This window comes from Xiphophorus couchianus, chromosome 19, assembly GCF_001444195.1.
Source record: "Xiphophorus couchianus chromosome 19, X_couchianus-1.0, whole genome shotgun sequence".
Lineage (NCBI taxonomy): Eukaryota > Metazoa > Chordata > Actinopteri > Cyprinodontiformes > Poeciliidae > Xiphophorus > Xiphophorus couchianus.
Window position 1 is genome coordinate 12,514,228 of NC_040246.1, and position 214,955 is coordinate 12,729,182.

Sequence of the window (214,955 nt, forward strand, 5' to 3'; positions counted from 1 at the left end):
CAGGAATATACAGTATGCTTGTCAGATATGTTTGACACTTTTAATCTGAAAAGCTGTTTTTACTCCCGACTTATTTGTCTTTCAGTCTAAAAAATGTGGTTTTGGACAGTAATAGATCTTTTTTTTCTAAATGACTGTTTAATATGAGGTATCATTTGCATTACCCAAGTCTACCACTTTTCGATTTGTCAGTCCACTTTGACAATTTATCTCAAAGAAGGACATGATGCCTACAGGAGGGTAGAGTCATGGATTCAATGAGAAAACAAAAAGCCAAAGAAAAGAGAAGCCTGCTCAACCAATGAGTGAGACTCTTGAGTTTATGAACATTGCTATAGTTTAACAAGTTTATTCAGACAAGATCAAAATCAGTTCATTCATGGAATGCTGAAATGCCCCAATAGATCTATCTCTCAAAATAGACGATGAGTTTTATTAGCATTCCTTGAGAAGTCAACAGACTGTTTGGTGACTGAACAGAGATAGTGCTGGCCCACTTAGTTAACAGAGTCTGGAGAAAGAGTCAGCCTGCACTGACCCGTGACTGCCATGGCCGACTGCTTGGTAATCTCTCTGCTCCACCAAATTGCTGTTGAGTGTTTTTTTCTCAATACGCTAAATGCACTACATTTTTATGTTGTGGTTTCAGGAGACACAACTTTTCTGAAAATACCAGTTAAATTACGTATATTTAAGGTACCACTACAAAGAACAAGTGTGTTTTTTATGTAAAAGAGCTTTGAACAGAAGGCAACTCAGTCTTTCTTAAGCAGACTATGTTTAAAAGCAGCAAGCAGAATTAGAACAAAGATCCTCCAATCCACAAGGAGGCCATTACTCAGGATCTACATTTTCTATTGAGTGGAATATTACATCTTTCTAGGTGTGGACCTGTCAAAAGACAAGGGGTTAATGCGGTGCATTGCCGTTTTAAAGCACACCTTGCTCTTTTCAAATTTTACCATTGTGCATGGCAAGATCAAACGAGCCCTTTCAACATGTCGCTGTGTTTGGGTGGCTTTCATGTCTTACCTCATTACTGGAAAACTTTTCTTTTGACTGCAGCCGAGGTTTGAGAGGAGTCTGGACAGACAATGAGGCTGGACGACTTTCAGGGCTGTACAATGAGAAGGCAACAAAGATGTTGTCTCAAATCCCTCTTGAGGTGCTGGAGCCCCAACTCTGTACTGTGGCCTGCAGGCCTGTGTACTACAGTCAAACTCTTGAAGCAGAGGATTTTTAAGTCTTCTGATCAGACTCTGCTCACGTGGAGGAAAAGCTAAATCCTTGCAGGGAATCACTAGAAAAGGAGATGAACTCCCCACAAGATACCCCTTCCTATTTTAAACTCAATTCTGAAAGAAAAAATGGTGAAAGGAAGGCAAATCTGTGAAAAACAATTACATCAAATTCCAATTTAATCATAAAGGGGATATTTTACAGCTTTTGTAGGCTTCTGAACTAGATCAAGTATATTTAAAATATATTTTACCAACAGATTTGACAGATTTATCAAATCTGTGTTGGAAAAATTTAAAACATGTTTTTTCAATTCATTCAACTAGTGTAAAACCATAGGGTCTAAAGGCCAAAAAAGCAGTAAGATGAACCTTTCAGAAAATATTTAAGTGAGGATACCTCTAGCTCCAAAAAACTCAAAAACTGAACTTATCCAAAAAACTGAGCAGAAATCCCATCAACAATGTTGCAAATTAACAAGAAATGACACATTTGAAATATAACTCTAAAATATTCATAGATTTATTATTATTACAAAATGTTATATTTTTTTTTCTTACTTATCAAGACTGAAGATGAATGAAATCACATTCCAAACTTCTCAAGGCTGTGTTGGCTTAAGAGAAAACAACATAAAATAGGACTTGAAGAATGAAAGTTGAAAACACGTCCTCATAAAGACATCCGTCAATGTCTAAATGTGGCGGAAAGGTCGTTTGGGTTGATCAAATAGGCTAACAAAGCCTGACTTTTCAACGTCTTTGTATAGGCTAGATTTGGATGTAATGTTTTAGCTTAAAAAGTTACACTTCCAACGCACTTTTTTGGGCCTCTGAAAAACAAGGACTGGCCAACCTTATAAATCCATACTGTCCATGGGTGCCCAGGGTGTGGAAGAAATGAGGAGGAATAGAGAAAATCATATCCTGAATAATACACAACACATTTCTTAAAAATAAAATACTTTATTCATACATGACAATATATTCAGTTTTAAATTATACTTATTTCCAATCATTTTTGGGGGGGGAAATGAGCAAACAAAACTTTGGACCACATCCATGTGTATACACATTTTTTCTTACTATGAGAAATAGGCTGCAAAAGTCAGAGAACCCACAGAAAATTGAGGTTTCATTGATCAGTGGAGGGTTCAAGAAGAAACCACATTTCACTTTTTTTCTGGAAGACTGTTCATCTCAAACACAAGAAACAATGCTGACATTTTCGCTTTTTCCTTGATTTCTCATCTTTTCTAGCCAGACCTTTTTTCTGTGTTTGCTACTTGCATGGCGGTAGATTTATTTCTTCTCTCCCTGATGTTCAGTTTTTGTGAAGCATTTTATCACCTTTATTCTTTGATAGCTGATCTACAGGGTCAGGTACGAGCAGTTTTCAAACCCAAAATCCATCATTAGATAATAAAGATATAAAATGATTTTAAAAAAATTTTAAAATGCTGTTCCTGTGATTTAGCTTGAGAGCCAAATTGAAAATGAAATATGGGCACCTTATGTGAATTTTCCACTCTGATCATTTTTCCTTTGCTCTGAGGTACCAGCCTATGAGAGCAAAGCTTTTGTTCCCTTTATCATTCGCTGTTCATTTGTCTCCCAGCAGGAAAAGCCGTGTTAAGATAACGCCATCCTATCATCTGATTGTCTTATCAAACTTGAGAGACACAGCACCCCAAGTCACTGTGATGAAAAGGTTAAGCACTTCAGTCATCTTTGGTTATAGCTTGCTGCTAAAACACTCTTTTTTTTCAGTAGATTATTTAGATTTTTACATGTTTACTTTGTTATTTTTCTACTCATATATAATATTACTCAAGTTCTGGTTAATTTCTTATGGCCTCTTCTCAGCATTTCAAGTGCAAGAGTGTGCAACCTTTACGCAGCATTTGACATCGAGGTCAGTTGTATTGCCCCACTTGAACTAAAAGACATTTAGTTTGGTTTAGAAAGTGAAAACACGGACACCATTAATTTGTTTGCTCTCCCACTAGTCATGACCGCAGCAAATGCCATCACCTCAAAGAAGTGGTCGGCCGTCCTCACTTTTATTTGTTTGTTTCTTTGGAGAGTGTGAGAAGTTCTGGAGCCTGACTGCAGCGGACATTGCATTTGTGCAAGGAAGAGGGGCGGGGGGCGGCCACCATGCAGAAGGAGAAAGCTATAGGGAGCTAGCAAACAAGTTAGCTGGTGACAGAGCGGGGGGTTGAGGAGGTGGTGATGGTGCTGGGAGGGGTGGGGATTCATTTAGCCAGGCATAGCTGCTCTTGTTTGTGGTTGTCCCTGACAGCGTCGGCACCGCTGCTCCAAAGCACCTGTGTTTGCTCACTAGCTTTCCCCCAATCTGCTCAAAAAATGCTGTGAGCATGTCACATGGTGGCCAGATAGCCTGGGCACCATGGGAATACAAAAGCCGGGGCTTTTAGAACAGTTAATCATTAATAGAGGCATCTCTTTTGTTCCCATTCAGCTCCGTGCTGACAGAGGCTTTGATATTACATATAGCAGACAGGTCAGACGTAGATATAGCCAAGTGCATCGACAGGAAGGAGCTTTCAGCTCAAATGATGCAGGGAGATGAAAGTGAGGCTGCCTGGATGTGTCTCTTCATAGGAACATCCATGAATTTCTGTAGAGGATGGAAAGAACAGTGACATAGAGTGACATTACAGTGCATTACTATGTTTTAAATTAACAAACACTGATCCCCTTGATTGATCATTATCCTGAGACCCAACAGTCTCTTCACAGAGACTAGCCTTGTCACTCGGTTTTGAAACCTACGGTTTGTACACAAGGTTTTCAAAAAAATAATCATGACACAGCAATAACTAAAGGGAGATAATCTGGATCTATTTAAACATTGTGAGGTTATGGTGACATATTCCAGCTGACAGATGATAAAGCTCCTTTTGAAGTATCTTCATGTGACAACTACAGTGTAGATGCTTCATGTTCTGAAATTTGATTCACATTTTACGTCTGTCAAGAACAAGATTGCAAAACAGAGAGTTTTAAATGGACAATTAAAGATGCAGTATGTAACTTCTATTTGAAAAATATGTTTTTTATGTACTTGTTCAAACTGTTACTCTGTCGTGGCAGTAAAATTTACAGATAAATGCTCAAAAACATTCACCTGTCTCTGCCTTCTTCCAGTGTTCCCAATAGTATCAGCGTAAATTTGGTCAGAAACAACCAATCAGAGTAAGGAGGGGTGTCCCAGTGCTGCTAATTATGCTTGTCTACATGCTGCCCACATCCTCCCCCTTTTTCTCTGCTATACTACAGCTTCTTCTCGACAGCAGAGCCTGCCATGACAGGTTAACATGGCCACCAATGATTGTGGATAAACAGTAGTCCCGTTTTTTTGTGTTTTTTTGCCATTAGTAAATTGATCAGCATGTATATGAGCATGTTTGACAGCACTAAGACCCTCCTACTGGCTCTAATTGGTTGTTCCTGAAGAGATGCATTTCTGCAGATGACAATAGTAGCACTGAGAAGAGGTCTCATGTCATATTGCCACAACATAGTGACAGTAGTAACAAATATAAATGTCACAAAATATTTTTTTATAAGAGTTACATTCTGCCGCTTTGGTTAGTTTTTAACACATTTCGGCTGAAAAATTAGAAGCATTTGATGTCTTACCTGACTAGAACTATTAATTTAGCAATTTACTATAAATTCAGATCATTTAGTCCCACTGCAGCTACTGACTAGTTTAAAAGGGGCCAAAGCCAATTCAGACTTTTGCCATTTTTGAGCAACTTTAATTTTAAAGACATTTCAGTGGATTGAGCAATCGCTACAAACCTTTGATAATTATGTTTTAGACAATTATTTGTAATGAAGCTGATGACTATTTATCTATCAGTATTAATATTAATGGATACTTTCCAACTCTGTAAGTGGCAGTACTGAAACTAAAGTTTGTCAACCTGAAAGAAGATGCGTTTGGTCAGATAAAGAGCATCAGAGTGTTCGGTGAACTGGAATGGAAACTGTGTCGAATAGTTCATTGGGTGAAACTTTTTTATTGTCATTTAACCCAGTTGGACCTTAAATAAGACCATGTGCTGCATGAAAATCACACAGCAAAGTGTTTTCCAATCATCACACCACTTTCAACTGAGTGCAAAATATCTTGCTGTAAGAAAGGTCTCCAGAATTAAAGTTAGCTGTGACACTCCAGCAAGTGAATAGAGCCTAAATATGTACAAGACTGCTTAAATTGACATTGAAAATAATTGGAAAAAAAATCATCAACCAAAATGTATTCGAATCAAAAGGCTTGACTTATTTTGTTGGCTTAAATTAGCATTTGATAAAAACTCAATTAATTAGGATAATTAATTCCAACTGTTTGAATTAATTTGATTTCCTTTAATCCTATCACATTAAAAATCTATAGATTAACATTTTATTAAATGCTATTAAAAATATTTGTATTTCATTTTTACACAGCTTAATCCCCCAAGACGGAAGAAGTCTGTACTGGTAATGGTCTCTGACCTACTAGCAATTACCTTTAGCTTCCAGGATGGCAAATCAGTATTGACAATGTCATGTAGTTAGATATGTGCTGCTTTTAGCATTTTAACAGAAAATAACCCTTTCAATTTTATTTTTTTATTGTTTTGTTTTTTTTTGCATCATTAACAGAAGTAAAAATTAAAAACTGATTGGCATGATGGCAACTAAAAAGGGAAAGGCTTTGGGACAGTCCTTGCAATTAATTAACATCCCTTAATCTCAGTTTGCTCTTCATCTTGAACCGTCAATGAGAAATCTGGGACTCATTTCAAGTTGGTCGAAGTCGACTTTGGAGCAGCGGAGTAATACAAATGCATGAACTTGCTTTCACAAAGCAGGGACAGATTTATCTAGAAGGGGGAGATTAGATTTGCTCAGCCACATTCATATAAAAAGCTCTGAAAGGGTCGGAGACAAACTCTTATATACCATTTACCTCAGCATGCCGATGGTTCTTTATTGAAACTTTGTTTCGACCCCGCCCTACCCTCTCCTTCAGTGCTAATAATACTGTATGGAAAGCTGAAGAGGATAGTGGGACCACAAACATTTACGGCTGAAAATGCAGCACAAGTGCAGGCAAAGTGGCCACTCGATCTCGGATGCTCAGTGTGCCAGGAGTCAATCATTAACATGGCACTTTTAGTGATATCTGCTCTCTCTCTGGCACTGAGTGGAAGGCAAAAGATAAATGAAGGTTGTGTTTCAGGGAATGAAGTAAGGCTCCAGCTAACAAACTTTAGGTGCTTTAGCAAACATACCAGCCCACACATCGGCTCTTTTTGAGAGGATTCTAGTCAGTTCAACCTGGCCAACAATGGTGAATGCTTGTGCTTGCGTCACCAGGAGAAATTTGCTAAAATGTAATGATATGTTGGTTTCTGATATTTGTTATTCATTTGGGAATGGCACAAATGACAAATAACACCTTTCAGTCATCCAACATTTTCTTTTCTTTTCTGTTTCAACTTGATCCAAGCACTTAACCAGAAAATAAAAAAGGACGTCTTTGTCTTGTGAGAGTGTCATGCAGCTATAAATCTTCCCCTGCTTCCATGCAGCTCAACTTCTCCACAGTGTTTTTTATTTGCTAACCCTGGTCACCAGCGATAAGGGCCACTGATGTCCCTAAACTGTACTAACTTGCCTTGACATGCACATATGTACTGTGGAACCTGAAATAGGAGGGAAATAATGACAAATAAAACAAGTAGTAAATAAAATCCTCTGTTTCATTTTTAAGAAAATGATCTGGTTGAATTGAGTCAAATGACAGACTGAACAAGTGTGTGTCTCAAACAAAAGTTCCTGTTTCAAGTGGGAAGGAGAATTGCTGATGGATGGCTTGGCAAACATAGTTGACATACCTGGGCAATGCCACGGGCCGGTCACAGCCCAGGACTGAGGGGGACATTGTGTTTGAGTTTTTGTGAGCGTGAGTGCGTCAGCGAGGCTCCTCCAGAACTATCCCTCTTCCCTCCGAGGCTTCCTCTCCCTCCTCTCCTCCGCTCAGGCCGTGGGGATCACTTCAGTCAGCAGAGCCCTGTTTGACAGAGACACAGCCTCCATATAAATCCCATCCTCCTATTTATTTGATGTGCAGTTCTACTAGGAAGCCTTCGATCCGTCCTCGGGGAGCCCGCATCTCAAAACACTCAAATAGTCTGGGTGTGCAGATAAGCTCGGGGCCGGAATTATACTCCCAAATTCACAAATCCTCACAGAGCTTTTTTTCTCTTCCCGTTTTAAATCACATTTACAAAGAAATCTGCATCATATGAACTAACTATTCCACCAGAAAATGTTTTGATACTTTAACAGGTCTTAGTATTCATTTGTGCAATTAAAATACACAAGGAAAAATGTGGAGGAAAAATAGTTTTTAGCGCATCTTTCTGAAGTGGGGTTTGGACTGTGAGATGGGTCAGTGCAGCCCTGTTGAAGAGGGGTAAACCTTTGTGGAGAACACCCAGGAATGTTTAGTTAACTCGCTTGTCACATTCAAGTCTGTATGTCAAAGGTGTTTACTGGGTGTTGACATTAATAGGCTGCTTAAAAGGTAAATGATGGTACACTGGTGTCTAGATGAGGTATATGCTGAATACATTTTCTTTCTCTTTTTTTTGTTGCAAAAATTAAAAAATTGAAAAGTCTAAACAGAAATTGATATGCACATAAAATAAGAAACCAAAAGAAATCTTTATTTTAAGTTGCTACAAATTTATACACTTTCACTAAAACATATATCACTCTAAAAGCTTCAATACATATAAAAGGGATTTTAATTAAATTATATGCATGCAACTAAAACGTGCTCAGTTCTCATTTAACTTGCACACTTTTTTTAGAAGCACAAGTAAATTCTTTGAATTTTGGTTGACCCCCAAAATAAAGTACATATATATATAAAAAATAAACATCCAAACTGGGTCACAATAACCAGTGGTTATGGCAACCCTGGACTGGACCAAAGCAATGACCCTCACACTGGTTAAAATTTTAGAACAGTGCTCAAAATGTTTAAGTAATGGAACACTGTGAAGTACATGCATATTTAAATGTATTATTATAATGTGAAATTACAAGGCATTTTGTTCAATAATTTGATAAATTTTTATTGAATAGATCAAATGCATACATAATTGTTTTCATAAATTTTTAAACAAGCAATAATCTTTCAGCACATATTTTCCAAACTGTTTGAGTTAAACAGCAAAATCTTACATGTAGCAATTTTAAAACGGCAGTAAATTTTATTTTATGCCTCTTTTCTGCTCTTATTAATAATATTATGCAAACAAAGCATAATAACACAGGCATTTAGTTTTATGATGCAACAACATGTAAATCAGCTGATAATGTGCAGAACAATTTCCCTTTATGTGGCACCACAGCAATAAAATATAGTGAGTAAGTTGGTGAAGGGCAAACATGAGACATGTAATATAAATTTAAATGTTGGCAGATCTAAAATGACTCTCAGCATATATATATATATATAACCACCATAGTTTAAAACAGAAATTAAAAGCATTATGCTTCACATTCACAGTTTGTCTGAACTTAATTTTAACATTTAAAAAAATATGAACATGTCTCAATTTTAAGATTAATTTTCTTTTTATAATGTACTTGCAACCAAGAGGATCCTTGCAAATCGCCCGTCTGTCTGTCTTTCTGCTTCTCTGTGCTTCCTTCCATCTGACCACCCACTGAGAGGCTTGTGGTGAGAAGAAAGTGTTCCTCACCTCATCCTGGCACCTCTACACTGACCCTACAGGTGACAGCTAACCTGTTGAAGTACCTGGACATCCAATTAGTTTGGGTCACATCACCTCCACGTTTAGCAACTGAACCAAACACCAGGGAGAGAACCATGGGCACCCCTCAGACTGTTTCAGGTAAGTGGAGCTGTGTTGTAAGTTTCCTATGACTCACACAGCTCTTTTCTCCACCCATGAATGCTGGAAGATTGTAGGTCGCGGTTAACTTTAGAAACGGAGTCCTCTCAGCTCATAAATTACACGGCAAAGGACAACCTTAAGCGGTGTTGAAATGCCTCGAACAGAGCTTTATTTCAGCGCTGCTGGAGCGTGAAGCTGGGAGCACCACCCCACAAGGAGCCTAGCTCTCACAAGCACACATAAGACAGCTATTTATCTTGCCATACCTGAGGTCTGACATGCTGGCAAAGCACTGTTGGTGCACCAAAGGCGGATGCAAAAACAAGCACTTGCTGTTTCCTAATGATGCTGGGTTTTTAGGGTGCTTTCACACCGTGTCATACCTTTTTCTTTTCTTTTTTTGCAATAATGAAGTCTGGCCCCACATTTGAAATTTCACCCCCCAACCAACAAAAGGGTTTTCCTTCCTGGGACCTGCCTTGGCACAGCTTCTGGCACTTTGAAATCTGATCTGATAGATTAAGAGCTTAGCCATTAGAATAAACCATTGTGGAGTCATTATGAGTCGTATTTTCATGCTGGCGAAAAAAAGAACAGTTTTCATGCTGCGTCTGTGAGTAGAAAAGGCTTTTTGTAACCACAGATCATCACACTGTTTAAATACATTTTAACCCCAGTGAAAAAAAGGAAGATTACACAACATTTGAGCTTTATACAAATGTGACAGTAAAAACAGGCAGTGAACATCTTTTCTTTTTTTTTTTTTTTTTTTTCAAAGGGCTGCTTCACAACATCATATTGTGTCGAAATCATCCTGAGTCTGACCACCCAAGGGGTCCTGACACCACAACCTTTACAGAGGGGGATGGGTCTCTCCGTGTGTTTGTATTTTGTCAAGTGTCTGCTCACATGCATGAATACGCTCTTCCGTCTTATGTGTATTGATCCTCCTATGCATTTCACTGCTCCTCTTTTTTTGTTTGTTTGTTTGTTAGAGAGCCTTTCCTATTCTTATTTTTTTTTCTCCACAGCCCTGGCCTCGAAATCGGCCTGCTTCGACTTCCTGCCACATAGACGATACCACACGGACTGAGTGGTAATATACATTCGGCAGAGAACAGTTCAATGTAAATGCAAAACAACCAAATGGCTCCTATACCGGTCTTATTTTTCCCTCTGAAAGTTTCCTCTTTTAACTTGAAGTCTTTGTTTGGTTCTTTGTTTGACTATGATCATTTTATTTTCTCTTTTAAAAGAATGTGGTTTTCCTATTAAATCAAGATACAAAAAAGTGGAAGTAGATTCAGACTTTTGAAAACATTTAACATTTTATGAGAATTTCTTTGTTAAACATCTCCAGTATTTAAAATTTCTTATTGTAATTGTTATATATGAGTCATCGGTAATATACTTTGTGTGGATGAAAAACCTCAGAGTGCTCTTAATAATACCACACCAAAGCATTATTTTATGTCTCTGTAAGTCAATAACTGGTTCAAAAACATAAATCTCTAAAAGAAAATTCACAATGCTTTGTAATCCTTTAAAGCCTGAAACAATAAATACATTTCAGAAATTAAGACTTCTAAAAATTGATTTTTAGAAATAATTTTGTTTTAATAACAGCCATTTTCCCCCTCTTTAGTCTGTTGTTGTTTTTGCAGCATAATCAATACCATAGGCTTGTGTGGTAATTTAATTGTCATAGCCAAACAAATTGCATGCATTATAAAGATGATGGCTCCCCTTTACTTTATTGTATTAAAAAAAGTTGTCTTTGACATAGGTACTCGTGAGACCTCTGCCTTTTAAACACAGCTGTTTTATTTGCTTAGCAACATTGTTCCTTATAAAAGTATTAAATGCTGTTTAAAATTTTAAAGCAATAAAAACAGATTTTTAAATGCATAATTATTTTCAATCTTTGGACAGCGCAATGTTTTTTTTTATTATTCCTTGGATTTCTCCTTTTTGTCAGAATTAATATTTCAGGTTTTTTCATAGTTATTATAACCAACAAGAGAAAGAAATTGTAAGCACTTCAGACAGTATATTTACTTAATCCAAAAAATACCCCAAAACCCCAAAAATGTATTTGGGGAAAGAAGCCCTTTTGTAAAGGTCTCAGGATTTGCTTTAAAAAAATTATACATTCGGCTTTAGATTGAAGTTAAAATTCTGCATCTTTATCGCACTCTGTTATTGACTTGTGCTTCTCTCTCGAAGACGAAAAGAGAGGTCAGGCCTTATCCCCCCAACCCCGACCTAAACCCTGCCTTTTATAGCAAAGTGGGGAGCGATTCAACCTTAAACGAGCACACATGCGGGCAACAGAGATACACATGCGATAACCTGTTCAATTAGACAACACCCACCACTACAGGCAAAAAGTAGACAGATAAATGACCATACAGTATGGTGTACAATGGGAATTAAAAGTATAGGGCAGCTGGGCTCTTATCTGGCCAGGGAAGAAGAAACCAGGCAACAAAGGGAGGCCTACGACTAAGAGGCTTGATGCATGGGAAAGCCATGGGCCGGCCATTGTGGCTGCCCTTCTGCTGAGCAAATAGTCCAAACTGTTCATTCCCCATCTCCTATTCTCTCGTCGGTACATTGTTTGTGTCCTTGCATTTCATTCTGACTGGGGAAGATTGCTCTCAGGGCCAGTGAGCAAACAGTCCAGAAAAGAGCCAGCTATCTCCTGCCGTTCCCAGGAGAACTAGCATTTTTATTTCGGCTCCAAGCTGTCAAAGGATTGGAGAGTTTATGTCAGGATCCTGAATTAATTGCTTTAAGCCTCAGGGCCAACGCCGAAGATTTTTTTTTTTTTTTATTACCAAATGTTTTGTAAAATGTTTTCTACCAAATTATGCATTAGCCCTCCTCCTTCTCCTTTTTTTTCCTTTTTTTTTGTTTAGGAGTCGCCAAACATTTGGTATTGGATACATACCGGGATGGTTTGCTGCAATACAAATGATGCGTTTAGATGTTGTTGACAGCACAAAGGCGTGAATGGTGACTGGCTACAGCGCGGCTGTTAAGGATTTGGTAGAGCAAAGGCAAACAGCAAACTTTTTGTGTGGGTGTGTTTTCTTCTATTCCAGGATGGTAAGTGCACGAGCCAAGTCTGGCAATAAAGTGTGTCGGCTTACAGATGCCTCAATAAACCATAGACATTCAGACATTTGGTGGACTGAGCTTTAAAGGCTCTTAAATATTCCCTATATGGCCAAATGGACTTCACAACCGTCTGTCGCCCTTATATTCCTCCCATGCTAATGGTTAAATTATAACAAAACGCAATATATCATACTGGTCTGTCTAAGGATCAATATTTTCCATTCTGCATGTAAATAACTTTGTCAGTAACATCAGCACTGGAAATGTCCACTTTTACACTGATGATATGGTAATGTATATCTCAACATTCACATCCAAGCTGGCCCTCATTCAGCAGGAATTGGCTTTTGAAACTGTCCAATCAAATCTTAGTCACTTAACCTGCCACCCATTACCACCATTCACAGTTCATAGATGGAATGTGAAGTACAAATGTGTGGGAGTTACTTTGTGATTATTATGTAAGTCATGCCGCAGCTTCATCTCAAACAAAAACTGACATTTCTATTTCAGAATGAATTCCTGTTTTCCCATCGAACCTTTCAAGAGACTCAATAGTATTTATGCAGCAAAAATTTACAGGATTTGCATTCCAAAGTTTTGGTGCTAACTCGAAAGATCCATCGAGAGTTGAATGAGTGAGTCGGACCATCAGCATACTTTGGCCTGAAGATCAAATGGAAAAAGGTTGTAGTAGGTACAAAATATAGTAGGAAGCTTTTCTATTTAGGGCCTAAGGTTTAGGACTAAACCTCTAAAATTAACTTTCATCCAGTACAGGAATGTTCAGAGTGGAATGATGTGCACTCTTTTGTTTGTACCAGTTACAATTATTTTAAATTAATTTACATAATCTGTAGTAGATCTAACATTTCTTTGTTAAATCACCTGAAAGGCCAAACAAAATAATCACAAAAGGTTTGTCTCATTATCTGCTATCAGGGATTATACACCAGCATTCTACATTCAGACATTTCCCTTAAATAATTAGAGAAATTTCAGAATGGAGTAATGTTCATCAATCAAATGTTCTGCTTTATCTGTTTTAGCTGAATAAAACTAGAAAATCCATGAACCACTGAAGCCCCAGAAGAACTGTAAAAGTGGATGCCATTTGCATAGACATGACAACAGACAGTCTTATAGTGTTTTATAATCTCTTCCAGTTTGAAGTACATAAAGTAAGAAAAAGAACACAAAAAAATAGCAGATTCTTGGGGAACCCTAACAGACAGAGCTGCATTTTCTGATCTAACCCGATTCACCCTGTCATGTAATTCTGGACATGATCTTTGATTATGTTTTGAATTACTCTTCAGTTACATTAATCAAAAGCAATCTTTATATTTCTGTTGCTCAAGTATACAGATGGGTGTTTTAACATGGAAATGTTGCTAAATAACAGAAGTCATCTTATTAGGGTGATGACCGGAGTCTCTGGGTAATATGTGTTGAGTTGGAAATATCATTTAACCAACTCTTGATTTATGTCAGGGACACAACAAAAATAGGTCGTTTAGGTAGTCCATAAACCCCAAAAGAGCATTCCAGCTGGATATCATCAGCTTAGAGATGACAGACATTAATTATAGACTCTTATAGTCTGTCCTAATAGAAGTACAAAGAGTAAGAAAAGAGTAGAGCCCAGAAATGAGCCTTGAGAAACGCCACAACATAGTGTTGTCTTTCCAGTATTACCCGAATCACATTTCTGACATTGAGAGATCTGTCAAAAATGTACAAAAGAATCTATTAAAACACAACTGATGATCACAATCAAATGCCTCAGTATGAAACTCTGATCAGCAAGGATATAGCCCAAAACAATGGCTATATTTATGTCTCTAAAGAGTGATGGAGTTAAGAGTCCTAGTTATGTGCATTATCTCAAAGCCTATAAGTTCTAGGTACTATTTTAGATAGAATTTTGTACTTTGAAATAAATTTTAAAAGTGGGACACACGATTGGCTGCTACATGCTTAATGTCCTAATGACTGACAATATTAGGAGTATTGTCTCGCTTGAGCATTTTCAAAGAACGTCTTATTTACTTAAATTAAGATTGTGTATGCATGTGTTCTTTGATTGTTCTAATTTGCGGTCTTAATCATTAATGCTGCCTGTCTTGCTTAGGGGAGTCTTAAAAAAGAAACTCTTAATGTAAGTGACATATTTGTAAATAAAACAAAGTAAAAATGAAAACCAAAATTTGTTTCTGAAAAGTTTTTTTGGGCCTCCAGGCAACACATTATGCACTATGGCGTTTGGTGAATGTGATCAAGCAATTAAGCAAAACTTCCACCTGAAAAACAACTTCAAATCTAGTCACTAACAGTTCCCCAAATGAGAGGCCTTGGCCTCAGTGAGAGACCGTTGAGGCACTGTCACAACATGATTAATCTCTTTATTGTTGTCACTGATTAAAGTGACAATAAAAAGTGGAAACTTTTAAAGTACTTCCAGCTTATCAAAAATTAGGAACCAAATTAGTGTCAGGGAACAGCCTGTTACTGTAAAACTTGTTCATTGGGTTTTAATGTCCTGCACTATTTGTAGGAAACATCACAATGAATGTTATGTCACTCTAAGCTTTGGTGAATTTACAATTCTTGCTGATCAACAAATATAGCCAGACTTAGTATTAAGGCACTCAAGGGAGGAAGAGCTTAAAGACTAACTTTGGATTTAATTTCACAGCAGTTAATGCTTGGATATGTTTGTGCTTAATTGGCAGAATTATCCTTTTGATACAGTTAAAATTAAAACTTCTGGCATCTTGAACACTAAAATTTTATATTTTCTATTAATCGTAAATAAACAACTCATTCAAGCCAAATTTATCTTTTGCTGTTTTAGTGACTAAATAAATGTTTTTTACTATTGAACATGGAATGGCAGTCCAACAGTTATAGCCTTTGAAACCACACATCAGCAACTGAACTTTGAGCCAACATCTCTCTTTCAAAGGGGTTGTGTAATGTAGTTGGCCATTATATTTGCATCCAAAATTTATTTAGCAGTATGTTGCAGGGCTGCATTGTGTTATGCCATTTGTTTGAAAAAGCCCCTTTACAATCCTCCTGTCAGTTTCTAACACCTGACTTTGATAAATCAAAGTGGCAATACTAGTATCACACAGTCATGTGACACTAAAATGTAACTTAGTAAATTAGAATAAAATAAAAATATATATATCCAGTATTTATTGCTGGATTTCAACAAGAAAAGATTTATCATACATATATTTTAATCATTTAGCAAAGGAAAACTTATAATTCCCTTTCTCAGATAATTAGACTGATTGTGGTCCAAATTCACCTATAAAAACACATGTTGTCTTTCATTTGGAAATCAAAGCTCCCAAAGTGTGGAAGGAAAAGTGGAAAGGCATAAAATTCCTGATACTTAAGGTTCAGTGCAAAGTTTCTATAAACACCAATGAATTTGATGAGTAATGTCACCTATTGGTGTTGGTCCTCTGTGTTCTATAAAGTTGAAAGTCAGTTCAGCTGTCTACCAGAAATGCTCAATTCATTTTCCACTAGAACTTGGCACCGATCCACACGGCCAAAAGTACAAATAATTGCTTTAATGATGGGATCACTGATCCTGATTGGCCAGGAAACTTGCCCGACAAGACTCAAAGAGAAGCCATAATATAATGTCAATAAGAAGGTGAGACACCAAACCAAACAATCCAGAAGAACTAAAAACTACTATTAAGGCAATCTGTGCTTCCTTAACACCTCAGCAGAGCCACAGGCTGATTGCCTCCATGCCACACTGCTTTGATGCAGTAATTCATGCACATACTTCCCGTAGGCTGAGGTTACTGTCAACATTTTTCATTGGCCTTCTGTAGTATTTTAATTTTTCTGAGCAGAAAGTAGGGTTTTCAACAGCTCTAAATTATAACAAAATGCATCCCTCTGCATGATAAATCCAGGTTTTACATGTGAATGGCTTCACCTTTTAAATTTAGTTACTGAAATCATTTATTATCCTGCATGTGTAGTCATTGAGCTGTTCTGCAAAATGTTCACCTCCTCTTTGTGTAATGAAGCATGCACAATTTCCTTTTGCACATGAAAGCAACTGTGTAATCGTGTGTTTATGCCCACAGCTAATTTAACTGTGTGATGTGCAACATGTCCGCCTTCATGTTTTATCTTTCTATGTGCCACTTAAAGATAAGAGTGCCACAGCTCTGACCAATAAATCTGCCGGTTGACTCCTTAATCTGAAAGGATATTGGGTGACAAATGGCGAGATGTTGCTGTCAGCGTCAAGCAGGCGAGGGTTAAATAGTGTGTATCAGGGGACTACTCTGCTGTCAGGGAAAACATACAGGATTCATCCTTCACCATAATCTGCTCAGCAGCCTTATAGACACCTCCCAGCTTTCCTCAATCCTTCATCCGAGCATCCGTCTCCCCTTTATAAATAACACAGTCATTTATATGGAATTAAATTGGGGATTAATTTGATTCAAGTCAGGGTATGGGAATTCATTAGTGAGCTGACAGTGGCTACATACATGGAGTGAATTTAATTTGAATCCCCCAAGGGAGGGACTATACAAAGCTGTGTGAAATAGAGCTCTGAAAGACAATTAGGAATGTTGTTTTTTAAAATTCTGACACCAGCAAAGTGGAACTTTATTGCTGTTGATGGCTTTTCATCATGTTAGGAGCAGCACTTGACGTCTGGTGAAGGTGAATGAAATGGATAGATGATGTTTGGTGTGAACGGAGAGGCTCGGCCTTGTCTCGCGGTACGGATCAAGACCCTTGCATGAATGGGAGGATGTATAAACAGCTTTTTTTTTCACCCAGTTCTGGCTTTCACTCATGTATGATATTAAAATAGGCACATTATTTGAATGTCAGTGATTCTCATGAATGTCGAAATGGCACATCCGTTGCCGTAGTTTCTGACAAGCAGTGCAATGTAAGGCAAATGCATTAAATTCAACTCCCAAGCAGATTAACGAAGTTACCCCCCAGCAGCACACCACCCTTGCTGTTTTCTAAATTGGACAAGTCCCTTTGTAAGATATCCTATCAATGTGCACATGTCTGCATGAGTGAACATATGCAGGACAAAATATTCCGTAGTTTGTTATTCCAAGGACAGCACCGGGGGCACACAGGCTTGTTTGCCTTTGCAGAGAGAGGAGATTGGATTGGGGGTTTAAATGAATCGCTGGCGCACTACGTTTATAGGTTTCATTAACTTTTAATGAGTTGGATGTCCTTCGATGTGATTGGTTGGCAAAGCTTTGCTTTCACTTCCTGAAACAGGAGCTCAGGAGGGGGAATTGAGGGAATATTGCAGCAACTTGGCTTGCATGTTATGACCATGTGCTGCTAAATGTGCCACTTAGGGTGGAAATGGCTCATAAAAAGTCATATATACGTGGTACTATTCATCAGCTGCTTCTGAGAGTGGAATCTGAAACCTGGATGTATCGAGTCTCGAGGGGAATAAAGAAACCACGGCAGATCAATCACAGTCTAGCAGGCATCCTTTTACCTCTCCTGACTGACATATCGTTTTATGGTGGCTCTGGCAGCAAGGTTTGATCTCAAAGACAGGCGCGAGGCCCAAAGGGAAATGCCTGTGGAATTGTCAAACAGGGGCTAGAAGCACAAGTGAACACAAATGCTTCCAGCTGATGCCTGACTTTATATTAATCTCCATCCAATATAGTATTTTTCTGCCTGGATGATCACACTTTTATTATCTTGCATTGAGGATTTTGTTGAGGGTTTTTTTTCTGGATGCTTTATGCCTTGAGAAGCTCATCTAACCCTCCCTTCTGGGCCTCAACTCAGAGCTCGTTTGAAACAAAAGCTTTGACGGCATCTCAGTTTTACCTCCGTCTATGGAACTCTCCAATTCAGAAGTTGAAATCTGGTTAACAACGATTGATATCCACTGGTTTCTTTGAGACTGTTGCTTTTCAGTTTGCATGATGAGAATAAACACTGACCATCCATCCACTTCCAGAAGCATAAAAGCAGCAGGGCATAGAGAGGCACCCCGTCCAGGCCTGAATGGATTGCCTTTAGGTCACTGCATATCCCACCAGCTGTTGCCTCACAGTACTCAATGGGCATTGTTGATGGCTCTTTCTGTCTCCCTTCTCTGTTTTCTCTCTCAGGACTTGAAGGAGTCCTGCACTGGAATGTCACAGAGTCGTGTCAGAACTGAGTGCAGACACATCACAGATAGCATCCGCTTTCTCACCCTGTCCATCGGGCCTCCCTCTCTTTTTCTGCACTTTTTGTCACAAATCCACCATTTCAGGTCATGAAAATTTATCATCTCCATGTTTCGACATGCACTAAATCATTCCATTGTGGCAGTCAAGAAAACAAAGCATGACGCTTTAAAAATAGATATTTACAACTAATAAAATAATGTCAATAATAATTTGAAGGTGGGAGGGGGGGAAGCAAGCTTTCATTAAAAATGTTTTCACAAAAAAACATTAACAATGAAACAATGATGACTGAAAATAAAGGAAGATTTTTTTTTTTTAATTCGAAAGCCTTTCGGGAATAACGTCCAAGACGCAAGATATTGATGAGAAATAAACCCTGCAAATGTACATTTTGGCCATATAATTTAATGTTTTGTCAAACAAATATGATCCAGCTGTAATGAAATGACTCATCAACTCTCATAAGGTAAAAATGTTCCTGTCAGAAAGCTGTTCACCCCCAAAATGTATTGTTTTATGTGAAAAGACCAAAACAGACATGTCAACTTATTCACTTACAGTTTTTTTTTTATTTTTCGTTTTTACAAATATAATAAGTTGCCAGGAAAATATTATGTTATTAATACATCTAAAATTAATGATAAAATTATATTCTGAACCTATTCAATAAGCCAGAAGGCAGCAAAAGTTGCTGTTGGTTTAACAACAAAAACAATCAGTGAATTGGAAAGAAATTTTGTTTGCAATATATTACATTTTAATTTTTATATGTTATTTGGTAAAAAAAAAAAAATGTAATACAAGTGCATGGACATTTGGGTTTATGATTGATGTATTTTGGACTGCTATGTAATAGAACCTATATTTTTTGTTGTTGGTTTAAGTTTAGTGCCTTTACGATATCAACTTCAATCATGTAGTGTTATTATTATTATTATTATTATTATTATTATTATTATTATTATTATTATTATTATTATTTACATCTTAATAGTCGAGATTAGTCAACCTAAACTGTGAAGAACATCCATTTTGAAATGTATAAATAACCTGATAAAAAAATTTTTTTGAAAATGACTAACAGTAATTCTGAAAAACTGCTTATTGATTATTTTTAATCAAAAAAAAATATTTGAACCCCTAGTGTGGTAAATTCAATTTAGCAAATTTAGGCCTGTTGTAAAGCGTATTCTAGGAGACCTTACATTGAAAAAAAAAATAAATGAAATCAAAGTGATTTTTGAAAATGATGAAAGTGAAGAGCAAAAAAAGGAGGGAAAATCGCACACGGTGGATGGAGTGACGGGCACGGAGCGTCTCACCGGGACTGGCCGCCCTGCTGTGAAACCATGGGTGGCTTGGAGTTCTGACTTTGTGGTCCCTTTAATATACTGAGGGACGACAGTTTGCCCTGCTAAGATATAGGATTAGGAGTATGTCTGGTGAAAGAGGAGTTAAGTCGGGCTAGTGTGGACGGTCCCTCCCCTGCAAAAGGCTGAGACAGAATTACAGCTTGTTGGACCGGTGTCCCGCCGTCTCCGTGGAGACAGATCTACTTGGGTGTTCCAGTCCGCGGGCTTCAGCGCACATGCAGCCCACGAAGGTGCGGCAATGCTCTCTCTACGGGATATAGGCCTCATCACATCATGCGACCCCCGTACATAAGTAATATAATAGACCGGGAGAGAGCCACACGTAGATATCGAGCAGTGTTGATTTGACAAAGCCACAATTAATTACTCCAAATTAGCAGATCGTGTCAGTTGAATTATTGTAAAATATGTAAAAAATATATTATGATTCCAATGTTCCCCTCTTTGGGCCTGTATTGACTACGTCAGGAAGTCCCATTGAGCTGACGCCCATGGGTGGATGCTCATATTTGGCTTATAATATGAGTCATTCCTAGAGCACGGAGGCCCAAACTCGCCTTTAAGCTTTAGAATGTCTCACTTTAGAAGATTGATGCAATTAGAAGCAATTAAAAGACATGAGGAAAAGGGGGTAATTGCCAACCATTGTTGCGACACGGATAGTTTATCTTTAAACTCTTTAACTGTGATTATCAGAAATATGCGTTGATAATCCCTGCTCAATGCCCCAGTTTTTCAGACTTTATCAAATGTTGCAAATCTGGATGCAGCCAAATCCTTAAATGGATGTAAAAGGTGCGACTGGGTGTTTTGTTTCCCAGAATGAATGGGGGTCTGATCTGCAGGCCCCTAATCAAGAAATACGCAAATTTGAGCTCAAGAAATGCAAAGAAATCAGGCTAGCGGGTTAAACAAAAAGAAAAAAAAAAGAATCAACAGGCGCGGACATCCTCTTTTTTTCTGTTGCTATAACAACCCATGCGCTGGACTACGATGTTGCTGCAGGGGCGTCTTTCCCCGATTCAAAAACTTGAACAAGAAGTTAAGATAAGAAGAAAAACGCAAATGCAAATGGTTGCGGCCTCTTTGCATATTTCCCCTCCTCTAGAGCAGATCAAGGCTCCTTACCTTTAAGTCTGCGGAGATCCAAAAGATCATTCCCGGTCTCAAAGCGCGATATAAAGGGGTCTTGACCGGGGTTATCCCACCTTCAAAGGGCTGGGGGTAAAAGCCGCTTTCAGAGGCAAATGTTTAATATTGGATGAGGGATTGTAAAAGGGCTCTTCGTTCATTACAGCCTGTTAAAGTTTTTTTTTTTTTTTTCAAAAACACTCGTTTTAAATTCATTATTATTATTATTATTATTATTATTATTATTATTATTATTATTATTATTATTATTATTTAATACGAATTTCTTTTACGCAATTGAGTGGGTTATTTTTGCGGAATGTATAATTCCAACATATATTATTTTCATGCAAATGTTTATGGTTATTTTTGATTCTTAAAAATATGACACTGGCAAAATGCATTAGTTGCATCGAATAACAGCGACACAGTGTCGAGACAGAAGTCATATCCAAACCTATGCGAGCCTATGGGAACGTGATATAAATCAGCCGCACACTGCAAAAAATAGCCAACTGCGTGTCTTCAAGTCCACATTAAGTCTCATTCGTCGGCGAACATGTGTAGACACCCGCCAGTCAATCATACTGTCTGGTTTGAAACAACATGCAAAGCAATATTTGCTGATTCAATGCGCCTGAATAAAGAAAAGAAAATCTGCGAATTTAGATTTAGATTTAATAGGAAAAGATTAAATGTTATTTTGTAATATCGGGTTTTTTTACAGGCGTCTCTCCACCCGGCTCGCAGATCAGAGATAGAGACTCGCTTCCACCACACAACCTGCAGATCTCTTCAACTTTGCACCACATAAATCCAATAGATCTCCTTTCCCCCCCCCCTCCCATGAGCTCGGGATATCGTATAACCTCTGTCGCCCACATTGCATGCACACGAATCGCCACCAATTTGCTTTACAGTTTAAGTAAAAGAATCCAAGTGAAAACGCAATATTTTTTATGGAAAATAAAAGCTCTCGTACCTGTGCAAAATAGCCGGTGCTTGTTGGCAAGCCCCACTGAAGCCCATTGTAGGAGCTTGCCTTCTGCCTTCTGCAAAGGGCTCCAGACATCACAGCATTTATTTGAGCTCAAACTCTGTCACTGTTGACTTTAGCTACAAAGCAAAGATTTCACTGCCACGCTAGTTAAAAAAAATGATTATTTTACAGAGATATCGATCAGCACGCTATAAAAAAAATCAGCTTAGCATTATATGTCTAAAATGAATAGAACGAAATTTAATGTCTGTGTAAATTTACAGAGCCGCGGGCGTCCTATTTAAAGTTTACACTTGTGCAATTTGGTTTGTGCGTGTGCGTGTGTGTGCGTGCGTGCGTGTGTGTGTGTGTGTGTGTGTGTGTGTGTGTGTGTGTGTGTGTGTACTCTTCCTATATGCGGGCATAGCCTCCACTCCATTGTTTACTGGCTTTGTTTATTCGCAGATCACGCTGTTTAAAGTGCGATCTGCAAAGAGGGTCTGGAGAATAAACGCACACTTTTGGCCCCCTACGTGTTCAGAAGTTGGAAGGGGTGACGTTTGGTTATAAAGGGGGCAGAAACTGTCCCCGGCCTTGGATTTGAGTTTGTGACGGTGGGACGAGCTGAGGATGGGGGGGCGAGGGGGAGGTGGTGTTGGATTCATGTAGACGACAGTCAGCCTTCCTTACCTAATAAGAAGGGAGGGTCCCGCTACTTTAAAAATAGGGAGTAGACAATGGAGCCCCAGATTGTGGGAAGAGAAGTTAGAGCATCGCATTCAGGCAGTTCAGTTCCCCAAATCAGGCCTCCTCTGCAGCAGCCATTCTGCTGCACTGCGGGAGGTTGTTCTGTCTGACAATGACACTTAATCTTATTCACTGATCTAAACTTTGCAATGTGTGGAGGGGAGAATGGAAGACACGTTAGAGTGGGAGACTGACAGGCCTGTATGGTGTTTGACTGGCACACTGTATGTGGGGGAATTTGAATGCTTGATTAAATATCCTTACAGCAAATCAGTTTTACCCTGAATTTGCAAGCGTGTCTATGATGGGCTTGCTTTATGTTACTTTCTGCGTGGTGCCCGCAATTCGTAGAGCTTTTTTTTTTTTTTTTTTTTTTTTTGTTTAAATGCATATTATTTTAGGTAAAGAACTAATTCCTCTATGAATTTTAATGGCATTCCTTCCGGACAAAAATGCAGAGTTGTTGATAGGTTAATATCTCCATTTCTGTTTGGGATTAATGAGCCTATATTTGTTCTGTTTGCATTTCCTGGGAGACAAATTGTGAGCATTGTCTCGGTTTTATCCTCCAAAGCTATTAATCCCTCAACTGAAATTATGGGCCTTATTAGGAGAGCATCGCGGCGACAAAAAGTATTCCACAATTTAGAATAACTTTGAATAAATAAAAGTAAGACACCCATACGCTAAGATGTGTACATCTTAACGTAAGTACTGTCTTCTTCTGTTATTTATTTATCTATCTGTTTATTTATTTATTTACGTATTGTTTCATTTTTAAGAAGACTTTTGCATTAACTTTTAAAATAACCTTAGCAATAAAAATAAAATATGTATTACAAGTTTTCTTTGTTCAGCGATAAAAGATATGTTTTCTTTTTAAAATAGCATTAGGAATATTTGTTTTTAGCTTTTAAGCTAATTTTAAAGCAAAACAACATTTCAAATAGTTTTTAGCCATTATTGCTTAACATTTCTAATGCTGTCTATGTTATGTATGGAGATATGCTTCAGGTTTTTTGAACATAGACTTTTATTTGTTTATTTATTTGTTTGGAAAGAATGTTTCATAAACTAGCTATGAAAACCCAAAAAATATTCTCATTTTGGCTGTGATAAATGCCCTAATGGCAACATAATAATAATAATAATAATAATAATAATAATAATAATACATCATATTCGGAAAACAAAACCAATAACACTTTAATATAGATTCTGTTCTTGTCACTACAAGAATACACATATACAAGCCATAAATAGGAATTACACAAATGATTGAACAAATCCTGTGATGCATTTAAGTTCATTTAAGAATCCCGATGAGCGGGTATCAGCTATCTTACAGCAACTTGTTGTTTTATCTTTGGGGTCCAGTCCAGAAGCCGAACAGATCTCGTCACATTTTCATCTTTCTTTTTTTTTTTTTTGTCATCTTTCACATCTTCTCCTTCAAAATAAGCAATTAGGCTACTAACAAACTTGACAACTAAAACGGTGGCAAACATCAAAAATATCTGAAATACATATTGTACACAAAGTCTATATTTTTTCCGTTTTTGTTTTTTACAAATGTACAAATCTAAGGTGAGGAGAGTCCACGGCGTTTTACGAGGAGTTCATGATCGGCCTGGAATAGACACCCTGGTAGTAAGATGTGTCGGGTATAGACGCGGAATCCAGGCCGGCTTTCCCCGCCATGGAGCCCATCGAAAGCGCCCCGGCCATCGGGGAGCCGTATCCGGAGTAGTGCATCACCTGCTCATAAGTTTTCAAGTCCATTTTGTGATGATGATGATGATGCTGCTGCTCCGAGGACATGAGGTTGTTGATAGAGAACGGGTGGTTGAACGAGTAGTGGTGCTCCGGCTTTAGGTGGGCTTCGTGCGCCAGGACGGAGTGATGTTGCGACATGAGGTGCTGCCCCTGAGACACCGGCGAGGCGGCGGCGGCTGCGGCAGCGGCGACGTGCTCCGGGCTGAGGGCCTGGCTCGCCTTCATGTCCGACAGGGACCTTTTGTGGTCGCTGGAGGAGGAGTTGGAGTGCGGCGACTCGTTGCCGTTGCAGCTCTCCGAGCTGCTGTTGGAGGAGCCGGCGTCGCCCGCCTTTCGCCCGCCGTCCTTCAGCGACATCTTCTTTTCGCACTTGAAGCGCTTCTGCCTCCTCAGGTAGCAGCCGTTCTCGAACATGTTCCCGGAGTCCGGGTGGAGAGTCCAAAAGGAGCCCTTCCCGGGTTTATCAGGCGACCTGGGCACTTTGAGGAAACAGTCGTTAAATGACAGAGAGTGACGGATTGAGTTCTGCCAGCGCTGCTGGTTCTGTCGATAAAAGGGGAACAGGTCCATTATCCACTGGTAGATCTCAGCCAGCGTCAGCATCTTACTGGGAGACTGCTGGATGGCCATGGTGATGAGGGAGATGTAGGAATAAGGGGGTTTGGCGTGTGTGTAGCTCCTGCGGTAGGTCTTGGGGTCTCGGGATCTGTTGATGTTGGACTGTCCGTAAATGGGGCTCATGGCGTTCATGTTGGTGTAAGAGGTGAGAGCGTTCATAGAGGCGGGCTGCGCGGTCATTGGGCTCATGCTGGGGCTCAGCGCTGCGCTCATGGCCGTCATGCCCGCGCCCATGCCGTTCATCGCTCCGGTGCCCGGCGACATGCCCGTCATGGAGGGGCTCATGCCGGTGTTGACGTAGGACATGTTCATGGAGTTGGCCGTCATGTTGGCCGTGGTGCTCATGCCGGACATGCTCATGTAGGTATTCATGGAGTTCATTCCCAGGCCGGTGTTCATGTTGCCAACCGAGGTGTAACACTGTCAGTGTGGAGGGGGAGAGAGGCAGCCATGAGTTTGGCACAGTCAGGAGATAACATGATCAATAATTCCTACACACAAAAGTGTTGTTATTATTACTTAAATCTGTTATAAATCTGATATTGTTATTTAATTAAAAAAAAAGAATAATCAAGTATTAATCAATAAATAACATTTGTTTTAACTAGAGTAATTTAAAATAATTCAAATGTTTGTCAGCACAATATGACAAATAAAACAAATTATAGTAATGCTTTAAAAATGCGCAAAGGCTTTACAAAGCTTCAAACAGCTCTTCCCGTGCGTCTGCAACACATATACAGCATGTGAACCAATTGCCTTGACCTAAACCAAACACCACAGGTGTTTATTGAAAGTAAACGTGGCAAAAAAAATAAAATAAACAAAAAAATAATAATAATCAGTTTTAATATCGCATGAAAAGTTTCCTCCCTCCCCCCCATTACATGTCAAGCAAGTTTGTTAGGATAGGATAGCGCGCTGTGCGGAGATGGGGGAGGATTTGGAGGCGCCTCAAGTCAATATTTGATCACAAAGTTAATATTATCTCAGGGCTAATATTGAGTTGTATAAAATGGGATCGGCTTTAGACCGGGGGAAAATATATATATTTAAGGTACCCACCTCGGGCTCTCCGTAGTAGGTGCTCCAGTCGGTATGTTCGTGTCCTTCCATTTTAACTGCTCCAAGCATCATGGAGGACTTCGACAAAGCGTCTCCCAGCAGAGGAAAAAGCCAAAAGTCTCTCTGATAGCAAATGACAGGGGACCAGTTAGTGTGTTCGGGTCGCGGTCCGTCCCTCCGTCAAGGACTTGGTGCATGTGAGTCCTGCGGAGCCAGCCGTGATGCGCCCGTCAGAGGCTGGAGTCCAAATGACGCTCCGCGCTGCCTGTTAGCGCTGTGATATAAGCTCTGTGCGCCAGGCAAGCCTCCAATCCCTACTTCTACGCCTTGGGCCCTATTTGAATAATCTGCTCGCACCTAGGCGTGAGACTCCTCAAGCTTCCCCCTCCACCTCTTTCCACCCCTCTCCACCCCCAATTGTACACCTGCGCTCACTGAAAAGAACAGTTTCATATGAAAAGCTTCATTATAAACTAATCTTATTGTAGGGGTAAGAAAAAAAAGGGGGTGGGGGGGTGTATAAAAAGGAATGTTTGATGCTTTTCATTATACGCACATCCTCCAACGGATTTATTCCACTTCAGCTGTGCTTAGATCATAATCCATTTTTTATTGTGGTCCGTTTAAGGAATTTAAGGCGGCAACCTGCATGAGAACTGTTGATTATTTTATACCAGCAACGCAAAAAAGAAAGAAAGAAATAAACCAAGAGGACGCGTTATGCATGAGAGGGTGAAATCTATAAACAGGAAACCTAAAAATTAAATAATTTGGTGAAATTTAAAAAGGTAAAAAATAATAATAATAATAATAATATAAATTTTTGCGCAGCTGTTTCCTTAAAGGTACTTGTTCGAAACTAAATGTGTTGCTTTGAAGTTATATTGCTAATTTACTTATAGTTTGCATGAATGGCAATAAAATATTACATTTGTTTTTGTACGTTTTTTTTTAGAGAAACGGCTTTGGCCAAAGTGTTTTATGTTTGATTTAAAATTTAATGAATGTGTCAAATAATAATAATTAAAAAAAAATCTATTTATATATCCCAGAAATTTCTGTATTTCTCCCCAAATCACTGAATTACTCAATTTATTGTTATTATTTTTAAAATCGTTTTTAATGAAAAAGATACAGCTTTATAGCGCCCTCTGTCGGATGACACACTTCGTCTGGCTTCACTATTTCACATAAATTCACACAGCTTATCAATCTACTTTGTGCGAATTTTATTTCAGTTTTTGACATTAGATGAATGCAGAAAAATAATTTACATTTTTATATTTGACACAAAGTATACGCTATACTTTGTGTCCAACCTCAGACATTATTAAGCGGCGTTCTATTTCCTAAAAGGAAATCAATTGGATATATCACAACCGAGCAATTTCAGGCCGTTGGCTGCAGTTGAATAGTCTATTTTCTGTTTGTATTGGTCTTAGTGTGGGGGGTTTTAAATAATGGACGTTTGCTTAATGTGTTAATCTTCCATCAGAAAGACTCCGGAGGCCCGCAGTGCTAAAGGGCCCCTTAATTCTCGCAGCCCGTACTGTATTTGTATGAAACAAACATCCAGGTGAGACTGCGGAGCGGTGTCAGCCACGTGTCGGTGGTTGTACATCTATTTGACTGCATATTTACGCAAGAGCATAACTATCAGCATAGAGCCCCCATTAGTAAAAGCGAGTAAACCTGTAGTGTTGACGAGAGACCAACACAGTCTGCTTAACTTGGAAATGAGATCATGAGAAAAAAGCTCCCTGTGTTTGAGGATTTGGGATTGCACCGGCGGGGAACAGGAGATGGAGAAATCTGCCGCTTCTTGTTTTGTATTTGGCTGTTGTCAAACGTCAAGATCCGCTTTAAGCGTAAAGATTTTAGTATGATTTTTACACGATGATAATGCACATGTTCCATGCTTTTTTGTCTTCTGAGGCCATAAAATAGTTAGGCTTAACGTTATGCAGAATATGTGCACTGGTACATATTTTTGAATTTAAAAAATGTTCCTTGTTCGTGCCAATTTTTCGCTTGCGTAAATTCACCAAAATAGGTCGCAATCGTGTGTGAATGCACGAACGCACACAGCTGTTTGCATTTGTTACACAATCGAGGAATCTATTAAAGAGAGAAAGAAAGAAAAAAAAATTACAAAATGACATTATCTACCCATGGGTAAAAAAATACAATATTCTATTACCTGTTTATTTAACGGGTATTCATGTATGGAAAAGTATTTAATGGGAACGTTTTATATTTTCCTTGCGCAAAACTTGTATAGTAAAACTTTTCCATGACCTTTAACGACATAATGTGCCCGAATGAGACACGTTGCTAATAACAGGTTAATCATCAACCTGCCAATGTCCTCTCACATGGGGTGAAGGACACATTTTAGATTTAGCCAAAAACAAAAATCCTCACACAGGACCCTGCAGTTGCTCCATCTCCCTGTTTGGCATTTCTTATTTCCCTCTCTCTGTGATTGATGTTTGCTTTTATATTAGTCATTCCCCGAACTGTAACTGAACTGCTGAACTTTTCACATGAGATGCAAAAACGATGACCTGAATATTTTTAGGACTGGAAGAACTTCAACCTCTGTTTGTTTGACTTGACTGTATTTAGGCTGCTTTTCATTTGACTGGATCACAGCTCATTGTTTGGTTTTTCAATGCAAGCGTGTCCCGAGAAGCAAAAACATTATTGTTCTTTTATAAATTCGGTTTGTTTTAATCTGAAAGAAAAGTAGACAGCAATAGTAAAAGATCAAGCCTGTGCCACCACGAGCTACAGTAAAAAGAGGTGATTTTAAACGCACTCCATCATTAAGTTGTGATTAAGCAATGGAATTTAGGTTTGCATCAAAAAAGACAGTCCATAATATTTTAATCATTCATTTACTAGACTTGAGTACAGGGTTCAGTGAGTTGCAACATTTTATTTAAATGTATAAAGAAACAGATAGATGATTTTTATGTTCTTTATTGCTATGTTTTTTGAATGCCTGTCCTTGTCCTAAGCTCATATTTAAATGATTCTAAGTTTACATCTTTAGGGAGGAATCAGTAAGACAGTAAAGGTATATTAAAATGAGAAAGAATACACTTTATGAAAGGCACAAGTACATGCTGAAAGATAGCAAATTTGGTCATTTTTGCCACAGAGTTACATGAGCCACTAAATCAAACTCCACAGTAGCATCACAAAACTTCTGAAATTCAGTTTTGTCATTTGATTTTAATACACCACCCCAAGCGTATTAACTTGCATGACATGTATTACTTTTCATGAAAGCAATAGGGTCAAATTAATGATTTGAATCATATAATTTACAAGTTCTCTTTTATTTGTATTTCCTAAAAAAGGAAAAAAATACCAGATTAGGTTTCCAGACCAAAAAAAGCAGCTGAAAGTATCTAATGTTTCAGGTTAATGCTATAAAAAGAGTAGGTTAAAAAAGAATAACACACAAAGCGAATTACCAAAGGACTAATATATGAATTAAAGAAACAGAATTGTATTATTGGTGACTGTCTCTCAGTCACTGTTTTGCTTTTCACCAGATCAGCTCACATCTTCCACAATGTTCATTCAAAAGTGGTGGAAGTTTCTTGATTACCGATTGTTGTCTGTCGTTCAGTCTTTCTTAGCCAAATTCATTGTACAACTCAACTAAAACTCAGGAGCTACCTTCCATCTGACTTTAACACAAATTCAGTAGAAGTAAAAAGTGTTTTTTAAAATTCGGAATGTGAAATAATATTAAAAATTATAAAACACTAATAATATGGGGGGAAATGCACAAACATTTATATAGAAATACATACAGTATAGCTAGTTGGCATGTCTATTAACATTAAGACTAACTCTTTGGTCAAAATGTGACTGTTGTACCAAGGTAGTAATCCTGCTAACTTCTTGATGAAAGGGTAGAGCTATCTTAAGTAAACAAACATGTTCCTGGAGTGAACTCAAAAACATTAAGATTATTATACAGAGTAATTTCACCATATCACCTTCTTTCATATTTAATGAGGAGGTTGAGGTTTAGTGAAGTGTTTAGTGAAGAGATCCGGTTGCTAGTTCAAAATGGCAGGCCTTTGAAGTTCAGAGACTCCTTCTTGTCTCTTCTCTGACTCAAAAACTAGCCCAACATTTTTCACTCATTGTTTGGTTTCAACTTTGCAAATCAAACATTGTTCTAACAGCACAGACCCTACAGGTTAAAGAAATAACAGTTCTGTAAGCGTATGAGAATAAAACAGTGCATTAATTGAAGGTGGCCTTTTGTTGGAGTAAAAACCACCTAATGTATTTTTCTCATTATTATGTTAAGCCATGCAGACTTGCTTGAAGGTGTCAGTGCTCAGGCCTGATTGTTGTGTCAGATTTGTCACTTTCCTAACCAGTTAGCTTCTATAATGACCGGTGTTACATTTCACACATTCAGGTGTCATTACTTCTTTGATTACAACGAGGAAAGCTAGTAAGAGTAGAAAGTTTAATGAGTCAGTTAAATAAGCGAAAAGAGCAACACCTACAGCAACAAAAGCCCTCAATGAAGTTTTCTTGGGTTCGGGAAAAATTGGGAGGCGAAGACAAGGTGATTTCTGCTCTGTGAAAGGAAGGCGGATCTCTTTGAGTATTCCTTCGAACACCCAGAAGTAGTTGACAAGAATGTGTTAACTTCTCTTTTTTTCAACCGAAAATAAAAGATCCACTTAGAATGACCCTTTTTACGCCATTGTTTTCCTCCCGCGTACACAAGGTCACGCAAAGCATCATGGTGTGAGGGGTTAAGCGAGTAATTTGTCAAAATAAAATTAATAATGAGAGAACCTTCCTTTGGAAAGTGCTGGAAAAAAAGATGTTTACTGCCAACCAACCTGCCTGTGGTGACAGTAAACATTCCAGAGCTTGGCTGCAGTTTGGACTTGCCATTATCTGCCACAGCTGTGACAACGCCTGTTGGCTGCAGGTTTGCGGTTGGCCACACCGTGTTTACCTGGAAATGAATCTGAAAAGCGTCCGGACTGGGAAGGCACACAACCCAGTAGGTCAAAAAAAAACAAAAAAACGAGAGTACTCATTGCAGTGAGGGGCAGTGGGAGGGAGTCCAAAGTTATTGCGGTTGCCCCAGTGGGTCGGGATGCAAACACAGGCGTAAACGCACTAAGGATATCCTCAAATAAGCACCTTTTGATATTGAGAGGAATGCGGGGAGGAATGTCATTTGATATGTTTTATGTTGACTGTATCCAAGGCATTGCAGATTCAATACTTCTCCCTTGTCATGGTAAGGGATCAGTGTTGACTGCTGCTCTCCATCTATCAAACAAGGTGACAGTTTATCTGTTAGACCACAGGAGTAGACTGAAGAAGGTTGGATCATGAGAGATGCACAGATTAGATGACACCGAACTATGCAACTCTGTCACTGACATCTAAAGCAGATTTAAATAACTTCATAGAGTTTTGTAGCATATTTCTTCATGTTCTTTTTCTCACTGATACGCAGAAAATATTAGTTCCCTGCTTGGTGACTCTCCCCTACCAAATATATAACCAAATATTCAGAGAGTTTGATCAATAACTAGCTTAAAGACTTTCGTAATGCCTCAGCTTCATACAACTTATGAATGTACTTATGTATTGTTGTGTGACCCAATACTTTCACACAACAATGTGTTTACAGCCACAGTTTTGCTTTACATTTTGTCTGTATTTTGCTGTATCCATCCTCCCATCAACTCTGACCAACTTTCCCATCCATGGTGAAGAAAATCATCCTCAAAGCATGATCATCACTCCAATCTGCTGCAGGAATGGTGTGATAAGGGTGATGTGCAGGCATAGTTGTTCATGCTTGGCATTTTGAATGAAGATCAGAAAGCTCAACTTTTGTCATCTTTGCAATATTCCCCTTCACGGTTTGTAGCAAACTTTCAATGAGATGCTATATAACTTTCTTTCTACAATGGCTTTACTCCTGCCAGCCTTCTATCAAAGCCAGTTTGTGGTATATACAATTACACTGTAAAACATGAATATTTGAACTGACTTTTAAAAAGTGCTCTAATTTGTTACAGCTGATTTTATTAGTTTTGCTCAAGCTATACATCTGATTTGAATAATTCAGCAAAACAAATTAGAGTATTTTTTTAAGTTGGTTCAAAGAACATTTGTTTCGGTGTAATAGTTGTGTCAAAGCATTGTTTCATTTGAGCTGCAGATCTGTGTAGCTCTGTCAGAGCTATCACAGCCCAATTACTTGCGTCTCTGAATAATGTTCTCACCTGTGAGTTTAAGTGTGAGGGCATGCATAGGTTGCACTGGTGTCATACTTTATTTTTTTTTTTCTGATGGTGAAGTCAAAAGTGCACTGTTCAATTTTAAAGGTTGAGATATTGTTTTATAACACTAGGCATGGGGGTGGCCGTATCATTTTGTGGGGCTTTTTTGTCCCACAACATGATGTGGGTCAAAACAATCCCCACATGAGGCTTTTTTTTTTTTACCATTCTAACCATTTCAACCAAAATATTAAGCTAAATGGAACTAAAAATCCTCTGGTCTGACTTTTTACATTTGATTTAACTTTTTAATTTGTTGCTACAGGAGGACCTAGTACACTTCATAAATTAGATTCATCATAAGTAAAAGAATAATACGTAGAAATATTGAAGCAACATCAGCCAGGGAGTAAAAGCTTGGGCACAGATTGGTCTTTCAATAACCCTAAGCTAGCAGTCAAGGTGGTTACAAAGTGGCCGTGGCCATTACAAAGTCCTGATCTCAGAGTTATGGAGAAGTTGTGATAAGGTGTGTGCGAGTGAGGCACAGTTACACAAGTTCTGTCTGGAAGAATGAGACAGAACTCCAGCAAACTATTGTCAGAGGCTTATGAAAGGAAACCTAAAAGGTTTGACCCAAATCATACATTTGAAAAAAGCAGTTATCCCTGATACTGACTAAATGTATGTAAACCGTTCAAGTTAAGGAAAGTTACCAAAAATTTCTATAAAAGAAAAAAAAAAACACGTTTATGCCACGTTTTCTGGCATTTAGCAAATAGAAATAATCTTGATCATTCTACCTAGACTAAAACAAGAAACGTTTGCTCTAATTCAACTTCAGAAAGTGAGAAAAAATGGGTTTGTGTATTTTTATTCAGCATACATGTACATCTGGCTTCAACTGTAACTTTTCTAAATTTTAGAGACGTTCTTACCAGACACCACTCACCCAGAATCCATAACACTTATCAAAGATAAAACAGCCTGGCTGAGAAACTGGAATCAAGATGCACCAAATGAATGATGATGCATCAATGAGTAAAAATTGAACAAAGTGGCCAAGTTAAAAACAAAAACAAACTCCACCACAGTTACAGTCGAGTAGTAATTCTTTGTATTAGTAGTTCTGTATAATGGTTGAACTTATAATCTAAACCACCGCAAAACAGTAAAGTGGGTAGAAATATGACCACTTTAAAACTTTTGATTCTTTTCATGGATAGGAGGACCACAAAGTAAAAGATGAACATCAAAGCAAATCCATGAAATTTATTTTTTTAAGCACTTTCTGCTTGAATCTGTCTGAAACAAATCTACTTCAAACATCTATCTGATTTTAAAGCAGCTCTAAATAAGACACCCAATGTATACTATGTGACCCAAGTCACTTGCTCTGACGCCTTGTGATGTCTAAAACTTTCTCAGAACCACAGGGATGTGTATTGAAGCAAGAAGGTTTAATATCATCAAATCAGCACATTGTTATTCATTGGTGGACCAACTGCAGAGTCAATACACATTTAATCGCAGACTGAAGGCAATTAAAAACCGAAGGGGAGGGCAGTGGTGCTATGTTAATTAAAGAGCCAGGCTCCCATGGGAAGCTCTGTGGCTAAATATCACTACAATCAAGCCCACCCAATAATCCATGATGAGCTATTGCCATTCACACACGGCCACCACGCTGTCAGATTCTGTCTGAGCGGACAAGAGAGCAAACCGGGCCTCATGATTAAAAAGTTGTGAATCAGTAATAGTCTTTATAATGCTGAGTGTCTCTGGGGACAGGGACAAATGGTGGCATCCTCTCCATGACAGAATAATTATTCAGCAACCCTAATCTTATTTTGATTTAGTTAATGGGGTGCGAGAGATTGCAGCGAGTTCAATATGGTGGATTGGAATAACCACCTTGACAAAAAGCACACATCTCTTGTCATCTCAAAGTGCTCCACGTTGCCTTTTGTTTTCCCATCAGCCTCAGAGGCAGCGAGTGAGGCAGGGTCACATCTGCTGCTGTCTTATCTGCATTCGAGACTGAGGGGGAAATTCAAGTTTGGGATTACCTCTGACTCCTGAACCCAGCTGAAATGCTCCTGCACTTTCATTTCAGTTCACAGAATACCAAAAACATCTTACCTACCTTGACATCTGTTGCTTTTTTTTCGCACACATGAGAGAGAGACAAATGAAAATGTATTTCTGGTCTGCATTACGGCAGAGTGGATAACTTGAACTGTCATCCTTCTCCCTGCATGGCCTGAGAGCCCATCCATATGCAGATGGCTAATTTGTCGTGTTTACAGAGGAGCAGAGGGAGGTGGGGTGGGAGAGTCATGAGGAGGCGCTGCCTACGTGTCACCCCAGGAGCCCGGTGTTAAAGCCTGCCCTTCCAGAGCAACAGCATAAGTGTCCAATCTGTGTTTGCTTACCCGTGGACTCTGACGGCTGAGTCCTGGGCTGGGGCCCATAAATTGTGCCTCCTTTACAGGGCCCCGACAGCTAACAGGCCATTGGGAACTGGGGTCCAACGACACAGCCTCTCAGCAGATTAGCACCTCATCAGCCTCCTGCAGCTTTGAACAAATACTATCCCTGCCTCCTTCAAGATACAATAGGTCAGTGGCAAGAGAGTGCCCCCCACCTCTACAGGCAGTTAGAAAACTTCCTGACTTGGTCTTTTTCTGGGGCCACAGCTGCACTGTGGAGCCCTTCCCCAGCCTCAGAGCCCACCCCTGCTCCAATTGGCAAAATGTGTGTGTTTCAGGTGAGCAAATATTGCCACTTGCCTGAGAGTTCAATGACCGACCATTTTAGGAGGAGAGGGTGGAGAAGGAGGGTTGCGTATTGTGCCTGGGTGATTTGCAACAGGCATGCAGGGCGAATCACACAGCAACCGGTCGGTGGGATGGGTTAGGAGAAATTTCAAGGCACAGCTGGAGTCAAGAAGTCAAACACGCACCTATGTACCCCATCTGCATTTTACAGAGACCAGGAAACAATTCAAAGCTTTAGTTTCTATCTCTAAGTGAAACAGAAGATGCTCCGCCACACACTGAGCTCTCATTTTTTTGTCCACAGGAAAGTCTGGAAAGTTGAGCCATCTCATTTATAAATGTTTCTTATTATAATAATGTTGGACCAAAAACATAAACTTTGAAGGCAATGTAATTTTATTTGCGTGGAACATTTCTGCAACTACAGAGTGCTATACATGATTAAAAAGAAAAAAAGCTAAATACTACTACAATATAACAGACACAGAATTAGGGGGAAATAACAATGGCCTTTTTTATTTTCTCATTACCACTGTTTTATTTTGCTCTTCAAAGCTTCCTGAGTGTGAAGTCTTACTGCTGATGCATCTGGAGAGCAATGAACAGAGGAGTGAAGAGTATCGTACAAGAGGGTACAAGAAGTTGTTTTTTGTTGTTGTCGCATTACAATATTACAGCATCATTTTGAAGAGGAACGAAAAGTATATTTTTCCAGTGTTTTCTGTGACTGAAAAATGTTTTAACTATCTTGCAGAGCCACCTTTCACCACAATAACAAATCTTCTGGGGTATGTCATCACTCACTTTACACATCTAAAGTTTCTCATTTTTGGTCTTTCTTAAGACAACACCGAAGTCCTGTCACATTCTGTGGAGGGTATCCCAAAAATTAACAACTGGATGAATACACACCGACTTACATCATTCTTCTGAACTCTGGTTGTATGTTTCATGCAGAAGTTGAGCCTCTGCCCCAGTTTCGAGTCTTCTTCTGTATTCAACTCCATCCAACTTTCCAGTCTCTGTTGAAGATAAAAATATTACTTTCAACAGCATGTTTCCTCATGCGAATAGTGTGTTTAGTGTTTTCCTTTCTGACACATATTTACATGTAGACCAAAAAGTTTCATTTTGCTCTCATCTGACCAGAGTAACATCCTCCACATGTTTGTCTAGTCTTCAGAATAGCTTGTGGCAGACAAGCTTCTTGTAGCTTTCTATTACCACTGCCTGTCTTCTTGCAACTCCTCCACAAAGGCTGAGTTTGTGGAATGCTTTTCTCAACAGATTCAAGGGGCGTGAACACTTTGGCACTACATAATCAGCCCGTAGCAAAGGGAAGGAGAAATGCTCATTCATGACAAGGCCAACAAATGCACATTGTGTACATTGACAACATTACGTGATAGTATAGACTTTACACAAGAAAATGTTACATTGCTAATTAATTTCAAGATTTACATTGAAGTCAGTTAATTTAATGACTCTCAGTTTCCAGACCATGGCTAATGGACAGCCTTATGAAGTTAAAAGGTCACCTGTTAAATGGCACACCAACAAGTCTCTCAAACAGAACAGAAATGGACCAGCTTGGGTAAAGGCTACGGGGCCTGTGGCTGCAGCCGGCATCCCGTTGGGTCAGAAGATGATGTGTCAGTGTGGACTGAGGACTGCCTTGATCCCCCCTGGAAGTCAAACACAAGTGTGGGGATAGCCATGTCCTGGGGGGCCTCCTCTGGCATCACAGTGAAATGGAACTGGCCTGCAGAGCAAACAAGATCTCTCCCCATCTCATCCCTCCAGCCCAGGCCAACCTTGTCTGATTGATGGCTTTTTTTTTGTTGTTCTGTTTGTTTGCTTGTTTGGTCTGCAGCCAATGGATATCAAACATATAGGGAAGGAGGGAAAAGGTGGATATGGAGGAAGGCTGGGAGGATAAGGGGGCACAACACAGACCTCCCTAAGATTTCTGTGTGTCCTGACATGAAACCTGCCGAGAATCTACCAAGCAAAGCTGCTCAACAAATATACCCAGACCTCAAGATGAGGGGACAGAATAAAGGTCACTTCCTGATCCTTCTATTCTCATCTTTTAGTCTTTATATATGTGATGTTGGAAGATGTATTATTTGGTGAATTAAAAGAAGACATATTTTATGGGGCTGGTAACACTCTGATATTTAAATGTATGCATAGGAAACATTCTGAAATATTCAATTGGACCAAATTGTCTCCGTTTTTATACTGTTTCTACTACATATGCATTGAAAAAAAACAACATAGAGTGACACCTTCTGGTAGCAAACAGAACTGTGTCCTTCCCGAAACATACTATAAAACACCGGAACATGTGTTCTGTGCAAACATGACCCCTGAATACAAGATTCTTACTTGAAATTTGAAAAAAGGAAAAAAAAAATCAACATATGTTATAATACATACATCAAAAGAGACAAACGTTTCAAATGAAAATTTTGTAATCACAGTTATAAGAATTTGCTTGCCATCTGGGCTGGTGTGTGTAAACACTCTCATAGTAAAGCACCTCCTTATAAAGCTGCGGTCTGGAAAGAATGTTGATTATTGGGTGGGACGGGGTCATTTGGAAGTTAAGACGCTACCCCAAAATTAAATTGAATTCAAACAGGATAGGTACTGTTATAATTTACACCAAATTCCTTGTAAAAACTGCAATAGTAGTTCAAATTGATTATTATGCAGATTATTAACTATGTTTGTATTTTTCAACCACAAATAGTTTAAATTTGTAAACAGATAACTTTGTACAGTTACTTTATGTTGAAAGCTAAAAGCAATATCTGCAGTTATAATTTACACTTAAAGAAATTAAATGCAACTCTTCAAAGTGATAAAATTTGTCATGTTATGCTGAGAAGTTTATATGCTTTCTAGATGCAAATTGTTTGGTTTTGGCTTTGAAGTAGATTATATATAATGTTAAAGCACTACTTCTACTCAAAAGTATGATGAACCTCTACACCTCTGTTTAATCAGAAAAGAGATCCATCTCATCTACCTTTCCTAACATTCAACCTATTTTCACATGTTAGTCTCAAAATATGAAATAAAAATCTGCAAATATGCAACTCTGATGAAGAAGTGTCAAAAGGATTTAAGTATTGATTGCTTTTAAATCCCATGAAGAAATAATTGACTGGGCCCACACTTACTGGCACTTCTAACAGTCCCTGTTGAATTAATGATTCTTAAGTGTTTTTGTCATCATCCCTTACTCTTTTTGGTTGATCAGAGTAGCCACATAGAAGAATTGACGCCGCATGAACGCCTGGATTGTGCATTAATGTTGCTGTCATATTGTGAGTTATATCTCTGTTGAAACACATTTAAAAAGATGTGAAAACATTTCTGTCCCAGGTGTTGAGCTGTGCAACTGTGAGGTCTGTTATGCTATGAGGCTTTAGTAGCGTAAAGCTCGTCCTTTTTACATTTCATTTTTTATGGTTAGAGCATAAAAAAACCAGTGTTTCAGTTTCTGATAAATACTTACCATAGAAAAACTTTGTTCCATAATTAAATCAAGAAAAAGTTATTTTAACATTTAATTTTAGAATAAAGAAAAAATAAACTTTTATGAAAGAAGAAAAAATCTAGTTTTTTTTTTGTTTTTTTTTTTTACAATTCTACATTAATGGGAAATAAAAGGTTTCTGATCCGATTAAAAAACTATTAATTGCAGTTCTAGTTTAGTTCCGTTGTAGAATGATCAGAAATTGCATCCCTAAACAATGAGTTCATTCAAAATTAGTTGGCAAACAAGGCATTTTAAACAACACTTATTGGAATTTTCTTTAATAGCGAATGATTTCAAAGACTTCCTCAAACCCCCTTCTTCTCCTATCAGATCTCTTTTGCTGTCATTACTCCTCTGTGGCGAGCAGCTGGCTCTGCTGACTGCTTGCTCGCTGTGGCGCAACAATCGCATCCAGCCCCTGAAAATGGGCTCTACTGTCAGAAACCACAACATGAAGACTCTAACAACATAGTTCAAACTCCAGTTGGTTACTGAATATGCATGGTTTGATTTGCTTTAATTAAGAACAAAGTGATTTTATTGTTTGTTTTATTTCATCAGGTAAGTACTGAAATATACAAAACACAGACACCTGCCAATCCAGTGGCAACAAAAAAAAGAAAAAATGGAAAAATGACAGAGAAACTGGAACATTCTCCCAAACCACTCAAACAGAGCAAAAAGTACAAAACCAGGCTATAAATTCCTGAATTTAGCTCTGATTATACCCAGTTTTATTTCTATTCTGTGGAATTTTTAGAATTTTGCGAAACACATTGTAGAAATGCTCCAGAGAGGATAATAAATTAGGCCTCTGGAAACTTTATTCAGATATCTACAGATGCCTGCTGAGCAGCAAAAAGTCTTTTCCAGAATTTGCAAAAAAAAAAAAAAAAAAAAAGTTCAAAAAGGAGAGAAAGAGGATGCAGAAACATGGGAGCTTGTCTTAAACTCATCTTTGTGGTTTCCGGTTTGCACAAAGAAATTCACAATGTTGAATAAATAAAACAGTTTGGAACGACATTTGTAACCAATTTTCAGACCTTTTTTTCTGCAGGGGAAGGTTGATCACGCTTTCACACTATTAGCTGCCACTGTTAGACCTGAAAACACTGATAATACCTGCAGCTAAATCCATGTGAGCTGCAAAGACTTTCCGCTGATTGCTTCGACACTATGCACACACTGGAAATGTAAAAAAAAAACACGTTTGCTTTCTCTAGCAGCGAATAGTGTTTCTATTCAGTTGCTATTCTTCATAGTTGAATAGTGCAATAACCTACAATAATTAGTAAAATACATGACAGAACAAACATATGCAGGTCATGGTTCCAGTTCATGCCGAAGGACAAACAGCTCTGGAGAGAGCTCATTCTCAGACTGTTACTCCCTTGTGAAAGGTGCCTTTTACTCCTGATGTAAGGCTTTTGGTCATCTCCTCTCTTACATCAAGACCGCTGTCCATAATGAAGATTCGTTAGCCCTATTACATATCAGGTTGAATTTTGGGCTTGAGCTTGTCTTGTAGAAAGCAACCAAAATCAGGCAAATCCAGGGAATGTTTAACAAATTTTACAATAAGGAAGAGAGGACAGTCCTCTTTGCTGACAGTCGTTTAATGCGCTTCTGTGATACGCATCTTAGCCTCCTCATCGTGCTACAAAGTAATTTGGGTTTTTCCCAATCTAAAAGCTCCTGATGTGAAGCCATCCACTCGGTCAGCTTTGCTCTGTTTCCACAACAAACAGTTCTGGAGGGAAAACCTGCCACTCCAAAAACTTTTGTTTTTTTGCTTCCAAAAAGTCTTCTTTCCTTCATGTGGATACACAATGCAGTAAAGCTCATTCACCACTAGGGGTCCTCATCCATGTCATCCAGGTTGGGAGCCATGATGAAGTGCTTGGGGTACGGGAGGTTGTGCTCGTCTGCGTACTCCTCCCAGCGCGCGTCGTCACTCTCGTGGGTGATGTAGCGCTCACCTCGCCGCGTTTCGAAGTCCCTGAGGTCCAGCCATGTTTGGTAATCCTGGAAAACACGCTCAGATTTAAAGCTCTGTTGAGGTATTATAACCCATCAGTCTGGCAACTTTGTGACATGGTTGTTTAGATGAAAGAAAAAAAGGAAATTGTGTCACCTGTAACCAGGGATGGCTCAGACACTTGTCCACGCTGTACCTCTTCCTCATTTTGACTTGGAGAAGATTGTTGATCAGGTCTGTGGCTGTGGCAGAAACACAAATTGATCAGACTTAAACATATTGCAAAAGAATTCACACCTGAATATTTTCACAGTGGAACCACAAACAGAAGTGTATTTTATTAGGATTTTATGTTGAGTGGAAACAAAAGGATACTTGGGAATCAAATACCAGAATTTCTGGTATTAATTAAAAAAAACCTAAAAAACATCTGGTACATCTGCATTCAAGAAATATCTTATTAGGAAAAAGACTTGATTTGTTACAGGTGGAGATGGAGTGATGTCCAGGGCTCTTAAAATATTTGAATTAAAAAATCTCATAATTTTTATGACTCAATCTGATAAGATTTTCCAGCATTTTTTATGACTTAATGGGCACTTGAGTCAAAAACAATTGCCTATCCTGGTTTTATTATTGTTCATTTCAATTGTTCATTACTTTAATTTTCATAAAATATAGACTTTTACCTTTAAGATAATATAAAAATATGTTAAGAAAAACGGTTCCATAGTCAATTTTTAATTTTCCACACTTTTTAGTATGAATCGTTTACCTTCATTTTCACAATTATAAAATGCCTTGTGATAAATGTCATCAAAAAACGTTTAAGCTTGTGGTTGTAGTGCGATAGATGTGAAAAAAAAAAAAAAAAAAATCAAAGTGCTATAAATACTTTTTATAGTCACTGCACATACATTAGAATCATGTAATATTTGATGCTAAACAAACATTTTCACACATAGTTTACAAGGTTTTGTGACCTTTACAGGGACATGTAGAGATAAAAGTAAGAACCTGATGTTAGCATCATCTTGGGTTGTGAACTGTACGTGGGAGGAGTTACATCTTGGACAGTTGAGAAGAAATGAAAGTGATTCATCTCAACCGCAGACATTGAAAGTCGAGCTTTAAAAAGTTGAGCTGACCCAGACATGTAGGTGGGGAGGGATAGTTCATCTGAATTTCAGTTTGACACTAGAATACAGGTGCAACCAGGCTAGCAACTATTTACAGAGGTGAAGACCAGAATAAATTAAGCTTTGGTAAATTCCAACAGAAAGGGAGAGAGCGAAAGAACAAGACTGCTCTTTGTCTTCCTACCCTCAGCAGAGATGTCCTTCCAGGGTGTCGGGGGGTACATGAAGGCGGCGTTCTGGATCTGATCGTTAATGTCTTCGTCCTCGTTAAAAGGGAAGGTCCCGCTTAAGCTGACGTAGATGATGACTCCCACTGACCACATGTCTAAGGATCTGTTGTAGCCTTTGCTCCGCAGCACCTCTGGAGCCAGGTAAGCCGGGGTGCCAACAACTGACCGCCGGAACGACTTCTCACCAATGATGCGTGCAAAGCCGAAATCACACAGCTTTACCTAAAAAAACAACATGCACCATCAGCACACATATGCTGACACATTTTTATCTAATTTGTATGTATTTTAGAGTTTATGGTGACATGTACTCTAAATACTTTCCTAGGGTTTTTGGGAAAAATGAAACAGCTCATTTTATCACAGATCCTCTATTGTGCATAACAGGAGCACTTTTCCACATATTCAGCCTTTCTGAAGGTGTTTCAAGAGTTCTTGGTTTTCTTTTGAGGGCAGGGTTGCATTTTTTTTTTTGTTTACAACACAACCCATATAGCAGTACATAGTATTCTTCTATATGGACCTAACTTATTCATCATTCATCAACTTTAATGCTTCTTTTCTCAGAAAATAGCTATTTGGAAGTGTTCTTGTACTTGTTAAAAATCTATTATCTATAAACATTATTTTTGGTATTTTCACAGTTTCATCTAAAGCAATGGGAACAAATTGTGTCTTTGTGATGAACTCTTTCCAGCTTTGTGCCTGAGAATTTAATTTAAAAATTGATTATTTGATGCTTAAAAGATTTATAGATCATATTTAAAAGGCCACAAACCAAAACAAAAAAAACCATTCCTCTTCTGAAATTCAGTGAAAAGGGGAAAAAAAGACTTCTGTTTTTTTTAGAAGTAAAGCAAACATGCCACCATAAACCCAAAGAGAATAAAAAATGCAAAATATATTTATTGTTGTTACCTGTGGAAAAGGCTCTGCGGAGGCCAGCAGTACATTTTCAGGCTTCAAGTCACAGTGAACAATGTTTTTGAAGTGCAGATGCCTCAAGGCCACCAGGATCTGTTGAAAGCACAAGTTCAGTTAGCACACACACACATTCAACATAAACATAAGTTACTAACCATGTAAACTACAATTTTATAGTTTAAATAGTGATAAAACAGTTTATCAGCATAAACTGATAAACTGTTTATTGTTTTATTCCACAAAAACTGAATTTTTGTGGAATAAAATCTGAGTCATAGGCACACAGATGCCCTTAAATATTTCCACATTGCACAGCTCATCTATGTTCACCAGATCCTTGCATAAGCTCCCGCTGCATAAATTCCAGCCTGTGGATCTGTACCAAAACCACAATCCACTCGGTCCCCCAATCCCGACCCTGGCTTGAACAAAAGTCCTTCTGGCCACATCTGAGCCAGGCCCCGCTGCAGCTAATGGGGCCGTGGTTAATGGCCCTTGCTGCTGTTTGGGACCCAAAATCTAAGCAGACCCCGGGGCCCACAGCTCCTCTAATTAGACCACAAAGCCACTAGCACACTGCAGGCTGTAATCGGCAGCCAGGCAGGAGGCGGCGATGCCGTGTGGACCGGTGCCATATAAACATATCCCTCCCAATCAGGCCACCACAGCAAGAATAAACATCAGCAGAGGGTCATCACACCCAGACACAGGGGAAAAAGTTCAAGAAGGACATAAAGGAAATTGATATAAAAACATGCAAATGCGTGTTAGAAGAATTGAAACTTACATAATATAAAATATGACATTAAGTTTCCCTGAAACCTTTTGATTTTGTAACAATAAAAAACACAAACTGCATTTATATTTGATTTTCTGTGAGAGCAAACAAAGTTGAGCAGAATCATGAAAGAAAAATCTTACACAAAAATCTGAAAAGTGTGATATGCATTTGTATTCAGGCCCACTGAATCAATATTTTCTAGAATTATCTTCAGTTAGAGCTTCAAGTCATTTAGGGTAAGTATCCCAGTTTGCACATCTAAAGACTGAAATATTTGTCAGTTTGTTTTGGCAAAATAATTCAAGCTCAGTAAAATTGGACAGACAGTATAAATGGTCATCACAATATACATGCCATCATGTTTCATGGATGGGTGCTGTACACATGTGTCTATTTTCTTTCACTTCTCAAATATGTTTTACTTGTCTTGTCTGTAACATAAAATCCTAATAAAAAACATTAAGGTTTATATTTGCAACATACAAAAAAGATTAGGGTGTGTGCTTTAAATATTCACTTCATATTCATAGATTCAAATATTCATAGTCAACATTTAGCTGCTCCTTTAAGCAGTTTATTGCAAATTATTAGATAATAGATACATAAACAAAACAAAGAGGGTGAAACTATTAGTGAGACAGTGAGGAAAACAGGAAGATAAGAGAGATCCCCGTTTAAGCAGCACGAACCTGCGTGACGAGGAATTTGGTGATTCGTTCTGGTAGTTTGCTCTTCTCGCTGGAGAGGATCATCTCCAGCATGTCTCCGTGCAGCTTCTCCATGACAACAAACACTCGCTCTGGGGTCTCAAACATGCACTCCAGGTTAACAATACCTGGATGATGCAGATTCTAAGGAAAAAGAGAGAAAAAAAAATAAAGTTAAAAAACCTTGTGCCAAAGGTCCCTAACATGACCCTTAAGGCAAATCCCTGTACAAATGGTCCACATTAATGGTTTATGTTATTATTGATTCAATCATTTATTACCTGTAAAATGGCCACCTCATTCCTTAACTGGCTCTCCTGCTTGGTAGGAAATCTCATCTTGTCTATAACCTTGATGGCTACGTCTCTGCCACTCTTTCTGTGCTTCCCTGAAATAATAAGAGTAACCACACACAATGCATTTTATTGCCATGCTAATTTAAGCCACACCAAATCTTACATGGATTTTTTAAAGACAAAAACAACATACCTCCGTACACGATGCCAAACTGGCCTGATCCCAGCACCTCATCAGAGAATATTTGATATATCGAGGCAATATCCTGCACAGACATCACTTCCAGTTACTTAATGGCTGCATTTTACATGTGGAAAAGCCAGCTCTCAGTACTGAAACTGGAATCACCAACAATTACATCATCTATGGTTTGGCAACGTTGTTGCTATTCCCAAATGTTTCTGGTTATTGCCAAATATTTAACTTTCACTCAGTGCAGAAGTGGAACTGAATAAAAAAAAAACCCATGACCCAAAAGAATGAGAAAAAAAGGAAAACAAAGCTTCCTCATTTATGTAGAGAAGAAAAAAGCTTCCACTAAATATTTTAATAAAAGCAGCAGTTAGATACAATTTCTGCTTTAACCACAACAGCTACTTTAATAGCACACATATGCATGATTTTGCAAGCTGTGCTGGGAAATTGCGCAATTGCTTCTGGTAGAAAAGAAATTAAAGAAGCTGTATTTACCACATTCTCCTGGATCTGGCAGTTGGACACAGATATGCTGATGGACAGCTCTTCTGAAAGAGGAAAACGCATGTTTTTTTTTTCCAATCAGGGGTACTAAAAACAAAATTTTCTTCTTGCATTAAGCAACAAGAGAATCATTAAATATTTCAAGTTTGTGATGCATTCCTCACAAGTCAGTTTTCCCATTTTTCTTCTCCTGAGCATCCTTCTATCTTATCACAGCTGCATGCAGTGAGGCCCACATGATGAAGCATTTTATTACACAAGAAATTGGCAAAATAAATCAATCTGGAGAGATGTGCGTGACTAAATGCCTCAAGAATGCAATGCATTTCAAATTAAGAATTAGGACTGCCACATGGGCAAGACTAAACACAAATTAAGAATTTACCCAGTAGAAAACTAAGACAATTTATTTTCATTCGATTAAATAAACACGACTCAAAAAAACAAAACAACATGTTTTCACAAATTAATAAACTTGTTCTTAATAGAAGCTCTCAATTTATATTTCTGAAATTAATTCAGTTCTACTGAGGTGTACCTCCAGGTTCAGTAACAGGGTAACAAATTTGTACAAATTAGTCATGTGGTTCAGAATGTTGATGGAAGCATTTGATTGTCTCCTGGTTTAACACCATTTGGGTCATCTCACATTGGCATTAAGCAGTATAAAAAGATACCTGGCTTATTATTCAATGTGCCAATTAGTCAGGAGTCAAGGTGGGTAATGAATTGGTGTATAGTAACTCTGAAACGTTATATAGACGACATGATTGGTACCAGGAACCAGAAATAATCCACTATGAAAAACAATAAAGTGCAAAGATCCAAAATGACAGAGTCCAACAAATCAGAAAAAAAACATGCATCCTGGTGTCAGACAAAACAAAATCTCATACGTTTTTATGTTCTTTAGTCCAGTGGTCCCCAACCCCCGGGCCACGGACCAATTGGTACCGGGGCGCGCAAGAAATAATTAAATACTTCCTTTTTATGTATCGAGTCTGGGGGATCTTTTATTTTGAAAATCCTGTAATCAGATTCTGTCGGTTATATCTTGAGCACCAACATTGAGCCGAATGATTGTAGCAGAATGATTTAGAAACAGCAGCAACAGCATCGGTGTCGGTGCGCCCCCCCGGCGCAAATTTGCGAAGTCTTGACCGGTCCCCCGGTACTAAAAAGTTTGGGACCACTGCTTTAGTCTAAACAAATAAGGAAATTAAAGGTGCATCTTTTTGTAAATATTGTAATATTTTAATTGATAATATTTTTTAAGGTACCACATATCTTGAACAGATTTTAAAAAGTGCAATATAAAAGTTGATAGGAATAAAACATATTTTCATATAGTCTTGTTGGCTGTGGTCACCTTCATACCTTGTGTTGACAACAGTGACATTATACAAGAGAGCATTCTTGTAGCTCTTTACAGATGTTGGGTGCTATTTATTGTGTAGTGCTGAGATTCATGACAGCATGCAAACCTGACTAGAATTTTTCACTGGTTTATTATCAACAAATACCTAATTTCCTATTACTTTAACTACCTTTATATGTGTATAAAGTAGTTATACACATATAACTACCTTATAGTCATATGTGTATAACTACCTTTAACTACCTCTATGTGTGCACTGTATAAAGGTAGTTAAAGGTAGCTGAGAATGAGATCAATTTGTATAAATAAAGAAAAAGGGAAAAAAAATTAAAACGACAGCCTCTCTGGGGTACCAATAGTTTTAATTCAATTAAAAAACTCGATCATGTGACTCTACTGATCACCCCTATTATCTCCAAATAATGACTTCACAGTCCCACTTCCTCTTGAATACCAAATACACACAGCAGAGCATTCCCTCACCCTTAAATGTGGATATGAGTAGATTTTATTTTGGTAAACCTCAAAGTTTCAACACGCATTATGTGAGTAACACACATAATTTGACACGGACAGCCCCAACGATATGGCCCCAACAAAATCCTGCAAGCTGCTGAAACTGAAAACTCTAAAATGGGCAGCAATGCAAGGATCAGCATGCAAACAGAAGAGGTTGAATAGATTCTCCTTACTGTGATCTCTCCCCTGACCGGCTGCACTGGCCACACTCGGCTGGGGCGTAACGGGCATCAGGGCCTGTCTGATGGCCTTCTCCCAGCCCTGGGCCACCTCCACACCCACTCCAGAAGCAGCCAGTGCAGGGCTGTGATAGTGGCTGCTGTTGTTCTCCCCCACATAGTAGACCATGGTGGCTGTGATGATCTCAAAGCAGTGAGGGTTGCTGCCCTGCGCCAGATTACTGTAGTCTCTGAACGGTTCCACCTGGAGAATCTCAGACAGAGGGATCTCCTGCAGGAAAAGTTTGAAAGTAGGTGAAACATACTTTTATGTTCTTTATTTGTTTTTAAATATAAAGTCATCATCATCATCATCATCATCAATCACTTTATTTTGGTAAATTGTCCACATTAAACACAGAAAACAACAAAAGAAAAACAAAACAAAAAAAAGTTAATTCAAAAATAAAGGAACGTAATAAGCAAGAAACACATCTAAACAGATTCACGTGAATACAATCTATTAAAAAAATTTACTTAATTATGGGAAAATTAAAGCATTAATAGAGATAAAATACTTTGGAAAAAACAGCTAATTTTAATCCATCAGTCTTAAATAAATCCAAATAAATCACATGGCCATATTTTAAGATGAGTACAACAAAAACAATGCAAGCTGATAAAGCTGAAAAACAATAGAGATAGACAAACTCACACACTCCACAAGTCTTCACACAGTTTTGGTCCAAGCTCAAAACCTCTACTTTCCTCTTCTCTCTCTCTTACGAGCACAAACTGAAAGGACAGTTTCGGCGCAACTAAAAGTTCCCCCTTCCCCTTTAAACTCGCTGTCGAATCAAAGAGAACGAGGGAGGGCCAAACACAGAGAATTTCCAGCCAATGAAGGATCACAGCGACGCACGCTGTCCCCTCTGCATGGCTCACCACAGAGTATCAGATGAAGTGCTTGTGGTTAGCGGGGACCGGGTCACGTGAGCAGCCCCTGCGGCAGCTTGAGTACTCTGGTTGCCTGATTACAAGGCAGGGGCCGGCCAGAGGGGCCCCATTCAAGCATGAGCTGCCGGCGCTACCGCGAGCCACTGAGATGAAGGACGAGGCAACTACCGTTGTCCTTCACCACAACTGGGGTAGCAGTGTGAGTGGGGAGGGGAGCGCTGGGGTCCAGTGTTTCAGAGTGACAGCACTAAGACAGAGAAAAGTCCCCTCACCCCCATAAGAGTTTCTTCAGAGGAAGCCACAAGTACAGGGATCTCATCTTCAAACACGGAGCCGTTATGGCTTCCAAATGGTGAAAATGGCTGCCATGCCACCACACGACCACCACTAATCTGATCGGAGGCATAAAGGAAAGCAGAGAGAGGAGGATGTTGGCCACACACTGATGAGCAACAAGCAAGAGAAACTTAAAAAATAAAAATAAAACAAAGTCTTTTTTTCTGGTTACTGATCAGAATGACATTTTCCACTGAAAAAGCATGAATTTATCTTAGATTATATTTAACAGCATAATAAGGAAATATAAAAGATTACATACAAGACTGAAGGACACTAGAGATAAGGATTTAGAGAGTGCTAAACAGAATTAATAGATCTAACCATCATTCCAAGGAGGGTTACATTGTAAAGTTTAAGAGGGAAATGTAATTCTGTTTCGTAAAGCATGTAGTAACTCAAAATATTACATAAATTAATGAAGGTTGAAATGAGGATGTTAGCTATGTATAAGTTACATGAGCAATGTTTCATGGGGTGCAAGTGAGCACTACTTAACAAGCAAAGTGAAAAAACATCAACTGACACAAAACTACTGAGAAAATACACGTTTACAATTTGCACTTTGAATATGGTGTATCTACATTATATTTATACGTAATTTAATTATAAAATCACGTGGGAAAATTTAATTTTAGAACACTTTAATTATTAAAATTTCAGCCTAGACAATTACTATCATCATTAAACAGGATTCTAATTATTTTAAACTGAAATAAAGCATTTGCATGCCTTTTCGTGGTAGATTAAAAATAAAGCTATGGACCCATGCATGTTTTTAATGAAGAAGTGTTAATAGATGGATTTCAATTTGAAACAGATTCTAGACCTATGTCATTGCTTCCACAAAAAATGGCTTTCACATTTATGTTGTAGCTCTATTTCAAAGTGTATTAAATTAATCTCCATTCGCTCAAACGTTTTAGTTTTCTATTCTTACAGTATATTATGACTGTATAGAAACATTTTTAGCTTCAAATTGGTGAATTTATTTTATTACAAGTAGAAAAATAAGAAATCACATTAATGCAAGTATTCACAGCCTTTGGATGAAGCTCAAAATTGAGCCGTTTTCACTAATCATCCCTGAAGATGTTTCTGCAACGTCAATAGAGTCCATCTGTGGTAAGTTCAGTGGATTGGACATGATTTGGAAAGATTGAACTCTTTGGTGTGAATATCAAGTGTCATTTTTGGAGGAAAACCAGGCATGAGTCATCACCAGACCAATACTATCCCTACACTGAGGCATGGTGGTTGCAGCATCATGCTATGGGGATGTTTTGTAACAGCAAAAACTGGCAGATTAGACAGGACAGAGGGAAATATGAGTACAGCGATGTACGGAGGCATCCTGGATGAAAGCCTGCTCGCTCCAGAGACTCTTGACTTCAGTCTGGGGCGATGGGATATTTTTCAGCAGAATGACAACCCAAAGCACATGGCCAAAATCTCACAGGCATGGCCAAACCAGAGTCTATACTTGGGTCTGATTGAATTGAACATCTTTCGAGAGATCTGAAAATGGTTGCACAGATGTCTCCATCCCACCCAATAGAGCTGGACAAGAGCTGAAAAGAATAATGGGCCAAACGCCTAGAAGTGAGGTAAGCGTGTGGCATCATATTCAAAAATGATAATGTTTTGAATATTGCTAATTGCTAATTTAATGCAACTTGTAATAAGGCAATAACATAACAAAATGTGAAAAAAGTGAAGTGTTGTGAATACTTTTTTGATGCACTGTTTATCAGTCATTGGTGATGTACCTAGTAAACCACAATTTTGCTTGCAAATGACGCAAATATTTTTTGTTCTGAGAATAAACTACAATAGACTGATATATATATATATATATATATATATATAGTAAAATTCAAGAAATAGATATTTTTAAATTGCAAATATTATTTTGGGATTTTTGGTAATATATGTTTTTATAACAATGTTGATAGTTGACAGTTGTAGAAATAATTTTAGACAACTGAAAATTATATTGTTAATGCTTCAATACTTGAGTTCCTGTATAGAAGTTTATGTACATAAAATAGTCATGTTTATTTTATATAAAATTGTGGATAAAATATTGATAAATCTATAGTGAAATAAAAGGAGTAGAAAAATGAGTAGAATAAAACTAGACTGAACTGAACAATCTGCTGATGTAGAACAAAGATTTACGTTTGTAGGGAGAAAAAAAAAGAGATTTGCTGCAACCCTTCAATTTGCCTGCTGAGGATTTCAAATGTAGTTGGATGCCAAGTTGATAATAAAGAACCACATAAAGTCGGCAGTAAACACACCCTGAGGAGTCTGTCCCCGCTGAGGTTTCTTCTCTGGGGCTTTAGTGGCAGAAGATGAAGGGTGTGACAGAATAATGAGGAAAGAAGGGAGAGGGATTTTTTTCTTGTTTTTCCTTTTTCTTTTTCAAACAGTAAACTAAAAAAGTGAAAAACTGAGCTCTGTATAACAGCAATGTGTGGAACCACCTGCTTGACACACATTCAAACTGGAAACTGTGCATCCTACGCGGCATCCTACTGCAACATCCCCCTGACCACAACTCAAAGGGGCGTCTGTGTCTCAGAAGCACACATCTCTTAGCAAACACAAAGACACATGGGGAAGTCTTTACCGTCTAGGCTGCAGTTCCCTACCCTCAGTGTTTGGTGTGTAATTACTGCATTATTAAGCCCCTGTGGCCGAGTAATGACTAACTACTGCGCCTGCCACTGAGAGGGAAGTGTCACACAATCTCTGCACATCAAATTACAGTCACTCACTCAAAGTCAGCACTCTCTTTAAAGTCAGTTTGGAAATGCAAAATGGGGAAATCGCAAAGTCTGCAAGTCCAAATCCTCTAAAGTTTAAAATGTCCTAAAAACGCCCACCTGCTAAGTGAGAAACAACAGCTAACAAATGACAACTGTTGAATATGTGACCCTTAAACAGGCAAGGAACAGAAAGGGTTGTCAGGGGAAATTTCAGTGGGCTACACAGACCCTACAGTTTTTATACTGTTGCAACACGAACGCCTCTAAAGCTTAGTCACACCACTCCCACTGGCTATGATTTACATACCTCACTACTATGACTATGATAATATAATGTGTCATACTTAAATTGTGCTTTATTTCAAGTCAGAAGGTCTTTATACATGTAGTTCACTTCACTGAATCAAGCAGAAATATTTTCAGAGAAGTTAATAATTTTGCCGGATGTTTTAAGTGGAGGACAAGTTGTGTGTTTTTCCAGTAAGAGGACATGCTTTGGAGCTTACTTTATAAAACTTAGCTCCGGTGTCATTCTGGAAAAGACTCAAACTCTTGCTGTCCAGTCTCCAGTAATGTCTCTTCCGCTGTAAAAGAAGAGCAGAAAAACAAGGTGCTGAAGATACACTTTCTAAAAATATTACAAAAATATGTGATTATTATTTCAGAGGTAAATTACGCAGCTTTGGAAACTTTTATGCAGGTGATAACAGATGGAGTTGGCTACTGTTTCAATGATGTTACTCATACCAGGTTATCCCTGCTTGTATAATGAACCATCCAGCCCTCCTTCACCACAGTGGAGCTCCGTCTCTTGGTGTGCTTGATAGATTGGACCACCCGCATGAGTGGGATGTTGCTGCTGGTTGAAGGACTACACAAACAAAACCGTAATTCTTATAAACCTCAAGTTTATCTAAATACTTTCTTTAACTATACACATTTTAAAATGGTCATAAAAGCAATGTGTGTCACCAAAGCTTTCTCACACTTCAATTACTATACTGTTCAACATGTTACACAAACAAACTTAAGTATATATATTTTTTGTTCTGCAACGGACCTACACAAGGTAGCCCATAATTGTGAGAGGACAAGGATATGTGGCTTTCAAACATTTCCACAAAAAACAAGTTTGAAGAATTGTATTTGGCACCCCTTTACTGCGATAACCCAAAACGGGCATCATTCACAAGCCACTTAATTAATAAATAGTGTCTAATTTCATCAGTGTCTAATTTAATTTTAGAATAAATCCAGCTGTTCCATGAACATCTCAGAAGTTTGTTGCAGGTCACAAGTAAACAGTATCATTGAGAAGGAGGAACACAGCAGACAGATCAGGGTGAAGTTCTGAAGAAGTTTAAGGCCGGGTTTGGTTATAAAAACTAACCATTAATCAGAGAAACAGCCAAGATGCTCATTTGTTCACACGACAACTATTAGTCACAAAACTAGTGTTTATGAAGTGGAAACATATGATTATTATGGTCATATAAGAGAAAATATAATAACAAACAAAACACTATATGTGAGAGATAACAAACAACACTGCACACAACATTAAACCCAACACAAAACAGACAGTGGCTGCATCATGCTGTGGGAGTGCTTTTTTTTAGCAGGACAACAAACCATAAACATACAACAAAGTGGCTTAAAACAAAGGTATTGTTGTGTTAGAATGGCCAAGGTAAAGTCCCAACCTGAACACTGCTGAAGATCTGCTGCAAAACTTGAACACACATGTCCTCTGAATCTTTTCATTTAATCTGTCTGAGATTGAGCTATTCTGTCTCGAGATGTGCTGTTCAAGAAATACTCCAAAAGACTTAAAGATTTGATTCAAACTCAGATATTGACAGAAGGGAAGAGAACATAACTGAAGGCCATAGTTTCCAGATTTTTATTTGTAAAAAAACACATTATTTTTTCTACTGTGACATGAAATCCCCCCAAAAAACCCTGAGGCTTGTAAGGGGAAACGTCACAAAATGTGAAAAAGTTTAAAATGAATGAATACTTTGGTAAAGCATACAATCTGAAACAGCTAGACAAAGATAATATATAAAATTAACTTCTCTAGTTTCACTAGAAAAGAAAATAAAGAGAAAATAAAGCATAGCAAAACAACTAACCAGAGTGCAGCGATACAACAAAGTAAACACTGCCACCTACAGAGTTGTTTATGTCATCAACCTGAAGAAAACCATCTGTCAAAGTGGTTGTATTTTTATCCTACCTTATAGTCTTGATAGGCTCTTCATCCTTCTCTCTGTCAGTGAAGGGAGAGTCCATGTTGAACATCCCGTCTGGAGTGGATGGTTCATCTGGGTCGTCCAGACTTCGTCCACCGTCCATATCACTACTGTCCACCTCCATCATATCCATGGTGGTATCAGAATCGGGCCCAGGGCTGGCTGGCTCTAAATATTTAAATCCAGGGTTTTTTTTATATATATTGAATAATACAGAATAGAGTTGTGCAGCAGATCTTCTTCAATAACATGAGCAAAACATCCAGAAAAACAGATTTATTTTAACAACTCCACCACTCTTGTCACTCACAGCAGAATATGACTGAAGAAATAACCAAGTAGACATTTCTGTATCAATTACTTAACAGTGTATTATCTATCTCCCAATTAAACAAGTCAGAAGTGAAAAATTGAAAGCTTAAGGTAATGCTTACCACCATTGAAGTCCACTTCCCCTAAACAGTCTCTTGGTACCTTTGATGCACACCGCTTATGGCAGTTAAATCTGCAGTCTGGAGTACAATAATTATAATGAGGTGTTTACATTTTTTCTGATAATTGTAAGTTCAACATGTTCATACGCAATGTTACCTTTACACTGCATTCCCTGGCGAAAGAGACCCTTGAGTAGCCGTTTGCAGTACTGGCAGATGGTTGGCCGAGTGTAAGTGTGGATGGCGAAGGTGTGCGGCACCTTGACCCGCGTCTTCTCCATCTTATCCATCCAGATAGGCCTGCCGCTCCAGGACAGGATGCGCTTCCCCGCCTCCTGATGTGACCGCTGTTGCTGAGGTTGGATGAAAGGAGAAACAGTCAAACGCTTGGGAGGGGATGGGAGTTAAAACCACTGACAGAAAAGCGTGATGACTTCAACTTTTAGTATCTTGGAGATAATCACTATTAGAGCTTGGATGGCAAAACAGCACACTGATGAGAACTCACGTCTATGTTGACTGGATTGCAATAAGAAGTTTAAAAGCAACCAGAATTACATTCGTAGCCTAAATGGACAATTGTCATTCAGGCCTCAGTTATGTTTTCTGACAAGAAAACTGTCAAAACCTGTGAATAAGAGCAGCCTTTAGGGAATTCAGTCTTTATAAAATACTTTTTTGTGAGCAAACTTAACAGGAGAGAGTGAAAAAGATGCTAACCAACATGCTGATTTGTAAAATATCTCATGACTCATTCTTAAACTTCATTTTAGACAAAACAAAATAAGTGAATGAGTAGTAGTTTGTTTTGAAGCTATAAACTTAGTCCAGAATGTTTAGAACAGAGGTCTGCAAACTATATAATCCATTTCTGCTATTTTATCTCTTTCTTTAGGTTTTAAAACATTTCATTTGTTCTTACAGTATAATTATATTTAAAAAAACACTAACGGTTTATTTATCATTTTTTTTAGCCAAAGGTATTTGAAGCCACTGTGGCTCTGGAGCTGCAGGTTGCAGACCCCTAGCTTAGGAGGTAAACTTGTTAGAATGAATTCATATTCAGTTGACTGAACTGAATTTAAAGCTAGTTTTGACTAGTCAGGGAACTGACAAAACACTAATAAGTTTAGCGCAGTCTTTTTGACTTCTAAATAAGTCTCTAAAAAGTGAAAATAAAAGATCTCAAAGAGTATTTGAATGACTTTCCATGCCCACAAAAAGCTTATTAACTTTGCCGTGTTTTACCACATAAGAGCATAAGAGTTCCCATCTTATTTGCATAAATCAAACAGTCTGGAAACTCCTGGCAGAATAGGGAGGAACACACATTCCATTTCTTTACCAAAACATTAGTAGTTGCAAAATCCTGGACTTCAATAGACTTTTAATATTATTACATTTCCTTATGACCTTTGGCGTGGATGCACAGTAGGAAAGATTCCTCTGTGGCTTTAAGTGAAATTTGTTTCATAAGACCTCGCTGAGAAGCTTCACACTGAGTCAGTGCAGCTAAATTCAATTTTCTGCATCAGTGGGATTCTACAAAGTGGCCCTGAAAAGGGGCCAAATCTGAAGTTTGTAAACATTTACCACAAGTGAAAACTCATCTGGCTTTTCTGTTTCTGTCGCGCTATAAAAAAAACAAAAAAAACACCTCACTCTGGGTAACAAAGAAGTAACTACGCATAATTTAAAGCTAGAATGATTTCCTTCAATCAGAGCTCACCTCATCAGGAACCACCACTGGATTTTCAGCAGGTAATGCTCTCGGCACAGATAGAGATGGTCCTGGCAGTGAAACGTTGGACAACCGCCTTTTTCTCACGCCGGTACAGTTATTAGGGATCTTGAACGCACAACGCTTGTGATAGTTGAGCCCACATCCTGGAAAAAAAACAGAAAACAAAACCCAGTTTAAAACTTAATAAACCTACGTGATAAAAACCAAAAGTTTGAAAACTGATGACAAATAAACTAAAAAAAAAAACAAAAAACTGAAATAATAAGATAACATTGCAATTATAATTTAATGTGACCAAAATTAAACGATTTAATTAAAATCCGAATAAAAAAAATGACAAAACTGTTAACACTAACTGGGTTGAACTTGACTAAGTTGCCAAGAAAAAGAAAAAAAAAAAAAGATTTTTACAAAATCAACTCTTAAATTCCTCCAGATTTGCGTGTGCTTCCAACCTTCACATTTGAGCCCCTGGCGGACGAGACCCCACAGCATCTCCCCGCAGTAGTCGCAGAAGGTGGGGGCCTTGTAGGAGTGCACGTAGAGGGCATGAGGTCGGATCTGGAAGTCCTCAACTGTGGCTTGAGCTGGAAACAAGGAAAAGAATGTAAATGATGTGGTATCAAATAAAAAAAGTAGAACAAATGTAGATAACGGCAAAGAAAATGGCAGAAAATGGGTAATGAAGACAGATGAAAAGGAATCAAAAACAGGGCAAAGGAGATTAGTGGTTTGTAACAGCACACCATTGCTCATAACTAAATAAAATGCATTGATGTGACAGTGTAAGGAATACTAGTTTCAAAAGGGATGCTTTAGAAAAAATAATATACTTTAAGAAAAACAATCTTGGTATTATACTAGGGGGAAAAGATGTTATTATCTGCGCAGTTTAGACTAAGAAATAAGTATGGTTAGATTTCAAAGTGCAGAATAATTCTGGCTTTTTTATTATTTTCTCTCAACTGGAAGCTAAACCCATTCTGCAGAAACTCTATATAAAAATAATGGGAAATAAAAGTCTGTCTTTAATTCTCCCATCATGATGTACTGCACTTCAAAAAACTTCAGGTAATAAGGTTCCATTTTGTCTAATGGCTTATATTCTGCCAAAGAAATCTAACTTTTTGTATTTTTTTCCCCAGCCCAAGGTCAGCATATGCTATTTTCACTTCAAATTAAATATACCATCAGAGACCTAACAGATGCTTTCCACAGTAACAAGCAAAGGTTTTCACACCGTTCGTCTCACACATGCTCACATTTTGTCATCCTACGACCACTAACAAAACAGGAAATAAGTGCTAACTAAATCTGAAAAGTGTGGTGTGCACTTGTACCATCCCTATTTTACTCTGAAAATTCTAAATGAAATCGAGTGCACCACAATGTCTTTCAAAGTCTCCTAAATAGTAAATAGGGTTATTTAATAGCGTAAATACAGCTGTTTTGTGAAGACCTGTCCAGATAGTTGGGAAAGTGAAGCATTTTTCAGAGTAGAGATGAAATGATTAGTGGTTTTAGTTTTTGATCTACCCTGCAATGGTTGATGGTGTTCTGTGAGTTTGTATGTTTGTGTTTTTATGATGTAAAACACTTTGAACTGCTTTGTTGTTCAAATGTGCTATACAAACAAACTTCATCAATTGACTGATTGAAACTTATAGTTTGCAATCTTGTTTAAATGTAATTGCTATTAAAACATGCATAACATCAATGTTGAAAACTCAAAAGAACTTAAACCAAAAAAGTAGAATCAAAGAAATTGTTAAAGCTTAGCATTGCTCAGTCTGCCCTGAAGAAGGGATACAGAGTTAAATTCAGTTTCATTATTCCACCTAAAATTATATTCAAATAGCTTTCAGGTGAAGAAGAGTCCTGTGCTGCATTTGGCAAAAACATAAAAGAGAAACTGAACTAAAACTTCAGAAAGTTGGATCAAGTTGTGAAGGAAGAGCACAGCATGTCTATAGATTAAGCAGGAAGATGCTCTACAATTATTGCTGCTATACCATCATTGCTGCAGTAGAGGGCATCACATCTGCAGCATCAACAAATAATCCTTATCAGTCTATATGAGAGGATACAATCTAATCTAGCATAGTTTCAAATATGTTGCCCTTTTGTCTTTTCTTTTCCTGAATATTTCATTATTTTCAAAGTAAATACTTTGTTCATTGCTGGGAATGAGCCTTGATTAAATATGGGGGGGATAATCAAATATTTGAAGAGAAGTTCAAAACCCATTTTTCTGTTCTTGTTTGACACTTCTGTTTTCGCTCAGTGCTGTTCCCATACAATCATTTAAGCAGCTACAGCGTCCAACAAGAGGCAGGTAATCTTTACACTGAGGTTAAGTAGTGAAAGCTGGTGTGGTGACAAAAGCGACGTCGCACTACGACACTGCGTGGGACTACTTTATGGATGAAAAACTCCTTCTTCATATTAGTTTCTATGATGATATGTTGAACACATTAAAATACAAACTTTGTTTAGTTCTTTATATTTTAATGTCATAATTCTAAATCGCGTTATGAAATACATACAAAGCACAAAAGAAAACTCCAGCAGGTCACATGTCAACAGGAAAACTTAGCAGCATTCACAACAGGGCATTTCTTAGCAGTCACCCAGATGTCCAACACTTCCTGCTAATTAGCAACAAAAACATAAACAAGACTGTCGCTTTTAGGGTATTTCTCATAAGAAATGAATGCAGTATCTATTTGCTATGCGACATCCAGTAAAAAAAAAAAACTTTCCGTCTGATGAAAAGAAGTGTGTGGTGTTTATGAATAACAGGACTAAAAAAAAAGAAGAAAAAAACACAAATGAATATAATATACCACCTGTGATAATAACAGTTAATTGTGCTTTGTGTGTTTGGGTTGATGACATCACAAGAGGCACCAGAATGAAGTTAACCAGCTGGTATTGTGGGGACTTTTGTCAGATTTCAACACTGATATGGAATCAATATTTTATATGTTTAAGCCAGAGTACAACTCCACTGACCACAGTGGGACTCATTAAAATGTGTTACTTGCATTACATACTTCCAGGTCAAATTGCAGACATTTTAAGGTGTTAATAGCTAAAATACTTTTAAAGCTTTCATTTTTTTCACACCTTGCTCCAATACAACCACAAAACGGCATTTATTAGAGTTTTATGTGACAGTCTACAATCTCCAAGTAATGCATAATTGTGAAGGACGAGGGAAACAGTATACTTTTTTCAAAAGTATTTTACAAACAAAAACCAGAAAAGTGTGGCTTTCATTCATGTTCATCTCTGCCGAGTCAATAATATGTAAAGCCAGTATTTTGGGGTACATCTTTACCTGGTTTGCAAATAATCCTAGAGACTATTTTTGTCCTTTATTCTTTGCACAATAGCGCAAGCTTAATGAGACTGTATGGAAAGCATTCATGAAGATCAGTTTTCAACCATAAACTTTGTCAAACGACAAACCTTTACTGAGCCAGTTTAACAACTTTTAGTAGTAACTTTGTACTTGTTAATCTTTCATATAAATTAAACATGTGGAGCGCACAAGAAATAGTTGTTTCAAGAGATTTTCCCATTTGAGCTGTAGACCTTTGCAGCTCCTCCAGAGTTACCTTAGGTCAAATGGCTGCTGATTAATGTTCTTGTCCAGTCTATCAGTTTCACCTTACTTTTCCTTTTTTCACATAATGGATTGAACACAGGTAAGTGAGATGATCAAAGTTCAGCTAAAACCTTTTTTTATGCTAATACCTGCTTTCCGGATCTTCTCCCTGATCTGTCTGCTGTGTTCCTTGCTCTCCATGATGCTTTTTGTTCACGGATTTCTAACAAACCTCTGAGGCCTTCACAGAATAGCTGAGACTAAACTACACCCAGGTGGAAACGATTCACTACTAAGTTGACTTTGAAGGCAGTTGGTTGCACAGCATTTTATTAGGGTTATCAGAGTTGATTACAGGGCTGATTACAAAGGCGCACCACTTCAGATTTTTATTTGCAAAAACGTTCGAAAACTAAGTGTCTATTTCCTACCTACTTTACAAACATGCAGTACCAGTACTTCTTGTTGGTCTATAATATAAAATCACAATGAAATACATTGAAGACTGTGGCTGTAGAGTGACAAACTGTATAGAGGTTTAAGGTATAGCAAATCTCTCTGCACAAATTTCTTCTTTGTGTTTTAGCATGGACAACTTTAACTGAAAACCATGCTGTGTTCTCATACACAGGTTATGAAACACAGAACACAAATAAAACTCCATAAATAATCATAAAAAAACATCAACAAGAACAGATAGACAAAATACAATATATTTTGACTTTATATATGTATAAATATTTTTATTTTTTTTCCAGAACTTAACTTGCTATAAGTTAAGTGCTTGTCTAACACTAGAAAATCATACGGATCTTCTAGAGTGATTTTTTTTTTACGAATAGAAACCATTAAATCAGCTTAGGACAGCATTAATCACAGTTTTTTTTAGTAGACATACATTAAAAAACACAAAGACTCCAAACTAAATGAAAATATTAATGTAGAACCTATTTTCAATTTACTGCACAGATCACCACTCCTGTCAGAATAAGGAAAACATGGACTGTAATCTAGGACTATAGCACAGCAGTTAAACTCTGAAACCGAATTAAAATAAAAATAATTTAGAAATTAGTAATAATCCACAGATCTTTAATAATCTTATAGGAACAGTAGCCACTGCATTTTTATTTAGAATCACTGACTGATAAACAATCTACTGCAGTTGTGTTTGCTTCAGTCTGCATCACAGGCCATAAACGATGAGAAATATTTATTGGCTAAAATCTCTTAAAGCTTCTCCACAACAGAAACTGCCATGAATACACAGGCTAGTAAGCATGGCCAAAGATGACGGCGAATAAACAGTTTTCCTGTAACAATAATTTGGTTCTCCGCCAGAAGCACAGTTCTAGTAAATGAGTAATCTAGAGCAGCACTTACATGAGCTATTTTTTGGAATAACAGAATAACAATTCACAACAAAATAACAAAACAGATAGAAAAACTCACACAGACTAGTTATTCTGTTGTTGATAAACTATATCTAAAGTGCATTGGTTTGATTTAACAGAAAGGTTCAGCTGGTAGCTTTAAAAGTCGCTAAAAAACAGAACAAAGGGACAAACAGCCAGGCCAAAACCTCAAGGGCAAGAGGGCTCTGCACAGTGTCCGCTGTGTCCAGGGGCCGCCCTGCACATCAGAGCCTGTTTACACTCCAAGGGTCTACTACAATCACTTACTGCAGGAAAAACAAGCACTTTTCTCTTTGAGCTGCCAGCCAAGAAAAAGCAACCTCTGCCTCTCTCCTGCAGAGAGGAAGATATTCAGATCGTCCCTCTCCCACAGCCGCAGACTCCAACAACATACTAATAGAGGGAAAATGAACGGAAGATGACAGGAGACAAATTGTGGGGCAGAGAAGGTTCATATTTTTTCTATATTAAATGAACGGCCTGGGAAACCGGAGCTTTCTTTTGTTTCAGTGTCACGAACTGCATTAAATGTTTAAAAAAATATGATTTTGGTGAGTAGCAAAAGTCAGATCTTCCACAGGAGTTTTAATCAGACAGCTCAGGAATCACTGAGCTCAACTTTCAGAGTTTACACCTGCAGATGAGTTTAAGGAGGGTAGATTAGATGAGAGGGAATGAAACCAGGCAGTCAGCTACAGACTGAAACAAAAAGACAAACACAGACATAGAGAAAGAAAAAGAGGAAGTTCTCCAGTCTTAAGTCTACATTCCTTAGTCCTGATGCCTGAGGAATCCTGGGATTCTAAACCTATACAGTCATCCGTTGCCTAAATCCATGCAAACAAACCCCTCAGCCCAGGAGAGACAGTGGGATATGCAGCACAGGTGGTATCAGGTGCTTCCCAGTAGAGACAGATGGAGCTGCAGAACAGATTAAAGCAGAATGGATATTCTGAGGCATTTTTTTAAGTCTCAGCACTCGCAGAGGAAGTTGATTCATTCATTCCAGGAAATGAAAAAGAAAAAAGGTTCACACCTGTGAAGCTGCTACAAAGGTGAGCACAGGAAGACAGACAAACATGCATTGGCTACAGTGATTACAGGAAGCTTTTATAACTCATGTTAAGTTATTTTATTAAAGCAGCTAGTTTTAATAAGTATGGAAAGTGTTGAACTCAGTTCTTGATGTTGACCTTAAAATAAATTGTGTTTTCTGGAAAGGGTGTGAGCATTTATGGCAGAGAATTGAAGCTCCTTCAAGTCTATTCATTTCCAGTAACTGTTTGGATTTTAAAATAGTTGGATTAAACATCTCTGTGAATTTTATGTCGGCTTTCCTCCTGAATTGGAAGTCTGTAGAAGCATGACGTCAAGTTTGTTTGGAGAAGAATAGACTGAACTAAAACTTTGCCAGTTTTCAAGTATTATAAACTGTATATAAACTGGAGCCCAAACTGTCAGACTGAAGCTTTGAATGATGTCATCAACTCTGTCTCTTCACATTTGTAGGCTCGTCCTTCATCTGGGCTTTTCTCAACTTTACCTAATGCAGCTAAGATAATAGCTGTAAAAGTATTCACACCTTCTTGAATTTTCCACGTTTTGATTTCACACCCACAACTTCAGTGTATTTTATTGACCTTAGTGCTTAGCTGTGAAGGAAAATAACATAATTTTCCAAATTTGCAACAGTACATCAAATCACGTCTTTTGCACATCTGGAGACCTACAGTTCTAGTCATTATTTGTTACAAAATACCTGAAGCTGATTCAGACTAAGTAGATAGAAAAGTATGGTGGTTCATATTGTGCCACAAGTTTTTCACTATTTCTGCTATGATCCTTGGTCTTCATGATGCTTTTTATTCATTATTGTTCTCTAAGAAATCTCTGAGGCTTTCCTATAGCAGATGCATTAATACCAACATTATATTGCATGTAAGTGGGCTCTATTAGTTTGGTGGCTTCTGAAAGCCAGTTGTTTGCACTGCATTTTATGTTGGGGTACAACAATACACTACATATTTCAGATTTTTCAAGTGCAAAAAGAAAAGAAGTATGCTTTTTCTTTCACTTCATAATTATGTACTACCTAAGTAAAACAAGTTTGTGGTTGTAATGTGACAAAATGGGTTAAAAAAAACTTCAATGGCCATGAATACTTTACCAAGGAATAGTAACACATGTAACAACAACGAGGTGCTAATAAGAAGAAAAAATAACAAAATGTTCACGTCCTCATGAATAGTTTGCATGCATACATACCAGACAGCACCACCTCAATGAGGTCCCCTTCATGGATGTCTTCTACTGAGGTCAGCCTCTGCAGGATGTTTTCATCATTTAAGTCATGGCGGAACAGCAGGATCTTGTCATACATGCCGAAGAAGCCACACTCTGGGAACTGAAGACATAAGATCAGTAAATGATGCAAGAGAAACATATCCGTAACATTTACTTTTATGTGCAAGTAGCATTAAAACTTTTTAATGCTAGACTTTCTGCAAAGAATTTGCAGAAAGATCTGCCCGCAGATCTGTTTGGGCTTTCTGATTATTTCGCACAATCTCGTGCTGCAGTGAAACTCCTAAAATTATCCAATTGTGAAAAATAATCATATTATGCCATTTCCAGAGTCTTACATCATCATTTGTAGAGGTATAGGAGTATTCTGAACCCGATGACTCAGGAAATGCGCCCCTGCTCAGGCCTCCTTTCCTCATTTCAAAGGAATTTACACTACAAGGTATGAGGAAATGTAACTCAAAGGGATCCCATTTTCAGGCCAGAAATCAAGTAATAAATGCTGGATATTTGATTTTTTTATCTGCTGTTCTTTAACTTAATTTGCCAAAGAAAAATCATCAAGGAGACCATACTGCTATAACCTTCAACTGGCAGACATCTTTAACGCTAGTGTTCTGACCAAAGCTAACATGAAACCAAGTAATTGTGAAAAGGAGTTGCTAAAAGACATAAGATTAAGACCAAAACAGACCAAAGAAGAAATCCTGAGTGTTGCAGCGGAGAGTCAAAGCACAGGAAGTGCAACTCCTCTCAATGCAGAGTCACTTCCTGCCCTTACAGCACCTCATAACCATCTAGTGAGTAATTTTGGCATCCCTATTGTATATACAAATATACAGCACAATGCAAAAGTATCGATGTCAGTAAAATCTTTTCACATTTTGTAGTGTTATATCTAGAAACTTCAGTCTATTATATTTGAGTTTTAAGTGACACATAAGAAAAAAGTGCAAATGAAATTATGCTTTATATTTTTCCAAAAGCAAATTTGAAAAGTGTGGCATGAACATAAAGTTAACACTCATCTGTTGTATAATCGCCTTTTGCTGCAGCTATGGCAGCAAAAGCTCAAACATATTGGATGGAAAGCTCCTCTGAATTGGAATTCTCTTCGAAATTCTTAACTGAACTAAGGCCTTAACTTTGACTAGGCCAATATACCACAAGAATATGCTTTGATCTGAACTACTCCATTGTCCAACTCCGGTTTTGTGTTTAGGTTCAATGTCCTTTCTAGAAGGTTAACCTTTATTCTAGTCCATGGTCTTAGTAGCATTTAGCAAGTTTTCTTCCAGCATTGCGCTGTATGAAGCTCCATCCATCGTCACATCTACTCTCATCAGCTTTCCTGTCACTGCTGAAGAAAAGCACATCTAAGACATAAAGCTACCACAGTCGTGTCTCATTGTACAATTCTCACGATTGCCAGATTCCTCCACATGGTAGTTGTGTTCTCTGAATAGCTTGTGGGAAACAGTGCTTCTTATGACTGTCATTGAATAAAAGTCATAAAGATTCTTTCTCCCCACCATTTATAAAGTTCTGATTTGTGAATTGCATGACCAGTTGAGAGAGCCTCCCAGATTAACTCTATTTACTAATTAAATGAATTTTTAAAGCAGTACCTTGCATGTATTTTAAGTAAAAACATTTTTTTTGTATCAAAGTACTTTGAAAAGGAAGTTCTTCTCATCTCCTGTGAACAACACATTTTGCACACCTGACTGTACGGAAAATGTCGATCAACAATACTGAGATTTTTTAATCCAGTTTTCATGGTTTTGTAGCAAAGTGGGAACTGGAGAGGCTTAGGCCATGACATCAGCCTAGTGTTGATGCCAAGATGGCTCATATTGAGGGATAGGCCAGCTGTTTCCCCTTGAACCTGGGTCATGCACAATGGGCAGGACAGAACAATATCCACGTGGCCTGGGAGCAGCAGAGGTTGACAGTGTCTGGGCACAGGACACAAAAGACACCTGGGGTCTTTGGAAGTGCCAAGAAAGACCAATACCAAGGTCGTCTGATCGCTGGAGAAACACAGACTGCAGGTGACTTGTAAACAAAGACAAAACTCCAAAAAACAGTCATTTATGTTATTCACCTCTTTACACACTAATTGGCAGTGAATCCCCACATACAGTAATGTACTTAGGAAGTGTGTTAATATAGCTTTTTAAAAGGACTGTACGCAAATACTATTTAGTTTTAAATGCCTTTAATTCATCACTCTAAAAGGGATGGTAAAACAATAAAACCAAGGGATGGTATCAACAATGATTTATTAAATAAAAAGAAACAAAACTGAAAGGCGAAAACCCTTGACTTGCTTCTCCTTAGTTACCTAATCCAGATCAAACTCAAGTGGACTCCATTGCATTCCCAAGCCAGCCATAAGGTCCGTTTAGTCCTGGGTCCAACCAAGCACCACTCCATTTTAAAACAATTGAACTCATAATTAAATCACAGAGAGAGTTCTGCTGCCAGGCCTTGTTAACACTCTCCACTGAAATTATGTCATTGTCTGGCTGAATTTAAACAGTCCAAATGAGTTTTTCCTTAATTAAGTTAGTTTTTATGAATTTTTAATGACTTTCCAGTTCATTTAATCTAGTCTGATCAATCTTTTTAATGACTTATCCAACTTACCACCATGAAATTTGAAGCAGTATTGCTTGCAAGAAACAAGACTTCTGTCATCCTACAAACGTTTGGCCACTACTGTAAGATTACATAATTTCACTGAAATGTAGTAAAAGCAATGTAAATCATCATCGTGGCTAAAACTAAATGAATGACTTTCACAGCTACATAGATGCTGTTCGGTTCGAGACTGCGTGTTGCACGTGTCGGCTTAATGGAATGTTTCCAGCTCGCCCCCTCATTCTGACACATCTACTTCCTAAACCCTGTCACGCTTTCAGGTGATTAACACCATGTGGCATGAACCGCCACGGCCCCGTATGTGGAAGAAAAATGGGGAGCATCCTTCCTGAGCTGGCTGCAGTTTCGCTGTGGGGTTTTCCTCCTCCATCCGGACAAGCTGGCTCTCAGATGCACACTTAAAAATTAGAGTCTTTCCAGATTGACACCCCCTCCTATTGGCATATCGAGCAGTACTTTCCACTGTGCAGAGCTCTGAAGCAGGAGCATCTGCAGGCAAGCATTTAGTGCTATAAGGGCAGAGGACACAACTTTCCACACCCGATAACGCAAGAGGAAGCATGAGGTACAAGAACAATAGAATGGCAGGTTTAGGATGCTTTTTTAGCCATTTCACTTTAGCTAAAAGCAGTTTGTTGTTCAGAAATAGATGGGGTGAATGATTGTCTAAAGCAAACTTTGACTCAATTTTTCTTTCTGGTCTGTGAAAATGAAGTGCTTACCGCCGTTTTACAGCCTTTACGCAAGCTAAATCTCACAGAACAGCCTCTACACATATGATTGGATGGATCTCTGAAGGCTAGCAATGCTTTTTATCATCTTCAAACAAAGATTCATTCAGCCAAGCACCCACGACCACACACGCACACCAAAGACAGGGGGGCTGTGTGTGAGGTCCTCAAGTCAGGCTGGAAAGACGAGTGCAGAGTTGTATGGTTTTGTTAAACGAACTAATCCACCTTTGATGTGCTAAATCCTGTTGTGACTAACAGAAGCAAAGGGCAGCGACAAAAGAAGTGAGTAAAGGTGACAGGGAAACATGACTGACATGTTATTCAACTGTTTCAACCATGAAAGACAATAAAATTACATCTTACATCTGTACAATTATTAAATAATTGGTTCATATGTCATGCTTTGCAAAACTACTCACACCTCTTGAAATCTTTCACCTTTTTTAAGTTACAACCACAATCTTCAAATTTTGCATTTGCAGTAAGGTCGTGTTACTCTGCTACCCCTAAATTAAATCCACAACAACCAATTTCTTGAAGTCCCCTGAGTAATAAATATCATCTACCTGTATGTAATACAATAATTTTAGTGTAAATACTGTAGATCTGTGAAGGCCTCAGTGGTTTGCTTCAGAAGTTCAGAACATCAGTGAACTAACAGGTCATGGAAATCAAGGAACACAGCAATCAGGTCAGGGACAAGGCCGTGAAGATGTTTAGTGAATGTTTTATGTTCTAGAACATTGTTTTTAAGGAAACATTGTTTTAAGAAAATCATCCTTAAAAACTGCATGTTTATTTCACCTTGCAATCAGTTGAAAGATCCCACCAAGAAATGGGGTGTTCTTCCAACATTATACCTTGGAAGATAGTATTACTTGTATTTGCTGTCAACTGTAAGAGGTAACATGGGATTGCAGAAAGAGTGTGACCTAGTGCAAAGCATAGACAGATCAACAGCTGTTCAGTCCAAAGGTTTACATAGAACTGAGACTTCATATCATCCTTCGATGTACGACTGTTGTGTAAATGTTGATCAGCACAATCTGACATGCTGAGGATGGGGTACTGTATATTTAACACACATGCATTTGAATGCACACCAAAAGCTTCATGTCCCTGCACTTCACAATTATTTACAACTTTGCCTTCATCTACTAGAAAACCTCAATAAAATGCACTCAAGTTTGTGGTTATACTGCTAAATGTAAAAAGGTTTTGCAAGGCACAGTAAAAGGATTTCATAAGTCAAGTGGTGTAAAGAGTAGTGTGTGATCACAGTGAAGAGAGCATGCTGCTGGATCTTAGGCTGATCTACACCTTTACAACCTGGTAAAGGACCACGCAGATGTGATGACAAAAAAATTTTCAACTGGTAAACACACTGTAAAAGTAAAAAAGGGATGATAACAGTTTCATAAGTTATATCAGGAACCAGATTTTTTTTGTTTTGACAAATTTACAAAAATATAAAACTAAAAAGAGGAATTAAAGAATAAAGTCTCAGCTTTGAGATTGTGTGTGAGATTTTCTTTACTCCATCAATAGTTTGATTAGTTAACTAATCATTTAAGGTTATGTCTTTTAACTTTCCTCTACAACCTTATTTATCATTAGTGTTATTTGTCTGCCTATAATGGATTCATTCAGAAACACTCTTCAAAACAGGCGAAATTTATTCCTAAAATGGCAAAGGGAAGGAAGGCCCGTTACCTCTGGCATTCGACTGTCATGTGGTTTATTTTCACTGCATTAGGCCATTTTTCCTTCTTACACTGTAAATATCTAATCTGACACAGCCAGACACCCACGGTGTAAAGGTTAAAGTTACACAACATTTAGTTTAGAAAATGTTGCGAGCTGTCATTATTTAAAGCAATGCAGTCTTTCATTAAGGCTGCAGTAATGAAGTGTCACTTCATGTAAACCTAAACTTAAAAGACATCTTTACCACTTTGTAGCTAGCATTTCTTAAGATTTTATTGGAAACTGAAGCTATGACGTTAGGCAGATTTTGAGGGAACAACTGCTCCTCCGACTGGGTATAAGCATGTACATCTAGGTTACTGAAGAAATGCAATGACAAAACAAGGTATGCAAGTAAAATAACATTCAACCTCCGAAAAGCTGGAGTGTTTTTTTTAATCAAGGTGCCTGACTCTTGTGAAATATTCAACACCAGTCAGGAGGTGGAAGGCGCTTGTTTATTTTGCTTGCGGTAGCAAGATACAGGCTGTCACAGGACCTGTGTGTGATCAAATGTGGTTTTATTCAACAGATAAATAACACTATTGACTTATAAGTTTGCAATTATTTAATTGTGCAAGAAAGTGGATCACATACCCTGGAGAAACTACATCAAAAGACAGAAGTTACATGTTTTTAGTTTGTTGTACGTTATGCCGAGTTTCTGGTCTCAAAGGCAACTAAAAGCAGGATTTTTGCCCCAGACAATTAATAAATGCTTTAAGATGTTTCATATTTAGTATACAAGTCTTACAATAAAGGAATAAACCACAGTATAGGTTTCTTAGAAAGGAAACTTTTTCACATCAAAACGGTACATTGAGGTGTAATTTACCACCCACAAAAGAGGAAAATGTGCTTCGATACTTTGCCAAAGTACGCCACTGGAAAAACTAGTTGCATATCTTCACCAGTGTTGAGGGTAAATGATGCAAATTCCTGTGTATATCAAATGTAAATGTTAAAATGTGCACAGAAATTTTCAAGTAGCATTAAAAAAATAAATTCTTTGCAAAAATTATGTTACTAAATTAAATAATTTATCGCTTTAATAACTTTTTCGTCCTCTATTAACTGTTTCAACATAATAAGGTTAGAGTGACTATACAGTTCTTTCTTCAGGAACAAATATACACATTATCTACTTTTCAAATACAATTATAATTTTGATTATAGAACTGCATCATTGCAAAAATTGTATAACTGCATCATGCTAATGTTATATATTCCTCAAATTTTCATGAATGTTGCTAATTCATGATAATGAAAAAGAGTTAAATAGGAAAGAAGCTCAAATACATTCCTTACACTACATACAAAACTAAAATAGTAACATTTATGTGATAAAATACAGGTACAATACATCTTAATCTAATTTTTTTCATGCCAATTCATTAATAGTTTTTGTTTGCTTTGATAAGTGTGGCTAATGGAACGTTGACTGGCAGTAAAAAATGTGGCAAAAAAGTGCACAACCAACACACATAACTGCAGCCTTGAAAGGACTATGAAGCAAGTCCATTAAAGAATTTAGTTAGATTCAAAAGGGATGGTCTGGAGTTGGTGCTTCAAGAATCACCACAACCAGAACGCAAGGGCTCAAGCTGTCACATTCAACATATTAAACTCCTTAACCAAAAACAAAGTCAGAAGTGTTACCGGGGCTAATCAGAAAAAGGATCAGACATTGCTGTAAACTTCCTCTTCCCAAATAAAAGAAACGTTTGAATTTCATTTGGAGAAGCAAAGAATCCAAGCTGTCTGGTATCCAATGGGAAGTTTCCACAGGTAGTGATTACTTAGGAAACTTGTTAGTGATCTGAAACCAATAAGACAACATAACCAGACAACCATTAGGAACTTCCTACACTGTAAACTACTGAGGTCAACCATCCCCTAGCTACAGAAGCCATACATAGGTTTTAGTTCCCCAGTCAAGATTTCCAATCAGTACAAATCGGCTGTGCTACGGCCCCAGGGCAATTTCAGTGCTTTGGTAGACTAATGAACAGAGTCATTTACATGAAAATCTAGGTTAACACTAAAGTGGGGTAAAGAATGAGTTGTCCAGCATTAAAAAAAAAACAAAGGTTACAATACACAACAACGAGTGATCAAAGAAGAAGTAGATTAAGGTCATGGAGTGGCCAAATCAGTTTCCAGATCTCAGTCCAACAGAAAACCCGTACATTTTCAAGCAGAAAACAAGAGTCCAGAAGGATTTAGAGAGTTTCTGTAAAAAGGGAGTGGCTCAAAATCCCTCCTGAGATGTTTGTAAAACTTGATGTTTGGCTACAAATAATGTCTTACATCCTATTAAGTCAGCAGATTATAAGTGGTGCCTATTTCACTCAATGACACAAGGACATAATAAAAATGATTTTAAAGCCCTTATTTTATTTTATTTTTTTTTGTTGATGTTCTGCCTCGCTACCTTACAATAAAACTACAACAGTATTTAGATAATGTACTTTTGTTTTGAAAATTACCAGGAATTATTTAATTTACTGTATAAAGTGTTTTCACCTTTTGAACTTCAATACCGGTATTCTAAAATACCCAAATGCAACAGTTGCAACAAAAACACTGAATGCAGCCAAATCTTGACTAAAAGATAAAGACAGCATTTACTTAAACCTGAAGTTTCAACAGTCTAAATTAATCAGAGCACACCGGTCTCCCTAACAGTTCTTTATTTTCATCATTTGGCTTCTTCTTTTTTATTATTATTGCTTTGTAAAAATGCAGTCTATCCCATAATATGGTCTACTTTACAAAAAGTCACTATTTACAAGGAAAACAAACTTTTTTATCTTCATTGCAAAACAGAAACTAAAGTACACACTGTAAAAAAATTACAAAATTTAAAAATAAAATTTCAAAGAATAAAAGAAGTTAGCTCCACTGAGTCAAAGCTATGCCACTTCCCCTTCAACATTTTTTGTGTGAAAGCAGTTCCACAAAGCTCTGCAGCATGGCTATTATAGTATATATGAAAGTATTTTGAAGACAAACACATGTAATGTTCAGAATAGAAATGACATTTTTGGTAATTCCCTCTCCGGCAAACTCCATGATTCATGCTTTGTTTCCACTGTACATAACATAAAGCTGTTTGCTTCTGTGTTTTTACATTCAGGCCAAGAAAAACACCCTACAGCTGGAGGCACAAGAAATGGGGCAAGGGTGTGCGTGGCTGTCTCATACTTCATATTTCTACACCTCCAGAATCCTGCAAATCTATCCCGTCGTGCACCAAAACAAAGTCACTGTATATGTTCCTCATTACATAGCCGTCTTTCCTCTGCAAAAGGAAAAGTTTTAACTCAATGAGCCACATGTAGCAGAAAGGAAGCTCATGTGGTAACTTAGTGGTAATAGAAGCAGCTACTTTCTCACTCTTAGGGCTGACTAACGTGTTTTCTTCCATGTGGGGGAATATGTCTCGCTGTTCATTCATAGTTCTTACAGTACAAGTTCAAGGTTGTTACAGAATATAGCAGCGCAACACTTTTAATGACACTTGATGCTTATAAACTCTTGAAGTCCCAGCTAAGCATGAAATAATGCTGTGCTCCACACGTATGTTGTGCTACAGTGTGACACATGCAAAACAAGGTCAAAATCCTAACAGTAATTCAACTGCTGCTCTTTGCAGCAACAGCACGCTACAGGGAAAGAGTAAAATGCTGTAAGGTTATCAGTCTGCAAGTCCCAGAGATGTTTGATCACTATAGTTAGGCTTTGCACAGCTAAAAAATTCCTGAAGTTAAAAAAGTGCCAAGATATTATATGCAATAAACTCTACTAGTTTTCGTGCTGCTTTTCTAAGTCATCTTCTGTTTTGTTTTTTTTAAACTGGTGCAGACGTGGTGGAATCACTCCTCTAACCACAGCAATTAGCTGCAGAACCTTGGCCAGACCACAGTATAACAGGAGAGGAGACACCTGTCATCTTAGATGTCGTTCAATCAGCATGAGACAATAAGAAAGCTATACCCTCTACCTTATTTCCATCAATCACAAAAGCAGATGGTTTCCAGCCAAATCCAAGAGCAGTCTGAAGAAAATCCTACAGATATTCTGACATATTTTTATTATTTTGATCTGGAGAAACAATACTCCCCCTGAGCTGAATTTGCCTAAAGTACAAAAGCCACAGAAGTGCTAATGGAGGTGAGGTCATTGTTTAGTTACAAACCACTGTATCACTAATCCAACCAGGTGGCTTTTAGCCTAACACTGCAAAACATTTATATAAATAACAGAAACAGTCTCACATCTCTTCAGTGACCTATATATCTATAGGTGTATGGTTTCATGTGTCTGTGTATGCATGAGTGTGTGCATGGCTTTTTACAGGCATGAGCAGTGTCCAGGCAGAGAAGAGGAAGGCTGAATCACAGGATCTAAGGCCCTCACAGGAAGACAGCAGCATAATCTAAGCCAAGCTCGGCCGGGCCCCTGCACACAGCTGATGAGTTATGGCCGCAAATGATCCAACCCCTGAACCTCTGCCTTAAACATATATGGTGCCTTGCAAAGGTTTTCATACCAAATTACAGCTACAAACTTCGGCAGCTACGAGGCATCTTATTTGGAATCTATGAGACAGAACAACCCAATGTGGTGTATAGCCAAAGTAAAGTAGCAGGAAAACAAAACATGGTTCCCAAAAAATGCAAACATATCAGATTAGATCAAGAGTTCCTGGCTAGCAGTTTTCAACTCCTGCCACAGATCCTGAAGGGTGTTAGGTTTGGGTTTTGACACTAACATGTAGCAACAGTAGCTCTTGTCTGTCTCTTTAGAGCCATCATGAACCTCTTCCCAATTTCAAGTGTTTTCCAACAAGTTTTCTTTCAAGACTTTGCATTATTTAGCTCCATCCATCTTCCAAATCAGCTCTGATCTGCAGGAGAAAAGCATCCCTACATCATGATACTAACACCACTCTATCTTTCACTATAGAGACTAACTAAGTTTTCTTTCACAACGGCAAACGCCAATTACCAGAGCTCCTTCTTCTGAATTTTCTTGTGCCACTTGTGGTAAATTGTATCTTGGAGTTCTTGAAGTTTTCTTTCAAACAATCACAAACTAATCCCTGACCTGTCTGCTGTGATCATTGGTCTTCATGGTGCTGTGTTTTCACTGATATTCTATAACAAACCTCTTAAGTTTCACAGCTACAAAATAGTTAGATTTATGACATGATTAAATTTCACACAAATGAAAGCCATTTATCATAATACTGGCTTCTGAAGCCATTTGGTTACTTTGGGTGTTATTTAGGGTCATCATAAAAACGCATCCCACTGTCAACAGATTTTTTGTTTATTTTTCTACTGAAAACCATAATTATCCTCACAGTTAGGCACTATTTTGTGTTAGTCAATCAGATGCTTTAAAGTAATGCAGCAAAATATGAAAAAATATATGGATAGTATAACAAGGCAGCGTACTTACCTACTAACTCCATGTTCTCTATGTGATCCAGGAAAAAGCCACCAGCTCCACATGGAGAAAATGAACAGATGAACCTGGGGGCGATTTCTGCAAGATTGATGGCGTCTGCACTTTCTCTTGTTCTGATGGAGGTCAGTAGGTGTGTGGTAATAGCAGGATGTAGGAGCAGACGTCTGTTGCTCAACAAAAAAACATTGCAAGGTCTGTTTTGGAAAGCCATTAGAAACAAGCTCCTTGATTTCCAGGTTCTTTTGTGGACTTAATTTCACTTAACGCAGTTGGTGCCAACTCAAAAACAAGCAGAACAGCCACATTTCAACATTCAAGCTGTCACCTCCTTTTAAAACACAAGCTCCAACAGGCAATTTCTCTAAATGTTTATATGCAGGGACAAGAATAATGGCAGGTTCAGTGTGCAGAAAAGCCATTTCACACAGACTCGAACAGGCTGTGCTGCTCTGCCGACCACAGTCGATTGGAGAGCAGCAGTGAAGGGAATATGGAAACAGGGAGCGGCTCTGAGGGCAGCTAACCAGCCAATGTAGCTGAATAAAGAGACACAGTGACAGAGGGAGCCATGCTGAGTTGCTTTCTTTTTGTTTGAAATTCAAACAAAAGTTCTGTAGCTGTACAATTTCTAAGGTTCCATTTTAATACATTAGAAATAATGCTACTAGTTAAACATTTTGCATGCCCTTCACCCTCTTTAGCTCAAAGACCTTCTTGCTGCATCAACATATAATTTCACTTCCTCTGCCACCTTCCTATCAGTTTGACAGATCACTCTCTGCTCTGAGAGACAGGAAAAGCAAACAGTGCTGAGAAAACAACACAGAATAAGACATTCTGAAACATGCTAAATGCTACAGAGATCAATATTGCCTCGCTGAAATGACTGAGTGGCAACAATAGACGTCACGTGAACTTCACTGCTGGTCACCGGAAAAACATTTTGGCAGATCTCCTAAAAAATGTGTAATCTTCTGCTTCTAAGAGCTCCTCTAGTCAGCAAAGATTAACTTGACTACACAGAAAAGGGATGCATTAATATGAAGAGGGTAAGCTTTGTGCCAGCAACGTTAGTTTGACTGTTTCTAGTCAGCATTTGTCATGCTTGAAGCTCCCTAGACGGAAGCCAGTCAAAGTCAATTGTTAATAAGTAAATTAATAAGGGAAACGAGAAATCCTCTTTCATTGAACCATGGTAATGCACAGTTACAAATTCTTCAGGGCTGATCGGAAGCAATCCCAAATAACACGTGCTGGGCCTCACAGAAACAAAATGGCTGGGAGTCTCGCATATTAAATGGGTGTACCGTTACGCTGCACTCTACCACTTCAATACAATAATAATCAAAGCCATTTCAGATAGCATTAGCAGAGATTGGAGTGGTGCAAGATTATAAACTCACAACTGGCAAGTCAAGTGCGGTGGAGAATATTCAGGCAAACTACAAGCTACGTTTAGTGGTGCAACTTGCCTTCTTCTGATGGTTTTGGCAAGGAAAAAAAAATTCAAACCCCTCCGCAAAGAACCCCCTTTCTCCAGAGAGATCCAAACTTCTCCACTCTGTCATTCTCTGACTCTTGCGGCCAGGCCTTGTGTTCTGCCTTGCCACTTTACATTTAAAGGGGAGCAAGGAGGCAGCAATGTGCACTGCAGATGGTAGAAATTACTTAGCTCACTTAACTTCAGAGATACCCCCCCCCTCTTTTTTTCTTCTTTCTTCCCCCGTTTTCCACAAATTACTCCAAGACCAGGAAAATTGATAGATTCCTTGTGTAAAGCGGCTTTAGGTTGTGCATGTGCATCAATCCCCAGTGATATGAATTTAGTCAACGCCATGGTTTTGGAATACATACATCAGTAAGCTGAAAATAAACACTGAAAACCTATGTATAAAAGGAGCAATTACCATGTCTTTTAAAACCAATACCAGTTGTTTTGATTCACTGGTGACTGGTTTTGTTGTTGACAAAAAGTCAAATGAACTTTCTAGGAAAGTTTAGGCTTCATATAGCACATACGGTTCTACCCTGCTGCTGCCGGGACATCTTCTGGGGTGAAATACGATTACCAGTTCCAAGAGATGATGCACTTGTTGGCATCATCTCTTGACTACAAGGGAATCTGATGGTGATTTATTTCCTTTGTGTTTCAGTCAAGGTTAGTTAGAGTGAAGTGGGGCCTCTGAATGTTTCACCTGGTGCATTCTCTCATTCACAGAGGATAAAAAATGTGTATGCACTATTAAAATACGAGACCCGTTGAGATGTAAAGAAACTAGGCAATTTGAAACTAAGGTTTGGATTTTTGGTCAGAATTGTGAAAGATATGTTTGATGCAAAAACAACATCTCCAGTTAGGAGAAACTTAATCTTTCAACAGAGCTTTCTGACAAATTTGTCCCAGATCCTTTTTAATTGGAAAGAATGAGTGTATAGTATTAGGTAAAGATTTGCCATACTGATAGACTACCACCCAAAAAATCGAAATGCTGTAATAAAATTTGAGTTCTGCAAAGAAGTACTAGAATAACGCTGTGCATCGTAACCCTGTTTTTCTTTACCTTTCTTACTAAAGACATTCAGTTTGTGCTTTTTTTCCCCCCCATTCAGCTTTATATGTAAATGTTTACCAAAAAAAGTATGTATCTTAAACAGGGCTGGTAGGGGTACTTTGTTTCTGTCTTTATTTGTTAAAACTTACTTTTACTTTAGACACAAAAGGCAGCAACAAATAGTATCCAGCACTGATTTTTACAGTGTTTTTCAAGAGATACTTTTTTATATATATTTAAAAGCACTCTTAATTTTTATTTTATAACACTTTGCCATTCCCTTATGTTCTCCAACCCGTTTCTGATTCAAAAAGGCCTTTGTCTCGGTAATTACAGAGGCAGCTGCACAGACCTCAACCAGAGCCTGGGAGTTAACAGCAATGACAAAACCAGTAGGGAAACCTGTGGCTGAGGCAGCTGCCTTTCTGTTCTGCAGTTGTACTGTGCTGCAGTTGCAGTACAGCCCTTCCAGCTGTACTGCAACGGCAACAGCATCATGTAATGAACACACCAGGAACAATAGAGGAAACCCTTAGTTTTTTCTTTTCAAATGATTCAGAGGACCTGAACTGACATTTTGGAGTAAACTCTGCACTATCAGTAAAAAAAAAAAAAAGTCTTTTACAAAAACTTTGCGTTGCTGAATGCAAAACTGATCTAACAAGGCATCCAGCAAGTGTTTGACTGAAATGTTCCATGTCCTAATAGTCTGATCCCATAATCCCATAATCATCATCATCAGCATTGCATCATTCTCCAAATATGCCGGGGTGAAGATGGAATGCTCTGTATCAGGCTGGCGGTCCAGGGCGACCAGCTGGCTTGCAGGGAGTCATTCTCAGAGAGTCGTGAACTTTTGTCCCACAACTGCTCCCTTGCTGGCTGCACGAGAGGACTTGGGCGACACCAAACAGGAAGCGTTCGACAAGTGGAAGCTATGGATGTTTATCTCGTGCCATTCATCAAGACCCCCACCCCCAAAAACACCAGAAGGAGAAATCGGAGCACAGCGAGCTCCAGGCTTGGAGTCATGGCGCAGTCACAGCCGGGATGTGAACAAGCCATCTTGGATCAGATCTGTCTCCACCACCCAATGGTTGGCTGCCTTCGTCCTTTCTCACGGCCTTCAAGGAGCCTGGATTGCCTCCGGAGGGGTGACACTACAAGAAGTGATTTGAAAGCATTCAGGACTTGCGAGAGCCTGAACCTATTATACCCGATTGTTCTTTTCTAAGGTTAACCTTAACCCGCTAGAACTGGTTATTGTGTTCAAACCACTACTATCAAAAACAACTTTTTAGATCAGCTCAGAGAACAGAGAAAGGAAATCTATTCAGTGGAATCTGGCCAAGTCATGTGGCTGAGCCTTTCGCAGGGAGGGGAATGAGCGGCACAAAATCTATACAATGCACTGCTATTATAACAAGGCTGCATGACTCCCTGTCCAACAATGAGATGGATTCAAGACGAAAGAGTTAAGGGGAGACATGAAAAGTCAACCTTGCAAACATCTGGGACATTTGGCATACTGATGCCAAACCACTTCAATGCTATATATTGTATTCATGTGTGGTGTGGATTTTCAATATGGTGATTTCAGAATTTGCGTGACTTCTTATGAAGTTTGAACACATGACCTAAAACTTTAATGTGGAAAAAACAACAGAAGAAAACAAAACTTTAAAACAGCTATGTTTAAGGAAAGCAAAGCACCGAAGTCAGGAAGAAACCAACTATTTGTCCTTGAGCTATGGTCACAAGATTTAAGAAGATACCAAAAGAATGTGACTGCAGATTGCTACGATACCCATACCACAGCAGCAACTGCTTTCCACTTTGTAAAAGAAGTGAATGCAGCAAAATAACAAGTTCACTTTTCTTCCTAATCCTCTTTAGGAGCTTGAACTTGTTTGTAAGCCACAATACTTAACACCAAATGAGTTAAAACACACTGATGCTGTGGAACAACAGCAACATCTCCAAGCTAAAATGTAACTAATTCTAACTAAAACTCTGATCAAAACAGGTGTCAAACAGGTTTTGAGACTTCACTTTCTTCCAGGATGAAATTTTAAGATTGTTTTCTGCATTAAAAAAAACCCTATTTGCGACTTTCCACAAATAATAAAACAATACAACAAAGAACCAGCTGCCAGTTTTTAAAGCTTAGTACAGTCCGACTGCTTTAATGCTATCTGGTCTAACTTATATCAACTCTATTTTACTAGATATAAATCTATCATCCTAGGCTCAAAGTTCAGCTCATATGTTTTAAAACTGAAATAAATCATTCTTATTGTTGACCAAGTTTATTGAATATTATTTAGTTTTTGGTGAGATACAGTGTTCCATAAAAACCTGTTAAATCCAAGTAGATGACTTAATATTTTCTTTACTATGTAGCTGCTCTTGTTCACATACATTTCTCTTGCCAGAAAGTAAAAATATATCTGCATCATTAAGACCAAGTATCTAGTGCAACCAGTTTTAAAGTACTATAAACAGCACTGTAATAAAGTCGAGTTAAATTGAGCATCACTTCGGCCTTCAGTCAACAAGCCTCCGCTTACATAGATGAGAAGAAGCATCTGTTATTTTTGGTCAGATGCGTACATTGGTCAGAAAATGTTAGAAGGGGCAAAATGAAGACATCAGTAGACAGATGTGATACTAACGTCCTGACTTCATTGTGGTCACTCTTTTTCTGCATGAGGTACCGGAAGTTTGTTTTTGAGGTCTTTGAAGTTTACAGCACCAGTCCTATCCAAAACACAAATGAATACTGTTGGCAAAAATGAGTCATGTGCCCGTAAAACAAAAAATCTCATAAAGTACAAAGTTCTAATAAAAATATTAGAAAGCTAATTTGTGGGTGGTGTAAGGATATAATGATAAAATTTTTCCACTTCCATTACCATTAGATTGTAAGGTCAGATGTTAACGTCACGTTACATCAGGTTTCCTCCTTAAGTTTAATTCCAAATGTTTCTAAAGCAAACTTTTACAGTACTTTCAAAAGTATTCACACAATTTTAACTTTTTCACATTACGCCCCTTTAACTCCACAAATTTTATTTCTGTATTTCTAGGGTTGTTATCCTACTGAAAGGTGAAACTTCAAAAGCTTTTCATCTGATATTGCTCTGTATTTAGCCCCAGTCATCTTCCCATTAATAATAACAATAATAATAATAATCTAGTCTAGTTAATGGGAAGATGACTGGGGCTAAATACAGAGCAATACCAGACTAGACTAGATACTTCAGAGATGCTATAGGCCCCTAGTTGCTTCTTTGATTTACACTCTCCTTGTCTGTAGGTTTAGATGTATAGCCATGTGTCTTGGTTGGTTTGCAGTTGTCCCATACACTTTGCACTCTCAAACGATGAATTGAACAGGTCTCCAAGAGATGTATGATTATCAGGATATTGTTTCATAACTAAAACGTATACACAGCTTTTTTGCCATCTCTGCAGCAGTGGAACTTCTGCCTTTTAATGTGAACTTTTTACAAAACTAAGACAAGGGAACTGAAATCAACTCAGAAAGTTCCCAATGATGACACAGCAGAAAGCTTGACACTGGACTGCACAGATTCTAGTTGGACTGAGCATCCCTGTTTGTCGCATGACTGAATGGTGAGTCACTCGGTGAAACGGGCCAAGTCTTAGCGGAGGAAACAGCACCATGGGAGGGAAGCGCACTTGCATTCTTTTTTTTTTTTACCCCCGTGCAGATATTGCCAGATGAAGTCCAAAATCGTTTTCCTGTCTCCACTTCAATGACAGACACCTGAGGTTCTGCTGACTAGAGACGCCATGGGACATCCATCAGTGGACAATCAAACCAGGTTTAGAGATCCACAGCTTTACAAATTGGCACGAATACCTGGACCGTACAAAAACTTCCCAGTGTCATGCATATTTTAAAACAAGAAGCGAGGCAGGGATAAACTGAAAGCACACGAGGATACAGTCATATTTTCCGTTGATCTCAAAGCCATTTGGCTGGATGTCATGAAATAGTTGAAGCAGCACACTACAATTGGCAGACAAACTTTACAACAAAAGCAGTTGAGCAGGCTGGATGTGTTCTGCTGCAATAATGTAGAGAAGAACCAAGATAATCTCACCACATCTGAATGGATACCATCTTCTGTGATAAAAAAAGAGTGCACAAGAGAAAAGAAATATGGATTGCATCTTGGCAGATGTGCTGGTTGGGAGGACCGTGTACTGATTTTCTCAGTCTTTAAAGCCTCATATTTCCAACTCTTTTCCTCTTACTGTTTTCTTGCAACAGATCCAACATATTACAGAATCCATTGAAATGTCCGTGGTGATGAGATTTTCTGCTCTGCGGACCAGAACTGCTCATAACTAGCTAGTGAGAATCAGCCGACCTCGTAAAGAACAACAACATTACCCAGCTCCTCTGGAATGTCAACTCAGAAAACATTGGAGGCAAAGGACCCAAACTCAGTACAGATGGCTAATTCCACATCCTCCTGCTGCTTAAGCCAGCTCCTCATGTCATTCCTCTTCATTTTTAACAACCACTGTGTCAAACATCAGCCTTGCTATGTCCAGTCTAAATCTGCAGATTCCAGCTGCTGATGAAATGGCTCTTTTTAATCAGGCTCTTCTTTATTCCGTCAACGATAATTACAGACCAAACAGAGTAATCAACATTAATCAAAAGAGGCCAAAAAAAAAGGCGATAATGGATCCACTCTCGAGCTATTAAATTAATTCACTAGGCTTTCGCTCTCTATTAATCCCATGCAACAACGAAGTGCAGAAAATATTAATGCAAAACAAATATTTACAGCACTAGAAAGATATTTAGAACCTGCAGGTGAATACAAATCAAGCTGATGGTTTGGTAAAACTTAAATGTAGTGTTAGGTAAATACTATTTAGAATTTGTAACAAGTCAAAAAAACAAAAACTTAAAAAAAAGATAAACTATCTAATGACCAGAATGGCATGACTTCACACTTGATTGGCCCCATTAGGTCATCAGATAGTTGGAAAATAAAAATCCAATTTGTTTTCAACCTATAATGTTACACTGACAACAACATACTTTGGCATAAAAGTTGTTACCGTAAACAAAGTTAGCCATTTCCACTATATAAGAAATTATGACATGATTTGGTTTCAGAGATGACATCTGAAATGCATCTACTATTTCTACAATAAATGTAAATGAGCAGATATTATATTCCATAGCAAGCACAGAAAGCATACCACGACAGACAGAGGTGTAAGGGTTTTTACATCAACCATCACATAAATGTTAAAATTTACTTTTTAATTATAAGCAATAACAAATGAGATATCAGCTATGATGTAATACTAAGAATATACATCAAACTGTAAATTTAATAGCTGTAGATAATTTCAAAACAAGGGGAGAGAACACGCAAAAGCTAGTAGAAGCTTCTAGAAAGGAAGCCGTGTATTATGTAGAGGCATGTTGTCTGTTCATGCAGGCTACCACAACAGAGAACTAGACTTCAAGATAACAGGAAGCTGAGCGAATTACAGCAAAGTTGCTAAGTTTTATCCTTTTGAAGAGTCATGTTTCGCTCGACATGGAACATGCTAGACTTCGTTTGTTTCTAAAGTTGAAGAGCAGATTATGTCAATGATATCACAACCGATGATGATTTATTTATTGCCATTTGGAAAACCTGTCCCATTTGTTTCGTGATTAGCAATGCAAGCCACCTTACGCAAACACTAAAAGCACATGTTAACAAGTAGATGTTGTAGATACAGTAAGTGTTAGTGCTTTAATTTGCAGAAACAGTCAGATGTGTGAATAAATAGTTTATACCTATAACTTTCAGAGTGTTTTATATGGCTGACAGCCACAATGGTCACTGAGCTCGAGGCTACTCAGTGACCTCCATCTTTTTCAGCCTTAGTTCTGAGACCCTAAAACCTTGGAACTTTCTGAGTACAAACAGATGCCCTGTTATAGATGCAGAGATTGACACTTACAGTCAGTAAGGCGAGCAATGCTATTAGTGAATGCAAATTGCTGAAGAAACTAAAACATCACCTCTTGAGTAACTTTGGTTAGTTCAGAAATATTAGTCAAATATGTAAATTGGTGACATGTAGAGCTGTATAGTGCTGACTGCTTGTGATGTTGTTTCTGCTGCCAACATAAATAATTGACAATGGATTGCAAAAAGCTTCTTAGTGTCCATTAGAAATATAATATTTACATTTAGGACTTAACACGAAGTCAAAGCTTTTCCCTCTGAGATATCAAATGAGATGCCATTGTTATTTAATTTGTGAATTTTAATTATTTAAGATGTGGTGTACATTACATTTTAGGTGTGTATCATCAGGAGAGCGTGAATGTCGACATCACAGAGCAGCGAACTGTTTACAGAAATGATAATGGATGCCATTGACTATGGATCAATTTTAAACTTATTCAGAGCCAAAAGTATTGTCACAAGATCATGGCAACACGAGGGAAGCTTATAAAAAGATAGGACAGCAAACAGACTTCTGCAGAGAAGTCTGTTTGGATGTCCAGTTTGATCACAACTAGTGGGAGTGTGATGTGATGTGATCCACTGACACAGACTTCCTTCAAAATTATAATTTTCAGCCATCGTTTATGTCTGATCTGGCTTCTTTTGGTACAGAATCATGATGCACACCACACATCAATGACCTAAAAGTCAGATAAGATGTAAAGATATGAAAAAACCTTTTAGACCGCAGACGCTTTGCAAACAGATACTTATCCGCATACCACATATGGAAGTGGCACAGATGAGATTTCTTCGGGGGGTGAAAAGATTGAAATTGGGATGTTCGGGTTGCGATGAAAAAGTTAGGTATGTGCAAAGAAATGGATTTGAGTCACATTTGCCTGCTGTGTGAACGTAGCCTTAAAGTACTCTATGAGAAAGTGGTATTTACAGGTAAAAGCAATAAAAACTAAAACTGTGATCAGAAGTTGGCAACAAAATATTTGATTGTTTGAATCTGTACCTTAGGTAGATATAGATCTTTTCTGAGTTAATAGTTTTCCCAAATTACTTCTTCATGCTATTTCAGCTATTTCATAAAGCAAAACTTTAAATGCTTATTCTTCCAAAAGTGTTACACTTCATAAAAATGAACACACGCACAGACACAGAAACCAAAATACATGAATAAAACTTTTTGATAAATTTCAGCAAAACTGGAAAATAACAGGGGAAAAACATATTACTTGCACTCATCCGAGTAGTTATTTTTCCAGAAATCAAAAGAAATGGTAAATTATGTTTACCAACATGACCTACAGTTGTGTTGAAATCCACTCCAGCGGTGTGGTTATAACACATTACCACCGTCATGGAAAATAAAAGTGGATTCCAGATTGGACCGAAAAGTGCTGCATTGGTCTGTACATGTTTGTGCACTTGTTTCACGTCAAGTAACAAAACACCACAACATAAACAATTGGCACGTGGACGGCGTGTTGTGTAACTGGAGGAGCTTCGGCGCGACCATCCTGCACGTTTCTGCTGTGTTTGACTCATTATTTAAGCACATGGCGCAGATGTCTGCTTTGGAAAAACATAATCTGGACAGATGAATGTGGAGGGAGACAAAAGACCATGCTCCGAGGCATCATTATGTTGGCTGAAGTTTTTAGGAAAACCTTTAATTTCAAAAAGTGAATAATTCCATGGATGGTACTTCAAAAAAAAAAAAATAAAAAGACATTTTAGGACAATCTTACCTTCTGATCAACTATGGAGCACACCAGGTCCTTGACTGCAGACAGTGAGAGATCACAGGCCTCCAGGTTCACGGTCTCCCGGGTCAGTCCGATCTGCAGCAGGAAGGAGACCCCATGGAAAGAGCTACGGGAGTTGGTAGGACTTGGGGCGCTGTGGCTCCCGTTGGAGAGCCGCTGGTAGAGCTGTCCAGGCGATCCCGGCGAGGGTGGGTGGAGCGGATGGAGCGAGTGCAGGAAGGCCCGAGGAAAGGACGGGGGAGAGGAGGCAGACATTGGGTTTCTTCCAGTTGAGACTTGAGAAAACGCTGAACGGTGGGATTCAGTGAAGGCTGGCAGGGAGAAGCACAGCACGATCTCTGTGGATGGGCTTGTCACACGGGAAATGTGCGCTCCTCATCAGTAGTAATGAGTCAGTGGCATATATTTTTAATTTAGGTGTTACTGACTCACAGAAATGATGCTGAGAGGATGCTGCCCACCCACCTGAGCTCAGAAAATGCATGCATCGTTCAAGAGATGGGCCAGGTGAGGGAGGGAAGGTCTCTGAACAATCCACAGGCTGCTGCAACAAACTTCATATCCTGACGTTTTGCTCCTTCTTTTTTCTAAAGTCAGTAATCCACTCTGACCAGAGGAAGCCTGTTCTCACAAACACACACAAAGACACACACGTTATTAGAACAATAAAAAGCAAAGTAGGGCCATGAATGAGTCAGCTCTTGGTGTTTACATTTTGTTCCAAGCCTTGAGGCTAAATCTCATTACACTAGGGTTATTCCCAATCCTGGAACTACCCGCCTCTTATAACTTGGCATTCAGTTCAGCTGGTGGTTAAAATATTCTCCTAGAAAAATGGAACACACCTTGAAAAAATCTGATAATTCATTAATTCTTGCTGATTTCTATTACCTAATCATAAAATCAGCTATCCACCAGTGTTCAGTTTAGCGGCAGGCATTATTATTCGTATGCTTATCAAGGGAGAACAAAAATATAAGAGCAGATGTTCTTCTTCTTGTTTAATTTTTGTTTGTTAACTACTAACAAAAGTGTTCAGATCAAACTAATTTTGATATTATCCACAAATAAACCTGCTTAAATAATACCAAAAAAAATCAAAAACTGATTAACTCAGCTATTTTGGGGGACAAATTCAGTAGGCTAAAAGATCTTGAAAAGCAAATGCCAGCCATAAATCAAATTGACGCGACCTTAAACACACACACCTTATGTGGATTAATTATGATTTATGAGATAAATCATTATACTTTAAAAAACTAGTTCAAGTAGCAAAAGAAACAAACTACTCTGTGACTTTAGCACAATAAATTGCAATATTTTTTGCTCCCGATAACGATGCACAACATGAGAAGTATGAAACCTAGCGACCTGTTTTGCGAAGATCCCCAACCTTAAAAATATATATATATTTTTTACAATAATAGAACACAGACGCCACGTTTCATCCATCTGTAGCATGTCATATTTAACTGACAAACTCCTGCTTGTTTCAGGATCTTCCTGTTGTCTCTCTGTGGAGAGTGAATACGTGTGCAGGGAATGCTGTTTTTAAGAGTCCATTACAGTCAAAATAATGTGCTTATTTATTTTTTATATATTTTGCTTCCATGAAAACACTTGCAAAATGCAGATAAATGCAAAATGCAGATAAATGCATGCAAACTCGTTTGACCATGCAATCAGTGTGTCCCTTTCACTAAGACACACTTTCTCCTCTTCAGGGCCCGTCTGGTTGAGAATCACTGGTTTATCTAACGCCCCAGGGCTTTACCATTATGATGCTTGTAATTTTTAATATAACTACAGTATAATATTACTTTTTTATTTGGCTTGCTTTCAGTTTATGCACAGCATAAAACATGTTGCCTGTCATTGCTTTGTTAAATATCAATTGCTAACAATTTGTAGATACTTTCTAACAAATGAGCCACTGAAATTGTAAGAATATCAGAATTGTAACTTTTTTGGTTCCTACCTCATCCTTCAGAGCTCTAAACGAACATTAGAGCCCCAAGGAGAGGCAGGAGATAGTTCAACTTGACGTTTAGACCTCTTGCAACCGCACAAACATCTGGACCCAAAGCTTCAGAACATCTGCACCCCTCCCACTTTCTATCGGCTCGCTGGCAAAACCTAAACCGAGCGGACGCCAGCAAAACAAGTTATACAAGCCGCCAAATCTGCTCTCTCTGTCCCTCTTTGTTGCCCCGGATCCCCCTCTACGTTGAAAAATCTGTTTCAGCCCAAACCCGTCGAAGTAAATGACACTTTACCTCCACTTCCAGCGAAGGGCGCTTGTCTTTCCATTGTGAGACAACTGAAGATGAAACTTTTCAACTCCATCCACAGAGAGACAGCTAAGCCTGAAGTTTGGTCCCTTCTTTTTCTGTTTTTCGATTTTGGACGTCACACGCAAAAAAGGCGCAGCGTCGTCGTTTTGCAACTAACGAACAGTAGCTGAAACTCTTCATTCAGATTCGCCGAGACGAACCGTGCGGTCCATTTAGTTTATCTAATCCCTTATTCCAGATTGTAAATTCATGCGCATCTCATTATCCTTCCAGCTGTGACTACTCCCCCTGTTTGACGAGGATGAAAAAAAGAGGGAGAGTAGTTGTTCTCGCTGGGGATTGGAGTCTTTTTATTATCTCCGCATAAGTGAGTTTCCATGTGAGGAGAGGAAAACTTGAACTACAGTCCATGTAAAGCAATGGCGCCTCCGCTAGGGGGAGGGGGTAATCAAACCAGCGCGCAAGCGCGGTTCTTTTCCGTTATTTCATCTTAACTGTGCCAAGAACAAAAATCCTCCACATGACCCGGATTGGTTAGTAATACATTCATTTTTCAAAGGAAAGTAAGTTTAAAGTAACACTGGAACAAAATATGTCAAGTTGGTTTCAGTGAATGTCAGCTAACGGCAAAGAAAATGTATTTTAATGTGTCTTAACACTTGCACACGCTGCTGTTTGACAGAAGAAAATAGTTCTAATTGGTCAAAAGACTAAAGTTTGTGAGGCAGCCATATGGCAGGCCGTTATGGCATAAAATCTGACCACATCCCGGTTCCTTAACATTTTAAAACCGAACTACAACTGCTTCTCAAAAATTGTTTACTCAGAACAAGCCAACCTTTAAATTCTCTCTTCCCGTTTTAGGAATTAAAGTTTGAGCTACCTAAATTATCCCGAAACATCTAAGCAGCTGTTTTAACATTTAATAGCACTTGAGTAGGAAAGTTGAAGACAACCATAATTCAGTTTCTTCTAATCACCTTCCACACTCAATATTTCATATATGTCAAACATAATTTTTGCTTTAATCCTTCAAGACTACTGGGTATTAGTATTCATTCCTATGAATCTTTTCACATTTTGCCAAGTTGCAAACACAAGCTTGAATTATATAGTGTATTTTATGTATTTGGATTGAATGTGGAGGGTCAATTGAAAGTAGTAGATAATTAATGTGGAAGGAAAATTATACATGATTTAAAAATTTTCAAAAATGTGGCATGCATTCGTATTTAGCCTGCTTTAATACCACAGAATAAAATCTAACTCAACAAACTGCTTCATTTGTAAGACAATTTAAAGCCATGAATCATTTCCATTCCACTTCACAGTTATTTACCATTTCTGTTGGCCTATTAATTAAAATACAAATATTATACACTTGAAGTGAACACTTATAGAAGAAACATTTTCTTGTGTGGAGTTAATATGTGGATTTTTTAAATATTCCAGAAATTATTTGTTGTAAAAAAGTAAAGTTTTTGCTAAAAAATTGGATAATTGGTAAGATGACTGTGGGCATTTGGCATTTCAGTGACTGTTGTCTAAATATCCCTGACATTTTCTGTACTTAAGATTATTTCATAAGTATGCGGGACATTTTCTTTTTCACTAACTTCAATTAAATTTATGACTACAAACAACAATCCTTTTTAGGCAATATACTTATGGATATTTTTGACATCCTTCATCCCAGAGAGAATAACATTTCAGATAATTGAAAAGTTGACTTTAGATAGCATAAATTGTCTTCTAGATTGATGAATGTTCATTTTGATAAAAAATTCTAGAAGTCCATATATATATATATATGGCTGAGTTTAATCACATTATATGATAAATTTGCTTCCCACAGTTAAGAATTATGTTAAAAACTGGCTTTAAAATAAAAGGAAGAGAAACTTGATTTTGCAATTACAACGCCTGCGAGTAATCCAGCTGCCTACTCACAGTCTATTACAAAACAAAACAAAATATGGGAACTTGCCTATCATAGCACTCCATGTGAAAGATTGTGAAATAGAGTGATGACATTGGAGACATTTGTAAAACAGACAGCATATGAATAAAAACAGTCAACAGGAGGAAAACATAAAAGTTTATTACAAGCAAATAATATTAGATTGCATCAATACTGTGGAAATCTTGTGTCGATCTTCGTTGCCCAGGCAATAAGTCCTCCACAGATATCTTTAACCGTGATACTGTCCAGTTCTGATCCACTCATTTTCTCCAGTACCTGCACTGCTTTCTGGGAGTCATTACCAAGCTTACAGATGACATAAACTAGAAGAAACCACAGAGCAAAAATCAATGAGCTGGCAGCCTTTGCTGAGGCTCAATATGTTTTCAAGCTGCATTTCCTGAATGTTGGCATGCTGCAAGGAAGAAAGACTAAGAGTTTCTATAGACTGAATTTTGTAAAATGATATGAATAGTTCAGCACTAAAACTCACAAAGATCAGAAAGCTAAATTTATCTTCCTTAATAAGAATCGCCCCAAAATAACATTGTGAATATTAATTTCTCTGAAGCTGACCAACGACTCAGGTTGACTGTACTTGTTTTGGAAAGGTCACCTAGCAACTCCATTACAACCTGACCAACCTAAGCCTCCGTTCCTGCAGCATGAGACCACAGCAGGTCATGAATATGAGAAAGTGGCTCGACGAGCCTGTTTGTTTTTAACCACAGACGCAAATCATAAGCGGTGCTGTACCTGGCGGCTGGCAGTCACCTGCCATCTGCTGCTTCAGTTGGACGATTCTTTGCTGAAGTAACTGGATATCTTCACTCTTTCTCTGCTCTAAGCTGGAGAGGGGGATATCTGGTAGCAATTAAGGAGAAGAATTGTACAGAAACAGTAAGCAGGAAGATTTTTTTCAAATGGTGTGCTTCCACTACAAGACAAAAGGATACTGAGAGAGAAGGGCAAGTGGCATATATCCACTTCCACAAGAGGGCGAACGTCAAGCAAGATATGAAGTCCCGAATTATCCACTACCGATTTATATTCCTGGGATTATAGTCAAACATTTAGAAAGGCACATACAGGAGTGAGGCTGGCTTGTAGAGCCAAGTCATCTGCTGGTGTTGGTCCACTGTGTTTGATCAAGTCCAAAGTCAGTGCAGCCCTCTACCAGGAAATTTAAATCGCTTCATGCTTCCTTCTGCTGACAAGTTTTATGGGGAGGCTGAGTTCATTTTCCACCAAGACTAGGCATTTGTCCAAACTGACTAAAGTACAAATACCTGCTTTAATGGCCACGGTATCACTGTGCTGGATCTAAGCAAACCCATCTGACCTAAACCCAATAGAGAGTCTGAGGGGTATTATCAAGTGGAAGACAGAGCAACCTGGGCTTCCTTAACAGATCCACAAGCTGACTAGCTTTCATGTCTCACCACCAATTTATGCAAAAAGAGCCTCCACCAAGTACTGAATACATTCACTGTATAGTACACAGGCATACCTTTTCAGAGGGGCAGAATATCTGTATTAGAAAGGCTTTTTTTCAGTCTTATGTAATCTGGTTTTCACTTGTTAAAATTAATTACTAAATTAATACACTTTTAAATAATATTCTGATTACTGAGAAACATCTTAACACTAACAAATGCTTTAATAGAACAGAGTGGTGGCTCTTATATTTCAAAGTAAAATATGTAGATTTGTATCTTAAGTTAAAGAGGGAAACCAAAATGACTCAGTAAATGTTAAAAGTTGCCTGGATTTGCAATTTTGAAGTCAAATGAGCAGCTTAACAGCTTTGGTTTAAATCACAGGAAGCAAAACTGTTTCTAAATAGAGTCCCTTGCATAATTACAGTTGAACCCCAATCAATTATGATCCCCATCTCTGGGCTTAATGACTCAGCGGGTTTCAAAGCACCAAATCTGCTGAAATATAAACAGATGCAATCCGCTACCACTTCTCTCAGTGCCAAGGAGAAAACGTTGTTCTTTCTCGTAGAAAATCTACAGGCACATTTTCACTCATTTCCCATTTGAGGCTGGGTCAGAGCTGAGATGTAATCTGCTTATGAATGCACATAAAAACTGAGAAAATTGTGAGTAATCACAGAATAAATGGCACTAAATACAGGGAGTCACGCAATGACCTAACTGTTCCGAAATATGTGCAATACTTTACCTGCACCGTGATCCTCTGATCTTTGGACAGGAGGTTAAGTTTGCGACACTGAAAAGAGAACAAGATATCAACCACATTTAACTCTAGGGGTAATAATGTGAAGAACATGACAAATGTATCTACGGGGTTACTACAATTTTTTCATTTTAAAAATTACATTTTCCAGATTAAAATTTCTTAACCCCTGTATTCCGTTTTAGAATGTTCTGGGCATTTCAGCATAAAATGTTTTAAAAACTGAGTTTATTCTTCATATTTTTCCACAAATCAAGAAACAATATAATGCTGAACCTCTGAGGAGGTTTGATAAAAGGATACATTTTTATGCTTTTCGGCATCAGGACCAACTAGATCATCTCTTTTTCAAAATCTATAGATCATAATTTTTACAACTTTTCCTTTTGAATGAAATAAAAACTAAAAGAAGAAAGAAAGGTGCAAAAGGCAGTTAAGAAAAAAGCACATAGTTACTAAGAATGGCATTATGTTTGCAATGGCAATCGAGTATTACACTGTACCACAATGGCCACCCAAGAGGTAGCAATCGCAAAGTCTCCAACTTCAATATAAGCTATTCAGAGTAACGATGGTGGTTTGTCCAGATAAACATAATTTTCACTCGAGTTTTAAATAGCATTGTTACTTTGATGAGCTTTGGCTTTAGCATCCCTTTTTGTCCAAACAACAGTCAACATAGTAATTAAAAAGCCATGCAGTGAAGTCTCACTTTTCTCCACATATTCAGTTTTGGTTTGAGGGCTGAATTGCTCTGTAGTGATAACAAAACAATCCAACACCATCTGTCACACCATTTCAACTCTATAAGACCAACTACTAAGGAAGCCAACTACAGTTAGCTTTCTCCAAAATCATGTTGTTTGACCCTAAAAAGTCACCTTAAGCTATTATGTGTATCAATGATCAGCCAATACTTACATTTGAAACCGATCTTATCTGCTGATCTCATCTACCTCCACATGTGCGGTTAACAATAGTGACCCCTGTTGCCAACTCAGTGCTTTTGTCGTAACATTTAGCACTATACATAAATAAATATAGAAAATACAGTCAAACATTCGTTCCCAAGAAGCTAGTCATCAGGACTAAGCATGCCGGAAGAATGCTTGGAAAGAGTCGTTTTTAATCTACAGATATAAGTGAATGTTTTATACTTAAAGAGGACACAAAAAATAAAGACTGAAGCTAAAAGAAAACGTTTTATTAGAAGGTAAACTTTATGCTCACAAACAACACTTTGAGAAGTCTGGCGGTTTACTCCCTGCTTTAGTTATCTTTTGTAGCCAAGGCATAACCTGTGTTTTGTCCTCTTCCATCTGGTTTGAATTGGTTCTTCCATTAAATCCTAGATTTCAACAAATTTATAACCCTGGAAATAAAAGTATTTCCAACAGAGAGATTGTTCACACAGACCTTTCCCTCACAGAGGTTCTGTGTAGAAAACATGTCACATGCTTTTGAAGTCTCGTTAACAAGCAATAACATTCATTTGACAAATTCCAAAAAAAATTAATATTTTTGTCAATAAATATGCTTTTGTGCATTGGAACAGCTCAGTCAGGTACACCTCAGTATCATCCATATATATGAAAGTGTTATGAATTTGAAAGTGAACCTCAAAAGGCTCATTGTGCATATAAATCAATATTTTAAATGAGTAATTAAAAAAAACACACACACAATTGTGACTTATCTTTCATCTTTTGGAATTTTATGGCACCTATTTATGATAACATATGTCCTTCAGTCTTTTAGATAAAGGATTATGTAAAATAATTTTGAAACTTCAGTTAATCATCTTTATACCACACTTATGCAGATTTGGAAAATGACAATCATATTCCATACTTTTCATGATTGCATAGGAACGCTGTGATAAGCTCCTTTAATGACCAACCTTATCTGTGGCGGCAGACCCACAGAAAGCCTCATAGTCAATCAGCTGCGTCACACTGGGGCTTTCTCCACACACCGCGCAGTCAGCCTGCTTAGGCCGCAGCCTAATGGGCCTGAACCTAAAACCCTGAGCGTCAAACATCAGCAGCTGCTGACCGCAGGAAGCTGGCACACCCAGTCAAGGGAAAGGTTACTTTTTGAAAAAGATTCAGAGAATTGCCTAACACGTCTCCCACTGGTGTTGTAAGAGTATAGCAACATTCAGGCAGTATTGGTGGGAAAAAAGTGCAACACTTTCCTGAATGACGCATCATAGCCAGGTGTCAGCATGCAACTGACAATGCAACACAAAGGGCAGGATAGAGCAAGCCTATGCTCTCCTGCGAGTCGGGATAAATCCCTGCAGTTTAACAAGACAATGGCAAATAAATAGAAAGCAGAGCTCAGAAAATGTAGACATAATATTTCTGTTTTTGTTTGCTTATCAGACAAGCACAAGGCATTATTACAATAGAATCTTTCTGAGAATTTTATTGTTGGCATATCCCAATGACAAGGCAAAATACTTTGAAACAAAGAAACAAAAAGGCAAAGGAGAGTTCTGCAAGTGAAGTGGGACAAAGTAGTGGAAAGATAAAGGATACAAGCTTGCCCAGAGGCAATTTTGAGGACCTCTAAGGCTTGGAAGCAGCCCATTATACCTGGAACTGGAATAAATAAGAAAAAAAAGTTCAAATAAGAGTTATTTACATTCACAAACTTAATTGCTTCAGATAAAAGTAAGAAAGTGAGGGGGAAAAAAACTCACCTACTCCTAACACCCCTCCATCTGAACAGTTGGTTACCGTCTCTGGAGGTGGGGGAAGTGGATATAAACATCTGTAGCAGGGGCCTCCGCAGTAGTTATACACAGTCAACTGCTTACACACACACACAGAGACACACACAATTAATGCAATAGATCTCATTAAACTGGGTGTAGTGAGGGGGAACAAGAATATCCCCACAGCCTACCTGTCCCTCCATTCGCAAAGCACTCGCCGACACCAAAGGTTTGCCACTGAGCACGCAGGCGTCATTTACCAGATAACGTGTGGGAACGTTGTCTGAACAGTCAGCCACAATGCCATACATGAGGCATGAGGAGTCAAGTATTAACCAAAATCACTTAAGTTTTATTAGGATAACAAAATACTTTTTGTGCAACACAACTAATCATAAACTTGATTAAGACTTTACAGATGAGTTGGATTATATTTCTCATCCCAGGGTTACATACAGCCCTCAAGGCCACATATGCAATTAATTTTAAGGGTCTTCATGATTTAGTTCAACCTTTATTATACACTGTGTATCCAAAAAAGTTGGCAGCTGGATTTAACCAAGCAAACAGATAAGAGCCTCACATTGATTAATTACTGAATAGATTATGATGTCATAGTTATATAAGCTTGACTGATGCAGTGTGTAGTTTCTCATTTCTTAAACAACCTTGTCAGAAGACACATCCTGTAGTCGTTTATCTGTCAAATAAAAACATCTACAGAGATTGTGGAAGCTACACAAATTGATTTAAGAGCTGTCCAACGTATTATTAAAACTTTCAGTATAAAGGGCAACCATCAAATTTGAGCGAAAAATGTGGTTGGATAATTTTTTTTTTTTTTTGAAAGAATGTAATTGCTAATCACTTAAACCTTTGGTGAAACACAGTTATGTTCAAAGGGTGAACATAACAGCAGCTCCACAAGGGAATTTGAGGATTGGGACTGAACAGCAGCATAGCTTTACAAAAACCTCTGATTAGGGTGATTAATGGAAAAAAAATGTTGCAACATGCAAGATCTGCTGAGAGCAGATTTACACTGTTCCAAAGTGGTGGCTTCATCAGGGTAAGAAAAGTAGTACATCAAGTGATACACCAATCATCCCTAGTGGCTAGGCAGCTGAGTACCTAAATATATTGAATGCTCAGGTAATTCCATCTGTGAATTTTTCTTTCAATATTATAATGTCTAAATGTAGGCCTCTGGAGTCACACAAACTTCAACCTTGATGAAAATTTATGCAACTTCGTCAAAACCAGATTAACTCTACTAGTTCGGCCAAGAAGAGTGGTCAAGTGATTTGACATAATTATGGTAGAAGCTTGACATATGCTAAGAGATATGATAAAATATCTAACCAAATATTGGCAGAAATGTCTGAATATGCCTGGGTCTGTATGAACAATTTAGATCCATACATTGTCTATACTATTTGTCCTCACTCATCTCCAATAGACATTGAACAGATCGATACACAGAGATAAAATAGACAAACAGTACAAACAACAATAAGAGCTGAGACACACTCATATCCCAGCACAATTTAGAGCAACAGTCATGTTTTTGGACTGGAGGAGGAAGTCAGAGTTCCCAGAGAGGACCCATATATGCATGGCGAGAACATGCAAACTCCATGCAGTTATACCTCAAGCCAGGATTAGAACCCTTTAAATTCTTTTTGGAAAGCAAAAATGCAACCAACTTTTGCAGCCAGTGGTGCAGCCAAAGTTTGGACCCAATATGTAGAAAATACACAATAAATTTAAACTTGTACATTCCTGTTGTTGCTTGATATAACTAACTGAAGTATGCAGTATAATCATTCCAGTCTGGAAAAAAGAGCGACTCAGATACAACATGAAAAACCTAAAATTATAACAACATTCTTGACAGGAACTGCAAGTAAGATTTATACTGACAGTATCTTAGCTTTTGACAGGTTATAGATGTAGCCTGAGGATACTGTTGAATGAGTTGCAAGGCGTTCTCTGGTGAGAGCTGCAGATGGTAGGGAATACACTCCACGGTAGAGTTCAACCTGTAGAGACACATACAGACAAAGGATTGTAAGATTCTCATCTTTCTTACAGAAATTGGAAATATATTTTAAGCAAAATACATATCCTTCAGCTTACTTAAAGTTCAAGAACAAATCCATGCTGGGAGTTTAGCTTAAACCAATACTGAATCGACAGAACAGCAAAAAACAAACACATCAAAAACATGTTTGTGCTTCTTAATTTAATAAGTAAGATAGTGAATAAACTTTGAAACAAAAAATATACTCCAATATATTCCAATTTTACCTTTTGGTTATCTATCTAACTTCTATAATATGCAGAGCATAAATGTAGAAGTAGCTTTAATGAGTGCACAGGTTAATGTCGCCCTCATGTGGCTGAATTGATATGACTTCTGCGAAGCCCACAATAAGCCCACTGTTGGGCTAGAAAGGCCCACAAACAAGCTACTGAAATAACATGTTTACAAAATATTTGTGGAGTGAGGAGAAAAGCAGGGCTAGATATAACTTGTGGCGAGACTATAAAGCGCCAGCATACTTTGCACAGAAACCAGAGGGTGAAAAATGACACAAACAGACACAAATTACTACATTTTCTTAGCATTTACCAGCCATAACACATGAAGATTGATTTAACAAAGAAGAACTTGAAAAAACTTAAAGTCATTCAAGTCTTACCTTTTAACTGCCCTAGCAGCAGACAAAGCCTTAGCCTGGCCCTGATTCTCCTCTCCATGAAGAACCTGCCTGTGGAGGTTGCTGAGCTCCACCTCATCATAGTCCAGCAGACCAAGACGCCCTGGGAGGGACAGTTTGTCATTATCGTCTGTATTGTGTTACAAACTAACTTGCAGCACAATATCAACATTTTTTAAACTTATTGTTGACCCAAGATACAATACTTTCCCAACTTCTACTGTAGCTCCATCATAATCTGCATTGATCTACCCACCAACACCTGCTGCTGCAAGGTACTGGGCGAGTGGGCAGCCTAGTCCACCACAGCCCACAATCAGCACAGATGCTCCAGATAAGTTCAGCTGGCCTGAAAAGAATGCAGAATCTCTCAGCTCAAATAATCCTATCATAAACTTTATATGTCCGAACCTCCCTGTTGTCTGTATGGGTACCTTTTACACCAAGCTCGGGCAGGAGAAGCTGTCTGCTGTAACGCATGATGTCCTCATTGCTGAGTGCTGGTTTGGCTGTTAGGGGATTGAGCGGTGTCACTTTGTCCTGGAGCTCCAGCACTGAGGCGTTGCTCTGTTATCACACATGCAGGGTTTTATTATATGGTTCTCACTGTCATGTTCTACTATAGAAAGGACTTCATATCCATCCCAAGGCAATGTGTTGTACATCATAAATGTGTTTTACTAGAGTAATGGATGAAATCAGCTTCTGGTATGTTCATTTGTATTTTAAATAACTTTTACACAAGAATTGATCAATTAGCAGATTAACTATTGGCAAATGTAAAATTTTTATTCAGTCTACTTAAAATCAACATAGTCAATGAAGACATATTTATTGAAAGTCCATAACGATAACAAACACAAGCTATTTACATTAAAGGAAATTAAATAATAAGAAATATATTTTCACATCTGGAAAGAGGTTGGTGCCTATCTATAGCAGCCACTGGGTGAGAGGAAGGGTACACCATGCATAAGTCGCTAGTCAATCACAGGGCAACACAGACACACACAGGATAAACAACCATGCACACACACACATTCACACCAAAGGACAATTAATGGAGAGACAAATTAACTTAACAGTCATGTTTTCGGACTGTGGGAGGAAGCCAGAGTACCCGGAGAGAACCCACGCATGGACAGAACATGCAAAATCTATGCAGAAATACTCCAGCCCAACTTCCAAATATATAACTGTAATTGTGACTTTGCATTAAGAGCAACTTCCAAGCTAACTTTTATTGAGTTCCATGGGTTCAATCTTTAGATTAGATAATGACCTGCAAGGGCTCAAGTTACTACTTTATTGCAAGAAATGTTGGCATCTTTTGAAAGACACATTGATATAAATTAGGCATAATGGAGAGTAAATCAGCATCAACAGTAAAAAATAGCTGCATTGTTTAAGCTCATTGATCTTTTAATTGTCAGAATGTGGCCAAAGAAATGCACAAAATGCACTACTACTTAACACTTACACGGAGTATGCAAATTGGAATATGCTATGTTAAAACAACACATTAATGTCAATCGATTATAACAGCGTTTCACCAAGGTCACACAAAATCTTATATTTGTTCTAATACTTCAATACCTTTTCAAGCAGAGCCAGTTTATTCTTGAGATGAGCGATCTCTTTTTCTTTCTCCTCAAGCTGCGCCTTCAAGCTGCACACTTCCTGAGCCATTTCTTCAGAGAGGCGTAAAAAAAGCACGTTTGGATACAATCTGAAACCACGTCGAGTTGTTGCTAAATGAACGGACCGCCAACAGAGGTTGAGCACGATGAAAACTTCCGGGTTTGACCACGTGGAAATGAGACCACGTGGTGAGTGACGTAAATATTTTTGGCATTTTTTTTTTTTTTACCTTTTTATTTTTTTGTTTGTTTTTTCTTTCTATTCTTTTTTTCCCTAAAATGCTATTTTAATAGTGGTATGTAGATTTTTAAAAAGCTGTGTATGTAATAGTTTGTACAGAAATAAAAATAAGCAAAAATAAAATGAGAAAGAGATCTAAGATCCGCAGGCGTTACTAAAATATCTATTTTGGTATTTTATTTCATACTTTAAGTTTCAAAACCGTATTAAAGGCCCCTTGTGTTGGCGGTTGCACACAAATGTTTTTGTGTGTGCGTGTGGACCTTGGTGACGCGCCGTGAAGCTGGGAGCCACGGGCACTCCCCTCCCGCCTTTCACATGATCTGAAAGCTCCCTCTGAGATAGAGACAGGAATGTGGAAAGGAGCGACAACATCGATGGCTGAACGAAGCCAAAGGATTTCCACAATGCGTTCGTTTTATGCTGCATTAATCGGGCTGGCATTCATCCTTCACACTCATGGAGTCCCTTGGACAGAGGAAAAGGTAAATCAATTAAAGATGATTAATTCACGTATTCTGTCTTAGGTTACACGGTGTCTGTCTGAGGAATTATCTTAGTTTTTTTACACGATCAGAAATGAATTTCACAATCTAAATCTTGTTTTAATTAGGCTGATTCTCATATTATTTGGTTCCTTTCCACTTAAAAGCCTCTGTTCTCTATAGAAAAAACATTTTTACGACTGCTTATTATGTTTTGTTGTGGCCATGTTTAAAATCAATGCAGTTTATCTGCATTTTAGGTGCTATTATTACCAATCACATTTCCTAGAACTAGTGTCAGGATTTTATGAGAAAATGATAAATCTGGTGCTGCTTCGTCAGTCCTCATTCACCGTCCTTTTAAGGTCCACCTGGATACGGCTGGTGTTCATGTTCACAATCTGTGTTCATCTCTTCTCCCCTTTAACTAGTTGCTATGGCAGCACAGTCATCCTCTTTGATCCCCCAAGTGGTCTTTGAATATATAGACCTTAAATAGACCTTACTTTTTAACCCTCTTTGAGCTCACTGGTGTCCAGACTTATATTCAGCCACAGTGGCCACATAATTACATCTTATGTGCAACTGTGTTGCAATTACAGGATGGATGTATGAGTCAGCCAGATTCATCCAAATAAAGCTCCAAACTGGTTTTGCAGGTCATTGTTTGTGCAGAAGAAAATGTGCCCAAATGCCTCTTTCACTGAATGCACTGAATGCTAAGAAATGACTGAATGCTCATTTGACTTACACAGAGTATTTACTCTAAAATCTTGAACAATTCTTGGAGAAGTGGATAGTCTGCTCATATTACAGTTTTTTTTGCTATCAAAAAAATCATAGGCAAGTCACAGGCTTGTTTTTCAGGCTGTTTGTAATAAGTTATCGCTTTTTAATTCTAAGTCAAATCTCATCAGAGTGTGCTATTTTCAATAACTGCACAGTATTTTATGGTGCCATTTTGCCTTTACTGAATAGTATATTGTTAATATTGTTTTTAGATATTTGCATACCTATATCTTTGTGTGAACATATGCCTTGATTGCCTGTCACTTTGCTGCTATACCTAAATTTTCATTGTGGGGCAATAATGAATATTTTTACTCTATTCTGAATTGTTTGCTTATGCATGATGCATGGTCAATTCAATACCACTGAATTAACTGTGTTTTTGTAAATAAATATAACATAGGAATCTAAAATGGTCAGAAGTTTTGAAGTACAGCTTTAGGTTCTGTTTCTACAGATTTTCTAACCTAAAAAACATCTAGAATATAGGGAAGAAGGCGGCAGTATATTGTAGAGTCAGTGGATTGGGGAGCATGGCCTCAGCTGCCTACTGACGGCTTTTCAATTCTTACTTCAATTGGTGGTTTGTTTCCAGGACAACCATGGTTCTCAGGTGAACTTTGGGACCAAAGAGTCATAGGACTGAAGGATCAATATGTTTATTTTTTCTGTAAAATAAAAAAAAAACAATGTAAAGACAGCTGCGGTAACTCCACTGAATTCTTATAAACAGGAAAACAAATATTTTTCAATATGCCTTGTGTCTGGATTTAACCTTTACTAAATAAAACATTGTGTGTATGTGTATGTTCAAAGCCAATAATAATCAATATCTCTTAACACAGTTGTAACTTGCTACATGGGATGTTTTCAACCAATCATTGAGAAAACAATGAGTTTGACAATATGTACAATACAATGAAATTTAGTTTTGCCATGCTTTATCATGTTTATGAAAGGTTTGAAAAGGACCTTGAAGCACAGAAACTGAATGTGTAATAAGTAGAATAGTATAGTATAAAGTAAGAAACAAGATAAATGTATGGTACACAGGGAAACAAGGAGTAACCAGGACAACAGCTGTAGAAGACAGATCATGTTGTGGAAGGGAATACAGAAACATTAAAACCAGAGAGCTGTGTACAGACTGAGGAAGAGTGGAGAAACCATTGGATGCAGGTGAGGAAATCAGATGATGGGGAAAAACTGAGGAAGGGAACAAACTGACAGGGTCAGTGAAGCTGAATAATAAATACAGAGGAGCTAATTGGTTAAATATTAATATTAGAGGGGAATACATATAATGATAAAATGAAAAAATATATCTAAAAAATTCAAATGTACTTACTCAACAATATTAAATAAACATATACCGTTTTTAGAAATAATTTTGATAAGCTTAGTTAAATCAACTATGCAAATTAATCAGTACAATTCCAAATACTCATAATATCCATCCATCCATCCATTACAGACATACATACATACATACATACATACATACATACATACATACATACATACATACATACATACATACATACATACATACATACATACATACATAGTGTATTTTGAATGACAAATATTTATCTTCATCTTTTACTCAGATGATGATTACGTACATGAGAAACCCCGCTCAGCTTTATGAGTTGGTCTAAACAGCAGTTGCTGTTGTGAGACACAGAGATCAGCAGTTGTGTGACTGATGTGTCATTCTTGTTGTTTCCCAACTTATCATCACAAAAAAACACTTCATGTCATAACAAGTAGTCTGCTATGTATAACAGTGATTATAACAACAGTTCCTTTTGATAATGTTTTGAAATTGCACCGTATAATTACAATGGAGCAGGTTTTCCCTAAACTTATTTTCACGTTTCTTAATATTAATTAAATCCCTCCTTTGTCTGTATTCTTCTGCAGCTCAGGCACAGAGCGCTTAAACTAAGTGAGGATGAGATCCGTACTGCCCTCTCTCACACCGATCTGGCACAGATGTGGCAGAGGGATCTCAGGCCATTGCTGGTTACCCGGTACCCGGGCTCTGCTGGCAGCCAGGCAGTTCAGGACGTAAGTTTATTGAGCTTATTAACGTATGCATGATGTTTTTAAGCTTTATTTTAAGTATGTTTATTACCTGTTTAAAGGGTATTATTTTCAATAAGTACTTTTAATCTGACAAACAAGCCTCATTGGAATACATATTACAGTTTATTAAATATGACTTTATATGTGTTCTATCCATAAAATGCATGAAAATTAAGAACTCTCAATATTTTGAATATATACCAGCAGCACATTAAACAATACGTTCAATGTGAAAAATACAATGAAAAATTAAAACAATTTCAATGTTTTTATGCAGGTTTGGTGTAAATTCAAGTTACCTGAGTTTTTACAAACACTTTGTGTTTTGACAGCATATAAAAACAACACTCGGTTCCCTCGGAGCAGGCTGGGAAGTTACGGAGGACAGTTTTGAGTCACAAACGCCATATGGACCGCTGCCCTTCACCAACCTGGTTGCCACACTGAACCCATCGGCCAAGCGCCACCTGGTTCTTGCCTGTCACTACGACTCCAAGTACTACCCCTCTGAGGGGCACGGGAGGGAGTTTCAAGGCGCCACAGACTCAGCTGTCCCATGCACCATGATGTTGGAGCTGGCACGAGCCCTGGATGAAGAACTGAAGACTCAGAAGGTAACAAACCTGAATGTGAATTGCACCTCCACCAGATTAATTTAAAATATTAGATTTTGCATTGTTGGTAATGTTGAGATTTCAGTTGTGTTTGGTGAATAACTAACAAGTAGTAGTGAATGCTCATTTACTGAATACAAATACCTCAACTGCAATGCAACAAGCTCATAATCAATGTAGTAGGCAATAAAATGTGTGATTATTTTATTATGCTTAATGGGGGAGAGTATTGATGTAATCTTAGAACCTGTAGATGGCAGTAAATCTTTAAAAATAGTAATAATGTAACTGCAGTTTCTTTTCTTATACCCCCATGTAGAGCTCCAACTCCAATCTGACCTTGCAGTTGATCTTCTTTGATGGTGAGGAGGCTCTTTTCCAGTGGACCTCCACGGACTCGCTGTACGGCTCTCGCCACCTGGCAGAGAAGATGGAGAGCACCCCGCATCCCGAAGGAGCCAGAGACACCAACCAACTGCATGGCATAGTAAAGAACAGTTCATCCTCCTCAATTCAGTCTACAGTCTACAAGGATAGTTAGAATAACTATCCTTTCATGAATCAGTTATGACACCTTGATGGTTTTCAATAGTCGATAGTGGGTTTTTTAAAATTTACTTTTCAAAAAGTTGTTAAATTCTTGAATCAGTTGAACAACTGCTACGACAGACTGGCGACCTGTCCAGGGTGTACCCCGCCTCTCGCCCGAAACGTTCGCTGGAGATAGGCACCAGCACCCCTCCACTAGGGACAAAGGGCGTACAGAAAATGGATGGATAGATGGATGGATGGATAGACAGTTGAACAACTGAGTCATGTATTAACTTTGAAATATATTACAAAATATCAACAATATTGTCTGATATTAAAGTTTTCTGAAATATTCAAGTGTGTAAAAGAAAAAAATCATGGATGATTTCATATATAACAATCAATAGTCTAGGATATTTGCATTTCTGTCTGTCTGTTTGTCAATTGTTTGGTAACGTTTTTACTTACACTGGCTGGCCAGTAGGTGGCATGTGCTTCACATGCACTTCATCTTCACAACAGAGAGTGAGAGAGTTGACTTCCTGTCCATTTTAGGGATCACAATTATTCTTTCGTTATTAAACTTCTACACGTACAATCTTCTGAGTTCTGAGCAATAATAATCTTAAATTTAAAAAAAAAAAAACATATTTGTTGTGTTTTAATTTTTCTACATTTTAGGTATGGAACAATAGCAAAAAATAATATCAAAATGAAGACATTCCACAGTACGCTTTACTGAAGCTGTGGTGTCTGTGTGCATAAATGGGAGTTTGGTGTGACTTGTGGTTAATTGTGTCATGCCTGAGTTGGACAATGGATCACATGATGTCACACTTGAAAACACACTTATGGGATGCGATTATCGTAAAATCGGCTCTGTGTCAACGAGTTTATCTTTCGAATGTGCGACAAGAGTTTCTCGTGAGAAAATCTGACTTGTCTGTATCGTTTACCTCTCCCTTTTCTTCCCCCCTATAGGACCTGTTGGTTCTGCTGGACCTTATTGGGGCCCCTCATCCCATCTTCGGAAACCAGTTCCCCAGCACCACCTCCTGGCTCACCAGACTGCAGGACATTGGTAAATAATCATTATAAATGAGTGTGGATTAAACAAAAAACGCTCTTCCCTTGTTTTACTCATGTCCGAAGACTGTCACCACATTGTTTGCAAGAGTAAGACAGAATTGAACAAGCTAAAGTTTTGTTTTTTTAGTAAAGTAGAATAACTAGATTATATCTTTGCATTTAACCCTGATGTGTAAGCAGCCTGTTGAACCTGTTCAGGTGCATAGCAAAGATGTCAACACAAATGAACTTTGGTAGATAAAAAACAGTGACTTGCAGAATCATCTGAAAAATCTCAAACAAATGAGGATCTGGGGTTTCTCCTTGAACGCAGTGTATGATGATGTTAAAAGATGCACTACGGTGCATATTTTATGCACTCAGTAGCGAGGACGTCTTGTGGCTTTTTTTTTTCCAACAATGATTTTTTCTCTTCAAAATAAGGCCAGATTTGTGGATTACACAACTATTAGTTAACCTGTAACTGGATTCTCCTACGTGAGCTGTAGATCTCTGCAGCCCCTCTAAGTTTCTTTGCGCCTCCTGGTTGCCCAGCATTAGACTGTATCCAAACACTCCTGATAAAGTAATTAATTTAAAAGATACATGAATTTTCTTCAACTAAACAGTTGAACATTTTCTCTCGTTTTCTTTCCATTTCTAAACTCAGAAAAACGTCTGCATTCTATGAACCAGCTTGTTGAGCATCCTAACAATGTGCAGTACTTCTGGCCTAATCGTCCAGTCGGCCGTATTCTTGACGATCATATACCGTTCCTAAACAGAGGTCTGTACCAGCCGCATAAGAACAACCTTGCCTTCCAATTAGTTTATGGTCACTTTCTTTCCTTCTTTTTCTTTTTTTTTTTACCTAATTCTGCCCCCCTTTCTATCTGATTTAGGTGTTCGGATCCTCCACCTCATACCCTATCCCTTCCCGTCTGTGTGGCACACATTTGATGACAACGAAGAAAACCTGGATCGCTCCACAATTCAGAACCTGAACAAGATCTTTCAGGTTTTTGTTTTGGAATACCTCAACACCAGGCCCAGCATTCCTTCGAATCCACAAAATGCCCCATGAGCCTTCCCATCAATGTATTATCGTGATGTCAAGCTCTTCACCTGAAAGTATGCACTATGTTATAAGTTGTAACTCCATGTATGCAGGAGTCACACATAGACGTTTTAATGTTTTCTTACTAAAGCAACCTATTATCTAAATGCTTAATAAAAGAGATTAAAGTTTAAATTATTGTCATTATTTTTTATGTTTTGCAACAATATAACTACAAACCTCAATGTATTTTACTGGGATACTATGTGATTGACCACCAGAGATTAGTGTATAATTCGAAAGTAGAAGGAAAAAGTCATTTTTTTGTTTTTACAAATAAAATGTTAAAAATTGTGACTTGCATTATTGTTATAACTAAATAAAATCTAAACACATGGAGAGTAAATACAAAGGGGTCTGAAAACAAAAGGAAGCAAGACTTTTTTTCTTCTTCTATTTTTATGAACCGAACAAAATCTGTCCTTTCAGAATTATACACTACCGTGTTTTGGTCTATCACATAAACTCCCAGAAATATATTTTTGGGGGGGTTAATGTGTCATGAATACTCTCACACATCAGATGAAAAGATCACCAGTCTTTTCTGATTCAGCTTTAAATATATGATTACCCGACAGGTCAAAGCTTGTGATAATTTTGTAATGAACATCTAAAGGCACATCCCAATTTTGATGCCAAATGCCATCCTATATACCTGGATCTGTGGGGTTTTTTGTTTGTTTTTTTTAGGAAATATTACTTGGCCACCCACACTGACATGGCCCAACTGAGTGGAATAAGGTTTTAGCAGCAGGTTATTTAACATTTTTTCACCCTCTGTAAATCTGTTCAGTGTTTAGTCAGCAAACCTGCCAAAGGCAGGAAGTTGGGCTCATTCTCACTGAAGCAACTCTCTCAAGCTCTTTACATCCTGTCGTCTCACACAGAAAAGCAGATTACTTCCTCTGCTGCTCTTTCATGTGTCTGCTTTTGTTTATATGAAATTGTTAGCCTGTTTCTATCATGTAAAGGGAACAACTAATAAATGTTTATGCAGACAACAATTGTGTCTTATGAGAGGAGAGTTAGGAGTCTATTGTAAAATGTGATCTCCTAACTCACAAATGTTCCTTTTTTTTCTATTTCATGCCTTTTCCATCATGCTGTTTTTCATATGAGACAAAGCACCATTTCCACCCATCTGCCTCACCTTAACAGCGATCCCATGACTCCTTTAATCCTATCATGAGGCCCTCCTTGGAATTCCACCCCACCTTAAGCCCCATAACTCCAGACCACTCCTTTAGAAATTCAATGGCAGGATTTGACCCCGTCCGGTACAATCAGTAACGCCTAGCAACAACTTGAACCAAAATACCGTAAATCTTATCTAAAAGGAGATTAAAAGTGGCTTGTTTTATTTTACACTGCTTATAAAACTGTGTCTTTGCATTTGAAATTGAAGTAAAGTAGGGCTATTAAAATATTGTTGATTAAAAAAGGTCTGAATTATATTTCTTGTGAGCACCAAAAAGACAGACAACTCAAGACTTCTGTGTGTTTTCCTCTGTTCAGCGGTGCTAAGTGTTGCACATTTGACAGCAACAACAGTAGAACTGTCATCTGGAGCTGATTATAGTACAGCTGTGTGATAGTGGAAAGGAGTGGGATGATGGAAAGGACAGGGATTTTCTCCCAGTTTCTAAGGTGTGTTTCAGCCTTCTGGAAAACAATGAGGAAGCTGAGAAAGATTTACATCTTTTAAGGAGTTTGTTCCTTTGTGGCTTTGAAAAAGGGAAATTTAAAGAGGAAATATATAAGTGGTCCTGTTTGTAGTTTGAAGCTTTGAAGAGATGATGGATGAAGTTCAATGCAGTACAATCCCACAAGAATATCTGACAATAGCTGCAGAAAATATAACGCTGTTGCAGAGGTTCTGAGTTGAACAGAAAAAAATATGGGTGAGACTGTCTAGAACAAATCTAACCGTCTCCACCTCACACCTCTTGACAGAGTCAAGGCATAAACACATGATCAGACAGGCCGGTAATTTATCTTTTTGATTCAGGTACATTGGAGTAGGGCACTCTAGTGACACTCACGGACTGAAGTTGCAGACCACGTCTATAGGTTCCCAGAGCTCTTCATAGCACACCAACAAGAATGTTTTCCATAACTCAAAAGAGGTTTCGCTGCTTGAAAATTTTTATTACTCATAAAGCTTTAAAGATTTTGTTGTCATACGAAAGGAGCAACAATTACAGTCATTATAGATTGGCTTTATTTGGTTTTACCTTATTGATAAGGTTTTATTTCATTGTGGCAAAGCGAAGCGGTGTGCTACAACATCATCGCTTACCAGTAGAGGTCAGTGGTGAGTCATTTGGTCGTCTTTTTTTCAATTTTATTTTATTTTACTATTATTGTTATTTTTTGTGAGGGGAGGAGGGTTGTATCATAAAGAGAAAAATTATGATAATTTAGATTTAACTAGCTTCACTTTAGAAAACTTATTATTACTATTATATATAAAAAATTATGTTTATACAACACTTGTTCTCAAATCTCAGATATACTTTGTATTTTGTTTTCCCCAAAAGTAATAGAATTATCGTTTTAAAGTTTGAATAAATCAGCAACGTCACATCCTACAGAGTGCTTTCTGTAGCATTTGTTTTAGCATAAAGATTTGTTCAAAGATTTGTGCTGGTGTCCTCTGGTCTGGATATATTTTATTTTATTGAAAGATTAGTGTTGTTTCAGTCTTCCATAGATTAAAAAAGTACTGTGATATGAAATTTAATTATAATTTGTGTCGGTGTAAAATAAAAATAAAAATCATATATAAACGAATACATATAAAGAAATCTACCTTTAAATGACTGCTCACTAGAAAGCATTTTTGTAAACAGATTGCGTTTTTTCCTTCCAGCAGTCCATGAAGGCAGCATCAGTCCCACTCTGGGCAGCGAGGAGCTGAAAAATACTAAATCAGTACAAAATATATTACATTACATGAAAAACGCTACCTCAGAAGTGTTGAACTGGTAAAGTCTTTCGTTTTTTCTTGAAAAGTCTTCTTCACATAAATTGTGTTTTTTCCTGGAGTCCCTGAAGGCACCACAAATCCCAACCCGGGCAGTGAGGCGCTGTAGGGGATGTCAGTCTTAGTCAGTCCAGCCTCCAGTCATGCGTGATTGTTCAGAGTTGTTTAGTGAGTGAACGCAGACTAAAGTCGCCGTGCTTGTGTGAAGAACATGACAGGGGAGAGTTGAAAGTTAATACTTTTTTTTTTTTTTTTTATCGGCGCCGTCACCTTTTTGTTTTATTTTTCTTCTGTCTTTGACTTTGTTACTTAAGAAGCCATGGAGCCGATAACAAAGTGGACGCCAAAACAAGTTGTCGACTGGATGAAAGGTGAGTGAAACGATTTTAGTCAATGTTTTGTTTGTGCTTAACAGTCCTAACATCAAAATTTCACAACTCTTAAAACTCGATTCTCGTTTTCTGTGGTTAGTTTCATAGAAACTGCTCCAGTGTGACAGCATACCTTCACTCAGCCGCATAACAATAGAACCACATTCCCTTCTGTACTCTCACTTAGCAAACTTAGAAAACCAGTGATGCTTGTATAATTTTTTTTTTCACTATGAGTGAATTTTTAAGCTGTTAGTCTGACAAAATAATTTTTTTTTCAGATGTTTAAACTGGACTTTCATAGAGAAAGAGAGAGAGAGAGCCTGCACCCTATTGTTTCGCTCAATATTTTTAATTAAGTTATACTGATGCATACTAGTAATCATTGTGCCCTTGTGGCCCGTAGCTTTCAAGTCACAGTCTAGTCCAGCCATGGTAGATTAAATGTAACTTCTTTGACCATGCAGTTTATGTTTTTCAAATATTTACTCTGACGTTATTCATTTACAGTGAATAATTATTAAATAGGTTGATGTGATGATTTTAAAAAGTAATTAATCTCTCTGCTTCTAAATAGAATCATTTACTGGTAGAGCTATGGAGTTGTAACATTTTCTTCTAATTAATTTTTTAAAGCCTCAAGAAAAAAACAACTAAATGATCAAGTTTATTTATATTGCACATTTCAGCAGCAAGACCATTCAAAATGTGTTACATGATAACATAACCACAGGATAACATGAGTTGTTTTTTTTAAAGTTCTTCTTGTATACCATTTTAACCCTCTGCTCTTTGTAGCTGGATTATTTGGTCAGGCTACCAGCTCAAGTAACTAGCCTGGTTTAAAAGTAGTATCATCTTAAAAAGTGATGGTTGTTGTTCTTTGTTTCCTGGCCATAGTTTCTTCATTGGCTTCTGACTGTTTTAAAGACCTCTCTGACAATGAAAATAGCCTACTTTGACTCTGCTCCACTCAGTAACTTAATCCACACTGAAGAGCGATGTCAGCCTGGTAGTGCTTTAAGTGCAGAATATTGCACTGTTTTGCTGTTCTGTTCTTTTTAGAGTAATTAAAGTCTTCAGGGCTGACCTTATCTGTTTACTTAGTTGGGCACTCTGCTCAGGTGGCTTGTCTGCAGTTGGCTCCTTAACGACCATGTAATTTGCTATCTGTAGTTTTTAAATGTTATCTTAACAAAACATGGTGAGTAGTATCTCTTTACCTGCCATGCTGTGGTCATTTTTCAGGCAGTTTACTGACAGATTACAGCAATAAGTGAGGGAGATGAGGGCTGAGCTCTCTATGCTCTACACAGCCAAAGGAAAACTGTAAACACTTATCATTAGCTCATTAAAGTGATTTAAACCTTAGAAACAGTATGATAAAAAGTCTTTAAAAGTCTAGTTGTTGATAATCTGCTCGAATACCCGGGACCTAAATAGGACAGACCAGCTGTTGAAATGGAACAAACACCAATGTTCCTGTTAAAATATGACAGAAACATAAAGTGTAACTAGATATTTAGAAAAATATGAACGGTAATCAATTATTTCTGATATGTCCCTTCATTATTTGCGGATAGCTCTCGAGGACCCACTGACTTGTTTAAGGCACTGAAAGGAATGCTTGCTATGTTGGTGACATCATTAATCTTTGAACCCATCTCCAGTCACAGCATAACTATGTGTAAGCGAATGTGAGGATAAGAAGCATGTAAAGCAGTGACAGGCGACACTGTTCCAAAGACCAAAACTAGGATCTTATTAATTTTCCTGATATGCTGCAAGAAAATGAATCATGAACTTAAAAACAATGATCAGTTTGGATACTACCCTGTTTCTCTATGCGTCACTATAAACAACTTCCCATAACAAAGCTTAGGTGATTTCCCTTTTTTTTAAACTCTCATATTGTGTGACTCATCCCTGTCTGTTTATCAGACAGAGGTATGTTCTGTCAATGGGAGTGTCAGTAGGGAGCACAGGGATTATCCAGGCATATGTGGAGAAAAAAAGCCCAGCTAGTGCACCCATTGACTGTGGATTATTTATCAATACAAACCTCCATTGCTGTCAGAGTGGTGAAAATTTGACTCAGCAGATTTTTGTGCAGCTCCTAATCGTGGGGTTTGTAGCCCCCCCGTAAACACAACAGAGGGGAAGAAGCATGAGCATGAGAAAAATTCACACACCCTTTTCACATTCAAACCAGGTGATGCATAAACGGGGAATGTGAGTTTGCATCTTTATCTAATTTGGGGTTTTGAGTTAAATGCTGGGTTGTCATGTTTGGACTACATCAGAAGAGTTTATTGCAGTTTTGTTTTTGCACATTAGTGGATGACAGAAGCTTTCCGAAAAAGCATTGAACTGGTGTGGTTTGAGTTGGCTAAACAACTATTTGCTTTAGTTATAGGTGTTTACTGTGGGTGTAGACTGCAATTATGCTCCAAGCAGGTGGGTCAACTTTTAATCTGCCAGAGCCACAAAACATGGAAAGCTTTTGAGTAACTTTTAATATGCAGCAATGGTTGTTGCAGTCTAAAACATTACCCAGGAACTCAGCTTTTCAGGGTTTCCTCTACTTTTTGATTTATGGATGAATATGAAAAAAATAAAATAGTGTGTAAAATTATTTGTAGACTTTACTCAGTAACCCACTGTCTAAATCTTCCTTCCTTCCTTCATTCCTTATTTGTGACTGAAGTCAAATGATCCTCTCAGGAAGCAACTATATGAAGACCTTTGTCCTCATTCGCCTCAGGCTGTTCTCCTCAGCAGGACTCAGCCACAGTTCTTTGTCTATTGAAGCCGTTGCTAATCACCTGCATTGTCAGAAGAGATCAAGTGATTGTCGCTTGATGCTTATTGCCAGTGAAAGGGAGTTTGATTCTTTGAATTTAGACACTTGTTTTTTTTGTTTGGTGCCTAGAAATGGCCTGTAGCAGTTGTCCTTCACCACAAGCTCTGATTTTCCAGCTGGTCCTATGGTGTCGTGTGACTGCTAAGCCATATCTCATGTGTTGTGATCACTTCCTCTAAGAGACAACTTCACTTTTTTTTTGCAATGAATACATTTATTGAGAGTAGTCTCAATAAATGTATTTTAAAACCGTGCCTGCGATTTGAGTTTGGTTGGACCTGAATAACTTCCACAAATTACATCAAAACAACGACTTACATGCCCAAGTTCATGAGGCAAGAAGTTTAAATCATGTGACGAAAGTACTTCTCCAAATATAGTCCTGATTCCACACAGGCAGCACTTCATCTGAGAAGAGCTGGGAGCATCATGAGATTATTTAGCTCTAACTTAGCTGAATAGTATTTCATTCACCAATCCCTCCCCTCTAGTCCATTGTGGACCTACTGGGTTTTAACAGGGCATTCCAGACATATAAACTGGTGCAACGTCTGTCAGACTGAATGGCTCCTGTCCAATTCTTAGCAAGCTGAGGCACTGAATCCCCTCCAGTGTATCATTTCTTACATGCTGCCAAGTTAAATTACAAAAGCCAAGTATCAGAAAGAGTGGACATATAAATGATTGCTACTTTTGTATCAAAGATCTGTCCAAATAGAGCCCAAATAAAAATAATTACATTATATCTCCTTCATTCCTTTTCAGGAAAAATGTTTGTTCACTTGCAACTATAAAAGGAACCTTACGCATTCTTCTGTAGTGAACAATTATTATTTACATTGAGTCATCACTCTGATTGTGAGGACGTAGTCAGAGTTGCACAGCTTAAAAACAAAACCATTGCAAAGTTGACATTCTAAACTGTCCGTAGCATCTTATTTTAGCATTTGTCATGATTAGTGAGGCAAGACTTCTCAACAGTATATCCCTTGTACATGTTAGAAAACTTTTCACTTGGTGAGATTTCCAAAATAGTCATTTCATTATCCAGTGTTTTAAAGGTCAGAAGGGGTTTAACTATTATAAAGAAAAATTGTAGCAACTTTATTGTAATAGGTATGACCTTCTGTTGAATGGTCCCTGAATAAAAGCAGCAGTACAAAAGAACAACAGATATGCCTCTGTGGAAATAATTTCTTTTCTAGAAGCTTTCCACACTATTTTGTTTGTTGTCTGACTTCAATTTAAATATGTAATCAAGTTCTCTTCCCTCAGTAACAACCTCCACACAGAATAGTGTTCCTGTAACTGTAAACCTTGGGACTTGGTGCATTTTTTTTAATCAGACAGAAGATGAGATATTGTTTCCTACCAGTCACTCACTGATCAGGGCTTGTGAAGCATAAAATTAGCCATTGCCGCTCACAACCGTTCCGGATCTTTCTGTGCATCCCTGTGTTTGAACAACAGGTGGTTTCAGACCAAATAACCTGGGTCGCCACACATCAGTACAAGGAGTGACAGCTGCACTTGTAAGTCATATTGGTGTGACCCACCAAAACTGAATGTGATCCTCTGTCAAACTCTTGCAACTTTTATGTGTGTCTGCTTCAACACACCTCAAACCAATCATTAATTTATTTGCAGGACTCTATTGAAGTTGACAGATGCTGAGTTGGCAATAGAGTCATGTGATTCAGATTTTCAGGACTGGGGACCCATGAAGGTTTCAGGGCATACAACCTTTAGGCCTTGAATTTGAAATCCCTGATGTTAATGCCTTCACCTCAGTTTTTCTTTCCCACAAATTTTCTTTCTTTCCTATAACTAAAAGTTTTTTTTCTTTTGTATAATCTCGTGGCAAATTCATCATTTCTCAAACATTTTTGTTTCCCTCCACAACAATCAATCTTAGACTTTTGTAATAGCTTGTTTCATGAGGTTATTAAATCATGTGTTGTTATTTCTAGTGGTGCACGGGTTGCAGTTTTCTGGCTGGTCAATGATCTTTAAAAAGCCTGACCTGCCGATTCTGATTTTGGCCAGTAGAATTTTTTTTTCAAATAGTTGACTCTTTCAGCCATCGCTCTTACTAAGATAATGTTGTTTTAAATCTTAATTTGAGAATATTTGAACTGGCCAATAAGTTGTTTTAAATATGTTTGTGTGTAAATACACTAATGCTGTTTAATTTTCATATTATAGAGAACCTTATACCAATCCATGCCTATCTGCAACAATTATTGACATCATTGTGGCTACTCATCTAAATAAAATGCAGTGTTATGTCTTTGGCATTGTTCATCACATTTTAAATCCAGAAATGCTTGGCAGCCAAACTTTTGGTGTCAGGCTTTGAAGTAACGCCAAGGTGCTAAAGAGGCAGCTGGGTGGTTAGAGAAGTGATAAACATGTGCTATATTCACTTTCCCCTTTGACCATGCATTTGTTTGGGGTAAAATAACAAGACAGTTTGAATCCCAACAAGGTGAGTGACTTCAGTGATGGATGTCGTGAGCAGCAACATCTGCAGGGATGACAGCAAGGTGTGTCGAAAGGGATGACGCACCTTGATCTTTATCTTGCAGAAACAGAAACTTCCTAGACAGGAGCGTGAGCAGACGTAATGCAGACATCTCAGTTTCATGGTAGAATTTCCTGTTGCTGCTTTAGCGCCTGTTGTATAAGGGAAGTATAATTCTGTGTGAGATATCAACCACCGGCACCATTAATTCATTTTAGTAGCCGGTATTCTGCGCAAACTGTGCATGCGTGGTTCAAGAGGAACAGGTGTCAAATAAATCCAGACGTACTCTTGAAAGACTGCAGAAGTTTGTTTGTCCCTGATGCCAGCTTGCCTTTGAAAGGAAGTAGGAAGCTGGTGTAATTTGTTCAACTGAAACCTAGTTTGGCTTCTTTTCTTATTCACTAGTTTCAATTCATCCAGTCAAACAGCCTTTTTTTAAAAAGATTTCTCAGCCATTTGTGTTGCATGGATCAGCAGACTGTAGTGTCATTTTTCCAAGGAACCGGCGTTTGGAGTTTAAAGAGAAGTGCTGTAAGAGGATTCCCCCTGGGGAGAAGTTTTGTCACTGTTGGTTCCTGTGCAGCCTGTTTCTCACATAGTCCAGATGCTCCAGAGCCTCCAGCACAGAGAGTCTTTAAGAGAAATAATCAAATATTAATCTGCATGTTCCAATTTCATATTCACACTTTTTCACATCACCTTTAAAATTGTAAATATGGCTAAATATGTTAAAGGGTAGTTTTTTTTGTTTATTCCTTTTTTCTTTTTTTTTTAAATCAGTTTGCATTTACGTCAGCTTCAAACATGTTTTGTCACAGTGTGGGAACTGGAGGCGGGGTGTCTCCCCGTATCCCTGACATTCCCAGGCTAGACCTGTTTGCTTCTCATTCAAATTTTAAATGTGCATTGCAAATCTCCCAGGTGATCACGGTTTAGTATTACAAGCTGTTTGGCCTTGGTCTGCCCTCAGAGGATTGGCCCAGGAGCTGCCTTGCTTAGGTAATGAAAGAAAAAGCTATGGTGAAATGGGTCTGCTTAAAATATAAACTGTCATTAACTATTGTACATAAACAAAGTATTTTGGTATGACCAAGTTTTAGGTTGCGGCTATGCTTTATCAGTGGTTGCACAGTGGTTCAAATGAAAACAGAAGAAGGAAAATAGGGAAGTGTATGGATGTGCTGATATCGCTTACACACATTCATGTTCAAACACTGAAACAAAAGAATAGAGATGTAGTTTTTTTGTTTTTTTTTTCAATTAAATCAAATCGTTACCTTCACAGAAAAAGTTTCTAAAGCAGATGCTAACTAGTCTTAAAAGTATAACAGTAAGTTGGTGGTTATTGCACCTTGGTGCTAACAAAATTGCTGTCAGGACTTTGACAGACCTGACACTCTGTCAAAGTCTTCTTTTCACCAGGGTGTATAATTGAATGTTATGGGCCAGGTCTGTGAGTGAGGTGACTGTGGCTCAGTGGGACGAATAGTCGTCTTGCAACCCAAAAGTTGCAGGACAGTATAAGAACTACCTTCTTTCTTATTTTATAATAATAGCCTGAAATATTACGATATCAGATACAAACCCCTAATGTACATCTATGGTACATTAGGTAACTATACCTTTGTGTACTCTGATTGAATAGATGAAAATGGAGCTAAAAATACTTTGAAGGCTAAATGGAAGTCCCAGACTCTGTTTTGTGACTGATAGTCATTATTGTTTTTCTTTAATGCAGGTCTGCGGCCCTTAAAGCAGAATGTTATTCTATTAATCCATAAAGCTAATGAATTGACACTACTGTGCCAAGCTTTGGTTTTCATTTAGTTTGTCTGAAAGACAGTTAGGGAGCCTTCAAAAAATTCCTGAAGCATATAGCAACGAAGAACTGAGGACGGCTTTTCCCTACTGTTCATTTAGCCCTAGAATTCCCATCACTATGATCATCTGCTAGGAAAAACATCCTTTTGTCTTTACTTACTTCCTTATTCCAGCCCAAGTCTAGTTAAAGAATGCAATACACAGGTATACTAGAAACACCTGCTGACCACCATCTCTTAACTTGAAATCATCATTCTAGAAAAGACAAAGAATTGTAAAAATCATTGTTTTCTCTTTTCAACCCAGCTTTAAACAGAGTATCCAAGCAAATATAGGTTTTGAAAGTTTTTTTTCTAGAAGATTGGGTGGCTCCTCTTTGTACAAATTCCATCTTGGAGGAAGCAATCATTGGAGGGTTTGTTGAGCCTCTCTTTTGAAAGCTTTGCTGCAAACACCTGAGTAAACTATCTCACCTGTCTTTTGTCTGTTTGAATGTACCATCTTGATATTACTTCAGGTCAACAATATACTAATCTCATACAGGTATAAAAAGTTCTCTTTTCTGGATCTGGCATGGCTGGGAGATTCCCACCAGGTGCTACAAATAAACCTCACCTGCGGACCTCACCCAACTCCAGTTGGGTGGAGTGTGTTTTAAGCATGGTGAGTGAGGTCGGGATAGATACCCGTGTTTGTTTGTTTTCTTTGAGAATCCACTTGTGGTTTTTGAGCATTAAAACTAAATGTTGCAACATCAAAGAAAGACTGTTGAGAGAAAATGTACAGCACAGCATTAAATTGTTTGTGTGCGTCAGAGCCACCCTGTCCTGGCTTGTGGGTGACACACTGTCAGTCACTGATCTCTCTCTAACTGAGGATGACTCACCATCCCTTACCCACATCCCTCGCAGCAGGGAGAACAGGATCAGCTGCCTACAGTCCTGTAGGCAGACTCGTGATGTCTTGAATTGCATAATTCATTCAGCTGCTTCTGTTTTATATGTTGAGAAAAAGTGTGTCCCAAGAAGCTAATAGGTTAACCGAGTCTGATTTCAGGTAATTTCTCTTAAAGAGCTACAGTAAGTTAAGATACGAGAGCAAAAAAAATGTTTTTTAGTGTTCTTGCTCTGAGCGGTAACTAATTATTTATACTGGGAGCAGAGGTACTTCAGACCTAGACACAAGCCTGCTCTACTTTTTAAACGCCCCCATCTCTCTGTCCCATTTCCTTCTTCAACTCCTGGCTCTTCCCCCTTGGCATTGCTCTAGGCTTAATTTTGTTAGCAGATACAGCCAGTTCATGTTTATAGCCATTGTAGATGAGTGGGTTGGCCACCAGTAACAGTTTTCCACCAAAGAACCTTCCATCTGGATTTATCTGGTAGACAGAAGTCTCAGATGTGTGTCTGAACAGGCCAGGGAGACAACAGACATATCCCCTGCAAAGTTAGAAGCTTGCTTCTGCTCTCTCAGTTGGGTTTTTTGAGATGTTCGTGGCCATTTGCCCTCTCGTAGATTCATGACAATTAGTGGTCCTTATTCTTCAATGGGAATCAACACTAGGAATCTAGCAAGTATTGTACTGAGTCATGTGAGGCACTGGGACAAGTCTAAGTTTAATTAAAAGCTTTTTGTCATGTCTAACATATTTGTCTGTCGGAACGTCAAATAAGGCATTGCTGTGGGAATAAACAACATAATGTTGCAAATTTAACTTTGACTCTGCTTGAAAATATTCCCATATTCAACGGCAAAACAGAGGGTGCTACTCTATTCCCTTGGAAAAGCAAATGAGTGGGGTTCATTTCCTCCCACTAAATCTTATTTGTCTTTATTGTGGTTTCCATAGGCCGCTATTATGGTGCTAGCAAACAGGTCTGTAATCAGCATGCAGGGCCACCCTGATCATACACCCATGCATGTGATGGGAAAGTACCACGCAGAGTTCAATGTTTTTGTTTTGCTTTTCCTTTTTATGTGTTTGTCTCAGTAACTGTGATTCAGAAACTGATATGAATTGTTCCCCTAAAGAAATAGTCTTTTTTTTCTTCTCCTTTCTTCTTTTTGCTTCTGTTTTAGTATAAAAAAAATATTTTTTTAATATAGATTCTTCTCACAGTATGTTTATATGTAAGTGAAAAATGATGGTATGTTGTCTGACTTGGCATTTTAAACAAAATGCAATCCTCAGTAGTGACTGTAGGGCCACACAGACAGCTAATATTAACTTGTGACAGGGTTTTATAGCTAACAAACAGTCCTTACATTAGACACTCTATTGTAATGCACCCATTCAACACTTGGGGTAAATGTCAACAGGCTGAACCACAACAATATGAACATTAGAGGGGTCAGGAAAAGGAAATTCTGTGGTGGGTCGACGAGTAGACATTGGAACAAGAAGAGAGACGGGAGGGGCGTGTCTGCAACATTTCTGAGGTCTTTGTTGCTTTCTTTACTGTGAATTTATGCTTGTGGTGACGAGATGGAGTGTAGTAGGTAGACTGCCAGAAGACTGAGGATTTATGTAAAGGAACCAACTGAGACTTAGAAAATCTATTTCTGCAAGCTGCTGGTCTTGTTCAGTAAATAATATATTTCCATGTTCTTTTATTTCTTTGTTTTGTATATATATATATATATATATATATATATATATATATATATATATATATATATATATATATATATATACACTTTTTTTTTTCTTTTACAAAAGTTGTACATATAACCATTTTTTACAAAAATGGTTATATGTGCTTATATTTAACACCTTGAATGGAGTAGCTTGTTAACAAAAAAACAATCTCCCTTTGGGGATCAATAAAGTATTTGATTCTGATACTGATTCTAAAAACAGATTGGACAGACAGGGCTATTTTCTGACAGCAATGTGTGTTTTTAGCAATATATAATTTAAAAAGGACAAGTGGGAAATGCAGCAGAGAGCAGGAGAAATTATCGATAATTTGAAATGAATTGGTGATGCTGCACCAAAGTATTTTTGTATCTCTTCTTGCTTTAGTTGTATTGCTACATTATGTGCTTATTGCATTGTAAGGATATTCACATGTTACAGATTCAGATCAAGTAGTAGCAGATTTACCTCTTTCATTTGTCATTGTGTTCTGCAGAAGTAGATTAAGAAATCTTGTCTCAGCCAAATGAGTGGCAGTTTGCAGCAACAGGTGGAGAAGGGACAATTCTTCCTTATTGTATTCATTTTGAAAGCATTTCTATTTAAAGCTTTGGCATACCTTGACACAGGCCCAACAAGACTTGACAGGACCTTCCTTTATAATGATCAGTCTAATAGGAGTAGTTTATGATACAAATGTTGAGAACAACCTTAGACATGGCTATGTTTGCATCAGAATTTAAAGGATTTCTATTGTAAATATAATGAGGATTTTTTTTCCCCTGTGTTTGTGGATAATTGTTTTGGAAGTTATCCACAATTACAAAATCCCTGTAATGGTTTATTTTTGTAAGATGCTGATGGTTTGTTATGTTGTTTTTAACTTGTTTGTACAGTGTCCTTGAGTGTTTTAAAAGGGCGACATTTAAATGAAATGTATAATTATTAATAATCTCTAAATTGTTAGTCATATGCAACAAGGCATTCATTTCCACTGGGCATTATTAAATCTGATGCTTTATGTGAAAGATGTTTGTAAAACCCAACAAAGACAGATAAAAACTGGGTCAAATTTCAGCTGCAAAGAAACAACCCTCACTAAGACCGTAAGCTCTTATTTTGTTTTCTCCACACCCTTAGCTTAGGGGCCAACTGTTATGGTTGCTCCGGGTTTGCAGAGACATCCATTGAAAAAGCCTGCAGCTGTTCTGCTTCTCTCCTTGTTTTTCTTCTCTGTTTTATAATGTTTGCAACCAAAAGTCAAAGACAGGCTAAGATCTCTCATAACCTAAATTGAGGCTTGCCCTTCTTTATTTTATTAGCAGTTTTTACCAATTAGCAAATGAATTAGTTTTTAGAAACTTAACAATATCCAATTACATGTGTGGCTAAATTATTGGTTGAGCCAAACACAGCTGGATAATGTCAGAGTTTCCCTGTGAAAATTTTGTACCTCTGCAAACCAAAGTGGAACTCACACTTGCTGATCCGCTCAAACTGTAACAGCTTCGTAACCTTTAAACCCTCTTCGCTCATCAGTCATCGTCCATCACCGTGCTTGAGACAGAGCTGCTTTTGTCCTCCATTGGAGGGGCCAGCCTCAGCTGCTTTTCCACACTCAGGAGACCTGCTCGGGATGAGTAGCTACTACTTGTCTGTAGTTTGAGATTAGGGTACATGAAGTTAAACAGTCTTTGTTAACTACAGGGAGGAATGATAAGACGAAAAATGAGTCCCGCAGGGTCATACAGTTGAGCACTCGGATAGTATCAGGCAAATTTTGTTTTGGATACAAACTATTGTGAATGTTTTGGGAACTGTATGATCGTTGACAGAGATTTCTTAGCACTCACTAACTTATCTCCAGTGTCTGTATGTCAAAGAGTTGATATAAAAAACTTCATAACATGCTAATTGCAAGGGTGTTTACTTGCTTTGTTGCTTGTTTGTCCTTCTGTGAAGTCATGCATTAGAGAATAGCACTGCAGTACCCGAGAGGAGCACTCTCTTTCCCTTCAATTACTGCATGCCTGGTCCGGCCAGAGACCATTGTGCCAGAGCTGGTGCAAGTTCCCACAATGGAGCTGCTGAGTGGAGAACAATGAGTCAAATTCCTGACCATTCCCCACAGGTTCGGAGGCCGGGCTTACGTAAAAAGACAGTGGAGTTACAGTGGCTTTGCTATTCTACACCCAGCAGCTTTCCCACTAGTTACCTCAGCAGGCATATTGTTTTTGTGCCTGTGTCTATGTGAGTGCGTTACTTGGTGACTGCACCTCCCACTGGGAGCACAGGGAGGGATTCATGGGGGAAGGTGCTTGTTTAGTTCTCTCTGTGGGATTCTTCACCCTTTTGTGTAACCAAACCTCTGAGAACGACAAGTTGACCACCAGAAGCAGGACTGAAATTCTTATTGATCTGCACATTTTTTGGGACAGACGGATGAAGTTGGTGAAGGAAGACATCTTGGCTGATTTTGAGCGTGTTTTTCATCTCATAAATACAAATTATAGATCCTGATATTTCTTCTACTGAACCTACAGGTCGCACTGCACAACAGGTGTACCATTTTTTTTTTTAAAAAAAGCTCCAGGTGTTTATAAAGTGTTGAGAATAGGTCAAAACATATTATTTTGCAAGAGAAGGACAACTGTATTTATACTGCCAAAGTCAAATGCTTAGAGGCTTACAGGTTTCACTCAATTTCCGTTGCAGAGACTTTCCAACTCTTTGCTTGCTTGAGTCTGTTTATTCATACACACACTAGAAATGCATTTATAACCTGTTCAACATGTAATCAGTGTTTACAGAAGCTGAGTTGGTGGGTGGTAAGAAGACCCCACACTCAACAGCAGGTGCCACTCTAGGAGAGCAACTGTGTGTGCAAAGAATACACTGAGTTGTCTTCCGGACACTGCTTGATTCTTAATTCTCTCCTCCAATAACACCTGTCTTTCTATAAAATGTAGTTAAATTCAGGAGTCAATAAATAAGATTGTCCCATTTTTAAAATGTGTTTAAGACTATAATATGGGCAATGTTGAACATTTCGAAATTCTCCTGCTTTCTTCAGACCGGGATAAAGTCAATATAAAACTAACATTTTACAGAAAAGCAGATTGAAAGGATTACCTTTCTAATATCTGAGAAGATTTTCTCCTTTATTGGTCCAGAGAACTGACGATGGATAGTGGTAGCTTTGGTAATACGGGTTCTAATTTAAATTCATTGGCAACATGTTTTTACACCTTCACTGATGGTGAAGTTATAGTTGATGTTGGTGTTGTCTGTTTTTGCTTCTGCTTCACCCACATGGTGCAGTTAGAAGACAGCTGCCAAGTAGTTGAGTCGCTATAAAACTCCTCCAAAGTGTTTCATCTTCCACAGACTTTGAAAAGCACTCACACAGCCTTCTCCTCTGCCTCCCATCCCTCACTTCACAATAAAGTGACACTCCATCTCTTTTACTGGTTGTTCTGTCTTAAATGAAAATTGATAGTCCCTCGCACTCCCTGGCAGCCATTGATCGAGGGACAATAAATGTTTTATAAGCCCCACAGTAAGGACACCCACTTTTTTTTGTTTTAACCAGAAGGTTTTGAGTTCAGAGGGAAGACTGTGTTGGAGTTTTTCTTTTTGTAGCCTTGGTGTTGGTGCAATTATAATGAACAATGTCTGCACAGCACATTTATCCTACTTTCAGTCTCTGGTAGTGCTGAAGTGTTTGCTGTTGTTCTGAGGTGTACATAAAGGATTAGGAGAGGAAATGTTGTAGATAACTAAATCAGATAACATCTACATGGAAAGCGGAGAGTCTTTACTGTCATCTCATTTGATTTCAGACTTTTTAAAGCCTCAGTCTGGTTGGGTGAAATTACATTGTTTGGAACAATTGACATAAATCAGCAGAGGTCATTACTGTATCTCAACCCACAACTTTCCCTCTTTGACGTTGGGCACGGTTGCACCATTCAACAGGAAATGCCTTTTTAACGCAGCAGGAAGTAGAAATGTTGCCTCCTTGAAAACTCCACTCTTTGTCTTCCCCTAATTGCATTAGGAGACTGGCCCCAGTGTTTGTACTTGGCTGCGGCCGGCACTCTGCCCCCTTCATTTTCCATCTGAATTGAATTCCTTCAGAGGATGCCGACCAGTCAGAGGTTAATCTTAACTGTTCTCTGAAGTCTTGCCTGGGAATTAGCATGCTGAGGAATGAGAAAAATGTAATGAGCCTAAATGGACTTGACTTATGTGCTGGTTAATGGTTTATCAAGTCATGAAAAATTTCCCTTGTGACTCAGGGGGAATAACTCCAGCTCTCATATACACAGTAACCTTTCCCAAGGATTCCAGCGGTTATTAAAAGTCAACTTTACTGCCACTCTGGATTTCTTATTCAAAATACATATTTTGTTTTATAGGCAACATTCCTCCTGAAGAATTTTAATTAGCATTATAAATCAGCACTTTATAGGAATAAACCTTTGTGATTGTGAACAGTAAAGAAGTTCCAAACAACTGGCTTGAGATGGTGGAAATTATGAACATACAATTTTTGGTGTATGAGTGATTGAAGTAAACACAAGAATCACAAAAGTTAAGGGTCTATGGCGGCAGTGGCTCTGGAGATAAGAATTCATCCTGTAACTGATAGGTTGCTGGTTCAAGCCCCCACCGTATTTTTATTTTGATCTTCAGCAGGTAAAATACTGCAGAAAAAAAAAAATCCTGTTCATGAAATTTATCAAAATAAAGACAACTCACCTTCTAAAATACAAAAGAACAGTAAAAGTCAGGTTTTAGGGATGCAGCATGAATGAGGATAGCCTTGTAATCAATTCTTATTTTGGTGCATTTAAATGGAACCTAATGGAGGGTGTAATAAAAATATTATTTTTTCTCTGAGAATCAAATTTTATTAGTCTACCTATATTAATGGTCTAATCTGAAACAGATTAGACCACAAGGACAGTGACTGACATCTGCCTATGGAAGCTTGATCAATAGAGTTTGTTTCTGTTCACATTCCCAAACAAATCAGATTGAATGCAAAATATTTGACATATATAAAGCATATTATCTAGCCTCGGCTAAATCTGTACCACCAAAAACCTCAGTTTACAGATTATGGATTTGCAACAGGTTGAGTCAGACCTGCTGATGCTGTAATGCAAGCAGTTCGATCTTGTTTGGTCAGCGCTGACTAACACATTTGGGTTTTTTTTTCTGTATGCAAACTGTCAGCAACAGGTGCACAGGCTGAGCGTCACAGTAGCACAAAGACATCAGGTGCTGCAGTATAAAACTAAACAACGTCGAGCTCCAAATTCAGCATGGATGCATCTGCTTTATGTCAGGGCTCCTTGGGCCCTGAAACCCTCGCTCTGACTAATGTTATTTGTGCGAGTGTTTGCGTGTGTGTGGCATGAAAGAGTCAGGGTGTCTCGCAGCTGACGGGCCTTTTAGAGAAGCAGGGCACGGGGCCATGAAGCTGCAGCTGCCCCCTCTCTGTGCGCTCTTTGATGGGCAGAGAGACATGGCTTTTACTTCCACACCCACGGCTAAACACACACATGGAAAAACACACACAAAGGCCCATTTTTTCCTCCTCTGTTGCAAGGGGGTGGCATGTTTTGGAGGTTTGTTTATGTTGTTCAGCAGTGAGCGTTAAAGTACTTTCAGCTCTACCTGCATCCTATGCTTCATTCAGTGGCTGCAGAAGTTAACGGTCAAACTTGTTGATCTTTAAATAGCATCAAGGGGCTGTCCCTGATACTGACACGTTTACTGCAGGCACCCACACCCATTAACATCACTTAGCTGTAAATATAGCCTCATTGTTTCAGCAGCTACACAAACTTGGAGGTTTCAACCGTTGTTCCGTTTACAGTTTGTTTAGTTAACAAATATGGCCGTCCCACCTGTTCCTTATCTGCACTGTGCAGACTTGTGCATTTAAGACCCACGCTAATAAAGTCAAACTGTATTGTTTCTGTTCAGCAAGAAAGGGACTGTTCAGGTTTTTTGAACTGCGGTTCTGTTAAAAGGTTATAATCAGTTAATATCTTACCTGCAGCTTTTAACTCTTTTCTATTAATTTTATATAAATCCAGAGAAGTTTGTCCTGAAGTCTAAAGCTAAGGTTTAGCTCAAGAGGCCATCTAAAACCAACTCAAATGTGTATTGAACATAATTTTAATGAACTTTTAAACCATTGTCACAATAGCATTTAGTGCTTATTTATGCGTAGGCCGATGATTATTCAAACAGAATATTGAGGTAGAAGGAGGTGTCCCACTAATGGAATAGAAAATAATTCCTTTATTGTCATTGTACAAGAAAACACAATGAAATTTAAAAAAAAATAGCAGCTATCAAAGGCAATAAAAGAAAATAGAATCAACCAGGATGTTATGTTCAAGATATTAGAAATATTGCTTGATATGTATTAATAATATGCTAAGAAAATTATGATGTTTCAGGGTTTGGATCAATTAGCAATGTCCAGGGCAACAGCAATTGTTACAGAGAAGACTCTCTCTTCCGTGCTCTGCTCTGCTACCAACAATTAAATTGTTTTAAGGCAAACAACTTAATTTTATTTTAGAGGGCGTTTTTTTCTACAGGAGCTTTATGTTTTCCCTTTTGTGTGTTTCCAGGGTTGGATGACAGCTTGCAGCAGTATATTAGTAACTTTGAGAGGGAAAAGATCAGCGGAGAACAGCTATTAAAGATCACTCATCAAGACTTGGAGGAACTGGGCGTTGCAAGGATTGGACACCAGGAACTGGTCCTTGAGGCCGTCGATTTGCTTTGTGCTTTGGTGAGTGAATTTAAATGTGTTCAGTTTGATGTCCATCTTCAGTGATTAAACAGATCATTCATAAAATGTGGCCATAGGACTTTCATTTACTTCCAGACAATTATTTTTTTATCATTTTCCACACGACGGTATTAGTGCTTTTGTTGGCAGTTTAAGCAGTGGAAGGATTTTTGTCTTCAGCTATTCACCTCTTCTGTCTCATTCTAGCAGTCCAAAAAAAAAAAAAAGTCTTCCTTTAGTGTTTCTTCATGAAAAGAAAAATGCAAACCCTCTGTGCTTCGTTTTCCAAGAAACCCAGGTTTTCCAGCAGATGGGATCGATTTAGAGTTTTATCACTTCCTGTGTCTTAAAGGGTCCAGAATGTGGTCTTTGCATTTTTATCAGTGTCAGCAGTTCTGACATGGTGTTCTCCTAAAACACTTTACATTAATCGCTTGCGCATGGTGTGTTCTTTGCCGCAAACAAACTTGCATTTTGAAGTCCCCTCAGCATGAAAATGTCTGGGTCTCGCTCCAAAGCAGAGGTTTGGCTCTGAACCTGGTTGGAACCAGCTTCTGTAAAGCATCAAAGAAATATATATTTCTTTACCATGATTAAACATCTTAACCATGGATGATTTATTTTTTGAGTCATGAGTCTGGCTGGGAAAAATTTATGTTGAATATCTTCTTCTGTTAGATGTATTATATAGTTCCTTGCAAAAGTATCCCTGCACCTTTGTCACACATTTTGTCACATTGCAAACACAAATAACAGTGCATTTTATTTGAGATAATAAAGTACTTTTTAGATTATAATACAATGTATTGAGATTTAACCATCTTAAATCAGCACTGAACAATAAATCAAAACAAAATAGACTATATAGACTGAAATACCTGACACATATGTACAATATGTTTTATTTGGTTTCCTATGTCTTCAAACAACTGAGAGGTGTAATTCATCCTTTATGGGGTTGCTCTTTAAATTCTTTGTGCATAACTACTGTAGTAGACACATGGAAGTACTTGACTGCTGCACAGTTGTCTTTCTGTCTATAGATTTAGCATTCATTCCATTTGTACCATATGGAGCATCAATACAGCAGGGATGTTTATTACTGCAGTACCAACAGCCAGGTTTGTTTACATCCATGCAATATGTTGCATCGTGGTAGCAAGAAGAAAGTAGTTCTAAAACTTTTTTCCTGAATTACCCTGGCGTCTTCTGTCAAATGTAGGCAGTTTTCAAAGTTTTTGACAGACATAAACTTCCCCATCTGTTTATCTTCTGATGAAGTCAAAACCAGGGATGTTGGACTCTCAACAACCTTTCACCTCTGACTGATGCTGTGCAGGTTTGTGGGTTTTGTTCATTTGAGGTTTCCTTATTAAGAATGGCTTAAGATTTCTACATGTCCCTTGGGAGGAAGTGAAGCCCCCCAGATTTAATTAGCTTTCCCTGAGGCAAGGTCATTGCAACCGACAGGAACTGAAGACATCAACACCACACATGCTCCTCCTAAACTCTTTCCTTTTTCTATTAACTGCTAAGTCAGACATTTCCTGTCATGGTAATCTTTTTGACACTTCACCCTTCTTTTTCATTTTCTCCTTTCCGTTTAAATATTTATGCACATACACATATAATATCGAAGATTTCACCTTTATATGGTATGACGCTACATTCAAGCCCAAATTACAAGATAGATGTTCCCACATGAACCCTTCAGGAAAATGGTAAATGGACTGAACTTATATAGCTCTTTTCCAGTCATTTTTGACCACTCAAAGCGCTTTACACTAGAGTCACTAGAGCACTCACAAACATACACACATTTATACACCGATACGCAGATCGGTAGGCAATTTGGGGTTAAGTGCCTTGCCCAGAGGCACATCGACATGTGGCAGGAGGAAGTTGGAATCGAACCTACAACCTTCCGATCGCAAGATGACTACTCTACCATAGAGCCACATTCGCCCTATGACTGTGCTTCTCTTACACCCAAAATGTTAAGGGCTTCTAACGGCTGTCTGGGGACGAAAATATACATTAAACATTTTTACCGGACATCTCTCTCACTGATGTCTTCTGCAGAGCTGGTGTTGAAAGCCAACATGCCAGGGTTTGCTCTGAAACTCCACTAGCTCACCAGCAAACCATGATATCCTCTTACATGATGCTTAGCCACTACACATTAGTCATAAACTCTAAAGAAAGTAAGATTCTACTGTTTGGCTTCAAGCATTTTACAAAAGAATTCTAAAGTTTGACTAAACAAGAAGTGGCTTCCGTTCTTGAACGATACTTTCTGTTTCTGAAACTTTGAGACTTTAAATGAAGGCAGATTTTCAACGTCTTGTACCACTGCATTGCCACATTATAACAGAAGATAATGCTGTTATCTTCTAAAATAAAAACTAAGAAAAAGGTGAAAAACATAAAATAAAAGGGTAAAAAATCCAGACTTTGTAATCAGGAGGCAAGGTTAAAGTTGCACTAAAGGAGTTGTTTTGTTTTGGGGTTTTTTGCTCTGCTAGTAATGTAGGACAAAAGCTCTCTAGGCATCTGTGAAAAAAGTCAGAGCTCCTGTGTGTGTGATTAAACTGCTAATAAGAAGGAAGGAGAGGCGTTTGTCTTGGAAAATGCTCAAATTCTCTTTATGCTAAAGTTGCACTTTAACTATGTAAATGTGAAGCCAAAGACTCAGATGATTTCCCCTTCTTTTTTTAGGTTCTTCAAATGTGTTTGCATATTTTATTGTTTCTATATTCCAGCTAGCATGGAATATTACACGAACAAAGCCACTAAGAGCTGCTGTTCGAATGCTCAAATTATCCTAGTGTTTTTCTTGGGACTGAAGATTAGTGAATCAGTTTGTATATACTTCTTTTCGAAGCAGATGTTTGAAAGCAGAATAAAAGAAAACAGATTTCTGGCAATGATTGCCAAACACGTGCCGTTTTACTCTTTGGGAAGCACATTATGCAACTGGCATGTCATTATCAAGCAGTGCTGCTGGCACAAATTCAGCACAATGTAAGCTGATGCTAAATGAGTGCCAGACCACTGTTTACTCATAGCAAACATTTTATTCTAATACCATTTGTTTAGTCAAAAACATTAGTTTGCTTATGTCACACATTACATTGAAACAAAAAGTGACTTTTGCTCACTTTGGCACTGATTTGTGCTCGGCTCAGTGATGTTTGGAATTACCGAGTGTAGCGTCCCTGTGCTTGTGAATTCTCCACAAATAAGAGGAATGCAATGACAGGAAACAACTTGGGCTCAAGAATGCAAACCTGATAAAAATCAGGGGATTTCTCATGCACGTCAAAAAGAACAAAACTCTGCAGACTCACTGGGAGGGATTTTTTTATACAATTGCTATTCTCACAGACAAGAGAATAGCATATGTTTTATAAGTTCTAAAAATATATGCTAAGATAATAAAAAAAGGTTCACCAAGACAAAGGGGAAAAAACAGTCAAATCTTTCACCAGTAGATTCTGTCAGGGAAATTATTACATCCATTTACAGTACAGAAAACGTGTTTTTCCCGGGACTAAAAATACTTCTTTGTTTAGGGTAAAAGAGTGGGACTGTCATATTTTCAGACCTTATTATTTAACCTGATTGACATCTTTATAATGCATTTTTCTAATTCAAAGCTTTTAACCTTCTGTTAATCTTATTTCAGAACTATGGAGTGGAAACGGATAACCTGAAGAATCTTGTCGTGAGGATGAGAGCTGCAACCAACAGTCTTCACATTGCTACAAATGATCGCAGAAAAAGCCCCCCATCTGAGGGAAGCATGTCTCGCAAGCCACCAAATGACTTCCTAACCTCTGTGGTGGAGCTGATTGGTGCTGCAAAGAGCCTCCTAGCTTGGCTTGATAGGTGACTGCACTCCATTACCCCTAAGTATTAGATCATATACCAGAGCATCATCATTTTGTTGGTTGAATTTCAGGTACGATAACTTTTTGTCTGGTATTTTATGCCAACATCTTCCAAATTCTTATTGGGGGGATGAGGGGGATCATGAGAAAGTCAGACTTTTCCCACAAAGTTCTGTTATATATAGCTGCTAGTCAGCTTTTGATTTAGATGACAGTATCCTCTCCAGTTGACTGGTTCCATAACATATTATGCATTAAAAGCATAACATATTAAGAAGGTTGTCAGTATTATTTGTTTGCTGATTTAGAGTCTCTAGTGACGACTATATCAAGTTTTCAATAGACATGCACCAAGCAGATCTTTGCTGGCGGATACTGATTTCCAGTTTTCCTTCAGTTTTATTCCCCCTTTTCCCTAAGAACTGTAATGCAAAAGACCTCAGCTAGTAGTTTTTAATCTATCTAGGATAAAGACAAAGTTATCTTCTACTTATGTATCAAAGCATTTGTCGCCAACCTTTATTCAGTTTTATTAGTCTTGAAAAAATACATTGAGCACGTGCTGTTGATTGGTGTTTTGTTGGAGTGGAAATAGATGGAATTCTTGCATTTGTATTTTTTCAATAAATAGGGATTTTATTTTTAGTACTCAACATGCTAATCATAGATAGAAGTCATTTATGGAAAAATTGGCCTGTTCCAATCTTATCTTTCCTTTTTTCTCTCTCTTCTTACTATAGGACGCCTCTCACAGGGATCAGTGACTTCACAGCTACCAAGAACAAGATCATACAGCTGTGCCTGGAGTTGACCACCACAGTTCAGCAGGTCTGCATGCTAAAACCATCACACTTTTACCTAAAACCACAAAAAACATGCACATAATAGCCTTTTTCCACTGTGCACACATTAACCCCCAGGCACAGACGTTCACATTAAAAGAGCGTTGGAGGAAATCTAGTCTGGCAGCCATGACACAAGCCTGAAGCCAGCGGTCTGAGTACATTAATGCAGAAGCCAGTGTTTTTCTTGGGATGTTTATTCCCTCATGCTGGCTAATGAGGTCACACTGCTGGGCCCCTCAGCAAGCGGTTGTTTATTGCTTGGTGTTGGTTTTCTTTTTTGTATTTTTTTTTGTTGTTGTTGCTGCATAAAACTCGACTCTTTAGAAGGAAACTGGCAACCATCCTCTGGCTACCGTCTTTTTTTTTGCCATGTGGTTTTTGTTTTGGTCTTTTCTGTAGCTTCCAGACATCTTATTTCTTATTTCTCCACTCTTAGATTAATACAGAATCTACCAGCTGTTGGCACTATTGTATTGCACACATTTCTATAGACTGAATGCACGGCCTTTCATCGTTTAAGGGTTTGCATTGAGCAGTTTATACTTCTTGTGAACATGACTGCTGAGACTCCAGGTGTCGTTTTAGAGGCTTATTGGTTTGAAATAAATTCCTTTCCCAGAGTGCCTATTTCTTTGCCAGAGTCTGGGATTTCAGCACCTCTGCTGATTTACTGTGGGCAGCTCAGTCATGGTCTTTGGAAGAGAAGTGGGGGGTATACGTTTCCCACACTGCCATGTCGGGTGCAGAGGTTGATGATGCTGAACGTCTCAAAATCATTGAGTGAATTGTTTTTTCTCATGGTCTGAGCAGAGAAGCAGTTTGGTCAATGAATCTAGCCCATAGCAAGTAACTAATTTCATCATAAAATACAACTGTATAAAACTGTGTCATAAGTTCTTAGAAGACTTTCTCACTTCATTCACCTTGAAGACCACTGGTTAATAAATTGGGTGCACAGTAGACTGACCAGCTGATTGGTTTTATGATGATGGGGAACTACGGCCTGATGTTGGCTCAGGCTATTCATGAACTTGTGCCTTGAGTTGGACCTTTTTAGATCATGCAATTTATATGTTGCGCTTGAATGAAGCCAGTGTGCAGGGCCATAAAGCTGAGAACACATTACCAATGTTTGGCTGACCGAGCAGAGTGGATGTCATTGTCTTTCAAAGGAGCAACTATTTTAGGCTTCCTGCTTTTAAAGGGAATGCAAATTTTAGTGTTCCAACTTGTTCCTCAATAGTGGAGTACATTTTTGTGTCTTTAGAAATGTGTAAGAAACATGAAAGAAATGAGTAATTCCAAGCCAGCCTGGAACGCAGCTCAAAATATTAAGTTATGTCTGGAATGCAAACTCGAGCAACAGTCCGTAACACAGTGTCCACTCAGGACAAAAGTACTGTTGGGAAACTATGCAGCTGCACTGAAAATGAAAGTTTATAATTTACTGTTGTTACTCCAAAATATAAAATATAAACAAAGTAACTCTGACAGCAAAATACTTTATATTAGCAAGGCAGTTTATGCATAATCAGCCCGAATTTTGCTTGTGAGGGTTTAATTAAAATAACGTATATGTCAAAATATTATTGTGAAGACAGTGTCAGTCACACTAATAAAACTATTAGTCGGTCTTCAGTTAGATTTCCCACAACATCATGGTGTTGTGGGAAATCTAAGTCACTTGAAACTAGGGCTGGATGATATGGCCGAAAACATTACAATATAAGGGTTTTATATCAGTCAATGAACTGGCAAATAATCCTACAAAATTATTTGTAGGATTACAAATCCTAACAGTATGTTAGAAACATACTGTTTTTAACAGTGGGTTAGTGAGTTAGGAAGAGTCCATCCTCTTCACCAATTTACTTTTATAGAGTTCATCCATATTTCCTGAACATATTAAACAAAGAGTGTTCAGTTCATGTGTTATAAGTCAGAAAAGTACATTTAAAAATTACTTACTCATTTTGAAAAACAATAAAAACAAGTGCAATTACCTGTTTCATACCTTTTTGACTCTAAAATATTAGAGTTACAGTTATTAGTGGGCAAATAATTAATCAAGATAACTTAAGATAAAATGTTTTACATGAAAAACAAATATCAGGAATTCAGGCTTGAAGTATCTGGATTTTTTTGATTTTTTTTTTACTGTCCCTCGGTCACTTCATGCTAGCAGATCAAAGCTGCACACAGTCATCTGATCCACCCTGGTTATGGGAGTATGTGTAATCTAAGGGATCAGTGCATCCTGGGAATTGGTCCTCAGTGTCTCACAGTACTTAGCTACTATTCTGCACTGCTTTCATTTTGTTTTATATTTGTGATAAGAAGGTTCAGTAAATGTTTGATGGCAGACTGGCCAGATTATGTCTGCAGCCTATAATTAAACTGTTTTGTTTCGAGATCTCTTGAAACATGCCCTTTTAGTCCATTCCTCTTGGCTCAGTCAGTCATGTTTTCATCCAAACACGGGCCTCAGGAAATATGCAGTTGCTTGTTTATGCAAGCATAGATTCTTTCTGAAACCACCATATGTTGTAGGCTGACATTAGAAATTAGATTGCATGGAAACATGTTTTTTGTTTATTTGTTTTTTTCAAATGGGAGGATTTGTTTTGTTTTTTTCCCTGCATACCATGTTGGTAATAGCATTTTAATTTCCCTCAAGAAATGTAAACATTGCAACATTAAATGTATAATAAGAAACAAAGAGTTCTTTTAAATTATGTAAACTTTGAGGATATTTAGGAGTTATAAGATGCTTCTCCCACATACGGCCATGCAGTTCTTGTCAGTGCAAACAAATCAGCAGTATGGCAGGCCAAGTGCTTTTGCAAACAGATGCTCCCCTTTAACCCTGTGGAATGTGCAAAGCTATGGAAATACAGAGAAATGTTCTCGACCCCCATTCGCTGTCTGCACAATGGATTTACAAAGACCAACAGAACTGCTTTTGTGTTTGGGACATGCCCCCACACGTCATAACAGTTTTCTTTACTTTGTGTTGACAGTAGCTTGTGGCTTTTGATGACTTTGAAGAAATAAGAGACTATGGTTAAGTAGTTTTTTTTTTTAGCTGTCTGGATTCAACAGACAGTTGTCCTGTGTTGTGAACGAAAACACAACACAGGACATAACCCTATAATAAAATAACTTTCATAACCCCCACAGCCTTACTGCCTCAGCTGTGTCAAATCCAGTCATGTTAAAGCTGTGTCAGGACACAGTGGGTAGTTTCCAAGCTGATTTAGCTGATTTGTTTTTAGCATCTCTCACAGGTGCATCTGAGTAAATATCGTCTCAAGGTTTCTTTATTTCCTTAATGCAATTAAAAGAGTGAATTTCTTATATCAATGTATTTTGCACATTTATTTCTGTTAATTTTGATGGTTATGGCTTGCAGCTAAGAGCTTTTCTATTATATTGTAATTTATTGAGATGCATTTTTACATCTAATCAATCAGTATCATACCAATATTGCCTGCTTGTGAGAAGGAACTGTGGAAAGCTGCATTACATTTGCTTGGCGAAAAAATGGCTTTGGTCGACAATTTCTCAGACTACAATCACACATTTTGCCTCTGCTGTTATCTTTATGTCATCACTATATCCGCTTAAGAACCATTTAAGCTCCAGAGCTCTAAAATGAACCAAGGAGATCCTTATGCAATTATGGCATCCACAAAATGCAGCCAAAGGGGTAATTTTATACTACAAGCTGTTTATTTGTGGGTCCTCCCCATTTTTCTTATTTCTATATATGGGATTCTGATTATATCATTTTTATCTGAACCATATACTTTTTCTGTCTCTCTCCCTCAAGTCATAGAAAACCTTCTCTCTCTTTTTATTGTTTACTGCTCACAAGTTTAACCTATTGTCATTTCTCTCCTGTAACAGGACTGCAGCGTCTATGAGATGGAAGAAAAGATTCTGGAAGTTGTAAGTATACCATATCTTTTCCTGTAAGTCCATAAAATGTAAACCAAATCAGAACCAGAAGTTCCATTATACATTCTTATACTGCAGAAAAAAGCCTTTTTTTTTTTACCAAAGCAATTGTGTGACTTGATTTCAGCAGATCAGGTCATTTTCTGAGTGCAAAGAGCAGACAGGTCCATAGGGTTGCCAGCAGAGGGGGCGGCTCTGCTACGCCCTAGCTATCAATCAGGGTTTCCTGTTGCTGACACTCTGTAGACTCTTTTGGCAGAATAATTGGGCTATCTAAAAGTATAAAAGTACTGTACAGCATATCTGCTCAGTACATTACTCTTTTTACTTGAAGGAATGCATTATTGCAGCATCTGTGTGCTACTGAACCACTAAGTCCAAACACTGTCCACACCTTCCAAATCTTCTTCCGAATCTTCATCCTAGTGCTTGAATGGGCATTAGGTCAAAATATTTTCAAGGCTACACCTGTCTTATTTGTACATGCATTTTCCTTCCACTCAACTTTTAATTAATATACTTTAACACAGCACACTGTGAACAGTTTCTTGTGCAGTAAGGCGTGTTGAATAGAATGTTGTCTGGAAAACAGTCAAGTTAACAGTCTTCCCAATGACAATAAAGCCATAGCATATAATTTCTGCATTTAAAATAAACTTGATCACAGTTTACTAAGGTCTTAGACTTCATTGTCCAACTCTCGAGTCATTTTGCTGTACCTGTCCCTCTGCAGTCCAAGACTTTGAACAACATCTGTGACCAGACCGTGAGAACCACATCGGACCCCCTCATGAGCCAATCTGCCTGTCTGGAAGAAGTCCAGCTGACCAACATCAAACCAGGCGAGGGGCTGGTGAGGAATTCATAAGAGTTTGTCAAATCCTGCTTTTTTTTTTTTTTTTAACAATTCCCCAGGAATGCATGAAATGCACGTCAGATTGTGGCCTTCCACTTTTCCATCACCATGTGTCTCCCTCTGGGAATATTGTGTTTAAACCACAACCACAATTAAGGTTTTGGGTGTTTGTTTTTCAACCTAGGGAATGTACATCAAGTCGACGTACGATGGTTTGCATGTCATCACTGGAACTACAGAGCATGTAAGTATAACTGTGAACTTAACAAACACATTCAGCCTTTCTCCTTGAAGGATTTATTTACGTCTGAGACTTTTTCTCATCCTCCTCCTCGTTTGACGTGGGAAAACAAAGTTTCAAAATCTGAAGGAGATAAAGGTTGTGTAAGAGGAATTGTTTGTGATTTCACTGATAAGAAAATGTCACAAACAGCGTCTACACAAAAGCCTACCCGTTTTAAAACCCACATTAAGACAACAAGCCAGTGACTAATGCACAAGCATCACATCAACAGTGGGATCTTAACGCCTCCAATCTCGGAATGTGAATCAGAATCTGAATCATCACAAATCATGACAAGTTGATCCTGTCTGGCCTCGATGTGATGAGAAAACCAATTAGAGAAATAATTCCTGTCTACATTTCTTTTTCAGTCTCCTGCAGACCTTTCAAGGAAGATCCATGCAGGGGATGAAGTGATTCAGGTCAACCAGCAAACAGTGGTGAGCTTAATATCTATTATTGTAAACTAAGTACAAGTTGTAGTAATGGTAATAAGATTAGTAATTGGTTCTATCTTGTTATATCTAGTATGGTTGACACCTTACAAGAAGGAACAGCACTATTTTGGCAATTATATAAATGTGTGATTGTCAAAGGTCACACGTAGGGCTCCCCAAGGCTCTATTCTCAGCCCACTTTTTTTTAATATCTAGATTATGGATTTTTGCAATGTATCTTTCAATAACTATGTTGATGACACAACATCTGTGACACCGCATGACCACGGTCACTTACAATTATTAAGTAAGCATGTCATTCAGTAAGTGGAAGGGTTTGGACAGTTTCTATCACTGTTTTATTATTTATTTTGGTCCCATGTATGCAGAGATAGCAATAACCCCTCAGCTAGACTCAATAAGATTGAAATCCACATAGCACACATGAAACCTAACTGTTGCTTTGTACTCAGAATTAATTTTATCTCCAAATAACGTCTATTTTTTCAGTCCTGTTACTGTTTACAACAGTGTTTCCAAGAAGATTAAATATTATTTTATCAATATTTTCTAATAATGTGCATAGTCATTTCTTGAAACTTGTATATTATTTTTGTATGATTAAGTGTTTCTATCACTGTTTTATTTTAATAACTTGAATGCAACCTTTGTTTATTTTAGGACTATCTTGTACATTAATGGTGCTATGTAAAATTGGACTTTCTTTGCCTGTTCAATCAGGTTGGCTGGCAGTTGAAAAACCTTGTTTTCAAACTGAGAGAAGACCCCAAAGGTGTGGTTCTACTACTGAAGAAGAGGCCGACAGGAACTACAAGCTTCACCCCCGCCCCACTTAAGAACATGCGCTGGAAGCCCCCCGTACCTCAGGTGAGTACTTGCAGACCCATCTCTTTCTTCATGTCAGGCTAATCGCTGTCAACTAATTATTAGCTTTTTAGGGAGTTGGTTCCAGAATCAGCATGTTCAGACAGAGCCACCCTGAGATTGCTGCTGGCTGAGCTCAATACACTATTGAGCTTTATCTTTAGGTACAACAAAAGAGGGGAAAAAACTCCCATTAAGTCATTCAGTCTAATAGATAAAGCTGCCTGTTGTAGTGTTTTGGTCCGTTTATCTTATTTCAGTACACAAAACATGACCCAGGTGTTTTATTACAAAGAGATGGGAGCATAACGTTAATTTATTTTCCTAGATAAAACATCCCAAACTATTAAAGGTAACTGGGAAATGTGAAGCAAATAAAATTCTCCTCCCATCCACTGATTTTTTTTTTCTTATTTTTACATTATTTGTATGACTTGTTTCAGATTATAAAATTGTTTTAATTATGAACAAAATACATTCTGGATGAATATAAGATACAGTTTTAAAACAATTTTATGAGGGAGAAAAGGTGCCCAAACCAGCCTGGCTCTATATGAAAAAGTTATTCCATCCTAAACTTGATCAGTTAACAAAGATTGTAACCAGGCGCTTGTAATGATCAGCAATTAGTCTTTTATTTTGCTGTGGAGGAATTTCAGCCCACTTCTCTGTGTAGAATTGTTTTCGACCATGACCGACATGTTTAGCGTTTTACCACAGCATTGATACTTTGACTAAGCCACTTCAAGACGTCCTTTTCTGAGCCATATAAAGATGGACTTGCTGCTGTGCTTTAGATCATCCTGAGTGACCAAAGTGTACTTGAACTTAAGGTCAGGACCTAATGCTGGACAATCCCTTCGTGGATTTTCTCAGGGCAGTTTGGTTTGTACAGAATTATTTTATAAGCTTTCCTTTAATAGATGAAATCATCACTTGAAAATGTTTGGGGTTTTTTGTAGTCAGATCATTATTGTCTGATTTCTAAAATTGGTTTAATCTAGAACATTTTAGTGTTATTAAAAATAACAAACAGAAGCAACCTGCAAAAGATGTACATTTGTTCTACTTCATCTTGTGAGCCCATCAGACCTGACATGAGGCTATCTCTCATCTGACTCCTGTTTTAACATACAGTAGGTCTATTAGCCCGCTGTAATCCTACACTTCCAGTTTTCACACTGTGGAACTGTGCTATCATGCGTGGCCTGCTTGATAACCTGAGAAGCTAAGATGAGAGAATAACAGATTTGATATCTTTAAGCAGCAGACAGAGGTTTGGGGAACAATGGGGAAAATAAATGCCAGCAGCTTGTTTTAACAGGTTCTGGAGGAAATCAGAGTTAGACATCTCAGTTTATCTTTGATAATGAGGCTTCAAAGCCAAAACAGAGCCACGTCTTTCAGCCTGACTCACAAAGATTTTTATTGTTATATAAAAACAGTAAAAATAAAATATGTATTGTTATATACTGTGTATATATATATATATATATATATATATATATATATATATATATATATATATATATTTTATTGTTATGTTAATAACAATAAAAATTTAATAAAAACTGTAACAGGAACAGTTTTTCCATTTAAGGCTGAGAACTGCAGCAGATAAAAGCCAAATATTTAGTTGTTGAGTCAGGAAACATAACTGTGGTAAATGAGTGAATGTCTTACAGTCTATTTTAGACTTTACTTACAATCTTCCCATACCTCAAGCAAGAAAATTTATACTTGTAGACACACACAAGCACTTAAACGTCTCACCACATATGGTGAGCTCCTCCCTTTTACCAACAAGTTATATTTAGGCAATATTTGAAGGTGGAAAAAGCACAAGCCAAAAACTTTAAAAAAAATCTTTTTGTTTTTGACCGTGATTGATGTTGAAGCTGGATTTATTGAGGGCTTCACCATGTAATCAGGATGTAACAACTTATGTAAAAATATTTATTTTACAGAATAATTCCTCTCTGATCCGATCCCAGTCCCCCTCCAGTTCAGCTAATGGATCTACTAAAAAGGAGAAGCCAGCTATTATGGACTTGTACATTCCTCCACCGCCTCCAGTGCCGTACACTCCACGGTGAGCCATGTGTTCAAATCTTTCTTGTGGTCTTCTTTCCTTTCTCCTTTGTGCGTTACTTTATACCCTTCTTTGTATCAAGATAACTTTAATCCTTCCTAATTTACTTCCATTTCTTTGTGTGTCTTATGTCTCTTGTTTCATTGTCTCCTATGTCCTTTAATTTCTTTAGTATTTCTTTTCTGTTTCTTCCATTTTTTATGTTTCTTTCCTTGTGTGCTGCTTTATTTTAATATATTTATTTTTTCTCTTTTTTTCATTTTTTGTGTCCTGCCTTCTTTCCTTTCTTGTGTGTTTTTGTTGTAGTCTTTAGTGTTTTTATTCAAATCCAATGTGGTACAGAAATATATGCCACAAGTTCATGGTGACCTGTGGTATCTTATATTTTAAAGTTAACTTAAAAGACTGAAAATAGGAAATTTAGTGAGGAATTGCTGAAGAAATGCTTCCCAACAATGTCTTATGATGCAACACCTTTTAAAATCAGACATATTTAAACCTAATTCATAAATAGTGGGCTGCAGTCACGTTTTCACATCTCTTTTTCCTCATCACTACACATTCTCATCTGCTCATCTTCAGCCCACTCTGCATCCTACACTGCACACTTTTCTCTTCAGTTCCCTTGGATTAGACTTGTTCATGTAACACTATTTGTTTGTAAGTCATAGTGATCTACTTCTTTTTTTTTTTGTTTTGTTTTTTAACTCTGATTCCACAGAAATGTGAGTTGAGCTGTGATTAATAAGCAAACATTTGTTTCTGTGTGCAGAGAGATGAGATCAGACTCCCTCTCCAGCATTAGTAAAAGACCGAAGGGCTCTGAGTCACCCAACTCCTTCCTGGACCAGGAGCGCAGACAACGTACCACCATCACAGATTATGACAAGTTAAACCCCGGATGTCCCATTGAAGCCACTGTAATCCAGCCCAGAATGAGGGAGCATAAGGCTTCACGTGGTTAGTATTTTAAATAAATACTTTTTTGATGCATAAGGACTCAGAATGTTCTGAAAATAGAACTTACAAATGTGACACTCTTGTCTCAAGGTAAGCCAAGGCCACTGTCGATGCCAGCAGATACTTGTGTTGCAGTAGTGGACACATACGCCAAGCCCTGGGCACATGGCAGAAAAGGTATTCATATTTTTAATCACTGGTTTGCTAATTCTACAGCCATTTGAGATATATATATATATATATATATATATATATATATATATATATACAGTTCAGACCAAAAGTTTGGACACACCTTCTCATTGAATTCAAAGAGAAAGTGTGTCCAAACGTTTGGTCTGTACTGTATATGTATATACTTCTTTATAGAATGTTTAGTATAAAACTAAATTATAATTTCTCACAGACCTAATACTTAGAGCTATCTATGCACATCACTGAAAATCTCCAAATAATTTCAACTTCTTCTGGCAAAGAGATTCTTCAGTTAAACTTATTTTTTTTTGTTCTATACCAATTTATTACCTAATTGACATTTTTAACTATTTTAAATCTGATTACTAACTGTGTGTTCTTTGGGAATAAGCATGTTTCATGAGGGATAGAGTAGGATGGCTCAAAAGGCCAAACAGTGCAGTTTCACTGTAAAATCTTAAAGTCTCTGGTTTTTACTGAAGTTTACCTCTTTGTTGTTAGCAGACTGTGTTGACAGCCACCTTTCCTCAACGCAATTGGAAACTGACTAACAGTTGTTCTCCTTTCAGTAATAACTTCCACTCTAGGGATTGTTGATATTACTGTTTGGGGTGTTCACAGACAGAGAAAAGGCTTCCAATCACTGATCAGAACCCTTTAATTGTCAAATCAGTCGATTTTGATCACCAGACAGTTTTCTGCGGATCTCTATTATAAACTTCAATCCATTCTCTGGATTAAAGTGTCATTTCAAGTGATTCTTTAAATATTTAATGAAAGTAGTCCATGGAAATGTTTGTCAGTGTTTTATTATCCGGGACATTGTTAGGTCTGTGGCTAAACTGCAGCAGCTTAAAGAAATTCTACTAAAATTGCATATTTCAACAAAGGAATGTACTTTGTTGAACGGAATGTAGAGGATTTTCTTGACTATCTTTTGAGTTCTCAATTTTTATTTAAACACGATGCTAGCTTTATATATTTTTCTTTTACCTCTTTGCTAAGAATCTTTTACTGTCTTCCTTCCTTAGGCGAGGACCTGCTGTACAGATACCTCAGCAATGAGCGGATTCCCACCATTGCCGAGGAGGTCCCGTCTGCATCCTCGCCCTACAGGCCTGCGAGGGAGCGTCAGCTCGTCCGAGTGGACCGCATCCGACACAGCTGCTACTATTCCAACTCAGACCTCCACAACAGTGCCACCATCCCCTACCAGGAGGACACGAAAAAGGCCCCCGTAAGCTCCATCTCAAAGCGCACCCCGGCAGAGCGCTCACTACTGGTCAGTTGGATCACGCGGCTTAAGCTGTTGACTCACTGATGATGTGCTTCCTGTGCCGGGGCTTCCTGTTCCTGTCCTGTGATCTTCCTCAGTGCCTTTGACGTTTAAACGTCCAGCTGTTTTTTGGCAGCTTTGGGCTCTCTCACTCTCCTCTCTGACCCCAAAACTCCATAACTTCATGGTGTTAGGGCTACTACCAACTACTGCTACTACTACTACTACTACTTCTACTACTACTGCTACTACCCACAATCAACCTTGCTTTGTAGTAGCCTACTCACTACATTAAGTCATTGCCTCTTTAACACTGCCCTCAATCCTAATCTCAGACTACAAAACCCCTGAGAATCTGTTTGCTCAGGTCTAGAAAAACCTTGGCTTTGTTCTCTTTATAGACTTCTGTGTACATATTAAGTTATGTAATTTTTCCATTGAGATGCTCTCTGAAACAAATATTTAATCACTTGAAGTTCTTTAGTTATGTGCTTCTGTAGATTTTCATTTCCAATAAATTATAAAGTGAAAGTAAGTGGAGAGAAATGTTTGATAGAAACTGCTTCAGATTTTGATGTTTTTCTTTCCTGAAATATATATATATATTTTTCATATTATTTATAGTACTGTGAGCAAGCATTTTTTTCACTTGTAGATTTCTTTTGCTTTTTCGTTGCTTACTTGTTAATGATAATCAAAGAAGCCCCAATATCAGACAAAGATAACATGAATAAATGAAAAAAACACTTGACCCACCCATTCATACAAAGGACATGTGTACTTTACAAAATTATAATTATAATACTGCAATTTGTTTCCCACCTGTTGTTGAATTTCTTTAAATCACTTTGAGATTTTTCAGTGTAATTAATTTTTTAACCCTTGATTCAAATAATGTCTAAAAAATGTGGTTAATTAAGGTTAATTTTTTATTTAACATGGGGTTGATTACTTTTTCTTTCTTTGTTTTCTTTTTTTTTTTTTTTGCAAATGACCGGATTGGTTTGGGTAGATTTAAGTATGGCAAAGAAAAAGAAAGCAAAAGCAGGAGAAATCTGTAAGGTGTTGAAAGTTGTTTTCACATCACTGTACATTTCAGTCTGCCACTAGTTGCCTCTTGTAAGCTATGCATAAGGTTTCTGCGGCCACTAAAGCTCACTGAGTTGCATTGGGTTTTGATGTTTACACTTATTAATAAGCAATTATTTGTGCATATCTAAGACTATGCACATTGACCTTCAGTTTACTCTGCAGTTACCCTCCTAAAGGCCCTTCGGTGTCTTTGAAACATGGGTCCAATAGCCTTCTGATGACTTTTGCTATGGATAAATAAGAAGAGAATGTCAGTGTTATTTAAAAATAATTACAGGAAGTGTCTGTTGTTACTTTATCTGCCTTTTTGTAAGATTTGAAAAGCATTTTATTAAAGACGGCAGTTCATTTCAGTGACTTTTTGTATTGTCTTTATTTTGTCGTCATGCCTTGAATGACAAATGTGTCCTTATATGAATATTAAAGGATTTGCTATCTTTCCCTTTATTTGAACACTGCATTATGAATCTGTAATTGTATCAGTTTATGTGCCTAAAACGGTGCGTTGTAAAGGAAAGGCCAGTCTGTTGTAGCCGTCTGTCATTCTGACCTGTTTTAACCTTCGAGGCAAAAACTGATTCTGCTTTTTAAGCATGTGGTGACACAAGATAGCTAATGTCAGGTTACCTTTATTTCTTCCGTCTCAGATGGTAATGGTTATGTAACTACTCCCTTTGAACTCTAAATTATACTTGGGGGTGGGAGGCTGTAAGGGAGCATATGGTCAAAGCAGGTTTTCCATCAGGAGATAATTTTTCCTGCACATATGTTGTGTTTTAAACATGTAAAGAGCAGGTTAGAGTCACCTTGGCTTTTGTTTATTGAAAATTGGCTCTCCGGCAACCACCAGAAAGCTTAAGCGTTGAATTGAAGTTCTAACCATTTTGGAAACTGACACAATATTCTTTCCCTCTTTCCTTGCTGCTCTCCCACTGCATTGCATGAGTTGGATTTTTGAGAGAAACTTCTTTTATCTCTCCTTCACCACTTCTTTCCATCTGCCTGTGCTTGCTGAACTGTTGTCGCCTGCGGTTCTCATTTAATTTGCACTTTCTGGAAACCTGTGGTCTGCTTAAACACTACCTGCACTCTGCCTAACCAACTGCATGCATTTGCTAACAACTAATGCTTCATGCCTGCACATCACACAAATGGTTTCACAGGAATGATATGCTCAGTTACTGCTAGTTGGTGCATGTTTTGAAAAATTACCTTTTAAATAATCACATTTCTGTGTTACTCGTTTAAAACAGAACATACTAAGTGAATGTTTTATTCTTTCTTTGTTTTTGCACATTGTTGACTTCCAATGAAGTTCAGAGTACTGCGTAAAAAGTGAATCAAAAACTAAATGTAGTGATTTCAGAACATTTGGAAACCCATACGCAATTAAAAATAAAGCATTTGTGTGAATCTAATGTCAGGGGCACATTTTAATGAGTTTTTCATTCCAGCTGCTCAAACTTCTAGAGCTTTATGTGATCAGGATGAATAGGCTTATGAACTTTTTGTTAAAGAGGGGAATGTGTTTTTTTTTAAAGCAGTTGCATAATCTAAGGGCTGCACAGTGGCGCAGTTGGTAGCACTGTTGCCTTGCAGCAAGAAGGTCCTGGGTTCGATTCCCGGCCGGGGTCTTTCTGCATGGAGTTTGCATGTTCTCCCTGTGCATGCGTGGGTTCTCTCCGGGTACTCCGGCTTCCTCCCACAGTCCAAAAACATGACTGTCAGGTCAATTGGTTTCTCTAAATTCTCCCTAGGTGTGAGTGTGTGTGTGCATGGTTGTTTGTCCTGTATGTCTCTGTGTTGCCCTGCGACGGACTGGCGACCTGTCCAGGGTGTACCCCGCCTCTCGCCCGGAACGTAGCTGGAGATAGGCACCGGCAACTCTCCCGACCCCATTAGGGACAAGGGTGAACAGACAATGGATGGATGGATGGATGGCATAATCTAAGTGGAAATATAGTAAAAAATCAGTCTTTGAGATTATTCACCATGTGGGGGAGATAAAACCGCCTTTTAAGAAATGATTACTTCGAACAAACCCCTGACAATGTTCACTAGCTTTCCTGTCAAAACCTGGCACACTTCCCTCTTGCCAGCAAGCAGTCGCTTTTAGTCTTCTTTGTTGGAGTGTAAAGATAGATATTTGACTCTCTGTACAAGTGCTAGATGAGGGGTAAGAAACCTGCAGCTTTGCAGGCACATGTGCCTGAAAAATGTCTTTAATCCTAAGAATTTTTTTTTTTAAGTTTCTCATGTTTTTATGCAATATCTTCCATAACCAAAAGGCACTAATGGTGCAAGAAATCCTTTTCTCCATTACACCACAAACTATAATTATAAATATGGAAGTCAAGTAGGTAAATTTCTTCTTACTTTTGTAAAATTTGTTTTTCTTTGTACTAAAATCTAAAAATATGAGTCAAACTGTTTTATTTCATTCATTTCCCCAGACATACATTATATTTTACAGAGTAAGTAGTCTTAATATTTATCAAGCTGTCCATTTCCAACATGTCCTGGATCTGGCATGCCTCTTAAATCAGTTCCCTTTCAGGATATCAGTCTTTGCTGCAGTTCTCTAACAGTGGGTTGTCAGAATCGGATGCATGCATCATATTGATAAGCCAGGGTAACAGAAAGGCAGGGATTGTTTAGAAAAAATAAAAACTCTAATAAACTCAAAATTATGTAAAATGATTTCATCACATTCCTTATAGGGATTACTATAAACTTTTAAACTTGGATTTATTTAATCCCTTAGTAAATCAATGTGCTCAAATTAATTAGATTTTTCTAAAGTTATTCTGTGACTGTTACTTAGGTAAGAGATTAGTTTTTAATGCTTCTTTTATGAATTATGCTAAATTCTAACATCTGTTTGTGTTTTATAAGTACATAAAAACATATCTGTCCTCAAGGCTGCATCAAATGTTGCCTGTGATGAGAAAAATGTTGCCTGTGTGGACCATGGATTCTGATTTTTAACTCAAAACTGGATGTAGATCCTGTATTTTTAGCCTGCAGGACATGCATGCATGGTATCTAAAACAGCCTTAGGACACTTGAAAGAGCTCAGGTCCAGAAACAGTAAAGTTATTTCTGTCTCCTGTTTGTTCCAGAGATAAATTGGATTCCCTTGACAGTGGTTTAGAGAAGAATTCCTCCAACCGCGAGTTAACCACAGCACATATGCTTCATAGATTATGAAATGTCCAAAATTCTTACAGTACTGCCACTATTCATGAAGATAACTTGAAAACAATTGAGGTAGTCCAAACACAAGGTAGAGGACCGTCGCAATGTTTTACTGTCAATCTGATAGTTCTCAAAAATATTACCTGTGACCCTTTAACCCATATAACTGAAACACGTTTTACCATTTTCTTGTTTTTATATTAAAGTGTGTTCCATAAGGCATACGATTTTCTTTTAATCTTATGCCATTTTTAAGTGCAAGTTAGTCTTTTCATTCACATTTTACACGATGTCTCTATGTTTTGTGAATTTAGAACTGCCGACTTCACCAAAAGTACCAAAACATATTCATTAATATGTTTTTTTTTTTAAAAAGGCTTAAATCTTTGTGAAACCTACTTGGGCCTCTCAACTTCTATGCACTAACAATAACTTTATGTATCACAGGAACATGACTGGTTCTCTAGCAGGGACTTCCTGAACCGGTGAGTTTCTCTGACTTTCTCTCTGTCCCACATATAAACTCCCACTGAGTAGGTCACATCAGAAACATAAGAGCAGGGTGGGTCCTGGTTTTTCAAGAGGGAGGGACAGTCAGCAGGCAGTGGAATCTTTTTTAAACAAGCCAGGGGTCAAAGGTGGTCTGCTTTTATGTAAATGGAAAATACACCAAGATGAGAAGCATAATCTTTTTTTAAACCTCTGCAGATGATGCAAAATTGTCCCTTTCCTTTGAATGCTTAAATTTAGAGTTTCATAACATTCTGTCATGTTACAACTCTGTAACAATGTTTTTTTTGTGTGTGTGTGGGCGTGTGGGGGTGTGTGTGTTTGTGTGATAGACCAACACAAAAGAAATTGATCATTATGAAGTGGAGGGGAAACGATTAATAGTTTTCAACATGGTGGAATAAATAAATAATAACAAAACAAAATAAAGCTAGACTCAACTATTTATCCTTAACCTTTCACTTCATAATTATGTACTTTGCAATGATCCTAGCTCATACAATATTTTACTTTTATGGTTTTAACATGAGGAAAAGTTCTAATGATGTGAACACTTTATGCAGTTAACTCTTGGGACTTCCTGTATCCAAAATGTTCCACACACTAATATATCCGCCTCTGATTCTCTTTCAATTGCCAGAAATCGTTCTAGAAATGCCAACACTATGACAAATCCTGATTCCTCTAGCCTTCCAAGTAGTGGTATAAATACCTCTCTCCCACCGTTATATATGGCACTGTAGAATGGCAGTCTCCATGTCATCCTTGGCCCTTTTATCACTTCCGGTCTGTAATATCATTGAGGAGGCGTGACTCCCCACATTAATGCTTTTGTTTAAACGGTTCGCACAAATCTATCAATTCCAGGCAGTTCTATTCTAAGGGCCGCAGCACATCCAGTTTGTTCCATGCATGATCAAAAGAAATTACACACATTTGGAAAATATAACGGTAAATCTCATTGGAAAGCAATCTGACTCATCGCCGTTGGCTGCACAAGCACAGGGCAATGGCATGAAACTGGATTTGACTGATGTAATCAGGTGTCACCTTGATTTTGCCTGGTCAATCCATCCAGTTTGGATGGATTGACCAACTGCTCTTCTGCATCTTCCTGTTCCCACAAATACAGCTCATGCAATGGAGAAAATGAGCATCTTTTAGATGGGAGATGAAAGGAGGTGAAGGGCAAGAAAATGTTAGCTACTGAAACAGGACTCAATAGTCATGTCCTGAAATTGCAGGGTGAGGCCAAGCTGAGGTAAACTGACTGTTGTGTGCAGTGGGACTAAGCTCTTTCTCTGCCAATGATGCAGTGGTTTGTGTCCAGAATATTATCAGAGCCACAAGGACTGCAATTAAATGTAACTGTGTCCATGGATGCTCAACTCAATTGAATCAGATAAACCTGATGAGTAGCTACAGATCATTTGGAGGATGTTTTTTTTTTGTTTGTTTGTTTTTTCTGTTTAGAAAATGTGATCTTATTTAAACCATGACTGGGATTAGCTTAAGCTAAGATAATGTTTACTGTAAGGTGCATACTGACACATTTTTGGAGTGTGTGTTTCAAACCAAAACTCTGTCTTTTGCTCCTACAGATACAACCAACCTCATATGCGATCTTGGTCTTTCTCACAAGCAGTAAGTAGATGATTATTCACCCCTCTGTCTGTGACACCATCTGAATACACCAGTTGCTAAATGCTCTCTGTAACCTGAGGAATCTCTCTGGGCTCTGTGTCAGTACAGGAGCAGAGAAATCAAGGGCATCACTTACTTTTTCCCACAGAGATAAGTCAACATGTACACTCTCTCAAAGATACACTCTACCAGAATGGAAGAAAGAAGTGTGACCTACCTCATGTTGTTGTTAGCAACAGGCTTCTTCCTGTCAGAAGAATCTGATCACTGAAGGCAAATTTTGCTCCTATTCACCAATGAAACACAAAAGATGTGTAAATAATGCAAATAATTTAGTGGTCTATGCAACCAATAAGTTCTTGCTTTCTTACCCTAAATTAGAATTTGCGGCAATAGTTTATTAACAGATTTGTGCTTTTAAAATAATACACATCTGGGTTCGTGCACTATGTGGGATTTAACTCAGGATTTTTCATGGATAAATGGGGAATATGAAATGTATAAAATATTTATATTTTTGGACTCATGTCTGTCTGTCCTCAATATATAAATCCAGGCCACTATTGGAATATCAACAATGTCATAGAAAACCTTGGTATTTGTGCTTTGAAAATTGTCCAGAAAGGTCAGGGAAAATTGTTAGAGTCCCTGCTAATGCATTAGCCAAAAGCAACTTCCAAAACTTATTTACTAAATGTATTTGGATAGTTTAACGCGAGTCTTCTTTTATTAATAAAGACAGTTATGGTGGAACAGACATTTTTCATGCCCTGAAATATAACATTGTAAAAACTCAAAAATAGATTTATTTATTTGATTGGATTGCTTATAGCTGCAAATTACAATGGAAACAGTCTTTTTTATTTATCTGCTAAGGTCACATGATTGCCGACTTACATAAAAGGTCCCCACTTCTAGAAGTACAGGTTAATTATTTGAGTCAGAACTACGCAAACATGAGTATTTTACTGAGGTTCCTTCACACAAAAAAACTACTGTCAGTTCCTCAATGCTACACATGCTGTTCACAAACCTTTGCAAATACTAGATACACTGCACACACAGTCACTAGTGGAAAATGAGTAACACACTTGTGCAGATTTGTCAACCAGGTATGATTTGTTGTTGCACAAAGAAAACTCTTGTCACAGCCTTTAACAATGAAAAATTGCATTTTCCTGATAGCTTTTGTTTAAATGAGGTACGTTTAGCACAAACGGAATCCTTTTTTTTTTTTTTTTTTTTTTGTCGTTGAGTGGTACATTTGCACACAGGTCAGAAGCAGGAGGTATGCAACCACCAAACTGAGCCTTTCCCTTCCCCCTTTTTCTCTCCATGTGAGTTTCACCTGCTGAATAATGGCTACTCTGTCTGACCCCCTCTCAATCATGCACTCAGTTTCTGGTTATCAACTAAGGACCATGACGGTTCTCAGCATGAATCACGGTGAGAGATGGAGATCCACAGTGGTGTGACCAATCCTGTCAAGGCGTGAGGCTTTTGACATGAGTCACAGGCAGGATTACCTCACTTCCACCTAAACACAGACAAACAATCTAAAATGAACTTAACTTAGAGTTACTAATGAAGATGAGAAAGGCAAGGAAATAAATGGGAAGGGGAGGAGAATGCTGCAGTTGGAGACTGGGGGACAAAAAAGAAAAGTGTCTCTCAATAGCCACTTCAGAACACTTTTAAAATTCCAAAAACAAGTGGAAGAAAGGATAAAAAAGAGAGGAGGCTCTCTGTCTTCTTCAGCACAAATGTAAGTGAGGCCTTAATAATGCTGGAATCAGAAATGTTTTTCCCATCCCAGCATAGGAAATGTACTGTAGGCCAGAATATCCATGCTTCTGCACACAGTTCAAGCAGTGATGTTGTGGCTACAAACTCATTCCCACTGAGGCAGTGAGGAGTGATGAAGGCAGGACACAGATTCCCACAATGCTAACCGAAAAAAAATCTTAAAACATATTTTCTTTCCTGATTCTTCCTGAAGAATCATAAGATGATCTTATGTCAACTTAGCTTAGCAGTAATTTTGAAGCACCCTTCTGACTCTTATGACCATCACACTATGAGACATTTAATTTCAGACCAGTTGGTCCCTGTTTCTGCACAGAAAAATGTTTTACTTGACATTTTGAAAATCTAAGCAGCTGAAATTAATCATCGAAAGAACCAAATTGTTGAGTCCAATCTAGATGACACTAGAATAAAACAATTGAGATTAAATTTGAATTTGAATCAAAAAAGGTTATATTTAAATATTTTATATGAATGTAAATGTAATTCACGTTGAAGCAAATTTAGTCTTTAGATCGAATTACTACACTTTTAAATGATTCTCAATTTCTTTGAGATGCAGCTGCAGATATTTGGGTTTTGTTCCGGTTGAAGAAGTATTTATTTCACAATGCAGCCTATTGGATCCAATGAAGAAGATTCCCATCTCGTTGCTGAACCATGTGAGAATCAGATGAGACAAAAGTGTCAAAGCTTTTGTCTAATCTACGACACAATAAAGTTCGGCATTTTAAAGAGACTCATTTTCAGTCCATTTCACTCTTTTTTTTGTTGACGTGACTAAAGATATTGAATAGTGGGGATGTCGCGACACCCAGTGGTAACAAGCTGTAACTGCTAGTTCACCTCTCCGGGGAGGAAGCAGGAATTTTGCCTGCCTGGAACAACACGATAAAATGCACCTCTAATATCCATTAGAAAGAACACAGCGGGCGAAGAAACCTAATTTGAAATGTGCAGGGTTACACCCAGGATAACCTTGACTTCAACTAAAACCAGTAGAACTTCCTTGTGCCCACACTAATTGTCTTGACACAAACATGCTCATCAAGGTTTGGTCAGACTTTGAACGGATTGTTCGGGTCAAACTGCATTCACTGAGATTGTGGTGGCAGGTAGAGTACGTGCTTCATTTTAATTGTGTTGGAGTAGCTTTTGAATTCTCTTTACTGACTTTACTCGGTAGGGAAAGGGGAAAAAAAAGAGCAATCAGGAAGCTATGTTACTTAACACCGAGAGTTACATGCACAGCTCACAGTGTCTGGTTTTTTGCTGTGGTTAGAGTGGCGATGTTGATCAAAAGAGCTCCAACGCACCGGAAACACGATTTGATAGCTACTCACGTGTTATGTAAGAGAAGTGGAGAGAAGTGAGTGCTTATTCCATTTAAAGGAATAGCCACTTCTGCTTCTCCTAAAGATCTAAATCAGCTGAAGCATCTCTGTAAGTTGAGATATAATCAGAAAGTTTAGTTATTTACAATTTTATGTTTAAACATGACAGATTTGTTACATTGATGAGGCACGTATTTCTCACAGCTACTGAAAACACAAAAAGAAAAAGAGGAAAAGGGGACAGATACTAAAACTGTTTAATATAGAAATGCTATGCTATGGCCTACACAGTCATGGAGAAGAGTCTGACTTGACAGAGGCCAAGCAGACAATACTTGAAAAGCACTTCATGCTTTCTTATGCGAAAAAGGTTTTTGATGCTTATTTCATACTCTAGCAGGGCCTGCCGATTCTGTCGCTGCATTTGACTGCAGAAAACTTACCTCATTTGTTGTACATGGGCATACTTTTCAATAACCCAACATTTCTGAATTATAAATACTTTTTATTAGATTTTTTTTATTATAAATACATTGGTTTCATTTTCTGAATGTCTGAGAAGTAAAATTTCATGGTTTAATTCTCAAGCCATAATCATGTGAATATGCATTTTTAGCTTTTGCACCTTTTTCTATCATGCTTTTTCTTCCACTCAACTTTCCACTAATATGCTTGAAATACGTCAGCTGCCTCCTTGACAACTGTCACAGTCAAATTTTTTAATGATTGTGTAGTCTTTGAAATTTTTTGAAGTTTCATAATTTTATTCCAATTCATTGAGATCCACCTGTAGTTTGGGAAGATCTGCATCGCAGAGATTTTCTAAATTCTCGGAAAATGTAGAAGCAGAGCGAGGCATCATGAAGGGGTTTTCAGCTGTGAAAATGGTTAAACTTATTTGCTGGAAGTGTTTGTTCACAGTGGGAGCTTTTTAACTTCACAAATGAGGAACTTAAAAGCACAGAGGAAGTTTACCAATAATTGCAGGCTAGATTTCTCAATGCAGCCTTGTTCTTTTAGGATGTTGAACAGCAAAACTGAACATGTTATGCACGTCGCCCCAGAAAATGAGTTTTGGTACCTAGAAACTGAAAAGGAGTTCTGTCTGTGCTGCTCGGATTCCGTGTTACTTACTTCATCTGTGTGTCACAGTGTGACAGAAACTGCTGACAGTGGACATCTTTGCACAAGCTGTGAGTCAGTGGTGTGTGTGAGCTCAACCTGATAGGTTTAAGCCTTTTTTCTGACTCAACTTCCCGTTGCATGTTGAAATTCAACATTTTCTTTATTCTTCTTCTTTATTTCTGCAAAAGTTTGAAAAAAAACCATTGTCAGTACTTCTGTGCCTATGACGCCACTTCCTTTTGAAGAAACAAAAGGAAAAAAACAAAACAATTACTGCCCCATTATCTGGGGAGAAATGTTGTCAACCTACACACCTGTCAATGCGTTTTTCTTCTGGTTTCTTTCAACAGGCTGCCTTCCCTTTGTCTGTGAGTCCTTCGATGGCTGCTGACGACTATAATCCTGTGAGTACCCGTCTTTTTTTTGTGACATTTACAGAGGGGATACTTCTGCTTCTGCTATTTTATTATGACAGAACTTGATATACGAATTATCAAAGCTTACAAGCCTCTACAACAGGCGAGAGGGCAGTTTCCCGTCTTTTTCTGTTCTCGTTTAACAATCCCATGGTGGCAGAGGAAATGAAGAATAGATAGAAAGACGAGGCAGAAGCTGAAAGTCAGAGAGGAGCAAGAAAAAGAAGTCGGTGCATATGAGAAACAGGATGTTCAGTGAGCGTTTTCGTCTCAGTTGTTGCATGTGACGGTTTTCTCTTCTTGTCTTCCTTCTCGCCGTTGTCCTCTCTGAAAGGTCTCCCTGAGGCACAAGTCGAAGAAGAAGAACCGAGGGGGTAAGCTGGCTCTTTTTGCTTTGCGTCTGCAGCAGGTGCTGCCTTTCCGCTGTAGGTTTGACCACCGGTGGGCGTGTGTGAGAAGCAGCAGGACAATTAGTGTGCGCAAAGGGATTTTAGACAACCCACAGTTATTTTCACTTCACTTCTTTTATGCTCTGCTGTTCTGCATCGTCTCTTCATCTCTGAATGTGTAACTTTTTTTTTTTTTTTTGCTTGTCAATGGTGTCTGGTTAATTATCTCGTCAGGGGAAGATTACTGAACCACAGCACTTCAGAGCAGACCAAGTTCTAGGTGCTGTGTAGGGAGGGGGTTGTTTTTTATTTCTTTTAGTTTTGTCATTTCAGTGACCTACATTGGCTGGGATGGAATTTTTTTTATTTGTGTGTGTGTCTCAGCTAGGATGCTGGACTTCACCTAAGTGCTTCAGCTAATGCTTCATTTGCTTGTAGCGAGGTCTTTGGGGACTCATGTACAGGCCTTATCTGTGCACAGGCAATGGTACCATGAGTAGAAGACGAATCTCCGTCAAAGAGCTTGGTCAACCGGACCACCAGGGCTGGCTTTACAGAAAGAAGGAGACCAAGGGTTTCCTGGGAATCAAATGGAAGAAGTACTGGTTTGTCCTTAAGAAAACTGCACTCTACTGGTACACCAACCAGTTGGTGAGTAAAGAATAATGTTTGATGCATAGCCTGCTGCGCCTTTTTTTGTGCGAAATGTTTTAAAACGTTGCTCAAGATGTTGAACATGTAGAGTGTTTATTAGCTGCCGTTATCCTGTTGTCTAGGTTACAAGCACAACATCAACATTTATATTATTGGGATGTTTTTTGTTTAGGATTCTAACACGACAATGGTTGCACTTAATTTTATGGATTGGTATCAAACTGTTGTGGGATAAATACACAAGTATGTAGGCCACACTTTTGAGAAACTTATTTTTAAAAACATTTGAAAATGATGCCGTATTCTTTTCTCACTCTTTTTATACACTACTTTGTGTTGCTCCATTATCATATTGGAATTAAATCCAATATAATTATTTATTGTTATAATGTGACAACCAAGCGAAGTTCTTCACTTTATTTAAATAATGGGACTTTCGGTGTCCTTTGAGTATGTCCCACAATAAAAAGCCCTTATTTTGGCATTTTAGAAGTTTTCAATTAAAAGATTCTGTTAGCTTGCCTTTCTGGATTTTATTTAGGGTTAACAGGAGAAAAGGGGCAAAATACAATATCACGCAACATTTTACAAATCTTATTTTGTTTAAAAATAGTTCAAAGCTGTGCGTTTTCATTCCATATTTGGACATTATTTTAGTGTTGGTTTATTACAGTGAGGCAGTGTGGGGAAAAAAATTATACAACAAATGACCTTTCTTTGGTTTGGCCAGCATGTTTTGGAAAATTTGTTTCTCACTTTGAGCGTTGTTTATCGAAACGATGTCACACATGGCTCTGTAAATTGCTGTTAAGTGATGTGTCAGGGTGATGTGACATGGGAGCTGTAGACTTGGTGTCTGCAGACTTTCTGTCTTTACTGAAACGGTAAAGAAGAACAATTACTTTGTTGCTAGCTCTTACTTTTAGAGGTCACTGTGGGCAGATGCGATGGCATGCTGTATCTTTGAGTGTGCAGTTATTTTAAAAACAAAAGAATTTAAGAGTTATTTTAAAGAAGGAACTAAATAACTGAGGAGTTTGTCATAATTATTTGGCGATTAGTCTGACCAGTATTCCCTGAAGAATGTTAACTCTTGATCTTATCTCTGAATATGGATGTTTTGGTAGTTCTCTGCAAATCTCAGCTTTTTCCATAAGAACAGAAACTGGAATCTCAGAAGAATCAAAGAGTAATTTTATGATTCTGTGTTTTACCTTCTTGTTGTCTGCTGCTCTCACCCTTCCATAGCATGAATGATTCAAAGACATATTAAAAATAAATCTGCCTTTTAAATTGGTTCATAAATCTTTAATGTGAATTTCCTTTTATTTCATTTTGTTAAACACCAGGCAGCAACTAGAAGTCTTGTTCACTTAGCAGCAGCATCCACATTGAAGAGTGTTGTCTTCAGTGTGATCTTGCGATCACACTGTGTGTTCCCTGGTTGGAATCATGAATAAATACATTCATGACCAAATAAATGTGAGAATGAGAAGTGGAATTGCAGAGTTGTTCTATTTTATTTTTGGACGGTAGTGGAGATGAGTTACATGAAGCTTTGGCCACAAATTGTACAAAAAAATTTATTTTGGTTTTGCTTAGTCAATAATTTTCTAATGAAGCTGTTATTTTGAATAACTACTGGGGCTCATACTGTTATTTCAGCCTATGCAAAGAGATTAATTTTCTTATTCACATGTATTTAAGACAAATTAAAAAAAAAAAAACATTAAAATGTTGTCCTTTTATACATTCTTGCTTGCAGTAGCAAACAAAATCGTCAGTAAAGCTGTTTAGCACTTCACACATTTAACACCCTACCTTATAAGCACACAATGAAGTGGTGTGAACGTCAGACGAGTCATACTTGCTTCTTCAACCTCTGTCACGCTGCCGCAACAGGAACTGCACTGTGTTTCCTGTATGTGTCTTTGTCACTACCAGACTGTCAGCATAGATGCAGACAGACATACATGCATGCATAAAGTAAAAATGAAAAATCTTTTCCTCTTTAGAGATTTCTTCTGTTTTTGCTGTTTTCATCACACTTGTGTGTTTTAATTATCAAACAAATGTATCAAAAAGATAACCTGAGTGAGGGGAAAAATTCATCTAAATCAAACTGGTCCTATATAAAAAAGTAATGACTCCTTAAACCCAGTAACTGGTTGTTCAAACATTGAGTTGCCATAGAGAAATTTTGGCCCACTCTTCTTTAAAGAATCGTACAGTCAAATTGGAGGGTTTTTAAATTTCAACAGCTTGTTCAAAGCCTTGCCACACCACCTGAATTTCGATTCCTTTTGACCAAAGCGAATTAGCAGTGCGCTTGCTTGTGTGATTTGTATTGTACACTTACAAGAAAATACTTTTTTTTACAAGAAAAGTACACATGCAAGTTCTCATTTGACTTTATTAAAATATAAAGATCAATCATCAGATCTGCTTTCAACTCAACAAAGGTATTTTTCTGAGATTGTGAGGCCATTAAGTGGTCTTGTGAAATGATGATCTATGTGAAGTGATAAATTTGTGCTTGCGGATAATTTATTGTCTAAAAATCATGTACACTGTGAGAGTTTCTGATGTATGAGCCAAGTGCTCTTAAGCTTAGGCGTTGGAAATAATGGCCCTTAATTTTCACCATGTTATTCTGCCATTTTTATTGTGATCACTTTAAAGGTGACTCAAAAAGGTTTTGAGACAATTCACACCTCATACTTTTGACTATAAATCTCTGTCTGCCTACAATCAGAGCCCCACAGACACAAATACTACTTGATGATAAAACTCACACATTGTAAAATATGTCATGGCACTGCACTAGAAAAATAAGATATTGATAAAACAAAATTTTTAAATCATATCTTAAGTACGGTAACCCCCAATGATCCTCATACTGCTCCCTCCATGTTTGACCACAGGGATGAAGTCCTTTTCCAGAAATTGTGTGCAGCGAACATCTCTGCAAACCCCAACATCCTGATCACAAACTGTTTAAACCTTTACCTTCAGGTTTGCACTACAAAGCGCTATTGGCAGAAATCACAGAGGCGTTTCTTCCCCAGGTTTTCTCTCCGGTTGATCACTATGAGCAGCTTACAGCCAGAGTACTGTAGTCTTCTACTCTACTGTGAAGCAAATATGCATATTATATTACCACAACAAAATTTCTTGTTTCATGATACTGATCATAAAGACCGACCTTCACTGAGGCAAAGGATCGGTTACATGTTCTTTTCTGGCATCTAGGACAAGCCATTTCTGTGTTTTATATTAGCTTGCCCTTTTCTACTATTAAATTCATTTCATGTAAGACATTGAAGTGTGATAAATGTCAAAAACGGAAGCAATCATCTAACAAATTTGTAAGTCGTCAAATACTTTTTTTCATGACTGCGACGGGTGTGATGGCTTTGGTCAGGATTAATGTATGTCACCATCACCGGCTGCAGCTGGGCGACAGGTGTTGCCAGGAAGTGGTTTGAAAACCATCGCTATGTCTTAGCGCTAACTATCATTCAATTCCTGTGTTGCAGGCGGAGAAAGCAGAGGGCTACATTGACCTCGCAAATTTCGTGATAGATGTAGCCATCGAGTGCAAGAAGAAGCAGTAAGCTCAAAGTTTTCCTTTCCAGGAAGATGATGTTGTGATTGAGCATCTCATCTGTTTAGCTAAACATGAGACTTAATTTAACAGCCTGGGTGTCATAGGAGGTTTTCCCACACACTGTGCCAGGAAATGTTTATTTACGAAATTGTTCTGAAACGATCTTTGAAATTGAAAAGTCACTTCCTTTTTCCACTGATCACATCTCATCATAGGATTAGATTCTTTCTTTATTTTTGCATATCTCTTACCAGAAACAACATGGAGTTTTCTACTAAAAGTAGTTTGAAACCACAAGAAATATCATTCATGTACTGAGAACAGTAATCCACGGTTGCTAATCTGTGGGTGTTGTAATCTTGTGCATTAAAGTTTCTATGAACTTCCTCTAAATGCTCTCCTGTCTCTCACAGTGCATTCAAAGCCTGCCATCCTCAGGTCATGATGTTTTATTTTGCTGCTGAGAACCACGAGGACATGAATCTGTAAGTTACAATAGGATATAACTAAGGTGAAAGCTGATGGTTTTTCTTAATATCGTATGTTTAAAGATGAATTGTTTGTTCTTCTCAGCTGGTTGAACAAGCTTGGGCTGGCCTCCATTAATTATGAGCAAACAGATCAAACCACAGCAGCTGGTAAGCCCCCCGCGCTCAACATGTGTTTTGTTGCCAGGTGTGTTCTTAAATTTAGAGCAGCATTTGTGGCTGATTCACAGGAGATATGCCACACTGCCAAATTAGAGCAACGTCCTGTGGTCGATTTTTGTTTTCTAGTCAGTGCGTCATCCTATAAATTCATGCATTTTTATCATGTTTCTCTTCAAACCAATGTGGACGTTCAGAGTGTTACAGTGAAGCCAGCGATCACGAAGAAGCAGAGAGCACAGAGATCCCCCCTCCGCCATACTCGGAGCAGACCCTACGGGACTCTGTGGATGCATCTAATCCACCTGGGAGCACACATCAGGTCAGGGAAGATTCCTAAAAATAGCACCTACCTTATTCCTTGATTTGTTTTGGTCGATGGGTTTAAACGTGTGTATTTGCACCCCTTTTTTCCGTTTCTGGAAAAGGGCTACGAAGTTCCCTTTTCAAGTTCATGTTACAAAGGCAAACTCCAGTTCTAGCTGTTATCAAAACACTATTTAGGGCATAACTATGAAGTGGAAGGAAAACACATGAATTTCAATGTTCTTAAGTAAAATTCATAAGTTTAGTGTCTCTGATGCCTTCATGGACCAGCTACTTTCAATACTGAGATTAACTTACATGCTCGTGAACCCCATGTACTACTTATGTGACTTCTATGTGTTGTCATTGTGCTTCACACATACCGTATGTGGCACTTTGCATTGGAATATCACATATAAAAAAACCCCCAATAAAATACAGATTTTGGTTGCGACTTAGCCCAATTTAAGAAATTTAAGACATACGAATGCCTCAAACACATTTCTTTTCTCTCTTTTAGGGTACTGTACCACCACCATATTCTTCCACAGCTCCTGCAGTAACCAGCGATTCGCTCTCCTCCCCCGTCAGTACGATGACGTCGCAGAGCTCCGCCTCTTCGCTCGCTAAGCAACGGCAGTCCTGGATGGACCTTGTCTCACAGGCGTCCTCTACTCCAGCCGGGGAGACAGCAGTGGTGTGCTCGGTCCAGGTTCACACTCAACGACCGCCACAAGGGAGAACAGAAGTGGGAGCAGTGTCGGAAAGCTCGGTTCCTAAGAGCTCCACAGACTCAAATGGGTCCAACAAAGAGAACCCAGCAGCTCATGGGGAGGAGCAGAGGGATGTTTTAGGTCCTCAAAGTGCAGGTGAATGTTTCTTGTTTTATTCTATATTTGCTTTCCTACCTTTGTGTGTTTTTCCCCAAAGTTGATGTCTACCTTAAAATCCCCTTGGACTTTATGTCATGCAAATGGGCTGCATAATAAATTGTAACCTTATCCTCTTTCAGGCAGTCGTGGGAATAGCTCTGATGAGATGGAAAAGCTGTACATTCATCTAAAGGAGGCCAGCCTTTCACCAATAGGGGATCGGAAACCATCCACAAAAAGGGAATTCAGGGCCTCTTTTGTTAAACGCTGTAAAAACCAGACCGTTAACGATAAGCTACACCATATCAGGGCACTCAATAGCACGCTAAAGGTAAACAGTACAGAAACACTTTTGAGGTTTTGAAATCATCTGGGTATTTTGTTGTGTGGATGTCAAATGGATATATTTTTTCTCTCATTTTTCTTTTCTTTCTTTTGTCACAGTCTAAGGAAGCGGACTTGCAGGCAATAGAGCAGGTGCTGTGTGACCCGGAGCTTACCTCAGACAAGTTCAGAGAGTGGAAGGAAGCCAACGCACCACTGATGGTGGAGATCTGCGTCAAAGACGACCAGAAGGGGGCGCCAGAGGCTGTGACAGCTGCAGCATCAGTCACCGCTGCCCCTGTTGCAGAGACCAGTTTATAAGAAGTCCCCCTGACTTAGTTTACGGTGTTTGGACTTGGACCTCATGATTACATACACTCACTGCTGTGATTTAGTCAGATGACACTTCAGTTCCATGTAAACGCATATTTAACTGCTGTTTAACATGCATCTGTAAAGTGTTTTTTGTTTTGTTTTGTTTTTTTCTGTTTTAGGTTTCATATTGACTTGGAAACATGAGCAATACACATAAAAATGTGATTTCTGTTTTAGTATTACTTTTACTTGCCACTTGGTAGGGTCAGCTAATTTTTCAGAGCTTAGTATTTTTCAGCATTTTAATTCACAGAACCTTTGCATAAACTCTGATTGTATGGAACAGAATGCACAGAAACACTGTTTTTTGTTTGTTTTTGGTATTGTTTTTTACTGTGTAATTTATCTACTTTGTTTTCATCTGCAGGGAACAAATTCCCAGATTGTTGTCTAATTATTGGTGCTGTGCACCATCTGTGCCTGTTACAAGCAATCCAGGAGCCATGATTCTTTCCTTGTGCTGTAGAGGTCACATCATGCTTTATATTAAGTGTTCTGACTGAACAATAAACCCTGTAGTTAGAATAAATCACATCCTGATAATTTCAGATAAATAGGAGTCAAATTATTGTCGCTATTCAGTTTAAAACTCACCTAAAACACTAGGCATTTGCCTTGAGACCGTAAATGTTGGCAGCATGTTTATTTTAGTGTGAAAAAATACTTGGTAGTATTCTTTAGCATTACTGCCCTGTATGTGTACAGAAAGTGCAATCACTATTGGCTAATGCAATGAAATATTAGCATCAACTGTCTTTCAGATAGGGTCAAATTTTAACTGAGGGAACCATCCAAGTTTAAATACAAATAGGTAAATTATTCAACTCCAAAATATGCAAATATAAAACTAAAGTGACATTTAATTTCACATTACCAATAAACACAGCATCTCTGTTTAAAGAAGAAGTTTGTCAGCTTTCAGTTTTGGTACTGTTAATTTTTAGCAAACCTTTACAAATTATTACATTTGTCCTGCAAAACTATTGTGAAATGTTTTGTAAAATGTCACTAATTTTAATTTTAACTTTTCATTAGATTTGAGCTTATCAAACAGCAAGAAAGATATCCCTTATTATGTGATTTTCCAGGAACAGGTTTAGGTACCTGATTCAACTTTGAACATGGATTATTACAGAATATGACAGAGAGTCCAGACTGGCTCCATGTGAACATTTTTATATATATATATATATTTCCTTCATGTTATAGTTTAGTGTAAATATGTTAATAATAGTGAATGTGTAATTGTAGTGTTTTTATCTTTTGTTTTTGCTATAAAAAGAAATAAAGTGATGCCAAAAATTCCAGGCTGTTCTGTCAGTTTGTATATCTACAGAACCTTGATTTGCAGAATAAAAAAAAAGACAAAAACTGAAAAGTTCCATGCTCAGTCATATTAAATGAAGGATGCGAACAACAGCTTTAAACTTTTGCAAATGATTTTCATGTAGATTTATGTCTAGGTTATTTTAATACAGTTGTTTTGACATAAACAATTAAATTGTAGCTCCAGTTGCATATTTAAGGTAAGTAGATTGTCATGTCCCATTCTTAACTCTTTTGCAGGATTACCTCATAGATTTGGCCTGTATTTACCTCAGTTAACTTCCCTTCACTTCTGTTATATTATTGAAAAAGAAAATGTTCATGTGCCATGATGCTGCTATCACCATGCTTAACCATGTATATAATGTGTTCAGTTTCACATGGAGTGTTTGTTTTTCTTCAAACAAAGCATCTTCATGTAGGCCAGAAAGCGGAGTTTTTGACTAATCTGACCAGAGCACTTCCCTACACATGCGTGCCGTGTCCCTGGGCCCTTACAACTGATGTTTCCCCCTGTGCCTCTCTGATTAAAGGTTCATTTTGCTCAGACCAGGTCAGTATTCATACTGTTTTGTCTAAATGTTCCATATTCTCTCCATTTAGTTAGATGTTGAATTAAACAGTGCACTGAGAGATGCCTTAAGCCTTGTATATCGCTTTGTAGCATAACCCTGTTTTAAAATGTATTACAGATTTATCTGGGACCTTTAAACAAGGAGTATTTACATTTTCTGTCTGATGAAATTGCTTTAAAATGTTAAATCAGATATTATAATCTGTTAGTATTTAAGTTGCCTTTTTCTGGAATACTTTTTTGCTCTTGAGTGATTTCTTGGACTGGAATTATTTGCTTTTACTTGAGAAAAAATATGCTACTCTTACTTGTGAACAAGTTTTGGATACCCACCTCTGTTGTTTATGTTCTGCAGCAAAAGTAATCAAGCCTTAATTTATTAATTAGCCAACTTCTACAGGCATTTTTTGTTTTTGTTACTTTTAGGGGTGTCAGACTTAAAGAGGTTGAATATGTATATAAGCCACATTTGTCAGGATCTTATTTCCAAAAGTTTCTTTCTACCTCCCATTTAGGTACTACTTTGTGTTGGTCAGCCACATAAAAATTGCAATGAAATAGAAGTATGTGCTTCTAATGTGACGGTATTTAAAAAAAAAAAAAAAAGCTGTGGGGATATGAATACTTTTGCAGGGCACAGATGATATTGCTGTTACAACATATACTGTAGTTCCCAAAAGCTGCCTCTAGGAGTCGCGCGTCTCACTGCAAATTCCCCATTGAGGTTATGCGCCATATTGCCACTCTCCTCCATCTCACCAAACACCGAGCATGCACCGGTTATAGAGGAGATATATTTAAATATTTACAGTGAGCTGCGAGCCGAAACGCATCACCATGGAGGCCGTCAAAGCCTTTAACAACGAGGTTTGTGTGGAACCAGTGGAAAGAAATCCCGAACAGTTCGCGTATCTGTTGTCTGACTCTGATTTTCAGAAGCTAGTTAGCTTACGTTAGCAACGGGGTAGTAAAGAGGGAGAGGAGGGTTGTATCACAGAAGGCCGCACACTATCATTACCTACTCTGTTATTCATATGTAATACACCGTCATGTGTTCAAATGTGAACAGGATATTGTTCTTACGCTACACCCCATTTGGGTGAAAATATCTTAATATTAATTTTGGGAAGGCAAATGTTAAACGCTACAAACTAGCTGCATGCTAGCGAAACAACGCCAGTTACGTGATAACTTGTTGTGTTAACTAATATTAAAGATGATAAAACACCTCTTCACTAACTTTTCTGTGAATTTGACATCGTATTTTGTTTATATTTGCATTTATTAAGAATGCTATGCTTAAATGAATTATATTACACGTCCAACTGTTTTCTAAATAATACGGTTAGCTATAATGTGGCTCATTGCTAAAACAAGCACTGCTGTATAGACACAGACATCCGCTTGCTATCTATTCTCCACAAGCTACAGAAAATGTATTATTTTTCTCTGCGTTAATTTTGTGATAAGGCTAATTTGTAGATTAATCTGCAGAAGAGTACTTGGTCACATTTGGTTAATGGTAAAATATTAAGTTTTCCCCTTTTGTGACATTGTGTGTTCTCTTATGTTTCAGCTGTACACATTGACTGAGTACAAGCCACCCATCTCTAAGGCCAAGATGACTCAGATCACCAAGTCAGGAATCAAGGCCATAAAAGTAAGTATATTAATGGATGAGACAGGTAACTAATGAATAAAGCAAACTTCACTGAAGCAAATTGTTGTCCACTTATTAAATCCTACCCTTTATGTTTGCTAAGCAATCAACTTATATAGATCCAAAATTAATTCTGAAATAAAAATGACCTCTAATTTCAAGATTTAATTCTTTAAATCACATTTATTGTAGGGAATATTTTATGTTCAGCTAGAAATAATAAAGGATTTCTTAAAAGTCCAGCTTCCAAGTATTGAAATAAAAAATAAAATATTATGTGTACTGTTAAGAATGGACCAGTTTGTGTCTTGGAATTTCTTGGTATTTTTACCCATGTGTAGTATTTAGTCGTCAAATAATATTGGTGGCTCACAGTAAGAGCTTCTTTCTATGTCAACTCATAATCATCCTCAATTTTGCAAAGGACTGCTTGGATGCAATATTTAGTAGAGAATCATTTTCCCCTGGGATCTATTAAGATGTAAGAACGCATTTTCATTTCCATACCTGATAGAGAGTTTGGTAACTGAGATGCTAATGCTCACATCAATTGGAGAGGACATCTATTAAACCTTTAAAACATGTTATTAATGAAAATACCAACAGAAATATTGCAGCTGTATGTTTTACTGATGTCATAATAGTTGTCCTCAAATCTGTGCTTATAGCTCCTGAAACTGTACAGAAACTGTTACAGAAAAAAAAAAATACAGCTTGACAGGGCTGTTCGGGTAAGTTTCTGCAAGCATTCGTAACTTCAGCTGTAGTTTAGGTTTAGGCCTATTTTGTAGAGGTTTAAAAGAGTTTTAAAAGATTTGTTCATTTTAGACTAAACTCACTAAGAAAAACAATACTTGTATCTCACCTCAGTACTGGTTTTATAGAACATCTGTTGGATGTAGAAAAGTTCAATCTAGCTTTGACCTGCAACAGTATTTTAGAGTTGGAGTTATAGCCAATTAATAGTTCTTTGATTCTTCAAAGGCAGTAAAATAGCTATTCAACCAGGAGCTGAATTACAGGCTGCAAAATTTATATTAGGTTCAGTGTTGTCTTATTTACTTCTGTAACTCCTACTGGGTTTGGAAGCATAACTTAATGGTATTTACGTATGATAAAATTGCTATGCAACTTACACACAAAATGTACAAGTTGTGAGCATAATGCGGTAATAGTAATTGCTAAAATGTACCTGGCCAGAGATGGCTACTACGCTTTTTTATTTTTGAAGATACTCGTGTGTTCCAGTCGTGCTACTCTGAAAGTATTGCACAAGTGCTATTTTGTCTGTGAAATAAATTAGCCTGCCTAATTTTTTTATAGATCTCTTATTGTGGTGAAAATATGATCTTACTTATCATATGAACAATTGCCATCTTTGTCTCTTCTGTTTTTGTGGGATATTTTAAACTATTGCTTTTCGTCAATAGTTTTCTGTATTTTCTTGGTTTACTTGTTTTTTAATGGTTGGCTTAAGATTCTTTTGGGATGAATGTTAATTCTGGCATTTTTGGGGGAAAGTATATTTTATGCCAATAAAATCAAACTTGCACATACGGGACTGTGAAAAGTAATGGGCACCCTTACAGATTATTTCTGTTTATACCATTTCAGGTCATCGAATACATTTTAATACTAGACAAGGATAACTTGTAGCAATACAAAAAATCAGTTTTCAATACATCATTTCTTTTATCATGTATTGATAAAAGAAATCATGTATAGGAAAAATAGTTATCTAAGCCAACTTGTTTCTATGTGAACAGGTTGGTAAATCAGGATATACCTGTCGCTTAATTTATTTGGAAAGCTCCTTATTCTACTTCCCAATCCCAGCCCTGATTACTGCAAGATCTGTAGTATCAATAATAGCTTCAATAGAACCTGCCTGATAATATAAAGTAAGCTAAAAGGACTCAAAAAGCAGCAAGTCATGTGACCTAAAGAAATCTAAAAAAAAAATTAATGAGAACCAATGTTCTTGACATCTGTGAATCAGACGGGAATATGCCTTGATTTGTAAATACTTACACGACTTTGTAAATCCAGGGTTTTTTTGTGTGTGTGTTTTGGAACCTTCTTAATTTCTATTCCTTAAGTTATGTCAAAGATAAATCTAAACAAATGTAGCGATAGTGCAATTTTTATTATTTTCTGTTTTTTATCCTATTTTTTAAAACAAGAAAAGCAAGCTTCCGAAGCGAAAAAAATATTCATTACGGACATGAAGAATTTTATTATTAGATCATTTTATAAAATGTAAAACATGGATTTTCAATGGAGCCTGTTTCAGTAAAAATCACATCCTTTCAGAATTTTAAGCAACAGATGATACAAATTATAATATTATACTGGTTGCAGAATGTGAATCCCATACTAATATATGTGTTTGCATGTGTCCTAGAAAGTGAGTGTTAGTGTGAACCATTTTCTAAATAACGTGAGTGGTTTGCTCCTTCTTACTGTACTTTATATGACATGTCAAGGGAGAAAAGGAATGTTGTCACACATTACGTTTCTAAAGAGGCAGCAGACTAATGACTAGAACAGTAATACAGGCAGTTTCAATTAACTAACTCCATTGGTGTCATGTTTAGGCTGTCCTTGTGCTCATTTGTATTGAGGAAAAAAACATCTGGCTCAGCCAGTAACTTAATGCATGCAAAACGACAGAGTTTTTCTAAGCACAGCAAAACTCAGTCTGTCAGCAGCATTTTAAAGACAGGACTGAACTAACCAGGATGCAGGAGAGTCTGAACTTACCGGAAAGTTCAGAACATCCTGACTTTTTGAAGCAGAGTTCAAAGTAAATATTTGACTTGCTGAAGTAAAATCAAATACTTTTGCCAACTTGTTAATTTAAGTCATCATGCAGCTCAATAAGTTGTTACCTATCTATACTTATTATTTTATACATTAAGCTCACGTCTTGAGCTGAAACTGGGAAATCTTTTGGAAAGTAGATCTGTCATTTCGATCTTTTTAAAATTCCTATTTGAATCAACATTTGTCTTTAATTCCTATAAAGTTTTCTTTTGGTAGTTTGTCTCTGTGGCTGGTTTCCTGGATGCTGGTCCAGTCTGTAGACTATTGCAGAAGAAGACTGATCAGGAGTTCCTGACCCATAGCCTTATTTAATCTTAATATTAGCATTAACTGCTGAACTTATTAAAAATTAGTTTTTTTAGTTAAGTGCAGTGTTTTTTTCATTAATAAAATCTTGGAGATGCACCAATCAGTCTTTTCCTAGTTGATACCAATTTCTATACGGATCATATGACTCCAACCTCTGGCCAATAGATTGATTGGCCAGAGGTCAATCAATCTCTATAAAAACGTGATCAAATTGTTCTTGTGGTTTGTTATTCTACATTTATTCATTTACAAACTAATTATTATTTCAGGACATCAGCCATCTACTGATCCTTACTTTCTTTGCAATCTGTAATAGCGCTTTTGCCTCTAGCAGATCTGTTGTTTTTGGTGTTCTTTTGCTCTGTGTTGCCTGTGAATAACTCCTGTTTCCCCTTCCCTCAGCAGCTCTCCCAGCTCCCCCAAAGCACTGAAAGTGAAGCAGGAGGATGGGGTGGAGAGAGTTACAAAGAGATAAGAGAGTCCCTAACCAGCTTAGGTAGGAGTATGGGTTGTTATACAAGAAGGATGATAGAAGTCTAAAATCACTTGATCTTAATTTGCTCCCACACACCAGGGGAGGTAGAGTTTGTGCTGCCGTGCGTCGGTGGATGTTGAGCTAATAATTGGTTGACGCTGAATACAATATCTTGGATACTGTCTTCAGTAACTGTATGAAGGCAGCAGTTGTTTTGGTGTGATTAATTCAGTGGTGGGTTTTTGTTGTAAGGTCATACTGATTATGCTTGAAGCAATCATTTGCTTATGTTAAGGCTGCTTTACAATGTCAAATTCCTGACTTTTAGGTTAATGGGCATGCAGGTTGTATAGTAAACATTAAACACAGTTACCTGGCAGGTACTGCATTTATTCACTGGGCGTGACAGAGCATTGTATTGAAAATATTATTAAAGTTTCTGTGTTGTAGTAAATATTAGGAATGTATTTTATACATTGGTGCATGATTATCATATGCAGTGAGAATCATTCTCTTCCTCTGCCATGAATCTGATGGAGGGTAGTTGTTTTTGGTGTGTATTAAAATACAACTTATTAGAAGAAAGGGAGAGGCTTTTTTGTCTTTTGGACTCTGGAACTTCTGTCTAAGTTGAGCTCAGCTTAGTATCATTTGGACTTTTGTCTCATTTGTTGATTGCTTTTTGATCAGCGGAAGTTGATCATGAAATATTCAATCAAATGCTATAAAGAGATTACCATCTGCTGCCGTTTTATTTTTAATTACGGTGTGTGCTTCAAATTATTCTTAATTTTTTGTTGTTGTAGTTGGCATTTCCTACACTAACAGGTCTAGATAAATTTTTGAATAAGTGAAACATTTTAAGTGCTTATTTCTGTTACATGTGATGATTATGGCTTCCAGCTAATGAAAAACTAATTGCAGAAAATTCCGTCATTACATAGGAGTATTAAAAAAGGAAATTTTACCCCTGAAATTCCTGTTATGGAACCTATTCAAAAGTTTGGAGGGGATGTTCACAAGACATGTATTGTAGCTGGAGTAAAGATCCGTCACACATAGATGTTGAGATGTACACCTCTGTCGCAGTCTTTATCTTTAAAGCACAGCAGGACCAGAAGCTAAGTGGAAACAGGACTGGACTGTTTCTCAAAATCCTTTTTATAAAAATAAAGTTTGGATTTCATTTGGAAATCAAGGGACCAAAGCCTGGAGGAACAGAGGAAAGAGACTAAATACAAGTTACTTTCACTACAGTATAATTTTTCCACAACCATGTCATGTGCTGGTGTTGGTCCTCCTTGTTTTTATCAAGTCCATAGTCAATGCAATCAACTACCGGGACCTTCTAAATCAGTGGTTCTCAAATGGGGGTACGCGTACCCCTGGGGGTACGTGGAGGTACTGCAGGGGTTACGTGAAGCTTTTCAAAATATCTTTAAAAAATCAGTAGGCTCCTCATAATAAGTCTTGGGAAAAATTATTTTGTAAAAAGTTCAATAAAATATAAATGTGTGTTCATGCACTGAATTTTATATTCAGTATTTACAGGGTATTTACAGCACTGTACCTCTTTTTTATTCCAAAAATGTTTTGCCCGTGTCAGGGGGTACTTGACTAAAAATATATTTTTAAGGGGGTACATCACTGAAAAAAGTTTGAGAACCACTGTTCTAAATGATCACTGACCATGTTTATTAAGATGCTGATTTCAATTTTAAGCAGGATTTGTTACTCACTGCCACTGGCAAAAGTAACAATGCCTAGTTTAATCGCCATTTCCAGGGTTTCCCCCCAAAAACTTGCTAAGCCTGGTGGTCGGTGCGCCGAGGCGGTCCACCTTTAGGTCTACTTTGTTTTTGTATTAAAGATGTTAAGTAGACAGGAAATGTAAAAATATTACTGGGTAATTATATGTTATGGGAAAACTTCTCCAGTGAAATGCTATTTAAATCCACAACTAGTCTTAAAGACAACTAATCAAAAAATACAATCAAAATGAATATCAATGATTTGCACTTCTGTTTAATCCAAATTAAGTCAGCGGCTCCATCAGGCCCCCAGACCTTCAGGGGCCCATAAATGTTAATATTTCAACACAGTTTACAGATATATAAATGTAACATTTATTGAGATGATCAATGCTGCTAAATTTGATTTAATGGTTTCAACATACATTAATTAAAATATTTAAATTGGTTAACATTTAAGTTTAAGATTTTAAGGAGCTGGCAAGTTTACTTTGTAAAAGTTCAAACAACAATATTCATAGTTAAATTCTTTTGTTACCATAGCAACAATCTGATGCTTTGAGTTTGAGCTCTGTTTCCTCACAAATACTAATTAATAAACTGCAATTATAACTGATTGCTTTTTAGGTTGGCCAATTAAACTACTCCCTTCTCCCAGATTAAATCTAACACAGAAGCTGTTAGAGTTGCTGAGGTTTTTAGCAGCAAGAGGGGCCCATAAGTCAAATTCTGCTCCAGGCCTCATACAGCCTTGGACCAGCCCTGCATGAGTTAAATGTGCTGCACTACGCAGAGATGCAACAATCAGGAGATTTAATTCAATGGTGCTAATGTGACTCTAGTAGCTCTTCCATTTCGTGTCTGTTGAGTTTTTAATCAGAATCAGAGAAACTGTTGTGGTTGCTCAAGTTTGAGGGACAAGTTTTTCAGATCTTCACACAGCCGTGCACAGTAACTCTGTCTGACTAAGTGAACAAAGCATTTGATATGGTTTGGTGCACCGTTTAACTGGAAAAATAATACTAAAAATAATAATAAAATAATGTAAAATCAGCGTGATGCGTGGCTATGAGGCGAGCGCAAAAGCTCCTCACCGGGCTGAACCTGCATGATAAGGTTAGCGCTGGTTCGTTAACCACTAACACACCGGCCAACCGGGACCACATACATAAACTTTACAGGGAAGACAGAGCCACACGTTGGGCAGCGTGTTGAGATGTAAACGCCGTACATAATTCAGTCCACAAAGATAAATCATTCTCACCACTCGGTCAACACACACATGGCTGCAAACAGACCCTCGACTACAAGTTATTCCTGCGGTTCACATGGAGCTGCGCAACCAGAGATAACGCGGTTTGTTTTAAACTCTTACCTTGATATAGAGTTCTCCAAAGAAAAATAAGTACCCGCCGCCAGGCTTATAATACACTGTGGGAAACGCTGCGTTTCTGAGCTTGTGATTGGTTAGCTGTCTGGCCTGAACTAAACTTCCTATAAATTCTATGAAAAGGAAGAAAACAGAGCAGATGTAGATAGGATAAAGGCCTCTATCAAATCAACCTGGTCTCCCCTAACACTTCAGCAGACTCAGGCTGATTGCCTTCACACCACACATTATTGATGAAGCTTTTCATTCAAAATAAGGACCAACCAAATATTGAGTATCTATGTTGTACAGCACAAGGCATACTGTTTAGTTTCAAACATTGCACCTTATTTAAAATGTACATTTTCTGAGAAAACAACATTTTGGTTTTTATATTAGCTGTAAGCCACATTCATCAAAATTTACAGAAATCACTTCTTGACTTTTATTTCTCTTTGAGTAATGATTCTATATAGTACAACTTTGACTTTTTAAGTTGAATTATTGAAATAAATTAACTTTTTGTTGTTTTTTTACTCTCTGTGCTGTGAAATTATATTTCACATTTTCTCGTGTGATGTTCTCGTGTGACAGATGTTGCAGTTATACATAAAATGAAAGTCATGCTCTTCAAAGGACACTGGACAAGAGAGATGGATCATTTTGCTAAAGCTGCACAATATCAGGAAAACATCCAGTTGTAATGAAATCACCGAATAATGACATAGTGATATCCATTACACTCAACTCATACGTCTTTTCTTTCTTTTTTTCATCACACTTTTTCTCCATTCTCTGAGCTTTAGCCTTTCACCCATTGAAAAGATACATCAATCTAGAATTTGAAGGCAGTAAAAGTTTGCCCATCCATTTTATTTTATTTCCTTGTATGGGATTTGAAACCTATTTGCTTTCCAAATCCAGATTTTTATATAAATAAATATAAATTCACATTTATATTGAGATTACTAGTGTGATTTAATATATATTGTAGCTCTAATTGGTTTTAATTCTGTTGGATTAAAATCTAAATTTAGTGTTGATTTGACGGTTATTTTCCACATAGCTGTACTTTTGTTAAAAGGGAAATTCAATTTTTGAATTGAATTTCTCTCCACAGAGAGACACAGAGCAATTAGTATCTCCCGTACAGTAGATAACAACTTCAGATAGTAAAAAGACCAGGGTGTATATCCGTCAGCTTCAAATTATATTATTACGCTTTGCTGTTTAAATGGCGTTATAAAGCAAAGTATATTATATATTTGCTTACATAAAATATTTTGATTGATATAGATTATATGTAATGAAAAGCATGTGCTGAAATACAGGATGTAGTTTAATTAATCTAATTTTGCTTTGAATGTAAATCATTACAAAACTCATGGGTATTTCTTAAAAGAGAAAATGTCAAATACAGGGAAAAATATTAGACCTTAGCTGGCAACGTTGCTGTCTGATAAATATCAATGATTCAAATGTGTGATATAGCAATCACTTCAACTGCTTGAAGCATTTTTACACCATTTAATATTTAGATCAGTTTAGCATTTCTTGAAAAATGTGCTTGACATGAAATATTGTTGGTAATGGACCAACTTTTCATTGTAACAGAGCACTTCTAGGTAAATAACTGCACTATCCACAGTGACTGCTGTGTGACATTTAATTTAATGTCTCAGAAAATGTTCATATTATATTTTGAAGGCGGGATAGATTAAATATGTCAGGGTCCTCCTTTTCTTCCTCCGTCTGAGTTGACTTCAGTTGTTATTCCTATTTTCCAAACCGAGCTCATTAAAGGGTTAGTCAGCTGCAGGTGTGATACTAACTGCTCACAACCTCTCAACAGCCCTTCTTTAAGAGAATTATTGTCATGAGTTGCGGGTGTTGAGGTGGTGGTGAGGCAGACGCTGTAGACCCAGGTAGGATGAATAGTTGAATTTAATGAAGAAAACACAGTCCAACAACAGGCAGCACACACATTAGACGAGGACCCGACAAAGAACAGACACACAGGTGACACTAAATACACTGGGGGTAAAAAGGGAACAAGAAACACCTGGGAACTAATCAAGGGGAGAACAGGACAACACAGAGACACCGAAAACTCGAAATTAACACACAGAAAACACAGAACACGACAATTATCTTATAAAATATTCTGAAGTTGCCCCTGAACCTTGATCTTCAGAACATAAATAACTGCAGCATTCACTCAGTTTTCTTTATCGAAAGCTGCCAGATCTTCTGCTCAGACAGTAAACAAATGAAGCGACTTCCATTGCTTTTACCTCAAATGCATTTTGCTGACCTTATGTTGCTTTTCTTTACCTGGTAATAGTTCAGAAATTACCCAATATATCTCGAATATGTTTTTATATGAATTGAAGCTCATAAATGTGGTTTGTCAACTGTAAAAGACAAGCTGGTTTGAGAGATTAGACCTCTTCCTCTATATTTCTTGTTGTGAAATTCACACAAACAACATAAGCAAAACAAGTTAAAAATTTATTACATTCTCCACATCTTCCATGTTGGTGTATAAAAGCACACAAAATAGGCGACAAGCGGTGAATTTCATAGTTATTCCCTTTATGTACAGTTTACTTCTGAATACGCCAATCTCAAAGTAACTTAGTGCAGACCACAGAAGTCATCAGCTGATGTCTTCTGTTGTCTGTTGTCCTTCATTCAATGACTCAGTGTTTTAATATATTCAGTTGTTTAGGCTCCTGCACAGCAAAAGGAACCCGTTTCTTTTTTTCATGATACTCATTTGTGCTAAATCTCTTTAAACAGGACATTTGATGTTAGAGCTACAATATATTGGAAGTAAATAGCCATTGTGAAATCAATGTGTGCAATATTCATTTTGCAAAGGACTGTTTGGACTGGAAACATTGTTGGCTAATATATCAAATTTGTTATGAACTTGCATTTTACATGCTAATGTAATGATTAGCTAATTGGACAGAGTCTAGCAGCAACAGATGTTCATACTGGACACAAATAACATTGCCCACAATGCTACAGGTCACTGAATTTAGGAAGCACAGATGAGAAAGAGCTGAAAGAAGAAAATATATATTGTAAAGGATATCGCTATTGCTCTACTTAAAATTTACTTACAATACAAAATAGCAAGGTGTTTTATTTTCACAAACTGAAAATAAAACCCCTTCCCAACAAAGGTTGGTTCAAGACCAACCAACAAAGTCTTAAACCAGCCTTTGTTTGGAAAAACACACACTGCAATAACCATTTTGCTCAACATATGATTATTCTGTATTTATACAATCTGTAGAAAATCAGGTGTGTTGGTTCATGAATCTGCAAAAACATTTAATATTTTGCACGAGGGTACTGTTGCATAGTTTTGCAACATGTAATTGATATGTATGGTACTGTGAGAGAACATGGTAAAAATTGCATAGCGCAGCAGTTACTGAAAGATAATGAGATCTATAAAAGTTTGAATAAAGGAACTATATTTTCCAGGTTACAGAGTGATAAGATTTGTTTTTAGAAATTCAATCCAACTTAATGGGAATTACAGTATATTGTCTTTTTTAATTAGAGTGTGATTAACATTATTATTACATACCACAGAACATAAAATGTGAGCGGTGTAACAAAATTAAACAGCTGTACTTAGTTAGCATTTAGCACTATAAAGGAAGGCTGTTGCCTTCTTTGAGCTGGCATAAATCTTTACACTTTCATAGAAACTGTTTATTTTTAGAATTCTTTTTCATTTTCTTCTAACGTAGCGTGTCACAACCTAAAAAGAAAAATGAAACCTTATTACTACTCTATAAAAGAGGCTTGATATTTGATAGCAATTTTTTTTCTATCAACATGGAAAAAAATAAAGTGGCAGACTTTTTCCTTCTCCCCAAACTGCTCTAAAATAATTTCTAGAAGGATCTCTGGAAAAAGTTTAACTGTTTTTAACATCTTAGGAATCTCTTCTACAAATTCATTCTTTCAATATTAAACCAGCAGCTTGATATATCTAAGACAAAATGTAATACAGTTCATAAGGAGTAAATTGAAGTATGATTCTACTATATTAACTAAAGTACACTTGTTGAAACTGAAGATCAGGTTTTTCTACCCAATACAGATTTCTAGATTTTGTTGGTCTGCCCTGTTGATTACAGTTTTGGCTTACTACAGGTTCTTTGATGAAGTCAAAAAATTATAATTCATTCTGTTGGTTCTGTGTTTAATTCATAAATGGTAGGAATGATTAGTTTTGATGCATTTAATAGGTAAGGAAAAGTAATTTTGTGTATTTTACTTGCTGGTCACTGATCAGAGCTGTCTGAGGGAAAATTTCTCTGATTCTGATCTCTGACTGTCTTACTGATGCGTTTCTAATGTGTCCACGTATCAGTACTGACAGAAAAGGGAGACAGTTGATAGACTATCACCACAATGTAACTGAGACTGGTGCACCTTTGCACACACTGTTGGGTCTAAGCAAAGATATAAAATGTGATAAAATATGTATGATTAGGAGGAGCAATGATGCAGAATAACAGTCCTGCAGTATTTTATTAGTTTGATCTTTACAGTACGAGTTGGCTTTTGAAGATGGATCAGTCCTTGTGTGGTATTTACTGTGAGAGAACAGCTGTGGTGACTTGTTATGCAGCTGTGCAAAGTTATGTAACAACATGAGTGAATTAATATGACACAGCAGGCATTGACATGAAAATATATGAGTATCTACTAAATAGAAAATGTTATGATGTGTTAATAGCTGACTATAATTTTTGTGGTTCTTCTATATTCGATTTTATTTGGAGAGGGTCAGACAACTTCTGTTTTTGTTTCTACAGATATTTAAATAGCTGATATCTTCCTCTCAGTGAAACTTGTATCTCTTGTTTCATCCTCTATGAAACCATGAAGTAGCCATAGTTTGATGAGTGAAGCTTCGGCTCTTGAATTTCTTTAGATTGGTGCATATGTTGCTTCTTTGCATCTTTTAGCCTACTTTATGTTGTTAACATAGTTCTATTTAGGATTTCTTTATTCTATTGGTCAGAAATCAGGTCTGGGCACAGCTAGTGAAATTGAACTAAGCTTAATCTTAGTCAGCTCATGGTTTAACAATGGCAATTGATGGACTAATAAACTTATAAATAATAGTTATTTTGAGTCTTTGCTGACTTGTTGTATGTATTACTATGAAAAGCCTGAGCAAGTTTTACAAACCTGAGTGTTACTGATCTCAATGTTGAAAACCCAACCTCTGTGATGGATATTAAATGCTTCTTTTCTAGACAAAACTCATGTCAACTGTTTGCCTTTTACAGGATGTTGAAAATGTAACAAAAACACATGCTGTTATATAAAACTCCAGAAATTATTTTGGAATTATTTTCCTGAAATGGTATTTCAGAGCTCTTTAGTTAGTTAGTTAGCAGAACAGCACTTATAAATCTTACTTAACTTAATTCTTTAACATTTTCTGTATTAACTTTTTAGCCATTTATTCCCTTAGTGGCTGAAAATATTTAGTTTTTCATATAAAAAAAAACTCCAGCTTTAACATTGGAGGAAATGGCGTTTTTATTTAGGTTGAGCTTTTTGTTCTGATATTTACTGGAATTCTATTGGACAAGATGCCAAACAGACATCTTCTATTGCAAATTATGTTGCATGAATATAACTTTTGTAACTTAAAACTCAGCACTAATTTTAGGACCTCTAAAGGTTTCTGAAGTCTTTTATTCAATTGTCTGAATTTAATATATTAAAAGTTGTTTTATTCTACCCTAACCCTGACCAAACTATAATGCACCTAATTATGAACAGCAAAAAAAGAAAAGGAAAAAAAAAGACCACAAATCATAGGATGCATTAGCATAGATGATGCACTCCATGCTTGCACTGCAGCAGTTGCAGTACAGATCTCTTTCTCTCCAAATTATTCTGTTGCATGACCTTGCAAGACCAGCCCAAACCTGGAGTCCAGGTTTGGGCTGGTCTTGACTTTAGTCGAGATCTAAAAAGTGTTACACCAAAGATGGATTTTTAAAATAAAGAAAAAATAGATACAAATATTTATTATTGTCCATTTAACAGCTGGATTAATTAACACAATATAGCTGAGAATCATTGTTCAGTTCTATTGTCTTAGTGATTCTTGTGATGCTGTGAGTTTATTGAACTCCAGAACAGTGACAGAACCTATGATTCTCTTTTAATCATGCTAAGACTAAGTGTTTCAGCATGGATATTGTTGCCAGGAGCATAGACATAGACAATTTTTCGCTACTAAAAATAAAGCTTCAGACACACAGAGCTCACCTTTCTGATGCCATCATTGATTTAGTTAGGTAGTAAATTTTCATAAATTTCTGGTCTAAAAAAATGGCTATCCTTCTTTTTTTCTATATTGTCTCCTGTAATTTAACTTTTGAATATTAGCTGCCTCATGTTTGTATTTTTACTAGGCAGTTTTTTCTGTGTGTTTGTCACAGATTAAATACTATAATAAAAAATATCAGATTAAGTACGAAAGAAATTCTGCAGAAATTTGTAATAGTCTTTTAGACTCCTCTTTAAAGTATTTCTACTGAATTCCAATGATGTCTCGAAAAAAGTTATTTTTATTTTCGCTAAAATTAATACTTTAGAGCAGTGGTTCTCAAACTTTTTTCAGTGATGTACCCCCTTAAAAATATAGTTTTAGTCAAGTACCCCCTGACACGGGCAAAACATTTTTGGAATAAAAAAGAGGTACAGTGCTGTAAAATCACTGTCTGATTAATTAAAGCCAAACAACTTATATCAGTGAACCTGACAAATACATCCATATTGCAAACATTGCTTGGTTAAACAAAAAAGAAAAACAGAAGACGGTGACCACCAGGAAGGTATAAAACCAGTCAAAACGGAAATATGCAAAACGCTGCTAATTTATATTGGTCTCTGTAATGGTACAAAATTAAATATATACATAAATAATAATTCAGTGCATGAACACACATTTATATTTTATCGAACTTTTTACAAAATAATTTTCCCCAAGACTTATTATGAGGAGCCTACTGATTTTTTAAAGATATTTTGAAAATCTTCACTTACCCCCTGCAGTACCTCCACGTACCCCCATTTGAGAACCACTGCTTTAGAGGGCATAAAATTATCTTACGTTATGCACTACCAGTTGTTTCATCACTGGAAACTGCATTTATGGAAGTATGCAATAAATGCAGAGAATTTACATCATACATTGCAATTGTTTTAAATAGATCTTTATGGTTTCTTAAATTTAACCCACTTCCAACTTGCAGAAAACCTGCCAGTAATTACTTTTTCTGGACCTCTGATCCAACCAATGAAATGTTTTTTTTGAATCAGTCCCTTTACCCACTATAGTCCAGTCTGTCTAACATCTCCCAACTGGTAAATTGTTGTTAAAAACATGAATGAAATTAAAAAGTGCAGTTTGCCAAGTATTACAGCAGCTTACTCCCACAGCCAGCATGAAGGATTTTATAAAAGCCTGCTGAATGACTTTTAAAAGATTATTTCTAAGCTCTGAATTGTTATGCAAGTCTTAAATCAAGAAATATTATGAAACGACTATTTTTGTACCAACAACGAATTACAATGAAATGAAAAACCAGATTCTCTGAGGGCTACACTCTTTTCAGAATATTTAATTTAAAGCCTTTAAGAATATTAGAAAAGATATTAAAACCTGCAACCATTGCTTTTATATGCATACACAGTAAGGTTTTGTTTTAGTATCCCTATTAAAGCGAAAATTTGGAATGTTTCCTTCTGCTGTGGTAGAAATGCTTTTATATCACGTGATGGAAAATAATAATAGACCTTTATTAAGAATACCTGCTGTTTTGTGAGTTTTCATTTGGAGCAGGAGCTGGCACCATATGCACCATTTTTTATGAACATGAAATGTTTGAAATAAATGTTAGTTTGTTTAACAAATTGTTATATTAAACTTGTCAAGTTATTGTTCAAAATGGGTTTTTAGTTTGAGGACAAGGGGATACAAACTTTTTACTGATCACATTAACTGGAGTCAAAGGCCTCAGCTGAAAAACAAGTTAACAAAGTTGTGCTTGACATCTAACTTATAAAGTAAAGAAAATAATTTATTGAATAATTATTTGCAATTTATAGAGATCTTAAGTTTAAATCATAATGATCGTAGATAGGTGTTGGTCCTAAATTTTCGGAAATGTGGCAAAACCCTGTAGATTGCTTTTTTAGTATTTGGCCACTTTTTAATATTACTGCTGCTCCATTTTGTTGAGTGTTGAAAATCAAAGTTCAATTTGGTGACAACATTCTTGTGATTATTTATGAAATGCTGATCCAGACAGGAAGATGATGTGTTGACAATAAGACAGAAATGTGAGCCGATTTAGGAGGATTGGTCCATGACAGGCTTTCAAATTTTATATTTACATGCTCACAACAGTTCTGTTTAATGGCTAGTAAAGAAAGGAATGGCATTAAAGCAGTTTTAATAAAACTGAATAATTATGTTTAATAGTAACAGAATAGTTGTTTTTTTTATGATGAAATATAAAGTAAAATAGAATGACGTCAGATTTTAATGGTTGTAAGATTTCGCTTTTGTTGTTAGTAGAAGACTGCAAGTCACTTTTCACTCAAGTGCTAGTCTCGCATGTTTGTTTTGGTTGTATTTAGCCAGAATGTACTGCATTGTAGTCCGGTTACCGCTTTTGGAGCGATCTCTAGTATGGCATTCACACATGCATTCAAACCACACCAGAGTTCAATTGTGCATTCACACCTTCCCAAACAAACTGGACTTTCTAGACAAACAAATCAGAGTTTGATTAAAGCCAACTAAACTGAGCTGGTGTGAATGTACTCTTAGTCTAATTAAGGGTAAAGGACTACAATCCTTTTGAATCTGCTCCGCAACCTGTTTTTAAAACCATCACAAATTGATAGTCATCCAGGTATTTGATCATTTTCTTTAACAAAAATGAAAAATAGTGAGATATGCCATGACATGCCAGTTTTTTATTGATATTTGACACCCTGGGAAGGATATTTAATTCTATTTTGTGTGTTTAATGTAGAAGATAAGGGTGTAACATTTATGCAAAGTCTGACTTTGACTTTTAGAGAAAAATTGTTCTCTCAGTGGGTATAGAAATAGACACAAATTAAAGACTAGGTATAGAATTTTTTTAAATTCAAATCCTTCTCTGGACCTTGTCTGAACAGGAGGAGTCCTCAGATGTAGAAAATTAAAAAGATTTAGTAATTTTACTGGTTGTTGCGGTGTTTTGGAACGATATTGAAATATTTAACATTAAGATTTTGGTAAAAATGTCTTACTTTTTGAAAACTGAGTTTACTGGACATTTTAATCATCCGATTTACTTCAGTTCTTCAGTTTCACTATGGCTCCATCTACAGGCTGATAGCAAGATTTACAATTGGAAGCTCTGACAGCTGGCATTAATCATCAGTACTAAGATGATACACGGAGTAAAAGTTTTGAATATACACTTCAGTGACGTTATTAAGTGTAAAATGGAGAAATTGAGAGTGGTAGATATCACTGGCACCCATAATGTGATACAACATTCATGGTAACTCCATGTTACTGTAACAGTTGGTGTAATGGCTAAAGCTGGGACTAAGCTTCCTGTTAGTGATTGTGTTTCTGTAGGAATTGAGATTTGGAAGAAACCTGCTTTAACTGACTGTATATCCAGATGTATTACTTACATATTCAGCATGCACAGACACAGACGTGTTCTGATGTGAATTCATCAGATTTAATTGACATAAGTTTAATCATTTTTCAATCTTTATGTTAGTTGCTGCAGTGAATAAAACTAAAACTGAACAATTCATGTTGATGTAAAAATCTTTGCAGACCTGTGGATAAAAGATTCCTTGACCCCTTTTAAATAAATTGCCTGATTTATCTAATTACACAAACAAAATACTATGTCAAAGAAGGTGTCACAAGTAGTTGATTGATATTAAGCATGAACCTCATTAAATTAATAAAAAAATATTAAACACATTGTGTGTTTAATTATAGGTCAGAATTATCCCTTTGCTGTTCCTTAATTGTGGATATTCATTCATTGATGTCTTCTTCTTTTTCTGGTTTCCCCATCCTTATCAAAGAGAATCATCCCCATAGCATGATTCTGCCAGTACCATGTTTTGTCAGTGTTTTCAGTGTGATGAGCAGTGTTTGTTTCTGCTGCTCATACCATTTTGCATGTCGGGCAGAAAGTTACATTTTGGTCTCACTTGGCCATGACAGCTTCCACATGTTTGGTGTGTTTTCTGCCTGGTTTGCAACAAACTCTTAAGCTGGATTTATTATGGTTTTCTTTCTACACCGGATTTCTCCTTGCAGCTCTTCTGTAAGGGCCAGATTTTTGAACTGCACGACAAATGGATGTCCTGTCAAAAATTCTCCCATGTAAGCTGTGGATCTCTACAGCTTCTTCTAAAGTTTAGTCTCTTGTCAGCTGCCTTTTCTTTTTATGTACATGATGGCTTCTCTGATTAATGCTCTCTATATCTGACACTTCAGTTTAGGTGAATGGGCATTTATTGATATTTTTGAGATTGTGCAGTTTGTTTTTCATTTTCAGATGATAGACATCTGTGAGATGCTCAATGCTTGGAATGTTTCATATTTTTTTGTAATTCATGTGTTTGAATGTTAATCATAATCTAAAAATGGTCTTGGATTGTGACATTTTTTTGTTGTTTTACAAACTGCAGCTTATTTTTTTTGCAATTATGTGTTTATCAGATTATCTAATAGAGCAGAACAGAACCAATGTTCATCACATGGTGGTACAAACTGTTTTCTGTTCTTTTGTCTTTTTATTGGATTTGTCTCAAAAAAGACACAAGCTCATTTCGCAACCCACAAAGAATTGAGTTTATCTGTTTGGTCCGTTTTGCTTTTTATAAATGATATTCTTTCACAGTGGAGCTGCACCTTCTCTTTAAAATATATTGCCATTCCAATAACCATGTGTGCAATAGTTTATGAATAGTAGATTTATTGGCTGGCAATAATAAACTCAGCCTGTTTGGTGGCGTCTCCCTGCAATAGATTCCCACATTTGACTCAATGACCAATATACTCCAGTTCAGAGTGCTGGTAGCTCTTTGAGAGAGTGAGAAATCTGTGGATTTGCATCAACTAATGTATTATGGACAATAATCAGCAATGATGATCCTAGTGCATTATTTTTCTTGCATTAAGCAACCCTTTTTGACATGACTGATCATGTCAAATATTGTGGCTCAATCTCAGAAGTTTCCAGTTCAACTTTTGGGCATTTTGCCGTTTGGAGTTTGCATATGTTTCTAGGTTCCTTCTTGATACACTCATGCATGCTAGGTAATAGGGAACTCTCCAAATAAATAATCAGTTACAATGACTTCATTGATTAGTTAATGTTCAACATATTTTTTCCTAAATAAAATGCAGTTTATTTTTTTGTTCATTTCTCAGATTTTCATCAGGCTGAGCTTCTGCATCCCCCTCCGGCCTTAGGTTGCTGTGGCTGCAAATAGAGCTGTTAAATTCATTGAAAATATTTTCTTTTTTCTTTCAGTTCTACAAGCATGTTGTCCAGAGTGTAGAGAAGTTCATTCAGAAGGTAAGTTAAATTTTTAATTAGGATCTGTCTGTTATATTTGCAAATGTAGACATCTTTGTAAAGATTTTTTTTGTATTTCTTTATGAAAAATTGTATTAATTTATGAAGTAACTTTGGATGGAATAATTCAAAATCATGTTTTTTTTAGTAAACAGCAGTTGCATTCTACTTTGAAACAGGGGGCATATTTTCTTTTTAATCTTAACCATCTGCAGAAAGTGTATAGAACATTTATGTTTTCTTCATATTTGTAATTAGTGTTTTTAAATTGGTCTCAGTTTGTGTTCCTGAATTATCAGCTGACAGAGAATTCATTGAAATCTCTATTTTAATGTGAATTTGTGTTTTTCTCACAGTGCAAGGCAGAATACAAAGTCCCTGGGCTGTATGTCATCGACTCCATAGTCAGACAATCCCGCCACCAGTTTGGGACAGAGAAGGATGTTTTTGCTCCACGGTTCAGCAAGAACATTATCACAACGTTCCAACACCTTTATCGCTGCCCTCCAGATGACAAGGTCAGAAGATTTTTTATAGTTTTCCGGTTGTTTAGCTTTGTTGCCCTTCCATTTCTCTGGTTTGTAGTGATGTGATTGAACTTCATGTTACATGTTAAATTGGAATTTAAAAAACAGGTCTCTGCTGTTTATTTAATTCCAATTCAATTGGTCTGGTTTAATTTTAAAATGGAACAAACCCTCAAGGACAGAAAGTATAATCCTGTTTTGTTTGAGTTGAAGCTTTACTCACTGTACTGTTATGTCGCTGTCATCTACCTTTTTTTCCAGAGTAAGATAGTGCGAGTCCTGAATCTGTGGCAGAAGAATGCTGTCTTCAAGAGTGACATCATCCAGCCTTTGTTGGACATGGCTGCAGGAATTCCCCCTCCCAGTACGACGCCTGTCCTGCCCAGCAGCACTGCACCGATCAATAACACTACACCTGGTAAGTAAAAGCACATGCAGGTAGCGTAAAAACACACATCAGATAACTTCTGACACCAGTGTTTACCCTTCTCTGTCTATTCAGGCACCCCAGCTACGCCCGCCACTCCAGCAAATATAGTCCAAGGTCTGCCAGACTGGGCCTCCCAGATCACAAACACAGATACTGTTGCTGCTGTTGCTCAAATCCTGCAGAGTCCCCAGGGACAACAGGTGAGTGGATATAGACTATTTGTTTCAACTGTAAATTGCTTTTTGTGCAGCAGTGGACTGCCGTTGTCTGTAAAAGTCTGCCGTTTGACTCAAGTGTATCTCTGCTCTGGATAATTGTGGGAAAACAAATTAGAATACAAATATTTGTGCCTCCAGATTTGATTTCTTACTCTATTGTCTAAAAGTTTTCCATTCATTTATTGGTGTTTGCCCACCAAAATCCATCCGTCCAGTTTTCAGAGTCCATATTAAAGCTAGACTATTGGAGCAATATCAACCATGGTATTTTAAAATTGCACAGAAAGGTCAGAAAAATATAGAAGTTGATTGTATTTCATTATTTCCTCTCTTCCTTTAGTGATAAAAAATATATCTTTCTTAAAGTAAGAGAGGGCATAGAAGAAAGTGGCATGTAACAGCATTATGCTCAAATGTATATAGATTTGCATTTTACAAGTTGCAGTTAATGCAATGTGTCATGTTCTGTGCATTATGCCACAGCTTCAGCAACTGGTCCAGAGTCTGCAGATGCAGCAGCAGAAGCCCCAGCCTTCCCTGCTGCAGGCCTTGGATGCTGGCCTGGTGGTCCAATTACAAGCTTTGACAGCTCAGCTCACTGCTGCCGCTACAGCCAACAGCCTCAACCCCCTGGAGCAAAGGGTCTCCTCTTTTAATAAAGTAAAGCTGCAGTCAGCAACTATTGCTGTCTTCTTTTGAGTTTGCCAAGTGTTGCTAATGCGATTACTGGATTTTGTTACAGAAACTGTTGGGTCCTTTTGACTTTGGAAACGATTCAGAACGCAGTGAGGAATCTAAAAAGGATTCCTCATCTTCTCAGCTGTAAGTTCAGAGTGCTTTATTTTTTTGATTTTCATTCAGTTGCATGTTAGGTCTATGTATTAAATGAAGCTACTGATCATTTCCAGGCCCATGGTGTCTGAGCCTATTAACAGCTCACTCTTTCATCAACTGGCTGAGCAACTCCAACAACAAAACCTGGAGCAGTTTCAGAAGCAGCTGCTAGAGCACCAGCAAAAGGTAAATCACAGTCAGAAAGAGGATTATTTATTCCTTCGTATAAGTGCATTTAAGTCAATGAAAACATAATGTAAAAGTTAACTTATTTCATTGATGCAAAAGGCTGAATTATACTTTTGTTTCATCACTCTGAAGTCCTGGGGATCACCAAAATTAAAAAATTTTTGTTGGCAAATTTTTGTCCAGTCTTTGCCTTACTGTTGAATAATGAAAAATAACTGAGACAAGTAAGGCCTGATTACTTTGTCAGATAATGTCAGGTTGGTTTCGATGGGCTTGTTTCTCTTAACAAATCAAGTCATCATTTGAAAACTGCATTTTATATTTAATCTGGTTGTCTTTGTCTAATACTGAAATTAGTTTGATTTGAAACATTTGTGACAGAAAAGAAAAAAAATTGAAAAGATAAACATCAATGTTTATGAACTAAGGTTTACTGAAATAAATGTTTCAATATCATTCTAATTTAAGATGCACTTGTCTAGGACAAGTGCAGAAAAATTGTTAATTTCTGTTCACTATTTTATTAGAAAGTTGTGTGTAACTATTGCTGTTGCTTCCTCTAGGCCATGAACATAGAAGGGCAGGATTCCATCTTTGGGCTGGAAAACTCGGTGGCAACTGCTCAGAGCAGTGCTCAGCCACAGCTTCCTGAGCCAGAGAATAAAATGGACGACTCCATAGACAACCAACAGCAGGTATTTGGTTTAACAGCAACCTGAACTGTTGAGTTATGGCGAATTATGCTTGCTACTTTAATCGTAAAAAAATTGCTGACATCCCAAGGACATGGATCTAGATGAGGGCCCCGAGGGAATGGAGGAGGAGATCTTTGAAGCAGAGGAGAAGAAGACCTTAAGCACACGTTCTCGGACACGCTCAAGGTCACGCTCTAGGTAAGCCAGTTTTTTATTCAGCCTGCTGTACTTGTGCTTTTTCTTCTTGTTCAAAGGCTAGAGCAGGGGTCTGCAACTTGTGGTTCCTGAGTCGTGTATGGTCCCTTTGGCGAGACGAAACATTTGACAAGACAAATGTCTTGTGTTGAAATATCAGTGATTGAAAAACTGGCAAAAAATATATAAAATTAAGTCTGGAACTTTGAAATAAAGTTACTTTAGAAGCCCTACATGCAATTTCAGTCAACTGTCCTGGATAGTGACACTAATGGCACACAGAATGATTGGTAGGTTTTAAGCTGCATCCTGTTTTTTTTCATAGTCATGCAAATCATAAATATGAACAGTTTCATTCAAGAAAAGGTTTCCATTCTCTTTTGGATATGTTTAATTTTTTTCTTTTTTTCTAGAATTTAAAAATGGAAATAAAATAATATTTTGTCAAGCATTAATCAAATTTTATATGATAGGTGTTTCCAATAGTTGATGAGTGGTGTAGGTTCCGCTCCGAGATCATTTTCAAGTATTTGTGTTTCGCCTTGCCCTAGATCTCCCAAACGTAGAAGATCCAGGTCCCGCTCTGGTTCACGGAAACGGAAACATCGCAAGCGATCGCGCTCCCGCTCCAGAGATCGCAAGAGGAAGTCGTCACGTTCTTACTCCAGTGAAAGACGAGCACGGGAACGAGAGAAGGAACGGCAGAAGAAAGGATTACCCCCCATACGATCCAAGACTCTTAGTGGTAAATATAAGCGACTTTGGGTTGGTGGTGAACTCTGTAATTGTATTTCTTACCTTATGTTGTTGTTTTTTACTCTGTGTCTAGTGTGCAGCACTACACTGTGGGTGGGCCAGGTGGATAAAAAGGCCACTCAGCAAGACCTCACCAATCTGTTCGAAGAGTTTGGCCAGATTGAGTCCATCAACGTAAGTAGATGCCCTGGTTGCCCCTCTAATGTAATTGTCAGTCGGTTCTTTGATGTCTGAAATTTGTTCAGTAAAACGGCTTTTAATGGTCTAACAGTTGTTTTTTGCTTTAACACATCTGTTATTTTTCCCAAAAGTCACACAAGTCTGTCGGTATTCTGTGGTGTGTTTATTTGTTCAGATTTTTACTTCATGTCTAATACACAGGGTTTCTGTATATAAGTTCTAAGTCTTGAATTTAAATATATCCCCTGAAAGTCTTAAATTATTTTTTATTTTGCTTGTTTGAGAAATGCATATTCTTTTATTAGGTTTGTTGTAGACAAATTCTCCTGTCTGAAGAATTTAGGGATTACTTTACAATTTGACAGCACTACAAATGCACATTCTTATTTTGTCATTAAATAATTAAGTTAGCTTTCCTAACTTATTTCTTGTAATTTATGTAGGTCTTAAGTGTAAACCACGAGGATCTTTTACAAGTGTAAAGCCATGCATGTAACATAATGTGTGTCTGCAGATGATCCCACCCAGAGGCTGCGCCTACATATGTATGGTTCATAGACAGGATGCATACCGCGCCCTTCAGAAGCTCAGCACTGGCTCCTTTAAAATCGGCTCCAAGATCATCAAGGTTCCCATTTCCTTTATAATTTGATTTGTTATAAACTCAATCCTTTTAATGTTTTCATCTAATTTAATCTCACTGTTGACCTCTAGTGGTGACAGCATACCTTCATATAGGTGCATCCTTTCATGCTGGAAGAAAATTGTTTTCAAAAGGTTGTTTTGACCTTTCTGCGTCCTTGTCTTTCAGATTGCTTGGGCTCTGAACAAAGGTGTAAAACAAGAGTACAAGCAGTTTTGGGATGCAGACCTGGGTGTCACCTACATACCATGGGAGAAGGTCAAATTGGATGACCTGGACGACTTTGCTGAAGGGGGGATTATTGATCAAGAAACTGTCAACGATGGTAAAAACATCTTGTTTAATTGATCCAGAAACCTGATTTATTGATTCACTTGCAGTTCTTATTCAAGTGGAAGTAGTAGAAAGTCACAACCACCCTGACAGGAAATATCTGGAATTTTATTAAACTAGGAATTTTGTTTTATACCCTGGTCACCTGTAAAACTACTGCAATAATGATCCCTAGTTTCTTTTAAAAGTGTTTTTCATTACGGATAGAATGTCTTCTAAAACGCATTGAATACTTGAATTTTAATCTTTAATTACTTTGTTTTTGTCTGTGACTGCAGAGTGGGAAACAACCAAGACGTCTGAACCAGCCAAGGAAATTGCAAGCCAGGCGGTTAGCACTGAGGCCACAGTGGTATCTAATACCCAATCCGAGACCTACAACCAGCAGGTCACTATGATGCCTGTACAGGTGAGAGGAGCTTTGTCTGCAAGGCCAATATAGCATAATTGTACAGGAGTGGAAACTAAATGATAAAGATTTGCAGTGCCTTACAGAAGCATCCAGAAGCCTTCATGTTTTCTTATTTCACCTCTTCAAATATTTGCAAAAACAAACTTTAGTGTATTTTGATGATATTTCATCTGATCATCTGACCAAAATCCTTCTTGCCTTACAATTAGAAATCTGAAAAGTGTGTTATGCATTTAGCCTCATTTCATCTGAATAAATAAAATCCAAATAAACCAGTTCAGAATTCTCCTGATAAGTAACTAGAGTAGTAAATCAGTCTGGGTGGAAAAGTGCTCTCTGAAGACCTCAGAGGTTTGTTAAGAGAACATTAGTCAATAAACATCATCATGAAGATCAAGGAACACGGCAGACAAATCAGAAATAAGGCTATGGAGAAAGTTTAAAACAAGTGTAGCTCACAAAACAACATTTTAAGTTTTTGAAATCTGTCATAGCTTCGAACAATAGCAAGCCTGTGACAATTTGGCTTTCCACCTAAACTTACTAAGCTGGACAAAGTAGAGGATTCCTCATAGAAGTTACCAAGAGGTTAATGATGAAAAAAAATATTTTATTCTGCTCCATAAATCTCACCCTTATGGAAGAAATACAAGGAGAAAACCTTTGCGTATTAAGTGTCATTGAATCTCCTATTTAAAGTTTTCTACAAGCCATGTAGAACACAGCAAATATGCAAAAAATGTTTCTCTAGTTAGGAAAAAACAAAGATGTCACTTTTTGTCTTTACAAAGCAGCAAATAGAGGAAACTAATACTATACAACAACACAGAATCCTCAGCATGAAATATAAATCTGATCAAATACATCAAAGTTTGTAGTTGTAATGTGAGAAATCTTTGAGTATGAATATTCAAACTTATCCTGTTTTTTTCTTTTGTTGATTTTTTTGTGCGTATGTCAAAATATATAATCTGAAATCTAGCTCTTCTGTTAATTAATGATTTTCATCTCAACTTAAATTTAGCTGCCAGTGGCCCAAGCAGTTCCTGGTGCCATGGGTTTGGTGCCTCCTACGTTTCCTGTCACAATGGGCATACCTCCACCAGGCTACGGACCGCCACCACCATTTTTAAGACCAGGCTTCAATGCCTCTCAGCCTCCACCAGGTAATCAACACAAATTTATAATTAAAATCTGACTTCCAAAAATCTATTTGCTTACACTGAATTTTTTCTCTTCTTTGTTCTAGGGTTTATGCAGGCACCACATACAGCAGGAATAGCCTCTGTTACCACATGTGAGTTGTTTTCCTTACATTTTTTCTTAGCCATTCATAATGATTTATAGTGTTTTTTTTACATTTTGAAATGTTCTTTTCTTTTCTTTTTTTCTTCTACCTTTTGTAGCTCTAGTGCAGCCGTCAGTGGCCTCCAACCAAGATGCTGTGATGCCTCCAACTAGCACCATTCCTGGCAGCTTCTTGCCATCGGCCATCCCAGGAGCCGGTGTTTTTAACCCTGTTGGAGTCCAAACTCAGCAGGCCAACAACGATAAAATTCCACCATCTGCAGAAGGCATGGATGCTGCTGCAGAGCTCACACTACAAGGTGAGGTAGTTTTGTTGTTGTTCTAGAAACGTCTATGTTTGTAATTTTTCTATTCTGTACTAGAGATGTGCCGATCAAAGAGAGCGTATTTTTATTGCCTTTGATTGAAATATTAAATGCTGAAAATTTTGATTTAATTAAATGCATCTGACCATTCAATCAGGGAAATGCATCATCCAATAACCACATACTTTGGTACAAGCTCTTGTATTAAAAGCAACTCATGTGTTGATTTAATAGCTGAGGAAAAGAAAATGCAAGGTCACACCTGAAAGTAAACCAGAACAGGGCAGGAAAAGTCTGATCAGTTCATCTGAAGATTTTAATATTTGACTCTGAAGACTTAACATTTCTGCCTATAACTTGTTTGTCTTCACAGGCATGCAGAATGCAGTCCGCAGTGGAATGGGTCTCCTTGGAATGCACCCCTCGGCTTCACTACCCCATCCACTACATCAGACGGGTCTGAGTGCTCCACGAATGCCCGGCTTGTTGCCGCTAGACGTACGACCCAACCTCCTTCAACCTGGAGCAGCTGCCCGTTTCCCCCTGATCATGCAGCAGGGACCCCCTCAACAAGCATCCGGCCTCCTTGACAATTCCCTTCATGCTCGTCCCAGGGCGCCTTTCCCTCAGATGGACCCATTCAACAGAGCCCCCAACCTCTCCAATGAAAGTGTCTCTAAAACAGAAGATGAGTCCTCTGGAGCGGATGAGGGCAAAGATCAAGACTACCGCTTCCCTCCGATGGAAAAGCCCAGCACAGGTCTTCTGCCGACCCCTCCGCCAGAGCATAGGGAGCCACTTGGAGGTGGCGGGGGAGTTCCAGGAGGAGGGAGACCTCCGTTGCTTCAGACCCCTGGAACTCAGCCACCAAGGTCCAGCTTAGTGGGGCGTCTGCAGGCTCTGGCAGGATTCACTCCTGATAGCCGCTGGAACCAAGGCAAAGGGGACTTTGATGAGCGAGACAGCATGCGAGGAGGACCGCAGCCCCCAGGTGGTCCAAAAGGTTTTCAGGATGAGCGGCCTCCACCCGGTCCAAACTTCCCCAACCGCTTTGATAACCGACCTGGCGTTACAGGGGGACCAACAGGTGTAAATGCTGGGCCTGTTGGGGGGCCACAGCCCTGGAACAGAGGAGGTGGACCCACACCTCCTTTCAACAGTGAACATCATAAAGACCTAGATGATCGAAGACGTCCATGGGAGAGGCAAAGAGACCGAGATGAACGAGATTTTGACTTCAGGAGAGACGTGAATGGTAATCGGCACCACCGCGAGAGAGAACGGGAAAGGGAGCGCGACAGAGACCGGGACAGGGACCGAGGCCGAGACCGCCCCAGGGAGTCTGACCGCGACAGAGACCATGAGAAGGAGAAAGAGCGTGGAGGCTGGACGCCTATCCTCCCACTACCTACGCCGCTTCTTCCCACTCCTCCCATTAATCCCAACATGGCGCTTAATCAAGGGAAACTTCTTGCTCCTCTTAAGTTAAACCCCCAGGTAGCATCAGTTTTCCAGTCTCATGGTCAGGCCAAACCTCCTCTCCTGAGTCAGCCGCCCTTTCAGCTTCAGATTAGGTCTCCACCCCCATCACTGAACCCCCCACCTGTTTCTGAAACAAAGGAGGAAGCCCAAGTTCCTGCTGCAACGCCTGAGGCGAAGTCCCCCCCCTCTGCTGGGTCACCCCGTCGCTCTTCTGACGGCCAGACTCCGAGCACATCAACCGAACCCCCCTCTCAGTCTGAGCCATCCCACCCAGACACCCCTCCACAAATGAAATCACCACCTCAGCCCGTTGCCGAAGCAACCCCAGAGACCACTGCCTCCCCAGACGGCGAGAGGTCACTCCATGACTCACCTCTAGGCTTCTCTCACGCCAACCACACCCAACAAGATGGCCGTCACACTGCAGAGAAGCAGGAGGAGCCACAGGAGGATGAGAAAGGGGCACTAGAGAGAGCCCCCATTCCTGAACCCCTGTGGCTTAATGGACCGGGTCAGCACAGTGTCAGTATGGCCGAGCTCACACCAGAGTCCTCCCCTGAGTCCACTTCGAGCCCCGCCTGTCATTCTTTGCAGCTTCAAAGCAAACCGGAGCTGCGGCAGGAGAAAATGTCGTCTCCTAAGGACCTAAACAATGAACAGAGTGAGCCCCAGGAGGACGCTCCCAGTCAGCCAGTGGTAGACACTGTCACAGACACTGAGGGGACATAATCATCACTCAGTAGGTAAAAGATCATTTTGTAAAGTTGTCTCTTCTTCTCTGTACTCATGTCAGAAAACTACTACCACAGCACGGGACATGACGAATATTGACTCACACCAGTTGTTGTCTGATAAGCAACGACAAAAGATTTTATCCCTGACAAATACCGGTGTACTAAATATAGATGGCTTATCAGGTGATTTATTGATAGATTTTGTTTGTATTTTATTTCCTTATTCCTTTTTTTCAGTTGTAAAACCACACCACCATTTTTAACTAATATAAGCTTGGTAAGTTTTATTCAATTGCCTGCCAAAATGTTTCACTTGTATATTGGGAAATTTAGCTTTGACCTTCCTATGGAAGACAGTGGGAAATCCCGGTTGTTCAACAATGGATTGACTGCAGAATATGAGATACTTGAAAACAGCAGCTGCTCGCCCAATCTGTCTCCTCAAATGTCAAATGGATGCTGCAAAGATTTAAAACAAATGCTTTTATGTTGTTTTATGAAGATTACTGTGTCTTAGCAGAAGAAATTGCCTACATAAAATCAAACCGCTTTTATTTGAGGAAAATAATGATTTTTACTTTGAATTTTAAAAGTATGTTTTACTTCCTAAATTTGAGAACGATCTGTAATTTGTTTCAAATAATTCATTGACATCAGATAAATCACGCAGTAGTGTGGAGAAAAAAGCAAATAAACAGAGCGATATTCTGATGTGGGGGTGCATATTGTTCTAGTTTGAAATAAACCTGCTCTTTCTGTCTAAAACACATGCTTTAGCACTGTTTCTGACCCAGGTCCAGTGGAAAAATAAGACTGCTCTGCTTTTCAGACTCATACACACTATATGGTGTGACGTCAGTCGATTTGATGATCTCAAGTTGCTGCTATACCATCCATCCACAGTACACTTTGTTGGATGCAACCGTGGAACGTTTAGATTTTAGTTTCTGATCATCTCAGCCTGTATGTTTACCTAAGCTTTCGCTGGGTGACTGTTGATGATGGCTTTGTGCCTTTTTGAATGGATTTGTAGTTCACAATGCTACCCAACGCCTCTGTGTGACATACACCAGACTGTGTGTGCAACTCGGTTTCAGAGGGCTCTCTGAAAAGAACGCCACCAGCACAGAACTGACTTACCTGTCGATTGAATGGTAGCTGCACAGCTTGTACAGCACTCACCTGTGCATGCAGGCCTCCTGTAGCCATGTTTTTAACCCTCTTTTCTCTCTTCATTTCATACTTGTAGTGGTTTTCTGTTGACGCATAATACCGGAAATCTATAGTCTGCTGTTCCTCTAAAACCAAATGTCTACTACAGGAGTTGTGATGTTAAATAAAAGTTGAAGGTGCATCAGATTTGTTAATCCTGTTATTGTCATATCTTCCAGTTAAAGCTGATCGGATGAATCATTTCATGCACAACACTTAATAAATAATTAAAAACTCTTCTATTAAATAGAAATAATATCTAGCATGGTTCATCTATTTAGGTACATGTTATAAATCTTCTTAAGTTTCTAAATTTACATTTATTTGCACATATATTAAAAGTTATTTAAAAATAAAGATCAAGTTCAATTGTTAATTTTAACTTGTATATGCTTTTTTCTACTCATTTGCTTAAAAAGAATTGTGATGAAAAGAATAAAACAGGGAAAGAAATTGTCAACTGCACTTCAAGCTACACATAAGTCAAGTTTATGTGCATAGCACATTTCAGCAACAAGTCAGCTCAAATGATTTATTTGATAAAAACAACACAGTAACCATCAAAATAATAACCTTTAACCAGGTTTGTCACATTGAGATAAAAAAATCTCTTACAAGAGAGACCTGGCCAAGAATGGCAACATATAGTAAAAGAAAAAAACACATAATCACAAAAAACATAGATGTGCAATAAAATATGGCTATTTATTGTTTTGTCACTTTTTTTTTCTGTTTAGTGTAAAAAAAAATATGTTACAAATTTAATAAATCCAGATCTAATGGATTTTTGAAACAGAGTGGATCCAAGCTGGCTCAGACGCCAAAAAAATAAAATAAAATGGCCTTATACCACATTAGCGAATCAAAAGCTAGCTCAGCATCATGTTTAGTGATTTCTGTAACATCCAGATAATAAAATCCAAGAAGAGAAATGGTTTGTTCTCAAATTTCCAGAGTATTATTAAAACGTACCACAAGAATCTATAAATTCAAGTCAGGACAAGTATGAAATTTTCAAACATTAAACATGTAGAAACCTTTTTTACTACCACTCACTCCTGTCGATTCTGTTTGCAAGAAATAAGGCTGGCTGGTTGGAAAGTCATGGCGTACAGACACTAAAGGTGTGCTGCTCTTTACTCTTATTAGGGTGATGCTCTGCAACAACAGCAAGTAAAAATTACAATTAAAACAAGTAATATTACCTTGTTAGATTCCCTGCATTACTCTTTCAAAAGCAGATCTACAGACAGCAAATGTCAAGTACAATAAGCATGTTTACTGAAAAACATAAATAAAGCAGGTGCTTATTCTACATGTGTTACATCTGACCTGTACATCTGTAAAATTTATAAATAAAATTGTTAATTTAGTAGACATTGACCTAAAAGAAGAAATTTCACAATTTATAACTGACATAGAATAAAATTTGTGTTTTTATATTTTAAAGTATCTTACTGAAAGAGGTGATTGATAAATCAGTTATGAGCTTATAAAATAGGTTGTAGTAAGAACACTATCAAACAAACTTACCTGTGCCTTTTCTTTCCATCAGAATCCTAACAAAAATGTTATAACATTTTTATATTAATGATTTATAGTTTACCCACTGGTTAAAAAGGATCAATGGTTAAAATTAGCTTGACTTTTTTTTAACAGCATAAATAACCAAAGATTTTTTTACTCTGGGTTGTCATACCTGCAGAATCTTACTCTGCCCAATGTCTAATCTTTAGAGCAGCGTTTCCCAATTCCGGTCCTCAGGCCTCCCTGCTCTGCATGTTTTAGATGTGCCTCTATTCCAGAGCAGCTGATTCAAATGATTGCATGACCATCAAGTGCTGCAGAAACCTGTTGATCACCCATATATTCAATCCAGGTGTGTAGCAGAAGGGAAACACCTAAAACATGCAGGGCAGGGAGGCCTGAGGACCGGAATTGGGAAACGCCGCTTTAGAGGATCAACAAAATAAGCACTTATCCAGTATTCGCTATTCACTAACCACTATTCATTTAATCAGTAATTAAGCAGGAATATAATTGTTTATTAGATTATTTCATACTTTGCTGTTTTAACATGGAAGGAGAGACTCCTGCACACTTGAGCTTTGCAACATTTGCTCATTTTTATGTCCTATTGGATCTTCTTCACATTAAACATGTGAACAGCAGTGAGGCACACCCAGTTATAGATGCACTCCACAAATATAACGCGTTTCTGCTGGGGACACGCAGCACCCAACACCATGAATCACAAAATGCACACATGTATCTCATTACAACAACAAAAACCCATGATTGCAAAATTATTGTAAGCAGGCGTGCCGTGGTGGCGTAGTGGTTAGCGCGACCCATATTTGGAGGCCTTGAGTCCTCGACGCGGCCGTTGTGGGTTCGACTCCCGGACCCGACGATATTTGCCGCATGTCTTCCCCCCTCTACTTCCCAGTTTCCTGTCAGCCTACTGTCGTATAAGGGACACTAGAGCCCACAAAAAAAAAGACCCCCTGGAGGGGTAAAATAAAAAAAATTATTGTAAGCATGTCTCTTTGGAATACAAAACTGAATGCACAATAACAAAAGACTAATTCAGAACTTAAATGAGGTCTATTCAGTAAGGATCCAGAACCTGCATAATCCGTTAGCATTTTAAGGTCTTATCAAGTATGTGACATAATCATCATAATTCACAATAATGAATAAGACAGTACATATATTTTGAGTTCTACCTAATTGTAAGTCTTTTTATTTATTAAATCAAAAATAAATACTTATGCTGCAAAAAATACATTAATAAAACATTACCATAATATTATTATTCTTATGATCTTTCTGGAGTGTCTATATATGGGCGTGCCTCATCACTGCTGTTCAGATGGTTGCATAACGAAGATCCAAATGGGATTGAAAGGTTAATAAATTCTGTGAAGACCAAATGTTCAGCCTTCTCTCCTTCCATACAAGCATATAAACTTGTCAACCTGGCACTTTCTGTCCATCTTCTGAGCAATGACTTCTTTCAACCATCTTCCTTTTAACATCCATGACACAATGAAATAGTGATCTTTTCACTCAAATCTCCTGACTGATGCTGAAGACGTTGTAGAAACATCATGTCCAATAAAAAGATCCAGATCGTGACTGATGGTCCAAGTGTTGCAGCAGAGAATTACAGGACTGAATAATCTCCATGTCTTTTCTTTACCATCCAGTGATTTTGGAAAGATGTTTACTTATCAAGAGTTAGAAAATAATTTAATCAAGGCTTGTTTGGAAAATTTTTAAGTAAAAATATGACTCAATCTGCCCTGTTCCCTTTTGAAATAATTTTTACTGTAAAACTATTGCTTTGGCTTTTAAAGCATTTAAAGATGAGGCCCCATTAAGTCTGAAATACTGGATAAACTACTGTGAACACAGAGCAATGCATTACATTTAGCACCTAGCAAGAAATGTGTATATTATTTGATTTACGCAACCGTAGCATTAGCTAATTCTATGTAAGTTACACGTTGACCTTCATGCCGTGTGTGTATATTTAAAAATACCACCTGGTGCTTAGCTGTGCAAAACAAAAGAAGAAACCAGGTAATATAAGGGGGCAGGGAGTAGATACTGACTCCCTCCTCCCTTCTGCTACAGCTGGAGCAAGTGCTTACTCAGCACGTCGGGACAGACTACATTGTGCTCACTCTTGCTCTGGCCAGCATCAGAAAACACAAGCAGTAGGATTCATGTGAACTATAATCTCACATTCTAAACTAACCACAATGATGTCTTCTGCTACATGCACTATTTCTACTAAAATCAATTCAAGATGAGTCTCATCAAGTTCTGTCCTCCGTTTGACCCTACACTAAACAAAACTAAAATTACATCCATTTAATTTACTATATCTGAACTAAAAATCCACAAAACCTGAGTGGGAGTGGAGACAGGCAGAAAGAATCCAGTTGCGTGTCTTTAATTATTCCGTTCATAACTATGAAGTGCACACCTGTTTTCCCAAAAAACCAGGCAGTCAGCCAAGACCAGCATCCCAGTGACCTCCGGACTGAGAGGTTTGACTGGCTCACCCTTTGAATCCACTTTTATCTGCCTCCAAACTGACATGTACACACACGAGCTGGCCGCTGCGCACACGTCCTACTATACACTAAATATTAATTCTAAAGCTCTTCCAGTAGCTAGGTATTTATTTTTCTATAGTGGAGGGAAAAGGACAATCTGGTGTTGTTTTCATAAATTAAATACATTTAGTATGATTAGTAAACTAAAAGTTTACTAACATTTAGTTAGTAAACTAAATGTTACTAACATTTAGTAACATTTAGTTACTAAATGTTACTAAACATTTAGTTTAGTAACTAGTACTTTCTACTCAAAGCAGAAAGTAGTTTACTACTTTGTGCTTAGTAAAGAAAGCAGAAAGTAAACTTCTGCTTTGAGTTTTCTCTCACTTGAGTCTTTTCTAAAATCCAACACGCACATGGATTTTCTAAATATGTGTACATACTGAAGGCTCATGCTTCAATATGTTTACTCTCAATATACACTCCGTGACCACTTTTATTAACTTACTAGGAGGCTTTTTAAAAATCTCAGACACTACATCAGCCAATTACATAGCAGTAACTCAATGCATTTAAGCCCACATGCGGTGAAGTTCAAACCGATGAGGAGAACAGGGGATCTGATAGGATTCAAACATGGTGTGGTTGTTGGTGCCAGACATGCTGGTCTGAATATTTCAGAAACCGATGAGCTACTGGGATTTTGAATGCAAAAACGTCTTTACAGAGATGGTCCCAAAAAAGAAGAAAATATCCATTGAGCAGTACTTGTGTGGATGATGATGATGATGATGATGTAATGGTTCAGAGGAGAATGGTTTCTTGATGATAGAAAGACAGCAGTAACTTAAGCAATCACTCATTATAACCAAGGTATGTGGAGTACCTTCTATGGTTAAACACCTTGAACCAGGAGAGCTTTCGCACAATAATATTACATTGAATATTACCACTCTTGTCAGCTAAAGATTGGAAACTGAAGCTACAGCTGGCCTCCAGTATCTACTAGGAAAACGTTTTCCTGGTCCAATGAGTCAGACGCTAGGGTCAGAATACGGTATAAACTACAAGAAGTCGTAACTCCATCCAGCCTTGTATAAATAGTTCAGGCTTATTGAGGCAGTGTAATGGCGTGACAGACTTTCACTTTGCACATGCTTGGTTCCTTAGTAAAAATCAAGTTATTCAAACATCACAGCCTCCCTGTGTATTGTACCCATCTTCCAGTGACTACTTCCTGCAAAATAATGCTTTGTTATACAGTCTACAACATCTCAGTCTGGTTTCATGAACAGGACAATGAGCTTGATGCTTCAGTGGAAGGTTTCTGACATTTTCATATCTATGCCATGAAGAATTAAGGTAACTCTAAAAGCCAAACAGAATCCAATCTGGTACTAGTTCGGTGTACCCCAAAAAAGTAGCTGGTGGGTTTAAATGGTAGAGAAATCCAAAGAAAAAATACCAAAGCAGACCTTACCTTTGTGTAGGGGTTGCCCCTGCATGAGCACCTAAATGATAAAGGCCCCAACATACCAATACTCTGCTGCCTCTTTACCCTGTGGGAGTATTAATGTGTGGCTTAAGCTGTGGGTCAGATGTGGAAAGGTTCCCATCTGTAAGGAAGTCAATTAGAGGGATTGCTGAGCGACCAAGGCGACTCATAAAATGTTCTAGTCAACATTAAGGCCGGATTTATTGTGAAGGAGAACATTTTTCAGTAATTAGTTCTATTACAGAGTAGAGGTGTCATACACCTGCTGCTGTGATACCTTCAGTGTCACTACCGTGTCTGACCATTGGAGGTCAGTGTGGCACTGTAGCACCATTCTGCATAACAAGAGCGTACACCGGAGCAAAATCTGCAGTGCTCACCTCTCCTGCCTTCTGTTTTTCTCCTCTTTTACCACTGCAAACCCAAAACATATCTATACAGGACATCTTTTGTAACAATGAGATTAAAGTCGGAGCAGAGAAAATCCAGTTACAACGCTTCTGGAGTCACCTTTCTTAAATTAAATGTATTCCATCAGATCCTTCTCTCCACACCTCTTTTGGATCAATATCAGCGAAGCATGATAAATGGAGCCCGGTTCTTTGAATTTGAGATTTGGCTCATTTTTGCAGTTTCTCACTTGCTGCATTCCTAATTGATTAAAGCTATTGATTCGGCCTCCCAAAGCCACCTGGATAAAACCAGACACTCAGACAATGAAAGTCTATTCTAAATGGACAGAAACAGAGTGACTGTGTTCTGTGACCATGAGCACACATTCATGAATGCAAAAGATGGAGTCAGTGCTAGGAGAAAAAAAAAGCCAAGACATCCATCTTCTGTCCACCTAGTTATGCAGAGAAGGAATCCCGTATCTCAGCTCACACTCGGCCTCCACAGTAATTACTCAACACTACGGGAATGTGAGTAACTTTCCCTTTGCCTGCCTGGCTCTCTGTTATCACGGCCAGCAGACTCTTCCAGACAGGGAGGAGTCCAAAGTTCCCCAATCAGACTGCAGACTTAGTCTCATAACAAGTCCAGCATGGACTTGCAAATTGATTTAGAGGGTAAAGGCAGGTCACATTTGTTGTCACATGGCAACTAAAGTGGCTGGGAATTTAGGGGCAGGTTAGTAGTTTGTATAGTGCCAAATGCTCAGAAGTTCTCAGAGTTTACACCCAGCAACATTTATTACTCGCATAAGTTTTGATTTCCAAAATGAAACCATAACGTGCTACACTTTTATTTAAAAAACATGATGCAGAGGTTTCGGTGGGGTTCATTATGAGACAGAAGGCAGCGCTTTTACTGTGTTTACTTTGCTATATTAAATGCTGACTGTTCTTATCAAACGATTTCCCTGTTTGTAGTTCATGCAACAACTCTGAGTGAAATCCTTCTGATAATCGAGCCTTTTTTCAATTAGAACAGTACATCCTGGTTTATTTTCCATGCGTACACCACTGATACAGAAGTATCATTTACCATATTATATTGCTTTTATAAGCATTTTTGTTGTCTAGAAGCTGAACCTGATGGCTTTGTTAACCTTTTAATGAACCGAACTGAACTATTGATCTACTGGTAAGAAACGTGCACACCATACTGCAATGTACACAGTATATTAAAGGAATGTAAATTTACACCAAGTGTATGCAACCTTCCGATCTGGAACTACAAATGGGTCTTTGGACCTTTTACGATGACTCTTAAGGACTTTGACTAAAAATGCTAAAGAACCAAAAACCTAATGTGTATAAGCATACAGCTAAAAATATCTATTTTAACAGGTGTTTATTCTATTTTTTGGGTGAAATAATTGCATAGAATTTCCAGAACAAAATTATACTAAAAGTACCAGTGATTATTCTTTTTAATCTCATTTTCTCGTCAATAGTTTGGAAACTTTAATCTTTTTACAACACTTTCAACAAATATCAACAACACATTGCATGTATCCATCCCCTTTTTGTAAAAGTTTTACATTTTTCTTAGTTTTAAAACCTAAAAGCAGAAAGAAAGCTTGGTCCTTTAAAAATTATTAAAGATTTACTTGCAAAGTATTCATATCCCTACAACACTTCATGACAACCACAAATTTTATCATATTTTATCGAGATTTTCTGAGGTAAATAAACACAAAGTAGTAAACGGCCATGAACTAAAACAAATTATTCATGATTTTATTAATGTTTTTATGATTAAAAATCTCATTAGTGGGTGTATATATGTATTCAGCCCTTTAATTGAATACCTCCACATGAACATCACACATCTACTTCTACAAGCAGTTCTACAAGCATCATCTAGACCAATGATGATATCAGGTCAGCCAGGGATAAAGTTGTTGAGAAATTTAAGGCAGGGTCAGGTTACAAAACATCAACCCAAGCTTTGAACAACAGATTGCTACAATCCATACACATGTACACAGCAACATGTGGAAGAAGAAACATGAGACGAACACTCACATTTTTGGCCTATATGAAGAGGACTGCCCAACACAATAAAATCACCATAGCTGTGCTGAAACAGGGTGGTAGCATCATGCTGTGGGAATGCTTTTCTATAGCAGGAACCTAGAAGCTGATGGGAAGATGGCTGGGGACAAATGCAGGGTTGGAAAACCCGTTAGAGGCGGCAGGAGACTTGAGACTGGGGTTCACTTTCCAGCAGGACAAAATAAACGCATAGCCAGAAGTAAATTGGAATAGTTTAGATTAAAGCATACTCATGAGCAAGAATAGCCTAGTTAAAGTGCTGATCTAAATGTGGGTGGACTTATTAACATGAGCTTGCGGATCAACCTGGAAAAACAGTGATGACAATATGCGATGGGCGGAAATTACCTCTCAAAATAAAAGCAAACATTTTGATGGCGGAGACAACCTGTCAGAGCGACCTGAGTTCACTGGTTCGTCTACTGGTGCCAGTGTAATTTTACACTATAAATAGCTGGGGAATTCTCATACACAGCCTGGAACTTATCATATTCTGCTAATGTATTGACTTTCAGCTCTTGACCCAAATAAATATGTTTATATTAGTCGCATGGTTGATGTGGGGATCAGTCATTTTGAACAGGCTATCCAGATCATGACCCTGCTCATGCAAAATGTTGTGTAAACACGATCACCCGGAGCACAGATTCTGTCACCAGGTAAAACTATTTAACAAGGTTTAAAAATGCATATTTACAGAAAATTGATTCAGTCAGTTTCAGCTATTTTTCTAAATGTGGACAAGTATATCAAAGCTATAGTAGACACACCCCAAAAGGATAAAAACAGGCTGAAACAGAGGAGCTGAATACAAATGCTCACCACAATCTCCAGGTATAATTTTCTTTCCGCCTTACAGTTATCAACTATTTTGAGTTGATCTATCAAATAAAATCCAAACATAATCTATTAAAGTTCATGGTTGTAATGACAGCATTTTAAAAAGTATGAATACTTTGCAAGGCGCGTGGTAACCATGTGTGTCTGTCAATCATATCATACAGAGGCAGAAATATGTGATTCTTGTTCTTACAGCCGCTGATTATAGCTTATCTTTCCTGTTCACTGCTCCTTCACATCAGTAAACACACACATCATCTGTTTACATGACCGCCTGCAGAACGGGGCAACCCTAAAGGCTGCAGGTGGTTTTTGCGTCTTGTTTTCCTCTGTCTGCTTGTTTTGCTTTTGGTGGTGGGCATGGAGCCGCTGGGATACGCGGGTTACTAGTCCCCAATGTTGGAAACACAGGGACCAGAGTGGGAAAACAAAAGGAGTTGTCAAGGAGACAGAAACAAGCAACAAACACCCTCTCTGATTTTCGCCCAGCAGTGATTCAAGGCAGGCAGACAGTAATTCGTCTTTTTTGTGTGCGGGCGTGTGTGTGTGTGTAATCGGGGTGACAGGGGAGCTTATTAAATCTGCCAGCACAAACGAGGACTGTGCGTGTTTGTTTGGGGGGAAAGTGGGAAGGTGGCTGCAGTAGAGGGGGAGATATGTAGAGGAACAAGGTGCGCAGAGATGCTGAGCAAGCGGAGAGAGCTGCTTGACAGTGAAGCACATTGTGCTAGAAAATGGGGGGGGGGGGGGATCAGGAGACATGAAATGTATTGGGACAGACAGGCAGGTACTGGCTGCAGCCTCCTGCAGTCCGCTTCGCCAAGGGGATGCAGCCCTGCTCATTCATTTAATCTTCTGAATATGGAGGCTCTGCCCCCTTCTTCCTCTGCAGCTACGGGGAGTAGTGTTAATACACTGCAGGTGTTTTATTTCTCCTTTATTCCCCTCCAGTCTGTGTCGCCTCTTTTCACATGTCTGTCATCATTTAGGAAACCTTATAAAAGCCGGTTATTAAAGGCTGACTCAGCTCCTTCCTGCAGATGTGACACCTGTCTTATCCGCCGCAAAAAATAAGCCTCATTGTTTCCATAAAGGTTCTTAGTGTGTACCTGCCCACACTTGAACAAACAGCTAGTGTTTGTTCGCCTCTTGCTCTCCCCCCACTCCCACCCCTTCCCACCAGGTCTCTTTTCTCCCCTCCTTCTGTGCAAATTGTTAGAGGTAGCTAGCTGATTATTAGCCTTGAAGGCCTCCTAGTTATCTGCTGGTTTGTTTGCGATGGTAAGGAGCAGAATCCCTCCTGAGAGTCGGAAGGCGTTACTGAGAAGGATGGGCAAAAGACAGAGCAGATGGTGTCAAATTAGGAAACTCCTGACTCACCAGAATCATGTCGGAGCAGGATGGTAAAGATTCATAGAGATCAATATAATATAAGAAAACCTAGTGAGGCACTTAAACCCCAAAGATAAGAGATATTCAAGAAATTGTAGTTGTGTGAAGACTGGTGCTGAAGTTTATATATGGCCATGGGTGGTTCTAGACAGGGGCCAGTGCCCCTGTAAAACTGGTCCTGGTCCATGTTATGCCCCCTGTACTGAAAAGTTAATAATAAATCAGTGTCTAATGATGATATGTGTTGGTGCAGAAACTGTAAATGATTGGTTCCTTGGACCACTTTCATTTTTTACCTTCTCTGCAGACCCCCTACTAGTTTACAGATTCTTATTCTTGTTAAACATGGGGAACCAAAATGTAGGTTTATACTTTTACCTTTTCGAAACTTTTTAGATTTTTCTTTTCCCCTTTTCTTTTGTTATTTTGTTTGTATTTCCTCTAAATCTTGTAAAGCACTTTGAATTGTCTTGAATTGTCTGAAAATGTGCTGTAAAAATAAAATTACCTTACCTTATTTTACTCTGGTCTATCAGATGAAAACTGTGATCTTATCCCAGTAGGCTTCAGCAAAAACTGAAACTTAATTGTTAAACTGTGTAGGTAAAAATTAAAATTCTACTGGGGCACTGGCCCCTGCTTGCCCCGTCTAGAACCGCCCATGCCTTTTGCTTGACTTAAATATTTCAAAATTTCCCAAATCGTGTTTTTTAATCCTTTTTATTTAAAAATGACCAGAGCAGTTTAAACTGACCAGAAATTACTGTCATTTCAAAAGCACCAATGTGTTTATTCTGTCCTCTGATGGTCACACACAAAGGCTTCGTCTGTTTAGCTGTGGGAAAGCGCTGACATAAACTCCACGTTGTGCCTCCAAGCTGAGATGTTGGTGAAAGTACGTGTACGAGCAGCTGCTGCCGCACATCATCAAGCTAATGTAATGTGATATAAACAGTTTGTGCTCGGCACCGTGTCCCTTTTAAACCGATGTTTCATTTAGGTTACATTTAGGCGCGTATGTACTGTCAAGAGGTGAAGCCAGTAGCTTTATTTCTGCTTTCGCTGTAATTTCCAATGAAATTTAACAAAGAACACTGGATTGAGATGTAGAATTTAATGAGTTCAGATAGTTCAATGTATCAGCTGCATGTTTTTAGGGCATTTACAGATGCACCTATAAACGTGAACAATGTCCAAAAGGCACATGGAAACTCAAGAAAAACCGATAGAATTTTCTGCCTGCTACGACATCGTCTCTTCAGTTGGTATTGCCTCGGGGCCTCGACATACTTCTCCGAGTTTGTGTGCCCAAGCCGTTGGGACCGTGCTGACGTGCCTGTATTCATACAACTACTGGGCCTGTTGAACCACAATTTTCACTGTATAATAGCTGATAATAATGGGCAGCTGTCTTTTTGAAGAAGAAGTTGCAAAACTTACCCTTGGGGGATTATTGTCCAACTGGGGATTACAGCACATCTTCCCTCATGCTATCTCTTTAAGTTGCTTAAAACCTTTACTTCTGTTTTTCTGTACAACAAAAACACAATAAATCAGTGTTTCAGTGCATCTCAAATAAGAAAATAAATGAAAAGCTATTTCCCAAATTCCATTTATAAAGTAAAACTGATATTCTATAGATTTATTACGCAGAGTTATGAATTTCTTTATTCTATTTTGTTATATATATATATATATCATTATGACTTTCAGCAAATAAAATACCAAAGTTTAGTGTTTTGTCAATTTGAATATTTCTTAGGACCAATTTAGAAAATGTTGTGGTCTACTTATTTGACAGTTGTCCAGTTGACAATCAATGGCACTCTCTACAAGAAATGTAAGTTACAAAAGGCTGTTGCTGTAGAGGTGGTTCTTCACTGAGTGATGTATGCAACAGAAGGTTTAGTGGAAGGAGAAAGAATGTCAGAAAAAGGTACATAGGAAACGGGATTAATCCAACATGAAGAAAAGTAAAGATAATTAAAGGGTCTGGGTGAGATTCCTGTCTGGAACAGGAACCACATGCAGATTTATCCAGGGCACGAACAACAGCTGGCCGGACAGGAGGGACAATCAGGAAAAACAATGACGTCATGTCGAACCCCTCAACTCCATGCTCCCATCACAATCTCAAAACAGTTTGACAGCCAAAACAATTTTTAACATAGAGTTCATGAAGCTGCAAAAGTAGAGTTTAATTTGATCCCAGAGTGTAGAGGAAGATTGGACAGGCAGAGAACACTAGCTGCTTCAATTAAATTTCTGAAAACACATAATTTTGTTCATTACCTGTGTTACTGACCTTTTATTAGAGCTTGATTTCAGATTTGCTTGGATGAATTAGTCACATAAATGCAACTAATCGCAAATTATCCTTGTACAAATCTTGTTGTAAATGTTTCTCTACAAAATGCTAACCTTTTGAATTTCCCACCAGATTCAGGGCATAAAGCTAAATTTATGGTCCTGTACTTTGACAGTGGAAAATAAGATAATAAAAATCTTAATGACAAAGATGTCTTGCAATTTGGCCTTTTACATTTGGACGGAACAAACTGTACACATATAAACCCTATTTTATTAGAGCGAATTAGATGGCCAGTGCATAAAAGATGCTGCAGGGGGAATCATTCGTCACACATCTGGTAGCAGAACAACAGAACCAGCATCCTTCCCAGGAGTCGTTAACTCCATGAGGCGCTCTTCAGAACTTCTTCCTGACTCTTCTGCTGGAAGTGTGTGTGAGTGTGTGAGGAATTTTGTCGATATCACACACAGGGGTTTCCATGCCACCTCGCTGATGGATATTAAACATTCATGATCATGTTTATTAATGACCAGCAGGCAGTAGGAATCTACATCCTGTCACATAATTGAGCACACACAATCGTTTCCCCACGCACACATTTTCACTTTCTCCCTCTCTTTTGTCAACGTGTTTTTTAATGTATCCCCAATTTCACTCAGGAAATAAAAACAGCCACTTATGCCACTGTCATAACGCGCTACACTCGATTCATAGTTGTTTCAGACATTAAGTGTGTGTTGTATCTCTGGATCCTCTTCGATGTCAAATTGAAAACGAACAGATTTCCTGTCTCTCGGTCTCTCTCTGGACCGCCGGCCTGATCCGTCCCATGGGTGGAGGGATGAACCGTGGACCCGGCTGAGAACATCTGTGACTGCCGGCCCCAGCAGAGACTGCAGTGACAGTTCCTATCCACAGCAGATGTCACACCACCAGTGTGTGTGAAAGACAGAGAGTGCGTGTGTAGGTGTGCGTGGGGGTGTGTGCGGGTGTGCCTTATGGGTTTAGGAGTCCATAACCTAGAGACAACGTTGAGGAAACTTTCTGATCCTTTCCCCTCATTAATCGTCTCTTTTTGGAAAGTCTTGCATATTTCTTGGTAAATATGGAATTATTATTAATGGACACAATCTGTTACCTCAGCTAGAAGTAAACTGCGCTATATTAAATTTTCGGTGCTATATTTTGTTCTACTTCTCAGTTTGCTCCTCTTCACTACACAGACACTATTAGTCGTCCTCTAATGTGACATAAAAAGTATGTTCGCTTTGCCCCACAGAGTCTGAAAATGAAATGACAAATGAGCGATGAGCACAGAAGTGCTGATGCTGCACTGCTTACACCCGACCATCTGATTCTGGGGTTAGATTTTGCGCCCTCCTTTTACACTCATTATTCTTTCGCTCCAGTTCCCTCTCATATGCTTTTCTGCTCCTTTTGCCATTTTGTCTTCTCTACTTCTGTGCTCTTTCCATCACTCCGTGCTCTGCTCTCCATCCCTCTCACCTTTCTTTTTAGCTCATTTCGATCCCCCGCCAAAGCGAGTCACAGCCAGTTCAAATTCCCTGTTAACAGATCCTCTCAGAGGGAGTTACTCCCCAGATCATAAAGCCAACTAAAAATACAGTTTCAAAGATTTTCATCATGACAGAGAGGCTGGAGAGCTGTAAATTACTCCTGCAATTAAAGCAATTACTGGAGCTGCCTATTAGCTGCCCTTCTTTTTTGTTCTATTTTTTAAAAACGAAAGTTTCATTCCTACTTAAGCAGTAGATGAAGGCAGCAATCTGTGCTGCATGTTTTTTGTGTTTCTTTTCCCATAAATATAAAGCATTTTCTATTATTTGTCACATTTTTATATATGACTATATATATTTTTATATATGTGTTTTACTGAGCTTTTGCATAAAATGTAATCACATCTCTTACATTTCACAATGTAAGAGAAAAACACCGTTTAAAAATAAAAAAAATTAAATAAGATCTCTGGTTTCCAGCTTGTCACAAGCCAAGTTAGAGGCACAGCAAAGATGGAGATTGTTGCTCTGGTCAGATGTTATTAAAATGTAGCTTTTTCTGCAACATGTAAAATGTATGTGCTGTTTGTTGACAGAGAAGCAGATCTTTGTCTTTTGAGGAAGAAGAACACTTTCCAGGAAAACGTAATGCAAACTTGATAAATTGGAAAAGGCATTTATGCCCAAAACACGATCTATCAAAGACGGCAATTAAACCAGAAGACAAGATACTTTAACTTGGTCTAACATAAAACCCAGATAAATACACTCAATTTTATAATTTCACCTTGAGAGGTGCAACAATAGTTTGAGAGTCAAGGAGTAGCTGAGGTACAGGGTCTGTTTGCTTTTTAAAATTAAACAATTATATAAAACAGAAAGTAAAATTTTACGAAGAGTTTCTACTATAAGGGTCATACATACACTCCTTTTTTTCAGACTGAAACTAGAAAAAAAGGTCTAGGATTTAGAGGGTTGTATGAAATGGTTGCTGTGACCCCTAAATCTCCAGATTTAAACGACATTAAACCCCATCTGGGATGTCCTGTGTGTTCCCTTAATAACTAAAGCATGCCCCTCTCAGAGAGCTCCAATATCCTGTTAGACACAGTTCAGGATTTGTAGCGGCAACAGAGAAAACATGGAGCTGTTTGGAGGGTGACACGAAGCAGTAAGGAGGTGTTCTCATCACTGTTGCCTTTAAATGAAACCAAAGGAGAACATCTTGAAGATATGTCTGAATTTTTGTTCTTTTTTTTTTACTGAACACACAGTCTTACATGCATTTGACTGATACATGAGGCCTTGTGGGATTTTACAGCCCAGGTGGAAAGAAATAAGAATGTGATGTACATTCCCATAGCATTCACTATGTTACTCAGTTTTAGGAGATCTGCAAGTCTTTTGAAAATAACTTTATTCTTTAAAATTGGAGCATTTTAAGTTCTTAAAAGTTACATTTTATTTCTGTGCCTTCAACGTAAACTATTGTTAAATCAAAAACGTCAAACCTTACCCTTGTTGTGGAGGTAGTCTGCTGGCCAACTTTAAATTCTTCCCCATGACTGCGCAATCCATAAAATAGGATTTCTGTATTATTTTTTTTATTATTATTTTGCAAAAAAAAGTATAAGGTTAATCCTTGTAATGCTCAACAAATAATGAATATTGATGTGTTGTTTTTCTACTTCAATTTTATGAAATTGATCTAACTGGTAGTACTGATCTTTTCAGTAGGACATGTTAACAAATGCAAATTTCTCTTGAACACAACTTCAGATCAGATCTTCATAATGTATTTTGTACCTCTCTGCAGTGATGATTGAATAAACATGATCTGTGATCAGTGAATGAAATTGTGTTTTATTAATCTGTATTATGAATCACTTTTCTCACGTGATTTTTCCCAAAATTGAGCAGAAACAGTTAGGAAGGCCTTAGTAAATAAAATAAAAAAACACGTTCATAATCCGACAGTTTAGATTTGGACATACGAAGTCCTGGAGCTAATCTGTTGTAAACAAACCAGCTTGGATAGTTTTAGATCTTCGCTTTCAAATTGCTACTCTTGGTCTCTGATTTCGTACTCTCTCTGCAGTCGTGAACTCGGACTCGGTCTGGTCCGGTCTCTCTGCGTCGTACTGGTAGGTGTTGATTTTGTGGGAGAGACACAGGCCTGAGTTTGTGTGTTTTCAATTACAAATGTGAAATGAGCAGACTTTAACAAGGCCTGCACTCTCCTCTCTCTCACATGGGTGTGAAAATGTCTCTCAGCAGGGAGCGAGGAGGTAATGAATGCGAGAATGTTACCTTAGCCTGCCAGGGCCAAGGAACAATCACAGTCCTAATGGAACAATAGGAATATGTTTCCAGCACTTTGTCCTCTAGGCCTCTAATATCTAACTTAATTAGAAAGGGCTAAGAGTAATATTGTGGTTGAACGTTAAAGCAATAAAGATTCATTCTTGTTTTCTGTACTCCACTTTGTGTTGCCTGGCTTGTTTTTTTTGTTTGTCTGCCTCTTATTGAATTTGAATGAGCTGCATTTAGCTCAATGGAAATAACATTATACTTCAGAGGGGATGATTGCATTTGGCTCATTGGAATCAGCCTGTACTTTTTGAAACTGAATAGAGCTTTTCTATATCTAACCCGTAACTTTGCTTGCAATGCGTTTGTCTCATTTGACATGAATGAACTCAATGATTAAATGTGCCTTTGTTTACTCTTGGTTCTCCTCCACTGGCTGTAATCAGGTAACTAGGAGTGAAGCGATTTGAAGCAGATTAAACTGTCAGACTGGCCTGAAGCTGCAGACTGCTTCTTTATTCTCTGCTACTGGACTCAAACTAGGCCTGTCCAGAGCTCTGTCTTCAGTTAATCATTCATATTCTTTTCCCATGCATGTTTTATTTGATTTTTTTTTTTTTTTAAGTGCTTTGCAAAAACATTATACCGTTTTGATCTCCAGTTCTCAGGGTGCTGTGCCCTACAACTTTTAGATCTTTAGCAGGGCTTTGTAGAAACCGATTGCATGCTGACAAGGTAATTCAGCCATTCTACTCAGGTGTATTAAACTAGGGGAACATCTATAAGATGCAGAACACCAGCCTTTTACGACTGGAGTTTGAAACTGACATTTCAACAGGATTTCTAAAAGGAATTTCCTCTATTTAGCTCTATTTGTCTTCCTGTCACCTCTGACCAGCTTAGCTGGTATGCTGAAGAAATACATCCCCACAAAATGATGCGGTCACCACATTTTGTCACAGTTGGTATGGTGCAACTGTGACAAAATGTAGGGTGATAGTTTTCTGCACATAGGATCTTGCTTAATTGTTCAGCTATAAAGGTGGATGTTTCTGGCTTCCTTTAAAAAGATACACAATATTTCCACTCTTCCGTTGAGGTCAGATTTCGAGGACAAATGATAGTTGTCTGGTCAACGATTCCAACGATTCCTTGTTGACCAGACCAGTATAGTAGAACAATACTACTGATGTCTTTTTCAAATAACAACTTTGTATTTGGAGAAAATTACAATTGATCACCTAAAAAAATATATATTTTTACAAAAATTCTTTCCTACCTTTTTTTTATGCCTTAAGAAAATCCCCCAAAAAATTGGAAAAAAATCCTGACACAAAGGATCATAATTCATGCAAGGGTTAATCATCATCAATATAGCTTCCAGTGAGTTTTTTAGACTGTATGTTACTCTGCCTTTGTATGCTAAGCTAAGCAAAGCAAAGCTTTCTTTGGAATAAAAAAAAAAAAACACAACAGTTCTTGCAGCCAGAGAGAAAATCTGTCAAATGCAAATAGAGAAGATATAAAACACAGAAGCTTATAGGGATAAAGAACATGTTGTTTTTCACAGAGTTTTCCTTGTGTCGCTCTGTAGTGTAATAGGATTCGGTGAAAGATCTGATTTCACACAGCAGATGCTTACACGTATCCTCAAAGTGAGTCACAGTGGGCTTTATTGGAAAACGCCGCATTTCGGATCTGCAAGTCTAACAAGTCTCACACTGAGGTTTCTCTCTCTCTCATTTTATGTATATTTTGCAGACGTTGAGTTTAGTTAGCTTTAAAATAATGTGGTCCAGAAGTGAGAATATCTGTGACTGAAGGGAATCATGTTTTTATTGGTTAATTCAGTGTTTTCTTTTTTTTTTCTATTTCTATGCATTAGAAATTTTCTATTTAAAGTGTGATTTTTAATGTGAGAAAAGTTTCCACAATATTGTTCACATTAATGCTCCCACACATCATATTCACTTATTTTTTTGTCTGAGCAGCTAAAAAAGCCAGGCTAGTGTCATAATAGATCAGACTTACAGAAGGTTTGCAGATACCTTCCAGGGTCTTTACAAAAAAGATGTAAAGATGGATGGTACTCACATGAAATTCCAGTCTTTTCTGTACTTTGCTTTCTAACCTAATCACATTGTTGCCATAATTTGAATGCTTTGGCTACATCTTAATGTTAAATGTGTACAAAACCTTTTTTTTCCCCTTAACACAGTCCAGTTTCTTTTTTAGTGCAATAATAAAGTAGATTTTACACATCCTGCAATACATTTCTGTAGTTTATTTTTTCAGCATTCCCTTTATGGTGTATGGATAACAGTACAGTCCGTGACTGATGGGTCAGAAAGCTACTGGCACAATGAGTAAAGTTGGTGAAAGCAGAAACAAAACTAAAGAAAGACAAAAGTAAGTCCATTCCAAAGAGACCTGCTCGACATATACACGGTCCGCAGCTTGACACAAATTCATTTATCCAATTTTATAGAACGTGAAGCTAAACTCGTGCAGCTAAAATCTGTTTCTCGAAAGTTCTGCATTGTTTATTAAGCAGCCATGTAAATCCTTTATTTCACATGCAGCAGCATAAAGAACATCATGCCTTCACCACTGACACAAGGCAATAAAATCTCAGCTGTCTGCTTTTCCTGCTGGCCTCCATTTCTTCTCAATAATGACAAATGTGGCTGACAGACAGGTAGACAGATGATGCAATGTGTGAGGGACAAATCCTTCACCCAGGCAGTTTCCCACCCAGGTTTATACATTCTCTGATAAAAAAAGAAGAAAAGAAAACAAGCCACAGAAAGCTCTCTGCTAGTCTTTTCTATCAGCCATTACCTTCAACTCTGGAATTATTTTTTTTTTCCACAGAAAAGTTTCAGCTGAGTAATACTAACAGCTTTGCAGCTCAAGAAGCATTTAACACACTTAACTTAAAAAAATTGTATTCTTTCATTCAATTATATTAAAATCACAGTTAAATGTTAAATTAGGGTGCTTAAGTGCTCTGCTTTCACTCGTAAAGCGCTAAATGACCCTGGCGTGAGAGGTTCACTCGTTGTCATCATCGATTTCTCATTAGTTTGACCCGCAGGAGGGTGCGAACTATCACTTGGATCTGACCTGTCGTGTTCAATTAAAGGCTTCTCCAACATGGCCCAGTTTTTTTCTTACTCAGTCTCTTCAAGCCCTTTCTGGGAAAACATCTCCCTCATCTGTTGTTTGCTTCAGTTGTTTTATTATGTTTAGGCTGCTATTTTCAGAAGCCAGTGAGTAGTTGTTTAAGGGTGTAGCTGGTTAATGTGACGAGCGCTAAATACCTCCTTTTGTCTGGCAAACACACACACCTTCAGATAACTTCTGCCTTTTGTTTCTGGCAAACATAACCCGTTAGGAGCCTTTTTGTCCAGCTGAAACAAGTCACCCAGAGTAAATGTGAGAACTGTAACTACACATGGATGCTGAGCAGGCCCATCCTCCTTCGGCTGGTCGTAATTGCAATACTTTGCGTGAGATTTGCAGGCTTTTCTCTCAGTTTCTGTCACTGCAACATGCACATACTGGGACAACCCTATTAGTGTAGCAGCGGGGGTAGACCAGCGCAGTGATTGTCAGAATAGCTGCAATGGAAGTATGAGAAACACTTATTTGAAGACACAGAAGTGAGGCTGAGGTGTTGATTGGGGTGTGTGTGAGTGTGTGTGTATTACGGAAGGTCCTATCTGACTGCCTGGCTGTGACCCACTTTTGTGTCTGTCAGCATAAAACAGAACATTTTGGCTGATTTCACCATTTTTTTTCTGCTCCCCGATGTCTTTTAAACCAATAAAGTGACATTACCAGAGATTTATTCCAGTTGCTATAGTTCCTATGGGAGCTGTACAATTGTCTGCAACTGACCAGCAGGCTGAGTTATTGTAAGCTACGGGCTGTAGGATGTTGTTTAGAACCAATTATTTCACATGAGAATATTCAATGCAGAAAGCTACCGGGTTCATTACAGTCAGCTTTTTGTGGACAATGTCTCCTGATAGTATTCATATGTGCTGACTTATTAACTATTTTCCCATTTTGTGTAGTTACAATCACAAACTTTGATTAATTCCATAGTGATTTTATGTGATACAGCAATATAATTGGTGTAGAATTGTGGAAGTAAAAATAGGCATGAGAATGAGTTCAAGCTTTGAGGAGAGAACTAAAGTCTGCATGAGAAAAACATGCAAACTTGGTGCAGAATGAACCCAGAACTACCACCTGTGCCACTGTGGATCTACAGACTTTTGCATTTCTGCCAGAAAATGTTAATTTTGGTATTATCTGACCACAGCACCTATTTTCATATTGTTGTGTCTCCGGCTTATTGCAACCAGGAATCCCTGAGGCTTTCTTCAAACAACAGCTCACTTCTTCTTTTAATAAAGGCCAGATTTGTGGAGTTCACAGTTACTAGTTTCCTGTTGAGTACCCTTGTGCAGCCCCTTCAGAGTAACAATGGAACTTTTGGCTGCTTCTCTGGTTGATCTTCTCCTTACCTGTTGTCAGTTTAGGAGCTCTGCCATGTTTTTATTAGCTTGTAGTTGTGCCATTCTCTTCCCATTTTGAACTCTCTCTCTGTGAGATGTTTAAAGTCTTTGGCATTGTTTTATTTAGTTTAAACCAGGATTGAACTCATCTATAACTATATCTCTGACAGATTTCCTTTGTCCCTTGGTCTTCATAATGCTGATTGTTAACTAATGTTTTCTAACAAACCTCGGCGGCCTTCACAAACACCTTTATTTAAAGTATGTTGTGATTAAGATAGATACAGATGGATTTTTTTTTTTTTTTTTACCAATTAGGTGACTTAAGACAGTGATTGGTCAGAATTTTATTTAACGATATCAGAGTTTGTGTGTGAAGATATGGTTGGTAGATACAAATGCTTTTTACAACTTTTACATTTTTAATTGTAACAAATGTTGAACATCATATATTTTTCCTTCCACTTTTACATTTTGTGCTGCTTTGTGTCAGTTCATCACATAAAATTCTAATTAAATATAAAATGTGTAAAACTTTAAGGGTACCAATACTTCAGAGGCATTGGTACTCTTATACTGGTTCTTTACCAACAGAACATCAAAGTCCTTTCAACAAGAGTTTGCAATTTAGCCATAATCACTTTTCCATTTGTAGTGATTCAAATTTGTTCAGTATCTATTTACTTGAATAATTCTTTTACACGTCTGAAAATGTGAAAAACAAGATATGTAGATTTGAAGGCAAGTGTTGTGACCGCCTGGAGCTTGAATCCCAACAGCTATATCCAAACTGTAGGGGGATGAAAGACTGCTTGTTGTGTAGACAGATCCTGATAAAAGGAGCTGAGTGTTATGGGATCTGCTGTTACAATGGGAGGAGGAGAGATAAGCATCTTCATTTGGGCCCTCGTTCTATGGCAGCTATAAAGAGGCTGATGTGGAGATAGCGTAAGTCCGGCCAAAGAGCTACGCTACAAAACCCAGAACTTACGACACTGGGGAGAGGAGAGTGAACCAGGGCAGCTGATTATCTGGGAGTGGAGGCATTTAGAGAAGTAACCATTAAAAACAAAAGGGAGAAACTAGTTTTAAAAATAGCAATGACCACTAGCGCAAACATGCTGTCTGACTGTCTAAGGAGCTCAAACCTGTTTCTTATCAGCCTGGCCATCAGTTCATTGGTCCTTATGACAGGTGGACTAGTTAGTGCTATGCAAAGTATGCATCGTCTTGTTCCTCTTCTTAAGTAAAATTGAAATCTAAAGGTCTGAAAACTGTTCCAGTAAGGAGCATAAATGTACACTTTTGCAGGGAAGCAGAAATACTTTTAAAAAGGAAATGCCTGTACAGTAAAGCTGGAGATAAACAACTAAACAAAATTGCTGTAAACACAGCAGAAAGGAAATTAAACAAAAGTATACAACTACAATGTATTCTAACTGAGTCGACAGTTAAATAAGGAAGATTACAAACAATTCCTGGCATATTTGGCCGTGTTCTGGCATTAGTTCATGAATCTAATCCAGCTCTAGTTCTGTAATGGTTGCCATACTTTAAAAGATAGCATCGTGTGAAGACTGTTAAGAGGCTAGATGGAAGCTGAGGACACTGCGACCTGAATATTGGTGTTATTTTGGGGGTGTCCAGAGATTTATTTATACTCCCCTTCAGAGTATTAATATCTCATCAGCAATGTTTGTATTAAATACAGACTTTCCGAGAACAAAATCAGAGATGCACCAATCAGAATTCAGTGTCTGATTGGTGCGTCAGACACTAAATTCCAATCTCCAGTTTTTATGAGCTTTCACATGCCGATGCTAATTTCCCTTTAAGAGTTATCATGCAAGAAAATATGACAAGTTGGTATTCAGCAAATTTTTCCCACCTTTCCTGCCTTGATAAATCAATTATTTATATTCAGAGACATTTCAACTTGACTTTAGAATCAATATCAAGAAGAGAACAACTTCTATTATCCCCAAAGGCCAAATTACCAAGGTTACTAATCCTTGCCTTAAATCTAACATATCCAAAATGCCATCAATGTTTCCTACAGCATATGCTCCATAGTAGAAGTTAAAACCCGATAAGTATGAAATAGAACAACTTTGTTATCTCAAGAGACTTTCTGGTAGCTGGGTAAAGTCTTACTGTCCCTCTCACTTACTCTAACTACTTACTCTAAATGTCTCAACGTGTCGAAGAAAATACAGTTTCCTTCTAAAGAGCATCATAAATATCTTTGCTTAATCTAAATTAATTTTAATATCTTACCAGCAATAGAAAGCCAACAATTTTACTTTCTCAGTAGCATCCATGCAGAATATTGTTGGTGCTGCAGTCTTGTAGCTTATGGTGCATTTATGAATTAGAAAAAGATTGAATTTTTGAGTTTCCAACTGACTTCTCTGAACCAATCCAGGTGAAAATCAGATCGATTCCCATCTCAAGCTGATTTTTCGGTGCATCTTTGCATAAAATACACCGACTACCAATCTATAGGTCCCTGTGGATGGACAACTGAAGGAGGATGGAAGTCTTACAAATCCGATTTTACATACACAAAATGTGAAACAGAGAAAAACCACA

At 37.9% G+C, this 214,955-nt stretch overlaps 6 protein-coding genes and 1 long non-coding RNA gene across 9 annotated transcripts; 3 read left to right on the forward strand and 4 right to left on the reverse strand.

Annotated features, from left to right (window-relative positions):
* Positions 1 to 2,188: 2,188 nt before the first annotated feature.
* Positions 2,189 to 22,175, reverse strand: LOC114133779 (uncharacterized). Its single transcript, XR_003593271.1, has 3 exons — positions 22,036 to 22,175; positions 7,160 to 7,335; positions 2,189 to 3,882 (listed from the first exon to the last, which is right to left on the reverse strand). It is a non-coding gene; the product is annotated as an uncharacterized LOC114133779 (long non-coding RNA).
* A 1,785-nt stretch (positions 22,176 to 23,960) lies between these two features.
* Positions 23,961 to 26,564, reverse strand: foxa2 (forkhead box A2). Its single transcript, XM_027999856.1, has 2 exons — positions 26,239 to 26,564; positions 23,961 to 25,593 (listed from the first exon to the last, which is right to left on the reverse strand). The coding sequence occupies exons 1-2, from the start codon at positions 26,308 to 26,310 to the stop codon at positions 24,388 to 24,390; spliced, it is 1,278 nt and encodes a 425-aa protein (XP_027855657.1). The 5' UTR covers positions 26,311 to 26,564; the 3' UTR covers positions 23,961 to 24,387.
* Positions 26,565 to 39,382: 12,818 nt separating this feature from the next.
* Positions 39,383 to 87,152, reverse strand: prkd3 (protein kinase D3). Its single transcript, XM_028000829.1, has 20 exons — positions 86,749 to 87,152; positions 84,938 to 85,093; positions 84,455 to 84,783; positions 63,471 to 63,609; positions 56,633 to 56,764; positions 56,163 to 56,320; positions 54,591 to 54,786; positions 54,434 to 54,511; positions 53,984 to 54,167; positions 52,492 to 52,615; positions 52,251 to 52,328; positions 47,693 to 47,969; positions 45,614 to 45,666; positions 45,116 to 45,188; positions 44,908 to 45,014; positions 44,609 to 44,770; positions 43,133 to 43,231; positions 42,169 to 42,436; positions 41,002 to 41,087; positions 39,383 to 40,892 (listed from the first exon to the last, which is right to left on the reverse strand). Exons 2-20 carry the CDS (start codon positions 84,954 to 84,956, stop codon positions 40,719 to 40,721), a joined length of 2,736 nt encoding a protein of 911 aa, XP_027856630.1. The 5' UTR covers positions 84,957 to 85,093; positions 86,749 to 87,152; the 3' UTR covers positions 39,383 to 40,718.
* A 1,694-nt stretch (positions 87,153 to 88,846) lies between these two features.
* mocs3 (molybdenum cofactor synthesis 3) lies at positions 88,847 to 98,195 on the reverse strand. The gene is made up of 13 exons (XM_028001401.1): positions 97,976 to 98,195; positions 96,814 to 96,946; positions 96,636 to 96,728; positions 96,362 to 96,482; positions 95,624 to 95,698; positions 93,848 to 93,965; positions 93,642 to 93,750; positions 93,478 to 93,540; positions 92,835 to 92,998; positions 90,920 to 90,967; positions 89,686 to 89,782; positions 89,486 to 89,593; positions 88,847 to 89,052 (listed from the first exon to the last, which is right to left on the reverse strand). Exons 1-13 carry the CDS (start codon positions 98,066 to 98,068, stop codon positions 88,895 to 88,897), a joined length of 1,380 nt encoding a protein of 459 aa, XP_027857202.1. The 5' UTR covers positions 98,069 to 98,195; the 3' UTR covers positions 88,847 to 88,894.
* A 373-nt stretch (positions 98,196 to 98,568) lies between these two features.
* qpct (glutaminyl-peptide cyclotransferase) lies at positions 98,569 to 105,952 on the forward strand. The gene is made up of 7 exons (XM_028001225.1): positions 98,569 to 98,745; positions 101,461 to 101,607; positions 101,958 to 102,239; positions 102,559 to 102,726; positions 103,752 to 103,851; positions 104,509 to 104,625; positions 104,741 to 105,952. Exons 1-7 carry the CDS (start codon positions 98,614 to 98,616, stop codon positions 104,920 to 104,922), a joined length of 1,128 nt encoding a protein of 375 aa, XP_027857026.1. The 5' UTR covers positions 98,569 to 98,613; the 3' UTR covers positions 104,923 to 105,952.
* Positions 105,953 to 108,055: 2,103 nt separating this feature from the next.
* Positions 108,056 to 159,522, forward strand: cnksr3 (cnksr family member 3). 2 transcript variants are annotated; one of them, XM_028000152.1, is made up of 25 exons: positions 108,060 to 108,312; positions 124,821 to 124,984; positions 128,673 to 128,875; positions 129,618 to 129,705; positions 133,632 to 133,673; positions 134,416 to 134,535; positions 134,723 to 134,782; positions 135,193 to 135,261; positions 136,000 to 136,146; positions 138,111 to 138,235; positions 139,008 to 139,195; positions 139,286 to 139,372; positions 140,422 to 140,672; positions 145,404 to 145,441; positions 147,068 to 147,110; positions 151,726 to 151,779; positions 152,126 to 152,165; positions 152,662 to 152,831; positions 156,374 to 156,447; positions 156,858 to 156,929; positions 157,018 to 157,082; positions 157,289 to 157,413; positions 157,918 to 158,266; positions 158,410 to 158,600; positions 158,714 to 159,522. In XM_028000152.1, the coding sequence occupies exons 1-25, from the start codon at positions 108,261 to 108,263 to the stop codon at positions 158,912 to 158,914; spliced, it is 3,018 nt and encodes a 1,005-aa protein (XP_027855953.1). In that variant the 5' UTR covers positions 108,060 to 108,260; the 3' UTR covers positions 158,915 to 159,522. The 2 variants fall into 2 exon arrangements, with proteins under 2 accessions (XP_027855955.1, XP_027855953.1); XM_028000154.1 differs by lacking the exons at positions 151,726 to 151,779; positions 152,126 to 152,165; positions 152,662 to 152,831; ... (5 more) ...; positions 158,410 to 158,600; positions 158,714 to 159,522 and adding an exon at positions 147,219 to 148,683 and having other exon boundaries at positions 108,056 to 108,312.
* Positions 159,523 to 161,592: 2,070 nt separating this feature from the next.
* scaf8 (SR-related CTD-associated factor 8) lies at positions 161,593 to 191,539 on the forward strand. 2 transcript variants are annotated; one of them, XM_028000150.1, is made up of 20 exons: positions 161,593 to 161,735; positions 162,445 to 162,528; positions 180,895 to 180,939; positions 181,296 to 181,457; positions 181,728 to 181,884; positions 181,969 to 182,096; positions 182,598 to 182,774; positions 182,857 to 182,936; positions 183,023 to 183,134; positions 183,701 to 183,832; positions 183,921 to 184,030; positions 184,579 to 184,772; positions 184,857 to 184,957; positions 185,478 to 185,591; positions 185,775 to 185,931; positions 186,218 to 186,348; positions 187,376 to 187,517; positions 187,601 to 187,648; positions 187,758 to 187,958; positions 188,338 to 191,539. In XM_028000150.1, exons 1-20 carry the CDS (start codon positions 161,706 to 161,708, stop codon positions 190,173 to 190,175), a joined length of 4,143 nt encoding a protein of 1,380 aa, XP_027855951.1. In that variant the 5' UTR covers positions 161,593 to 161,705; the 3' UTR covers positions 190,176 to 191,539. The 2 variants fall into 2 exon arrangements, with proteins under 2 accessions (XP_027855951.1, XP_027855952.1); XM_028000151.1 differs by lacking the exon at positions 161,593 to 161,735 and adding an exon at positions 166,066 to 166,159.
* Positions 191,540 to 214,955: the final 23,416 nt, after the last annotated feature.

Bases quoted from the DNA above. Each gene is read 5' to 3' on its own strand.
- mocs3 (XM_028001401.1), bottom strand. From the start codon at position 98,068: ATGGCTCAGGAAGTGTGCAGCTTGAAGGCGCAGCTTGAGGAGAAAGAA. The intron at 95,699-96,361 runs GTAAGACTTGAA...GTGTCTCTACAG, and splicing joins GCTGCTAGGGCAGTTAAAAG to GTTGAACTCTACCGTGGAGT. The intron at 92,999-93,477 runs GTATCCTTTATC...TGGGTGTGCCAG, and splicing joins AATTGCCTCTGGGCAAGCTT to CTTCCTGCGGTCAGCAGCTG.
- prkd3 (XM_028000829.1), bottom strand. The intron at 47,970-52,250 runs GTAAGCTCCAAA...CTTTTCCTGCAG, and splicing joins CCGGAGCTAAGTTTTATAAA to GAGATCCCTCTGTCTGAGAT. The intron at 45,667-47,692 runs GTAAGGAGAATC...TTCCTCTTTCAG, and splicing joins CGGTCAGGGGAGAGATCACA to AAGAGCTGTCCATCAGCATA.
- scaf8 (XM_028000150.1), top strand. From the start codon at position 161,706: ATGGAGGCCGTCAAAGCCTTTAACAACGAG. The intron at 182,937-183,022 runs GTAAGTTCAGAG...GATCATTTCCAG, and splicing joins GATTCCTCATCTTCTCAGCT to GCCCATGGTGTCTGAGCCTA. The intron at 184,773-184,856 runs GTAAATATAAGC...CTCTGTGTCTAG, and splicing joins ACGATCCAAGACTCTTAGTG to TGTGCAGCACTACACTGTGG.
- cnksr3 (XM_028000152.1), top strand. From the start codon at position 108,261: ATGGAGCCGATAACAAAGTGGACGCCAAAACAAGTTGTCGACTGGATG. The intron at 158,267-158,409 runs GTGAATGTTTCT...ATCCTCTTTCAG, and splicing joins TTTAGGTCCTCAAAGTGCAG to GCAGTCGTGGGAATAGCTCT. The intron at 158,601-158,713 runs GTAAACAGTACA...CTTTTGTCACAG, and splicing joins CACTCAATAGCACGCTAAAG to TCTAAGGAAGCGGACTTGCA.
- foxa2 (XM_027999856.1), bottom strand. From the start codon at position 26,310: ATGATGCTTGGAGCAGTTAAAATGGAAGGACACGAACATACCGACTGG. The intron at 25,594-26,238 runs GTGGGTACCTTA...CCACACTGACAG, and splicing joins CCTACTACGGAGAGCCCGAG to TGTTACACCTCGGTTGGCAA.
- qpct (XM_028001225.1), top strand. From the start codon at position 98,614: ATGTGGAAAGGAGCGACAACATCGATGGCTGAACGAAGCCAAAGGATT. The intron at 102,727-103,751 runs GTAAAGAACAGT...TCCCCCCTATAG, and splicing joins CCAACCAACTGCATGGCATA to GACCTGTTGGTTCTGCTGGA. The intron at 104,626-104,740 runs GTCTGTACCAGC...TATCTGATTTAG, and splicing joins TATACCGTTCCTAAACAGAG to GTGTTCGGATCCTCCACCTC.